General features: G+C 45.1%; 1 protein-coding gene across 2 annotated transcripts; it reads left to right on the top strand.

The window, feature by feature from the left end:
* The first annotated feature begins 83,061 nt into the window (after window positions 1-83,061).
* LOC147678387 (lysophosphatidic acid receptor 6-like) lies at window positions 83,062-261,985 on the top strand. 2 transcript variants are annotated; one of them, XR_015302581.1, is made up of 7 exons: window positions 83,068-83,166; window positions 86,127-86,185; window positions 87,793-87,908; window positions 210,021-210,150; window positions 236,825-236,944; window positions 256,124-256,243; window positions 261,813-261,985. XR_015302581.1 is itself a non-coding variant. In XM_086946573.1 (4 exons), the coding sequence occupies exon 4, from the start codon at window positions 113,349-113,351 to the stop codon at window positions 114,261-114,263; it is 915 nt and encodes a 304-aa protein (XP_086802699.1). In that variant the 5' UTR covers window positions 83,062-83,166; window positions 86,127-86,185; window positions 87,793-87,908; window positions 113,311-113,348; the 3' UTR covers window positions 114,264-116,605. The 2 variants fall into 2 exon arrangements, 1 of the variants encoding a protein (XP_086802699.1); XM_086946573.1 differs by lacking the exons at window positions 210,021-210,150; window positions 236,825-236,944; window positions 256,124-256,243; window positions 261,813-261,985 and adding an exon at window positions 113,311-116,605 and having other exon boundaries at window positions 83,062-83,166.
* Window positions 261,986-278,906: the final 16,921 nt, after the last annotated feature.

The following is a 278,906-nucleotide window of genomic DNA, read 5'->3' as shown; positions in this document are numbered from 1 at the left end:
TTAAATTTCAATTTTGGCTATTTATTCAAGCTTTGTTTTTTGCTTTATGTTTTTTTCAACTATATTTTTTCAAAGGAACATACAATATGTACAACAATATACAATTAGTTGGGAGGAGAAACAAGTGAATGGGCCAAGGGAAGGTAAATGGAACGTTTTAGACAACATTTAGACATTAGACGTACAATTAGACACTAGACAACAAGAACCTTAGGTAGTACACAAAAATTGGGGTTGGTAAAGGTTGCTGGCGTTATTTACAGCTATTAACAACTAGGCAACAATGTTTTTTCATCCTATATTCAAGTTATTCTGGGGGTTTTCCTCAAAACAAATGAAAAACTGTGGCTATCTTCTTGTCATTCAATGAAATAATCCATATTGTAATGAAGCTTGACAAAATTCAGATCATTTAGCGCCTACAATTGGCCTTAATATTAAACAAAACAGCCACTATAGTGGCGCCAACAATCCACTACCACCTCAATAGGTCGACGCGTTTCAAATCCTACATTGATGTGTAGGATTATCTTCAGGACCAAACAAACTCAATCTGTGAAAAACAAATGAATAAAAAGCTCTGTCAGTGAAAACTATAGAAAGACTCTCACTCACACTCTACATCCATCCACTCTCAGTGTATTACCTGTCACTCTTATGACTGTGTTTTTAGGCGTGGAGAATGCTGAAAAGAAGTGAAACACTATGTTTTAGATATTGAGCATACAACTTGATCGTATTACATAGGGATCATATTGGTACTCACATGGTAGTATTGTGAATATCCCCTTCCGATAATTATGCCAATGGTTAGCTTAAACCGATTCCAAAGCAGGGGCGGGCTCGCCTCGTGGAGTCAATCTAAAATGGTGAAAAACACAACGGATGCAATTATTCCGTTATGTGGTTTGGGCGACCTACAACGCGAGCCAGAGAGCACCGACGTCACGTGCAATTCCGCTCGGGGGAACTAACTAAATCGCGGGCTCTGCTTATAATCCTTTTTACGGCAGATCCCAGTAAAAACTTATGATGTCCTTAATAGTGTCAAGAAACACTCGGGTAGCTTTGCGCGCTTGCGGGCGCGCTATCTCTTAGATACTCTGCATGACAGTGGGTCGCCTGGTTTGCAGGCTCGGGGATGGTGTGAACCTCAAAGCCTGTGAGTTAATCTGCCCCTTGAGACAAGATTCAAACAGAAGTTCGAACATACGGTCAATAAGAAAGGACTGAATCAAAAAGGGAGTTTGAGATTGGAAATTTGGAGAAAACCATATAGGTCTATTACAAGTTCAAAGAGAAATACAGAAATTGGGAAAAATGCGAATGCAACGTTGAATCAATCAAAGGACATAACGTCTATTGCCATAAAGGTGGTCAGTTACTAAAATAATGCAATAATGAGCAAAATCCAGCTAAATAGACTTTCACGGCTGGGCTGTACTCCGCCAGGGCAACAGGATATTTTCCCCCTTCTCCCTGGTGGAGGTCCCGACTGACAAATTTTGAAATGTCTGTCAAATCGATGGACATTTCAAGCATTGACATGTTGAAAGTTTGTATACATTGAAATACGGTAGTAAGAGGTGCTTGGATTCCAAAAGTTTGAAATCCATGTGCGCTCCCCAAACCACGGGATGCTGAATGCTGATGCATCCGAGTTTGAACTCTCAAAAAAGCCAGTGAGCCATCATTCAACCATGATTGGCTAAGGGCTCCCAACACGGACAGGTCAAACTTTGTGAATAAGAGAATGTATCTTAGTAAGAGAGAGAGAGCGAACCCGGGAGAGGAGACCTACAGAACAAGAAAGAGCAGCAGTGCAGGACTTTTGAAGTGTATCAGAAACAGAAATGCCACACTGTAATGAACTGCAGGGTCTCGACTCCAATCCACAGTCCAGAGGTGAGTCCACATTTTAGCATGAATGCAAGTAAAGCAGAGCATAGCACAAGTCATCCGTGCCAACCGGGGCCTTCACAGAGGTTAGACGCCAATGGCTTTGCGCTAAGTAGGAAACTGCAAATCTAAAAAAGCATAAAAAAATGCAATAGGTCTCGTCTTTCATTAAGTTAAAGCCATTTGCTTTGCTATACAATACCATTAGCAAAGCAAATGGCTTTAACTTAATGAAAGGCGAGACCTATTGCATTTTCAATGCTTGTTAAAGCTTGAGGTTGCAATTCAGTCCCCTCACCAGTTCTCCAATGCTTGACATGTACAAAAATGGAATTGTATTTGGAAAGACAGCGTGCACTCTTCTATTTCTTTTTCTGCCTCAAAAGGGCGCCATATTTGCGAAAGTCTGCAAGCCTTTAGTTAGACATTGTCTGCTGGCACAGATACGCGGCGAGCAGAGCTTTAAGGCAGGGGGAAAAAGGAAAATGTTTTCACATTGCAGATAATACTGAACAGCACCACACTTTAAGACGGCTGTATGACGGAATACATGTGGTCATTTTTTACATATATATTCTGGCGAAAAAACACAGAAACACCACTATTCAGTAAAAGATTGGAACCTTTCAAGAGTTAAAAAAATATACATTTTGGAAGAATCAACCCCTAGATTCATCATCGGCATGTTTTGCGAGTAATAGCGATTAATAAGGCATCGCTATTACAGACTCGCAAAACGGGATTCATGTAGGAATCGCAATATTATTTGCGATTCCTACAGCTTCCTTATTTGCGATTAGCTAATTGCTAATCGCAAATAAGGAATAACTCCCCATTCATTCCTTTGGGCCTAAAGGCCCATAGGAATGAATGGGAGACATATCAATGTGCGAATCGCTATTAGCGATTCGCATTTTGAATTTGCGATTTCAAGGGTGCAGGGGTGTCCAAAGGACACCCTGTTGCACCCCTGAACTGATATTGGATGCTGGTGTTATGCACACACATGTCCCAAGGACATGCGTGTGTGTAACATACAACTTAGAAAATGCACTTAAGTGGATTTTTCTAAGTTTCCGCTATTTACCACGAGGTTTGACTTCGAGGTAAATAGCGGCCCAATATTGCGAATTCGCAATTTTTAAATGTTTCATGAATTGCATTTAAGGGATCACAAATAAAGATTCCTTAAATGCAATTCCTCGCAGATTTGCGAATTCTATAATAGCGATTTTTGCATTTGGGATGATGAATTCCAAATGCAAAATTTGCGCTCACAAAGGGCCAGATTCTCAGAATCTGGCCCTTTGCGAGCCGATTTTACGTTGATAAATCTAGCTGTAATTCTCCAGCGAGGTTCAAGCCGCACTTGGCTCCATGACAATGCACTTCATTACTTTCAATTAGGAATTAATCATAATCTATCACGCGGCCTATCAGAATGGGATATTTCTATTGTTAGCAATTAACATTACAATAAAATCCTTAACTACATTTCGGTCATACCTTACCAGGTCGTCTAATATCAAAACGCAGTGTTGAACAAGTGACACCGGTACAAATGAGCCCGTCCGTGTTGAAGGTCTACCATGCTCCCGTAGGAAGAGCACAGCCCGGGGTGGGGGAGGTTTGGGTACATGGTGAAAGATGGCACGCTTTCCTTCCAGTCTTCAGGCCACTGTTAAAGACTGCGGCGAGGGGCTTTCCACAGATGTTTAAATGGATCTTTCGGTTCCACGGTTCATAGGGGTGTGCTACACAAGTGTCTTCGTTCACAGCGCCTCTACTTTCCAACAATTCTTCTATTTTGCCAATGAACAATATAAAGTGAGAGTTGTCTACAAGGGATTTTATTTATTATCAAATGTTATGATTGTTTCTTGATGTAAATCAAAGTGTTTGTCATAAGATCAAACAAAAAAGTGTCCGTAGGACTACAGCAGTAAATGTAAATTTTGAATCAAAAGATCAGAGGAATAAGCACACGGAAAATCCTATTTTATATGAAAATATATTCTGCATTTAGTCTGTCAGAAATTGATTCAAGGGGATACAATAAGTAAAAACATAGGCAACAGATGTCATGAAAAGATGTATAAATTAATTAAACAAATCAAATCATAACAAACATCAACTCCAAGACTTGAAGAAGAGCAACTTGGAACAAGAATTGACAAATGTCACTCTTAAGAACATAAATTCCTTGGGAGATGATGTAGAGGTCGACGTTTCGGTCTTTGAAGCAGTAGTCTATAAGACCATCATCAGGACAGGTAGAAATTGCAGAGGAAATCCCTTAAGTATCGAGAAAGAGGCAATGCTGCTGTGTTTCAAAAAGTTAAAAACAAGTCACGTGGCCGCAGCGTCTGTCGGTTTCACCAAGAAACTTGATATTAATTCGTATCAAGTCCAACATCAAATGGAGATAGGCTTGAGTGGCACAAAACTGTCCGTATTGATTAACAGCTGACTCTCTCACGAACCGCGATCCGGCAAACAAAATAGATTTGATCATAAATAAAATCCCTTGTAGACAACTCTCATTTTATATTGTTCATTGCCCAAGCCTACAAGGGTCCATTGGGTTACCCAGATCTGCTTATATTTTACCAATGAAGCAGATGTGATGTACGAGCCCATTCATTCATTCATTGTTCGTGCTGCATCTCTCAGTAGTGCTGCGAGGTGACTGGCCTCTAGAGCGGCCGTCCATTCATTGAGGCATCCATTCAGTAGAGGAGAAACACTTCTTGGCAATGCATCTGTGCGTGCAAGGAATCAGCCTGGAGGGCTGCCCTGCACTAATTGTCACATTCATTCATTCTTCCAATCACTCAACCCTTCATTGAGTCACAGTATCAACATTTTCTGCAAAACTGCGACCTGTTCAACGGGGCAGGCCAGCCGGTCGCTCACTCCTTCAATCAATCATGCATTTTCAATAGTAGTGCTTCTCAGTGGTGTTGTATACTTCCTTACGGACATCAGGGAAAGGTTGATCTGTACAGCTATCTCCATCCATCCATTCATTCATTCAAAGTAGCAATATTTGTCAGTAGTGCCTCTTTATTCGCAGTGCAGTGCTCAAGACTCTTCCTTCAGCCATTCATTCATTCATCTATTCAAAGTAGCAGTAATTCGCATTAGTGCTTATATACATGAAATAGGATAGTTTGCAAAGCTGCCCTCGACTGGTCTATTCATTCAATCATTCATTCAAAGCAACAGTGAGCTGTGATCTACAATGCCCTTCATTCATTCATTCGTTCATTTATAGTAACCGTACTTCTCACCACTGCTTCTAGGGTCACAGTGGGACATTTAGGAGAGCTCTGCTCTGCGGGTGTATGCATTCATTCATTCATGGCGCAGCGCTTCTCAAAAGGAAGCAGGCTGACTATGAATGTTCTTATCGTGCCATACACTGGAGTTTAGTCCAATGTCCCAAGCTGGGTGGGTCCCTCTCCTGTGCATAGATCATTACATGAAGGCCTCTGTGCGCTGGCGGGCTCGAACATACTATCCCAGGGCCTGCCCTGAGCTGCATGCCCCTCCGACACAGAGCTGGCATCTGTAATCACTGCGTTTTCTGTCAACGACGCCCTTCCCTCTCGCTCACAATGGCCTCAGGAGACCCTTCACCTCTGGCATCTATCACTGGTGACAAACCGCACACCCAAGGCATTGAACATACATCTAGGCATCATGTGCATGTGTGTACATTCAATGTAGCATCGCTTTAGCTCATGCCGTTCTCCGCTTGGTTGAGATGCTGCTTCCTGGCTCATAGATGGACTTCTCAAGCCGCCTGGTTCTGGGACTCGTCCCTTCCGAGCATCTCAGCCTGCCGGAGGAGCCGGAGCCGGCGGCTGAAATCCTCCGCCTGACCCAGGACCACCTCGCCTTCAGGAAGCAGCTCAAGACCTGGCTGTTCGAGCAGTAGCGGACCCCCCTCCCCTAGCGCCTTGAGACCCTCCGGGTGAGTAGTGCGCTATACAAATGCTTTGATTGATTGATCGACGAAGGCATCCACTTCAGAAATGTATGTTTGAACCTGTCTCGTGTTGAAATCCGGTAAACTAAAAAGTTGGCTTAATTAACTGAATTGTCTTGACGTGCACTTTTTAACTAGTGGGCACCAGAATGTGCCGCGCATGTTTATGATGTAAGGCATTGCACACTACTTTAAAAACAAGCATTTGCAATGCAATAGAACTCGCATTTAATCAAGTTCTATTGCATTTCAAATGGGAGTGCAGGCGGGCAAAAAGTCACAAACAGCAGTGCAAAGGGGGGGGGTGGTAGCCCAAGAAGTTACGTACTGCGAAAGTGGAGGGTGTGAGCCATGGGAACAAATTAGTTTTTAAAGTAAAGGGGCTGATAGCCTCAGAAGGAGCAAAATAACGACATAGGCACCAGGAGGAGGGACTTACAAGGCAAAGACCAATCACAATGCAGCATTTATGATTAAAGCCAATCAAAAGATGGGCAGAAAGTGGGTGCAGCTTCCCCCACTATAGTGTATACAGCATCTCCCGACGAGAGAGCGCATGCGCTTCCTAGCCGAGACCTAAAAAGTAAGAGATACTAATAAGACAAAATTCCCAACTTGGGTTCCGTTTTCAAATTTGATTATCATGAATTATTTCATCGTTTAGTTAAGAGACAGACAATATAACTGCAGCCTGAACAGAAGGCTCAGGGCATCGAGGACTGCATCAGAGACATAGCAACACTAGGTGTGCTGTTTTCAATTGGCACTATAACAAGAAGTAGTGAAAAGCCCCAAAATTGTTGGCCACTTTGATTGTATAGGTTATCTTTGCTTTTGCTTTGTTATTGTCAGACACTGACCAGTCTTCTTCAATAGAACAGGGTGAACCTATTGAGGCATCACATTTGCACTGTCCAGATGGGCACCAACTTGTCAGTCATGTTGCTGTCACCCCACAACACTTTGCTGATAGAGGCCTTCTGCATCAAAGATGACGTCCTTGTGCTGCTGCAAGGCCTTCTATCAAGCCCAAGCAATCCACAAAGGGCCCCAACATATCTAGTACCAAACTATTAAACTAACAGAATGACCTGTTTGCGCCTTTAGTGAAACTGATTATGGAGCATATTTTATGTGACAGTTTGTATGGTTGTGTTATAGATCAGGTTACATGTGTATATGTGTAGAAAATGTTTCCTAGGTGGGCATTTATTCCAATTCCACCCTACACAAATGTGAATAAATAATATTTTTGATATACATATTTGCTCTTGTTTCTGATTGTAGATACAAATTAATAATTTCAGTTACCTGATCAGGTATTAAAATGATGATTCGAGTTTAATCATATGCCCCCAGGACCGGATTGAAGCAGCATACTCCAGGTGTACCTCATTTGTTTATCCCTACTAGATTGGTCTTAAATCCAACCTTCTGCAGAGTACACATGCCAAAGAATACACTCCACTACCCCAGACTCACTGCAGGGTGGTAGAGTTCTGCTAAAGCAACTCCTCAGAAGGTACTAAAGTACGTCCATGGGCTATCCTAAGAAGGCATTGACACTTTGTTATGCAGTAGTGTAGTAGTGCTTATATAGCGCACGTATCACCCCCGAAGGGGTCTCAAAGCACTGTACACATACCGCTGTGGAACCCTTCCTGGCCTTTCCCTGTGAAGTGCCCACTCCTGGGCACCCCCAAGGTGAAGCGAGGCATCCTAGCACTGTTGGGGTCGTTGTGGAGATTAAGCAAGCTATTGCCCAGAGTCACAGAGTGGGACCCATGATTAGACTAGGCACCGCGGCGAGAATTATCAGGTCCGAGAAAATTGAGCCCAGGACCTGCCGAGGCGGGAATTGAACCCTGGTCCCGTACCAGGCCTCTGCATCAGGGTCTGCCGCTCTAATTATTGAGCCACACTTCTCCATTTTGTAGAGGAGTACTGAGATTATGGGATGTCGCCATCACCATGATGAAGAAAGACTACCTCATTAATTGGGCTAGAGGACAGGGGGCACTCCTGAAACATTGTATGGTGGGAGGCAGTCCTCCTGTAGATCAGTCTTATCCAAACCTATTGGCGGTCCTAGATACATCATACCAAAGACATGAGAATTAGATTTCCTTGTAACTTACATCAGCCAAACACCAGGCAAGTTGGCAGCACTATTTGAATGTGGCAATATGATAGAAGTAGTTGAGGTAATTACTCCTCACTAGTTCCTAATGCGGGATATGAACATGTGAATAGATTGTTGTTTTTCAAATGACTCAGAAGCAGATTGTCCACAAAGCAATAAAATAAAGTGTTTGTGCTTGGCTGACTACTGAGGGCCTTTTCCATTTGACTGCTCCCACTTCAGCTAATAACTCATCCGTGACCTTGTGCTGTTCCTCCTTTTGTTAGGAGAAGCCTTTCCCAAAGTAACCAAACCCCAAATCTCAACATATTGGCAGGCAGCAGCTCTGATAATAGAACAGAAGAAGAGTTGAAAGTTTGTCTGAAGCTAGCCACTCATATGGAAAGTTAGTAGACAGTCTCGCCCACAAAGAAAGAGTAAGACGTTATCTGGAGTGGGTGACTGCCTACTTCAAGGAAGAATCATAACCCTTGTCAGGGTGAACCCCCCAAGCCACTAAATTACCCTGAGCTCACCCTTAGTAGATATGGCACAGAGCAGATAGGCTTAACTTAGGAAATGTGTAAAGTATTTATGCAGTACTAAAACAGTGATAATTTCAAAATGACAAACAATAAAAATCCTAACGTGAATTAGAACACTTTAATGAAATCTGATAAACAAAATGGCACCAAATGAAAAAATCCAATAAATGGAACCGAAGATATGAATAAAAAACATTTATTAAGTAATAATACTGTCAAAAAGCGCTAGGCGCCAATTATAGTCTATTGTCGCTGTAGTCCAGGACTTAGGTGCAATTTATGGCAGATAATAATGGAGCGAGGGTCGCTTACACAAAATAGGTTCATCTCAGTCAAAGATTTTACTTTCGGACTTAGGGCCTGATAGATATCAAATCCTCTGAATTACAAGTACAATATATCCTATTGTGCTTGTAATACGGCAATGTCTAAATCAACTGACTCTTGGAGTCCACGTCTCTGTCCTGGGTAGAAGAAGAAGCAGGTCCAGTCTTTCAGGCTTCCAGTCAGTTCATAGACAGCAGATTCAGTCCCCTTTTGATCTTCCAGCGATCCAGAAAGTGTTCTGTTCAGATGTCTTTGGTTGCCACATTTATGCATGGCAATAACTAGTGGGTGGAGATGACTCCTGGGCACTCTATAACCAATGGGGTAAAAGGTACCAGAGCCAACCTTATTCACTTTTTCAGTAGTTCATGTTTGCCTTACTGCATGTCATGCGTTAGGGCATTTTCCAGACGAAGGAAGTCTTTTTTCACATTAAACTTGGGCTCTGAGGGCTGGGTGGATGTGGGAGTGTAATAGAGAAATCACCAATGTCCTTCCACATCAAACACTAAAATTCCATTTGAAGCAGGCACAATACCCACAACAAACCCAATCTGGTAGGAGAAAAGCAGAGCCCTTCAGCAACCAGACAGGATATGCACAAGAAATGTGTAGGTCTTCTGTTCACTCCCTTGCATGTGCGTTCCAAGCATTGCATGTGTCAAGCAGGACCTGATATTGTGGTGTCATAGAATGCCCACAGCTATCACTCTGAGTATTCTGTGGAGTTCATTGGACCTGTCTTTTCCAGCTCAGGTCAGTCTATTGTTTGCTCCTGGAAGGCATGTCACACATAATCAACGCTGAGCTTAGTCTGAGAGCTGGTAGAGGCTTATGTATGCTAATTAGCCTTGTTTAGTTCAGGCAGGTAAAGGGTAATTTGATAAAAGTTACCTTTCCTTAATATGTATTAAAATCCGACTTCATCTCTGAATTAGATTTTAATAACTAATAAAATAGTTGTTTAATAATTTTTCTAGCTAGTTCCATTTCGGAGATACAATAATAGTATTTTAATCTGTACCAGGTTCTCTAAATAGAACATCTGGGCCTGCCACAGTGAAAATAGAGTTTAGGTCTTGTCACTGTAGGGTCATGGTAGCATTCATTTTCTACACGTCCCACTTTTAAGTACTCCAAATAATACCTTGTGGGCTACAGTGCCTAGATAGGGGTGACTTTAATACTTAAAAGGGAGATTTTTACCGTCAAAAAGGGTTATTTTAACAGGTTGCACTGCAGATTTCACACTGCAGCAGTCGGGCTAAAATGGTAGACTTGAAGCCATGTTTTCTTTTGCAACACTAGTAAGTGGCACAATAAATGTTGCAGTCCACAGGTAACAGTTAACCCTTCATGCCATAGGCTTATTTCTGTACCATATGCAATGGCCCTGTAGACAATTTAGGGATTAGGCAATTTCTCCATGTTTCAAGGGTCAGAGAACATTCACTGAGCACTGGACAGCAGTGTCCCAGTGTGGAGAGTTTAAAAAACAGCAATAAAAGAGTCCAGCAAAAATGAAAAATCGTCGATGACAACACAGAAAAGACAGATATTCCACAGAGAGTGAGCAGACAGGCTCACCCAAAGGTGACCCAAAACATAAATTGGAGACAATTTCTGCTCCTATTTTGAGGTTAAATGTTTTTGTTTTGCAAGCCCATTTCTCATTTTACGGGCTGTTTCACAACATTTGTTCCACGACATGTCACTTTTCATTTCACATGAGCCTGCCGGCAATTTAGGAATAGTAATCTCCATATACTGGCTTCACTTATTCAATCAAGGTCACCAGGCAGGCTATAAATACTCAGTCTCTCCAGACCACTTCAACATTTGGATGGAGAGAGACATGCAGCAAGACTGCGTGGGACGGTACTGGGCCAAGTAAGTGTATCTGATAGAAAGTGCTCAATTAATCTCGCTGAGGCCTCTATTTTTATCCTTTATCCATTTATTCTTATATTATTATTTAAGTTTTGTTTTGTAGAATGTTTAAAGTAACTACTGTCAAGTTGAGTAATTTCTCTATTTATTTTGTGATGTTCACCAATAAGTTAACAAATACAGTTTTGCATCAGAGAAATTTCTGTCTACATTGTGTGCAATGCTATGTCTTTCAGTTTTTACCTGAATGCATATTCCCATTAGAAAGTGCTTTACAGTGTACTTTAGCCCTTGGCCTCTAGCCTTTTTTTTACTAATGCATGTTTCTAAACATAATCACACTGTTACCACTGCTTACAGATTTTTTCAGTGTCTCACTGGTTGAGTTGGGAATCAGTCATAGATAATGATATGTGTTACCACTTATTTCCGTTTTTTAACATTTATAGGCCATAAGACAGTGCCTGTAATCACTTTCTGTCTCTTTCTGTTTGTGTTCTCTGATGAAGATGAGTGAGTTATCTGCATAAACCTAGAGAGCCCTAAAGCGTAAGGCTTCTACATCAGTGGTCCTGATGAAGGCCATAGACCCACAAGGGCTGTTCCAGGCTGAAACATGTCAACCTGATCACTAGGTGTCATGGATCAGTGAGTCATCCACTGAACACCGATTTGTTTTAGTCTTATCCCTACTTTTTTCCCCTCAATAAAGATTTGCCTGCAGGACAGGAAGGTCATTTTCATTCACCAACCACTGTCAACATCCAGTCTCCCTCCTGGTGGAAGCTATGGTGTCACTTGGAGAATAGGACACTCAAGTGACAAACCCTCTGATGACACTATCCGCCAAACCACACTAAGCAGAGATTATATACATCACAAACTGTGAACATGTGGTTGAGGTCTCCAAGACACTATCCCTGGGACTCTGGTATTGAAACCTATGTTGTTCATTCTCCCCTTTGTTTTAATTGATTACCCAAATCATAAACCTGAACCAGTAAGTTCTTTGTGACCCTTGATGGATTCTGTGGAAATAGAGCCAGAATCAGAAATCCTAACAAAGTATCCGGGTGCCCAGAGAAATTCAACAGAGAATCTGGCAAGAGAATTTCACCTGCTCTTGTCCATAGCTGGGTGTTGTGTGTCTGGGTTTACAGGAGATCCTCAACGAAACTCTGCAAGGACTTTTTGCCTGAAGCACAGATCCCTGTTTTCACAACGGTGCATGAGGCTGTGACCCAGAGGCCCCATTCCAGTCCCTACTTTGTCGGACTTCTGGCTGTAGTACACATTCAGAGACAAGCCAGCTTAGACATAAAGGACTGGCCTAAACAACTTTGACAGCCTGGACTGATTTCCTCCAAGGCATGCTTGGAATTCACTGGTGTATTCTTCAGGGATTTTAAGCAGTGTCACTGATGCTTTACTCACTTCTTAACAATGCAAAAGAAAAATGCTTTGGCATCAATGTCTTCCTTACGTACATAATTGACAAAATGCTACAACACATTGCTGAAGCACAAATCCCAAACAACACTATCAAAATGCCAGCTACAATGTGCCCCAGCATACTCACTTTGACACTCTAGATTCTTGTGTATTTGGCACTCAGGAAAGTCCTTTTGTCACCAGATACTTTTGGTGCCTTCAACTGCTCAAACTTTCTATCTTCTGACTATGAGCCTGATTTAGATTTTGGCGGATCTGGTCCCGCTGTCAATTTTATGTCAGATTCTCCGTCCTCCTCCTAGGCAGTTTGCCCACTCTATTTGGATGCTGGTGAGTCGATAGACGAGAGTCTGTCGTAGTGCCACTATCTCACCCAGATTTTTCCTGCGGCGTCGATAGCACCATAGGCAAAAGCGGCTGTCGGAGGGCGTACAGCCAGTATTGCAGCTGGGCCAATCACGATGTGCCTTCCTGTCGATGTAACTGTGGCAGGGAAACCTCCACATTTGAGATGGTGGTTTTGAAGGGATATAAGGCAGAAACGTATCTTTGACCTTTTTCCAATTACTTTACAGTCATGGACCCGAACGGCCAAGTTGCTGCCTCTGCTGCTGCTACTTGACCATAAAGCCAACACACTCCGTTGTCGCCGGAATTGAAAGTAGGATTCTTTTTTACTTGTATCCTTTTGAATTGTCTGTCTACATTAACTCTGGAACCATGCATTTTTAAATCGCTCTTACAAGCAATATTTTACTAATGTGAAATGCATATGTGTGTAATGTGGTCGTTTAAAAAATTTTAAGAAGCACACCTGTATAATTTTATTTTGTTACAAATTTGGTACAATCTGCCTTCATGATAATGGCAACCTACACGGAAATTAACATTAATCCAAAATTCTAAATGTTTAATTATTTTTCTTGAACTATCAAATTATATACATATGCATTACACATTATTGGAATAATTTAAATTTAATAAAATGTAGACATTGCATTAGACAAGGCAAAATGTTTGTGTTTCTATAAATGTAAAATCAATGTTAGTTCTAAACTTAAAAAAACATCTTCTATATTTATTAATGTCACATGTCCTCTTGTCTGATACATTTTCTGTGTATAAATACACTTTAATTTACTCTTAATTTTTTTAAGGTTTAATATGTATGTGTTTATTTTTATCACTGGAGGAAGGCTTTTTACTCACTTCTCAGGATCTCGGCTACTAATAAATGTCCTCATGGTTTAAGACTCTCAGCAGCCCCGCCACCCACATTCAGAGCGACTGCTACCATATCCATTTACAACAATGGGACTATCCTCATACAAGCCCCTGATCGTAATCTACGGAATAAAACCAGAAACATACACAAACCATATGTTTGGGATATTCGCAAAGCTATCCAAGATTACCTTTGAAAACAAATCGTTATTCCAGGACTTGCAGAATACCAACCCTGCACTAGCCCACGTCACAGACCATCACTAGGTCTCCAAGAACCAGGTTGCAGCATAGCAAGCATAAATGCTAGTTTTAGTCTTAAGGGGGCACAAGGAAATAGAACATTTTAGAGACGTGTGATTTACTGTCATTTATGAGGTTTTTTTGGAGGGGATGGGATGTAGCTTTTTGCTTGCAAAACTGTTGCCTTGTCACAGCTAAAGTCTTCTGTAAGCCCCCTGTCCAATCCCTGACAGTGACAGAGTAACCAGTTTCTGGTGTTGTATCTGGAAGAGTCCTGTCAGGCAGTGCCTCATTGGCTGGCCTAAAAGGTAAGGATGTGGTCCGATTTTTTTGGCAATTTGTGGGTCTGTTTTATAATCTGCTGGGCTACTTTTTACTGTTGATTTCCATGATATTAAAATAAACATTGCCTGCAGAAAGCTCAAATCCTTCCTGTCTTTCACACCTAGCAAAACACTTATATAGCGTTTATTTACAAGTGCAAAACTGCCCCAATTTGCAGTCAAACAGGACAGCGCAGCTCAGCTGTGAGTGACGCTGGGCACTCCCCCCACCCACCGGAGCCGCCATCTTGGGAAGGGAAGGGAGACGGTGCAGTCCATCGTCCCTCCCGCCCTCCCATAGTATTTAAGAGACGCCCAACTTACAAACCGGCATTGCTTGTTATTTCGTGCTAATCACTCGCCTTGAGGCGGAAAGCCGGGGCTCTTAGCGCTCGCTTGCGCTGCTATCTTTCTGTGTTATTTTTGATTCAGAAGAATTGCACAGATACTTTTGCCACTACGAACGCTGCCTTCAGCATATAAAAACTGTAAGAACTGATCCATTTTAAAAATTGTACATATCTTAAACAGCCCGTTTTTATCATTGTTCTTACCTGGGGTGAGATTACTTCCCTCCAGGCAGCAGTCAAACAGGACAGCGCAGCTCAGCTGTGAGTGACGCTGGGCACTCCCCCCACCCACCGGAGCCGCCATCTTGGGAAGGGAAGGGAGACGGTGCAGTCCATCGTCCCTCCCACCCTCCTCACTCACCAATGGATAAAAACATCCGCTCCGCACGTCCGCGCAGCGGGCGGGCGCAGCGGGCGCGCCGGCGGCGCGCCGAAGGCGCGCCAAAGGCAAGCCCGTCTGCGCCCGTCCGCGTCTGGACCGGGCCCAGGGCCACAACCCCTGCCTCTCTGATTAAGTATACCCGCGATTCTCTTCTGAATCTTTGTCCATCGCATGCTCCGTTGTGCACCAAACTTAATCTGTCCCTCAAGCAGATGGGATCACATATACAATGTACAAACTGTCATATTTCTCCTCTGTCTAATTATCTAACCAGGGATGAAGAAGCTTTAACCACTGAGGTTGATACCCATGTCTATATGGCGCTCATTAATGCACGTTCCCTAAGTAAACACTGCCAGGAAATAGCCGACTTAGTCAGCGATCTAAACTTAGACGTGCTTTACATCACAGAGACCTGGACTGATGAAGCTTCTGCGCCCGATTATGTCACGGCAGTCCCCCCAGGCTACAGTGCCTATCGGCAGGATAGGCCCACAGGTAAAGGTGGTGGGATAGCTATCATAGCGAGAGACCAATTTGATGTCCGCTGTTCGCCTATTCCTACGACCTCATGCGAAGCCTTACATTTTAACATAAAAATGTCCCCTACCTATAACTTCAAGGGAATACTGCTCTACAGACCTCCGGGGACGAGAACGGCGTTTCTCGCAAATCTGAGTAATATGACTGAGTTCATAGCTACAGAAGACTCCACTACAATTATGGGAGTTTTTAACTTCCATCTGGAGCTTCCCAGTGATAGGGACACTTTAGCCCTTCTGTCTGACTTAGACACAATGGGACTTACGCAGCTGGTCACGACTCCTACTCATCAGGCAGGCCATACACTGGATGGAATATTTACAAATGCGGATGGACTTAGTATTATTTCAGTTCTCCCTATGATCTGGACTGACCATTCGGTCATCCTTAGTAGACTCTCTATTAAAGGTCCACAAAGGAAAAAAGCAGACCACGAAAAAAAGGCTACGTTCAAAGCTTGGAAGGATATCAATGACAATGACCTTATACAGCTTCTTAACACCACAATTCCCGATTTATCCTCCGATCCCAACATTGCCACCGATCAATTTCAAAAGTGGTTAGTTGATGCCACGACCCAGCTGGTACCTATAAAAACATTCTCTAAAAACCGAAATTCGCCAAAAGCCCCGTGGTATACAACAGAATTAAAAACCCAAAAACAATTAACCAGGAATAGGGAAAGACATTGGCGAAGAACTTATGATGTTGAGAATATGGTAAATTATAAAAAAGCTCTTGGCACTTATAAAGCGATGATAATAGTAGCCAAAAAAGATTATTTCACACGCCAGATTGAAACTGCAAAAAACTCCAGCAAAAAATTATTTATCGTGGCCAAAACACTTGCTGGAAACTCTCCCGATCTCAATCCTTCCCCATCACAAGCTTTATGTGATGCCTTATCGGAGTTCTTTTTTGCAAAGGTTAATGACATCTACCAAGCCTTCAGCTCAGTTCAGGTTAGTGGCATAGCCACCACTTCCATGATGATTCCCAAAAATTCAATGACCTGTTTCCGCCCCCTTACCACTGACCAAGTGTTGGACATTGTCAAAACTATAAAATCTGGCTCAGTCCTGGACCCTTGCCCGCACTCCGTGCTTGCAACTGTATTAGACACAGTTATCCCCATCATTACCGCCGTGTGTAACACTATCCTGACAGCTGGAATCTTCCCGGACTCACTAAAAAACACCTTGATCAAACCCCTGTTAAAAAAGCCGGGCTCAGATAAAGGCGAATTAAAAAAACTACCGCCCTATAGCGAGCCTCCCTTTTCTAGCTAAGGTCCTAGAAAAGGCCATGAACCAGCAGCTATCAGCCTATATAGAAGACCACAAGTTGCTAGATGACACCCAGTTTGGTTTCCGCAAAAATCATGGCACAGAGACAGCTCTCATCAAAGCGGCTGATGACATAAGAATCATCCGCGATCAAGGAGGAACTGCTCTATTGGTCCTCTTGGATCTCTCAGCGGCTTTCGACACGGTTGACCATAAGATCTTGGTCGACCGTGTCGAGAGGATGGGCATTCAGCTCACTGCGAGGGATTTACTTGCATCCTTTCTGGCCAACAGAACCCAGGCGGTTACACTGGGCCCCTACCAGTCGGCTGCTCTGTCGCTACCGTGTGGGGTCCCCCAAGGCTCATCCCTTAGTCCGACACTGTTTAACATTTACGTGTCGGACCTTGCTAGTGTCATCAAAGAGCATGGGATGAGCCTGACCTCATATGCTGACGACACTCAGCTGGTGCTGGCAATTAAGGGCGATGGACAGAAGGTGGCAGAGGGATTCCAGAAGGGGATGATCACCATCGGTGAGTGGATGGCAAGGAATTGCCTAAAGCTCAATTCCGATAAAACGGAGGTGGTCATCTTCGGTAATCTCTCACCAGCATGGTCAGATGCATGGTGGCCATCAGCCTTGGGCACACCTCCATCCCCCACGGTCAAAGTTAGAAACCTAGGCGTTACTTTTGATGACCAACTCAACTTCATGGCCCATGCAAACAAGGTGGCAGCCAACGCACACTACAAGTTGAGAACGGTAAGGAAAATTATACCGTTTCTTCCAGACTCAGCAGCCAAAACATTAGTCACTACTTTAGTTTTGTCATCATTGGATTACTGCAACGGTCTGCTGCTCAATGCTCAGAGTAGAGTCATCAAAAAACTACAGACCGCGCAAAATGCTGCTGCTCGCGTACTATCAAAAAAAACCAAATTTGCACCTATCTCAGATACTTTGAAAAATTACCACTGGTTATCCATCCACAACAGGGTAAAATTCAAAGTTTTATGCATAGTGTATAAAACACTACAGGATCAAGGACCTTCTTTTCTTAAACACCAACTGATTCCCTACAATCCATCGAGAACCCTCCGATCCACCTCGCTCAACCAACTAGTGGTTCAACGTAGTCGAACAGTTTCATGGGGTGACCGCCGCTTCTCAATCGCGGCTCCTAGACTCTGGAACCTCCTCCCGAATCACCTGAGAGTCTGTCCCTCTCTTCTTCAGTTCAGAAAAAAACTGAAAACGTGGTTATTTAATCAGTAATCCACATCCCTGTACTGCCGAGATTACAATGCATCTTAGCGCCGAGACGCCCAAGGGTAATTGTACGGGCTTTATAAATATCACAAACATAAACATAAACATAAACAAACATAGGCCACTTTTTTTAGCTATCTAATTCACTAATGGAGGACTATTTTGTTTTGGTGCCAGGGCCTACTTTCCATCCCAGTCTTACTTTCCCCTTTTAGTGTATGTGGGCAGCTGCAAAAGGTGTGAAATATCACACCTGATAGTTTCAGTTATCCACTTCCTGACTGTATGAAAGGGAAGTGAGGGACACTTCCTTTCCCTCTCCGGCCTGCCTCTACCGAAAGCAGCATCTTTTGACCACAGTCAGTAGGTCTTTTTTTCCAAATTAGCAGAAGCTCAACTCTGATCTCCAGAGAGGTCCCCTGACTGGCCTGCAATCTCTTCAGCATCAATATTCACCCCATCTGCCTCAGCATGCAAAACATAACCTTCAGTTCTTCTCAATGTGGTGACACCAGCACCTTGATCTCACTCAACTTTTGGGAAGTTGAGAGATGTCCTCAAAATGGTCTATGCTTTTTAATTCACCATAGGGTTGGGACACCTTGAAGTCACACAGTAGAGCGCAATAGAGAATGTCCAAATATGAATTAGAGAGTGAATACTGTAGTCATGACCAGAAGTGCCTTCCCCTAGGGCACAACATATGCCCGAGTGTTCAGAAACTGGTGATGTAAGACTGGTGCATGAGGATGGTCAGATACCCAAAAGATGGCGATGTGATCTTGGTGCACGAGAATGAACTGGTCTTTAGACGGTGGCGATGTGATAGAGGTGCACAAGGGTGGTCTGGTGTTCAGGGGGTGATCATGTGACTTTAGTGCACAAGCAGGGTCTGCCGTTCAGAGGTTGGGATATGATCTTGGTACACAAAAGTGGCCTGATGGTGGTGATGTGATCTTAGTGCTCGAGGGGGGTGAGGTGTTCAGGCAGTGGTGATGTGACCTTAGTGCACTAGAGTAGTCTGATAGTGGTGATGTGACAATAGTGCACAAGGGTGGGGTCATGTTCAGAAGGCGATGATGTGATCTTGGCTCTCAAGGATGCACTAGGGTATAGGCATGTATAGACAGTTTTGATGTAAAATAGGTGCACAAGGCTAGTCTGGTGTTTCGACGGACGGTGATGTGATCTTGGTGCATAGGGACATCATGGTCTTCAAATAGTAGTGATGTCATCTTGAGCACAAGGGTGATCTGACGGAGTTGAGGTCATCTTGAAGCTCAACGGTGATGTGATCTTGTTGCAGCAATCCTATTGCTCAGAGGGTGATGTACTGCTAAGAAAGAGACATTGGGCCATATGTATCAAGCCTTTTGCGATTCGTTAAGGCCGAAATTTGCAGAATTTCGGCCTTAGCGAATCGCAAACGGCCTTTTTACCGATTTTCTAATGTATGAAAAAATAGCAAAATAAGGAATCGCAAAAAATTGTGATTCCTTATTTTGCTTAAGCATTTAAGGAATCGCAAATTTGCTATTCCTTAAATGCTACGTATGAAGCTTTTCCAAATTGCGATTTCAGGTTTAGAAATCGCAAATTACCACCAACTTGTAGTTGGTGGTAATTTGCGATTTCTTATAAATATGCACAATTGTGCATTTGTGAGGGTGGCATATGACGCACATACATGCCCATTGGGCATGTATGTGCACACACATGTACACACATGTATCGCAAAATGCGAATTCGCAATTAAGGAAGATTAAGGAATCGCTAATTAAAAGCGATTTTCTTCATACATACCATTTTGTAATTCCTAAATAGCGATTCCTTAAAAATCGCTATTTAGGAATCGCAAATTGGAACTATGATACATATGGCCCATTGTTCTCTCCTCAGTACACTCAACATAAAGTTAAGATGAGGATGGTGTGCTGTCCCTAGTGCACAGAAGATCAAACGGAGTAACAGACTGTAGTGATGAGTTCTCCTTAGAATAAAATTAATGGTTTGTCGTCAAAAGGTGGTGATGTGTTCTATGGAGTGCACAGAGAGGAATTGTTTTTCAAAGGTGGCTATAGGGTCTGCTTAGGGTATAGAGAATAGCTTGTCAGCTGACTGCGGTGAAGTGCTGCCTCGAGTGCACAGAAGCTCGTTCTTTGGCTGCAGTGGGTGATGTGTTCTCTTTAGTGCACAGAGAAGGCTTTGTTATGTGAAGGCGATAATGTGCTCTCTTTATAGTGCAATGGATGGACTTTTGCCTACAGAAGGGGAAGCGTTGCCTTAATTGTGCAGATGAGGGTTTTTTATCTGAAGTCTGTGATGTGTGCATTTAGTGCACAGACGCTGGTTTCTTATCTGAGTTTGTGATGTGGTGTATTTAATGCACAGAGGAGGTTTAGTTATATAAACTCTGTGATGTGGTGTTTTAATACACAGAGGTGGTTTGTTATCTGGAGTCTATGATGTGATGTTTTTAGTGCACAGATGTTGGTTCGTTATCTGAGTCTGTGATGAGGTGTCTAGTTCACAGAGTTGGTTTGTTTCCTGAGTCTGTGATGTGGTGTCTAGTTCACAGAGTTGGTTTGTTTCCTGAGTCTGTGATGTGGTGTCTAGTTCACAGAGTTGGTTTGTTTCCTGAGTCTGTGATGTGGTGTCTAGTTCACAGAGTTGGTTTGTTTCCTGAGTCTGTGATGTGGTGTCTAATTCACAGAGTTGGTTTGTTATCTGAGTTTGTGATGTGGTGTCTAGTTCACAGAGTTGGTTTGTTTCCTGATTCTGTGAAGTGGTGTCTAGTTCACAGAGTTGGTTTGTTTCCTGAGTCTGTGATGTGGTGTCTAATTCACAGAGTTGGTTTGTTATCTGAGTTTGTGATGTGGTGTCTAGTTCACAGAGTTGGTTTGTTTCCTGAGTCTGTGATGTGGTGTCTAGTTCACAGAGTTGGTTTGTTTCCTGAGTCTGTGATGAAGTGTCTAGTTCACAGAGTTGGTTTGTTTCCTGAGTCTGTGATGTGGTGTCTAGTTCACAGAGTTGGTTTGTTTCCTGAGTCTGTGATGTGGTGTCTAATTCACAGAGTTGGTTTGTTATCTGGAGTCTATGATGTGATGTTTTTAGTGCACAGATGTTGGTTCGTTATCTGAGTCTGTGATGAGGTGTCTAGTTCACAGAGTTGGTTTGTTTCCTGAGTCTGTGATGTGGTGTCTAGTTCACAGAGTTGGTTTGTTTCCTGAGTCTGTGATGTGGTGTCTAGTTCACAGAGTTGGTTTGTTTCCTGAGTCTGTGATGTGGTGTCTAGTTCACAGAGTTGGTTTGTTTCCTGAGTCTGTGATGTGGTGTCTAATTCACAGAGTTGGTTTGTTATCTGAGTTTGTGATGTGGTGTCTAGTTCACAGAGTTGGTTTGTTTCCTGATTCTGTGAAGTGGTGTCTAGTTCACAGAGTTGGTTTGTTTCCTGAGTCTGTGATGTGGTGTCTAATTCACAGAGTTGGTTTGTTATCTGAGTTTGTGATGTGGTGTCTAGTTCACAGAGTTGGTTTGTTTCCTGAGTCTGTGATGTGGTGTCTAGTTCACAGAGTTGGTTTGTTTCCTGAGTCTGTGATGAAGTGTCTAGTTCACAGAGTTGGTTTGTTTCCTGAGTCTGTGATGTGGTGTCTAGTTCACAGAGTTGGTTTGTTTCCTGAGTCTGTGATGTGGTGTCTAATTCACAGAGTTGGTTTGTTATCTGAGTTTGTGATGTGGTGTCTAGTTCACAGAGTGGGTTTGTTTCCTGAGTCTGTGATGTGGTGTCTAGTTCACAGAGTTGGTTTGTTTCCTGAGTCTGTGATGAGGTGTCTAGTTCACAGAGTTGGTTTGTTTCCTGAGTCTGTGATGTGGTGTCTAGTTCACAGAGTTGCTTTGTTTCCTGAGTCTGTGATGTGGTGTCTAGTTCACAGAGTTGGTTTGTTTCCTGAGTCTGTGATGTTGTGTCTAGTTCACAGAGTTGGTTTGTTTCCTGAGTCTGTGATGTGGTGTCTAGTTCACAGAGTTAGTTTGTTTCCTGATTCTGTGATGTGGTGTCTAGTTCACAGAGTTGGTTTGTTTCCTGAGTCTGTGATGTAGTGTCTAATTCACAGAGTTGGTTTGTTATCTGAGTTTGTGATGTGGTGTCTAGTTCACAGAGTTGGTTTGTTTTCTGAGTCTGTGACGTGGTGTCTTTAGTGCACAGAGTTCGGTTTGTTATATAAAGTTTGTGACGTGGTGTCTTTAATGCACAGAGGTGGTTTAATATTTGAAGTCTGTCAAGTGGTGTTTTAGTGCACACAGATGTTGGTTTGTTATCTGAAGTCTGTGATGTAGTGCTTTAGTGCACGGAAGATGCAATGTCGTCTGAAGTCTGTGATGTGCCGCCTTTAATGCACAAAGGTGATTTGTTATTTGAGGTCTGTGATGTGGTGTCTTTAATGCACCGAAGATGGTTTGTCATCTGAAGTCTGTGAGGTGGTGTCTGTCAACGCACAGAGGATGGTTTGTTATCTGAAATCTTTGATTTGGTGCCTTTAATGCACAGAGGTGGTTTATTATATGAGGTCTGATGTATGGCTTTAGTGCACAGAGGAATGCTTTGTCGTCTGAAGTCTGTGATGTGTGGTCTTTAACGCATAGAGGATTTTGTTTATATGAATTCTTGATGTGGTGTCTTTAATGCACAAAGGTGGTTTATTATCTGAAGTCTGTGATGTGGTGTCTTTAATGCACAAAGTTGGTTTATTATCTGAAGTCTGTGATGTGGTGTCTTTAGTGAAGGTGGCAACGTGATCGTCTTGGTACAGGAAGAATGGTTTGTCACCCGTAGATGACTACAAGCTCTCTTTTGAGCACTACAGATGATTGGTGTGTGCACAGATGATGGTTTGTTATCGGACATCGGGCACAGATCATGGTTTTCTCGATGAAGCTGGTGATGTGTTATCTTCAGTGTGTAAAGGCAGTTTTTTGTCGTTGGGCGGTGCGGTATTGTCCTTAGTGCACTGCGGATGGTTTGTTATATGAAGGAGGTGATGTGTTGTGTTTTGTGCCTAGAAGTTGGTTTGTTGTTGTCTTTCGTGCAGTGAGGATGGTTTGTTATCTGAAGGAGGTGAAGTGCTGTCTTTTGTGCTCGGAGGATGGGTGTTATCCAGAGGAGGTGATGTGTTGTCTTTCATGCCCGGAGGATGGTTTGTTATCTACCTATGGTGATGTGTTGTCTTTTGTGACCAGAGGGTGGTTTGTTGAAGTCTTTCGTGCACAGAGGATAGTTTGTTATCTGAAGGAGGTGAAGTGCTGTCTTTTGTGCTCGGAGGATGGTGTGTTATCCAGAGGAGGTGATGTGTTGTCTTTCATGCCCGGAGGATGGTTTGTTATCTACCTATGGTGATGTGTTGTCTTTTGTGCCCAGACGGTGGTTTGTTGAAGTCTTTCGTGCACACATGATAGTTTGTTATCTGAAGGAGGTGACGAGCTGTCTTTTGTGCTACGTGGATGGTGTGTTAACCCGAGGAGGTGATGTGTTGTCTTTCATGCCCGGAGGATGGTTTGTTATCTACCTATGGTGATGTGTTGTCTTTTGTGCCCAGAGGGTGGTTTGTTGAAGTCTTTCGTGCACCGAGGATAGTTTGTTATCTGAAGGAGGTGACGAGCTGCCTTTTGTGCTCGGAGGATGGTGTGTTATCCAGAGGAGGTGATGTGTTGTCTTTCATCCCCGGACGGAGGAAAACATCCTTTACAACGCAACTTTTACCACGCAGTGCTTTTACATCGCAACTTTTACAATGCAAACAATTACAAACCATTGCGCTGGGGGGCGCTCTAGGATAGGGAATAGATTTAATTTACTATCCAACACCTTCCCTACTATCCACGGGGACTGGAGTTGGAATAGTAAATTAAACTATTCACTATCCAGCACCCCTCAACACTATGCGTTGTAAAGGCATGCGTTGTAAAACTTGCGATGTAAAAGCATGCGTGGTAAAAGCATGCGTTGTGATGTCATACATTCCTTTCGTGCACAGAGGATAGTTTGTTATCTGAAGGAAGTGACGAGATGTCTTTTGTGCTCGGCGGATGATGTGTTAACCCGAGGAGGTGATGTGTTGTCTGTCTTTCAAGCCCGGAGGATGACCTACGGTGATGTGTTGTCTGTCTTTCAAGCCCGGAGGATGGTTTGTTATCTAAGTATGGTGATGTGTTGTCTTTTGTGCCCAGAGGATGGTTTGTTGTCTGAAGGAGGTGATGCGCCGTCTCTAGTGTACAGAAGGCGGTTTGTTATCCGCAGGGGATGCTGTGTTCTCCATAGCGCATGGATAATGGCTTGTAACCCGAAGGCGGCGAAGCGGTGTTATTAGTTCTCTCCAGAGCATAGTGGCTGTTTGTTTATCTACATAAGGTGATGGTTTCTGCTTGGGGCGACGAGTATGCTTTGCTCTCCAAGGTGATGATAAATTCCCCTCAGCATAAAGGGCGGGTTGTCGCCCCTCAGAGGTGATGTGCTTACTTGCTTTGGCTCTCAGGGCCGGTCGGTGACGTCACCGTGTGCAGACAGGCGGGAGCGCGCCGGCCTGGGCCACTTCCGTTGTTTTTGTCGAAGAGCGGAAACCGCAGCAAGTTTAACCAACAGCCTCTGCCTGAGCCGCGAGGAAAATCCCTGGGCCCTAAAAGCAGGGGCGTCTCGCAGACCCCTGCAGAGCCGAGGCTGTGGGTTTCAGCAGATTACGCGGAGGATAATATTCCAGTTGCAAAGCAACGTGTGACCAGCTGGACTGTTGGCTTGTACGTCCACCGAGCCTTTCATCCTTCTGGGGTTACTTAAAATGAGTACCATTGAGTTGGGCAACTATAAACATCTGTCATCAGCGCTTTGCAAATACACGTGTTCACATGCAGATCACAGGTTTGTATTTTGTGTTAATAGTTCAGTGGGATGCTGCTTTTGTCCCCTGCAGAGATCCTTTTATTACTTGGAGTTCATAAATGACAATCCTAATATAGCACATTGAGCTAAGAACTGACATCGAAGCGTTGCATGTGACTTGAAAGGCAGAGGTTTAGAACCTTATTGTTTTTTACCTCAATCTTTTCTTAATCTAAGGTGGCTAATATGTTCATTTGGACAGTATTACGACTTTATTAGTGTGACACCCCAATTATTGTGTTACTTTTCAACTCTTGAGTTTATGGGGCGGATTTACTTACACTTTGAGCCTGATTTCCATCTTAAAAGTGATGCAAACCTGCTGCAAAGGGTTGTTTTGCATCTTACTTTCCATCACAGATCCCGAATTGAGTTGCACAGTAGCCATAAATTAACGCAGAATAGCACTATGCACTACTTTACGTCGAGCAGGCATACCGTGGGTGGTCATGGATTTTCCATGCACCCACCCATAGTTTTTGACGCGAATCCTTATCTGCTAACTTTGGTAAAAAGGGATTTGTATAAAACAAATGCCTCGTTGTGCCTGGCATGAATGTTGGTGGGAACATTTATTTTCTCCAAGCCCTTCTAACTTTGCCAGAGCATAGAGGTTTGTGCTGGAAGGGTAATGTTCCAGTATGAAACCTATGCTTGACCTCATGCACACACCCTTTTCACTCCAGTGCGAAGGTTTGTGCATTGACGCAATGCAGCCTACAGTCTGCCAGCACGAGAGGAGAGATGAGATATGGTGCTGTTGAGCTCTCTCCTTTTCACGCAGGACAGCACAACATGGGCCTCATTTATGAAAAGTGACGCATCGCTGAGTGAAAACAGTGATGCGCCACTTTTCATTACGCCCTCCTTGCGACACCAATGATCCGTGATATTTACATTATGATGCATCATTGCGCAAGGAGTTACAGATACGTCAGTATTTCTGACGTATCTGTAAGCGCAAAAGTGACGCATTGCTGGAGTGTGTCACAAAAGTGACGCAACTCCAGCAATGTGTCCTTTCACATGGGGCAAGCCCCATGTGAAAGGGCCTGCGTCAGTCTTACGCCTGCTGTGAGGCAGGCGCAAGATTTTGACGCAACGGCGTCCTAGAAGTGACGCAGTGAAATCTCATAGATTTTACTGCGTCACTTCTACGACCCTTTCTTGCGTCAAAACGCCCCCCCTTGCATACATTATACCTGGTGCAGGTATAATGTGGCGCAGGGGTTTACAAAGTGACGCATCTACCTAGATGCATCACTTTGTAAATATGGTGCAACAAGGCACATTTTTTACGCTGCTGGTGCATCACAAAAAGTGACGCACCGGCGGCGTAAAAATGACGCACGGCCTCATAAATGAGGCCCCAACTTTGGTTACTGCTCTGTGTGAAGACGTAGGAAATCTGCCCCTCCGTTTCTCTAGCCCAAGCACTCGCAACATACAATGGCTACCAGTATGAGACTCCTACACCTTGTAGCGCTCATTGTCTTAAGTAACATTTCCTATAGATTGATTTACACACTTGCATCACTAATTATCTTTGTATATGTTTGTGAAGTAAGGTGCTTAGACAGTCTATATTGGGGTAAGTAGCACTATAAAATAAATAAATGTGAGAGATGGTCCAAGGAGGGATGAGGGGCACCACTGTGGGTGGTGGTGAGGGAATCAGTTAACATGGTAATGAGGAACACCATCATATATTGTTGCACCGTGGCCACCAATGCTAATGCCGGGCCTGCTGCCAACTCTACCCACTTAGGTGGTAGGTTACCCCAGATACAAGTCCTACGCAAAGTAGTGGGACTAATTACCATAACCAATTCACTGAGGTCACAGGACATGATGTCAAAATAAGTAATGTCATACCCTAATAATATTCCTCACTGAAAATTGGATGGACCTATATTACAAACATGGGAAGTTAACATAATCTTACAAAAATGTAGGTAGAACATTTTTTGATTTGTTTTTTATTTTTATAAATCAAATGTAGGTTTTCCACAAATCACTATTTTGAAGTAAGAATTGGCTGAAACATACATGTGGAACTTGCCAATAAGATCTTTAAACTGTGTTTAGAGTGCAAACAAAATGTGCTGAGTTTTTTTTAACACTAAAAGTGGTGCATGTTTGTTTTGAACATTTGTTCTTTATCAGCTTCAAAGCACAAAAGCGCTGGGCATTGGCAGTTCATTAGCCAACAGAAATGTTAATGGTGTGAAGTTCTCTCTTACGTTTGCCATAAAAGATTCAAAGATTACTTCCCCCACCACCACCCAGCTTTTTAACTCCTTGCGTGCTAGCGGTTTTCCCGCTGTGCGCTGGATTTTTCAAAAACCCGCGTTACATGACGAGCTCAGCTCGTCATCAGCATACGAGCGCCGTAGCTGATGACAAGCTCAGCTCGTCATCAGCATCGAAGGGGTTAAAAAATAAAGAGGATGCTACCATTGAGAAGGGGGATTTAAAAGGCTCGCTAAGGCCAGGTTACACGCATAAAGTATGTATAAATGCAAGCAGCTGCAGTGCTGGGACACAAGGTGACAACTCTTAACCACATTCAGCCTCAGATAAGGGAAATTCTCTCTCTAAAAATAGTGGGGGAACTCCGTACACCTTCTTCCACCTCCCACTTGTACCCTTATGTTCCAGCCTTTCACTGCAGTTATAAGGCCTACCAACCCATTCAACAGACTTTCAGGAGGTCTGAGAAGCACCTGCAAATCGCAGTCTCGCCTCCAGCGAATCAAGGTGAAGGGAAGCAGCCTATAGAGCACAAGCATTACCAAGCAATGCTTGTACCATGCATGCTTTTACCACACAAGGTTTTACCATGCACAGGCCTTTACCATACATGCTTCTACCACGAATGGTAAGTGTAGGTTTTATGTGTGCTTATTTAACACTTTTATTTATTGGTATTTTCACAAATATTACAATGCAGAACAGAACAGACTCTGAGTCAGATTCCTTGGATTACAGCTATTAGTTATACAGTACAAAATAAGTACTGAATCAGCTTTTTAGATCTACAATTATATGCCCACACTCTACCAGCAGAAGCAAACGAACACCTGCCAGAGATGGGGTTATTTGCAGGAGCTCTAAATGCCATATGGTAATATTAACAGACATTTAACATATAAATATTAAAATATAAACATTAGCTGTATCCATGCATGTCTAAGGCTTAATATAGGATGCCAGGACAACATTAATTGCTGCGGGCCAGAGGAGGGAGTGGGGGGGGGGGGGGTAGGCAATCCATTCTAGCTACAGCAGCATCTATGCTCCACCCACCAATGCTCTACCCACACCCTACCCTTACTCAATGTCAACTGCTCTCTCTTCCCCAGGGGACTCCCATTCATGAGCCACTTCCCTCCAGAGAAGAGCAATAGGTCTGCGAGGTACGCCCCTAGCTTCCTCCCTTTGAAGCACTCTTTCTTCAGCCCGTACCCAGCGACTAACATCAGACACACATGTCACCACTATTTTCTGACTAACCTCCAAATGGTGTCCCATAGTAACGTCAAGTCAGATGCATTCAAGGTGGTGGTGCAAGACTACTGCCACAGACAATCAGTTGGAGTTTGGAGGTCACTTACCAGAGATATAGTGATGGTGGAGGATCAGGGAAACTCATGAGTAGAGGCTCGAATAAAGGTCGAGCAGAAGACTCATGGTTGGTCCGCGGAGAGAACAGTGGTCACCCTTTTATAAATGTGCAGACTCCGGCTGGGGACGTGGTCCATTCACAACATGACATACAGACGGTATTCGCTCAATATTATAGGTACCTATACAGGGTGCACACCACCGCATGGGCTGGGACTATTGAGTCCTTTCTTGCCCATGTGATGTTGAAGTGACTGATGGATGTGGAAAGGGAGGCCCTGTGTGGACGATCATAATGTGCAAGATTCTGGAGGCTCTCAAAGAACTACCGCAGGGCAAAATTCCTGAGAAGGATGGGCTGCTGACCATTTTTTACCAGAGATATGCTTCTCTAATGGTCCCAAGACTCGCGAAGATGTACGCAGATGTCCACCTGTGGGAAATAATCCAACACTGCCAGGGAAGCCCTAATAGTGTCCATACCTAAGTCTACCGGCGAAGCTGTGAAGGGTATATGCCAGAAGGGCTGTTCAAAAGCACAATACCTCTTACAACATCCAACGCCTTTACTGGGTGCTTGGAGATGCCTCATTTAACTATTTCCTAGAGACAGTGCTGTTATCCATTGATGTCTGTAAGGCGTTTGATGTGCATTGCTGGGACTATTTGGGAACAGTCATGCAGGGGATGGCATTGATCAAGCAGGGGTGTAAATTGGTCGCCCTTTTGTATACTGATGCATGCACACTCCTGCGCATATTTGAATCATTTGTGGTGCATAGGGACATGAGCAGCGCCTGTTTGCTGAATAACAAGTCATGGATATGGGATATGGTTACACTGAGTTATCCCCTCATGGTCCAAGATGATGACACTATTGTTACTGAAGCTTTAATATACATGAATATGTAATGTGGGATTCTTGTAAAGCGCACTGTTACTTTACCCGAGTGTCCTGGCGCTGTAGACCGCTGGGGAACCTGTCCTGGTTTTCCCTGTGAGATGGTGCCTTTCTGGGTATCTCCAGGGTGAAACCAGGCATCCCCGGCGGGCCGTTGCAGAGATGAGGCAAGCTTAATGCCCAGAGTTACCGAGTGTGTTCCCTGGTTAGAGTAGGCACCGAGGCGAGAATTATCGAGTCCGTTGACCCCTGGTCCACGACCCTGCCGCGTCGGGAATCGAACCCTGGTCCCGGGCCGCTCTCTGCTTACAGGTCTGCCGCCTCTAACCAGTGAGCCACACCTCTCCACTAGCCACACTAGCCACACCTCTCCAATAGAAGCTAGAATAGTCTTGCCAATATTATGTTGTGGATGCGACATCAGTTCTGCTGTGGTTATGATGCGAACATTAGTGAAGATTAAGGAATACTATAGTTACGATCATTACTGATAGTATTGACATAATATATATTGTAAAGTTTGGCATGTGCTATTTACTATATCATTACTGTTGAGGTATATTTGGCACATTATGTTTGAAAATAATAATAGTGCGCCAATTGGATGAGTGTTTAGGTAGGTTTTGAAGTTAATACAAGGGCTATGGGGCTTATATACAAGAAACTGATGCATCTCTGTGTTAGAGCAGAACTGAATCAGTTTCCTTGAGCCGGGCAAAGAAACCCTTGTGCCACCATGGATGCTTCGTATTTACAATACGGCGTACCATGACGCAAAGATTGACAGATGTGTCAGCTATTCTGACACATCTGTCTGCGCAAAAGTCATGCATTTTTTGGAATTGTGTCGCAAGCATGACACAACTACAGCAATGCTTGGGGGAGGCCTATACTTAATACACTGAGTCACTCCTTGAAGCAGGCGTAAGATTTTGACCCAGGGACATCCTAGAAGTGGTGCAGTGAAATCTTATAGATTTCACTGCGTCACTTATACGGGGCTTTCCTGCGCTGGAATGCCCACCCTTCATACATTATACCTGACGCAAGTATAATGTGGCGCAGTGCTTTACAAGGTGATGCATCTCCCTAGATGCATCACGTTGAATATTGGCCGCACCTGGTGCATTGCTTACGCCGCCAATGCGTCACAAAAAGTGACGCAATGGCAGCTCAAAAGTATTGCAAGGGGCTTGTAAATCTGCCCCTATGTGAGTATAAATATATATATATATATATATATATATATATATATATATATATATATATATATATATATATATATATATATCGGCAAAAATCCCCGTTCTCCTCACTTTAGACAGGAAAGAAATACTCACACACCAGGGTGAATGTAACGAAGTATTTTACTGGCATTGCGTTTCGATCAAGCGATCTTCTTCACTGCCCTTTCCTCTCAATCAATCAATCAATCAAGGAATTTGTAAAGCGCACTACATACCCGTGAGGGTCTCAAGGCGCTGGGAAGGGGGGGGGGGGGGGGAGCCGCTACTGATCAAAGAGCCAGGTCTTGAGAAGTCTTCTGAAGGTTAGCAGGTCTTAAGTCTGTCGAAGGTTGGTGGGGAGGGTGTTCCAGGTATTGGTGGCGAGGTGGGAGAAGGATCTGCCGGCGCCGGTGGTTTTCTGGATGCGTGGGACTGTGGCGAGGGCGAGGCTAGCTGAGCGGAGGCTGCGGCTGGGAGTGTAGAAGCTGAGTCGTCCGTTGAGGTATGCTGGTCCGGCGTTGTGTAGGGCTTTGTGTGCGCGGATGAGGAGTTTGAATGTTATCCTCTTGTTGATGGGGAGCCAGTGTAGGTCTCTCAGGTGGGGGGTGATGTGGCTGCATCGGGGGATGTCGAGGACCAGTCATGCCGAGGCGTTCTGGATGCGTTGCAGCCGTCTCAGGAGCTTGATTGTTGTTCCTGTGTAGAGGGCGTTTCCGTAGTCCAGCCTGCTTGTGACGATGGCCTGAGTGACGGTTTTTCTCGTTTCGGAGGGGATCCACTTAAAGATCCTGCGGAGCATTCGGAGGGTGTTGAAGCAGGATGCAGAGACGGCGTTGACCTGCTTGGTCATGGAGAGGGTGGAGTCAAGGATGGCCCCCAGGTTGCGTGCGTGGTTGGTGGGTGCTGGGGCTGTTCCCAGCAAGGTAGGCCACCAGGATTCGTCCCAGGCTGAGGGGGTGGAGCCGAGGATGAGGACCCCCGTCTTGTCAGAATTCCGCTTCAGCCTGCTGTCCTTCATCCATTCGGCGAGGGCCTTCGTTCCCCTGTGGAGGTTGGCTTTGGCGGTGGGAGGGTCTTCGGTGAGCGAGATGATCAGCTGGGTGTCATCGGCGTAGGAGATGATGTTGAGGCTGTGCTGGCGGGCGACCTGGGTGAGTGGAGCCATGTAGATATTGAACAGCATTGGGCTGAGAGAGGATCCTTGTGGTACGCCGCAGATGACCTCGGTGGTCTTGGAGCGGAAGGGTGGGAGGCGGACGCTCTGGGTTCTGCCGGAGAGGAAGGATGTGGTCCAGGCCAGGGCCTCCTCTTGGATTTCGGCATCGTGGAGGCGCGCTGTTAGGGTGCGTTGGCAGACCGTGTTGAAGGCTGCTGGAAGGTCCAGAAGGATGAGGGCGGCTGTTTCTCCTTTGTCCATTAGGGTCCTGATGTCGTCGGTGGCGGCGATGAGGGCGGTTTCGGTGCTGTGGTTGCTGCGGAAGCCGGACTGGTATCGGTCCAGGATGTTGTCGTCTTCGAGGTATCGGGTCAGTTGTCTGTTAACAATTTTCTCTATGACTTTCGCCGGGAAAGGGAGTAGGGAGATGGGTCGGAAGTTCTTGAGGTCCTTGGGGTCCGCCTTGGGTTTCTTCAGTAAGGCGTTGAACTCGGCGTGCTTCCAGCTTTCCGGGAATGTTGCTGTCTCGAAGGAGATGTTGATCGTTTTACGGAGATGGGGGGCGATCGCTGTGCTGGTTTTGTTGAAAATGTGGTGTGGGCCTGGGTCAGACGGGGATCCAGAGTGGATGGAGTTCATTGTCTTGATGGTGTCTTCGTCGCTGCGTTGGACCAGGCGATCAGGCAGCTGGGGCGCATGGCGGTCACAGGGGTGGTGGTGGGCTCTTCGGTGGATGTGGGGGTCGTGGCGTTGAAGCTGTTGTGGATGTCGGTGATCTTACAGTGGAAGAAGTTGGCCAGCGAGTCGCACAGGTCTTGAGCGGGGGGAATGTCGTTAGTGTTGGAGCTGGGGTTGGAGAGTTCTTTCACGATGTTGAAGAGCTCTTTGCTGTTGTGTGCGTTGTTGTTAAGACAGTCCTTGAATGCGATCCTCTTGGCGGTCCTGATGAGTTGGTGGTGTCTGCGGGTGGCGTTCTTGTGGGCCGTGCAGCTGTTTGGTGTTCGTTCGCGGAGCCAGTTCTTTTCCAGTTTTCGACAGGTGTGCTTGGAGGCTTGGAGGTCTTCGGTGAGCCATGTAGCTTTCTTGCTGGTGTGGTTGGCGGCGGGGGTCCTGAGTGGAGCGTGGTGTCGGCGCAGTCGTTGATCCACTGTTAGAGGTTGAGGACGGCGGTTTCGGGGTCGGTGGGGTTAGGGGGTGGTCTCAGGGCGAGGGTGGTGGTCAGTTGGTCTTCGGTGACCTTGCCCCAGCAGTGGCGTGGCATCTGTTCGGTGCGTGGTGGGTTTCCTGAAGATGAAGTGGACGCATCTGTGGTCAGTCCAGTGGGGTTCGTATATATATATATATATATATATATATATATATATATATATATATATATATATATATATATATATATATATATATATATATATATATATACATACATACACATATACACATATGTATACAGACCGTATAATTAGAGGACTTTATGACTGAAGATGGTTATGTGGGTTTGTGGCCACACTAATAAATAAGTTAAGGAGCTGGCCCCTATTAGGCCTTCAGTGGGTTTTTAATTTGATAGAACACCAGACCAGTAGCGGCAATTTAAAAAATGTAATTTATTATTTATTTAGGATATTGGGAAACAATATATAATATTGTGTGCACATAAGCAAAAGGTTGTTGGCAATAGAACTGTTAGGTGGGTAGATTTGGACTCGGCAAGTGATAATTTTTTTATAATAGGTGGCTTGAAGTCTGATCACAATCAATAGGATAGATGCATGGTATGTTTTTGAAAGTAGATGCCTGAGTTTCTCCTTCTTTTAAAGTTTCATCTATTATGGACTGATACTCCTCCTCATGGTAAATAACACGGGTTAAGAGGATTTTTCAGGGTGCAACCTTTGCACCCAAACAAGGTCACAAAGAATATCTGTGCCAATATCTGAGTTTTACTTTTTGGCTTGGGGTCTATACACACTTATACTAATGGTTATTATCACTGTGGTGATAATTTTGGATTAGGACAATAATGTATAGAGCTAAGGATGGGTATGATTTTTGTTGTAGCCCTGATGAAGTCAGTGTTATACTCACCATAGACGAAACACGTGTTGGCTGTGTTACACATCGTATTGGATGTATTGGATGCATACGAAGACTGAAAATAAAAGAAAGAACATATCTACACTTACTCTTTATGGAGATCTGTGATTGGAACATTTGGACTTGGGATTAACCTTAAATGTAGCTGTAGGCAGTTTTGTCTCCTATTTGGAAGCATGACATGGCCGTTCCACATCCCTGGAGCACCATTTGGACATTGTGTTTGGAATATACAACACGATAGTGCGGAGAGGTTACCGTGCCAGGTCATTGTTGTGAAATGGCATGGACAGGGCTGTCACCGATGCTTTTTGTGCCTCCCATCAAACCGTTCACTAGCGTAGTGTGGACTCAGGGGCAGGGGAGAGGCTTCTGCCTGCGGGATAGTGAACATCATTTCTCACTATATGCAGATGATATTCTGCTGTACATGTGAGAAGGCTGCACGGGGTACTGTGAGCAATCACGGTTTATCCGATCTGGGTGAGGTGTCTAGGCTATGCACAAACTTGAGTAAGATACGCGCCTTCCCAATGATGGCGACAAACTGGGCGCCTCAGGTGGTCATAGGTACCACTGTGATCCATTGGGAGCCCAGGGTGTTAGTTTTTACCACACAGATGAGCAGACAAGGGAAGGTAATTTCAGGAAAGCCCTACGGAAGTGTCGTATTTTGGCTCACACTGCCACTGCCTATCATGGCCAGGATAGAGTTGACAAAGGTGATTGTTTTGCCACTGGTACTCTATTATTTTGGCAACCTCCCAATGTGGATCTGGTGGGGCTTGTTCAGCTCTCTCAACTACTCCCCACTCCAAGTGTTAATATGGGACAGAAAGTACAAAAGGGCACTCCTGCACATTCTGCAGTGACCACCACAGGGGGTGGCCTAGGGGTACCAAACTGTGAGCTCTACTACTTTGCGGCACAGCTGCAGTGGCTGGTTTGCTGGTTGGCCGGCCGTGACAAGGCCAAAATGGGGGAGAAGACCACAGAGAGGGGGCCCTTGTTGTGCTTTTCCTTGGGGGCGAGGTTACAGCCCAAATAGAAACTGAGACTTCTGGCAGTGGCCCTTTGATGTTGGTGGGGCGCACTTAAGCACATTGGTGGACGCCCACTGTATGCACCAGCAATTCCACTGGTGAGGTTACCCACGGCTAGAGGGGGGCTTCTTTACTGCTGCACCGATGGGTGAGTGGATGGCTGGCGGAGATGTCAATGTTGAGAGACTGCTACAAGGACTATCAGCTTCCAGCTGCATAGTGTCTGTTTTATGAAGTTCTAGTCCGGGGAATCATTTGACTATATTAGAGTCGGATAAGAAATCACCTACAAATGATCGCTTGTAATACGGCATTAACCTATGGGGGAGGTCGCCATTTTACCTTATGGCTATGTAGGACGATGGTTGCAATGACCCAGCTGTCAGGGGCCCCAGACAGGTTGGGAGATAATAAAAGGTAGGCAATAGGTGGGGAACTAATGGGAGCGGTCCTGGGATTCCACACATAGAGTTTCTAGGAAAACACTCTTTAACTATTTGCGCACCACCTACCTCACACCTCTCCACCTGAATGTTATGTACCAACTTGAAACTTGAGCTGCCACAGATGCCACCTACAGGATGTGAACTTTGTCCATGTGTTCTGAGGTTATCCAGTGGAAACAGCCATAACAAAGCATGCCTTACATCACATACCTTTACAATGCAGTCGTTATAATGACAGCGTTGTTACAACGTGAACCATTGCATAGCAAGTCATTTCAGCGGCTGGCTGTAGGAGGCGCACTGGTGTTGGATTTAGAATCCAACACCTTCCCTGCTGTTGCACAAACTGGAGTAGGAATAGTAAATTATACTATTCTTAAGTCCAGCACGCCCAGTACAGCAGTCATTGAAATGACGTGCGATCTAATAGTTTGCGTTGTAAGAATGCGACTTCTTTCATCAGAATCTGAACCCTAACTGACATTAGACCCTACCCAACCCATAAAGCGCCCCAAACCAAAAGATCAAAACAAACGCAACCTCAGCCCCAACATTATCAACATTGATCTCAATTATAACTGCCCAATACCAATAACCACAATCTTAAACTACCTCAAAAACAACTCTGTACCGACACACCCTGACCCACGAAGACACACCAACCACAAACCCCTCAGCACTTCTAACCACATGAGCCCAGACTCGAAAAACAAAGGTCCCATTACAACTCCTATCAGAACCACACAGTCCTGCGAAGTGTCACTCATCAAAGGTTAGGCCAATGTCAATTTAGTCATTTTCAAGCATCCCTGCACTTTACAGCATTGCCCCGCAAGTGAAAGCATTGTTTAGAAACTAGACTCAATCATATCTAAGCGGCAATGCAGAGTCACGCGGCGTGGCTTTGCGCGGCCTCAATGATATGGAGTAATGCAAGGCAGGGCAAGTCCCTGCGCTGTCCTGCTCTGTCAGGTAGGCGTTCCATGGGGATTGTGGTGGGTGTTCCCATTCAATCCCATGAATGTTGACGCTGCCCCTGATTGACAAAACCATGTAAACCTGGGGTATTGCCAAAACCTTACGCCTCCCCACAGCAGGCGTAATGAGGAGAAATTTTTCATTTCTCTTCATTTTTATCTCTTTTCCTGCGTGTTGCATTATGCAGCTCACATAGAAGGAGAAGCGGGAGACCCCTCTCGTGATTGTTTTTATGCAGGAAGATGCCCCTTCCTGCACAAAAACTATCCTGCCGACATTGGCGCTAGGCAACAATTTGTGCACCAACGCAGTGGGAATGGACAGGAATGCACCATATTTCATGAATATGGTACATTCCAGCCCTTTTACATTGGCGTAGAGCAGCGCTGCAAGAACACTTGCGGCGCTGCCCTACGCCAATTCCTCATAAATGAGGCCCTTTGTTTTTAGCCACACCTTTGACCGCGCCCCCACGCTCACTGACCTTTGGTTTGTTAAACACTGTTTAATGATATTTTTCCAGTGTAAACAATATTTGCTATTGGAATTGGGGACGTTTATTGTTGTCAATAAATGTCAATGATGAGGAGTAACAAGTTCTAGAACTTTTTGTCAGGAGGGGGTCCTTACACCAAAAAAGTTTTGGCAGGGGGGTCTCGGCATCAAAAAGTTTGAAGACCTCTGCACTAGAGAGTAGATACAGGCAGTGGCATAGCCAGGCCTACTGCCACCCTTGGTGGTCCCAGCCTTTGCCGTTCTGTGGCAGCCATAAGAGGGGGGAGGGGGGCGCTGCCCCAAAAACTCATGCCGCCCGGGGCAGACATCCCCCACCCCTCTTGCTATGCCACTGGATGCAGGCTGATGTAGCTAATCTACGGGTAACCTAATCCTGCTCTGAATCCCATCTTGATGTTGTCCAGGACACGAGGACAGGGGCGGTGGGTAACATTTCAAAGTGGTGGGGCGCAAAGTGATTTGCATACAGCACTGTAGCGAGTGAGCGCAGCGAGCGAGCCCAAACCCCAAACGGCGGGTTATGGGGTATTACCCCCCCACAAGAACATTTTGAAAAAAAAAGAAGAAAAATCGTGCATTTTCAAGCAAATTTGAGAAAGCAGGAAGGTTAATAAAGCAATTGTGAAAGTGCAGTTATTACATTAATAGATGGCATAACATAGGTAGCTGCTTATTCAGTATAACCACAGAGCTTCATACATTTCGTCCTATTACGCTCAGGTGCTGAATTCAGACTATAAGACTTTCATGAAAATCTCAGCTCTAAGAGTAGAAGAAGTTGCACAGCAGTTGGGAAACAGCCTTCACAAAGCATTAGGAAAATGAGAGGCAATTACTTGAAAGCAAACTGAAAGCAATGCATCAAGTAGTAACTTAAAGCAATGCATCCAGCAAAACAGTGCATGCAGTCAACCATACAAAAGTAAACTAAAGCAAGTGTGAACCTGTGAACCTTCACTTTGAAAGCAGGGTGCTAGTCAGCAGGCCAGTCACATACATTTAAACTGAAGAAGAGTAAACTTCAGCATGCAGGCACCAACGTAAAAGCACCAAGCAAGTCAAACAGTTTAATGAAAGAAAAATGAAAGCAATACATCCAGCAAACTAGACAGTGACTCAAAAAGTAAACTGAAGCAAGTGCACACTGAAAGGAATGCACAGTCATAAGTCAGACATTCACATAAAAGCAACTAACCAAGACACCCAATCAATTACATGGGAAAAACTTGAGCCAATGCACCCAGAAAACCAGACCAGCACACCAAAGCATCCCACCCCTGATTGGATGGCAGCTGTGCTCTTAGGATCACCCCTCAGTTTTTTGGCAGGGTTGAGCACCCCCCAGTTTTATGCCCTCTGCGTCTGAAGGGGAGACAGGCAAAAGGGGTCATAATGGGACATCTGTCACAGCCACTTTGTAATCGAGGTCACCCACCCAGCTCAAGACTGAGTTACAGGCTGATCTTAAATCTTTAAACAACCACAAGGGACTCCAGCTAGTTAAAAGGGGAAAAATCATGCATGTTCAAGCAAATTTGAGAAAGCAGGAAGGTTAATAAAGCAATTGTGAAAGTGCAGTTATTACATTAATAGATGGCATAACATAGGTAGCTGCTTATTCAGTATAACCAGAGAGCTTCATACACACCGTCCTATTATGCTCAGGTGCTGAATTCAGACTATAAGACTTTCATGGAAATCTCAGCTCTAAGAGACACTGCTTGAGGGCCTGGAGAGTGACCACACATAACCTCCAAAACCTGCCAACTTCCTCTTAAGTGATGTCTGACTCCTGAATGGCAAAGACACCCACTTGCATTAAATATGTGTATCTCGGTGGCAAGAACCGGCTACATGGTGCACACAAAGATCACGCTAAAAGTTATGGGCACACCGAGTCCACCTTGAAAATAAATACCAGCTTGAAATACCATGTTTTAACAGTGTGGCTCGCACCATGCACAGCTTGAGGCAATTAAATAAAGGCATGTCAGTCGCAATGATTTAGATTATCAGCTTTCACAAAGTGCTAAAACAAATGCCGTCCTGAACAATTTGTTGTAATTCATTCCATTTATTCCAACAATCAATGGCACACATAACAGCGTAACAGCGTCATGAGACCCAACAGGGGGATATGTCTGCGCTCAATAAAAACCATTAATAATAATAATAATAATACAGGGCTCTCTCAGTCTTCCTAGTACCACGCTAGCAACTAAATGATCGCAGGGAGTAACCTCGGCCTTGTGTTGGAGTCAATTTATGACTGAGTCAAAACTGCAAGAGCGTCAGGCAGATGGGGCTTAGAGCTGCCAAAGGGCCACCCTGGGGAACCTATGTGGCCAAACGGAAGGCCCATGGGACAAAAACAAGCCAAACACTAAAAGCACCTTCTAGGGGAACAAAGACAGCCTTTTCAACCGTAAACACAATACGTTATGCACAATACTTACCTTGCATAGTATAAGACACATTTTTGGATTCAGCATTTAATCAAAAGCGCGTGTCAGACCAACCAATTAATTGGATATATTGTCTCCCAAGAATCCATCTCCTGGATGACTTTGCACTGTGCTATAGCCAGGGCCACTGGAATTATGAAGAATGGAGGGCCAAATTATGTGGCAGGCTTAGTAAATTATGCAACAAGAAAAAGCAAATTATGCAGCGTAATGCTGCATATTTTCTGATAGTATTTCTATATATTTTTTTCAATTTTACACTTGTTAGCACTGTCTGGGCATTTGTTGTACCTCATTAGTACCTGTTTAACACCCTAATATAGCAATGAGCAACAGAAATTTGACCAGTCAAGCTTGCAAAGGGTCTTCCACTCAACGGCAATATGTGTTGCTCCGTTTTGAACCATTTAAGCCAAAAACACATTTTAATTTGTTACCATCAGCAGATTAGGCGGCAGATGATGAATTATGTGGGAAGTCTCTAATTATGCGAAAATCGCCACAGCCGCACAACAACACAATTCCATTCACTCTGACACAAGCAGATGAGCGGCAGACCAAGGGACCAATGGGCATACAAGCAGATGACATCAGAGCTGTATTTCTTTGTGTTTTTAATGCTAGGTAGTACTGTTACTCAATAGCACTGAGCCATCGAGCCCCCTTGCTGTGGTGGTAACTCCTGCTCTCCCTACAGGTAAGGTAAGCCAGGTATCGTGCGCTGTCTGGCACCACCGTGAATGCAGGGTCCTATGTCTGTGCAGGGAGCTCTTCCTATGCAGATCTGTTTATGCAAGCGGAGGAAGGGTGGGGGCGGGGGATTTTGGAGTACACAGCTAATAGACCAGCAGATGACCCACAGTGGCAGCCTCCCAGGCCACACCGATGGCCGAGAGGCGGTCATCCTGCTTTTAAAATGGGGGTTAGTGGTCATCTGCAATGCGAATGACCCCACTGCTTCGATGGGCAACCAGCTGGAGGAGGGGTACACGCGTTCATACCACGATGGCTTATTCCAGGGACTTCGACTTAATTGGTTTTGTACAGCGTCACATGCTGCCTTCTTGCATCTTTAGAGAGCTTTAACAGTCGCCATTTTCAAAGTGGTGTGATGTCCCTCTAATTAATGGGTACGGGATGGGCTTTTGTGTGCTGGCTCCAGGCCTAAAAAAACAATCTACTAGGACACTAATTCAAAGTAGAGAAAGTGAGTATTGTTTTAAGTGATAATGTGCTTACCCAAAGCACTTTCAATGGAACTTGTTTTGTGCAATTATTAGTAACCATATAAAAGCACGTGATTAGCGAGTGCAGCTGTTCAGTAGCACAGCATTGTTCTGTAAAGAAGTTGTCCAGCTCCTAACTCTGACTAAATAGTGACATTAAATTAGTAAATGCAAGGGCAAGATTAGATGCTCAAAATGAGAGACATTTCACCTTCAATGGGGCCGGCACTCATCACATATTTTCATCAAGATTATAGGAGCTGTGAGTATACCCAGTCACTGATTTTACACAGCAAGCCAGCCTTAGAATTATTGTCCAGGAAATGTTTTGAAAAATATGCGCTGGCCAGCAGTGCTTTTTAAACCATGCCCAAGGGTTAAACAAGAATGAATCATGTGTGTGTTGGTGTTATGCCTATAACATGGACAGTTGTTTCAAATAATAAAAGTGTATCCAAGTGTGAAAGTGCAATATATATGAATAATCTTGCATGTTAATGATATATTTACAGTATTATATGCGTTCTGCACAATTAATATGCTTTTTTCGGTATTTTTTTCTTATTTTGCTTGTGCAGACCAAAGCATTCTTAGCTAGTGAAGGAACATTGTATTTTAAGATAGTGAGGCGGGGAAGAACTGGCAAGGTCAATCAAATTGAATAAGAATACATGGGAGTGCTACCAGTTGACGATGTCTGTTGAAGGTAGGATTTTGAGGGAAACAACCTTTACAACGCAACTTTTACAACGCACTACCATTACAACGAAACTTTTACAACGCAACATCCATTACAACGCATGCATTTACAACGCAACCATTACAACGCATGCCACTACAACGCACACCACTACAACGCATGCCATTACAACACAATCATTACAACGCATACCATTACAACGCATAGCATTACAACACATAGTACCCTTAAACTATCCAACACTTACTCTACTGTTGCACCCCCTGGAGTTAGAATAGTTATTTGTACCCCTACACTATCCAAAACTTACCCTACTGTTGCACCCCCTGGAGTTAGAATAGTAATTTTTACCCCTACACTATCCAACACTTACCCTACTGTTGCACCCCCTGGAGTTAGAATAGTAATTTTTACCCCTACACTATCCAACACTTACCCTACTGTTGCACCCCCTGGAGTTAGAATAGAAATTTTTACCCCTACACTATCCAATACTTACCTTACATCCAATGTAATGTTATGCGTTGTAATGGTATGCGTTGTAAATGTAGTATGCGTTGTAGTGGAATGCGTTGTAAAGGTAGTTTCAAAGAATTCGTTGTAAAGGCATGCGTTGTAATGGTATGCGTTGTAATGGATGTTGCGGTGTAAAAAATGCGTTGTAAAGGTGGGTGTTGTAAAAGTATGCGTTGTAACGTCATACATCCGGATTTTGAGAATACCTCAGAAGCAGAGACTGGTATATAGAAGTATCGTACCAGGCACCGAGACTCTTCATGGGAAATGGAAATAACAAGATTGATTGATGTGAAGACATGAGTCTCGAACTTTTTGTGTGCTTCTTATTAGTGAATGTACTTCAAAGCTAGACCGATGCCTTTAGACTTTGAGAGGTGCGGATCTCTCCTGACTTCTAATTGTGTGGCTTCAGGCTATACATGATGTTTGGCTTGCAGGACTTGTACTGAGGTTCTGATGCAGAAACCTTTTCCTTCTTTGGTTCAATAGGGTTTTCTCCATTCTTACTTCATTGCAGGAATAGGTAGATGTTGCTGACTTTTCCATATATGGGGAGAAGGATCAAAACTATTCGTCCACTACCAGGTTTTATTTTTAATCTTTTGCATTTCAATCACAGAGATTTTGATGTGTTCTTTGTTGCTAAGGACTAAAGTCTTCCCCTTATAATCTTGTACATCTACAGTATGTTTTTGCAATTCATTTATATCACTCTAGGCTTTGAGTTTGTAATAAATCCTTTTCATCTTTAAGATGCAAACTCTGACTTTCAATGTGTTGTCAAATTGGTCACACTGTTTCTAAGATTTAAAATTGCCAGTAACCCCTTTTCCTTTCTGGCTGCAACAAAGGTCCATCGACTTAAGGGAATCAAAAGAATTGGCAAACAGCATTCACTGATGGTAGCAGACCGTGGATGGTGTTTACCTGAAGTAGAGGGGTTAAGAACGGTCTAATTTTAGAGTAGTTAGATTATTTCATAGCTTCAGATGTCCGTGCATTGACCTGAAGAATCAGTAATGTTCCAAAGGTTTGAGAATGAGTTATACAAGTGGAGGAGTGAGTATCAATTGGGTTGTCTGTAAATGCTTTATGCATAGCTTGCAGTGTTGTGGGAATTGTGTTGTGTCTTGCAGAGATTTTGTGTAATGGTTCATTGCTGTTGTGAGAGTAGTGTTTATGGTGATAAAATTGTTATCGGGTCCGACGTGCCCTGAGATATAGAAGGTCACAGAAGGTATTGTATTTGTCTGTTGATGCTTTGTGGGGTTTGTCGTGAGATGTCGTTGAGGAGCCTAATTCAGATAGGGATCCTATTTCTTAATATAAACTAAAGGTACAATTAGTGTGGCTGACCTATGCACAGAGGAAAGCTGCACTGAACAGGGTGATACCCCGCTGGACTAGGTTTCACCCGTATATGTTTTGATATGAAATGGGAAGTATTCTTATTGTCTGTTAGACCTGGCATCCTTGGCATGGTTTCCCCTGTCTTTTTGCCTCTACCTCCTGTATTTTTTACTGTGTGCTCTACTTAATATTTGCTGGTTTGCGTACCCTGGGCACTTTAATACTGCTGATCAGTACTGAAGTGCAAGTGTACCCCGTTTAAATTGTGTAAATTGTGATTATGATTGTTTATCCACAATTTGCATATTTGATTTGCTGGTAAGTCACTCGTAAAGTGCACTGTGTATGCCCAGGGCTTGTAAATCAAATGCTACTAGTGGGCCTGTAGCACTGGTTGTGCCACCCACATGAGTAGCCCTGTAAACCTGTATCTGACCTGTCATTTCAGCGTCTGTGACTGCAGTTTTGAACTGCCATGTCGACCTGGCAAGTGCACCCATTTGCCAGACCCAAGCCTTCACTTTTCTTGCATATAGGGGAGCCCTAAGGTAGGCCCAAGGTACCTCATTGGGCAGGGTGCAGTGTATGTGATAGGTAGTACATGTACTGGGTTGTTTTACAAGTCTTGATAGTGAAATACTGCCAATTTAATTTTTCATTAGTGCAAGGACTATCTCTCCCATAGGTTATCAATGGAGGTACCTTGTAACATCTTACAAGTGTAGCTTTCAATTGGAAAAGCTAGGGATTTTGAGTTTGAGCTCTCTGAGCCCAGAATTTATAAACACAGTTTTTAGTGAAGGTGGTTATTAAAATTGAGTGTTCAAAAATGTCACTTTTTAAAAGTGTATAGAAAACAGATTACCCCAGCGGTAATTATTCAAAGAACACTTTATATTCTCTCTCAAGTAAATACATTTTCTTGACCTGTGTATTTATTCACAACTTATTTTGTGATCTTGTATGCAATTTTTTACACTTAAACATATCCATTAAACCATATTTGGATAATCAAAGACACATTTTCACACTATACAACATGGTACAAAACTCTGACATTACTTATACCATAGTGACATATTTGACACACAATTACAAGACCAGTCCAATAATAAACAAAATGCAGAGTTTGTAGTTGCTTTCATTATTTATGCAAACCCTCGTGTTACTTGTGTCCCTTGGGGGTTCTAAGCCAGTTCTGTTATAGTCGACTCTATCAGTTCTTAAGTCTTTTTTGAATGTCTACTGTACAACTTAAAACCTATTAAGACACTCCCCAAGTTTGTCCGTCAACGCGTTTCAAACCTCTTATTCTTTTTGGTTTCTCCTCCGGACCTTGGCTGGGTATAATTTGTGAAATAATAAATACTTAAAATATAGTATATTTCCTTCTGTTCTATTATCTCTATCATACTTCCAACACTTTGTTTTATAAATTTACCTCGTTATTTTATAATTAGAGCATAATTATTGAGTTTTTCCAAGGATTCCTCTTTCAAGTTCAAATGGCTTCCTTCTGTCCTCCTTTTAGGCTCTCATTCAGAAAAAAAGGATTTTATTGTTCATGAAATGTAGCAGCTGGGGTTGAGCTCACACTTAGCTTACGTCAGCAGAGATTTAATTAGCTTTGTGGATACTTTCAGGTTAAAGCAGAAAGTTGGCTACGTGAAAAACGCGTTTTTATTTAAAAAAATTAAAATATTTTCTCACTTGTCTTTCTTTAGACTACTTATTATTTGCTTGTAAATACTGGACATTCGTCCAGTATTTACAAGCATGCAAGCATATTTTAGTTGTCTGCCGAGTTGTTTTTTTCAAAAAGCGCTTTATATCATTCGACAAACATTGATATTCCTTTTAGCGCGTCACAGGCGCTTGTGCTTCAGTTCACATACACAGGATCTCTCCTCCAGCCACAAAGATGCAAGCCTGTTACATTGTAGCGTAAACTAATAATTAAAAGCATGAGATGTTATCTAGCATGAAAACCCCATATCCTCTTCAGGTGTCTGCACTGGTGAATAGCTGTCACTCAAACTCTCCTATTTAGAATGCACCTCTGTTTTAACCGCGCTTCCTGTTATAAAGGTCAAGGTTACAACGTTTCTTTTTTGGCATTTAGATTGAAAGCACATAGACTGACTTGTGTTTAGAAGGACTTTTTATTCATGCACACAGAAGTTTAAATTCTCCTGCAAGTTACAAAATGGCATTTTGTTTTTAAAAGCTTGTTTGCACGAAGGGACACCTTCCTGTACATAATCAAACCATGGCATTTTGCTTTTCAATGTGTGCTGCACAAGGCAGCACATATGGAAAAAGCAAAAACTAACTCCTTAGGTCTTCACTGGGTCAGACCCCTCCTGAGAAGACCCGGGGAGTTGGTGTAGATTCAACGATCTGCTGGCCTCCCCAGTCTTCAATCTGTCACGGCCTTCACGAGTATCCGCTGCCTGCGTCCAACCAGGCCCCACTAACCTCTCTGCTGTTCAGGGCCCGCCTGGGTTTCTGTTTTGTTTCAGCAGAGCCGACCTTCAGTCTGCATCTCTTGGGCCTGTAAGTGGCTTTTCTCTGTTCATGCTCATTATGCCGGGCCCTCTTCCACTCTCAATTAGACAGGGGCACATGTCTCCAGGGGAACTCTCGTTGCATCACCCAGCAAGATGGAAAAAGTTGCCTTAGAGACCGCTGTGCTCCTTATGGTATGGAGATTATCATCACTGTAGGCTTCGGGCCCGGCAGGTCATAACCTCATTCTTGATGTGCCCCTGAGCTCCTCAGTGCGAAATCCACACACCCCAGCTATGGCTGCAGTTAATGGCTCTCAGGGGACCCAGTGTGGGTTTTGGGTCAGTAATGCTCTCCTCATCAGGGGGAGCTCGGCGGATGTCTCACTTCTATTGTTTCCCCAGTCTGCTTGGCAAAGATGTCAATAATTTGGCCCCAGAGGCCTCCTCCGGTGAGTGGAGCTCACCACGTAGTCTGCAAGCCACACTCGGACCTAGCTGGGCCGCTTCCGCAGGCCGCACGGGGCACGCAGTTCACTGGGGCCGAGTACTGCCTCTGCACTCGCACCAACATCCACACACCATGGGACCCTCTCCCTGTGGACGAGCAGGGCAAGCAGGATGAATTCCTCAGATGCTGAGAGCTCTCCTGCGTTCCTTGACTGTCACAACCCCCAAATCACCGGCCCCTCGCTGTGATCGGCCCCCGGCCTCAATCCCCCTGGAGGCCGTAGATCAGCTCGGGATTGGGCTCAGGCCTCCTTACACCAAGCTCTGCATCTGCTCCAGCGCGCTCCGCTCCCCACAGGTCTTGATTTAGAACGCTGGCCTGGCCTCTGGACTCCGCTACTCTCGACAACTCCTCGCTCCCCGGAGCCGCTGGTACCCCACGTCCTCTGTCGGGAGGCTCCAGAGACTCCTCAGGTTCACTGCTCTCCATTTCATGCTGATGCCCTGCTTTCTCGGGGCGGGAGGAGGAAATGGCGCGGCGGAGATGCAGCGATACGTCTCACTCTGTCGCCATCTTGGACACGCCCCACTCGACTTGGGTTTTGACACATTAAGGTACAGACCCGCTTAAGACCTGCTTAAACCTTTTGAAAGTGATAGTTTGAGGTATATATGTTGAATATTTGTTGTTTTTGTCTTGTTTGATTTAGGTAAAGATTGGTTATTTTTCTAAACTGGTGTGGTGTCCATTTGTAGTGTTTTCACTGTGTTATTATGTGTGTTAAATACAAATGCTTTACACTTTGCCTCTGAGATAAGCCCAACTGCTCGTGCCAAGCTACCAACGGGGTGAGCAGTACACTGGTTATCCTGGGTGTGTAACTCCCTGACCCTGACTAGAAGGAAAGGCCCTCTTTGGACAGGGTGCACACCACTGCCACAAACTCTCTTGTGTGATTGCACTCTGTTGATTTATTTTAGAGAAAAAGACAATTGTTATTTGCTGTTGTAATATATTTAGCTGTGGGCAGGTTGATGAAACGCTGCTTTGTTGTTTGTTGTGTACATCACAAGGTGCTGCGCTGTTATCAATTGTTGACCTGGAGCACAATTTGCAAGCAGAAAATTGCATTTGGGTTGAAAAAGAATTGTACGCTTATTTGAAAATTAAATGCTTTAAAGTCATATGAGATTTGTTTACAGGATATTTGCAAATACCTCTTGGAGGGGGGAAAGAGGCCCCGCCAGAGGGTATCATATCCTCTTAAGTGTCTTTATCTGTAATCCCATTATATGGTGATACACGTTGGACTAGACACGTGTATGTGGTTTGAACAGTGACATATGATCACTGAAAAAGAAGGTACATTAGCGTTTCCACGTTATGGTACATTTAATGTGATCATTGAAAATTTGAGGAGAATAATATATGAAATGAAACCACAACCTAAATCCACCAATTTAGAGTGCTTAATGCTTGGGAACTCGCAGACCATGCAAGAGAAAGGGAAACATATCAGGGCTGAGTGAGGAAGGCAGTGCACACTTATACTGACGCAAGGTGGAAATCAGAGCAGAAATGCTGGACGATGGGCATGATTGAAGGAGTGAAATGATATCCCTTATTGGAAGGTAGAGAAGGGACTGGTAAGAAAAGGAAGGGCAGCATTAAGGAAGTGGGGGAAAGAGCTTCCCTTTGTGGGAGGTACCTACTGGAGGGTATGTCTATGTACCTTGCAGTAGGAGTGATCTTGCGGCATTTACTAATTCATTTCAAAATTGAGAGAGACACCTGTGGAGTGGATTTGCAAAAATATCAAAGGTTTTGTGGACTGATTTGAACACTTTGTTTGACATTGTGGTTCTGAGCGATTTATGGCTGGCATGTAAGATAGCCATAGAGTGGCCCACGAAAGAGCCACCAAGAGATTCTATGACTAATGGTCCTTCAATTATGGTGATGAGGAAGTACGACCAGGTAATGTCCTATTACTTACCGGTAATCTTCATTACTCCGGGTCCCGTAGTCCTCGACACCTTCATACTAACAAGTGGAGATAACCATCTCCAGACAGAATAAAAAACAAGAGGAATGCTGGGACACTAATACTGCCCCTCCCCCCGGGAGTACATAAGCAGTACTTACCCAGCAGACCTCCTGTACTAACAAGCCCAGACAGGAAGGCCGGCCGCCCGGGAGGGAGGGAGGGGCGCATGAAGGTGTCGAGGACTACGGGACCCGGAGTAATGAAGATTACCGGTAAGTAATAGGACATTACCCCCAGGTCCCTCCGTCCTCGACACCTTCATACTAACAAGTGGAGAATACCAAAGCAGAAAACCCGGCCTTCCGCACGCACAAGCACACCCAGGAAACCACAACAAAAGCAGCCACCCAAGGGAGCACCGAGAAGGAGGAAAGGAAGACCGCAGGAAGAGGCCGGCCCGCAACCCAGAACAGGACAGCAAGGACAAGGACCGGAGCCCCAAAGAAAGGAGGCCACCAACCCGAGAAACCGGCAACCGGGACCTGGACCAGGACCAGGACACCAAAACCAGCCAAAACAACCCACCGGAGAAGACCGCCCAGGCCAAAACCAGCAGGAAGGCACACAGGGCCCGGCAGACCCACCAGGAAGACGAGACAACCTGGAAGAAAGCCAAAGAAGGAACGGACAACAGAGCGCAGGCACAAGCGCCCAGCCCAAAAGGAAGGAGAAGCACAGGCCAGAAACACGGCCAAACTCCCAAAAGAAGGGACATAAGCCCAAGAGCACCGAGGAGGAAACCCCACCGCGGAGGACCAGCAGGTAACAAGCACCCAGGAGCCTGAACAGGACCTAGAACCCGACCCAAAAGACAGGGATGGGAAGGAACCCCAGAACCCAGCCGAAAGCCCACCAAACAAGGAGAGGCCAACAAGACCGGAAACCAGGAAACAAAGAAAACACAACCAGGACGGGAACAGAGAAACCGACCACAAGCCCCGAAAACTCCAACCCCAAAGGGATGGAACACAAGGCAGGAGGGGAGCACAGAGCAACCGGGAAACCCCAGCAGCCGGCCAACGAGGCACAGAGGGCAGCCCAAAAGACACAGGAAACCCACACCCAGGCCAGGCAGGCAGCAAGGGCAGGAGCAGCGGGAAAAGGAAAGCCCAGGGAGCACAGCACCCAGACCACAACCACAAGGCCCCAACCCAGCAACGCCGGAGAGGAGCCAAGCAAACCACAAAAAGAGGCCAACAAACCCCAACAGAAACGGGAAGCCAGGACCAGATCCAAGCAACCCGACCACGCAGGAGAAACAGCAGGCCCAAGCAAACCCCGAAGGGAAGCAGAGGACCAAGCAGCAGGAAACCACAGACAACCCGCAGCCCGGAGGGAGGGACCCGCAGAGTCACGAGCACCACAGAACAGCACCCCAACCAGAGAGGGAGGGGCAGCCAAACAGACCCAAACAGGGAACAAAGCCCAGGAAAGCAAGGGAGGAAGGAGCAAGCCAGGAACACAGAACCAGGAAAGAACCAGGAAAAGGCCGGCAACAAACCCCCAGAGCAGGCCAAAAAAAGGTCAGCACAGCCCGAAACCCAGAAGGCACAGCCCGAAGCCATACACAACCAGCAGGAAGCCGGCAGAACCATAGCCACAGAACCCCACACCGGCCCCCAACACCGGGAAAAACAAGCCCGGGAAGAGAACCAACAGCATGAGAAGGCCCAGAAGGAACCACCACGAAGCGGCCCCAATGCAGAACACCCCGCCAGGACCCAAAGGGACACCAGCCAGGAAGCAGAGCCCAAAAAGGAGCCCAACAAGCAGGAGCGGTACGCCCCAGCCAAAACCTCAGCCAGGCACCCACCAAGGGAACCAGGCGAGACCAGAACTACTCAGCGAGATGACAGCATCCAGCAGCCCCAGGAGGCCAGTCAGGCACCAACCCGGCCCAACCAAACACAAACACCGCGCAGACAGCGGAGCACGGGGGCAGCAAACCAACCCGGAGAACAGGAGGCACCCCAGGAAACGGCAGCAGCCAGGAGGCCCCAGCCAGGAACAAACCAGGCAGGCACCATGGCAGAAACAGGAGGGGCGGACAGAAAACCCAAGAAGCAAGCCAAAGGCAAGCACAGGGGGAGCCAGCGCACAAGCAGCCCAGCCAAGCACACAGAAACGGCCCCCGGACAACACCAGAAGCCCCAGGCCGGAGCAAAGGGAGGCTTCAGGAAGACCCAGGCAGGCACCCAACCAAGCACCCGGCAGGGAACAGACGAGAACAAGCGTAGGCAGGGAGGAACAGAACCCCAGGGGACAGATCACCCCAAAGAGCCCCCCGGCACGGCGCAGGCAAGTATCAACAGGAACCAGGCGCAGCCCAGGGGACGGGAGGAACCAGGCCAGAAACCAGGAGCCCCAGACACCCACCATCCACACAGAAGCCAGCAAGGGAAAAACCAGGACACCCAAGCGGAACAGAGGCCACAAGAGCCAGCCCGCAGCGGAGGCAAGGGAGAACAACATGGCAGGCCAACCCGAACCAGGGGAGCCAACAGGCCTTCCCCCCCCCCCCCCACACGCATGCAGCGGGCCAAGGAGCAGAAAACACCGACCCACCAGCAGGCGGGGCAGGGAGCCTGAAGCGGACGGGGAACAGACCGGACCCCCAACAAGCCGACGCAGAAGAAGAGAGAAGCCATACCAAAAGAGCAGCAGAGGGCAAGGGGCCAGCCAGCAGGCAGGAAAACCCCAACAACACAGGGAATCCCAGGAGCAGAGCCAGCGAAAAGGAAACAGCCACCACAGAGTCGACCAGAACCCACGCCAACCCGAGACAGCCCTCAAACAGAAAGAGCAAACGCCCATAGGGCCATCCAGAGCCGGGGCACCCCTGAAGAAGAGACCCAGCAGGAGAAGACCCCCGGAACGCCCACCACCGCAGAACAGCAAGACCCGGGGCGGCCCGGAGGCAAGGAAGAAATGAAAAAGACGCACTCCAGAAGGCAGGCCAGGCAACACCCCAGGACAGGCAGCAGCCGGACAGCAGGACAGCCGGGGCCAGACCCGAACCCACGGGCCACGAGCAGAAGGCGCAGGCCAACGCCAAGCAGCACCAAGAAGCAAAAAAGGGGGTGGCGAAAAACAGCCAGAGCGGGGGCTAACACCACAACAAGGCTCCCACCGTAAAGAGACCAAAACCTGGTCAAGGCTGAGGCACTGCACCCAGGACATTCAACAGAGCTAACAGCAGAAAGAAGGCGCCAACAGTCAGCCCCAGCGGAGCAGAAGGCAGGAGGGTAGAACTGGAAGGTCCATTGCAAACCCCCACAAAACAGGAGCCCGCATCAACGGCACCACAGCAGGGAACGGAAACAAAGGGATGCGACACCCACATCTCCAAAAGTACACATGCCTCGGAGAAAACAAACAGAGAGGACATGGGGCGCAGCCAGTAAAAAAGCCACAGCACCACACATAAGCACGTACACCTCCAAGCCCAAACTCGAAATTGCGAGACCGGGAAAGAGGGACACACATCACACCACGTAATACACGAGGACATACAACCCTCCAGGACGGCTCAGGGAGACCAAGCGAAATGCCCAGAAGCACAGGACGTATCAGGGACATAACCCAGACTCGAACCCGGCACCACCCAGACTGAGGACGAGCGCCCCAGCACCAGTCCGACTCCATGCCAGCGGCATACATGAAGATACACAGCAGCTGAAAAACAGACAGGGAGAAAGCGACCCACGCCCGCAACATAACACCCTGTAAAGATCAATGTCAGGCTGGACATAAAACAGAGACACTCAGCAGACGATCCCAACATGATAGTCAGACATCACACAACATCATGCAACAGGAGACATGAGCAGGAAAAGCGATGTGCAAAGAACAGGATACAAAATGGATACCCAGTTCCAGCGTAGAATCACCCGTCCTAGGAGGAAAACATGCACAGGAGAAACATAGCCCTGGGACATCCCGGCACAAACCTCCCCACAGTACAGCTCAGTGGCAGAGCGCAAGCATCCCATGCATGAGGCCCCGGGTTCAATCCCCGGCATCTCCAGGAGTCTCCGTTCAGAAACTTGGCATTTCACCAGAAGGCTAGCCTGCCAACAAACCGCTTCAGCAAACGGAAAGAAAACGGGCAGGAACCACCCATAGGCCGACAGCAGCACCAAAACTGCAATCTCCGTCCCGCCGTGGCAGCTCACCTACGAAGACAGGAACATACAGAAGAACAAAAAAAGACCCTGAAACGGGACACACCCGGAGCGGGGGCCAACCCCAGGAACAAGGCCCCCACCCCACCAGTGTACTAGAAACCAGCAGGAGCCAACCCAGCGAGGCTACGTAGGGCACACAGAGAGAGAGAGCAAAATACCGCAAAGCGGGACTCACCCGGAGCGGGGGCCAGAGCATCACCAACAAGGCCCCCACACAAACAGCCGGCACCGGACTCCAAGCATCCAACGCAGCGCGACTCCCACCCGGCCAAGCTCGGTGAGACGCGCACAGCGACCCGGAAGCAACCGGGAGGCGGCGCATCAGCCGCAAAGGGCCGGTAAGAATCCGGAATACCAGCCAGGAACAAGCCATGCCTCCCAGCAAGCCCGGCAGGCCGGGAGGCAGGCACACCAGGAAACATCACCACTGCCTGCGAATCCAGGCCGCCGGGCAGAGGGAGCAGAGAAGAACCTGCACGCCACCCCAGCCCAGCAGGAGCAGGTGCAGGAGCAGCAACAGCAACAGCATCCATCAGTCCATTCTGTCGAAGACAGAAAAAAAGAACAGGAGGTCTGCTGGGTAAGTACTGCTTATGTACTCCCGGGGGAGGGGCAGTATTAGTGTCCCAGCATTCCTCTTGTTTTTTATTCTGTCTGGAGATGGTTATCTCCACTTGTTAGTATGAAGGTGTCGAGGACGGAGGGACCTGGGGGTAATGACATGGTTGGATTTCAAGGTGCCACCTCAAGATATTTATTGGGTGAAGATTGACCGTACACGCAGGAACTGAAAGAGACAATTCATGCCTATTATGAGAGATGTTGCAGGCTTTCAAACTGTATAGTGGAATGGAGACATTGGAGCCTAAAGATATGGGACATTTTGTGTCCATGTTTGAGACCTGAGATAAGCATGATGATACAAAAACATTTGATCTGTTGGCAGAATAAGTCAGTGGATGAAATTTAGCAATATGCTAAATAATGCAATGATGAAATTGAGATGAGGCAGAAAGAACTGAAAGAAAAATTGATAGTGGCACAAATAAAAGCTACACAGAGAGGAATACAAAAGATACAGTTTACGGGAAATGCCCTTCTGATACAGGGAGCGTATCAGCAGGGAACTCCAGCGATGCAGGTGAATTTCAATCACCAGATAGAGGTCAAGGTGTTCCTTTACATTCGAGTACTGAAATTGATGTGGTTACATTAAAAAAGTCGAATCTGTGTCATGGTTGCAACAGGTTGGGGCATTGAAAGCATAAATGTCATTTAATCCCGCAAATTCTGCAGATCAGGGCCAGAAAATAGGAACTTGTCCACGTCAGAATAATCCTATGCAGCAACAAAATGGGCCTAGATCGGGATCTCAGAGCTTTACCGTGCCACAAGCTTCAGGGATGCAGGTTCTCCAAATCCCAATGACACAGCAAGTTAATTGTGGTCTTAGATTTTCCACAAATCATGTCCTAAATATGAGCCAGAATAGAATACAGGCAGCACATAATATTAATTCATATCAGCGTTTTCCTTTGTTTGAGATGGATGGAATTGGAGGCGTCAATCAGTCTGCCTGGTTGTGCCTGAGGGAGGAGGAAGACTGTGTGCTTGGCACAGTTTTAGAGGTAGAACAGCATGGCCCATAGGTAGATGCTGAGGTGAATGGGCATGATATCATGTTTTTGTCGACACTGGTGCTACTTGTTCTACTGCAAGAACAGTGGAAGTTCTGAATCCATCCCTCTCGGCAAATACTATCTAAGTTCTAGGCTTTGTTAACCAACACATGAGAAACCAAATTTCTGAAAATGTACCTGTGAAGATAGGGAGTTTTGAGGATAATCACTAATATGTATTTTATGATTTCAGTCCTGTGATCTGAGTAATCCTCCTTCAGATTCTCCGGTGTCTTCTCCTTGGCAAAGGTTCCTCTTGATTTCCCAGAAGTGATCTAAAGTTCTGGGGTCTGGGTCCCCCTAATTATACACCCAAATACATTGTTCTCTGAAGGCAGAGAGTGACTGTACCCAGCCAAAACCAGTTCTGTCCTCTCTGGTGCAGCTTCCTGGCAGGAGGTGGAGACAGCATTGTTGAAAGCAGACCTGGCCTAGAAAGACGAAAGGAAAAATCTCCTCCTCTACTCAAAATTCAACCCGGGTCCATTCAGTCCAGCCCTGACTCATCAGACTGCCGGAGCTGCTGCCCTCCTCCAGCCCCTGTCACTCACAAGTCAGACATGCAATACACAAACCTAGCAGAGGCCCACTAGATGGTTAGGCAAGAAAATACTTAATTTCTAAAAGTGATATTTTCAAACACAGAATGTTAAAATCACCCTCGCTAAAAGATGCGCTTGCATTCTAAGTTCAGGCATACTAAACTTTATTTTCCGATCTTGTTCCCTTGGTCAGTTATGTTTATAAGATGTAAAAACAAGCTGTCCATTCTGGTCTATGGGAACAGATAGCCTTGCAATAGTGAAAAACAAAATTGGCAATATTTCACATGCCACACACACCACACCTACCTTTCACATACAATGCACCCTGCCCACAGGGGTACCTTGGCCCTACCTTAGGGGTGACTAATATGTAGAAAAGGGAAGGTTTAGCGACTGGCAAGTGTGTGCATTTGCCAAGTCAACATAGCAGTCCCAGACTGCACACAGGCTCTGCAGTGGCAGGCCTGAGCCACATTTTACAAGCTGCTTCTGTGGGTGGCACAATCAGTGCTGAAAGCCGACCAGCAGCATTTGATTTACAGGCCCTGGGCACACATAGTGCACTGTACTAGGGTCTGACTAGTAAATCAAATACCTAATCATGGAATCACTAATCCATAACAGTAGTTTACAAAGAGAGCATATGAACTTTAGCACTGATCAGCAGTGGTAAAGTGACCAGAGTCATAAAACCACCAACAACAGGTCAGAAAAAATACAGGAGTAAGGCAAAAAGTTCAGGGATGACCCTGTTAAAAGGGCCAAGTCCAACAAACATGTTGTGCATCAGTTCATTTGAGAGTGACAACATTTATGGATAGTCAGTATGGCTTTATTGTGGTTCATGACTTCAGACAGCTATGGTCCCAAAGGGGATTTATGACATCATCAGGGTCCCCTATCAGTTATGGTGAACAAGTGAGAAAACTGTTGGAGGCTTTGCAATTGCATACGCAAGTTCCAGTCATGAAATGTTCCACATATTGCAGGTAGATGATTATGTGACCATTGTCAACAGATATGCCGATGAGGTTGCATGATACTGTGCTTACATTACTTGAACATTCAATGGAGAGTATGTCAATGAAGGAACAAATGAGACCAATTACAACCTTTTACTTACAATTGCTGATACTTGGGATGAAGTTAAATGCTTGCAAGAGGAAGCAACAGAATTGGGGGAGTTCAGGTTGTTTTAAGAGGGATAAAGGTTAAATGTGGGTTGCAGTGGAGGGCAGAAGTATGTTGACAAACAGTTTGTTGCCTCCAATGGCACAGCATTATAATGGACCGATACTTATAAGGAGGGATGCTATGGTGTGGTTGTTTTCGGCTGACGTGATTTAAAACCCAAGTTTCATGCTGATGGCTGAAGCGTTGTGCCACAGATGTGGTGTGTGCCAACAGAACAATGTAGGGAAAAGAGCAGCAGTGAGCCATATAGGGAGGTCAGGTGGTCACATTAATATGATGCAGTTAGATTTTATAGAGATGCCTGTGTGTAATAGGCTAAGATATGTGTTGGTTGTTGTATGCATCTTTTCGTGATTGGTTGAGGTATATCCTGCATGAAGATGTGATAGTCTCACAGTAGCTAAGTTGTTGTTGAGGGAGCTGATACCTAGGTTTGCCTTCCTGAACTTCGTTGAAATCTGAAATAGCGAAGTATTAAAGATCTTGTGTGCTGCTCTGAAAATTGAACAAAAGCTGAGACTTCAGGTTTGGTGGAACAAGTCAATGGAACACTGAAATCGAGACTTGCCAAAGTGTGTGCTTCTACATCATTTAAATGAGTTGATGAGTCTGTGCAGCAAACCTGATCATAGGACAGGAGTGTCTCCTCATGAGATCCTCTGGGGAAGGGCAATGATATTGCCAGCTGTACCTGCCAATGCACTGGTCAATATTACAGATGACTTGATATTGGACTACTGTATGGGACTCGTTGACATGATGTGTTCTCTATCCCACCAGGTTTAAGCTGCTACAGTCCCACCACATCATGAGCAGTGCCATGACTTTAGTCCCAGAGACTGGGTCTTGGTGAAGAAGCATGTGGAAAGTTGTGTTTGGAGCCTCAGTGGCGTGGACCTAACAAGCCATTCTAATGACTTCAACCTCTGTGAAGTGTGGAGGTCTCCCTAACTGGATTCATGCTGCCCACACTCTGAGGTTTCCATGCCCCCTTGACAAATTAACAGCGCCTCTACCAGAAGAGTCAGTGATGGTCGCAAAACCACGGGAAAAGGTTAGTCAAGCCATGCGGGATCAATCTGCAAATGAAATAGCACTTGTTCAGTCTGAGGAAGGTCTTAGAGAACTGGATGGTGAAGTTGATGAAGGAGAAATAAACCCAGTAGGTGTTGAAGAACCAAATTCAGACCCCGACAAAGGGCCAAGTGGAGGGGGGCAACAAAATAACATTGGCTAGAAGGCAGGAGAGATGAAGACTGTTTCTACAAGGAGAAAGTGGTCTTCCAGGTAACCCAGAAAAAACAGGATTCTGATCTGAATGAAGGAGGTGAAGAGTCAGTATTAAGAAGATCCCAGAGAGCGAGAGTACCAAGTGGCAGATACGCAACTCCTTTATGGACATATTTCCTTGCAAATGAGAGGGAGACAGAGTTCTGGGAAATCTTAGATCACAGTGAAAAATCAGTTGAAACTACATTTGATCTTACATTTGAACTTCCTTTATTGGCAAGACTGAGTGCTTAGAAACATCTTATCTTGGATGTAGCTGAATTTCCTCTTTTGGATGCAACTGAGTTTCTTGTGCTAGTTGATGAACTAACGCATTTCATTCTGGGACTGATAGTGAATGACATTGAACCGTATCTTATCAAGTATATTGCATACCTTTATAGGGAATAAAGAAGAGTACAGAGGCCAGAGGCATTGGTGGAGGAGCGTACGGTTGTCTTTTAGAAGAACACAGAGTAGGGCTGAGGAAGCCTTGTGAAGACCTTGTATATATTTTGATATGATGTGGATATTGGTTGTGCCCTTTGTACAGGTGGAAATCGACAGAGTCACTGAGGTGCCGGGTTTTTAGAGACCCGGTGGTGCCAGGGGACCACACCCGAAGACCTCTAGGTTCTCCCTGTTCTGGACTTACAGAAACTCGGAGTCTTCTAGATGAAGTCAAAGATCGAGTTTATTGGCTGCAACCAAGTAACATGCGTCCTAGAAGTACGACAACACGGGCCATAAGTTCTCAGGAGACTGTTCGTTTTTACAGAACCAGACTTCTCCTTATATACATAAATAACGGCTGCAGGCAAGAATTCTTAAGTTTACGATATGGCAATACAAATATTTCCACAATAATACAAAGAGCGAAGTCATGCTGGTCAGTACATATTTTAGATGTCCAGTTGGTGATGGATTACCCCGCCAGATCCAGAACTCCCATCAGATATCGATGAAATGCCAATAAGGTCGAGCCCCCTCCCACCATAAAACGGGTCATAAACACGAATCATGGACAGGTGTGTGTGTGTATGGAAAACAGGGTTTGTATGCAGTGAAGGGTTTATGACATGTTGACATGTTGTGCTTTGATGATATCGGGCTCGGCCACTGGGCGAGGAGCTGCCCGAACAGGCTTGGCTGGAGGCAGTGGAGTCAGCTCGGCCAGGTCATGGGGGAGTCAGCTACAAAGGACGTGTCCTTTTAGATCAAGCTCGGCTTTAATCAATTGACTTATATGAGGGCAAGCCATAAGATGGACGCCGTTTACAAAATGGAGTCTGCGGGTTCATGACGCAAATCAAGATTTGAGGGTGTTAGCATCGCTTAATCATGATGCAAATGCATGGGGATGATGTCCTAATCATTACCGGTTCGTAGATACCAAATTTGTCATGATACGACGGTATTTTATAACACGAGTGTTGGACCCCGAGGCTGGTGAAATGGAGGGGTCCAGAATTACAGTACCACAGACCCTCCTTTTGCCCTTATATAAGGCAATAACTCACGCTAGTCAGAGTACAAATCGGTATTGATGAATTCACGGAGATGCTGCTGTAGCATCATTCTGTTGCTCAGTTCGTCCCTTGACACAGACTTCCTTACACATGAAGTGGTGCAGAGGCCACATATTGCAGGAGCGCACTGTACAAACAGGCAGAACATAAACAGAACGGCTAAGATCATCCCAATGAAGATCAGAGTTTTCCATCCCCAGGCAGAGATCAGTTCCCAGAACCACCCTAGCAGAGACCAATCCCCTTTCTCTGTGTGAAGGGAATCGGAGATTTTGTGTAATTTGGAGATGGGCTGGTACACTGTCGGAGCATTATCGGGGATGAAAATGCAGCAACTAGATTGGATCACTCTACATACACTACCACGGTCTGCAAGTATGACATCTAGGGCGACCCGGTTTTGAAGGGTCATAAGTCGATCCGACTGAAGCTCAGCTGTCAGGTTGCTAAGGGCACCGGCCGTTTCAGTCACGGCGGACTCAACTATCCTCGTCAATTGTCGAATGTTCCTGCTGTTCACCATAGGCCCCCAAAATGGCAGAAAACCCTTTGCGAAGTCCCCAAATTCTTGACCCGCAGTGTCGTCTTGACTCACGACACCCCTAACTGTCCTTGTCCGATGGTAATCTGCCCCGGCCGTGTAGGTGGGTGGCAGCAGAAACGAGATGAAGCATGTGCCCGAGAAGTCGGCAGGCAACCAAGTGTATGCCTTGTCGTGGCAGATGAAGTATGTACCCTTAGCCGCCAAGAATGGAGGGGAAGTTCGGGAGGCAAACACGTATGTTTCCGTGCATATGCTCTTCCCCAATTGTGCTTCGGGATCCCTGCCAATGCCTTGCAGACATAAGTGACCACGGTGGGGTACTACCCAGACTGAGGATGATTTTTTTGATTTCTGGCTCTCACTTAATAAAATTCCATACTTGGTGATGTTCCACCTACTGTATGGGGTAAACTCATCTTTGGGAGTGGCTCTGATCGTGTCAATATCTCTACTCATGTTCTTGATTCCTGCTATTAATGCCTTGTTGTTTGAGTTCTCTCCCCGAACGTATGGTTCAAGGGAAAACAGGAACATGGTCTGGAAAGCCCACAAAGAACCGTAATAACTGAAGGGCAGGACGAAATAAGGGATACCCTTATCGGTTGTGTGCGGCATGAGTCCACATATCCAACAGTTCGTGTTGTTCATAACAGATTGGTGTTGGTGTAGGAGTAAGACAAATGAATTATTTACAAATTCGAGTCTTCTGGCAGACTCGTGTTCAGGTAAGGGATGGAAGGAGTGTGTCGGATCAGTGGGAGAAGGTGCGAGTTGTGTGTTGTGTATGAATGGAACTCGAAAAATGGACAGAGCAGAGCTAGTCAAAAACATTATTATACTACACAACATTAGGATGCTTAACACTAGAAAACGTCTCTTTGCCATTATAGTACATATTTTCTTTTCAAAAGTCATGTGTCTAGCAGGTCTCTCAACCCCTGGAAACTCCATCCTCGGGTTGCTGCCCACGGTGGGTGGTTGCTTCTGCCGAGATGTGCGCTCCGTCCAGTCCGGGGTGATTCCCTCAGACTGACCAGAACCGTTGACCTAGGCGTCCCCGGCTGCACTCCTCAGACTTCAACCGCGGCCTTAGCAGCAGAACCGGATGGCGGTTCGAAAATCAAAAATAGTTCATGGAAAAGGGAAGATCGCACTAGTTCGAGTATGTCAGTTCTTTGGTCTTGACCTTAGATTGTATCGTTCCTTTTCAGGCACGGTGTGATCTTCAAACAGTGTTTCAGGTTTTGTAGTGTCCAACTGCAGCGACGGTGGCACATATCCTTGCAGAATACAATCACTCTCTTTGTCGGTATTAGTTCCTTTTAAACGTGCATCGCTGAAGGGGACAAAACGTGGTACTGACTCGGTCTCGGAGTCAGCGACTCCTTGCTGGACCCATCGGTCTTATGGAAGGGGCAACGGGACCCTTTTGCAATGGGTGCCGTGCACCCAATGCTTCTTTCCGTGGACACGTACTGCAGAGCGGGTTGATAGCAAAACCTGGAAAGGTCCGGTCCAGCGAGGCTCCTCGTTCTTGGTACGTCTGAAATTCCGAATCAGCTGGGGTTGGGGTTCCCCTACCGGGATTGTGCTTCAAACACACCATGCAGTTTCTGACCAGATTCTCTGCACACCTTGGGATACCACTATTCTGCCATACTGGGGCCAACAGCTTACATATTCCTTTCACACTGATGTGTGCCATTCCATGGGCCATCGTCACCACTGCGAGCACATAGGCGTTAGGTAACAACCATCGCTGATGTTCTGACAGTTCGACCCAACAACCATTCGCGTCTAACCTACCCTCGCTTTCTCTCCATTCATTCACCTCTTTCTCAGTCGCGTCAGATTGTATAGATTTCACGCTTTCGATGGTGTCCTCACACATACCCACATCAAGGGTCCATCTAGCAGGACCTACAACATACATCCGACTCATTGTGTTCCTTGCAGTCTCTTTCGCGACCTCATCGGCAAATGCATTCCCTCGACCAACATCATCTCGGATCTTCCTATGCGCGCTACACTTCACAATCGCAACCTGTAGGGGCAAGGTCAGTGATTCGAGAAGGTCGTGTACTAGCTGGCCATGTTGTATTTTTGCACCATGTGACGTCAAGAACCCTCGTTCACGCCACAATCTTCCAAAACTGTGGGCGACGCCAAAGGCGTACTGACTATCAGTGTACACATTCACTCGTTTTCCTTTCGCCAACACGCACGCTCTTGTGAGTGCGATTAGTTCTGCCGCTTGTGCAGAATTCTGGGGGATGCGAGCTGTCTCTACAATCGTATGTAATGTTGTCACGGCATATGCTGCAGTCGTGTCACCATTCGGCAACTTGAAACATGAACCATCAACCCATAAATTATCATTACATTCACGGAAAGGAGTATCCTGCAAGTCTACTCTCCCTTTTGTCTCTTCTTCTGTCCTAAAGCAGCAGTCATGTTTGTCGATTTTATCTGTCTCTGCTGGTGGAATGGGTAATAACGTAGCTGGGTTGAGTGTATCACACCTCTTTATTTGAATGTGGCTTGCCAACAGGGTCAATTCATAGCTGGACAGTCGAGCACTGGTTAGGTGCTGTGTTTTCGTCCTGTTCAGTAGGATATCTACTGCATGTGGGACCATAATGGTCAGAGTATTATTCATGACTATCCCAGCCGACTGTCGAATACAGACAGCCGCTGCGGCAGTGGCCCTCAAACAACTCGGTAATGCCTTAGCTACGGGATCTAGAGTCGCGGTGAAGTATGCACATGGGCGTTGTTTGTCCCCAAAGTGCTGTGTCAGGACTGATAATGCACAACCTTCCTTCTCATGGACGTATAATGTAAACGGCTTGCTGTAGTCGGGATTGCCTAACACAGGAGCCGAACATAATGCTTCACGCAACTCATGGAAACTCGCCTGACAATCTTCAGACCAAGGCAAAGGATTGGGTGTGTCTTTACGCATTAAGGCCAGCAAGGGTTTAGCTAACAGTGAGAAATTCGGTATCCATTGTCTACAGTATGATGTAATGCCCAAGACGGCACGCACTTCCCTTTGTGTCCTTGGGACACTCAGTTATGCAATCGCCTGTATTCTTTCTGGGGTCAGTCTCCTTCCCTCCTTCGATAAGATGTGACCTAAGTAGGTTACTTCTTGTCGGCAAAATTGCAATTTGGAAAGCGAGACTTTGTGCTTCATGTCACATAAATGACGCAACAATGACAACGTGGCTTGTTTGCAAATCTCTTCAGTATCTGCAGCGATCAGTAAGTCGTCTACATACTGTATCAGAGTCGCGCCACCAGGCAGAATAATCGTATCGAGTTGCGTTTTCAGAGCCTGACTGAATATTGATGGACTCTCGCAGTAGCCCTGAGGAGCGCGTCTAAAGCGGAAACTTCGTCCTCCTAGATTGAAGCCGAAGATATCTCTGCTCTCCTCGGCAATCGGGATGCTGAAGAAAGCATTCTTCAGGTCAATCACCGAAAACCAATTGGCTGAGGCTGGAACCATTGTCAATAAGGCAGTAATGTCGGGGACGACTGGAAACTGCGGTACAACGATCTTATTCACTTCCCTTAGGTCGATCACGAATCTGTACACAGGGGGCTGTGAAGGATCGGTACGCTTTAAGACAGGCAAGACAGGACTGTTGCAAATGTTGCCTGTGGTTTCTTCAATGACGTCTTTCTCAATCAGATCGTATATTATTACTAGCAAAGCCTTTTCACAGTCTTTTGACATTTTATATTGGGGAATACGTGGCAACCTGACGTTAGTTTTCAATGTTATGGCATACGGTGCTATATCCAAATGACCCACATCATTAGAACCATTCGCCCAAAGTACATCTGGAAGAGATGATAACTCAGTCGGAATTCTTTCTTTTGACACATACATCGGGGAAATCACTCTTTTACCAAGCGTAAGCTGTACTCCTGAAGGAGAACAGTACAAGGTCGCATATAGTCTCTTCAGTAAATCCAAACCTAACAAATTTTCGCCACAACCTGTGGTAAGAATGAGGGGTGCTTCTAATTCGCATGGGCCAACAGAAAGGGGCATGGGACTGGAGATCGGGTTACTAGCAGGGGCGCCAGAAAAACCCACTGAAACATTCATTTCGCCAGACAAAGGTGCGCCAGGAAGTTTTGAGTGCATAATCGAACTTTTTGTAGCACCAGTATCCAGCAGAAATGGCTCCGACACTCCGGATGTAATTACCTCTACATAAGGTCCATTCTGATCTACTGGAACTGAAACAACTCCCTCTCCTTGTCCATGGCTGTCCTAGCAATTATTACCCTCATTCTCAGTCTCTGCGTAATAGTCATCTGCATAGTACTGAGCTGACCTAGAAGATGTATTGTTCTGTTGGTCAAAGCTATTCATAGAATTCTGAGGCGGAAAAGAAGTGGTGTTCTGGGAGAAACTTCCACGGCCCCAACCTCTAGGAACCTGTTGAACACCTCTACCTCCTGCTCCGGAGACACCGCTTAACCGTCGTGCAAGAGCTTGGCAATTACTTTTGTAATGACCCTCTTCTTTGCAATATGCACATTGATTCGGGCCATATGGAGAACGCTGGTGGGAAAACTCGTTTCCTTGCGCGTTCCTCGAATACTGCTGTGGTTGCTGATAATTTGGCTGACTAGGGGTGCGAGGCGGGTATGCTTGCTGGAGAAGAACTTTAGTCTTTAGGTCCTTAGTCTTCTTCTCTGTCTTATCTAGCTCGTCTTTGCGCCTATTTTCATAGTACTGGGCTGTGGCTAAAATCTGTGCTGACGTGGAAACAGCCCAAGCACTCTCTGAATCTTTCAATTTATTGCATAATTCGGGAAGCAAATTATGTACAAATTTGTCTACAAACAATCTTTGGCCACCCTCGGTAGCCATATCCTGACCACTGTGATCGGTGAAAGTCTCCTCAAACCTCGTGAAAAAGTCGGACACATTCTCATCTTTCTTTTGCTTGCACGCAGATAGCTTGTCCCAATTTACACGTAATTCAGGCATCAACGTTTTCATGTACGCAATAATCCTACCTGGAAGATCTACTATTAAAGGCTCGGGTTTAGAGCCACCAACTTGTCTAGCATCGGTAGCAGTGATATTAGCCCATGAGTCACCTAGTTCCTGATCGTGATCTGCATGACGAATTTTACTCCATAAGGGATGCGGAACCACGTTCCCAAACAACATGTCTATATCTGCTAAATTCATTATACATGAGCTGGCAGTCTGTGATAATTCCTTGTAATACCCTGCTAGATTTTTACGTGGATCAGGTAGTGTCTGTTTGAGTGCTAAAACTTTGGATCTTTTCCAGGGGACATGTACCCATACACGCTGGAAATGCGGTGGAACAGGCGGTTGCGCGTTCGCATCGCCTTCCCTCCATACCGGAGGAACCTCTCTCATGGGGTATTGTCGCGCCTTTTTCCTACCAGACACATCGTCCTCATCAAACGATCTAGAGCTATTTCCTGTGCTCCTATAAGATAACAACAAATCCATTGCTTTCTCAACATCTGTGCCTGTAATCATGCCTTCGTAAAATTTGAATCGCATGCGGGCTAGTTCCTGCATTCTGCGTCTTGGGTCATTGTCTCGTACATCTTCCCAGAGGCACACACACATCTCCTCAAATACGTATCTTTGAGTGGATGGGTCCCACTGACGGAAAACTTCCATAACAGACTGAAGATCATATCTTACAGTATCAGTAACCCATTTGCGTGCTAACTCATTCAGTACTTCTCTTTCCTCGTAGTCGGGTAGTTGACTGCGCAACTGTCTACGTTCTGGTTTAGGGGTCGTTTTAGGCGACCCAAAGAAGGGCGAGAATAGACCAGTGACAGTTCTTGCCACTCTCTGCCTGACAGAAGGAGAAGCTTGCGGCGAAACAGATGCGCCAGAGAAGACAGGCTGATGTAAAGAGGAAGTCGAAGCGACAGCAGAGGAAGTTGAGGCAGTAGCAGACGTAGTATCGTAGTGAATAGTTGGAGCAGTAGGCAATGTTGTAGAAGTAGAAGGAGTATGTAGCAAAGGCGGCGGCCCTTGAGAAGGCTGCGCCGGAGAAGTAGGAACCAGCTGAAGAGGAGCTGGTGTTTGTGCAAGAGCTGCTTTTCGTGCGCTAGGGCGTGGTATAACAATACGCCTTGGGGGACCAACAATACTCGATGTATATGGGGGTGGTGAGTTCAGTAAATGGGACATTAATGGATCTTTCTCGGATGTTCCCTTTGAGTCTTGTCCCCCCTGTGGTAACATCGGGTAGCATTTATCTATCACTAGTTTCTTGCTTCTGAGCATTTGTTCACTTTCTTGCTCTTCCTCATTATCTCTGTATGCGATGGCAGCTTGCACCATCGACATACCTCTTTTATTTTTCTTTGCTAATTTTATTTCTTTCTGTTTGGCTTCTTTGCGCCATAAGCGAAAAGAGTCAAACATCGCCGGCCGGGCTTTCTTCTTGAACAATTTGACCTCGAGGTTGTCTAATATTTCTGAGTCAAAACTACCATATTGGGGCCATTTTAAAACACCATCCTTGCGGGTGTATTTTATCCATACCTAGTTATACGTAATAGGACCTACTCCATGCTTTATATATAACTCATATGTTGGAGTTCCAATCGGAGGAACCGGACACGAATCCTCTAATCGGGAGTCCTTACTACAACCAAGACAAAACAAGTTTCCAAGTCTGCTGAGACCAGGCATCTTTGCTCACTAGTCTAGCTTCAAACTTCAAGGGATTATCTAATTATGATATTATTGTGAATACACGAACCCCTCGGTTTTGGTGCTTGCAAGTACCAATAATACAAACCGTATCTCTGGGATACCAAAACTAAGAACCAAACTAAGGACTGGGAGACGCTCCACTTATACTTAACTGAATATTGAAGATCGGTGACGTCACTAGAAGACTCTTCTATCGTTTCGCTCTACCAAAGATCACTGGGTCCAAAACAGGGCGATAGTCAGGGCAGCAGTCCTTCGTAGCCGTCGGGACGCGGGGAACCTCGCAGCAAAGACCTTCGGAACCACGTCGACATGCAGGGGTCTCTGAAGTGGCTGGCCGTCCTCCGGAATTTTCACACGAAGCTCCTCACGAACATCTGGCTTGGACCGTCACCGCTTGATATCGCCTCGAGTTGGGCGCCAACTGAGGTGCCGGGTTTTTAGAGACCCGGTGGTGCCAGGGGACCACACCCGAAGACCTCTAGGTTCTCCCTGTTCTGGACTTACAGAAACTCGGAGTCTTCTAGATGAAGTCAAAGATCGAGTTTATTGGCTGCAACCAAGTAACATGCGTCCTAGAAGTACGACAACACGGGCCGTAAGTTCTCAGGAGACTGTTCGTTTTTATATACATAAATAACGGCTGCAGGCAAGAATTCTTAAGTTTACGATATGGCAATACAAATATTTCCACAATAATACAAAGAGCGAAGTCATGCTGGTCAGTACATATTTTAGATGTCCAGTTGGTGATGGATTACCCCGCCAGATCCAGAACTCCCATCAGATATCGATGAAATGCCAATAAGGTCGAGCCCCCTCCCACCATAAAACGGGTCATAAACACGAATCATGGACAGGTGTGTGTGTGTATGGAAAACAGGGTTTGTATGCAGTGAAGGGTTTATGACATGTTGACATGTTGTGCTTTGATGATATCGGGCTCGGCCACTGGGCGAGGAGCTGCCCGAACAGGCTTGGCTGGAGGCAGTGGAGTCAGCTCGGCCAGGTCATGGGGGAGTCAGCTACAAAGGACGTGTCCTTTTAGATCAAGCTCGGCTTTAATCAATTGACTTATATGAGGGCAAGCCATAAGATGGACGCCGTTTACAAAATGGAGTCTGCGGGTTCGTGAAGCAAATCAAGATTTGAGGGTGTTAGCATCGCTTAATCATGACGCAAATGCATGGGGATGATATCCTAATCATTACCGGTTCATAGATACCAAATTCGTCATGATACTACGGTATTTTATAACACGAGTGTTGGACCCGGAGGCTGGTGAAATGGAGGGGTCCAGAATTACAGTACCACATCTCTGCAGCTGCTATATTCTACCCAAGAGTTAGATTACAATGTAGGAATGGAAGCCAATACCAATAATAATACTAATATTGCTAGGTGAAGATGCATCATAACAGGCATATTAATAGAAGTAGTTGTTGTATTAATCATTGTATTCACTGGGCTATATTCAGTCACATATAAGACTGCCAATGTTAGGCCTACTCTTGCCCCTACTTAATCACATCCTAATGATAGAGGCCAGTAAGAGTGGGGAGTTTAGGAGTTACATACAGATGCATCCAGAGGGGATTATACTTCAAGATTTTATTTTAGACTGCTTTATGAATATATAGACACTTTGGGCCAGATGTATGACCATGAGAAATAGTGACTCTCAATTTGCGAGAAGCGACAGGTGCTTGGGAAGACACTGGAAGTGGGTTTTCTGCTATAGGTAAGTGATATGGCAATTTTGGGAAGTAGGCTTTTAGGTGTCATCTTGAAACCTTTTGTGATTGTCGTTCTTTGTGCAATATTGTTATTCATGATTTTTAAAGGATGCCAGTATGCACAGGTTTTACGAGGAAGACAATGGACGAAGAGAAAGAGAGTTCATGTGGAATCGGAGGAAGGCCGGAGCAGCTACTACGATTACATAAAGCATTTAGAGGAGTTGTTGGAAATGGTCCTTTTTCCAGGGTTATCCCCAAACTTTTTGCTTCGTCCCCCTATTTTTTCCTGACCTGTCTTTGTTTGTTTTAGGACTCTGGACACTTTACCAATGCTGATCAGTGCTAAAGTGCATATGTTCTCCCTTTAAATTGTTATGATGGATTGGTGTTTCCATGATTGGCATATTTGATTTACTGGTAAGTCCCTAGTAGAGTGCACTGTGTGTGCACATGGCTTGTGAATCAAATGCTGCTAGTGGGCCTGCAACACTGATTGTGCCACCCACATGAGCAGCCTGTAAATGTAACTCAGACATGCCACTGCAGTGTCTGTGCGCAGTTTGGTACTGCCATGTCGACCTGGCAAGTGCACCCACTAACCAAGCCCTAATCTTCCCTTTTTTGTACATGTAAGACACCCCTAAGGTAAGCCCAAGGGACCCCTGTGGGCAGGGTTCAGTGTATCTTAAAGGTAGAACATGCCCTGATGTGTGTGGCATGTACTGATAGTGAAATACTGCCAATTTCACTGTTGACAGGCTATCTGTCCCATTGGATAGAATGGGGAGTTTACTTATAACATGTTATTAGTATAACTGCCAATAGGAACAAGATGCAAAAATAGAGTTTATTATGCCTGAAGTCAGAATATAAAAATGTATCTTTAGATAAAGATGATTTTTATATTGTGTATTTGAAAGTACCACCTTTATTAAGTGGGTATTTTCTTGCTTAGGCATCCTCTGTGCCTCTGCTGGTTTGTGGATTGACTGTCTGGCTTTTGAGAGACAGGGGCTGGAGATGTGCATTCTCTCAGACAGCCACCGGGGGGGTTGATGTGTGTCCTGCCTTTCCTGAATGAGTCAGGGCCGGGCTGAATAGACCTGGGCTGCATTCAGAGTAGGGGAGGAGTTCTCACTAGCACCTGTATAGGCCAGATCTGCATTTAGAGTGGTGCGAGGAGATTTCCCTTGCACCTGAATAAGCCCTGTCTGCCTTATACCAGGCCGTCTCCACCTCCAGTAAGGAAGCTGTACTAGAGAGGACAGAACTGGTTTTGGCTGAGCACAGAGCCTCTCTGCACCAAGAGAACAATGACATTTGCTGTATAAATAGTGGTGTCCAGACCCTAGTATTTTAGATTACTGCTGAACTAAGGAACGTGCTAGGACGAAGGGCTGGAAAAGCTGTCAGGAGGAATTTCCACTTTGCTGGATGCTCTGCTGTGTTGGCCTGCTGATTGCTACTTCTGTCTTGGGCAAGGAAAGGACTGGAGCGAACTTTCATCATCCTGCTGTTCGAGTTTTCTCCAAAGGCTTGAGGTAGAGCTTGTGTCCTGTTGGAAGTCTCGGGGATAGAAAAGACTTCAGAGAGAACTCTTTTGGAACCATGAAGACTGCCAAGAAGAAGAGCTGGAGAAGCTGTGAGGAGGAACTACCACTTTCCTGTGTGCTTTTCTGTGTTGGCCTGCAGTGGCTGCTGCTGTCGTGGGCAGTGAAAGGACTGGATTGAACTTTCTGCAACTTCCTTTCTGCGAGTTTCTCCAAGGGCTTGAGGTAGAGCTTGTCCCCTGTTCAAGAAGTCTCACGAGCAGCAAAGACTTCAAGTTCATCTGTTACCAGCACTGGGGATGGTGTGTTTTTGTACTGCAACAGAAGTAAAAGCAACCAGACGTAGTCAATGAGGTCGCTGCTGACTCCTTGTCCTGAAGCCACAGAGGGCACCGCTGCACTTTGCACCACAACCCTGATCTCACCGACGCTGCAACCAGATGCCGCTACCGAGCTGCTGCTTGCACCATGACCTGTGGGCCCGCACTCCGCACCACCTCACTTCATGCTGCCGCCCTGGTATCACCGATGACATCACTCAAACCCAACATTGAGGCCCCTGCTTGACCCGTGGTTCAAGGGCCCAGCTAGAAAGTTACCTGATGCACCATCTTCTTCCTGCACCACAGCATTGGCCTACCAACGCTGGTGCCATCGACTGCAGTTCATCAGCCGACGACAGCGCTGCTTACACCGTGACCCGCCTGCACCATGACAAGTACTGCACCACTTTGTACAGCAGCCCTGGTCTCACCAACACCGCTGGACGACCGTCACCGAGCCGCTGCCTGCACCATGACCTGGGGCACAGCATGCCGCACTGCTGCACTTCGCACCAAAGCCCTGATGCCTGCCGATTCCGGTGCTCCCAACTTCAACCACGAGGAGTTTGATCTGTAATGGGTGTGACTTCAAGGGCCAGATGACTCCTGCACTGACCTCCAGAACTGACGCCTGCGGACTTCGGCTCTTTGGAACTTAGTGAGAGGTCTAAATGTACTGTTTTGCGGGTCTTCCTGACACCGTAGCTGGCCCGCGACCCAACAGTCAGCCATAACTGTTTGTATTTCTTGTTCATGACGCCATGATAGCCCCCGAAGCAGTCATCGACTTCAAGGAACTGTATTTTAAGTCTATTTTGATTATTGAAGATTTCTGAGAACTGTATGGTTGATTTTTATTTTCTTTAGTTGCTGCGCCAGGACACAAGGGAGGACGCTACTACGAGAGGGACTGCATGTCCCAGGGGCTATTGTTGCTGCCCACACCTGAGCCTGCTTCTGCTGATTTTGGAGCCTTCATCACCTCTTGCCGCTCCCGCTTCGCGGGAGCCGCTGCGCCAGGACACGAGAGAGGACGCTGATGTACGCAAGGTCACCTGAGCAACAGACAGATTCGGCCACGACACTTTACCCCTCGTGGGAGGCAATACCCAGTCACGGCAGGACCCAGTGAATTTAGTGAACCCAGTGAATACTTCTCTAACATTGGAATCCCCCTCTAGTCCCTCGCTTGATGCTCAAGCAACAAATGAGACCGTTTGTAGTATACTTCCCCGTGTTTCAACGAGGTCTGCCCGTAATTCTATATCGCAAGCCATGGATCGAGTGCTGGAACCTGCAACAAAGAGAAAGTGGGGTGGGGGCCCCAGAGGCAAAAAAATGCAAAGATACATAAAACTAATACGACTGGTGTGCCGGAGATTTCAGTAATGCTATCCATACCGGAGCCTCAGTTACTTACTCCTCCTATGGGTGCCCCAAACTCAGACATGGTTGGTGTTTATCCACCTCTTGCTGCTGAGGGATTCTGGGATAAAATGGGAGCCCTACTTACTTCATCTTTCTCACCAATCCTTGAAAGACTATCATTAATAGAGGAAAAACGTTTGCACTTTGAAACACTTGTTGTAACCAATTCTGGTACTATTAATAAGTCGTTGGGGGGAAATGCTGGGTTTCCTGTAACTACAACAAATGTGATGTGTAACCCACCTAGTTCTACTATTTTACTATCCACTTCATTATCATCTAATATAATATTAGCACCACTTCGTGGGAATGTTGGGGCTGGAACCATTTCTAATCTTGGCAATGTGACACATGGTGGAGTAGAAAATGATGAGAACACGAGAGCAAAGACACCTACTCTGGGGGGGGGGCTTGTCGCATAAAACTCTGAGAACAGATAAAGCCTGCGATTGCCGCACATGCCCTCCCAGCTCTAGTGTAAAGAATCCTAGCCTGCCACATATAGATTTACCACCTGCATAATTACCATATGTTGTTGTATTGGCTTGGGTTCCCGTATTGGAACGAGGCAAAGAGGAGTTGTATAGTGATCTAAAAAACAAGTGAACCCACTGGTTAAATACAAATAGACCACTCCCACCACAGGTGTTTAGTGAAATTCTATTTGCCCGCAGAGTAAGTTGGGTGGGACAAAGAGAGAAACTAATTGAGGGTGATTGTATTTTGATCAATTTTAGAGACAGGCGGGCAGGTAAATATATCTGTGATTGGCGTCAGCTGCGGGCGGTAACTGGAATACAGACCCTTTCTTTAAGCTACTTTTATCCTCCTTGCCCTCTATTAGAGAGAAGGGGTAACTCATGGGAAAGATGGGATCTGTGTAAGTAACTGGCATTGCAATTTTGATACCTTCCTACCAATTGCCCTCCCTGTGAGTAACAGATTTAGTGTTTTAGATCAGGTAGATTGACTGATCCCCAGTAGCCAGCATTCACCTCCCACGGCCCAACAGTTAGGCTTGCACCCTATTTGTGAGGAAGCTGAGGCCCACGATCAGTTATTGGTCTTGAGTAGTGAATTGGTGATAGAAGAAATTTCCATGGGAACCATTGATGACACCAAGGAGGCTTCAGATAGTATCACGCTTGGAAGGGAGGAGTCTACTTTTGTGTCCCAGGCTATGATAGTTCAAAGGTTACAGGGATCTGTGATTACTGATCAGCTACCGATGTTAAGCAATGATTGGGCATTAGCGGGGTATGCCAAAGGAAGAGTTGATAGTTATATTGAGGCCCCCTTTGATACCACCGGTGGTTCTGAGGAGGTGAATCCGCTCGTGACATCTGAAAGAGGGGAGCCCAATATAGCTCCCCAGAGTACTAAGGTAGAAGTGCCACAGGGCCTAAGGATGTTGTCTTGGAATATAGCTGGCTTAAACGCTAAAATGGATCTCCCCGATTGGGGCGAATCCATGAGATCTTTTTATTCCAAGAAACCTGGGCTTTAAAATCTTTGCACAGAGCTGAGTTTGTTACAAATTGTAAAGCGGCCGTTCAGGGGCCAAGGGGGAGACCGTCGGGTGGTCTGAGTATATGGGTTGGTATACATCTTGGCTGTACAGTTAAATGATAGAAACCTTGGTGTCTTTTCTTTCTACGCTGCCCGAGCAAACCTATCTTATCATTGGTGTAGATTTTATTTGCCACTTTGAACCTATTAACGGTTTACCTTATTCTATTACGAGCGATGAGAATTCATCCTGGGGAATTCCAATGTGTAACCTTCACCCGATAAGGGTATGGACCCCCCTCGTTCTTCAGTTTACCTCATTTAGCCTCAGTTATTCACTGAGGACATGTAACGGTCGCCTGTTAGCTGATAACCCAAGGAACTTTACCTTTGAAAGGAATGGACAGGTCTCCACAATTGATTATATCTAGGTGAATGTGGAAATCTGGCACAGGATCTTACATTTTTTGGTCCAGACCCGCATTGAAAGTGACCATAATCCGCTGGTTGTAACCTTGGATTGGCATCAACCGGTAGTAGGGCAGGCTGTGATTAACCCGCCACTATCTGATTTAATAGCAATCTATGGAGGCAGAAGAATCCGCTGGGGAACATTAGCACAATCTCCAGAAGCAATGGCCTCCTTGTACAAATCCATTATTCCCTTTTTAGAAAAGGCAAGCTCCATCTCAGATAGCAGTGACGCCACTGACCCCATTGAGGTGTTGGGGAAAAAACATTTGGATATGGTTGGAACCCTGGCAGAGTTTTTTTTATAGTACTACAGAGAGATTGGTATATCCTTGTATTTTTTATGTTAAGGATCAAAACCATTCATCCACCCACCAGATTTGATTTTCAATCTTTTGCATTGCAATCACAGAGATTTTGATTTGTTCTTTGTTGCTAAGGGCCAATATTGTATGTTGATTTTGTCTTCCCCGTATAATCGTGTCATCTACTGTATTTTTTTGTGATTGATTAAAGTTACTCTGGCTTTGAGTTTGTAATAAATCCTTTTTCAGCTTTAATATACAGACTCCGACTTTCAATGTGTGGTCAAAATGGTCACACTCTTTTTGAGATTTAAAATTGCCAGTAACCCCTTTTCTTCTCAGTCTACAACAAAGGTTCATCGACTAAAGGAAATTGAAAGGATTGGCCCAGAGCATTCAGAAACTTCTATATTCTGCCTACAACAGTAGTCCTAATCCAGGGCAGCTTCTGTGCAAACATCCTGATGGGGCAGAAGGGATGGCAGCCTAGGATGGTCACCCTTGTTCATTTTTTCTGTGTCACATACCGTTAAATTCATTCACACTGCAAATACTCAGGGCCTGATTCACAAAGAGCCTCCGCAATCCTGGGGGAGATTCTGTCCTGAGTGAGGAGACTCCTCCGTGACTGCGGGCCGCTGACAAGACTGCGAAGGTCCTTTGTGATTCAGGCCCTCACTGTTCACCTTGCTTGTTCAAAAGCCTAATTTACAACACTAGTTTACATCAGATTTCTGTGCTTAGTTTTAGTCTGAGGTTGCAGGTGGGGCTCAATGGCATTCATTTTTGTGGATTTGCACTTTTTTTCTCTCATCAGATTTTTACCCAGAGCAAGAGAGGGAAAAACACACACTCTGGAAAGAAGGAGAAGTAGAAATATGGAAATCCTGTGATAAAGTGTGAATGCAAAAGAACTTGAAAGAGTAAGATACATGGGCAGGCAGTGTGTGGCATTGGATGAAAGAAGCATGAGGTGGAAAAAAACGACATGCAGCCTACATAGAGAAAAGACAGAGTGTGCATGACTAGTTTGGTCGGCACCAGAGGGCCGACCAAACAGTGAGGATCCACAACCTCTGGCAAGCCACTCCTCCACGACCTGCCCACCCGCCCGAACCAGGCATAACATAACAGGTGTATTTGTAAAGCACATGTTCACCCCAGCAGCGGGGCATCTTGGCACTGAAATAACAGATGTATATTGTTACCCAACTCAATGGTACTCATTTTTTTGACCTCAAATGGATGAAAGGATGAGTGGACCCGCCAGGATTTGAACCTGTGACCATGAGGTCGAAACACAGGCCCCCGCAGTGGATGCATTAGTCCACTGAGCCGCCAGATCTGGCTTCCCTTGTGCTTTCTCACTGTGTGAGAAGCAGAAACATAAAATGGTATTTACGTTTCTACTTCTCGCACTGCGAGAAAGCAGTGGGGCGATGCTCCTCCGCCTTAATGGAGGAGCTGCCCCTGGTCTCTAATCTTAACACATTTTGAGTAAATAGAAAAAAATCCATATATTACATTATTTTACTGGGAGCATCATTCAATGTCAACCCTTTATAATTCTTTTGTATGTCAAGGGGAGGTGTGGTAACTCCATGAAATGGCTGCCAAATGGCTCCATCATATGTGACGGACACCTTTGGCCTGTCTTGACCTTTTACCTAAAATCAATTTCTATTTTGGGACTAACAGATGCACTTTGCCAAGTTTGGCCTGTCCATTACATTTTAACTGGCTGCAATAAGGCTTTAGGGATGGTGCTTGCTGGTTTGGGACTTTCACACTGTATGGGATCTGCTGCTTCCATATTAGCATTATTAAAGGTAAACCTATTTTTAAACTTGTCTTCATCTCCATAGTAGATATGCTTTCAGGACTAGCTTTAGAACTGGTGGGCATGGTGCAAAAACGTTGTAGGTGCCCCCCCAGTAACTTACTTCTCTACAGATTCCCCCACTACCAACCTCCGACAGTGCCCCTCATCTCCCCATAGCCCCTCCATCACATGTATTTAATTTATTTTCATGATGTCAGAGCACGTTATATCACACATATTATACAGAGAAAATTAATCACGTGTGTGTAACTCAATGTACAGGAAATGTTACATGTCATCTATACTGGTAGGCAATATATTTTAGGAGTGCTTGGTCTAAAGAAGCACAAACTCAAGATTCAAAATGTAGCACAGCGGTTGGGGTTGGCTTTACTAATAAGAATATATTTCTTCGCAGAGGAACCTTTTTTTAGGAACCTTAGGATAATAAAAGTCTAGGAAAAAAACAGTTGTTTCTAACCTGTGCCTCCCAGTGTGCATGCAGCTCTTTGATGGCAGTTCATTGCTCACTTTGCTGTATGAGGGATTGTAACTTATGAACTGTAAGTAACAAAAGGATCTCTGTGACAAAAGCAGTAACCCACTGACCTATCTACATAAAATACAATTCTGTGATCTGTAAGGTACACATGCTTTTCAGCAGGCACACTAGCCAGCTGCACTTCTTTATGGTGAGTCAAAACTGTGACTAAACAAACCCCCATCTCTCTCCAGCATGCACATCAGTTAACAGAGTTATCTTGACATTTTTAGTATTGCATCCAAATTGCTGGAACTCTGCAGCAGGTGCTTTGAACAGTGTAAAACATTTCAAAATACACGGCCCCCTCCCCTGAGCTCAGTGTGGTGGCACGAGTTGCATCGCGCTAAAGCCAGCCTTGTATATATATATATCCCAGTCTCCTATATATACAGGTATGGGCATTCACAAGCATGTCTACACTTTCTCATACTATCCCAATGGTCTCTTGACATTTCCAATGTATGATAATCCAATGTCTCAAAAGTTCCAGAGTGCAAGAGGGAAGGCGATTATGTTAAAAAGGAGCATAGATCATCACCTTGTATAAAAACTTCAGGAGTATTGCTGCTGTTTTGAGGCCATATTTCGACCATAATATTGGAATTGAGGTATAATATCTACACTTTACATCATTTTGTGGACATAGCTCCCTGAGATAAGGTAGCACACATAAAGGTGCTGAAATGTCAACCACCAGCACCCTGAACACCACAGAAATTTCTAATTTCTCATACTCAAACTGAAAACGTGGCTGTGATGACTACATCAACCAAAACCACCTTATGCTGGTTTCAGCCAAAACAACCCCAATCACAGCTACAGCCCAAACCCAATAAATATAGGCCCGTTCATAGCTCCTAATAAAACTACGCCAACAAAAAAGAACGCTGTTTTAGCTTCCACCTCAGCACTCCAAATGCAGAATAGGGCTAAACCAAAAACCCACAGGTTCCATTACAACTCCTACCATAACTATGCCTACCAACAAAGCCTAGTCTCACATTAACCCAACTAATGCCAATCACAATCCCAACAACTCCAACAACCATAACTCAGCTACCACATCACTAACAGAAACCTTAGCTAGAACCACAACTGTAACAGCAACCAAAAAGTCACAAAACACTTAATCACAATCACAACAAACTCACCCACCACTACTGCAGTCAGAACACTAACAACCCCAAACCCATCCACAAAACCTGTCACAGCTACTTCAACAACCAATATCTAAACCACACTTCCATCCCAAATTACATTAACATCAAAAATACAAGAATATATCAAACACATCTCACTGTTTTTAAAATATTTATATCGTTTTTATTGAATTGTTATGAGACAAAACATACAGACTAAATACAGAAGGGAGAAGAGCAATCGCTTAATGGAATATGATGAAGCTGGGGGAAAGCCCAGCGGTGCAAAGATGTATTATTTGGGAAATCAAGCTCCCTGGAGCAGCTGCTACTAGAAAGACCTAGGGGTGGTAAGGAGGTGGCCTTCTGGTATTGGCAGCTTCTGGAGGAAACCGATGGGGATTTCACCCTTCCAGATGAATTGTGGGGAGAGACAATGGGCTTTCAATGTGAGGAGATATGGTTAAGATCTTTTGCGCTCCTCTATAAAGTGGTGAAGCCATCATGGCTGAGGCGCAACCATCTGTTCACAGCACATCGGGCTTATATAACACCGCTGAGACTTTCCAAATTTCTCCCAGACAAGAAGTGTAATAAATGTAATTTACCAGAAGCTTCAGATATTCACATGTTCATGGAATGCCCCAACATCGGTCAGTTTTGGGAGGAAGTGGTGTCTACCTTAAATTCCATTTTGAATACATCATTAGTAATTTCATTGCCACTTATCATCTTTGGATTAGAGGACAGTATTTCTGGTAAAGCAAGATCTTTTCTGTTTTATGCCATTCTGTTGGCTAGAAGGCAGATTTGCATACGGTGGGTGGAAAAAACTGCTCCAATATATTCGGACTGGCTCACGTCTTTATATGAAACATCAAAGGTGGACATGGCTAGAGCTTGCAATAACCGTAACCTGGCCTTTTGGGATCTGTTGATACAGTGGAGATAGTGTTCCGGGGTTTTTTTTTTTTTTTTTTTTCCCGGGTCCTATGATTATGCCACCAACACTCCTTGGACCGGGTCTGGCTTCGATACGGTTTTTTGGTCCTTCAGGTTGAGACATACCTAGATGGAGTCAGCGTAAGAACTTAAAATCCCCTTCTTCTTGGGACTTCTCTGCCACCAGTAAAATATCTTGGATTCCAGTTCCAGAGATGGGTATCACATTCTTGGTTCCCTCTCTTGGTCGGGGACACGCAAGGTGGTTGGCATTTCCTTAGCAGGGGGTAAGGCAAATGAGGACAAAAAAAAAAAAAAAAATGATGAAGCTGAGAGGTTATAGCACGATTTTCTACAGAGTTATAGTGTCAAGATATCATAACGGCATAACATAATGACACTGATTCATAGGTACATATCATTGTCTGGACAGTGAAGGATGTATTTTATGGGACACACTTGTTTCAATTGGTCTTAAAGCTAGCCTGTCTGAATGGAAAGACCTCTCTAAACTCTCAGTCCAAGCCTGGTGGGATTGGGTCCAATTTAATAGTGAGTGTGAATAATTCTCTAAACACCTACCTGAAAACCCCATGGAAGAAAAGCAACAAATTTGCTCAAAGCTAGACTTGTACGTTGCCAATCATGGATTACCTTACCACCCAATACCCATACCCACCCCTAAACCCTAAAAACTCCTTTACCACCCATAAACCCTAAAAACACCCTTACCACCTAATACTCTTACCCACCACCATACCCTCGAATCACCCTTACCGACCAATGCCCTAACCCACCTTTAAACCCTACAAATACCCTTACCACCCAATACCCTTAACCACTCCTAAATCCTAAAAATTACCTCACCAGCCAATACCCTTACCCAATCCGAAACCCTAAAAACACACTTACCACCAAGTACCCTTTAGCCACCCTAAAACACCCTTATCGCCCAATTCCCTTACCGACCCCTTTAGGCTTAGCCTAAAGATACCCTTACCAACCAATACTCTCACTGACCACAATCCCTAAAAATGCCCTTACCACTCAACACCCTTACCCACCCATAAACCCTAAAAAATACCCTTCCCACCCAATACCCCTACCCACCCCTAAACCCTAAAAACAGCTTTACCACCCAATACCCTTACCAACCTCTAACCCCTAAAACACACTTATCACCCATAAACACTAAAAACGCCCTTACCACCCAATATCCTTACCCACCACTAAACCCTGAAATCAATCAATCAAGGGCTGGTAACGGGCATCTACTCACTTGTGAGGGTCTCAAGGCGCTGGGGGGAGGTGGGGAGCTAGGGTCATTCTATAAGCCAGGTCTTGAAGTCCTTCCTGAAATGGGGTAGCGTGGGAGATAGCCTGTGGTGGAGGGGTAGGGTGTTCCAGGTCTTGGCAGCAAGGAAGGAGAAGGTCTTTCCTCCGGTTCGGTCTTGCGGACCCATGGGACGGTGGGCAGGGCAAGCTGGGCAGAGCGGAGGTGCCTTTTGAGTGCATGAAAGGAGAAGAGGCTGTTCAGGTATGCTGTTTCAGCATTGTGGAGGGCCTTGTAAGCATGGGTGAGGAGTCTGAAGGTTATTCTTCTGTCTGCCAGGAGCCAGTGGGGTTTCCGGAGGTATTGAGTAATGTGGCTGTGCAAGGGGAGGTTGAAGACCGGTATTGCTGCGCCGGTCTGGACATTCTGGAGTTTGCAGAGGTTATTCTGGGTAACGCCAGCATAGAGTGCATTGCAGTAGTCGAGTCTGCTACTAATGAGCGCACAAGTGACAGTCTTTCTGGATTCGCTGGGGATCCTTCTGAGGGTCTTTCGCAGCGGACGGAGGGTATTGAAACAGGCCGATGAGACTGAGTTGATCTGGCGGTCCATAGTGAGTGATGCGTCTAGTATGAGGCAAAGATTTTGTGCGTTGCCAGTCGGGGTGGGAGGAGTTCCTAGTGCAGAGGACCACCAGGTATCTTTCCATGTGGAAAAGGTGGATCTCAGGATGAGTTGAGCTTAAGGCAGCTGTTCTTCATTCAGGTGGTGACGGCGCTCATTCCTCCTTGGAAGTTGTGCCTGGTAACATTGGGTTTGGTGATGAGGGAGAGGATCTGCTGTGTCTCTTCAGCGTAGGAGACGGTGTTGAGTCCGTGGTGCCTGACGATGGTTACAAGGGGGCCATGCAGACGTTAAAGAGGGTGGGGTTGAGAGAGGAGCCCTGGGGCACCTTTCACCCTTACCAGCCAATGCCTTACCCACCCCTAAACCCTAAAAATTCCCTTCCCACCCAGTACCTGTACCCATCCCCAAAACCCTATAAATACCATTACCATCCAATACTCTTACCCACCCCAAACCCTAAAAGCATCCTTACCATCCAATACCCTTACACACCCTTAAACCTTAAAAACACCCTTACCACCCAATTCCCACCCCTAAACCTTAAAGATACCCTTACCAGCCAATACCCTTACTCACCCCAAACCCTAAAAGTACCCTTACCATCTAATACCATTGCCAATCCCTCAATCCGAAAAATACCCTTACCCTTGGACTTGGCCCTTTTTGCAGGGTCATCCCTGAACTTTTTGCCTTCCTCTTGTATTTTTTTTTGACCTGTTGTTGACTGTTTTATGACTATGGGCACTTTACCACTGCTGATCAGTGCTAGATTGCATTTGTTCTCACCATTAAAAATTGGTGTATGGATTAGTGACTCAGTGATTGGCTGGTTTGGTTTACTTGTCAGACGCTAGTACAGTGCGCTGAGTGTGCCCAGGGCTTGTAAATCAAATTCTGCTGGTGGGCTTGCAGCATTGGTTGAGCCACCCACAGAAGCAGCCTGTAAAAGTGTGTCTCAGGTCTGTCATTGCAGAACCTGTGTGCAGTCTAGTACCGCCATGTTGACTGGGCACCCACTTGCCAGTCCCTAAACCTTCCCTTTTCTGCATATTAGTCACCCCTATGGTAGGCCCAAGGGCAGGGTGCATTGTAGTTAAAAGGTAGGACAAGCCCTGGTGCATGTGGCATGTCCTAATAGTGAATTACAGCCATTTTTGTTTTTCACTATTACAAGGCAACCTGTTCCCCATAGGCCATAATGGGCTGTTTGATTATAACATCTTATAATCCTAACTGACTCACGGAACTAGGTAGAAATTCAAGTTTAGTATGCCTGAACTCAGAATGATGAAATGCATTGTTTAGTAAAGTTGGTTTTAACATTCTGTGTTTGAAAATACCACTTTTAGAAAGTAGGTATTTTCTTGTCTAACCATCCAAGCCTGCCTCTGCTAGGTTGTGTATTCCTTGTCTGGAGTTGGAGTGGCAAGGGCTGGGGTATTCCAGGAGACAGGGTGAGTCAGCACAGGGCTGAATAGAGAGATCTGCATGCAGATGGGAGGGAGGAGTTGCACCTGGGACCTGAATGGGGATGTGCCTTCCCTCCACAATGCTGGCTCCACCTCCTGTGGTGCGTCTGAAGTCCCTGGCCTGCACTGTGACAGGAAAGAAGGAGTCTTGTCAACAAAGTGCTCCAGGACTGACCAGAACTGGTTTGGACTAGGCGAAGGCCTCTCTGCCTTCAGAGAACAAAGGGAAAACGAATATAAAAGAGGGGACCCAGACTCTGGAACTTTAGATCACTTTTGGGAAACAAGAAGAAACATTTGCTGAGGAGAGGAACCAGAGGAACTGAGGAAGAGACTATCCCTAAGCTGAGTGCTGTCTGGGGATTGGCCTGCAGTGGTTGCCTGACTGACAAAGAAAGGAGAAAGGACTTTGTGCTACTTTCATTCAACTTGTGAAGGATCTCCAAGGGCTTGAGATAGAGCTTGCCTCCTGCTGAAGTCTCAGGGACAACAGACTTCACCCACCAGCTCCCCAAGAGTTCTTTGGAAGTGCCTGCAGTTGTGTTGGGCTTTCAGAGGTATTGCGTGTCGCAAGGAGCTGGAAGCGCGGCTCACGGAGAAGAAGCATGTCGCCGAACTGCCGCTGTTGCTTCATAACGCGAAAGCGTCTCGCATCGCCAGAGAAGAGGATCGACGTCGCACCAGACGCCACTGCATCATCGTAGAAGTGTGTCGCCGCCGCTGTCGTCTCATCACTGGGAAAGCGTGTTGCCGCTGCAGTCGTCGCATCGTTGTCGAAGCGCCTCGCATCACCAGAGAAGAGGATCGACGTTGCATCAGGTGCCGCCTCATCACAGGGAAGTGTGTTGCAAGGCCTGTCGCGGCTCAGAAGAATCGTTGAGTTGCCGCACGGCCGTCAGGCATGCATGCATCGTGTCGCATCAAGAAGAAGACCCTATTTTGTTTCATTGCACCGGATCTTCATCGCATCACGGCGCTGCTGGTCGTATCGACACGGAAGAGCAGTAAGAAACTGATGCATAACCTCCCCACGCCGAGAAGAACCGACGCATCCCCTACGTATCAGTAGGAACCGACGCATCACCTTCCCTGCAACACTTTTGTTGTATAGCGTTACGCATCCAAAGGTACATTGAACTCAAAGTGCTGCATTTTACATCTTAAGAACAGTAAGCTAATTCTACCATTTTTAAAGTACAGTATTGTGGATTTTTGTCGTTTATGGTCTTGTATTAAGTCTATATAAAAACACTTATTTTTATGCTACAACTTGTGTGGTGTCCATCTGTAGTGTTGTCACTGGGTTACTGTATGTGTTCACAAATGCTTTACACACAGCCCCTGAGATAAGCCTGTCTGCTCGTGCCAAGCTACCAAGGGGGTGAGCATGGGTTATTTTAGGAGTGTACCCCCTTACCCTGACTAGACGCAAGGGTCCCTATTTGGTCAAAGGTACCTACCTCTGCCAACTATAGACCCTTAAATCTAACACCACCCTATACACTTACCCATCTCTAAACCCTTAAATACCTTTTCCACTTTATATCCCTATCTATCCCTAAACCCCTACCGACACCCTTGAAACTAAACTCTGTGTGTGTGTGTATATATATATATATATATATATATATTATTTTTATTTTTTTTACCTTAAATAGACTTACCATGTGTGTTCAAGGCATGCATGGTAAATGTATATGCGTGGTAAAAGCTGCGTGGTAAAGGCACCGCTTGCTAATTCCCTGTGCAAAGGCTGTTACCCCCCCCATATAACAACTTCTCTGCCCCCTCCTCCCCGCTCACCCTCTCTCCATCCATCACGCCCCCCCCCCTTCCTCCATTGTTTCTTCTTTCTGTCTCGTCCCTTGCCATCCTCTCATCTCTCTTTCTCCTTTCCTTCTCCAAATCTTGTTAGGACTCTGGGGTAATGCACCGTTTAATTCTCTGCCAATACCCTGACCCCAAACCCATCTCTGCAGCGCTGGCTGACAGTAGCCCGGGTGGCAGGTGCTTCGCAGAGCAGGAAGACGTCTCCCTCACGCCCTCCGCGCCTGCCGTGAGCCTCGGTTTCCCCCAGACCAGGCGAGAGGCTTCTGTGCTCGGGGGCTCTCCGGCGCGGGTGGAGAGGAGGTTGTCGGATGACTTCTCGAGAAAGCCACAACCATCGGCCACCGCAGCTGTCAGCAAACACTTACACTGCCTCTCACAGCGGCAGCAGCAGCAACACCAAACCCCCTCCCTGGCTGCCAAGGCTGCCCTGCGTGCCATGCGAGGAGACATCGAAACGGGCACAGGTAGGATGGGGAGTGGGCCCTGGGGGCGAGTGGCGTGGAGCCCGGAAGAGTGGGGGTTACTAAAAGTGTGGGGTATTGGTGTCTCCACGTCCTGCAGGAACTGGCAGATACTGTCTGTTTAAAAATATCTTGGGTGAATCAGCACAGTCTCTTTAGAAGTCAGTGTGGTGGGACTGCACCGTCACTTTAAAAAGAGCCCGAGCCAGTGTTACTCAGAGGGGCTTCCTTCGCTGCTGAATGTTGTGATTTAAATCCCCCTGGGCAGGAGAGCTGGCAGATTCGGTGGTTCGGGTCCCATTTTCTGACAGTTTCTGGGGCAAACAGTAGCAAATCATGTCTTCTCAAGTACTCTAGGACTTACATAATGTGGGACAAGTAATGTATGCAATCTCCCCCACGATGCTTTAGAGCATGGTGCAGTTTTAGCAGATTTGTTTAGCTGGTGGTCTGTTCCTACTTTATTGACAGAATGCAGCAACCACTTTCCAGCATTTGCAGGTTAGGATGATGGTGCATGCAACAGCTCTTTTAGTGCTATGAAGAGGATACCTCACGTCCAGGCACTATCCACATTAGCAATGCTAAATATGTATGTACTGCATGCTAACCCTTCCTCCCAACTCCCATCCAGCTCTATTGGATTCGATAGGTGAGGGCCTTCCAAAGGCATGGGATGCAACCCATGTGTTGAAACATGTCGACTGTAAAAGAACCAAAAGCACAGAAACCAAGCACAAAGAGTACGCATTGATGTTTCCGCCAATTCAAAGACAGCTTGTAACACATCCATGAACTCCAGTACCAGCAGAATACAGAATAGTGACATCCTTTGTATTCATGACGAATATCTGAGCTATAACTTAATTCTGTGAATGTTTGATATTTTGGTCTTCGATATTTTTGGGGCCAAAATGACTAGATGCAGGCCAGACCAGGAGACCGCCCTCCTTTTTTATTTATTTTTATTTTTTTATTTCAACAAGTTTTTGAGAAAGTGAGTGAGAGATAAAGAGAAGAGGGTGAAAGGGAAAAAGAAGTGGAGATAGAGATGAGTTATCGCATGGGCCAGTTCGATCCCAAATGTATTCTAGTTTGTCCTGGTGATGAGCACTCCCTGCACCCACCGGCATGTTTTATTGTGGCTTCACCAGAAGGTTTTAAATTCAGTGTCTGTCTCCAAACATATCTTGGCACTTTTATTTTTGGAGATGCTTTCCACATCTGAGGTATGTGTGGTTGCTTTTCTGAAAGATGCTCTTTCTTCAGTGCAGGCAAACACTCTTGTGTTCGTTGTTCTGAATACTGCTGCTAGTTTTGTGGTCCAGCCTGAAGGTTTCACTGACATTCATTCGGTGAGTGAGCCCTCTGTCTCCACATAGGTTTTTGTATTCTGTGATTGTTCTGTATTCTTTTGTGCTGGTTCCCTGTTCTGTCACTTTAGATCTTGTAATATAGTAATAGCTTGACTGGTTATAGGAGGTCTATACAGTGGTGCCTTGCCATAGTGGGTTAGGATTTTGGATAAAACTTAGATGTGTTCCAGATATATATTTCCTATTCCCATGTGAACTAAAACTGCCCTAAAATTTGACATAAAATTCAACAAACTGCCTTGTGAAGTCGAGTAATATGCTGGCCCTAGATTTTCGAACACTGGGTATATTAAACATAGCTATTGTATAGCTGTCTCTCAACCTGGTATGTAACCATACTGTACAGAAAGAACTTAACTGTGTAACAACTTTAGCTAGCCTTAAGGCAAAGATTTAGAAAGTTCACCAGTCTCTGGAAAGTTGCTGGCTCCACATGCAGGCTAAATGGAAACACTGAAAACTGGAACAAACCATCAGAGGTGAAGAGTGCAGTTTCCTCCTAGTCTCACAGGTCCAAAGTCTAAAGCAGTAATGCACTGGATTCCCCGAGCTGTTCTATCATTTCAGCAACTTGAGGAAGTGGGTAAGTTTCAAATGTAACCAATCTTCTTAGATGGAAGAATTCTAGGAGGTTTGCTTTGTGCAACAGCTCATCCTTTGTTAGCAATATCTTCCCTATAAGTTCTAATGCAGTGAACCAATGAGAGATCAGAGGCATTCTTGATAGCAGAGTTTAAAGTTAGGTTATTATGTTGCTGTGCCAGAGGCTTGGGGCATTTAAATTGCCCCAAATACATCTTCTCTAGGATACCCACTTTAGAGCGTGTTCTCTTCTGAGCCGCTTATCGGCTAGGGGCAGATTTACAAGCCCGTTTGCGCCACTTTTGCGTCACTTTTCCCATGTTAAAAGTGACGCAAAAGTGGCGCAAGGGGCTTGTAAATCTGCCCCAAGGTCTTTAATGTGACAGTACAAAGCTCTAAGCATTTCACCTTCACCTTTTGCTTCTGGACTGTATCTATCCCTAGTCTTTCCTGGGTAACAACTGCTCCATATGATGTCGTACCGCAAGGATTGGCCATGTGGTAGGATGCTTGTAATTTAAGCATTAGGAGTGGAGCTAAGTACTGACCATACCTTTCTTTAAACCACACCATACCTTGTGCTATTCTTTATAAGTTCATAAAAAGCCCAATTTGGGGTCTTCTCCAGCCATATATATTTTGTAGCTCTATAGATGGCATATCACTAACCCCCCTCATTTGGGCCAGAATGTCCACCTGATTTCCCAAAGCAGAGACTTGACTAATTTCTTGCCATTGAGTCGATAGAGTTTGTTGCATAATCTCTCTCTTGCTGAGCAGTCGTTCCAAGGGCCTTCGGACAGTTGATGAATTATGGGCTCTACTTATGTACTCCTAGGATCCTACGTCTGACACCATTTTGTGGGGGTGGGTTTTAATGAAGCAATAGAGAATTACATTTTATTTTTAGAATCTTTAAATAAAATGACATTTCTCCATTATGTCTGGTAGAGTTTGTCTGACTCTCAAGTCATCTTTAACTCCCAGTTTTCTTCTGTCTTTTAGGTACTTTTCCTGTTCATCTTCCAGGCCATCCTCTGAGAAATAAAATAAGCAAGGTTCAGGTACATATGGGACCAATTAAAGGAAGAACACGTCAAAAAGATTCCTCTCTCGTTTCTGTTTTCTTCTTTTCCTCTTTTCCTTCTTCCTGTCATTACCTTTTTATGTTCAAATAAAGTGTCAACAACCAAATATATATATAAACAGGGCCTCATTTATGAGGCCCCTTGCGCCATCGGAAAGTCACTTTTTCTGACGTTCTGTAGCGCAGACACCTGCGTGATATTCATCAGGCAGCACTAAGCCACTTTTTTGGCTTAATGCTGCCTGATAAATATCAGTCCCTTTAACGCAGTGCTCTGCGTTTAAGGGGCGTGCAATGGGTGTTGCTGGGGGCGTTCCCAGCAACATCCATGGCCTTTTGACACTGCCCCAGATCTAGGAGAAATTGTGAATCTGAGGCAGTGCCAAAAGCTTACGCCTCCCCAGGGGAGGCGTGAGGGAGGCACAACGGGGGAAATATCTTTATTTATCCTCGTTTTTCATATTTCAATGTGTGCTGCAGAAAGAGGAAAAGCTTCTTGTAATGATTTTTGTCCAGAGAGGTTTCCCTTCCTGTACAAAAATAATCATCCCCGCAAGGCCGGCACCCTTGCACCATGGTGCAAAGGTGCCTGCGCTGGCGCAGGCAGCCCACTGTGCACCGGCGCAGGGGAAAAGGACAGGAATGCGCCTTATCTTATAGATACGGCGCATTCCTGCCCTTTTCTTTTGGCGTAGGGAAGCGCAGCAGGAAGGCCGGCTGCGCAGCCCTACGGCAAAACCTCATAAATGAGGCCCACAGACTTTTTGTTGTTGTCCAATTCTAGTCCAGGAGTGTCTTGAATTCCTGTAGTCTCTCCCCCTTTTAAACGAGGTCGCTTTTGTGGAACATCACTAAATATATTACTGCACTCTTTATCAAGGAGAATAGGGCACTTTTTCGATCTACCCTCATGAAAGAAATAAGTGATTTTATAATTTCCAGGTGTTTCATTACTGTAAAGGTTATGCAGTGTTTTAGAGCTATTGTACAGTAGATTAAGACTCCAGTTTCTGAGTCCCCAGTTTCCCTTGTCCCATTGCTAAGCCTTATCTTTCCAGGTTCACATCCCTATCCTTTATGTGCGCCATCTTCCAACTTCCTAAAACTTACCTGGCCCAACCATAAGTCTTGCTGGCCTGTGGCAGGAGTACTGTCTACAAGGGCACTGCGAGGCATCCACCCATCCTCTGTCTACTTGTCTGTATGTTCAGTTGTTTCTTCTTGGCAGCTGCCTGCCTCTTCTTCCCTCAGTCCCATCCTGGTTCGACATCCTGGTTCGACGTCGTAGCAGCGCCACTGGTCCTCTCATCCTCCCATGGACCTAGAGCCTCCTCCTCCTCTCTTTGGATCTTTCCATCCTGCCTCTGTGGGGGAAACATCCTAAACAACGAAGTTTAAATCACGACTTACCTGAACAACGAAGTCACAACAACGAGGAATCCCAAAGTCCTTAACCACAACTCTGTGGATCCAACCTCATTAGCCCTTCTTTCCTTTCTAATCTGCCCTCCTTTCCTCACCACCACTCCTCTAGTCTGCATTGTCTTTTTTTCTTTTCTTGATGCTGGTGTAATTTTTTTCCAGAGCCACCATCGGGACACAGGAAGAACCAAGACATCGCAGGACCTTGTAAACAGGAAAGTGAACCCTGCTACTAGAAGGTTTTTGAAACAAAACGTGTGCCCCCTAATCCTGCTAAGGTGAGACCAAGTTGCACATCTTCTATCTTTGTTCAGAAGTCTACTTACAAAAATCAAATGCCAGAAAAATGTTGTTTCCCCCATCATTGATGGGAGAAAAGGGTCAAGCTTCTGAGTAAATTGCCTGCCATAATAAAACGCTCCCAATATAAACCAAAATGGCACATGGGTTGCACATGTTTAAAGACATTCTGAAATGGGAAGTGCTGAGAGTGTTAGTTGTGAAAATCAGAATCCAGTCATCAAGCTCAGGAAAGGTCTTCTGAAATAATCCAACAACAAATTTACATGTATCAGAACTTTCCAAACCTTCTTTCACACCAAGCATACCCAAATGTTTGCATTGTTGTCTGCTTTCCAAGTCTTCCACATTTGCCTTTGTGTCTTTAATTTGTGTAGTTTCCCAGCTGCTGTCTCGTTTCAAAATTAGTTCCTCTATTTCAGTTGCTGTTTTACGATTTCATCAATCTGATTTATATCAGTGCTAATTGAGTCTACAATTGCTTTTACAGATGCTTGAGTCTTCAAATTATCAGACATACATTTTGCAAAATGAGATTCTGTCTCAGTTTTGTGAGCCAGAAGAAGATGATGTATCTTCCCCCAAGGAAAGCTCTCTTTTTTATCAGCTCTCTGTTGATCAACCAGATTTATCAAAAGCAGCGTCTTCTCTTTGAGTAGAATTAAACATATTCTCTTTGAACAGAGATTGTGTTCATGAGACAATGCGAAGTGACGCCTCAGGTCTCACTGTTCCAACCACATTTGCTTTACTGTAGAACAATTCTCATCTCACTTGCATATATTCTTACCTGCCATAGTTGTTATGGCCCTTATTACATTTCTAACTTGTCAGTCACCCTACTTTTATTTAAGTGGATGCACTTTTTAACACACCAGTGGTTAATTCTCCTTTTTAACAGAGTTAGAGAGTTCCTGTAGCTCCTGATTTCCAGCACATCATTTTACTGTCTGTTGGACCCGGCCCAGTAGGCAGGTTCACCCCTAGACTTTTTGCGTTTTCCTAGCCTATTTATGGAACCTGGTATTTGTGATTTTAGGCCTCTGCGCACTTTTTCACTGTGGTACAGTGTAAAGTGCTTGAGCTGGTGAGTGACCTGCCCTCCCATAGGAATGAATGGGGAATATGTATGCCCATGGTAGTTCCTGATGCGTGGGGAGTGCAGGGGCGAGTTTGGTATGAGAGAACTCGTGAGAATGAATGCCGCAAAATGATGTATGCGACATGGCTGTGTCTAGTCTAGAAGTCCTACTTTTGGAAGTTGGCATATTTGTGCAAGTTGGTGCTAGCGTGTGATTGGCTGGTGAGCCTGGCCCAGAGTGCATGGGCCTGCTTGTGGATTGACTGTCTGGTTTGAGGATGACAGGGGCTGGAGAGCCCAGGAGGTTGTCTGAAGTCAGCCCATGGATGAAAGGCAGCATCTGCTGCCAGGGAAGTGGGAGGAGATGGCACCTGATAGTGAAGGGCTGTTCCTGTGTAACTACAAAGCTGGCTCCACCTCCCGCTGGGCGACTGACACCTCTGTCCCTGATACTGAAGGGGACTTCCCTCTAAACCAGTCCAGCTGGTTCTCACACTGCCTGCTTCAAAGGACTTCAAAGGTTTTGCACTGTATAAAAAGGGGTTGTATCCCCTTCCAAATTGTTCTTGTTTTCAACTTGAATCTGCCAGGGGCTGCTGCTGCTTGAGCTCAGGGGAATCCCTGGCTCTGCCCAGCCCCTGGGCACCTGATGGACTTTCCTGGACTCCTGGGGGACCCCTCTGCCTTGCTGGGCTGATGGGGGACTTTGCTTTGCCCCTGAGACTCTCTGGGACCTTTGTGCAGCATGGTGGAGCTGCACTCCTGGAAGGACCTTGGTACTTTGTGTCTAGCGCTTTGGGAGCGCTTTATGGCCCCATAGCGCTTTAGAGCGCTTTATTTTGATTATGGCGCTGAGGAGCGCTTTGCCCGCCTTGGCGAGTGCCCACCTCGCTTATTATTGACTTTTATTTAATTTCGGCTGCCCACGCCGATATCTTTATTGCCTGCCTGACTGAAAACGGGCCGCCGCGCTGCCCGCGGTGACCCGGAAGTGCTTGGCCGGCCGGCCAATCGCAGCGCGGCCGGCCGGAAGTCCCGCCCCCGCAGCCCGAGTGGAGTGAAGCTGCCCGGAAAGGAGAGCGGGGAGGAAGATGGCGCCTGCCGCGGTGGGGCTCCCGTGACCAAGAGGGAGCCCCTCACCCAGAGAAGAGGCGGCTGGAGGTACCAGTGGGGCTCCGTTCCTGAAGAGGAGCCCCGCGCCGGGAGAGAAGCCTCGCCGCCTATGCCGCCAGCCCGAGGAAGAGTGGAGTCCCCAGCGAGAGCGGCCCGGTGAGTGAAAAGGGCCGGGGGGGCTCCAGTGGGGCTGCTGCTGGTGCCGGGAGATGGCACCCCAACGAGAATGGAGGTAGGGCGGCCCCAGATGGCAGTGGGCCGCCCCAACATTTCAACGGAGCCCCAGTGCTCCAACCTGGGCCCATATTTTTGCCATTTAGAGCCTGAGAGGCCCGGGGGGCCATTATTGAGTGAGAGGCTCCCGAGTCGGCCACATTGTTCTTGGAGCGCAAGAGGGCTCAGGGCATATCGGGGCATATGGTCGTTGCCCGTCCCCAAAGGGCCAGTTGTGTCTGAAGCCACGAGGGCTTCAAGGGCGGCCCCGTTTGGCAGTGGGTCGCCCCAACGCTTTGAGAGAGCCTGTGTGGCTCAGAGGGGCCCTATGTGTTTCTAAGAGCCTGTGTGGCTCCAACGTTTGACCAGTGTTGGCCAGAGCCTGTGTGGCTCCAACGTGCGCAGTGTTGGCTTCAGAGCCTGTGTGGCTTAGCTGGCGCCGTTTTGTTGATTCTTCAGGTGCCCAGCACTTTGTGGGCACCTGCCACGTTTAGGCCTTTCTGTGATGTACACAGTTGCCCAGCACTTTGTGGGCAACTGCCACGTTTAGGCTTTTGTACTTTGGACTGGCGCTGCATGGCAGCGCGCCCTGACTTTGGACCCAGGGCATCCTTGCCCCAACAAGGCCAGTTGGCCTAGGGACTGCCACAGGTAGTGGCTTATGTAGTGTAGGCGCAATGTGATTTCTATGTTTTTAAATAGTAATTGCCTACTGTGTGTTTTTGCGCTATTGATTTATTAGGCACCTCTGAATGTTTATGCATTATGTGTCTTCCTTTCCATGCGCTGCACCTCTGAATGTTTAGTCATCATGTGTCTTCTTGCGCTGCACCCCTGAATGTATTTTATTGCATCATGTGCCCTATTCTTAACACCTCTGAATGTGTTACTGCATCATGTGTCTTCCTTTCCATGCGCTGCACCTCTGAATGGTTAGTCATCATGTGTCTTCTTGCGCTGCACCCCTGAATGTAGTTTATTGCATCATGTGCTCTATTATTACTCCTCTGAATGTGTTCATACATCATGGGTAAGGTGTTCTGGTTTATGCCCCTAAATGTGGTTATTCTTAGGTGGTTGTCTTTTCTACTCCTCTGAATGTAGGTTTATTGCATCATGAGTAATGTATTCTTTCTTAGACCCCTAATGCTGTGTGATACTTAGGTGGTTCTTCTTTCTTAGTACAGGTGGTCCTAGTAAGGTCCTGGTTCCTGTTACCAGTGGTTACTGGTTGTTATCTTTGTGATTACCATTTTATGTTTTATTATTTCTTATTCTAGAAGTGCTATATCTGACTATGACAGTGGCCCTTGTGGCCCTGTCTTGTGTACATAATCCCTGTGAATATTGCCCGTGCCAGTTGGCACCATGTATATGTGTGATTTTATCTGATGTGGTTTTACAATACAAAAGTTATTTTTATAATAACCTTGTGTGGAGTCTCTCTTGTGGTGTGCCTAGTATGTTGTTGCTGTTGTGCGCTGGCGCAAATGCTTTACACATTGCCTCCGAGTTTAGCCTTACTGCTTGTGCCAAGCTACCAAGGGGGTGAGCAGAGGTTATCTTGGCGTGTGACTTCCTTGCCCTGACTAGAATGGTGGTTTCTGCCTGGCTTTGGCGTCAGCCTTAGCCTACCAGAAATAGCCAGTTCTAACATTGTTGGTCAGCGGTGCGGATTTTGGACTTGTGTTTGCGCAGTGCCATAGCGACAACTGGCTACATTACAAAACTCTGCAATTGTTTTTTTCAGATAGTCACATGTTTGGGATTATTGTTTTTGATTTTTTTCCTCAAGAGTGTCATTTTCAAATGTGTTTCTGTGCTTTATGTTTAGTGGCAGATGAGAGAAAGTGACAGGGCGGGACGCCATTAGAGGGGGGAGGTTCCCATAGATTAGGAATCCCTTGCTGGGTCCCTTGTCCAATCCCAAATCCTGTCCCTGTGTGGGTAGATGGAAGAGAGGGAGTGTGAGGAGAAATGACTAGCTCAGGAGGGTGGTTGTTCCCTGAGTGTAGTGTGTGTGTCTGGATTCCCCAGTGTTGTAGGATCCAGTGGTGGCAGCTTTAATGTGTCCAGTGTGTTAATTCCCATTCCCCGCTCCCAGAGTTTGGTACCTGTGTCACGTGCGGTCAGGTTGAGTGATCAGGGGTGGTGGAAACTGCCTTACCAGTCCGAGGGGGGGGGAGTGTGCGAATGAGTAATGTGCTGAACTGGAGGAGTTGGTGTGAGTTTTCTTTTTGTTAAAGAGCTTGCATGAGAGGTGTACCTCTGGTGGTGTGCAGGAGGTCCTGCAGAGGCACTGGACAGGAAGGTGGATGTCTGGCGGTGTGCTAGATGTCTTGCAGAGGCATTAGGGAGTGGTTCCAAAAGGAGTGGCTTGTGTATCTGATGATCCTGTAAAGGGGAAGAGGTTCATGTGTAACCCAGCTTGGTCCCAGTAGTATGGTAGGGGTGTAGGGGCTCACGCCCTGTCTCAGTGGAGGCGGAGTGAGTGTGGGACGGTGTGTCCCACGTTGGCCTGAAACCCTATCTCAGGGCCTGGAGGGTTCCTTAAGGGAGCGCCAGGTCAGGGGCCTAAGCTGTACATAGGTCATTTGAGGAGGATCTTCCTGTGTCTAGAGGACGGGGAGTGTCTGTAACCAGAACTCCGGCGGTCCTAGTGTTGGGCAGTACCGCTCCTAAGTGGAGGGTGCAGAAGTCCTGGCTCGCTGAGCATTTGACCGTCTAGAGTGCTTGACCATTTGTGGGGCCTCTGGAGGTCGTTCCCCGAGGAGGGGGGAAAGCCGGGTTGGGGTGTGGCCTGACCTGATAGGGAGTACTGGAGGAAGTGTGTCACTGATACGCCGCTGGCGTGTGCTCTGTCTAGCCTGAGACATACTGGAACTGGAAGGGGGTGCAGAGGGACGGTGTCCTTACTTCTGACCCCGGTGTAACCTGAGGGTTTAGATCTTAGGTTGGGAGATTAGGAAACTTCTAGGCCAAGAGGAATCTCTACCAAAGTGGATCAGCTGAAGAGACTGAGGGGGCTGCCCTTGCTGTGTGTTCTGGGGCTCACCTGCAGTTTGTTGTTTTCACTAAGGTAGAGGAAAGGGGGCTTTGCTGTGTGCTGTGTCCCCCCACCTGCTTGAAGAGGAACTGTGCTATGTGCTTTGTACCTCAGAAGTGGAATAGTTTCCAGGTGGTAGACCAGTGATGGAGTGAGGTCCTGATCTGGTAAGAGAATTGTGTTCTGGTGAGTGCTTCTCTGTGAGGGTGCGGAAACCCAGAAGTAGAGGTAGGGTGGGGCATTCTTGCCCGTGACCTCTGGTCAGCCTGAGGGTATGGTCCCTAGGTTGTTGTATCAGTGGTAGTTGTAGCTACACTGAGAGAGAGAGTGGAGCATGGCTATTGTGTGCCAGGGGTTACTACCCCCCACTCTGTGGATTAGTTAGGACCTGTGATTTGGATGGCCTATGGCCTGGTCTTGGCTGTGGATGACTAGTGTGTACCAGTGGGGTACCCTAGTTGAGTCAGAGAGTTATTATTTGGAGGAAACCATGTAGGTTCAGAGTGGCGAAAAACTGGACGGTGTCCCTGCTGTGCAAGGCCGTGTCCGTGGTTTTGTCGCCCAAAGCAGTGAAGCCCATCAGTGGTGTGATTGGTCTACCCTGCGTTTTGGCTGGAAGGGGGTTGTGTTGGACCCGGCCCAGTAGGCAGATTCACCCCTAGACTTTTTGCGTTTTCCTAGCCTATTTATGGAACCTGGTATTTGTGATTTTAGGCCTCTGCGCACTTTTTCACTGTGGTACAGTGTAAAGTGCTTGAGCTGGTGAGTGACCTGCCCTCCCATAGGAATGAATGGGGAATATGTATGCCCATGGTAGTTCCTGATGCGTGGGGAGTGCAGGGGCGAGTTTGGTATGAGAGAACTCGTGAGAATGAATGCCGCAAAATGATGTATGCGACATGGCTGTGTCTAGTCTAGAAGTCCTACTTTTGGAAGTTGGCATATTTGTGCAAGTTGGTGCTAGCGTGTGATTGGCTGGTGAGCCTGGCCCAGAGTGCATGGGCCTGCTTGTGGATTGACTGTCTGGTTTGAGGATGACAGGGGCTGGAGAGCCCAGGAGGTTGTCTGAAGTCAGCCCATGGATGAAAGGCAGCATCTGCTGCCAGGGAAGTGGGAGGAGATGGCACCTGATAGTGAAGGGCTGTTCCTGTGTAACTACAAAGCTGGCTCCACCTCCCGCTGGGCGACTGACACCTCTGTCCCTGATACTGAAGGGGACTTCCCTCTAAACCAGTCCAGCTGGTTCTCACACTGCCTGCTTCAAAGGACTTCAAAGGTTTTGCACTGTATAAAAAGGGGTTGTATCCCCTTCCAAATTGTTCTTGTTTTCAACTTGAATCTGCCAGGGGCTGCTGCTGCTTGAGCTCAGGGGAATCCCTGGCTCTGCCCAGCCCCTGGGCACCTGATGGACTTTCCTGGACTCCTGGGGGACCCCTCTGCCTTGCTGGGCTGATGGGGGGACTTTGCTTTGCCCCTGAGACTCTCTGGGACCTTTGTGCAGCATGGTGGAGCTGCACTCCTGGAAGGACCTTGGTACTTTGTGTCTAGCGCTTTGGGAGCGCTTTATGGCCCCATAGCGCTTTAGAGCGCTTTATTTTGATTATGGCGCTGAGGAGCGCTTTGCCCGCCTTGGCGAGTGCCCACCTCGCTTATTATTGACTTTTATTTAATTTCGGCTGCCCACGCCGATATCTTTATTGCCTGCCTGACTGAAAACGGGCCGCCGCGCTGCCCGCGGTGACCCGGAAGTGCTTGGCCGGCCGGCCAATCGCAGCGCGGCCGGCCGGAAGTCCCGCCCCCGCAGCCCGAGTGGAGTGAAGCTGCCCGGAAAGGAGAGCGGGGAGGAAGATGGCGCCTGCCGCGGTGGGGCTCCCGTGACCAAGAGGGAGCCCCTCACCCAGAGAAGAGGCGGCTGGAGGTACCAGTGGGGCTCCGTTCCTGAAGAGGAGCCCCGCGCCGGGAGAGAAGCCTCGCCGCCTATGCCGCCAGCCCGAGGAAGAGTGGAGTCCCCAGCGAGAGCGGCCCGGTGAGTGAAAAGGGCCGGGGGGGCTCCAGTGGGGCTGCTGCTGGTGCCGGGAGACGGCACCCCAACGAGAATGGAGGTAGGGCGGCCCCAGATGGCAGTGGGCCGCCCCAACATTTCAACGGAGCCCCAGTGCTCCAACCTGGGCCCATATTTTTGCCATTTAGAGCCTGAGAGGCCCGGGGGGCCATTATTGAGTGAGAGGCTCCCGAGTCGGCCACATTGTTCTTGGAGCGCAAGAGGGCTCAGGGCATATCGGGGCATATGGTCGTTGCCCGTCCCCAAAGGGCCAGTTGTGTCTGAAGCCACGAGGGCTTCAAGGGCGGCCCCGTTTGGCAGTGGGTCGCCCCAACGCTTTGAGAGAGCCTGTGTGGCTCAGAGGGGCCCTATGTGTTTCAAAGAGCCTGTGTGGCTCCAACGTTTGACCAGTGTTGGCCAGAGCCTGTGTGGCTCCAACGTGCGCAGTGTTGGCTTCAGAGCCTGTGTGGCTTAGCTGGCGCCGTTTTGTTGATTCTTCAGGTGCCCAGCACTTTGTGGGCACCTGCCACGTTTAGGCCTTTCTGTGATGTACACAGTTGCCCAGCACTTTGTGGGCAACTGCCACGTTTAGGCTTTTGTACTTTGGACTGGCGCTGCATGGCAGCGCGCCCTGACTTTGGACCCAGGGCATCCTTGCCCCAACAAGGCCAGTTGGCCTAGGGACTGCCACAGGTAGTGGCTTATGTAGTGTAGGCGCAATGTGATTTCTATGTTTTTAAATAGTAATTGCCTACTGTGTGTTTTTGCGCTATTGATTTATTAGGCACCTCTGAATGTTTATGCATTATGTGTCTTCCTTTCCATGCGCTGCACCTCTGAATGTTTAGCCATCATGTGTCTTCTTGCGCTGCACCCCTGAATGTATTTTATTGCATCATGTGCCCTATTCTTAACACCTCTGAATGTGTTACTGCATCATGTGTCTTCCTTTCCATGCGCTGCACCTCTGAATGGTTAGTCATCATGTGTCTTCTTGCGCTGCACCCCTGAATGTAGTTTATTGCATCATGTGCTCTATTATTACTCCTCTGAATGTGTTCATACATCATGGGTAAGGTGTTCTGGTTTATGCCCCTAAATGTGGTTATTCTTAGGTGGTTGTCTTTTCTACTCCTCTGAATGTAGGTTTATTGCATCATGAGTAATGTATTCTTTCTTAGACCCCTAATGCTGTGTGATACTTAGGTGGTTCTTCTTTCTTAGTACAGGTGGTCCTAGTAAGGTCCTGGTTCCTGTTACCAGTGGTTACTGGTTGTTATCTTTGTGATTACCATTTTATGTTTTATTATTTCTTATTCTAGAAGTGCTATATCTGACTATGACAGTGGCCCTTGTGGCCCTGTCTTGTGTACATAATCCCTGTGAATATTGCCCGTGCCAGTTGGCACCATGTATATGTGTGATTTTATCTGATGTGGTTTTACAATACAAAAGTTATTTTTATAATAACCTTGTGTGGAGTCTCTCTTGTGGTGTGCCTAGTATGTTGTTGCTGTTGTGCGCTGGCGCAAATGCTTTACACATTGCCTCCGAGTTTAGCCTTACTGCTTGTGCCAAGCTACCAAGGGGGTGAGCAGAGGTTATCTTGGCGTGTGACTTCCTTGCCCTGACTAGAATGGTGGTTTCTGCCTGGCTTTGGCGTCAGCCTTAGCCTACCAGAAATAGCCAGTTCTAACACTGTCCTTAATTCTTTACACTTAGTATTGTGTTAATTGTTAATATTCTCTTGTTTGATGCCTGTATTGGACCCTCCTCCACCTCCATCTCCATCGTCTTGGTCCATTCCACCAATAACTCTTCATGAACTATTATCTTGTTTAAATCAGTAGGCCAAAACTCTTGAAATTGATGACCCTATCCCACAGACTTGGATTCCAGATCCTAATCTGTTATAGTTTGTATCTTGGTGTCAGAGATATGTGACTAAAATTATGTTCAACTTATTTACAGATTCTTATCACTGTGACAAATCCTCAACTTGCTATTTGATGTTGTAGCTCTATCAAAACACAGCACCTTTGAGTCCTTTTCCTCATCTTTAGTTCACGTGACCTCTGTTACAGATTCAGTACAATCATCGCTGAATGAATTCAAATTAGTTGAATTTCTCATGAGATATGAAGAGTGAAGACATCACTAGAGCCAGCTGTTAGCTTTGCATTGTTAAAATTATTGCTTAACCCACCTTCTCAGAAGTGTCTCTTTGAATAGGGGTTTCTAAAATGTTACTGTGTTGAATTAAACTTTAACCAATTTCTAGTGTCAGTTCCTATATCACTAACACCACAACACAACAGTGCTGCCACTTCCTGTTTTGCACCTAATATGAACTCCACTAGAGGAGGAAGCTGCCCCTCTTAACCTGTCTGTTATTTTTTGATGAAACGAGTCGCTCTAATTCAGCTGCATCGCCGACTGCAGTAATTCTGTTAATGCTCACCCGGCTCCTACTTTCCTGTGCTTATGCCCCTCTTCTATCAAGAAGTCCAGGGTGATGAGAACGCCCTATTGAAGGTCGCACCCAAGGTAGCACCGTCTCATCTGACACCCTTTGCCATCCCTTCTGAAATTCTAGAGTCCCTTGATTTCATCTTTGGTGGGTGGTACAGACTTGGCAACTTCGTGTAGCGCCCTCAACACCAAGCACCACCAACGGCCACCATTATTGGCTTCAACTCTGCTGAGTTTGACAATACAACAACAAGTAGCACTGCAAAAGGGGGGCTTACAATATGCATCTGTAGTGTTTACTGTTTTTAAGCCCATGGTATTCTAGATCACCAAATCTATATAGCAGCCAATTCTAGAAATCCATGAGACCAATATTGCTTTCCCTCTCAGGATACATCAGGGATAGGAGACAAGATGTCAACTGACCACCGCCTACACCTGGACCCCAGCGTCCTCTGTTTTTCAAATTTACTATCTGTGACAAGAAAAATATTGCACATTAGTCAAGAGGTAAATTCACTATATTCTTGGTCCCGCACACCTTTCCATACAAGGGCATTTTTATTGATAGTGTTTTAGGTTCCCACAAACACTGACAATATATATGCACGGGAGCTTCATTGTTTTTCAAGGCTGAGCTCACTTATGACACAAGTCGGTGACATGTAAGACGAGCGGGCCCTGTGATGCAGGATTCCCCTTAAGGGTGGGCGAGTGCCCAGCGTCGTTTTAAAAGAGGATTATTGACTGATACTGAATTGTTTTAGGAGAGACTGTGGCACTATCGCCCGAGGTATGGCCTTTTAATTGATGAGTCAATGTTAGCATTTCACCACCATTTTCCAAGAGTATTGGTCTACATTTCATTTAGTAATTGTAATGAAGGACTCCCTTCTTCTCACAGTTTTTGATACATGAGCTGGGAAGCCATGATTCTGTGGTGAAGAGACACATGTCTTCTGCATAAATTGGATTGGCTAGTAGCTTCAGGAGACAGGCATTGATCAACACGCAATTCCGTAGAAGGGAGTTTAATTTGAAAAGTCCATGGAAGAGTCTAGGTCCCGATGGGAATGATTCAGCTCCATGGTGCAGCTGCTGTTTGTGATTTTGTTGGCTTCTTCTTGTGAACAAAGGAGTGTTTGAGAATGTGGATTGGGTCTCTCTTGCAACGCTGAGAAACGCCTGGTTATTACGCAGGTTTGTCTTTATAGAAAAGGAGTAGAGAAGTCACTGATAGTGGTTGAGATTACTGAGGCCAATGTAGAAAGACTACTGGAAGAGCCTGTGGGCAAGAGCAGAGACTCCTTTAATCAATCAATCAGGTTTCTTATAAATCAATCAATCAATCAATCAGAGTACTTGTAAAGCACGCTATTTACCCGTGAGGGTCTCAAGGCGCTATGGGGAGGGGGGTGGGGGGGTGCTGCTACTGCTCGAACAGCCAGGTCTTGAGGATTCTTCACAAGGCGGGTAGGTCTTGGGTCTGCCGTATGTGGGTAGGGAGGGTAACGTTTGTAACAAACAACGTCTCAGCTGGAAATCATTTAACAAGGGCAATTTAGAATAGTAGTGTACATCACTCAGGAAGGGAGAAAAGGAAAGGGAGACCACAACGGGAATGGTAAAGCGAAACATTAATTTCAGGTCATCATCAGTTATCTTTCCCTTCAATAAGGCCTCGCCCATACTCGATTTACTCACCCAGTGGCCAGGCGACCATATTGATTGATCCCTCTTGGCTGGACCTTTAGGCCAACCTGCATGACCTGTTATATGCATACTTCAGCACTATTGTTGAAACTAGTGACCATTGTCCTGATGATGACCTAAAATCAATCAGGTTGAAACGCCGTTGACTACCCAGCACAGAACTTTGGCGCTGTTGTGGTCAATTTATTTATCCCAAATCAAAAATACTGATTGTATATATTTGTATTGTATTATTGACCACATTGTAATTTGTTCTTACTCTTTCGCCGTTCACACTGTAATATTTTCACCCCTGTGTCACTGCGCCGTTCACTGTCACTAGGACGCCCAGTGCTCACTCGTGTGTTATGGTCACCATATATTGAATTGTACTGTAGTGCTGTTACAACTACCTACAAAAAATACTTGTTTCGCTTTACCATTCCCGTTGTGGTCTCCCTTTATTTTTCTTTGTATCAAAACAGCATACTCTTTCTCTTGGCTAAAGTGCACTTCAGAAAACTCGCAACTGCAAAGCTGGCATTACAGTTATTGAGTTGCTGTAGATAATAAAGGGGTGCTTTACACTTAGAGAATGTATGTCTGCATAGTAGCGGTAATAGGAACTTTCTAGTAAAAGAGAGATAAAATTGGCAGAAAAGACAAAATGTAAAATAGTTTGACTCGATTGCTCATCACATGGACAGATGGCAACAGTTTCAGAAGAATACTGGCCTAGAGGGAAACATATCATCTAAAGAAACGGCCCCAACCTGAATCTTGTCAACAAGTTTCTTTCATAAACATTGGTCATATATAATAAATACGGAACGATTGATGGAGACGCTTGAATGAGGCAATAGTCTAACTGAGGGTTTAATCACTTCCGATAGTTCCCTGGAAGATTGCTTGTGCTTACGAAAACTATCTATATCCCATTTTCTGGCCCCTTTACCAATTGTCTCTGGGTGCTCAAACAATGGAGCACAACCAAGTGCCAAAAAGCAAGTTTTAATATATTGGAGCCAAGGGATAAACAGGCCACGGGCACAACTTAGACTGTCTCTAATAACAGCCCAGTTAAAATCAGCTTCTTTAAACACAGCAATGCCCATGCGCTATACAAGTATATGAAACATTTGCAAAAGTTACATATGTAGTGAGAGAACTTCAGTTAGTATATATCCACACTTTAGGACTTGTTTTCGAGAATCAGTTATTCCAGGTTCAGGTACAAAAGTTTCACAAAAAGACAGAGAAATATTGTGTCCTTGATGTTAAGTCGTTGGTTTATTGTTCCTTTGTTAATGCCAACACGTGTTTCATCGCAGGGAACATACTGCGAATCTTCAGGGCTGGACGAAAAACACAAAGAGGTGCATTTGCAAGAGGTTCTTAATACAAAGAGCCGAGAGTTGGTGACTGGCCAAAGTGGAAAGGTGGACATGCTAGTAGTGACTTGGTGTTATAGTGACATATTCACTATCAGTGGGACTTTGTGAGTAGTAAAGTGTACGTGTAATTAAGTGAAAATATAGTGACATGTCTATATATCTTTTATTGTCTTTTGGTGCCGTTGTGTGACTGAACACTGGATTGTGGACACTGAATAGGTGAAGCATGGTAGGTCTTAAACATTTGCCGTAGGAAGAGTGTGGTGGAATAGTGAAAAAGTGTGATTGTGGTTGAGAGGGCGGTATTCCCATGTGACATCCGTATTCAAGCGCATAAAATCTAGATTAAACTGTTACAATGCATATATCACTCTGTGTGAAGACAGTTTCGGGCGTATATATTTACATAGTTGCTTCACTATGTAGAAACTGCAAGTTTATTGGGGAAATGTTTTTACTTGCGTGTCCGAGGGCCCTTATGGCCACATTTGGTATTCCTGAGAGCTATGTGGAGTTATATGGAAAAGACCTACATGTCTATTAAGCGGGGGCATAAGTAAATGCCATTATTGAGAAGACTGGATATATGTAGAGGGGTTTAAGAGAGGCAGGAGGGCGATGGAGGAACTCTTACTAGTTAAAAAATTAACAACGTTAAGGTATTTAACCGTCTCCAAGATGTAGCCTTGGAGAGAGCACTAAGCAAACCACAATCACACTTTTTCACTATTCCACCACACTCTTCCTACGGCAAATGTTTAAGACCTACCATGCTTCACCTATTCAGTGTCCACAATCCAGTGTTCAGTCACACAACGGCACCAAAAGACAATAAAAGATATATAGACATGTCACTATATTTTCACTTAATTACACGTACACTTTACTACTCACAAAGTCACACTGATAGTGAATATGTCACTATAACACCAAGTCACTACTAGCATGTCCACCTTTCCACTTTGGCCAGTCACCAACTCTCGGCTCTTTGTATTAAGAACCTCTTGCAAATGCACCTCTTTGTGTTTTTCGTCCAGCCCTGAAGATTCGCAGTATGTTCCCTGCGATGAAACACGTGTTGGCATTAACAAAGGAACAATAAACCAACGACTTAACATCAAGGACACAATATTTCTCTGTCTTTTTGTGAAACTTTTGTACCTGAACCTGGAATAACTGATTCTCGAAAACAAGTCCTAAAGTGTGGATATATACTAACTGAAGTTCTCTCACTACATATGTAACTTTTGCAAATGTTTCATATACTTGTATAGCGCATGGGCATTGCTGTGTTTATGTTACTTGTGTGGATCCTCTAGATCCAACTTTGAGCGGTTCTGTGAGATTACCGCCCGCCCTTTTGCCTGTACCCACTACTCTACGGTGCTATCTACCGTGCGGACACACAGGTGTGCGCCTAAATTGCCTGGTTGATTTAAAATATCTCCTTGTTGTTTACAAAATCAGCTTCTTTGTTGGACCAGATTGAACACCAAATGGCTAAAGGGGCAGCATTAATTGTATCTTGGACATAGTCCATACCTATCTCCAGATGGAGGGAGAAATGCGGAGATGAGGGGGCAACCCCTAAAACTCGACAGCAGAATATGTTCTCCTCTATCTGCATTGCGTTTGCATCCCTACAGCCCGAGATACCCATTCCATATGTTAAGATCGGCAGGCATTTGCGATTGTAGATCTCTAATATTGGACCAATGGGTTTTTTATCAAGCAAGAAAGTGTTGCCTACAGCTTGTGTATATCAGGTTATTCTATTTTTTACACAAGTACGCCAAGTACAACCTTCTTCAAACTCCAGGCCTAGGTAAGGGAAAGAACTAACCCTCTCCAGGAGTTTGCCCTTTATGTTTAGACAATGGGTTTAAGTATTTTTTGGGCAGCATATCATTGGAAAAGTTTTCTTGTAGTTTGGCTCCAAGCCCAGGTCCTTCATAAAACTGACATAGATGACAATACGTTTTTTAAGACCATTCGCAGTCTGTGCCAGAAGGGCTGCATCATCAGCATAAAGCAGCACGGGCACAGCCTTATTCTCCACATGTGGGAAATCAACCCCAACTGAAACTAAAGTGTTTTCCAAATTGTTTGTATAGAGAAGGAATAAGATTGAGGCAGTGGACATTGGCTGTTCAATTGCTCCGCTATTCCAGGAGCAGGGGGAGGCCCAGGCCTTCTGCCTCAACTGGAAAGATACCCATAAGATCTATTTGGTAAGCTTCGACAATAACAACTTCTCATCAAGGGTGATTTCCAAGGTCTATTTGTAGCGATTGTGACATGGTTGCGGAGAGAGAGGCTTGGGTGGATTGCCTCTTTAAGTTGTTGGTGGCGGGGTATTTTAATGCCAAATTGGGGCACCCTCTGCCTCTTTCTCTTACAACCTTTGATCTATTTTCTCGAGAGTCGGACTGTAATGTGATGGACGCTAGGGGGCGGACCTTATTCTGCCATCTGGCATCACGGGTCATGGTCAATAAGGTTCCTAACTCTATCAAACAATATATTTCAAGCTTCATAAGGAGGGGTACAGGGAGCACCATTGACCACATTTTTGCCACCTGGAGTATGTCCTCAACTATTAAGAGTTGTGAGGTCCTTATTCCGACCTATAGTAACCTAACCACAATCCCATTTATGCCAAGATAGTGCTATCACATATGCAACATAAGCCTAATCCTCTGCCTTCCCAGGCCCTATCTACCAAGGACGCAGGGCGTAGGGTGGTATGGCAAACCACGAACATGAACAGCATTATGTCCCAGGTGATTTGCAATAGTACTGCCCTGGTGAATCGCTGTAATAGCATACCCTGCGATCCCGCGAGCATCCTATTTAACTTCAGCTAAGATTAAAATGCTGCTTTCTAGACCCATTGCCCTGCTGTGTCACCATGTTAAATAACAATCCTGGTTTGATGATGCCTGTAGAGCAGCCAATAACATTCTATATAGGTCCCTAAAGCAAATCCCAAGAGACCAGCATGCGATTAAGGAAAGTAGAAAGTTATACCAGCTTGCCATTAAAGGAAGAAAATTGGTTATGAAGGAGGAGAAATGGGAGTCTATTGTGGGCGCCTGTACTTCTAAAGACCCCCAAGCCTTCTGGAAAGCAGTACGGTCTGTCCTATTCCCGTCTCACCAACTGAGAAAGTAACCGTCCACATTTCGGCTGAGGCATGGGTGGCGCACTACGCTGGTTGTAGGGCTGACGATGCCCCAGCATAGATGACTACAACGTGTCCCAACCTTGCTTTTAATGAAGAGGAAGGCTTTTAGAGCAATTGTTAATAGCAGATGCAAGAAGGCCCGGGCCGGATTACATTCCACTTGATTTATGTAAGGAAGACCCAGTGTTCTGGACACCGGTCCTAACCTTAGTTTTTAATTCTGCTTGCAGCGAGGGAGTTCCAATGTTGTGGCATTCATCTGTAATTGTGCCTGTGTTTAAAAAAGAATTATTTTTTTACTGAGTTTTATATAGCGCGAACTTGATCCGAAGGTATCGGGAATAAGAGCACTTACACAGCACCAGTTGCGTAACATGAGGACACATACATTTTATTATTATTTTTTGTTAGGCACGGGGAGATTAAGTGATTTGCCCAGAATCACAGGATGTTTAGCGTCCTTGCCAAGACTCAAACTCAGTTCCCCAGGTTCGAGGACGACCACCCTAGCCGTTAGGCCAACTGTTCTCCCCTGCACGAGTTTAAATGCTATTCCCTGATATCTCTTTTGGATTCTTCCGTTAAAGTGATTGGGAGAGTAGTTTTGGACTGCTCACTGCACTGGATTAATGCCAACAGCATACTTTCTCCTAGCCCGTATGGGTTCAGAAAGGGGCTCGGCACAATTGAACAGTGCCTTAATCTCCACCTAATTGTGGCAAAATATAAATAAGCCAAGGGCGCTTCCACTCACTTGGCATTTATGGATCTGTCAAGTGCATTTGATTGGGCTCCCGTTCTAAAGTGTGGGTCATCTGGTTATATTTTTAAGGAATCTCCATCATGACCTTTCTGGTTCAGTTCGGATTGTTGATGCTGATGAATGCAGAGAGCCATTCAGCATCAAGCGCAGGGTGCGCTAAGACTAGGAGACTCATTTAAAAGGGACCTGGAACAGAAAAGATACAGCATTTCCAGTATCTGTACCACTCGTCTCAATTCAGAGGTAATGGAAACCTACCAGTGAAAAAATCCAGAGAACAAGTTGAAATATTATGTCTTTCAAGAGTCCCCCAAACTCTTAGAGACCAACAGTGCTGATCTGGACTATCTTTTCCTGGAGCTCCTAGCTCTTAAATATGAAGATTAGTGATTAGGACTAGGCAGGCGGAAGGGTCTGTATCTGTCAACTACCCAGTCAGAGCAATGGAAAACACAAGCACTAGTGCATGAAGTATACAGCTGGCAAGTTACATATGGCATGTAACTCACGCTAGGACATGGAGACACAGCCCTGCACCCTATAACCCAAAGACAAGGCCCTCCCAGGCTTGGTGTAAGGTTGCACGCTCCATCCTCTTGAAGAAGCACCTCCACTTAGACAACTCACAAGCAGCAAACAGAAGCATTAATATTGACACAGCTAATACAACCAAGAAGCCAATGAAACTAGCTACAGATGTGCTAGCTAAACAATGACACTATAAACACATCTGAATTGCACCTCGAGTACCGGGGATATATTCACAGAATAAGGTTCCCAAGACATCCTCTTGTCCCATTCAGGTGAGTTAAGGAAGGAGTTGGCCAAACAGGTAGCCTTCACTGCTTCCTTAATTGCAGAATTGGGGGTATATTCGAAGCATGGGGTCTTTTGTTAGGCTGTCTGGTGCCATTCACTGTCAACAAGCAGGTGTGTATAGGTGTGTATACCTATATTTTCTTTGTGGCAATTCTGGACTTATACTGGACCCGATTATGGCCCTAGAGGGATCTGCGGCTACCCATGGTGGACAGTTCGTAGCCCAAGCAGCCTGGCTTCTTCAAAGTGGCGACATCGAAGAGGATCATTGTGCAAAATGTTTTTCGTCTCTTTGCCGCAGACTTTGGAATTTCAGAAGCTACTGTTTATTAGTTAATGAATAGAAATTTGTTGTATTAGACAACTGATAGTGAGGTTCTCACCCCAAAAGATATAAACAACAGAGGGGTGGTGATTTATGGGAATAAGATTTGGGAAACAAGAAAGGATGTGCTGCAACATTCAAGTACACTGTTGTAAATAGATTACATAGGCAGCAGGACACGTCTTCAGTTATTAAGATACATTTATTAAGTTACAAGATAAGACAGCAGAGCAGTAAACCTCACACATGGTTAAAAGACGATTATACTTTGGTGAGACGATGGGGAGTAGACTTGTTCCCATGAGCTTGCTGAAATCATATTGGTCAACATGAAGAAGCAAGAATATTAATGTTGCAACATAGAAAACGTGTGTTTATAAAACTGCGTGTTTCCTAGTCGGTCAGAGTGTGAGATTTTGGACAGACTGATTCCCTACTGCATTAGTTTGTGCCTTTTCCCTTTTCCCCGACTCTCTGAAAGGAGACTCTGTACTGAGTTTTCTTGAAAGCTTTCCAGCTTATTCTGCTAAAGCTTTATGCATATTGGTGATTCTCTCATCAGAACCCTTCATGGGTAACTTAACTGACACCTTTAATCCTTCATTTATCATCTAGAAAGACCTCCAGGACAATCAATCAAATTATTTCTTAGTTCAAGAAACCAAAATATTGTTTCCCCAAGTATTCAATGACTTAACACCTTGGCTGCTACTTGAATTTTCCCCCTGTGCTGGACATTCCAGAACAGGGTGTGGTCGTGACGGAACCATTCCGTCATCAGCACAGCTCAGCCGTGACTGATGACGGAATGGTTCCGTCACAAGCATCGAAGGGGTTAACCTAGTATTATTTGATATTTTAGCAAAAGTGTACACTTAGGTATATCACGCCAGAATACTGAGTCGGCGTGAGGAGATCGTTTTTAAGCTCTGTTTGTTTCCGCATTTGCGTGGGGAAACGGTAAATGTTTGCAACACTAGAGTGCTGAAACCCAAGATAGCTGCCGATTTTCGGTACCATTGTGGATGGAATTGTGTGTGCACTTCTGTTCAGCAAGCTCATGGGGCATTGGATGGGTATTAAAAATGTAAGTAAAAAGAGCTGAATATGACAAGATGAATATTCTTGATTTCACTATAAAAAAACACAATGTTATTGCTACATAGATGCATTCACTGCGGTTCACATCAAATCATTAGTTTCCAGTTATAGAGTGTGTGGTTTATGGTATATGTTGTGCGTCATGTTTTATCTACACCGTCACAACACACAACAACACAGCACGTACAGAGAAAGAAATCACAACTTGGTTAAGTATATCACGGAGGGTGTGGGGTAACTGTGTTATGGAATATTTTAACAGTGTTCTTGTTCTTTCAACCCAAAACAAGAGAAAATGCCTATTAGAGTACAGTATCTGAAAGTGCATGTTAATTGAGATACGCACAAACATTTGTATAAATATAGTTATCTACCACCAACATTTAGAGTGTTGAAGGGATCTGTCTAGGTCCCGATGAGAAGCCAGGGGAGGGCTTCGAAACATGTCAACAAAGGAAGTACTGCCCATTGAAGCATAATACCCCACTTATTCCCCACTCTTTTAATAATACCAGCTTATAGGAACATTAAAGTTTACTATTCCGCATAGCTAGGTATTTTTTAATCATTTATCATGTTCACGTAACCACTTCTGACCCTTTCACTCTCACTCCTACACCACACATAGCACTTTTTAAATCAGTGCTCCCCGTAGTCGTAGGTCGTAGCACGCCCCGTCTCGCGGCCGGGCGGGAAGAACCCGATGATGAAGCATGCCACCAAGGATCCATTTGGTGGGTGAGAATATTTTAACAAAGCTGGGTGCTTTCCCAGAACGTAGGAGACACACTATTTCTGAAAGGACACTTTTACCCATCCTTATGTTTAATACATGTTGATTAGAGGAGGACCTATCCACCTCTTATGCTCTTGTAGCACTACTTCTTTACTCCCTACTTTTGTTTTGTGCTTTAAATAAAGTAATGTTTTTTTCTGTTAAGCAGCCCGTTTTCCTTAAGGGAAAACGGGATGTTTTACAAAAATAAAAATGAAAAGTTTTCCTTTCATTTTTTAAGGACAGGCAGTTGTCCATGGGACCACTGCCTGCTCTTAAAAATTGTTTTACAAACATTCACAAAGGCCCCTTCCCATTTGCGAATGGGTTACCACCTACTTGAAGTAGGTGGTAAAATGCAAATGTTTTGCAACTGCATTTTGGTCACAGAACATTCCTACATACCAATGCGATTGAGTATTATTAGGGAGGGACGCCCTAAACACACCCCTTCTTAATAGCGAATCACACCCCAGTTTGCGATTCGGCAACAGGTTACCAAATCGTAAAAATTGGGTTTGCTGCATTAGAAAAGCATTATTTGCGTTCACTAAAGGGCCGAATCGGCCCGTTTGAGAAGACAAAAGTGCTTGATGCATGTGCCCCATAGTCTCTCCATCAACTTATTTTCTTTTCTTTCCGCACCCAAGTCTTCACACTTTGTAATTTCACCAGAATTCCCAGCAAGATGTTCCTGCGATCATGGGGCCTGGACACTCCCCTGTTCACCACCCAAAGGCCTGGAGAACTGGCACCCAAAAGACTGGCCATTGAAGTTTGCTCTCACTTTCGAACAAGACATTTGTGAGTGAAGTAGACACAAACTGTCCTACATCCACTTTTGGCTGTTTCTATTTAGAGATGAGTGAAAATAGAATTTGATCAGGTTAAATTTCCACTCCATTCCCCTTTAGCTGCCGGTGGTAGAGGGGAGCGAAAGTGATCATTAAATAGATATGCAACATTTTTTGTACCAACGCCTGAGCCAAATTCACAAATTCTGCATGGATTACTGTGGGACGTTGTGCACGTTCACAGGCATTCCACTTTTTTACACACTGCAATTTTGATTTTCCCTGAGGCCTACCGTGTGTGTACCTGCTGCACACCCTGAGGCATGTGAGCCTGCAGCAGGCTACTATAATAGTCAAGTTAACCACCATCTTACCAGGGGCGGCCTTAGGCATGTGCAAGCTGTGCACCTGCACAGGGCCACCAAACTGCAGGGGCCACCATGGCAATATATATCCTTAATATAATAATCCTCCGATGATGGATACATATTTGCGTGGCGGTCCCTGCAGGGATTTGGTGGACTCCAGCTCTGTTCCACTTCCAAACACCCTGACCCCCCCCCCCCCCCCCCCACCCTCTTCACTGGCCTCCACGCTACGTCCCGCCCGGAACCCCTCTTCCGGGGACCCCTACCTACGCTCCCTGCCCAGGGCCGCCATGAGCCTAGAGCCGCCCCTGATCTTACTCATTTACGTGAGAGGTCCTAATGCGAGTCACGTGTGTTGATGTGAACACAAGGACAGCATTTATAATAATCACCCACAGAGTGACTATCTCTGGTGTATGTGGATCATAGACACTAAACAACACTGTGCTTCTTTTAAAATAGGCTGGAGAAAAATTGTTATTTCCCTTGAAATGCGTCATTTGTGGCGTTGTGCTGGGCCCCGCCAGAACATGGAAAAACAGCGCCCTACATGCAACGTGTGTGAGGACGTCCTCAAAGGAAGACCTGTGTTTCTGTATACTTCTCATTAAATATTGGAAGTATAATCTGTATCTGCGGGACATAATTTGGCAAATTTCAGCTGGAGATTGCCTGTTGGTGAGTCAGTGATGAAAGAGGAAGAGGAAATGTTTATGTTGAATCCAATTTTTATGGACAAAGGTGGAACATACCGGATAAAAAAAACTTATGAAAAGATGCTCTCTTTATATGTATATATACTTATTCAGAACTGCACATGCAGGAACTTATATAACAACCATCTGAAGTATTAAGACCTCCATGTTTTAGTATATAAGAAAGAGACAGAAATTCTTGCATTAACATAAACAACCAAATACCAGTGTTGGGTCTGTGCTAGCCAAGATCTCTTGATTTTTCAAAACTAAAAGTACAATATACCTATATGGGCTTTCAGTCACCCCTCTTCGCCCATCAGGTTGTTATGGTGTCATTGACATTTTGTTCCATTCCACACACTACAGCATACAGCATGGGGCGGAGGGTCAGCCCACTTAATTCAATTAGCTAACTTCACTGTGAGTGATGGCATACTGCCCTGTCACAAGGAGCACATCCATACATAAATTAGTTACTTTAAGCACCAGGGACTACTGTGGCAATGTGTGCCTTTTGAGACAAAAAATATGTTTGCTTAGAGCCACTGTTTTTATAGTTTTTTTTTAGATTGATGAAGGTTTGGCAGATTTCCCAAGAATAAACTTTGTAAAAAACATTATAAAACAAAACGAGCATTGACAAAGTCAAAAGCCTGGTGCCAAACTCCAGACCTATTGGCTGTGCCAATGATTGTTTAGCTTGTCCATGTCTTTTCAGAAGGAGACTAACCACAGTCAAATCAGCCATGGTCCTGGTAAATAATCCAGCCGAAATGGCTAGGTCAGGTGCCCTCTGAACGGGAATACTAGCAATCCCTCTCGAGTAGGGACCTACATATGAGCAAACCTACACCAATTAACGCATCACAAAGTGGTGGATAAGTAATGGGTTTCATTAGTTTGAACCACTGACCAACACCTTTTGAGTATTCAGTGGCATCTTTTTAGGTCAAGCCTGGGCAGCGCGTTCGCTGCTCGGCGAGGCATGCTGTATTGAGGTAGGGACTTGAAGCTCAGCCCACATTCTCTGCCCACGTTTTTCATTGGCTTATGGCATTGTCCACTGTAAACTGTGGATGTTCATTGGTCAAAAGGCTTAGTAGTCCCTCCTTAGTACCGCCTTGTCTCATTTTAAAGCCTCCCATGGTGACAGGATGTTGCTCCCTAGGCTTTAATTACAGCCTCCTCGCACTATTTTCTCAAATAGCTTTGTCCTGCCTGCAACAGGACACACTCTCTCCTAACGCTTTTTAACATTTTTTTAGCATCATTTGCAATGGTGTAGGTCCGCATTTGTGAGTGTTTAAGCTATTGGCATTGCAAATGACATTCCCCTTCATTTATGTTTTAAAAACAACACTTAAATAAAAGGCATTGTTATTTACAATACAGTGTAAACAATATGGCATAATATTAACACATAAGAAGGGAGAAATTGCATAAAGGAGACACAACCAAGTGATTATAAAAAATTCTATTTAATTTAATACGTATATAAATGTTCATGTTAAAAACAATTAATAAAAAGGCATGAATATGAATCAATTATACAAACAACAAAATATACAATAATCGTATAATACATAAGAAGTACATATAAAAATTACATAAAGTGGCAAACAATTAGAATAATATTGTTTGCCACTTTATGTAATTTACGTATTAAATGAAATAGAATTTTTTATAATCACTTGGTTGTGTCTCCTTTATGCAATTTCTCCCTTCTTATGTGTTAATATTATGCCATGTTGTTTACACTGTTTATTTCCCTGTACCACGAATTGAATTTCTTAACAGGGGGTCCTTGTTATTTACACTATTGTTATTTACAATGACAATAGCTCAAACTCTCATAAATGCAAGTCTAATTGCATTGCAAATGCTTGTTTTAGCTGCTCTATGCCACTTCATAAGCCGACTGAAATTTCTATGGGTTGTACTCCTGCCAGCGACAGATTTACTGTATCAACAGTGACTCAGCAGATTTTGTATAAGGCGACTCTCCAAGTTAAGCCCTTACTGGATTTTTAGAGGCTGGCTAAGCTAGCTTTAGCCGTCTTCAGGACCCCGATGTTGCACAAACCCACGACACACAACAACACATCATACTATAAAACATACATTATACTAAAAGGGGCTCTTGGATGCACCTCCTTGATGATTGGCTGTTGCCTGGCATTTCACGGATATCTACATTTTTCTGAAGTTGGAGAGAGCGGTTCAAACGAGGCAAAAACGCGGCGCCACGAGCACGGAGAACATATCCAGTTCCTGTGAGGCCCCCAGACATTATATGCCCGTTTGAAGTGGGTTTTAAAATGATTGAAGACACATGGTTTTAAAAGAAAAAGATCAGATAATTTGAAGAAAAGAGAACCCTATATGAGGAGTCTTGCTGAAGACAAAAAGGCCAACACAGCCAGAGATCGCAGACAATTGTCACTGAACGACGCTACATGCGCCCAGTCTGAATCCCCCACCATAGGCATTTAAGGGAATATCCTCCCCCTACAAGAGGGAGAGTGAAATCTTGTTTATACAAGAAACCCCTATCAAGAAGTCCTGAGGAAGGTGCCACAGAATTAAATGTATTGCACCGAAACGCGTCGACGCATTTCCGAATGAAAGAATCCATCCTAAGCCTAAATACACACTGGATGTACATACATTTTTGTCGCATTTGTGTAGGATTGTCTATGTCACTTTAGGCTGTTGGATCTAGAAATCTATAGTGGTAAAAATATCTAAGTGCCACCGTTTTAAAAGGGGTCTTTTGCTTTGTTTCATATGTTGTCTTTGGTAATAATTATTTGTTGTTCATGATATGTAATGTGTTATACATGTACCCTTATGCTCCATATTATTAATTACTGTATTGTCCATTTATATATGTGAAATTAGTCTCATATAAAAAATTTTACTTTTCAAGGAATTCTCCTTTGAAATTTTAACTTTGTGCTTTTTTTATTGTAAAATATTTCTTTTTTATTAAAAACTAGATTGTTAACAAATGTTCTTTCTTTGTGGAAATTATTATGTAAATTTCTCCCCGCAATACAGTGATCTATAGTAGCCTATAACCTAGATGCTATAGTGCAACTGTAAGGATATAGATACATTAGGCTAACAAACATACCCTAGGGATTTCCCTCTGACTTGATTTCACGGATATCAACATTTTTCTGAAGTTGGAGTTTGCACCAGACACATACTCACACACATCATTGGTTTTAACTATTATCCCAGCATCTAATACATCTTTCAAAATCAAAACACCAAGAATATTTGAATGCAAATGTCATTTACTGAACTGGAATAAAAAGTGAAATAACTTCAAAAAGTCGAATATTCAATGAACAACACACTGAATATTGGAAAATGACATCAAAATGACTGATCATGTGGTCTGAGCTTCTTCATATGAAATCTTACCAATAACAAGGTGCCTAAATACTAGGCAATCGCTGTACCAACGGATGTGTCTTTTCTTTTTTTCAGGGCAATTTAAGATTTTTGTCCATTGCGTGATACCTGAGATGACAACCAATACTACCGTCCAGGAACTTACGTTCATCTTTGTTGGGTTTTATACCATGATCTTCTGCCTGGGCTTGATACTCAACATCGTGGCGCTATGCATCTTCTGCTGGGGCACCAGGATACATTCCTTGACCACCACATACATGAAGAACTTGGCCTTCTCTGATCTCCTGCTCATTTTCTCCCTCCCCCTTCGGATTCATTATTACAGCACCAATGCTGAACTTCCACAGCGGGTATGTGAAATGATGGGGTTGATTTTGTTGGTGAACATGTATGCCAGTATATTTTTCTTGACCTGTATTAGCTGGGACAGATGTATGGCTGTCTGTTTCCCCATTAACCCTCGAATAAAGAGCCTGAGGAAGAGGGCCAAATGCATTTGTTTTGGTGTCTGGACTTTGACAATTGGGGCCAGCATTCCAGCCTACTTCCTTGGGACTGTGAGCAACGACACCGAAACAAAGTCTTGTTTCGATAGCCGACCTTTGCACGTTACCCAATATGGTTCTGTGCTTTCATCCTTGACAATCGGCTTTGCCATCCCACTTACCATCATGGCAATTTGTTCCAGGGCACTCATACGGGCCATTAAGAAGAGTGTGGTTGCCCAAATGGAACTTGTTGACAGCAAGAAAATTCGGAACATGATTGTGACCAACTTGACCATCTTCTTGCTGTGCTTCCTGCCCTATCATAGCGTGCTGCTACTCTACCTGATCGAGAAGGAGCCGAGCAAGCTGGATTTTGCTTATAGATGCACAATGTTGGTTGCCTGCTTTAACACCATTCTGGACCCCCTGGCCTATTACTTTGCTACAGAGACATTCCAGAAGACAGTGGTCATTGACAACCTACGTAAGGTTTTTATCTTTAACAGTGATAATACGGATACCCAATTTCATCCCTAAATAACATTTGAAGCCTAGTACCGGCTAGAACCAATGATTGGGAGAGAGGATCCTCGTCTCTGCAAGGTCTTTCCCAGAGACAATAGAAGATAAGATGGTAGGAAAACCAACAAAAATCTGCAAGGGATTAATTTACTGTTCATACATCCAAGCTGAGAATGGAACAAAACTGGAGCTTGTTTTACAAGACATTACCCTGGTAGATGGACATGTTTCCTGGATCTGTTTTGATACCCTGGTCTTTTGGTGAATTATCACTTCAAGTCACACTTTTAAACCTGACTGGAGGAAGGAACTGTACAGAGTATTAAGTATATGGGTGACACAGCAAATAATACTCCGGATTTAACTTCTAGCGCAAGGAGGAAAAAAGCCACATTCACCCTACTTTGAGCAATGAGAAGCCCAGGTCATGCCAGTTAATTTTCAGAGGAATATTTTCTAACTTTTCAATGCTGATTGCTGATTTGTTAGGCAAACAATGACACTGTTACCGAGGACATATGGGCAGTTGACCGAAATTGGCACATTGTGAGGAAAAGGCATTGTTTACCTGAGTATTACTGAATGTGCAACTCACCCTTGGGAGGGGCAGAGGTGACAAGGAAGACATAAAGGAATATTGCACTCTCATAGGGAAGGACACATCCCTTTCCCCGCCACCAATACCCAAGAAGGATGGGCAATATTGACTAACCCTAACTGGAAGGTCAGGGAGCAATGGATAGTCCCTAAGTTGGAGAGCTGAAGAAACCCCCAATAGGAAGGGTGTAATACATGTCCACAGATGGAGAAAATAGAGTCTGCCTCAGAAGAAGGGAGAGTCGAGAATTTCCTCAGGGAGATAAAAGGACATATTTATTTTAACATATTACATAACTTGGATTCAAAATCCAGGACCTGTTTAGGGTGTTTATAAAGCTTCAAATCTTAATGAAACAACAAAAGAAGTCCATGCCAATACGATTGTTAGTTTTGTAATGTTTTTATATATTAAAACGTAATTTGCCTCATGTAGTTCATTACATTTTCAAATTCACCTTTTTAAGAATTTGGATAATTAATTGGGATAGGTGACTACCCACCTCCAGGAATAATTACAACCCATGTCAGGGTGGATCCTAAGAAGTGACTAAATTAACTTGAGTTTAATCCCCTGGTAGCGATGGCTCAGAGCAGACGGGCTTGACTTAAACAGAAATAAACAGAAATAAAGTCACAATGCAAAACGATAAAAATCCAAACCCAAATTTGAAAAATAGAGTAACATTTAATAAATAAACTAACACCAAAATGACAAAAAATCTAAAAAGGGGAACCATTTGGTCTAAATTGTTAAAGTTTTAAGTAGAAATAGCACTAAAAAGCACAAAGTGCCAATGTCAGCCAATTGCTGCAGTAGACTGGGACCTAGTTGCAATTGGAGGATGACCGTGATCGATCGTGAGTCTAAAAAGGTTGATCCTGGTCAAAGTTTTTACCTTCTGACTTAGTCTTATAAGTCTCAATCCACCACAGGCGTACACTTCTAAAGTCCACGTGACCTCAGGGGAGGCATTTAGAGACTCAAAGGCTATCGGGCAGAGACCAACAGTAGGGTCTAGTACTAGTCTAGTTGCTACTGGTAAGCTGTGTATTTCCAGGAAAAGGCCTATTGCAGCTTTTTGTCTTCTTGTAGCCACACAGCAAGTTAGCCAACTGACCCTTGGAATCTACATAGTTGTCCTGGGTAAAAGAGGGAGCAGTCTCAGTCCTTCAGGGCTCCTCTCAGGACACACACAGCAGGCCCAGTCCTCTTCTGATCTTCCGCAGGTCCAGAAATTATTCTGAAGTGGGCACCTGGAGGTACCACATTTGTACAGTTGTACCAGCTACGAAGATGAGGTGTCTCCTGAACACACCTTAGCCAAAGAGGCAAAAGTACCTGGGACCATCTATGCCCACTTTTTCAGTTGTTCCAGTTTGCATTACTGCACACTGGCCCAAAATGAAATACGTAGGTCATTTTGAAGATAGTAATAGTCTTTTGCTACACTAAACTTGGTCCCTGAGGGCTAGGGGTGTGTGTGGGGAGAGTACTATGGTAATCTTAGCTTCCTCCTACAATCCAGTTTGGGTAAGGTACTGTACACACAACAAACCCAGAGACTGAACAAGTGATGGGACTACTATGATCTATCCTCCGTGATGTCCACAAACCCTGGGAATATCGAGTTATCCCTGTAATGTATTGCTTTATGAGGTGGGAGGGGGATTGGGGGGCTCATTTATGAAGAAATGGTTTCTTTTATTGTACTGTTTGCAGCTTTATTAAGACCAATAAAATGTGTTTATAAAAAAAACAGAGACAGAAGTCTGTTAGGACAAAAGCAATTCATCAACCAGTGGATACACAAGAACTGTCTTGGCATCCTGTTCTTTCCCTTTAAAGTTTGCCCCAAGTGTCATATGGAAACCCAGAGTATGAAGTCTGGTAGGGCAAAACCAGAGTTCATCAGCAACCTGACTGGGGATCCACAATAATTGCCTTGGCATCCACTTTTCTCCCTTTCAAGTGCCTCCCAAGTATTATATGTAGGTCAACAGACATTTCAAGCAGGATTTGACACAGACTCTCCAGAAGAGGTCCTCAGCCCCTTTGACATATTCTGTTAAACTATTTAGGGCACTCTATTGTTTGCTCCTGGATGGTATTTCACACATTTTACACACCTGTTCAAGAATGATAACTGGCTGGAAGCAGCTGGAAAACGAATGCAAATTAGCCTACCTGAACTTCAGGAATGGAAAATGTAAGTTTCTAAAAGTTACATTTTCTTATAATATATTAAAAATCCAACTACACCATTAAATTAAATGTGTAATAACTATTACAAAATAGTTGAGTAATTATATGTGTAGCTGGACCCATTCCTGAGATGCAGTATTAGTATTTTAATCTGCACTCTGGTTTTCTACATAGGACATGTAGGTCTGCCACTGTGAAAGTAGCTTTTTGGACCTTGCCACTGTAGGGACATGGTAGGAAAAAATGTGTGCATGTCTCACTTTTATATACCATGCAGCCAGCATTGTGGGCTGCAAGGCTTATGTGGGGGTGCCTTAATTATATTTAAAAAGGAGGTGTTCTCCTGTCAAAAAGTGCTGTTTGACAGTCAGGATGCAGGTTTTAAACTGCAGCAGTCAGGCCACAATGATAGGCCTGAAGTCATGCTTGGTCTGCCACTGTAGTGTGTGTAGATGCTGCTGTTTTTTAGTGGTATTTAAGTTCCAAGACCTGTGTACACTTTGTACTATAAATTAGAGATTTATTGGCAAGGTTCATTATTCCTCTTTCTCTTGCCAAACTTGTATAAAGCATGGTAGTGATATCCGCTGTGCATCACCACCTTATCAGAACATACAGCTGGTCGTTGATATGGACATCCGCGGTGAGAGCAAGATTTTTATTAACCTTTGGGGACACTTCCTTTTTCATATTCTATGTTTTTAGTGTTGAACATTCTATAGACTTGTGCCCATTCCATCTTTTTATGGATATAGAGATGGACACTATTTATATCAAACGCTACATTTCTATTTGTGATTGAACAATACCATAGCCATTACTGTTTGAAGATTTGCCATTATGTAGTTTGGTTACAAAACTAATTTCCAGTGTGATGGCTCTGCTTAAGGAGTCCTACCACATTGTATATTTTGTGATTAATATCAGGTGCCCGTTATAGTCATCACTTCGTTTGTGATTAGAAGAAATAATAACTTACGCGCTATAAGGACTACCTTTGTTGTGATACTCCACTCAAATTGAGGAGTGGGTATTTACAGAAAATTGATTGTATTTTCTTTTTTCTTTTTTGTTTAGGGTACACTCTGTTGTATATATAATGTATATATTGCATTTTTAGGTCTTTTTTGTCTTTTTTGTCTTTTTGTATACTGTATATATCTTGACCTCCTTGTCTTATGACTCATAACATTGTCCTTCTTAAATCATATAATTTAATGAAGACAGAAATCACTGTAAAAAACAGGATAATAAATTGTATCTTGTTTTGAAGTAGCTCATGCTTTATTGATTCCTCAGTACCATTTTTTCTACTTGTTCATCTTTATGATGCTCCTTGCCCAGGTATGGGAGGGTCATTTGGGCAAAGCCCCTGTTCATTATATAGTGTATTTTACCATAGTCATTTGCCCGCAGAATTTTGCAACTATTTTTCTGGTATCTAGAATGTAGTGCAGTCTTATTTTGTTTTAACCAAATATTTGGTACCGTTTACATGTGGTACTTTTTTTAACACTTAGTTATAAATGTCTGAAATACTGACATAAGTGTTGTTGATACCATATAAGATGCTTCGTATTTTCGGGTACATATTGTACTCTGCATTTGTTTCCCTCATTCTCTTTCTCCTAATTATAAAATTAGTGCCTTTAAATAACAGTAGTGTAACTGATGGTGATACACATTGTTATATGAAAAGGTTTTGCACTTTTTCTTGCTTTATGGAGATTTTTTATGTTTTATTTTCTCCCGATATATTCCCTTACAGATACTTGTGAGAATGTACTGGTTATTTGCGGTGTAGTAATCCATAATTGAAAGTGGTCATTTTCTTGAACATCGCAACCTTAAATTAACGATCTTCATATATATTAACAATAGTAAGTTGCTGAATCTTGGAAAAAATTCCTTCACGTCCAAATGTTGTTTGGCTGATATGCCATATTTCCTTAAATTAATAGAATATCTCCTCTTTCAGAATGGTGCGAATTTGTTGCACTTTGGTTACTTTTCGACCAGCCTTTGGTGAGTTCTATAACATATACTACTACAAGGTGATATGCCAATAGTTGTTTTGGCTTATTTTTTAAGTTCTTTTGGTCTAATGTGGGTGTTAATGTGATACCACCTTTGGGTGTATTTGCTTATGCTCTCTCTTTTGGTTTTTGGGTTCTGTCTTTTCAAAGCTGGGCATTGATTGCTTTATTTGGTCAACTTTCTAATGATATTTGGGTGATGTTTTTGATGGTGGCCCTGTGTTTATACAAAAATATTTTTTCTTTTTGAGTCTGACATTTTAAAGTGTTTTTATGGATGACAAGATGTTGGCATTTTAAAGCATATCTTTTTGTTCTTAACAGCCCTGAAGAAGTCTTTCCAGACAAAACACATATTGGCTGTATTATCTAATTGGACATCAAATAAGAAATTAGCATTTGTAGCTCATAGTGCCGTCCACTGTCTGTTTGAACTGTTCACACCTTGCCTTGAATTGTATACATTTGATACACTGGTGTTGTACTGTGGGCACATATATAAGGTTAGTACATGATCTTGTGATCTCTGCTCTGCATCATACTTGGTACATCATTATTGATCTCTGCATTTAAAAAATATTTTTGTATATCAGTACATTGGAATAAACTTAGTTACATTGCCTGTAAACAAACAGTTTTGGTTGATTTGTTCACGTGGAGGGCTTCAGGTGAGTATAGAATGTTGTATTTGGCAGTCACTGATGTAATTTACATAAATTACACTTTTTTGCAGCAGGATTGAAGTCTGTGATAGCACCCACCATTAGAACTGATTGATAGCGGCTATACACTGGGGCTGGAACTGAGCGGGTGTTTTTTCCACTGCTGGAATTTGTAATATTTGTCAATTAGGCCATGTTTGAAGGGGGGACACGGGCACTTTACTACTGGTTATGGGTAAAGTGCAAAGAGTTCTAAAGGCAGCAAACATATAGGATCCGGCAGAAGGCAAAAAATCTGGGGTGACCATACAGAACATTGGATTTTCCACAACCTTGTTACAATATACTTATGCAAAGTATGTATACAAATTCCTTATATATCCTAAAATAATATCTTAATATTGAAAAATCATTCATAATTTGCTAGCATTTTTTTTGTGGATTGCATTCACAAAGTTCTAGCTAGCAAAGCAATGTAGTCTATTGATAAACTTTAAAGCTCTCCTCTGTCAGAGGCATTACACACAAAAGCATAACTTCCTTCATTAAAGACAGCACCTTTGCTAAAGCTGATGACTCTACTAGCTCCTGTTGCAATATATCTCTTCCATAGTCATTCATTTTAACAATGGGACATAGGCATCATCTCGACGCACTTATAAATAACTGGTACTACATCATATCATGCTCCACACATAGCTGCTTGCTGGTTTACCCCTTAGCTTAGGTAGCAACCAGGCTGAGCAGGAGGATGGCAGTGCAGTGGTTAATGTGAGCAGGGCAGCATATGCCCTACCAATCTGATATCCCTGTTCCGCCTCATGGCCATGCCCTGCAGTGATGCCTGGGAGAACCTGAAGCTTATAAACACATCACTTGGCTTCCTGCAGGCTGAGATCCGGTGAATCCCTGGGATACACACTACACAGATGCGAAAGCACAGATATACGAGGGAAAACTAAAGGGTGTAGGGCTGACCTAGAGCTTACTACTATGCGCCAGATGTTGGGGATGGGGGGAGGCTCATGTCTATTCACTATGGAGTTCCTGAAGTTTTCCTTCATATTGAGAGCCATGGAGAAGTGTGGCTCAATGGTTAGAGTGGCAGACCCTGATGCAGAGGTCTAGCCCTGGACCAGGGTTCAATTCCTGCATCAGCGGGTCTTAGGCTCAATTTCCTTGCACCTGATAATTCTTGCCTCAGTGCTTATTCTAATCATGAGTGCAACTCTGGGCAATAGCTTGCTTAATTGCCCCAACAGCACTGGGATGCCTGGCTTCACCATGGGGTGCCCAGGAGTGGACATTTCACAGGAAAAAGCCAGGAAGGGTTCCACAGCAGTATGCGTACAGCGCCAGGAAACCCCGGTTGGGGTAAAAGTGAACTTTACAAGTACAAATTCATTTCATTTCGTTTCTGACAGGCTGGGAGGGGACACTTTGAGTTCACAGAATAGCTATTGCCAGATCAAAATCTACTAGCCCCATTTGCCACCTTATTGCCACCCTGACTCGCCATCTAACCATGTCACAATCGGACGGCAAATATTACCAGGCTCTTTGACATGGTTGGTGCTTGACGGGTCCTTCCAGCATCAGAAGTGGAGAGTTTGCCAATTTTCACATCCATGAATCCATCTCTGGTCTTCCAAGTTGCAACTCAGGAGCAGATGGTGAAACTTTGGAGTTTTGAACTCCTGCCAAGGTTTAAATGACGATTTACAAAAGGGGGTGGTGATGAACAGAGTGTCTGAATTGAGCAGACCACTCTTACCCAGTCCAAAGATCAGGGCTTGATCCATCACCGTTATTTATCTCACTGCCCCATCCCAGCTCAGAACCTGGCTATATGCAAATCAGTCTGTCCCTGGCCCAGTGCATCATGGGAACAGGGCAGACTAAACTACCAAGCCAATTCTTTACCAGAAAGGAGCCAAGCTACCGGGGACCGGTTTCTGGCATTTCAGCCTCTTCGGCCCGGCTTGCTTGAATCCTGATGGAGCAGTGAGAAAGGGACTCATGTCTGAGTATACCCTGCCACACCTATAGTGGTCAAAATCGATTTACAAAAGGGGGTGGTGATGAACAGAGTGTCTGAATTGAGCAGACCACTCTTACCCAGTCCAAAGATCAGGGCTTGATCCATCACCGTTATTTATCTCACTGCCCCATCCCAGCTCAGAACCTGGCTATATGCAAATCAGTCTGTCCCTGGCCCAGTGCATCATGGGAACAGGGCAGACTAAACTACCAAGCCAATTCTTTACCAGAAAGGAGCCAAGCTACCGGGGACCGGTTTCTGGCATTTCAGCCTCTTCGGCCCGGCTTGCTTGAATCCTGATGGAGCAGTGAGAAAGGGACTCATGTCTGAGTATACCCTGCCACACCTATAGTGGCCAAAATCGATTTACAAAAGGGGGTGGTGATGAACAGAGTGTCTGAATTGAGCAGACCACTCTTACCCAGTCCAAAGATCAGGGCTTGATCCATCACCGTTATTTATCTCACTGCCCCATCCCAGTTCAGAACCTGGCTATATGCAAATCAGTCTGTCCCTGGCCCAGTGCATCATGGGAACAGGGCAGACTAAACTACCAAGCCAATTCTTTACCAGAAAGGAGTTTGGTTTGCCCTGTTCCCATCATGCACTGGGACAGGAACAGACTAATTTGCATACAGCCAGGTTCTGAAACTGGGATGGTGCAGTGAGCTAAAAAACGGTGTTGGATCTAGCCCTGATCTCTTGACTGGGTGAGAGTATTCTGTTTAATTCAGAGACTCTGTCCCTCACCACCCCTTGTTGTAAATATAAGGTTTAAATGACAGCATAAAATCCCATTCTGAGCTGGACCAGTCAGGACAGTGATGGTATCAGTGGCCTGTTAGTGGAGGAGAACGTTGTGTGGGTCTAGAAATTGGGCTTTAGCGTTAACCTGCTCTGTCCCCGCATTTATATCATATGTCAATCCCAATGCCTCACTAATACTCTTGCTTTGGTATACTCCATGCTTGTCCAAATGTAAACACATGGGATATGGCCGTGGGTTTGCTATCTGGTGGGCATGGCCAGAAACCAAGCATAAAAGAAGTTGGCTGCATGATAGTTTAGTCTTAGGCCAGTGACCAAGCGGTGTTATGGTCAGTGGCGTTGCCAGATTGGTGGGTCTAGTGAACGTTTTGTGACAAGCTTGTCCTGTAGCCGACACCTGCTGCACACAGAGGAAAGCTGTGCACCGCGGGAGTTGGTTGTACTGTAGGTTAGGAGCAAGTCCATGCCCTGTAACCAACCCAAGCTGCCCTTCGCCGAAACCTGTTTGCGGCGCAGGGTGGTTTCATAGCAGGTTGGCTGCAGGGCCTGGAGACATGCAATGCCCTAGTGCTAACCCCTTATGCACAAGACTGAAGGTTGTGCACAGTGGAGGTTAGTTGCACAGTGGTTTGAAATAGTGAAATATAATAACATGGAAGGTGAATTCAGTGCCTCATGGGAGGCAACTATTGCTTGAGGCTTGAACCCGGGTGGGTTCTTGGGTCCTTTTTGCTTGTAAAGAGTCTGATAGTCTTGGTGATAATGGCAGGGAAACATTGTTTACAACGCAGTGTTTACACCGCAGTACCTTTACAACGATGCCATCACAACGCAAGTCGTTACTACGACTTGCGCTGGATGGCGCTGTTGGTTAAGGAATATTGTAATTTTATATTCCAGCACCTTCTCTACTGTTACGTGGGCTGGTGTTCGAATATAAAATTATAATAATCCTCAATCCGTGCACACCAAGCAAGTCGTTGTAACAACTTGCGTTGTAATGGCAGCGTTGTAAAGTACCGCAATCTAAAAGATCGTGTTGTACTGATGTACATCCTAATGGCCTTGTAGTCATTGCAGAATAGACTGAGTATAGCTCTGACATGCACAATCTGCCAATATGGAATGCAGTAGAGGGGGTGACATGATAAACAAGGTCTGGAACAGCAGAAAATACAAGCTTCGTTTTTTGTGTGGTTTGTAGTTAGATGAGGAATATTTTTAAAAGTCGATGTTTGTGTGTGGCACAGTTGTGGTCAGGACTGAAGTGGAGTAGGGGTTGAACAGAAAGTCTGAAGTCTGTTCCGAGGATGTAAAATGTGAGTTGCCTAAGGAATGCAACATGTGGAAGGGATTTTCTGTGCTGCTAGGAATCCCTCGGCGTCAGGGAAAGGATATGTCAGCTCTGAGTGATGCAGAGATGATGGTCACCCGAGTGACAGGGTGTGGAAAAACACAATATGCACTTCAGAGGTGGCTAGGTTGATTGTGAACCGAGGAACACATTTAATTGTACATTGCTACCAATAAGGAAGGTGAAATCTAAACCAGGCATGAACCCATTACTTAGTGGAAATACAAGGAAAACATATATAATTTGTTTAGTTAAAGAGGCGAAGTTTTTTATACCTTTTTTTGGACATTAAGGGCCAGAAGAGTCAAGAATCTTTTGCCTTCACAAATGGCCGATTCGCAGAACCGACCATTTGCGAACGAAAAAAAATGCTCATCTGATGCAGCAAACTCAATTTTGCAATTCGGTAACCTGTTACCAAACCGCAAAATTGGTTTGTGATTCGCTATTAGGAAGGGGCGTGTTTAGGGCGTCCCTTCCTAATACCGAATCGCATCGGTATGCATCAGTTTCCATTAAGGAAAACGGGCTGCTTTACAAAAAAAGATTGCTTTATTTAAAAGCAATCACGGACATGGTGGTCTGCTGTCCCCCGCAGGCCACCTTTCCGGTGATTTTTGTGATTCCTAGGGGGTCGCAAATTGCGACCTACCTCATTCATATTCATGAATCCCCTAGAAAAGGCAGAAAGTGTTAAACACACTGTCATGCATTCCATTTTGCCATTTTCTAATTGCAAATCGCAGGGATTCGCAATTAGGAAATCGGAAAATGGTTTGTTGATACATCTGCCCCCAAATATATAGCATGCAGGGAGCAGGACCATTATACTTAAAAACGCAATCCCAGAATTACAAGAAAGATGCAGACAAAGAGGAACAATAGGATATAGTTGAAGGAGGATAAATGCATTGATTTATCTTTAATCAATTGCCTGGATGTTGGACGCAGGCACTGCCCTGGAGAAGGTGCAGTTTAGCCAATTGATGGGCCAAGAGAGGAAAAAGGATTGTTTGTGAATCTAAAAGGGGTTCAGAAGAAGGATGTGATTCCAGCAGAAGGAGAGCTTCACCAGGGGGGACTTCCACTAGGGCCAAGGGAGACCTTTTGGAGGCCATCATCCAATTCTAATGGAGCGAGGACCCACTACTGTCTCAGCCGCTGTAGAAAACCAGCAACCACTGGTTTACGGTGGCCTTCAACGACTGGGGCTCGAGGAGAGGAAGATGGGGGCTGAACAAGGGAAGAGAAAGACTGACATAAAGTTGGAAGAATAAATGAGAAAGGTGGAGACAGAGATAGACAAGTGGCTGCTTCAGCAGCAGCTGCAAAAGAGGTGATAGTGCTGGCAACCTGTCCTGAGATTCACCTTCAGACTGTGAGTGATGGTGAGAGGTGAGATTAAGATTAGAGAGATGGCTGGGTGGGTTTAAAGAGCCTTCTTGCATGTTTATAATGCAGTATCACCAAGGGACTGTGATGGACTGATGCTACATGTGAGATTGGAAACCACATCCTGTGAGGTGCTTAAAATGGCTTGTTCTGGGCAGGAAGGAAGTCATGTATTGGTTGTATGAGCGAAATGCTGCTCCCACGCTTCGTTTGGTATTTCATTACAGTAATATAAAAGCAGTCTCAATTCGATCGAAGAAATGCTCTTTTCGCAAAATGGCAAAATAACGTTAAATATTTCACTTTACAAATAAATGTAATGTTAGTAAAGTCAACTACATCTACCATAATACTTTGCTGGGGAACTTATACACAATGTGAGTGTTAAAAGGTCCAGTCAGAGCTCAACCTGACCCTCGAGTTACCAGTGGCGGACAGTAATTTTAGCAGGGACGGGGGTCACACGCGCACCCATGCACACTCCCTCACACGTGCGAACACACACCCAATCAAAACACTAACTTAGAAATACACTTACATCAAAAACCGTAACATTTAGTTTCACTGCAGCTCTCTGGGATGGAATCCTCCGCAGTCCGAGGAGGGTCCCAGGGCGAAGATTACACCCGACTGCGGACGCAAAGATACTACTCGTCACTTACATTTGCGCATAAAGAAAGTCATAAACATAGACTTTTGTGGGGCATATGTATGAAGCCCATTTCTCGTTCGAAAACGGGCTGATTCACAGAATCGGCCCATTTGCGAACGGGAGAAATCCTTCTAGAATGTATCATGCCAAAAGGCCCTCGCAAAATAGGGAACTGCAAAATGTGTGATTCCCTATTTTGCGAAAGCATTTAAGGAATAGAAAATTGCGATTCCTTAAATGCGATGTAGAGAGCACCCAAGTTGTGCGATTTCTCCTTAAGAAATCACAGATTAAATTTGCAAATTCTTTGAAAAATGCACTTTTTGGCATTTTTCAAAGTCCCATGCGGCTCACATACATGCCCTTAGGGCAGGTATGTGCGCCACATGTGCACACATGCTCATTTCAGAGGTGCAACAGGGTGTCCTTATGAAACCCATGCACTCTTGAAATTGCATTCGCAATTTGCGAGTACCTATTGGGTACTCGCAAATTGCGAATGTCTTCCCATTCATTCCTACAGGCCGCTAGGCCCATAGGAATGAATGGTGAGCCATTCCTTAATTGCGACTCTCAATTTGCGAGTCGCAATTTAGGAATGCCAGGTAATCGCAAAATATTTGCACATTTTTAATTACATCTCGTTTTGCGATTCTCAAATAGCGATTCTCTAAAAATCGCTATTTGAGAATCGCAAAAACAGTATTTGATACATATGCCTCTTGATCTAAGTTTACATTTGTGAATCAGACACAGTGTGTAGAGGACAGATGAGATGTCAGGAATTAGGATGTTGTTTCTGCTTTGATGAATGGATTTTGGTAGGAAAAGGGTAAATAAATGTGTCAAAATTCCTAAAGCCAAATGTATTGCCCTCATTTCCTAGAGCCAATCAACTTGGTTGCCCCAACCAAGCAAGAGTCTTAAGACTTTTGCTTTTACACTGAGAAACTGATCCTTTCCAGGATGAAACTCTGCAGACCACTGCAGTGTGATAGTCGCACGACGAACACGAGAAAGAATACTTAGCACCCACGCACACTCTTCTAAGCAGATACTGCTTGACTAGTGGCACGTCTGTCGCGCGCAAAGGGTGCCTTGTTTCGCTTCACTTTTCTTGGACCGCCAGCTCTTAAAGCTTTTAAGCACTTGAGGTTTCTTAGGTTTTCTCTCCATCAGCAAACTTTACCTGGGACTGCCCGAAGCTTACGAACGCTGGAAGGCACCTTTCTTGCCTGAGGAGCCTAGAACGTTTAACCAAACACCATTCTTTATTTCTAGGAATGCTCCTTCTATTTAATCTATTTACAGAGGGTATAGTGCTCTGCCTAAAGAGTGATTTTGGCTTTCACTTTATGGGGTGTATCTGCGTTGATGTTTCAATAGCTGTCTGTTAAATAGAGCTTTATTTGTGAAATAGAAATAAATACAGGGGCCCAAAGTTTTTTCCTAGGAGCCTGCCGCGGGCGCTCTTGAATGCTGGGGTGCACAATACCAAGGCACTCTAGAAATGATTCGCCCTTATGCCTCTTTCTTCCACCACCCTACACTTCCTTTCTCTAGCTTATCGTGCAGTTTTTCTTATTTCTTTGTCACTGTTTTCCGGTCTTGCTCATTTGTCATCTCACCAATTTTTTCCATTTCCGGCCTTTCTCTCTCTAGCTCTGAGTCAGAGATGGTGATGAAGAACAAATCCGGGTCCCTAAAAATGAATGTTGGTCCCAACCACCTGCCACAACCTCCACAAACTAACCACATCAATTAATGACAGAAATCCATGCTTTCTATTATGGTAGCCCTCATTCATTTAATCAAGAAGGATTCGAAAGGGCTTTTAGGTCAGAAGAGCAACTGGGTGCACGGCCTAAGTGAACGCACTATGTGTGAAAAGAGGGCTGTAATTATTAGGTGCAAAAGGGTGAGTGGATAAGCCTACCAAACCACTCAGTGAAGGGTAGACTAGCTGCCCAATAGAAAGCTTACGGGTTTACCCAATGCACTCAAGCAATAGTAACACATATATTATGTAGCAATTCTCTCTAAAGTACAGTGCAACAAAAACAACAGAAGTCAATCAGATGCTCCAGAGGGAGAGTAGTCCGTAGGAGTCCTTTATTATGTCAATTAGCCAGCCGACACGTGTTTCATCGCTATATGCGAATCCTCAGGGCTTTAATGGCTGTTTCTAAACCAAAAGGTCGCACTGCTGGTGATACTTCCGACCCAGCTGGGCCCGTGACCGTAGGTTTAGCGAAGAGGCAGAGTCAATAGATTGGTTCCAAAACAGTATAAAAAAGTAATGTGGGTGGAGTCCCGAAATAATAATCCAAACGTATTGTGTAATTGCGTGGTCTTGGACTGCAATATAGGAATCCAAGTATTTCTGGGTGGGTTCAGTGGTTGAAAACCCCCCACGATGTGTAGTCGGGTACGACTCTTGAGCAAATGACGACAGAGACTCCGTGTAATGGAGACCTGGTCGCCGTGTGTTCTCGCCGGGACGTGTTCCTGTTTGGGTTACACGGAGTGACCTACGGTCACGGGCCCAGCTGGGTCGGAAGTATCACCAGCAGTGCGACCTTTTGGTTTAGAAACAGCCATTAAAGCCCTGAGGATTCGCATATAGCGATGAAACACGTGTCGGCTGGCTAATCGACATAATAAAGGACTCCTACGGACTACTCTCCCTCTGGAGCATCTGATTGACTTCTGTTGTTTTTGTTGCACTGTACTTTAGAGAGAATTGCTACATAATATATGTGTTACTATTGCTTGAGTGCATTGGGTAAACCCGTAAGCTCATTCATTTAATCATTCGTTTTACCCAGAAGCCTGATGGTAGGGTCTCCTTTCAGCAGTATGAAACTCCAGTAGAACAGCCGCGGCCCGTGCAAGTAAGAGTGGTGGGGTGGTAGAGCCGGGTGGGGGGTTGGGGGGATTTCGACAGAAGACCACGAGGGAAAATTAAATAAATAATGAATTTTGCCTCGTGGTCGTCTGTCGAAATCCCCCCCATCCAGCCCTACCGCCCACCACTCTTACCTGCATAGGCCGCGGTTGCAGGACAGTCAGATACCTTGTCAATATCCTAGTTTTATTGTAATTGTATTTATGTAGTGTTTACTACCCCAGACGAGGTGTTGAAGTGCTTTTTGGCGAGTAGCACCCTACTCCAGAAACCAAAAGACATACAAGTTGAATAGCCATTAGCCAAATACAATCGCTGTAAGGGTGTTCAACACCGCTTTCGACATCGTATTGTTTATAATCTCAGTGACTGCATTAAAATCTTGCATACACAGCCATTGGGGCACGAAAAGTGAAACGAGTAGTAAAAGCAGCAACACTGTTTCTGGCTCATACATCAGATTACCACTAGTAATGATGACACCACACAATCAGGAAATTGAATGCCTTTGAAACAGTTATTATGCATGTCTAATACTCCATATTAATTTTGGTTTATCAATATTGTACTTGTATTTGGTTGATATGTAGTATCTACTCAATTCAATAAAGTCATTTTAACAGTAACAGTTGTTTGTTCCATTTGAAGGAATGTACAAGAAAGAAAGGAACAAAACCTGGGGGGTGAAGTACATTGAGGTCAACAGGGTCCCAAGGGGTCGAAGGATTTTCACAATGTCCACCCACCCTGAAACCAAAACAGAGTGACAGGAAGAATGGGGGCAAAATAATATGCAATGTGACTGAAACATGATGAAAATACTGATCAAACATGCAAAAATAGGTCTAGATGAAGCACATAAAAATATTGAGGAAATCGAACTCAAAATATCCTCTAATACAAACAAAGAGTAAGTAAGTAAGTAAGTAAGTAATATTTTATTGTTTGGTTAATTAAAACCTTTACAATTTCCATATATAAAAAACAAAAAAAACAAAGAAGAGATAACAAAACTCGGAAGGAATTGGGAACACGACTAAATAAATATGATGAAGAGATAAAAGAACGCAAAAAGAGAAAATGTTTGCAAGACGAAATGGATTACAAACAAGGCAGGATTTTAAAGTTTCCCAAAAGATCTGGAGGCATATTATCTAGGGCAGAATCGCCGCTTTAGCAGCACTTTTTGCCGCTAAAGCGGCGATATTCTTATCGCCCTACTAACAAGGCACCGCTAACATGCATCAGCACATGTTAGCAGCCGATTTTGTAACGCATCTCATGACAGCGATAGATATCACTTATGAGATGCATAGTAGGCGTTCCCCCATAAGACAATATGTGAAATGCTTGCAAAACCAACATCGCTGTATCAACAACGCTGCCCCTGAACAGTGAAGCGATAACAAAAAGTGCGCTAAGCCCCCATTATCACATGAGTCCAACGCCTGAAAAAAACCAATCGTAGCAGTATTGCCTATGGGAGGTGGATTGTTTGGTTAGGTACACCGTCCCCTATTAACAAGCATTTCATTAGCGCTGTGAAATCATTGCAATGATGATTATCGCAGTCTATCGCTGGATTGCACTTCGCCTGTTAGCAAAGCGTTGCTAATACACCACTAACACGGCGATGTAATTCAGTGATAGAGGGCGATAATGAAAACGCGCTAAAAGCGTTTTGCGATATTCATCGCAGTTTGTAGATAATATGCCCCCTGAAGCTTTAAAATACAACTATCCTCTAAATAAACCAACACACACATTGGGTGTGGTCAAAAGTGGATCAGGTGTGGAATGGAGAGTAGGGGAAGGCTCAAGTACATCCTGCGCCCAGCAAAGCATGACTTTTTTAAGAGGAAATGAGGTTGATGCACTTGCATTAAACAATAACTAGAGGAAGGGGAAAAGGAAGAGGCAGAGGAAAGGGATGTGGGAGAGGAGATTCAAAAGCTACAACAGAGTCGGAAAAACGAGAAGGTCCAGAAGAGAGACGGCAATATCTTCTTCGCAATCTCAACAAAAAGAAACAATGGATGAATAAACAACCTTAATAGTCTAATTAAGAGCTAACTGAGGATGAGCAAACACTATTGAACAAAGGTCTCTCACTTTGCCCAGAGCGTCATTACAACTACACAGAAACTAGTATTGATATCTACAAACATGTGCTCAAGTTGAAACTAGCCCCAGGAGCAAAATATCAAGAACCAAGACAAGATTTTACAATTGCACAGAATCCAGACATTAAGAACATGTTTGATCCTATGTATAATCTTGAGGAAGAGGACATGACAGAAATGGAAATCTTACAAGAATTATCCATTGATACAGATAAACATCAGTGCAGCAAACTAAAAAACAAATCTAAATACTGTCCATCCCTATCACATGGAAACAAAATCGATCTATTCTCAGAAGCAGTTACAGCAAATTTGGAAAAGATGAGGAAGCTTAGCCATCCTAATAAACAAGAAAACATGACTTCAAAAGAACGAACAGCACCAAAGAATCTGATGTGGAACAGTCAAATCGGCAGACAAAGGGGGGAAATTGTGCTGCTAAAGAAAACAGACTATACGAAAGAGGCTTACAGGCAACTAAATGATCTAACCAACTACAAAAAACTTGATTCCAATGCTATATAACGGATGACGCTAGATCTAAATAAACAAAAGTCAAGGAATGGCATATCATGACTCTAACTGATGATGATTATATTACTTCATGCTTAATGATCAACACACCATTCCAATGATTTACTTTTTACCAAAAATACATTCAATTTTATGGGATTCCTACAGGCAGACCAATTGTCTCATCATGTGATTCTCTTTTCAAAAAAGTTTCAGTCTTTATAGATCAATATCTGGCACCTATCTGGCACCTATTGTATGTATGTCACCAGAAGAGCCGCCAGAAGTGATTGTCAGCTGCTTCCAAAAAATCCAAGAAACAATAAGGGACGAGCTATTTGTTAACCTAAAAAACAAGGCTAAGCACCCAACCACGAGGTGGTTTGATTCCACCTGCCGAAAGGCACTTACAGCCCTAAAAGAAGCCTTGCACAAGCCCACGAGAGACGTGGACGAAATTTCTCAACTGAGGAAAAACTATAATTCTGCTCGGAAAGAACGGAAAAACCAGATTAAACGAGACCTCTGGCTACGCTTGCATGACAGTGCCCAAAGGAAAGACAGCACTACGTTCTGGGAAGTCGTGAGATCCCCATTTATGGCCAACAGTACCGATCACGACCATCTTGATGTGGCAATAACGGAGGCCGAATGGGTTCTCCATTTTTCCAAAATCTTTGGAAACTCTCATGATGCATCACCAAGCATACCAATCAATGACTTCCGTGTGGAGCAAAATGATACTTACCCGATAAATATTAGTTTTTCCCTCTACGAAATTACAAAAGCAATCAAGGCATCAAAAACCGGAAAGGCTCCAGGACCCGACGGGGTCCCAATGGATCTATTCCTTTACGACGTGGACTTCTGGTCGAAAATAATCTTACGAGTCATGTCGGCAGCAGCCTCAATTGGCCTTTTCCAATCTTGGTCTACTTCAATCCTACTACCAATCTTTAAAAAAGGCGACCGTAATGACCCCGCATGCTACCGACCAATTTCCCTTCTGGACTCCATGGGTAAGATTGCAGGTCGACTACTCCTGGACCGACTGCAATCTTGGGCCCGGGAAAAAAACATCATAACCGACCTGCAATATGGCTTCCAGAAGGGGCTCGGAACCGTGGAGCAGGCCCTTAACCTCGTCCTTTTGGCTGGAAAGTATGCCCGCGCCAAAGGAGGAAATATTTTCCTTGTTTATGTCGACCTAAGTGCGGCATTTGACTGTGTCCAGCACGCGAAGCTCTGGCAACTATTATCAGATCTTGGCGTGGACCCTCCTATACTAATTTTCCTAAGAGAACTCTACTCCATGGCGGAGGGTCGAGTTCGATTTGGCACCAGTGGAGAACTGTCACGACCCTTTCAAATAAGGAAGGGAGTAAGACAGGGATGCGTACTGGCTCCATTCCTGTTCAACCTATACACAAACGGGCTTGAGCAGGCAATGTTGAAAGGGTGCCAGGACCTCCCACAGATAAATCGTCGGCCGATACCCACCCTCTTATACGCCGACGACTCAGTAATCCTAGCGCGTACCCTAAACCAACTTCAGTTGCAACTTGATAAATATATCTTATTCATGGACTCACTTGATCTTAAAATTAACATCAAAAAGACATTTACAATGTCAATTGGCCCAAGGACAAAAATGACTAAACCCATAATGGTCAATAATAACAGACTCGAAAAAACCTCGATATATCCTTACCTGGGCATCCTAGTGGATGATGAAATGAACTGGCAAAAGGCAATTGAAGCCAGAAACCTACATTTTCGTCGAGCGTCATCTGCATTAACCTCCTTCTCGAGAAAAATGGGGAAACCAGCACCTTCTGAACTTTTAACTATATATTACGCAAAATGCCACAGTGTGGCTACGTATGGAGCTGGAATCTGGGGCTATGGACGTATCGACCAGCTCCAGGTCACTGAAAATGCCTTCATCAAATATATTTTAGCCCTCCCACGAAGCTCCCCGATATTTGCCTCACATCGAGAGCTTGGCATGGACTATATCGTCGACACCATACGGTGCCAGCCAATCTTATTGTGGCACCGGATATGGTGCAATCCTGAATGCCACTTAACCCGCTCCCTCATTACTGACTGTCTAGGCCTGACAAACTGGCGGAAAATCCCGTGGTTAAACTACGTATGCAATTTCTTTAAAGATATGGAGTGCGAGCAGTACTTCGCCGAGCCACCTTCAGTTGAAGACATCTCCAGGAAAAAATTAAAGCAAATGTGTCTGGGCCATTTGAGAGACCTCCGCAACCAGGCAGAAATCACCAAAACGCAAAATGAAAAACTAAGCGTTCAACAGCAGGGAAAAACCATACAGCCCTACTTGACATACTTTCTATCCAACTATGAAAGGTATCTTCTTACAAGACTACGTTTCGATGTATTTTTTCGGCTGGTGTCTTTTCCGGAGACACAGAACTGGTCCCCTACCATGATGAGGTGTCCCTGCGACGGAGTCTCGATACAAAGTACGATTCACGTCGTCCTTTTCTGTAAATACTATAAATTAGCAAGAAAGTCTTGGATTATTCCGATTCTTCGTTCCAGTGGACTAAGGCAGTCTTACCCAGCGCTCTTCTATTTACAATCCTTAAAAACGCCTCATGAAGCCAAATGTACAGCGACCTTCCTTAAGTCAGTTATAACTACGCGTCGTAACATTCTCAGTTAAAAGGATAAAGCCATAACTATAAGAATGTTTTTTACTGTTTTAAAAATTGTTCCTTTCCTAAATCCCCGTATGATTTTTGTTGATTCTGTATTCCCTGTATCTGTAATCTTTTAAAAACAAACTGTACTTTTTATGGTTATTGAATTTTATAACCGAATAAAAGTTGTTGAAACTGAAACTGATAAACATCAGTGCAGCAAACTAAAAAACAAATCTAAATACTGTCCATCCCTATCACATGGAAACAAAATCGATCTATTCTCAGAAGCAGTTACAGCAAATTTGGAAAAGATGAGGAAGCTTAGCCATCCTAATAAACAAGAAAACATGACTTCAAAAGAACGAACAGCACCAAAGAATCTGATGTGGAACAGTCAAATCGGCAGACAAAGGGGGGAAATTGTGCTGCTAAAGAAAACAGACTATACGAAAGAGGCTTACAGGCAACTAAATGATCTAACCAACTACAAAAAACTTGATTCCAATGCTATATAACGGATGACGCTAGATCTAAATAAACAAAAGTCAAGGAATGGCATATCATGACTCTAACTGATGATGATTATATTACTTCATGCTTAATGATCAACACACCATTCCAATGATTTACTTTTTACCAAAAATACATTCAATTTTATGGGATTCCTACAGGCAGACCAATTGTCTCATCATGTGATTCTCTTTTCAAAAAAGTTTCAGTCTTTATAGATCAATATCTGGCACCTATCTGGCACCTATTGTCCACACCTTAAGTTCCTATATAAGAGACCTGGGTGATTTTTGTGCATATTCGCTGATACAAATTCGAATGAGAGTTACGTAATGTTGACTATAGATGTGGTGTCTCTGTAAACATCAATAAAACATGAGGGAGGCCTACAAGCTTGTGCATACCTTCTGAAACAAAGAAATATTGAAGAACTGCAATACTCTAATATGTTATTGACCACAATAGAAATGTGCTTGACCAATAATGTTTTCCCTTTTTTGAGCTCTACCACCAACAATGTGGCACTGCCATGGGCATATCATTTTAACCGAACTATGCAAACATTGTGATGGGGTGGTGGAAAAATGAACGTGCATGGGGACTAGAAATCCAGCAAGTATAGAGAAGATAATTCTATGGGTCAGGTACATCGATGATTTGTTTTTAATTTGGAATGGAAATACCAATGATTTCATGAAATGTTTTAGCACACTGAATGAGAACAGTCTAGGATTACAATTTACATGCACAACAACTAAATGAAAAATCAGTTCCATGGACGTATAAGTATATGTAGAGAATATGCAGAGGAAGGCCAAATCCACGCAAGACTTTACGGGAAGGAAACATCCACTAATAGCATCCTACATGGAAAGGCTTTCACGCGAAATCACTCATTCATAGCATCCCACATGTGGAACTAATCAGAATGAAGCAAACACAAGGAGATGATGGATGGAGCGCTGAACCTTTTCAGACATTCACCCCTAGTCTCAGATCTGGGTTGAATCCATCATAGTTCTTTAGCTCACTTCGCCACCCCAGTTCAGACCCAGCAATATGCAAATCAGTCTTGACCCTGTTCCTCATGGAAACAGTCCAGCCCGAACTGCCAAACCAGCTCTTCCCTGGAACAGAAACAAGGACCCTTGGAACGGGTTTGGGTTTTACGGCTCATCAGCGAGGCTAGTTTGAATCCATTGGCAAAGTGAGCAAGAGACTCACGTCTGGGCATACCATACCAAATTAGGGCAAACAAAGCAAACACAAAGTGATGATGGACGGAGTGCTGAAACTTTCAGACACTCACCCCAGTCACAGATCTAGGTTGAATCCTTGAATCCTTCATCGTTCTTTAGCTCACTTTGTCACCCCAGTTCAGACCCAGCCATATGCAAATCAGTCTTGACCCTTTCCTCATGGGAATAGTCCATCCCAAACTTGCCAAGTCAGGTCTTCACTGGACTGGGTACAAGCATCCTGGAACCAGTTTAGTGGTTTCACTCCTCATCAGCCAGGTTAGCTTGAGACAATTGGCAAAGTGAGCAAGGGACCTATGTCTGGGCATACCATGCTAACTTAGGACAAACGAAGCCAACACAAGGATCCTCACCCACGCACACAAAGCCCTACACGATCAAGGCCCGAGCTACCTCAACAACCGAATCAACTTCTACGCTCCCAAACGCCACCTCCGATCTGCCAGCCACGCCCTCGCCGCCGTCCCACGCATCCGTAGAGCCACAACAGGAGGAAGCTCCTTCTCCTACCTGGCCGCCAAGACCTGGAACTCCCTCCCGGCCGACCTGCGCCTGACCCAAGACCACCTCTCCTTCAGGAAGAAGCTCAAGACCTGGCTGTTCGAGCAGTAACGGCACCCCCCCCCCCAAGCGCCTTGAGACCCTACGGGTAGGTAGTGCGCTCTATAAATGTCTTTGATTGATTGATTGATTGATTGATGAAGGATGGATTGCGGAAACTTTTCAGACACTCACACCCAGTCACAGACCTGGTTTGATTCCACCATTATTCTTTAGCTCACTTCACCACCCCAGTTCAGACCCATTCATATGTAAATCATTCTTGACCCTGTTCCTCATGGGAACAGTTCTGCCCGGACTGCCAAGCCAGGTCTTCCCTGGTTCGGAAACAAGCATCCTGGGACCGGTTTCGCCTGGGTCTGAACTGGGCTTGCAAAATTCGATCCTACGTAGGATGTGGTATAGATAATTGAATGTGCCTGTGGGCTCAGCTACGTAGTAGAACTATATGTATCCTAAAAAAAAAGATACTGACGCATATAAAAGCAGTGAAACTTCGGGATCTAACATATGGAACAGTCAAACATATAGTGCAAAGTCAGGATAACAACCGGAGGTCAATGCGATACTATGGACTCAATATGATTCCACCAAATGAGCGTGGTGGGGACAGGACCCAAAAACTGAGATGGTTGGTATCCAAATACATTATTAGACTCAAAACGCAGACCCTGAACGGTCTCAATAACAATAAATAACTTAATGTACAACTGTGACATTAATTGCCCATGGCTGTTCTTAATATTTGAAGACATGAACCAAATTAGATTGATGTCGACACATAGTGAGACACATTTTATTGATATATGTCCAGATTAAAAACTTATACCAATAGATATGGAATATGACATGTTATAGGTACTAGACCAAGATGAAATGCATGACCTGATTAATCAAAATGAGATTGGTTACTAGTGAACACTGAGGTATGAAACTAGATGTAAATGGGTACTTTGCCATGCAGTAAATGAGAATGTATTTGATAACTGGGCCATACACTACAGAGGCAGACTTCTAGTACTATACATTACGTTTTTTGGCATGACAATCATTTTCACATACTTTGAATTAGGTTCTCTCCTTTGTGACTAATGAAGGTTTGTCTATAATTGTTTTTAACTATTTGTTCAAGCGTAACTCAAATTCGCACAATGCTGCAGTGGGATGAGAAAGACGCAGAGTGGTCGAAACACATCGCACAAATAAGGACACTCCACACGACTCTGCTAGATAGTCCACACCGCACGTCTCTGGAACTCACTCCCCCGCGACCTGAGACTCGAACCACAATATCTTCGCTTCAGGAAGCGGCTCAAAACCCATCTCTTTCCCGAATAAAGCATGCTTGTCCGGTACCCCGATCTTCTGTTCCCCCCTCCCCTCCCTCCCCTCCCCCCTTCCCCCCTTGTTCCCACTGTCCTGAAGAGATAGGATCTTTTAGAACTGGGATACCTCCGGGTGACTACGCGCTCTATAAAAATAAATAATAATAATAATAATAATAGCATAAAAGGTCACTTTTATTATTAGGACAGCCAAAGACAGACTCCGCAACATTACCTTTATTAAACATACACCTTGTGAAATTTCCCAAAAACCTTTTACCAAATTGGTATACATCACCATTCCCAATTCTTCATTATTTGCCAACAATCCATAACTTGTTTAATACCAAACCAATATTATTTCCAACTTTTCCTTTTCCCTTCCCACCTACCCTCCCAACCCCCCATAGAGAAAGGATGAATCCGCTCTAGATTATCCTATCCCCTAAGAACATGCCTAACAAACATATAACACAAAAGGAGACTGCCAATACTGCCCTAAAGTGACATCTTTTCTCTCTTTTTCTTCTTTTTTTTTTGTTGTTGAAAAAACAGGACAAAATTATAGCTATAGTTGACGAACAAACACCCTTCCCAACCCCTTGAAGGCTAGGGCAGGTGGGTGGGCCAAAAAACACGACGCCACTGCTGCCTCACTCGAGCTGAGTGACGTCGCACCTCCCGCTCCCTCCCCGCGCCTGAACAGCCCCTCCCAACACCCAAACAGCCAATCAGAGCGCATGGGACATCCCATTGCGCGAAATACCCCAGGGGGACATCGGCTCGTGCCAAGTCCCCCTGGGACCCATCGCGGAAATAAGGACACTCCACACGACTCTGCTAGATAGCATAAAAGGTCATTTTTATTATTAGGACAGCCAAAGACAGACTCAGCAACATTACCTTTATTAAACATACACCTTGTGAAATTTCCCCAAAAGCTTTTACCAAATTGGTATACATCACCATTCCCAATTCTTTATTATTTGCCAACAATCCATAACTTGTTTAATACCAAACCAATATTATTTCCAACTTTTCCTTTTTCCTTCCCACCTACCCTCCCAACCCCCCCCCCATAGAGAAAGGATGAATCCGCTCTAGATTATCCTATCCCCTAAGAACACGCCACCCAGGAAAACCCCAGAGTTTTCCTGCCCCACCCAAATTTCTAACATAGCACAATTTGTTGTAGATGTGTTTATTTTTTATTTTTTTATATTTCCTTCTGTGAACACCAAACATCCACACAACACAAGTTGGCCAATGCTTCTCGTAGCTCCATAAGGTAGTACGCTTGCCCCATCTGTGACAGGTGCACACCATAACTTCTGAATAAATGAAGCATTTCGCTGGAAAAATGCTCATGCGCCAGAACAGTTATGCCCATAGCTGTGCAAATTTTTTTTAAAGCTCTGTTCAACTTGCGGCGAGCTTTTTCCACAGCTGCATGTACTCTGGCACCTCTCCAATGATGTCTATATACAAATTCAGTCCAAACCACCCTTGTTCCCACCCAATTGGATTTAATCACCGCCAGATCCAGCTTCATTTGTTTAATCAGGGATAACCCTGATAAGTCCACCAAATAATTTTCACCAAGGTGTATGATTAGTAGGTCTGGAATTCCCCAAGCCGCGGCCAATTTAGATAGCAAGGGAAATAAGTCCTTCCATTTCATTCCCCCCACACCTTTCCAAAACACTTCATGTTCTTTTCCATACAAACCTAAACCCCTTCCACAGATTTGCTGTTCAGCAAAAATTGATGACCATTTAGCTATGGAATGTCCCACAATCCAAGTCCTCTTTTTCCGAAGGGAAATCCAAAACTCGACCTGTGATACGAAAACCAACATTACTACCATATACACAACCACAAATGTATTTGCAACCTCACATATCTGTAACAGCAGTTAGATTTCCAACGTCCTATGCGTTGTAACTCTTGCTTCCACCAACTCAATCTAGCGGCCTCCGTAGCCGCACCTATTCTAAAGGAATGTGTTCCGAAGCATTTTGGATTTTCCCTCACCAATGAAAGAGTTTTCCTCAATACTGACAAAAACTGAAAACAAGTCAACTGGTCCCCTTTTTTATGACAAAAAATGGTTCCAGAACGGAAAACGTTGGACTGAAAAAATGACCCCCACTCTTCAAAGGGGCAACAGTCCACCACCCCACTCCCTCCCAATTTTACCCAAGTCCCTGTCCCCATTTGGTCTGTCTTTGACTGTCGCAGCCTGATCTGTAACATGTTCCCCTCCAATATGTGGATATCTGACGTCTGGATATCAGCTTGGTTCTTCAACCCAATCAGTTCCGAAATGCGGAACGCTCCAAAGAAAAGCCAAATCATACACAACCTGAACCGTACTAACTCCCACTCGTTGTAACAACAACCAGGCAGAACTCCTAAAATGCGTCGTAACAGGTCAAATGTAATAGGGTCCCTCAATTGTTTTGCATGCACTTTGCTTTTCCCAAACCCTTTCAGCATCTTCCTCAAAATGAACCCTATCTGTACCTTCTTTCCCAACAATAACTGGCTGTAAAATGAAATACCTGCAAGTTTGCCTGAAATCGTTGTATGAGACAAACCTTTGTCTATTAAATATAATACAAATTCCAACATAAACTGTTCACTCTCAACTGCTGTACCGTCCCGCTCAAGATCCGAGGCATAAAGCAAAAACTCAGACCACGCTTGCTGGTAACTCCTTCTCATGGACTTAGCTATAGAATGTTCCACCAGCTCCGCAATCCTCACTCCCCCAGGTCCCAAATGGTCGAAGGGATCGCCGTCTTGTGTCTGTCTGCTCTTGGCGCCAACTCCCGGAATGTCTGCCAATTGCAACGAGACAGAGCGTCGGCAATTGAGTTGTTCACCCCAGGAATATGTTTAGCCTTAAAAACAATATTCAACTTAAGGATTCGCAACATAAATGCCCTTAACAAGTGTAGAACCCTCACATCTCTCGCTCGTTGCCCATTAACCACTTACCACCGCCATGTTATCTATATGGAACAGTACACAGCGATCCTTGAACTCTTCTCCCCACACATGCAATGCAACCAAAAGCAGGAAAAATTCCAGGAAGGCGATGCTACGGCCCTGTTCTAACCAACGAGCCGGCCAAAGCTCCGCGCACCAGCGCCCTTCCCAGAATAACCCAAGCATCCGAGAAAATCTGGACCTGCCACACCGTGTCTTCATCCACAAAATTGACAAACAAGCCATTAAACTCATCCAAAAACTTCAACCAAATGAGCAAATCCTCTTTAACTTTGTTCGTCAGCCTTATGTGATGATGCGGCAAGGAAGCCCCCGCCATGGCAAAACCGAGGTGTCTGTAAAAAGTTCTGCCCGCTCTCACTACTCTGCAGGCAAAATTAAGATACCCCAGAAGCCTCTGGACCTGACGGAGTTGCAACTTCTTTTCGCCAATAACTTCCTGCAAAAAGGACTTAATCTCTTGCACCTTAGCCAAGGGCAAACGAGCTACCATAGCTGCGGTATCGATCTCTATACCCAAGAAGACTATTTTTGATGTCGGACCTTCCGTTTTGTCTGCAGCCAGTGGTACTCCAAATTCACCTGCCATCTCTTGAAAGGAAGCCAGAGCCTTGCTGCACTGATCACTTCCTGCCTGACCAACAAACAAAAAGTCATCCAGGTAGTGACAAACCGCTGCATGCCCAGACCTACGTATAACACACCATTCCAAAAACTTGCTACAAGTCTTGAAAAGGGAACAGGAAATAGAACATCCCATTGGCAACACACGGTCCACATAATATGCATCTTCAAAGTACATGCCCAATAATTCAAAATCAATGGGATGGATGGGTAACAACCGAAAAGCTGCCTGAATATCCCATTTTGCAAGTTGCGCTCCCATACCAGCCTTGCGAATCCTCTGTAAAGCATCGTCGACTGAAGCATATGACACCGCCGTGTCATCCGTCGAGATGAAGTCGTTTACTGATTGCCCTTCCGGCCAAGACAAATGGTGAATAAGCCGGAACTCACCTTGGGCCTTTTTTGGAATAACTCCCAGAGGCGATACCATCAAATTAGGCAGGGGACAATGTGAGAAAGGACCCACTATTCGACCCAAATCCAGTTCTTTCTGCAATTTAGCTCGTACCACATTGGGAAACTCTTTTAATGATTTTATATTTTCAGCCCAGCGTAGAACGCGAGGACCTTGATACCCAATGCGAAAGCCCAACCTAAAACCCCAGATCAATTTAGCTGCAGCCTCATTATCCGGGTAGGCTTCCAGACACTGCAGCATCGCCTGAAGTCTAATTGGGGTAGGAGCCTTTTGGTATAAGTGGTGGAAAGGTACCCCGTCCTCTCTGCCCCCTCCCATGGTCCCCCTGGTGTTGATTGGGGAAGCATTGGAAAATAGCGTGTCTACCCCCACACCTTGCGCACATTCATGTTTGAATTTGCAATATTGACGCACACAGGAGCCACGATTGAAACCCCAACACGCTCCCGTGGTAGGCAACTGTCCTCTCCCAAATCCACCCGCCCCCATTGTGGCGGGACGCTGCAGAAAGGGCGGGTATGTGTTGGTAAACCACTGGCCGTATGAATCGTGTTTGAGGACGGGTGCCCTGACTGCCATTGGAGCCACAACTCCTGGTCCACCTCCCCCCACGGTTTATCATTAAAGAGACTCACCCTAGCCCGGAACTCTTCATCGTAATTCAACCAAGCATATCCCCCTGCCTGTAGATGTGCCCTCCTGATGATATCTATGTATTTAAAAAGTGCCACCGCCCTCTCTGGATAACGTTCACAATAGACACTTGCATATATAATGAAAGCAGCCGTCCAATTCTCTATTGTTTTAGGCACCTTTGGGCGGCGGGACAATTCCAGTTCTTCCTCCTTAGAACCTTCTCTAGCCTGCAGATCTCTATGCAAAAGCCAAAAAATATCCACATAGTCGTGGCTCCAAATTCTCTGTCTTGTCCTTTGCGATAGGTGAGTGCCCAAGGGCATGGCCACACCCATATAAGGTAATTTTGTACGACCACTCACCTGATTCTCACTCCGCAAAGAACTACCTACTGATGACCCTGGGCTTACCCCTCCCTCGCTTTCCTTCTGCCCCCCAGACCCAAACTTGACTGTGGAGTATCCTGTGGCACTGTACCCAAATCTTCTTGACCCTTTGCCATCCTATTATTACCACCCTCCACAGGCCCCACACGTGGGCCGCTTACCAAAGGCCGTGTCCATGCAGCCCACCAGTCTTCCTTACCTGATGGCAGCTGTGTAGCCCTTTGTTGAAATTCCTTAAGACCATCACGCTGATGATGTCCGCCATACCATGCACGATCCACAGAGAAAGCCGCTCCAGATCTCTGAAATACACTAGAAGAGGCGAGATGACCTCCCCCCTCACCCCAAACTCCTGGCCGCCCAAACCAGAAGCCGCTTCCTTAGACACCCAATCCCTTGAATAAACCCTATTTTCTTTGTCAGATTCATCATAATCACCACCATCCACATCCTGAAATTCAGTATCCACAAAACTAGTGCTCGGCATAGAACCATTACCAGTGTCAACGTCATAATTTGCCACATCAGCCACGGGCCTCTGTGTAAAGCGCCCGGCCAAGGACCCAAAATCCGCACCAGATTTGCTTTGTGTGTCCCATCCCGACCCCAAAGCCGCACTTTGCTTCGCTCTAATAGGAATAGAACTCTGTACCACAGAACCGCGACCAGAGCCCGTTGCCAAGTTCCCGCCGCTCCAGCGAGGAACCGCTCTTAACCTACCTTTTACCTGATCTAATGGGAATCCAGATGAGTGCTTCTTACGCATATCAGCGTGATTCACCCAAACCCACTGCTCTTGCTGTGGACCCATATCAGAATCAAATTCCACGCATGGGTGGCGCGGAGGAGGCCTGGACTCCGGAAAAAACTCAAACATCTCACTGTCCCCGCGGCCAACCCCGCTCCCACTCTGACCCTCCACCCAACCAGAACTTTCCCCACCTCGCTTATCCTACAAAACACCCCCAACAGGCTGGAAATCATATTTGTCACCAGAGGAATGTGGCTCCTCATAAAAGAAGTCTGCGCCACTCAAAGCCCGTGGGGGGCCTCTAGGCTCAGGTAACAAAACTTCTTGACAGTCTGAATACACTCGCTGCATGTTGTGTTCCATCGGCGCAGACTCTCCTCCCACAGCTCCTTCAAACTCAACAGCTTCCAACTGGCCAAAATCTTCCTCTTCGCTGTCACTGGAATAATCCACTAATGCATTCTTTTGGCCCCCAAAGCAAACCTCTGGCGCAATTTCTATTCTATTGCTAGCCTTGGCAACAGCATAGCTCGTTGGGGGTATTCCTCCTGAAAATGACGCTTCCTTTTGAAGAAAAGAAACTCCTGGCGCCTGTGCCACCTTGTCAACTCCTGCGCTGCTCTCACTGAATAGAGCCTCCTCACTTAAATGCACATGACAAACTCTAGTATCTAGTGCAAAGCTGGCTCTGCCTCCGCGCTTTCCTGCCCTCTTCCTAGCTTGTGGTTCAAAAGCCAGCTGACCTCCCCTCACAACGCATGGGGCTGAGGCTGAACGCAGGGGGGGGGGTTCTTCCCTCGGGTACTCCTGCCCGAGGAGCGCGCTCTCCGTGGTCTCACAGCTGGCATTTTTTCTTCACATACAGTCTCTGAGGAATTGCCTGCTACGGACCTATAAGCAGCGACAGCAAGACGCCGAGGACGCTTCACCTCGACAGAGCCTTCCACCACAGCACCTGGGCGCAATAAATCAGAGCACCCAACCACCACCAGCACCTTAGCAATATCCTCCGCCGACATGGCTCGAATACTCTTCCCGCCGTCGAATACAACAGAAACGCTATGTAAATGAACAAGCGCTGACAGGAATTCCTCTCAGCTGACAGCCCATTGCTGCCTCACTCGTGCTGAGTGACGTCGCACCTCCCGCTCCCTCCCCGCGCCTGAACAGCCCCTCCAAACACCCAAACAGCCAATCAGAGAGCATGGGACATCCCATTGCACGAAATACACCAGGGGGACATCGGCTCGTGCCAAGTCCCCCTGGGACCCATTGGTAGAGTGATTGTGTGTTTCGAAATGCGTAGGTGAAGGAGGAAAATCCAACTTGAAATAAACCGTGTTTTAAACACCCAAGAAGAGTGCGGCGTATTTTGTGAAACTTGCGGTAACAAATTCCAGCGGGGCTAGTCCTTGCCTCACCGTCGGCACCAGCTAATTGCTGCTCCTCCCAGAAGGGACGTTTGTTGTCAAGACATATATATATGTATATATATATATATATATATATATATAAATATGAATGTATATTACCTTCACTCCCCACGACATTCGCGTAGCAGTACGAAGCCTTGTGCGGTTCTTTATCAAATCTTGTAATCATCCATCAAGAAAACCATCATACGCGTTTCGAGTGCTCGCGCACTCTTGGTCACTGATCAGTTTGTTTGGTGATAACGGCCATTTTCAAAATCCTTGTTACATGATAATAAGCAGAATGCCCTCTGAGGCCAGAAGATATACTTTTTGTTAAACTTTATTATGCCGGTAATGCTAACATTACGCAGATGGTATATGCCCACTTTGGGTGCACCTATCCACTTGGAAAGAGCCTGACAGGGTGGAACCAATCAGCTAAGAGCGGGACATACATCATCAGGATCTGAGCACGCCTCCTGGTTCACTTACCTGGCACTGAAGAAGGCCTCACGGCCAAAATGCATTTGCTTTGTGTACAATATATATATATATATATATATATATATATATATATATATATATATGTATATATTGAAGCTCTGACTTGCCTCGTATTCCAAAGAAAAGAGAAAGCACTCTCAGGAGCGGGTTCAAAGTTTTATTTCAGAAACCCACAGCGACCAGACGCGTTTCAGCGTTTTGCCTTTTTCGAAGGTAAAGTGCGCGTCTCAGGCAGCCATTTTTATTTTGCATACACACGTGGTGATATTCGACATAGAGAGAGGACGGAACTGCAAAGAGTATGAGCGCCATCTTGGCATGGTCATATACAGTTATTTACAGTCGGCTATCTGCCATAGCATTATTACAGACGAACAAAACATTATAGTTCATCCTACTGATTAGTAAACATTCAATGAGATCATCACAATGTTACTATACGTTACAATAACGCCCTGGATGGGCTTTTATGACCAGTTACTGCTCGCCCCCAACTGCGTCCAAGCCGCTCCTGGACACACCCATGGACCTTTCTCCTGCTACTCCTGCAAATTCAGCGGCACCGACAACATCTCCGCTACGACCACAACACAGATTCCCGACCCTAACCACCTACAATGCATCCTTCTCAACACTCGATCAGTCCACAGACACGCCATTGACCTATGGAATCTACTAGACACCATCTCCCCAGACGTCGCCTTCCTAACGGAAACATGGATGAACGCTTCCTCCGCCCCAGACATCACCATTGCCATCCCTGAAGACTATAAGATCACACGCAAGGACCGCACCGACCACACAGGAGGAGGAATCGCTATCGTCCATAAGAAATCAATCCGCATCTCAACCAGCTCTGACGCCAACCTCGCTAACTCCGAACACCTTCACTTCCAGATCCAAATCGACCCCAAAACCACACTCAGAGGCACCCTCCTCTACAGACCACCAGGACCCAGCGCAAAATTCAGTGAAGACATCACGGACTTCATCACTCCACACGCGCTCCCCTCCAAAGACTACATCCTTCTGGGAGACCTCAACTTTCACCTTGAAAAGATCAACGACCGCAACACCGCCACCCTCTTAGACAACCTCGCCAACCTCGGACTTAAACAACTGGTCACTTCCCCCACCCACATCGCAGGTCACACACTCGACCCCATCTTCACCTCCAGCAATCATGTCTCCTTCAGCCACACTACGGATCTCCTCTGGACTGACCACAGCTGCGTTCACTTCACCTACAACAAGCCAAAACCCACCATCCACCTCCAACCTACCCTGCAAAGAAACTGGAACAAAATCACCACGGACCAGATCTCCGCATCGCTCCTTCTAAACACCCCAGCCCTCTCTTCTAACGTAAACGAAGCCGCCGCCAACCTCACCCTATGGTTATCCAACACCGCCGACACCTTAGCACCACTGAAAAAACGTCAAAGCAAACCTGGCAGCAAGAAGGCCTCATGGTTCAACGATGATCTTAAGAAGTCCAAGAAACTCTGCCGCTCCCTGGAAAAGGCCTGGAAAAAAGACCCAACCACTAGCACCAAGGACGCCTTCAAAAACGCCACCCGCACTCACCACCAACTAATCCGAAAGGCCAAGAAAACAGCATTCAAGGATCGACTTGACATCAACGCCCACAACAGCAAGGAACTTTTCAACATCGTCAAGGAATTCTCCAATCCCTCGGCCAACTCCAACGACATCACCCCCTCTCAAGCCCTCTGCGACTCCCTAGCCTCATTCTTCCACAACAAGATTGCAGACATCCACAACAGCTTTGACAACCAACCCGGAAACCAACCCACCCCACCATTTGCTGAACATTCTCCCCCCGTGAACACCCTTAACGACTGGAACCCAATCTCCACTGAGGACACAATCCGCCTGATGAATTCCATCCACTCAGGATCCCCCACAGACCCATGTCCTCACCACATCTTCAACAAAGCAGACTCCGTCATAGCACCGCACCTCCGAGACGTCATCAACTGCTCCTTCAACTCCGCCACCTTCCCGGAAGACTGGAAACACGCTGAACTCACCGCCCTTCTGAAAAAACCCACAGCGGACCCCACCGAACTCAAAAATTACCGCCCCATCTCGCTCCTTCCATTCCCGGCCAAAGTCATCGAGAAAGCTGTCAACAACCAGCTCGCCGCCTTCCTCGAAGCCAACAATTCCCTCGACTCCTCACAATCTGGCTTCCGAGCCAAACACAGCACTGAGACCGCCCTCATCGCAGCAACAGACGACATTCGAACTCTACTGGACAATGGAGACACAGTCGCCCTCATCCTCCTCGACCTCTCTGCAGCATTCGACACAGTTTGCCACATCACCCTTTTACAACGCCTCAACAACATCGGAATCCAAGGAAAAGCACTTGAATGGATCACCTCGTTCCTCACCGGAAGAACACAGAGAGTCCGCCTCCCACCATTCAAGTCCGAGGCCACCGAAGTCATCTGTGGCGTACCACAAGGATCCTCACTCAGCCCCACCCTCTTCAACGTATACATGAGCCCCCTCGCGACCATCGCACGCCAACACAACCTCAACATCATCTCTTACGCGGATGACACTCAACTAATCCTTTCTCTCACCAATGAACCCAGCACCGCCAAAACTAACCTACACGAAGGAATGAAAGAAGTTGCCGAATGGATGAAACAAAGCCGTCTGAAACTGAACTCAGACAAAACAGAAGTCCTCATCTTAGGTACATCCCCCTCTGCATGGGACGACTCCTGGTGGCCGGAAGCCCTCGGAAAAGCACCCATCCCGACAGACCACGCACGGAACCTAGGCGTCATCCTGGATTCCTCACTTTCAATGAACAGACAGGTCAACGCCGTCTCTTCATCCTGCTTCAACATTCTCCGCATGCTCAGAAAAACATTTTGCTGGATCCCCACCAAAACAAGGAAAACAGTCACCCACGCTCTGGTCACGAGCCGACTCGACTACGGTAACACCCTCTACGCGGGCACTACCGCTAAACTCCAGAAGAAGCTCCAACGAATCCAAAACGCCTCAGCCAGGATCATATTAGACATCCCACGCAACGAACACATCTCTGGTCATCTTAAAGACCTCCACTGGCTACCCGTCAATAAGAGGATCACTTTCCGACTGCTAACCCACGCACACAAATCACTCTACGACATCGGACCAGAATGCCTCAACTCACGACTGTCCTTCTACACCCCCTCCCGCCAACTACGTTCTTCCAACCAAGCCCTCGCCACTGTACCTCGCATCAACAAAACCACCATGGGAGGCAGATCCTTCTCATACCAGGCTGCTAAGACATGGAACTCGCTCCCCGCTTACCTTCGCCTTACCCAGAACCACCTAGCATTCAGAAAGCAACTTAAAACGTGGATATTTGACAAGTAATCCTCCTCCCCTTCTAAGCGCCTTGAAACCCTCTGGGTATGTAGTGCGCTATATAAATTCTCTGACTTGACTTGACTTGACTTGTCCTTCAATCTCGCCCTGAATGGGCATTTTCTGTCTTTACCTCATTCATTTTTGTCTCTATTACAGATATGCCCACATATAAATACATATAAATACAAACATTGCATATTTACACTCCTTATCTCTTTCAGTCTTTAACTTACTTTCCTTATCTTTACATTGATCTCCATACAGCCATGAACCCTGTTGCACTTTTGGACCTATTCTTTACCCAGATGTACCGCTAGCTCTTCATGGGTATTAAGGCCTTCCGGGTGCTTTTTTTGTAAATCAATGATGTAGCGAGACTCCAGTCTTCGCAACGTCATTAATCTATCATCCCCCCTTGGGTGTGTTGGGACATGGTCCAATATAAAGAATCTCAGCAGTTCCCTGTCACTATTGTGTTTCTGTTGAAAGTGACGGGCTACCGGATAAGTCATGTCACCGTTTTTTATGACCCTACAGTGTTCAAGGACCCGTTTTTTAGTCTCATGGATGGTACTTCCAACATATTGGAGTTCGCAGGGGCAGACCAAGAAGTACACCGTGTATGGAGTACTGCATGTCAGAAATTTTTTTGATCTTTTTTGGTATGTCCATTCCTGGGACCCTATATGAGGAGACTTTTTTACTGCTAGAGCATTTGCCGCAGGGAAAGAACCCTTGTAGGTTCGTGGATAGCTGAGTAGAAGGCTTTTTACCCTGATAGCTACTCGTGAGTGTATCCCTCAGTGACCTTGCCTTCCTGAAAGTCAGTAGTGGTTGTGAGGTGATATCCAAACCTATCACTGGGTCTAGTTTTAGCAGGTTCCAATTTTTTTTAAAGATTTTCTTTAAATCCCCTGCCTCTTCGGAAAAAGTTGTAATCATTCTGAGTTTCCAATTTTCAGTTCTCTTACTTTTTCCTTTAAACAGTTGCTCTCTTGGTGTTTTACTGACCCTCTTAAAGGCTTCTTGCAAGGTGCGTTCTTCATAACCTCGTGCTCTGAATCTATTCATGCTTTCCTGTGCGTGTTTCAGGTAGTCTGCCTCTCTAGTGTTATTCCTTTTAATCCACAGGAGTTCTCCAAACGGAATACTTCTTATCAAATTTTGGGGGGGTGACTATTCTGCGCGTGCAATATATAATTGCCCGCTGTGGGCTTGCGATACAGTTTAGTGTGAATACCACCATCTGTTATGCATACCTCCAGATCTAGAAAATGTACTGAGGAGGTACTCATCTCGGCAGTGAAAGGTAAATGTACTGTATTGTCATTTAGTTTGTCTACATATTCCAAGGCTGTTTCTATTGATCCCCTCCAGATCACAAAAAGATCGTCTATATAACGATGCCAGGTAACAATATTTTTGGTCCAGTTGTGGTTGGTCTCCGCCCAGGCTACCTGCTCCTCCCACCAGCCAACTAATAAATTTGCATAACTGGGGGCGAAGCAGGTGCCCATCGCGGTCCCCAAGACCTGACGATAGTATTGCCCTTGGTACACAAAGATGTTATTATTCAGACTAAATTACAGAAATTGTAAGACCATTTCATTATGAGTTGTAAATTTGACTGGTCTGTTCTGCAGAAAGTACTTCACTGCTTGAATTCCATCTGCATGCGCAATGCATGTATATAGGCTGGTGATATCCATTACAATCATTATATCGCCCTCCCACCAGTGCATAGCATCAATAGTTTTCACAAAGTCTCTGGTGTCCTTCACATAAGACCTCAATGACATTACAAATTCGGAAAGAAAATGATCAATGTAAATAGAAATGTGCTCTAAAAGACTCGACTGCGAGGAAACAATCGGCCTCCCTGGTGGCTCTAGTGCGTTCTTATACACCTTTGGTAGATGATAAAAACATGGAACAATTGGGTTCAAAATCCTCAGAAACAAATACTCCTCTGTAACAATCATGCCTTTTGCATACCAGTTTTTAAGTAACGCATGACAATTATTGATGCTAGTGAGGTATACACTTTTATTGGTTTTCTCATATGACGACTCGTCTGATAACTGTCTTGGGGCTTCCTTATTGTACGCCTCTTAGGTTTGAATGACTACGTTTCCGCCCTTGTCTGAGGGCTTATATACAATAGTGTTATCGTTTTTTAGCCCTTCCAAAGCCTGGATCTGTTCGTAAGTGATGTTACGTCTCTTGGGTCTTCCCCGTTTTTTATGTCTCATTGCCATAAGTTCTTTCGTGACCACATCAGAAAAAGTGTCAATAATGTCTATTGCCATCTGTGGTTGAAACGTGGATACAGGTTTAAACACGGTTAGGGCACTTTCTTGTTCCACCCCCGCTATTCCTACAGTCAACTGTTGTTCAGTATCCAATTCAATTTCAAGTCTCAGATCTTCGAGTGCTTGCATGCCTGCTAGGTCACGGCCCATGAGTAGATCTGTTGCTAAGATGGATTCTTTATGGGTCTTATCCCTTTTGGGCTTCACTTTAAAGAGCTTATGGAGTTTAAGCTTCCTTACGAACTTAAATAAGGATCACTGAAATAATATCGAGGGACAAAATATCGACTTGCCAAAATATCGTGGACAAAATATCGACAGTCAAAATATCGAGTTTGTATCTACAAACAGGTAAGTACAAAAATATCGAGTACAAAATATCGTTAACAATAATATAGATGTAAAAAATATCGACTTTATTAAAAACAGTGTTAAATTAAATTAATATTAAATTTGAATTACTAAAATATACTTAAAACTACTTAAATTAAATTATAATAATTAAATAATAAATGAAAATAATAAAAATAATTTTTTACAATCTTATTTGTTGACCCTGAACCCTAAAAATACCCCTTTACCCAAAAACCCAAAACTGACCCTGAACCCTAAAAATACCCCTTTACCCAAAAACCCAAAACTGACCCTGAACCCTAAAAATACCCCTTTACCCAAAAACTGAAAACTGACCCTGAACCCTAAAAATGCCCCTTTACCCAAAACCTGAAAACTGACCCTGAACCCTAAAAATACCCCTTTACCCAAGAACTGAAAACTGACCCTGAACCCTAAAAATACCCCTTTACCCATGAACTGAAAACTGACCCTGAACCCTAAAAATACCCCTTTACCCATGAACTGAAAACTGACCCTGAACCCTAAAAATACCCCTTTACCCTAAAACTGAAAACTGACCCTGAACCCTAAAAATGCCCCTTTACCCAAAAACTGAAAACTGACCCTGAACCCCAAAAATACCCCTTTACCCTAAAACTGAAAACTGACCCTGAACCCTAAAAATGCTCCTTTACCCAAAATTTATCAATATTATTTAATTACCAATTAATTATTAATTAACAATAACAATAAAGTAAATATATTAGAACATTAGCTGTAATTATTTTAATAATTAATATTATTTTTTCAAAATTAATTACTTAAAAATAACACAAAATTATATATATTAAAAATTTACTCTAATTAATGTAATTAACTAATTACAATTAATTAATTAACAATTAATTACTAATACAAAATATGTTCAAAATTATATTCATTAATTCACTAATTAATATTAATTAATTATCAATTAATTATTAATTAAAAATATTAACAAACATATATTAATTAATTAATTATTATTAAATTACTTCCCACCCTATTCCCCTATAAACCCACAACCCGCTACAGAATTACATTACGCAATTATTATAAAAACAAAATTCATTTAATAAAATATTTTATAACATTAATACACACTATTCACACATATTATTACATAAAAATACACTATAAAATATTATATATTATTAAAAATTCGATATTTTTGCTATCTATATTTTATACAGTCGATATTACTTCACTTACCTGAAAAACAATATTTTTGTAGTCGATATTATGTCCAGTCGATATTTTGTCCAGTCTATATTTCAAACTCGATATTATGTCCAGTCGATATTTTGGAGTCGATATTTTGTCTGTACACCCTTAAATAAGTCAATACGAGTCTGTGTGTACTCTAAATTTTTCTGATGGCAGAAGGAAAACCCCAGCTTTAGAACTTTCTCTTCAGCCGGGGATAATGATTGTGAGGTCAAGTTAATAATAGTTAGGTTCTCACCTTCATTCTGTTCTTCACCGTTCACCTGTGTTTGTGGAGCTTCTTCTTGCTCCTGGTTACCGGTGGAGACTGTCGACCTTTTTCGCCAGTAGCCGCCCCGCCTCGTTTGCCTGCGTTTCTTTGGTCTGGTGGTTTGCCCCTGGCTTTTTGGAATGACTGTCTCACCACACCGAACTCGTCTTGAAAAGGAAAACTCTTTGTCGTGCTCCCCTGGCCATCTGCATTTTCCTCCTCCGATAATTCTGGGGTTGTTACCTCCGACTCAGATGTTTCAGGCTGCACTGTTGTATGCTGTTTCGCTTTCTCCTGTAACGCCTTCCGTGGGGCATCATACCTTTTTGAGAAGGTGATTATCCTTCCTTGCGCGTAATCGCACTCGTCACATTCGAATTTTTCTTGTTTCCTTACTCTGATTTTGCCTTCGTATCTTTTCAGGCGTTTGATCATTTGTTATCTTAATTCTTGTTGCTTTGTTTTATTTTCATCTTTGGCGATTTCCGTCTCCAAATCGTCAATGTCTTTTTTGGTTTGCTCCTGATCGCTCCACGCAAATTTGATCAAAATTAACAGCATCCCTTTGCATGAGTGAGCTGTGAATTCCGCCCATTCCTCAAGCAGTTTGGGATCCGGGTTTTCGTAGGCTGGAATGGTGTAGATGCGGAGGCCTCTCGGCACTCTGTTGACCTCCACATAGTTTTGTAGGGAAGTGCCCTCCCACCACTTGCGGATTTCGCGTTCGTTCAGCCTTTCCAATGCCGTAAATTGAGTTGCCAGCGTGGTTACGATCCAGTCGTCTTTTTGTGTGTTGGGCACACTCGTGGTTTGTCTCTTTTTGAAAACTTCCAGCGCCGCCTCACAATGCTCCGAGTTACTACACATCGTAACTCCGTAGTTCTCTCGATGAGTACACTGGAAATCCGGATTAACTCCGAATTTCGGCTCCTTTCGTCCAACCGTTCCGCTAGTTGTCTCTCACATCGTTATTGCGGTTCTCCGGGCGGCGGTGCGTGAAGTCATAAATTGAAGCTACCTCGTTTTGCACCTACATCACGCACTCAAACGACGGGTGCTTTCGCGGGTGGTGCCTCCCGCAGTAAATTGAAGCTCTGATTTGCCTCGTATTCCAAAGAAAAGAGAAAGCACTCTCAGGAGCGGGTTCAAAGTTTTATTTCAGAAACCCACAGCGACCAGACGCATTTCGGCATTTTGCCTTTTTCGATGCTAAAGTGCGCGTCTGAGGCAGCCATTTTTATTTTGCATACACACGTGGTGATATTTGACATAGAGAGAGGACGGAACTGCAAAGAGTATGAGCGCCATCTTGGCATGGTCATATACAGTCAAATCAAATTAAAAATCAAATCAAAATCGACTTTATTCGGTTTTCATAATTATAGAAATACCATAAAAGTTCATATAATACATTTTATACAGTTTTCTCAAGTTAAAAAATTGATTAAAATTTAAAATATAGTTGTTTCTATACAGTGAAAAAACGGTTTTGAATAAGAAGTTCCAATTCATAAAAATCTCAGTTCATAAAAATATAACCATTTCATGCAGATTTCACAGTCTCTTCATCAGTCCTCGATTTAAGCAAGCAGATGAATTTATCTTTTTCAAAGATTTACGCGATGGCGTACACAAAATTTAAGAAAGCGCACCATCGCTTTTGCTATTTTTTCATCTTCGAGATACTGAAGCGCCAAGTAGGCTGGACGGCATTGGCGCAAGCCCCAGATTTTCAGTATGGGCAATAACCAACGCTTTCGTGGTTCCATATAAAATTTACAGAATAGAGCTGTATGTATAGTCGATTGTGGTGAGACAGAATCGCACGGACAGGGGATTGATTTTGATGATCAGTCATTTTGTGTGGGACCATTAAATGAAAAGTATTAATTCTAAAACGTGTCAGCAACGATTTTTCAAATTGTGTTAATCTGTACATCAAATAGGGTTCATGGAAAACACAGCCTGGACTAATAGGCCCTGTTGAACAGATGGTTTCTGTATCTCTTTTAGCAGGCGTATCTGATGGAGATGAGCCAAACATGCTTTTTTTAACTCCGCTTTAGAGATCTCAGTTAACGTTAGTGGTTGTACAAAAAACTTTTCGTACCCTAAGTCTGTTAACAGAGCTTTAACATATGTTAGCCATTTAATCTTTCCACAATGATTAAGTTTAAAAATATCTTGTATAATTGATCTTGTTAGATGACATTGTTCAGTAACCCAGATTCGGCACCACAACATCACTGGTTGGGTTTTTATGATGTCTGATATACAGTCTATGCCCAGCTCTAGATGGCAGGCATATGTGGAAGAACTCTTCGGTAAGTATCTTTCAAAAGAGTTCTCTATTTTTTGCAATTCATCCACATTTACAAGAACCCATATTTCCGCCCCATACGTGGCAGTGCTAACACATTTGGCATTGTATATCTTTAGTAGTTCCTTCCAACGGTGGTCTCTGACCCAGGCTTTGTGCAAATGATTTTAGCGCTGTTGTCGCTCTTAGGAAGGCCAGTTTCCTTGCATTAATCGCCGCCTTCCACTTAAATTTTTCATCTATTACAATCCCTAAATATGGATATGTTACAGTTCTGTCCAGTGCCTCTCCTTTTACATACATTTTTCTAGTCTTTGCAGTGCTTTTCCCTGCGTGCATAGTAAATGGTTTTTTTAAATTCAGGGTCAGGTTTAGACTCAGCATGAAGGTACAGTATCTATCTAATGTTTGCTGCAGCTCAACAGGAGTTCTCGCTAGAATCACCGCGTCATCGGCATATAACAAGGCTGGTATCTGCCGACGACCAATTGAGGGTAGATCTTTACTTCCTTCTAACATTGCGGCCTCTAGCCCATTTGTGTACAGGGTGAATAAAAAAGGGGCCAGCACACATCCCTGTCTGACCCCCTTTTCTACCCTAAAACTATCCGTGAGTTCCCCTTTGGTCCCAAATCTCACTCTTCCTGTTGTTCCGGTGTACAGTTCCCGAAGGAAATCTACAATCGGGGGGGTCAACACCCATTGTTAAAATGATTTTCCACAGCCTCGAATGTACTACACAGTCGAACGCTGCAGATAAATCAACGTACACCATGTGCAGCGTAGACCCCTTGGCCTCCACGTATTTTCCTGCCAGTAAGGACAGGTTTAATGCTTGGTCTACTGTACCTAGCCCCTCTCGGAACCCACATTGTATTTCTGAGATAATGTTCTGACTAGTTGTCCAGTCCTGAAGTCGTTCGAGAAGAATTCGACCTGCCATCTTCCCGAGCGAGTCCATGAGCGAAATGGGTCTATAACAAGATGGGCTATTTCGATCCCCTTTTTTAAATATGGGGACCAGTATGGACGTTTTCCAAGATTCTAATAAGCCCTCTTCCATAGTGGCATTTAGGACATTAGTCAGTAGCGGGGACCAAAGATGTGCTTCATATTTAAAAATGTCCACTGGGACCCCGTCAGGGCCTGGGGCTTTGCCTAATTTCGAGGGTTTTAACGCTTTTTGTACCTCGTCATGTGAAAACTGCAGGGTATCGGATAAGTAACTTGGGTCAAGGGATCTGTGTAATCTGTTTCTCGAATATTCCCTTTGCTAAAAACTTCAGAGAAATCACTCACCCATTCATGATCGCTAATTGCAACATCAATGGATGGTAGTTCATCTCTGCCTGTTAAAAAGGGGGATCTAATTACTTGCCAAAACGTTGTACTGTCTTTTAGTTCCGTACTTTTACTGAGACGCTCCCATAAGTCAGCTTTTAGCTCCTGTTTTCTAATTTTTAAAACTGAAGTGTATTCTTTTCTTAATCTAATAACTTCCCCTCTATCTCTCTTTTCTCTACTTAAAGCTTCCTTTAGTTTTGAATATGTTTTTGTACATGCCGGGCTGAACCAGCCTTTTTTCGAATGCCTTTTTTGTTTATGTGCCCTAGTGAGTTCTCTCTTAATGTTTTGTGAAATACTGTTGAAGCTATTCAAAACTTCTTTAGATTTTGTACTGTAGTCAAGACAGTTTATTTTGTCTGTCTGACTTTGCCTAACTATTTTCTCAGTTGCAGCTACTTTATCTATGTTTCCCCATTTTAATGTATAGCCGTTTAAGGATCCTAATTCAAGCTCTTGTTGGTCTAAGATATTCATAATGACATGGTTTATTTTTGGAGATTTTAAATCACGTAAGGCGATGGTATTTGGAAAATGGTCACTTAATGGATTTTTATTTAGCTCAAATATTTCAATGTTTGGGCCTTTACAAGATGAATTTAGTACATAATCTATCAAACTCGTTAGGCCCCTGCCGTTAAATGTTGGTAAAAAGGCTACTGGGGAGGTCTTTAACTTGTTAGCGAAGCCTAATTCCAGTTCTATCATAATTTCATTCATTTTTTCGCCTTCAGTCGAATGAGAAAAGTGTGTTATAATATTACCATCATCCTCGATGATTCCACACTTATCAGTGTCATTACTACTGCATAGATGAAGGTTAAAATCTCCACCCCACACTACTGTGTATGACTTCTTAATGTGCTGTGTTCGTAGGTCTTGAAGGGCTATGGAAATCTCTGAAAGCAGGTTGATCAGGTCAACTGTATTCAGGTTATTATAAAAACTTACTATTGCATATATCTCTTGTTTAGCGCGCTTTAGGACTATTAGCTGATAATTCTCTTCCAGTTTTAAGGGAAGGATGTCCTCACTATGTAGAGTGTTTGCAATATAGGTGACTAGACCACCACTACTTCTTCCAGAAGAAGATTTTCTTGCTGGAGAAAAAAGGTCTTACAACCCAATATATGTATTGGGTTTATAGCCCAAGTTTCCTGGAGGCAAATAATGCTACTCAAATTAACCTGCGTCAGAAAATTAGGGTTTGTCTGTTTAGCAAACAGGCCGGCAATGTTCCAAAACGTAAGATGTACTTGGAAGCTAATTAGGTTAGGACTAGGAGGAGTTACTATCTGTATTAGGTTATCCATTGTCCTGGAATTAGGAGAGATTGGTGATGGAATGACCAAATCATCAGTCCATTGTTGCAGGGAAGCTGTACACATATATTTAGCAGAAGTAGGTGTAATATCTTTTTCCGGTATATCAAAGGTTTGATTTATTAATGGTTCACCCGTTTTTGATGTATATACGTTTGTCCCGTTGAGCTGGGCATTATGCAGTCTTGAGCTGGGCATTATACTGTCATTTACAGCCGGCTATCTGCCATAGCATTATTACAGACGAACAAAACATTATAGTTCATCCTACTGATTAGTAAACTTTCAATGAGATCATCACAATGTTACTATACGTTACAATAACGCCCTGGATGGGCTTTTATGACCAGTTACTGCTCTCTCCAGTATTTGTCCTTCGGCTGTAAATGGCTATCTCAGTTCTAGAAAAGCAGTCAGTGCATGGATAACAGTGCTGGAATACCAATCGGTGCTTGTATCTCAGTTCTAGAATATCAGTGAGTGTGTGTATCTCTGATCTAGAATAGCAGTCAGTGTGTGGATAAAAGTTCTAGAATACCAGTCACTGTGTGGATCTCAATTCTAGAATAGCAGTCAGTGTGTGGATCTCAGTGCTAGAAAATCAGCCAGTGTGTGGATAACAGGTCTAGAATACTAGTCAGTGCGTGGATCTCAGTTCTAGAATATCATTCAGTGTGTATCCCAGATCTAGAATAGCAGTCAGTGCGTGGATCTCAGTTCTAGAATACCAGTCTGTGTGTGGATAACAGATCTAGAATACCAGTCAATGCATGGATCTTAGTTCTAGAATACCAGTCAGTGTGTGGATACCAGTCAGTGTGTGGATCTCAGTTCTAATATAACAGTCAGTGCATGGATAAGAGTTCAAGAATACTAGTCAGTGTGTGGATCTAAGTTCTAGACTAGCAGTCTCTGGGTGGATACCAGTTCTAGAATACCAGTCAGTGCATGGATCTCAGTTCTAGAATACCAATCAAGGTGTGTAAATCAGTTCTAGAATACCAGTCAGTGTGTGGATCTCAGTTCTAGAAAAGCAGTCAGTGTGTGTGGATAACAGTTCTAGAATACCAGTCAGTGTTTGGATCTCAGCTCCAGAATAGGAGTTAGTGTGTCGATCTCAGTTCTAGAATAGCAGTCAGAGTATGAATAACAGGGCTAGAATACTAATCAGTGCTTGGATCTCAGTTCTAGAATAGCAGTCAGTGTGTGGATCTCAGTTCTAGAATAGCAGTCAGTGTGTCGTTCTCAGTGCAGAAATAACAGCCATTTTGTGTATCTGCTAGGATATCAGTGTATGGATAACAGTTCTAAAATACCAGGCAGTGCGTGGATCTCAGTTCTAGAATATCAGTCAGTGTGTGTATCTCAGATCTAGAATAGCAGTCTGCATGCGGATAACAGTTCTAGAAAACCAGTTAATGCCTGGATCTCAGTTCTAGAATACCAGTCAGTGTGTGGATAAGAGTTGTATAATACCAGTCAATGTGTTGATAAGAGTACTAGAATACCAGTCAGTGTGTGGATCTCAGTTCTAGAATAGCAGTCTGTTTGTGGATATAAGTTCTAGAATACCAGTCAGCGCATGGATCTCTGTTCTAGAATACCAGTCATCGCATGGATCTCAGTTCTAGAATTCCAGTCAGTGTGTGGATCTCTGCTCCAGAATAGGATTTAGTGTGTGGATATCAGTTCTAGAATAGCAGTCAGTGTGTGAATAACAGTGCTAGAGTACCAATAAGTGCTTGGATCTCAGTTCTAGAATAGCAGTCAGTGTGTGGATCTCAATTCTAGAATAGCAGTCAGTGTGTCGTTCTCAGTGCAGAAATAACAGCCATTGTGTGTATCTTAGTTATAGAATATCAGGGAGTGTGTGTATCTCTGATCCAGAATAGCAGTCAGTGTGTGGATAAAAGTTCTAGAATACCAGTCAGTGTGTGGATCTCTGTTCTAGAACAGCAGTCAGTGTGTCGTTCTCAGTGCAGAAATAACATCCATTGTGTGTATCTTAGTTTTAGAATATCAGTGAGTTGGTGTATTTCAGATCTAGAATAGCAGTTACTGTGTAGATTACAGTTCTAGAATACCAGTCACTGTGTGGATCTCAGCTCTAGAATAGCAGTCAGTGCTTCGATCTCAGTGCTAGGATATCAGCCAGTGTGTGGATAACAGTTCAAGAATAACAGTCAGTGCGTGGATCTCAGTTCTAGAATACTAGCCAGTATGTGTATCTCAGATCTAGAATAGCAGTCAGTGCGTGGATCTCAGTTCTAGAATAGCAGTATGTGCGTGGATAACAGTTCTAGAACACCAGTCAGTGCATGGATCTCAGTTCTAGAATAGCAATCAGTATGTGAATAACAGTTCTACAACAGCGGTCGGTGCTTGGATAAGAGTTCTAGAATACCAGTCAGTGTGTGGATCTCAGTTCTAGACTAGCAGTCTCTGGGTGGATACCAGTTCTAGAATACCAGTCAGTGCATGGATCTCAGTTCTAGAATACCAGTCAGTGTGTGGATCTCAGTTCTAGAATAGTAGTTAGTGTGTGGATCGCAGATCTAGAATAGCGGTCAGTGCGTGGATAACAGTTCTAGAAAAGCAGTCAGTGCGTGTATAACACTGCTAGAATACCAATCAGTGCTTGTATCTCCGTTCTAGAATATCAGTGAGTGTGTGTATCTCTGATCTACAATAGTAGTCAGTGTGTGGATAAAAGTTCTAGAATACCAGTCACTATATGGATCTCAGTTCTAGAATAGCAGTCAGTATTTGGATCTCTGTGCTAGAATATCAGCCAGTGTGTGGATAACAGTTCTAGAATACTAGTCAGTACGTGGATCTCAGTTCTAGAATATCATTCAGTGTGTGTATCTCAGATCTAAAATAGCAGTCAGTGCGTGGATCTCAGTTCTAGAATACCAGTCTGTGTGTGGATAGCAGTTTTAGAATACCAGTCAGTGTGTGGATCTCAGTTCTAATATAGAAGTCAGTGTGTGGATAACATGTAGAATACCAGTCAATGTGTGGATAAGAGTTCTAGAATAGCAGTCAGTGTGTGAATAACAGTGCTAGAAAACCAATCAGTGCTTGGATCTCAGTTCTAGAATAACAGTCAGTGTGTCGCTCTCAGTGCAGACATAACAGCCATTGTGTGTATCTTAGTTCTAGAGTATCAGTCAGTGTGTGGATCTCAGTTCTAGAATAGCAGTATCTGTGTGGATAACAGTTCTAGTATCACTCACAAAAAAAGGGGAGAGGGTCAATATATCTCTGCTACCACGAACCCCCTAATATAAAATGTTAACACAGAGAGGGGTAAACACCCAACACAAATACATTAACAGGCATACAGTGACACAAATCGTGTGTTTTGAAAACTGCCCTCACTCACGCACAAATGTGTGTGACATGCTTCATCGGGTCTGCTAACAAACGCCCTGGCGTAACCACGCACAGGACGGAGCATAGGGAGGGGTAAAACACAAAACAACATAAATGTGACAAAACAGTGACAACAAAGTGAGTGTTACCCTGTTACTGGGTACAGTGATAGAAAAAAGTGCAGCAATTGAAAGTGTTTAAAACTGGCTCATGGATACCCTTCAGACCTTTATTCATGGGTTCCACGGTCAGGATTAAAATAGTAAAGGATAGGAAGTGTTTCTAGAGAAAGTCAAGTTCCCAAAACACCCCTCCTTAAACTGCCATTTCACCCGTCTTACTGTGCCCCCACTGTGCAGGTCACGCCGGTCTTCATCAGGACTTCTACCAGTCCAAGTCCCCTCTCCCACCTGACCTCAATCTGGTTAGTAAGTGGGGTGAAAACAAATCGCTATCGATCGGAAACGTGTGGAGGTAATTCTCGCCATCACGGGATACATGTACTGTAGAGAAACACAAAAAATATGAACATATGATATAACTATCGCACATGCTATATAGAGCATCCAATCTACTTGGTATGCTTCTTAGTGAATCTCTTGTTGCTATAAATTAATTTAACACCCCTCACTCAGGCATATAGTCTAACAACCACCCAGGTACAATTTATATAGCTCTTTTATTGTTAAAAGTAATTGCTGCTGAATAAAACCTTTACATCATCTTTTTAGTAGTATAAAACAACTCATTAGTTCAAAGATTGTACAGGGGAGTACAAACAATCACATCCCCAACGTTCTGGCAACTCACCGAGTTTATCTGCAAGTCAAACTCGAAAAAGCGCCCGGCAGGGAGAACTCCAGAGAACACAACCTGTGTTCGTAAAAGAAAATGAGCATAGCCATTAGAGATTGCACAAGCACACCGGAGTTTCATGATACCAAGCCGACCCCAAGCTGCCTCCATACGCATGTAGCTTACTCAGGAATTTTAAGATAAAAGAAGTACCCCACCCAGCCTCCTTACTGTTCCTATTGAAGTCCACACCAATTGTGCCGGCTCCTGCGGCACCGTGTAGGGTGGTGAGTGAAAGCCGGCTCTGCCATTAAATGAGCCTCTTCCGCATCCGCCCATGCCTTCAACGACAGGTGTGCGCATGCGCCAACCTGCGTACTGACACGCAGGGAAGCCGGGAAATGTAGTGCCACACTGTTGGTACTGTTGGGAGATGTAGTGCCATACTGTTAGTACTGCAGAAACTGCTGTATTGTTGGTCCTGGTTGTTATGAGTGTGTGTCATAGTCAATGATCCAGACGGCCTAGTTTTATCCCAAGTTTTAAGATTACCGGACAGTCTATCACGTTTCCGGACATCTGTCCAGTTGGTCATTATAAACTGTTATTGCACTCAAACGTCTACGTAAAATTACTTCTAAGACAGTGAGATGTGTCTACGGGCGCTGGAGCCTGGTCCACTGTAGAGTGGGATATTGAAACAATAAAACCATCCCATCAATGTATGTCTCGCCACCTCGGGGAAGGAGGTAACCAAGCATGGGAGCGGCGGCTTCCCTTGGGCTGTGTCGATTTCCTTTAAGTGATTACGGACACTTCTCACCCGCTCATCGCATCTGATCAATCATTACCCATGGTGGACACCCGACTATACTGTAAGTCCATAGCAAATCAGCTGGAGCCTTACCGCTCAACACATCCAGCGAGTAAATTATACATTCTGTAGAAGCCCAATAATTATCATATGTAACCTGAACACGTGGCATCTCCAGGTAAGGAAAACATGTAAGGAACACCAGTCAGTGCATGGATCTCAGATCTAGAATAGCAGAATGTGCGTGGATAACAGTTCTAGAACACCAGTCAGTGCATGGATCTCACTTCTAGAACACCAGTCAGTGCGTGGATCTCAAATCTAGAATAGCAGTCAGGCGTGGATCTCACTTCTAGAATAGCAGTCAGTGCGTGGATCTCACTTCTAGAATAGCAGTCAGTGCGTGGATCTCACTTCCAGAATAGCAGTCAGTGCGTGGATCTCACTTCTAGAATAGCAGTCAGTGCGTGGATCTCAAATCTAGAATAGCAGTCAGTGCGTGGATCTCAAAGCTAGAATAGCAGTCAGTGCGGGGATCTCACGTCTAGAATAGTAGTCAGTGCGTGGATCTCACTTCTGGAACACCAGTCAGTGCGTGAATCTCACTTTTAGAATATCAGTCAGTGCGAAGATCTCACTTCTAGAATAGCAGTCAGTGCGTGGATCTCACTTCTAGAATAGCAGTCAGTGCGTGGATCTCACTTCTAGAACACCAGTCAGTGCGTGGATCTCACTTCTAGAATAGCAGTCAGTGCGTGGATCTCACTTCTAGAATAGCAGTCAGTGCGTGTATCTCACTTCTAGAATATCAGTCAGTGCGAGGATCTCACTTCTAGAATAGCAGTCAGTGCGTGGATCTCACTTCTAGAATAGCAGTCAGTGCGTGGATCTCACTTCTAGAACACCAGTCAGTACGTGGATCTCACTTCTAAAATAGCAGTCAGTGCGTGGATCTCACTTCTAGAATAGCAGTCAGTGCGTGGATCTCACTTCTAGAATAGCAGTCAGTGCGTGGATCTCACTTCTAGAGTAGCAGTCAGTGCGTGGATCTCACTTCTAGAACAGCAGTCAGTGTGTGGATCTCAGTTCTAGAATAGCAGTTAGTGTGTGGATCTCACTTCTAGAACACATGTCAGTGCGTGGATCTCACTTCTAGAATAGCAGTCAGTGTGTGGATCTCACTTCTGGAATAGCAGTCAGTGCGTGGATCTCACTTCTAGAATAGCAGTCAGTGCGTGGATCTCACTTCTAGAATAGCAGTTAGTGCGTGGATCTCAGTTCTAGAATAGCAGTTAGTGTGTGGATCTCAGTTCTAGAATAGCAGTTGGTGTGTGGATCTCAGTTCTAGAATAGCAGTTAGTGTGTGGATAACAGTTCTAGAATACCAGTCACTGTGTGGATCTCAGTTCTAGAATACCAGTCAGTGTGTGGATCTCAATTCTAAAATATCACTTCTAGAATAGCAGCCAGTGCGTGGATCTCACTTCTAGAATAGCAGTCAGTGTGTGGATCTCAGTTCTAGAATAGCAGTTAGTGTGTGGATCTCACTTCTAGAACACTAGTCAGTGCGTGGATCTCACTTCTAGAATAGCAGTCAGTGCGTGGATCTCACTTCTAGAATAGCAGTCAGTGCATGGATCTCACTTCTAGAATAGCGGTCAGTGTGTGGATCTCACTTCTAGAATAGCAGTCAGTGCGTGGATCTCACTTCTAGAATACCAGTCAGTGCGTGGATGTCACTTCTAGAATAGCAGTCAGTGCGTGGATCTCACTTCTAGAATAGCAGTTAGTGTGTGGATCTCACTTCTAGAATAGCAGTTAGTGTGTGGATCTCACTACTAGAACACCAGTCAGTGCATGGATCTCACTTCTAGAATAGCGGCCAGTGTGTGGATCTCACTTCTAGAATAGCAGTCAGTGCGAGGATCTCACTTCTAGAACACCAGTCAGTGCGTGGATCTCACTTCTAGAATAGCAGTCAGTGCGTGAATCTCACTTTTAGAATATCAGTCAGTGCGAGGATCTCACTTCTAGAATAGCAGTCAGTGCGTGGATCTCACTTCTAGAATAGCAGTCAGTGCGTGGATCTCACTTCTGGAACACCAGTCAGTGCGTGAATCTCACTTTTAGAATATCAGTCAGTGCGAGGATCTCACTTCTAGAATAGCAGTCAGTGCGTGGATCTCACTTCTAGAATAGCAGTCAGTGCGTGGATCTCACTTCTAGAACACCAGTCGGTGCGTGGATCTCACTTCTAGAATAGCAGTCAGTGCGTGGATCTCACTTCTAGAATAGCAGTCAGTGCGTGTATCTCACTTCTAGAATATCAGTCAGTGCGAGGATCTCACTTCTAGAATAGCAGTCAGTGCGTGGATCTCACTTCTAGAATAGCAGTCAGTGCGTGGATCTCACTTCTAGAACACCAGTCAGTGCGTGGATCTCACTTCTAAAATAGCAGTCAGTGCGTGGATCTCACTTCTAGAATAGCAGTCAGTGCATGGATCTCACTTCTAGAATAGCAGTCAGTCCGTGGATCTCACTTCTAGAATAGCAGTCAGTGCGTGTATCTCACTTCTAGAGTAGCAGTCAGTGCGTGGATCTCACTTCTAGAATAGCAGTCAGTGTGTGGATCTCAGTTCTAGAATAGCAGTTAGTGTGTGGATCTCACTTCTAGAACACCAGTCAGTGCGTGGATCTCACTTCTAGAATAGCGGTCAGTGTGTGGATCTCACTTCTAGAATAGCAGTCAGTGCGTGGATCTCACTTCTAGAATAGCAGTCAGTGCGTGGATCTCACTTCTAGAATAGCAGTTAGTGTGTGGATCTCACTTCTAGAATAGCAGTTAGTGTGTGGATCTCAGTTTTAGAATAGCAGTTAGTGTGTGGATCTCAGTTCTAGAATAGCAGTTAGTGTGCGGATAACAGTTCTAGAATACCAGTCACTGTGTGGATCTCAGTTCTAGAATACCAGTCAGTGTGTGGATCTCAATTCTAAAATATCACTTCTAGAATAGCAGCCAGTGCGTGGATCTCACTTCTAGAATAGCAGTCAGTGTGTGGATCTCAGTTCTAGAATAGCAGTTAGTGTGTGGATCTCACTTCTAGAACACTAGTCAGTGCGTGGATCTCACTTCTAGAATAGCAGTCAGTGCGTGGATCTCACTTCTAGAATAGCAGTCAGTGCATGGATCTCACTTCTAGAATAGCGGTCAGTGTGTGGATCTCACTTCTAGAATAGCAGTCAGTGCGTGGATCTCACTTCTAGAATACCAGTCAGTGCGTGGATCTCACTTCTAGAATAGCAGTCAGTGCGTGGATCTCACTTCTAGAATAGCAGTTAGTGTGTGGATCTCACTTCTAGAATAGCAGTTAGTATGTGGATCTCACTACTAGAACACCAGTCGGTGCATCGATCTCACTTCTAGAATAGCGGCCAGTGTGTGGATCTCACTTCTAGAATAGCAGTCAGTGCGAGGATCTCACTTCTAAAACACCAGTCAGTGCGTGGATCTCACTTCTAGAATAGCAGTCAGTGCGTAGTGCGTGGATCTCACTTCTAGAATAGCAGTCAGTCAGTGCGTGGATCTCACTTCTAGAATAGCAGTCAGTGCGTAGTGCGTGGATCTCACTTCTAGAATAGCAGTCAGTGCGTGTATCTCACTTCTAGAATAGCAGTCAGTGCGTGGATCTCACTTCTAGAATAGCAGTCAGTGTGTGGATCTCAGTTCTAGAATAGCAGTTAGTGTGTGGATCTCACTTCTAGAACACTAGTCAGTGCGTGGATCTCACTTCTAGAATAGCAGTCAGTGCGTGGATCTCACTTCTAGAATAGCAGTTAGTGTGTGGATCTCAGTTCTAGAATAGCAGTTAGTGTGTGGATCTCACTTCTAGAACACCAGTCAGTGCGTGGATCTCACTTCTAGAATAGCGGTCAGTGTGTTGATCTCACTTCTAGAATAGCAGTCAGTGCGTGGATCTCACTTCTAGAACACCAGTCAGTGCGTGGGTCTGACTTCTAGAATAGCGGTCAGTGTGTGGATCTCACTTCTAGAATAGCAGTCAGTGCGTGGATCTCACTTCTAGAATAGCAGTCAGTGAGTGGATCTCACTTCTAGAATAGCAGTTAGTGTGTGGATCTCAGTTCTAGAATAGCAGTTAGTGTGTGGATCTCAGTTCTAAATAGCAGTTAGTGTGTGGATCTCAGTTCTAGAATAGCAGTTAGTGTGCGGATAACAGTTCTAGAATACCAGTCACTGTGTGGATCTCAGTTCTAGAATACCAGTCAGTGTGTGGATCTCAATTCTAAAATATCACTTCTAGAATAGCAGTCAGTGCGTGGATCTCACTTCTAGAATAGCAGTCAGTGTGTGGATCTCAGTTCTAGAATAGCAGTTAGTGTGTGGATCTCACTTCTAGAACACTAGTCAGTGCGTGGATCTCACTTCTAGAATAGCAGTCAGTGCGTGGATCTCACTTCTAGAATAGCAGTCAGTGGTGGATCTCAGTTCTAGAATAGCGGTCAGTGTGTGGATCTCACTTCTAGAATAGCAGTCAGTGCGTGGATCCCACTTCTAGAATACCAGTCAGTGCGTGGATCTCACTTCTAGAATAGCAGTCAGTGCGTGGATCTCACTTCTAGAATAGCAGTCAGTGCGTGGATCTCACTTCTAGAATAGCAGTTAGTGTGTGGATCTGACTTCTAGAACACTAGTCAGTGCGTGGATCTCACTTATAGAATAGCAGTCAGTGCGTGGATCTCACTTCTAGAATAGCAGTTAGTGTGTGGATCTCAGTTCTAGAATAGCAGTTAGTGTGTGGATCTCATTTCTAGAACACCAGTCAGTGCATGGATCTCACTTCTAGAATAGCGGTCAGTGTGTGGATCTCACTTCTAGAATAGCTGTCAGTGCGTGGATATCACTTCTAGAACACCAGTCAGTGCGTGGATCTCACTTCTAGAATAGCAGTCAGTGCGTGGATCTCACTTCTAGAATAGCGGTCAGTGCATGGATCTCACTTCTAGAATAGCAGTCAGTGCGTGGATCTCGCTTCTAGAATAGCAATCAGTGCATGGATCTCACTTCTAGAATAGCAGTCAGTGCGTGTATCTCACTTCTAGAATAGCAGTCAGTGCGTGGATCTCACTTCTAGAATAGCAGTCAGTGTGTGGATCTCAGTTCTAGAATAGCAGTCAGTGCGTGGATCTCACTTCTAGAATAGCAGTCAAACGTGGATCTCACTTCTAGAATAGCAGTTAGTGTGTGGATCTCACTTCTAGAATAGCAGTTAGTGTGTGGATCTCAGTTCTAGAATAGCAGTTAGTGTGTGGATCTCTGTTCTAGAATAGCAGTTAGTGTGTGGATCTCAGTTCTAGAATACCAATCAGTGTGTGGATCTCAGTTCTAAAATATCATTCAGTGTGTGTATATCTCAGATCTAGAATAGCAGTCACTGTGTGGATCTCAGTTCTAGAATACCAATCAGTGCGTGGATAACAGTTCTAGAATACCAGTCAGTGCGTGGATCTCACTTCTAGAATAGCAGTCAGTGTGTGGATCTCAGTTCTAGAATAGCAGTAAGTGTGCGGATAACAGTTCTAGAATACCAGTCACTGTGTGGATCTCAGCTCTAGAATACCAGTCAGTGTGTGGATCTCAATTCTAAAATATCATTCAGTGTGTGTATATCTCAGATCTAGAATAGCAGTCACTGTGTGGATCTCAGTTTTAGAATACCAATCAGTGCGTGGATCTCACTTCTAGAAAAGCAGTCAGTGCGTAGATCTCACTTCTAGAATAGCAGTCAGTGTGTGGATCTCAGTTCTAGAATAGCAGTCAGAGTGTGGATCTGACTTCTAGAATAGCAGTCAGTGTGTGGATCTCAGTTCTAGAATAGCAGTTAGTATGCGGATAACAGTTCTAGAATACAAGTCACTGTGTGGATCTCAGTTCTAGAATAGGCAGTCAGAGTGTGGATGTGACTTCTAGAATAGCAGTCAGTGTGTGGATCTCAGTTCTAGAATAGCAGTTAGTGTGCGGATAACAGTTCTAGAATACCAGTCACTGTGTGGATCTCAGTTCTAGAATAGCAGTTAGTGTGTGGATCTCAGTTCTAGAATAGCAGTTAGTGTGTGGATCTCAGTTCTTTAATAGCAGTTAGTGTGCGGATAACAGTTCTAGAATACCAGTCACTGTGTGGATCTCAGTTCTAGAATAGAAGTAAGTGTGTGGATCTCAGTTCTAGAATAGCAGTTAGTGTGTGGATCTCAGTTCTAGAATAGCAGTTAGTGTGTGGATCTCAGTTCTAGAATAGCAGTTAGTGTGCGGATAACAGTTCTAGAATACCAGTCACTGTGTGGATCTCAGTTCTAGAATAGCAGTTAGTGTGTGGATCTCAGTTCTAGAATAGCAGTTAGTGTGCGGATATCAGTTCTAGAATACCAGTCACTGTGTGGATCTCAGTTCTAAAATAGCAGTTAGTGTGTGGCTCTCAGTTCTAGAATAGCAGTTAGTGTGCGGATAACAGTTCTAGAATACCAGTCACTGTGTGGATCTCAGTTCTAGAATAGCAGTTAGTATGTGGATCTCAGTTCTAGAATAGCAGTTAGTGTGCGGATAACAGTTCTAGAATACCAGTCACTGTGTGGATCTCAGTTCTAGAATAGCAGTTAGTGTGTGGATCTCAGTTCTAGAATAGCAGTTAGTGTGCGTATAACAGTTCTAGAATACCAGTCACTGTGTGGATCTCAGTTCTAGAATAGCAGTTAGTGTGCGGATAACAGTTCTAGAATACCAGTCACTGTGTGGATCTCAGTTCTAGAAGAGCAGTTAGTGTGTGGATCTCAGTTCTAGAATAGCAGTTAGTGTGCGGATAACAGTTCTAGAATACCAGTCACTGTGTGGATCTCAGTTCTAGAATAGCAGTTAGTGTGTGGATCTCAGTTCTAGAATAGCAGTTAGTGTGCGGATAACAGTTCTAGAATACCAGTCACTGTGTGGATCTCAGTTCTAGAATAGCAGTTAGTATGTGGATCTCAGTTCTAGAATAGCAGTTAGTGTGCGGATAACAGTTCTAGAATACCAGTCACTGTGTGGATCTCAGTTCTAGAATAGCAGTTAGTGTGCGGAGAACAGTTCTAGAATACCAGTCACTGTGTGGATCTCAGTTCTAGAATACCAGTCACTGTGTGGATCTCAGTACTAGAATAGCAGTTAGTGTGTGGATCTCAGTTCTAGAATAGCAGTTAGTGTGCGGATAACAGTTCTAGAATACCAGTCACTGTGTGGATCTCAGTTCTAGAATAGCAGTTAGTGTGTGGATCTCAGTTCTAGAACAGCAGTTAGTGTGTGGATCTCAGTTCTAGAATAGCATTTAGTGTGCGGATAACAGTTCTAGAAAATCAGTCACTGTGTGGATCTCAGTTCTAGAATAGCAGTTAGTGTATGGATCTCAGTTCTAGAATAGCAGTTAGTGTGCGGATAACAGTTCTAGAATACCAGTCACTGTGTGGATCTCAGTTCTAGAATACCAGTCACTGTGTGGATCTCAGTTCTAGAATAGCAGTTAGTGTGTGGATCTCAGTTCTAGAATAGCAGTTAGTGTGCGGATAACAGTTCTAGAATACCAGTCACTGTGTGGATCTCAGTTCTAGAATAGCAGTTAGTGTGTGGATCTCAGTTCTAGAACAGCAGTTAGTGTGTGGATCTCAGTTCTAGAATAGCAGTTAGTGTGCGGATAACAGTTCTAGAAAACCAGTCACTGTGTGGATCTCAGTTCTAGAATAACAGTTAGTGTGTGGATCTCAGTTCTAGAATAGCAGTTAGTGTGCGGATAACAGTTCTAGAATTCCAGTCACTGTGTGGATCTCAGTTCTAGAATAGCAGTTAGTGTGTGGATCTCAGTTCTAGAATAGAAGTTAGTGTGTGTTTCTGAGTTCTAGAAAACCAGTCAGTTCTTGGATCTCAGTTCTAGAATACCAGTCAGTGTGCAGATAACAGTTCTCGAATAGCAGTCAGTGCGTGGATCTCACTTCTAGAATAGCAGTCAGTTTGTGGATCTCAGTTGTAGAATGACAGTCAGTGTGTGGATAACAGTTCTAGAATATCATTCAGTGTGTGTTTATCTCAGATCGAGAATAGCAGTCACTGTGTGTTTCTAAGTTCCAGAAAACCAGTCAGTACGAGGATATCAGCTCTAGAATACCAGTCAGTGTGTGGATCTCAATTCTAAAATATCATTCAGTGTGTGTATGTCTCAGATCTAGAATAGCAGTCACTGTGTGGATCTCAGTTCTAGAATACCAATCAGTGCGTGGATAACAGTTCTAGAATACCAGTCAGTGCGTGGATCTCACTTCTAGAAAATCAGTCAGTGCGTAGATCTCACTTCTAGAATAGCAGTCAGTGTGTGGAACTCAGTTCTAGAATAGGCAGTCAGTGCATGGATCTCACTTCTAGAATAGCAGTCAGTGTGTGGATCTTAGTTCTAGAATAGCAGTTGGTGTGCGGATAACAGTTCTAGAATACCAGTCACTGTGTGGATCTCAGTTCTAGAATAGCAGTTAGTGTGTGGATCTCAGTTCTAGAATAGCAGTTAGTGTGTGGATCTCAGTTCTAGAATAGCAGTTAGTGTGTGGATCTCAGTTCTTTAATAGCAGTTAGTGTGCGGATAACAGTTCTAGAATACCAGTCACGGTGTGGATCTCAGTTCTAGAATAGAAGTAAGTGTGTGGATCTCAGTTCTAGAATAGCAGTTAGTGTGTGGATCTCAGTTCTAGAATAGAAGTTAGTGTGTAGATAACAGTTCTAGAATACCAGTCACTGTGTGGATCTCAGTTCTAGAAAAGCAGTTAGTGTGTGGATCTCAGTTCTAGAATAGCAGTTAGTGTGCGGATAACAGTTCTAGAATACCAGTCACTGTGTGGATCTCAGTTCTAGAATAGCAGTTAGTGTGCGGATAACAGTTCTAGAATACCAGTCACTGTGTGGATCTCAGTTCTAGAATAGCAGTTAGTGTGTGGATCTCAGTTCTAGAATAGCAGTTAGTGTGCGGATAACAGTTCTAGAATACCAGTCACTGTGTGGATCTCAGTTCTAGAATAGCAGTTAGTATGTGGATCTCAGTTCTAGAATAGCAGTTAGTGTGCGGATAACAGTTCTAGAATACCAGTCACTGTGTGGATCTCAGTTCTAGAATAGCAGTTAGTGTGCGGATAACAGTTCTAGAATACCAGTCACTGTGTGGTTCTCAGTTCTAGAATACCAGTCACTGTGTGGATCTCAGTTCTAGAATAGCAGTTAGTGTGCGGATAACAGTTCTAGAATACCAGTCACTGTGTGGATCTCAGTTCTAGAATAGCAGTTAGTGTGTGGATCTCAGTTCTAGAACAGCAGTTAGTGTGTGGATCTCAGTTCTAGAATAGCAGTTAGTGTGCGGATAACAGTTCTAGAAAACTAGTCACTGTGTGGGTCTCAGTTCTAGAATAGCAGTTAGTGTGTGGATCTCAGTTCTAGAATAGCAGTTAGTGTGCGGATAACAGTTCTAGAAAACTAGTCACTGTGTGGGTCTCAGTTCTAGAATAGCAGTTAGTGTGTGGATCTCAGTTCTAGAATAGCAGTTAGTGTGTGGATCTCAGTTCTAGAATAGCAGTTAGTGTGTGGATCTCAGTTCTAGAATAGAAGTTAGTATGTGGATCTCAGTTCTAGAATAGCAGTTAGTGTGTGGATCTCAGGTCTTTAATAGCAGTTAGTGTGCGGATAACAGTTCTAGAATACCAGTCACTGTGTGGATCTCAGTTCTAGAATAGAAGTAAGTGTGTGGATCTCAGTTCTAGAATAGCAGTTAGTGTGTGGATCTCAGTTCTAGAATAGAAGTTAGTGTGTAGATAACAGTTCTAGAATACCAGTCACTGTGTGGATCTCAGTTCTAGAAAAGCAGTTAGTGTGTGGATCTCAGTTCTAGAATAGCAGTTAGTGTGCGGATAACAGTTCTAGAATACCAGTCACTGTGTGGATCTCAGTTCTAGAATAGCAGTTAGTGTGCGGATAACAGTTCTAGAATACCAGTCACTGTGTGGATCTCAGTTCTAGAATAGCAGTTAGTGTGTGGATCTCAGTTCTAGAATAGCAGTTAGTGTGCGGATAACAGTTCTAGAATACCAGTCACTGTGTGGATCTCAGTTCTAGAATAGCAGTTAGTATGTGGATCTCAGTTCTAGAATAGCAGTTAGTGTGCGGATAACAGTTCTAGAATACCAGTCACTGTGTGGATCTCAGTTCTAGAATAGCAGTTAGTGTGCGGATAACAGTTCTAGAATACCAGTCACTGTGTGGTTCTCAGTTCTAGAATACCAGTCACTGTGTGGATCTCAGTTCTAGAATAGCAGTTAGTGTGCGGATAACAGTTCTAGAATACCAGTCATTGTGTGGATCTCAGTTCTAGAATAGCAGTTAGTGTGTGGATCTCAGTTCTAGAACAGCAGTTAGTGTGTGGATCTCAGTTCTAGAATAGCAGTTAGTGTGCGGATAACAGTTCTAGAAAACTAGTCACTGTGTGGGTCTCAGTTCTAGAATAGCAGTTAGTGTGTGGATCTCAGTTCTAGAATAGCAGTTAGTGTGCGGATAACAGTTCTAGAAAACTAGTCACTGTGTGGGTCTCAGTTCTAGAATAGCAGTTAGTGTGTGGATCTCAGTTCTAGAATAGCAGTTAGTGTGCGGATAACAGTTCTAGAAAACTAGTCACTGTGTGGGTCTCAGTTCTAGAATAGCAGTTAGTGTGTGGATCTCAGTTCTAGAACAGCAGTTAGTGTGTGGATCTTAGTTCTAGAATAGCAGTTAGTGTGCGGATAACAGTTCTAGAAAACTAGTCACTGTGTGGGTCTCAGTTCTAGAATAGCAGTTAGTGTGTGGATCTCAGTTCTAGAATAGCAGTTAGTGTGCGGATCTCAGTTCTTTAATAGCAGTTAGTGTGCGGATAACAGTTCTAGAATACCAGTCACTGTGTGGATCTCAGTTCTAGAATAGAAGTAAGTGTGTGGATCTCAGTTCTAGAACAGCAGTTAGTGTGTGGATCTCAGTTCTAGAATAGCAGTTAGTGTGCGGATAACAGTTCTAGAAAACTAGTCACTGTGTGGGTCTCAGTTCTAGAATAGCAGTTAGTGTGTGGATCTCAGTTCTAGAATAGCAGTTAGTGTGCGGATCTCAGTTCTTTAATAGCAGTTAGTGTGCGGATAACAGTTCTAGAATACCAGTCACTGTGTGGATCTCAGTTCTAGAATAGAAGTAAGTGTGTGGATCTCAGTTCTAGAACAGCAGTTAGTGTGTGGATCTCAGTTCTAGAATAGCAGTTAGTGTGCGGATAACAGTTCTAGAAAACTAGTCACTGTGTGGGTCTCAGTTCTAGAATAGCAGTTAGTGTGTGGATCTCAGTTCTAGAACAGCAGTTAGTGTGTGGATCTCAGTTCTAGAATAGCAGTTAGTGTGCGGATAACAGTTCTAGAAAACTAGTCACTGTGTGGGTCTCAGTTCTAGAATAGCAGTTAGTGTGTGGATCTCAGTTCTAGAATAGCAGTTAGTGTGCGGATAACAGTTCTAGAATAGCAGTTAGTGTGCGGATAACAGTTCTAGAAAACTAGTCACTGTGTGGGTCTCAGTTCTAGAATAGCAGTTAGTGTGTGGATCTCAGTTCTAGAATAGCAGTTAGTGTGTGGATCTCAGTTCTAGAATAGCAGTTAGTGTGTGGATCTCAGTTCTAGAATAGAAGTTAGTATGTGGATCTCAGTTCTAGAATAGCAGTCAGTTTGTGGATCTCAGTTGTAGAATACCAGTCACTGTGTGGATCTCGGTTCTAGAATAGCAGTTAGTGTGTGGATCTCAGTTCTATAATAGCAGTTAGTGTGTGGATCTCAGTTCTAGAATAGAAGTTAGCATGTGGATCTCAGTTCTAGAATAGCAGTTAGTGTGTGGATCTCAGTTCTAGAATAGAAGTTAGTATGTGGATCTCAGTTCTAGAATAGCAGTTAGTGTGTGGATCTCAGTTCTAGAATAGCAGTTAGTGTGTGGATCTCAGTTTTAGAATAGCAGTTAGTGTGTGGATCTCAGTTCTAGAATAGAAGTTAGTATGTGGATCTCAGTTCTAGAATAGCAGTCAGTTTGTGGATCTCAGTTGTAGAATACCAGTCACTGTGTGTATCTCAGTTGTAGAATGACAGTCAGTGTGTGGATAACAGTTCTAGAATATCATTCAGTGTGTGTATATCTCAGATCTAGAATAGCAGTCAATGTGTGTTTCTAAGTTCCAGAAAACCAGTCAGTGTGTGGATCTCCGTTCTAGAATACCAGTCAGTGTGTGGATCTCCGTTCTAGAATACCAGTCAGTGTGTGGATCTCCGTTCTAGAATACCAGTCAGTGTGTGGATCTCCGTTCTAGAATACCAGTCAGTGTGTGGATCTCAGTTCTAGAATAAAAAGCAGCCAATGTGTGTAACCCATTGGAGCAGCTCGTGTGCAGTGCAGAGCTCTGAATGGTTCACACAGCAACTTGTGTGTAATGCAGTGCTTTGAGGTCCCTGCACAGCAGTTCGTGCGCAGTGCAGAGCTTTGAAGTCACTGCAGAGCAGTTTGTGCGCAGTGCAGCGCTTTGAAGTCACTGCACAGCAGTTCGTGCGCAGTGCAGCGCTTTGAAGTCACTGCACAGCAGTTCGTGCGCAGTGCAGAGCTTTGAAGTCACTGGAGAGCAGTTTGTGCGCAGTGCAGCGCTTTGAAGTCACTGCAGAGCAGTTCGTGCGCAGTGCAGCGCTTTGAAGTCACTGCAGAGCAGTTTGTGCGCAGTGCAGCGCTTTGAAGTCACTGCACAGCAGTTCGTGCGCAGTGCAGAGCTTTGAAGTCACTGGAGAGCAGTTTGTGCGCAGTGCAGCGCTTTGAAGTCACTGCACAGCAGTTTGTGCGCAGTGCAGCGCTTTGAAGTCACTGCAGAGCAGTTTGTGCGCAGTGCAGCGCTTTGAAGTCACTGCAGAGCAGTTCGTGCGCAGTGCAGAGCTCTGGCTGCTTCGATGTCCAGACCCGCCAGCGGTTTTGCCGATCGGTGGAATCGAATCTGCGTGGGAGGAACAAGCGCAGCGCGCTGTGTGCATATCTATGTCAGTTTGCGGGTTTGATAACAGACAGGTATACCATTTCAGAGACAAGTGCTGTGGGTTATGAAGGCGGGAAGAACACAGCAAAAAATGTATTCACACCTGAACCACTGACCAGATTATTGCCAACCCGTTCATGGAGCCTCACAGCGGTGGCCCCGTCTCGCATCACCCCCGCCCCCGGCTGCATTCGCAGCACCAACCACAACCCACTGCTGGGGCTTTGACAGTTCACAGGCCCTGGCAGCGGCATGAATATTTACTGGCTGTGAGAGGGAAGTGTTGATCGGCCGGGGGCGGGGAACTCCCGGGGCACCAGGGTGGCTGCATCAATAGACGAGCAGAAAGATCCCTATATGGGGGTGACCAGAGCGGCCTAGAAAAGGGTTAACCTCTAGCACATCTCTGTATGACTAAAGCAGAGGATGGGGCCCGCCGCTGAAGTTCTGTGTAATCAGATGGCCCTGGCTTTGGAAAACCATACACGGTGGTGCAGTCTCAGGCACATGCATAGACTGGAGAGCAGCACAGTGCTTTTCATGGACATATGAAGGGGCAGGTACTCACAGATTATCTCTTTGTTCCTGAGAAGTGCTGCTACTCTCACAATAAATGTACTGCAGCAGTGCTAGAAAGTGCAGGTACTTTACAATTAAAGAACTGCCGGTACTTGCCCGTTTAAAGCACCAGCCACATAACAAGTTCCGTAAACTTTTTTTATTTACCATTCAAAGTGGTTTTCGCCATCTTAGATCAGTCAATTTAAAAACGAAAATCGCATCCGCCTCATTTTGTAGGCATATGCATGCGCTGTGACGGATGTATGACGTTACCACGCATACTTTTACCACGCATGCCTTTACAACGCGGTATTTACAACGAAAACCTTTACAACGCATAGTGCTTTGGGGCGCTGGATAGTGAAAAGTTTAATTTACTATTCCAACTCCAGTCCCCGTGGACACTAGGGAAGGTGTTGGATAGTAAATTAAACTTATTCCCTATCCTAGAGCGCCCCCCAGGGGAAATGCGTTGTAATGGTTTTCGTTGTAAATACCAAGTTGTAAAGGCAGTGCGTTGTAAAAGTTGCATCGTAAAGGATGTTCCCCGTGGTGACACATGCATGGTGGCAACAGCGGCCACCTCATTGCTCTATTTTCTTTTTTGCCAATGTTGCATAGCATCGGAGAAAGTATTAGCATAGTGAATTGGTTGGCAAGCAAGACATAATTGCTGTGCCAATGCTTGTTGAAGCTGGGCTCCAGCTGCAGGAAAGCGTGCTAGAGAAGCGAAACCTCGCAATGATGAAGACAGGTTTACCCATGCGAGAGAATATAGGCTGATTTATTTTTTATGTTTAGTGGATGTGTGGCTCACTGGTTAGAGGCGGCAGACCCGAGAGCAGAGGACGGCCCGGGACCAGGGTTCGATTCCCGGCGCGGCAGGTTTCTGGACCAGGGTCAGCGGACTCGATAATTCTCTCGCCTCGGTGCCCACTCTGATCAGCGATCACACTCGGCAACTCTGGGCATTAGCTTGCCTCATCTTCACTAACGGCCCCACCAGACCGCCGGGGATGCCTGGTCTCACCCTGGAGATACCCATTAAGGGACCATCTCTCAGGGAAGCCAGGAAGGTTTTCGCAGCGGTCGAAGCGCCTTGGGACCCTATGGGTAAGTAGTGCGCTATATAAATGCCAATACATAAAATACAATAAGCATTATTCAAGTCAAGTCAAGATATACTTTATTGCGGCCTGATAAGGCCATAAAAGCACAAATACAACATTTAAAAATACAGTACAATCAGTACAGCTTTTCCAACATTAAAAGTGAGCATGCCCATTAACATATTTGATCAATACAAAAGTTGTAAGGTATAATATATATCTGAAAAAATAAAAGTATCTCAACCATGCTATATAAAGTCATAAATTAAAAAGGCGGAACTTTGGGTCATAATGAGGAAGTAAGATGAGTTGACTGAGCTTGCTCTTTCTTTAATACTGCTCGGCGTACACACCCCATTGAAAACAGATAGTGGGACACTGAATATGCAATAGGCATACTACTATCATTCCAAGACTCCTACGCAGCTGTCGTAACCAGTGGTGTCTTACTTCCTTATATGCTGGGCTTTGGAGAACCATACACGGTGGTGCAGTCTCAGGCATATGCATAGACTAGAGAGCAACACAGTGCTTTTCATGGAAATATGAAGGGGCAGGTACTCACTCTGCAGATTATCTCTTTGTTCCTGAGAAGTGCTGCTACTCTCACAATAAATGTACTGCAGCAGTGCTAGAAAGTACAGGTACTTTAAAATTAAAGAAGTGCCGGTACTTGCCCGTTTAAAGCACCAGCCACATAACAAGTTCCGTGAACTTTTTTTATTTACCATTCTAAGTGGTTTTCGCCATCTTAGATCAGTCAATTTAAAAACAAAAATGGCATCCGCCTCATTTTGTAGGCATATGCATGCGCGGTGACGGATGTATGACGTTACAACGCATACTTTTACCACGCATGCCTTTACAACGCGGTATTTACAACAAAAACATTTACAACGCATAGTGCTTTGGGGTGCTGGATAGTGAAAAGTTTAATTTACTATTCCAACTCCAGTCCCCGTGGACACTAGGGAAGGTGTTGGATAGTAAATTAAACATATTCCCTATCCTAGAGCGCCCCCCAGCGCAATGCGTTGTAATGGTTTTCGTTGTAAATACCGCGTTGTAAAGGCACTGCGTTGTAAAAGTTGCATCGTAAAGGATGTTCCCCGTGGTGACACATGCATGGTAGCAACAGCGGCCACCCCGTTGCTCTATTTTCTTTTTTGCCAAGGTTGCATAGCATCGGAGAAAGTATTAGCATAGTGAATTGGTTGACAAGCAAGACATAATTGCTGTGCCAATGCTTGTTGAAGATGGGCTTCAGCTGCAGGAAAGCGTGCTAGAGAAGCGAAAACCTCACAATGATGAAAACAGGTTTACCCATGTGAGAGAATATAGGCTGATTTATTTTTTATGTTTAATAAGCATTATTCAAGTCAAGTCAAGATATACTTTATTGCGGCCTGATAAGGCCATAAAAGCACAAATAAAACATTTAAAAATACAATACAGCTTTTCCAACATTAAAACGGAGCATGCCCATTAACATATTTGAACAATACAAAAGTTGTAAGGTATAATAAATATCTGAAAAAATACAAGGGGCAGATTTACAAGCCCCTTGCGCCACGTTTACACCGCCTTGCGTGACGCAACGGCGGCGTAAACGTGGCGCATCCCTGCGAGGCATTTACAACGTGACGCATCTAGGGAGATGGGTCACGTTATAAATCCCAGCACCACAATGGGGGCGTTCCCACGCAGAGTGGGCGTTCCGGCGCCTGTGCGCCTCGCATAAGTGCCTTCGTGAAATCTACAAGATTTCACGCAGGCACTTCCGCAACGATGCTACGTCAATTCCTTACGCCTGCTTGAAGCAGGCGTAAGGACTGACGCAGCATGTTATGAATTGGGCGGCCCTGAGCATTGCTGGAGTTGCGTCGCGCTTGCCACCATGCCTCATGACGAGCTGAGATAGTGGGACACTGAATATGCACTAGGCGTACAACTATCACTCCTACGCAGCTTCGTAACCAGTGGTGTCTTACTTCCTTATATGCTGGGCAGAAAAAAAGTACATGTAGGTCAGTCTCCGTATAGTTATTGCAATTCGGACAATCTTTTGTGGAACTGCCCCCCCCCCCCCCCCCCCCCATTTATAAGTGACAGCATGTAGGGGAAGTGTACCATGCCAAAACTGCAAATATGGGGGCAGATTTATGAGGCCCTTGCGCCACGTTTACGCCGCTGTTGCGTCACGCAAGGCGGCGTGAACGTGGCGCATCCCTACGAACGATTTACAACGTGACGCATCTAGGCAGATGCGTCACGTTGTAAAGCCCTGCGCCGCTTGTGGGCGTTCCGGCGCAGGGTGGGCGTTCCGGGGCAGGTGCGCCTCGCAAAAGTGGCTGAGTGAAATATATGAGATTTCACTCAGTCACTTTTAAGCCAATGCTGCGTCAAAAGCCTGCGCCTGCTCGAAGCAGGCGTAGGTCTTGACGCAGCATTGTCAAAATGGGGCACCCCCGAGCCTTGCTGGAGCTGCGTCGCGCTTGCGACACAACTCCAGCAATGCGACACATTTCCGGCACAGATGCGTCACGCATCTGTGCCGTTTTTGCACCATGCTGCGCCGCATTATAAATGCGGCGCACCATGGCTGGCGGAGCTGTGGCGCACTGTGGCGCATGTTAACTGGCGCATCCCTGGGGATGCGCCAGTTAACATAAATCTGCCCCATTGTTTTTTGGCAAGGGACGGCGCTATATCGTCTATAATAATTTCTAAGCTGTATTGCAGTTTATACTCTAGGAAATATGCTGTAAGTGTACCTCTCCTGGGATCCCTCATTAGTAGGTTGAGATTATAATCCTTGAAATTCTTTATCAAAACCTTCCTAGGAGTTAACAGACATCTTGCTTCCGAACTATCCCATAGGTCTCCCATTCCAGTGGATATCAGAGAGTTCTTAATGTGAGTGAGCCTAGATATGTTGCTTGCTCCGTTAAGGTTTGTCACTTCCCTCAGCTCCTCTCTATACATAGATAGCTCTGAGGTGCTCCATAGGCAGCGCCAGTATAGCAAGAGTCTGATGGTGACCTCCAGTGCAATTGGGCTAACTCCAAGATCCATTCGGAGTGGTGTGATTTTGGGAAGTCCCAATAGTTGTCTAAGAAAAGTGTTCTTGATTTTAGCAAGTGTTCAGGTGGCCGATGACCCCAGATTTCCATCCCATATAAGCTCTTCTGGCTTGAGCCTTATATATTTCCAGCACAGGCCCCAACATCTTCTGTATACAATTCCTCTGCTGTTTAGCTATCCCCCCTGATGTTTGAGCCAGTTTCACACAGACCTTCTTGATTTGTGGTGTGGTGTGGCTCACTGGTTAGAGGTGGCAGACCCGAAAGCAGAGGATGGCCTGGGACCAGGGTCCAATTCCCGACGCGGCAGGGTCGTGAACCAGGGTTAGCGGACTCGATAATTCTCGCCTCGGTGCCTACTCTAACCAGGGATCACACTCGGCAACTCTGGGCATTAGCTTGCCTCATCTCCACAACGGCGACCCACAAACGCCGGGGATGCCTGGTTTCACCTTGGAGATACCCAGGAGGGAACATCTCACAGGGAAAGCCAGGACGGGTTCCCCAGCGGTCTATAGCGCCAGGACGCCTCCGGGTAGCAGTGCGCTTTACAAGACACACACATTTACATTTACATTTACAATCCCAAATATTCGCATACAGGGACTTTCTCTAAAAATTCCCCATCTAACTTGGGATTAGGTCGTTTTGAGTGTCCTGCTTTGAAAACCATATATTTGTTTTTCTGGGTGTTGATTTCCAGGCCCCTGCATCATTAAATAATAAGAAATGTCACAAAAAAGCAAGCAGTAACAGAGTGGATAAAGACAGCAAAAAGATACATAGAACTGCTAGCAATACGAAGCAAAGAAAAAAGCTATTTACATTTTAAGATAGCAACAAGGGGTAAGGAAAGAATGGGGACGGAAAACTCTTATAGCTAAAGAACGAGTTATAATGTATAACATAAATAAACTTTAAAAAACAATCTCATAACAAATGGAAAAAAACAGCTAGCAATAAGAAGTGAGAGAAGAAAAGAACAGAGAAATGTAAACATTCACAAAGTTTAAAAATGTTCAGAACCAATACGGGAACTTTTTGTTTTTGCAATCTTAACTAAATATAATGTTAGTGGCAGCGAGAATAAATCTCTATTAACCCCTTCGCCGCGGGCTAATTCTCCCACGGCGCTGGTGCGCGTGCAGTGCCATGGTGCTTGTGACGAGCTTGTCTCGTCACGCTGCACGGTGGCGCTGTGCTCATGACGAGCTGAGCTCGTCATGACCACACCCGTTTTCGTGGAACGCTCAACACAGCAGGGGAATTATCCCCGCGTGTGAGCGCTGCGCGGGTCATGACGAGCTCAGCTCGTCATGAGCATGTAAGGTGTTAACAAATGGCTTACAGGAGGAGGCAAATGCAATATCTAAACGATGGTAATGACTCAAATTATTCATTCAGTGCTGAACAGAAAGATTTGTTGAGTCTTTTCAATTAAGAGCAAATTGTTTAAAGGCTAGAGCCAGCATAAGGTCAAATAAACCGTAATTATGTGTAGGCAGATTCAGAGTTTCTAATAAACTCCCTGTGAAAGACTCACATTGGAAAGAGGAGTCTGTGTATTAAATATAAGAGAACTGTAGAACCAACCCCCCACCCCCCAAAAAAGATGTAACATCAGGGCAGAGGAAAAGAAGATGCATTAAATCAGCTGCAGAGTAGCCTCAGGTCCAACAGTTCATATTAGGTGTGTGAGAAAAGATAGATATGGACTTAGGTGTAAAATATAATCTATGATATAGAAAGAACATAGCTTGAGTAACAGAGGCAGATCTAGAAAATTTAAGTGATCGACTCCAAAAACTTGTGCCAGAATTTGATGCTCCATACACAAGGCCCTGGACTGGATCACCTTCTTCCTCTCCGACAGAACCCAAAGAGTGCGCCTCCCCCCGTTCCGCTCCGGAGTCACCAAGATGATCTGCGGTATCCCTCAAGGATCCTACCTCAGCCCGACGCTCTTCAATGTCTACATGGCCCGCTCGCACGCATCGCCAGACTCCACGACCTCAACATTATTTCCTACGCCGACGACACCCAGCTGATCCTCTCCGTCACCAACGAACCCCGCGCCGCCAAAGCCAACCTCCACCGAGGCATGAAGGCGGTCGCTGACTGGATGGAAGAAAGCCAGCTCAAACTCAACACAGACAAGACAGAGATCCTCATCCTCGGACCCAACCCCTCAATCTGGGACGACTCCTGGTGGCCCACCTCCCTGGGCACCGCCCCTACACCTACCAACCACGCACGCAACCTGGGAGTCATCCTTGACTCGAAACTCTCCATGACCAACCAGATCAACGCTGTCTCCTCAACCTGCTTCTACATCCTCCGCATGCTCTGCAAGATCTACAGATGTATCCCCACCGACACACGAAAGACCGTCACGCACGCCCTCATCAGCAGCAGGCTCGACTACGGCAACGCACTCTAAGCCGGAGCCCCTGCCAAACTCCTCAGTAGACTCCAAAGAATCCAGAACGCCTCAGCATGCCTAATCCTCGACATCTCCCGCCGAGACCACATCACCCCCCACCTGAAAAACCTACACAGGCTCCCCGTCGACAAAAGAATCACCTTCAAGCTCCTCACCCACGCACACAAGGCCCTTTACAACACCGGCCAGCATACCTCAACAACCGACTGTCATTCTACGCACCCAACAGGAGACTCCGCTCCGCCGACCTCTCCCTGGCCGCCGTCCCACGCATCCACAGGACCACCTCCGGAGGCAGGACCTTCTCCTACCATGCCGCCAAGACATGACACTCCCTCCCTCTCCACCTTCGGCAGACGGAAGACCCTCAGACCTTCAGGAGACTACTCAAGACCTGGCTCTTCGACCACTAGCTGCAGCCCCCAGCGCCTTGGAACCCTCACGGGTATGTAGTGCGCTTTATAAATGCTTGATTGATTGATTGATTGAAGTCCGCTTCCCAGGCTAGGTCCACCTTACTCTTAGCATGAGCAAGGTCGGGAGATAAGGCATGTTTATAAATTAGGGAAGCTGTAGGAAGAGTTGTAAGAATTTTAATAGGGGAATTTTCTTCAGAGGAGGAAGGAATTAAAGAAAGTGAGTAAAAAATGTCTAGAATGATCGCCATTAACTTGGAGAATTTATGCCAGAAAGAACGGGGCATTTAAAAATAGTTTGAAATTGAGGGAATTATTTCTCGCAGTCTCCAGGATTTCCAAAAGAGAGGTCCAATATTAATGGTAATGAGGCAATTATGCCATATCAGTGAACTTAAAAAGGATTCTCTTGGATTAATCTTAGAGTTGGTTAGCGGTTTCAACGAGGAGCACTTGTGTTTGAACAAGGGAGTGTAGCTTGAACAGTTTTAGATGAAAAGGCCAGTACCTAATTTGTAGAAAAGGGCGCACGGAGTGTTCAATAGCAAGCCATAGAGGCGTAAAGGGGGAGTATTCTGAATGTAGCCATTTAGAAGCTTGATGGAGGCAAAAGGATTTATGGTAAATTCAGAGATCAGGAAAATGATCCCCCCCCCCCCTTAGATTTTGGTTTCCGGAGATGTGATAGGGATAATTTCGATATTTTATTTCTCCAAAGAAATTTGGAGAGAAGAGAGTCTATTTTCTTAAAATAGAAAGAAGGAATAATAATAGGAAGCATGGAAAAAATATATCATAGAACAGGAGTAATATTTTTTTTTTAATGGAATCAAGGCATCTCTATCACGATAGAAATAGAGGATTCCAAGAGGAAAGGAGTTTGTCCATAACAGAAAGAGCTTCTAGCATATTTAATTTGACTGAAGCTGCTATGGAGTTAGTGAACCATATTCCTAAATATTTAATTTTAGTTCTGCTCCACAAAAAAACAGCAGAAGAGAAGGAATGCTGAAGACAACATTTTTGTGAGAGGGAGGATTTCTGTTTTATTCAAGTTAATCTTATAGCCTGAAACAAGAGAGAATGAAGAGATTTCTTGCAATAAGGGTGGAATATATGTTTCAGAGTTGGAAATAAAAAGTAATATATCCTCCGCATCGGCAGAGAGTATCAAATGATGATCACCACAGGGGAATTCAGAGATAGAGTCATTATTATGAATAGAAAGTAAAAAGGTTCAAGAGCTAGATGAAAAGAAATGGAGAAAGAGGACATCCTTGGCGAACTCCCCGCTGTAAAGGAAAATATGTAGATGTACGATCATTAACTAATACCGACGCCCAGAGGTGCGGAATATAGGAGAGAAATAAGAGAAATAATTTTTGGGACCGAAACCATGCCAATTAAGGGTCTTAAACAACAAGCATTGGCATAGCCAATAGGTCTTGCCTTTGGGACCTTATAAGTGATTAGCCAGGTGTTGTGGTTTGACCTATGTTGTAGAGCAGTGTGGCTGCTGTGCATCTGTGTTGCTTTGTTATCTTTATCTGGCTTTGTGTTGATGTTGTTTTAGTTTATGCTGATTTAGTGCATCACTTATGTTGAAGTTGTGCTTTGTTGGTGCCGAATTGCTGCTGTTGAATGGATGTGCCGGTGCTGGTGTGGGGCTGCACTGCTGGTGTTGTAATGATGCTGATGTGGAGCAGCCCAGGAGCCCTGATGCTGAGGTGGTGCAGCACTGTTGCTGAAGTGGTGTTATGTTGGTCCTGATTTGCTTTTGAATTTAGGCTGCATTGGTGTTGGTGCGTTGATGCTGAGTGGAGCTGCGCTGATGCTGAGATGGTGCTGTGTTGATGTTGAGGTGTTGGTGCACTGCAGCTGAGGAGGTGCTGTGCTTTTGCCGTTTTGGTGCTGCACTGTTAGTGGTGTTTGATGATGTTGTGCTGTGTTGGAGCTTATGTGGTGCTGTGGTGGTGTTTATTTGCTGCTGTGCTGGTGCCGATGTGTTGCAGAGTGATGCTGAGGTGGTGTTTAGTGATGTTGAGATGTTGCTGAGTGATGCTGTGGTGCTGTTTATTGATACTGATGTGTGAGATTGATGCTGATGTTGTTCTGTTTGATACTTTGGTGTTTAGGTGGTGCTGAGTGGTACCGAATCACACTACTTTGAGCACAAGCCAGGATGTTGTCCCAGTTCAAGGTCAGCAGCGCTTACCACTATGCTACATCCCTTTTGCAGTGACTGCATGCTGACTAATACACAAAACGAACATGTGGCATGCAAAACGTCGGTATATCACGTGTGCAGTCTACCAAGATTACTGTATAGCTGCGGTACTCATAGTATGGCCCGCGGGCCACTTGCGGCCCGCCAGACGTTCCCTTGTGACCCTCATTGAAAATAATAGCAGCTAGGGACTCTGCGCCATTACTGCTGTTGTATTTCCTCAGGGCCGCATTTGCCGAAAAAAGGTCAAAGGGGCATGCGCAGACAAATAGTGTCTTGCATGTTCACCCTAGGGCAGGTAGAAGCAGTGTGTGCCCAGCCTAAATGGAGCCGAGATTCTTTGTCAGAGTTATTATGTTGTATTTCTCTTATTGTGAGTGGTTAGGTTTTACATATTAATTTAAGTGAATGCGACAGTAGATGTTGCTATTGCCGCATTCTGTGACCATTTGTGAGTAAATCATCAGCTGAAATTTCCTTTTTATGCAAGTTTGTTTTTCCCGAGATAACATGCAGGGCTTTTAGTGGGCCAGGTGCTTCAAAGCAGGTGCTAAGAAAGGCAGCTATCTCTTCAGAGTGAAATATATATATATATATATCAACTCGGAAGCAGCACTACTGCTCAGAAAGCCTTTTTCAGTTCAAATCAACTGTTTTCATTCTTTCAATCTCATCTTTTCAGACCTGAAGCATTTTCAATATTATATACAACAAAGCCATAGTGTTCGCTTATTTATCTTGTCTAACTAACAACCACTTGGGTCTCCATTTTCGCCCTTAGATAAATCTCAACTCAACAGCCCCACAAAGCCTTTGATGTAATTCCAAATAGGCTCGTTTAAGTTCCTTCACAGTTTCATTATTTCAGAACTGAATCATTTTCAATGTTATATATTATATGCAACAAAGCCATAGTTGGTGCTTATTTATCTTTTTTTTTTAATAACGAACTGATGGGGAAGACAAATCATTGTACATATAATAAGAAAATCATTATTTACAGAATATATGTGGCACGCTCCCTAACAGGAGCTAATTCCGTTTTCCACTTAGAACACCGTATAAGGTAATTCAATTCATTCATACATAAGACAAGAAAAAAATAATATATACGTATACAAGAGCAAGAAAAAATAAATTCGAGAGAGACCATCAGAGAGAGACTGACTGACTAAGAGAGAGACTGACTGAGAGAGAGAGACTGACTGAGGGAGAGAGAGTGACTGACTGAGGGAGAGAGACTAATTGACTGAGGAAGAGAGAGAGAGTGACTGACTGAGAGAGAGAGAGACAGACTGGGAGAGACAGAGCGAGAGACTGACACTGGGAGACTGACTGACTGACCGAGAGAGACTGACTAAGAGAGAGAGAGACTGACTAAGAAAGAGAGAGACTGACTGACTTAGTGGGAGAGACTGACTGACTAAGAGAGAGAGAGACTTACAGGGATAGAGAATGAGACTGACTGACTGACCGAGAGAGAGAGAGACTGGCTGAGACAGACAGAGAGAGACTGACTGACTGAGAGATAGACTGACAGAGAGTGACTGACTGAGAGCGTGACTGTCTGACTGAGAGAGTGACTGTCTGACAGAGAGACTGTCTGACTGAGAGAGACTGTCTGACAGAGAGAGATAGACTGAGAGAGAGAGACTGACTGAGGGAGAGATACTGACAGAGAGAGAGACAGGGAGAGGGACTGACTGAGAGAGAGAGAGACTGACTGAGAGAGAGAGAGAGAGAGAGAGAGAGAGAGAGAGAGAGAAAGAGAGAGAGAGAGAGAAAGAGAGATTGACGGAGAGACTGACTGGCTGAGAGAGAGAGAGAGACTGACTGACGGAGAGACTGACTGGCTGAGAGTGAGAGAGATTGACTGACTAAGAGAGAGAGAGAGACTGACTGAGAGAGAGAGAGAGAGAGAGAGAGAGAGAGAGAGAGAGAGAGAAAGAGAGAGAGAGAGAGAGAAAGAGAGATTGACGGAGAGACTGACTGGCTGAGAGAGAGAGAGACTGACTGACGGAGAGACTGACTGGCTGAGAGTGAGAGAGATTGACTGACTAAGAGAGAGAGAGAGACTGACTGAGAGAGAGAGAGAGAGAGAGAGAGAGAGAGAGAGAGAGAGAGAAAGAGAGAGAGAGAGAGAGAAAGAGAGATTGACGGAGAGACTGACTGGCTGAGAGAGAGAGAGAGAGACTGACTGACGGAGAGACTGACTGGCTGAGAGTGAGAGAGATTGACTGACTAAGAGAGAGACTGACTGACTAAGAGAGACTGACAGACTGAGAGAGAGAGAGAGAGAGAGACTGTGATGGAATTGGAGTCAAAGTGTGTATGAAGCTATGCAATGCCTCTTAAGATTGCAATTGTCTGCTAATAAAAATGTATTGACAAAATGTGCTCTTTATAGTTCCATCTGCTTTTGAAATATAGCATTTTCGTATTTTCTAATGTTTTGAAACAGGTTTGATTTTTTTTACTCTAGCCCCGCCCCCGACTGCCCCCGTCCCCACTGACCCCACCCCTACTGATGCGGCCCTCAGCCACAAACCACACTGTAATTTTGGCCCCCCACAGAAGGTTTTTGAGTACCCATGCTGTATAGTGACTGGTACAAGGGGCCGTGTTATCCCATTATGTTTGCTGCTACCCAAAAACTAAATTAGTATTATCGAAGAAAAAATAAACTTTAATGTAGCAATTCGATTCGAACTTTGTTTTTTAAAACAAAAATGTTGTTTTTACACTGGTTCGTGTAGCTGTGTGAATAAATCCCACTGTATTAGCATTTGTTTTGGAGGAAAACAGGAGCCTGAAAGTCTGCTGTAGTGTGAAATATTAGCATGTTCCCTACAGCTGCGAAAGGAAACCAAGCCGAGGTAAGTCATTGTAAGTAAGCTTCGCTGTAAAGATCCTATTCTTTTCGTCTGCAGCATCTGTGAGATGCAAATCAGTAACTTGAAACAACTGTAGGTCACAGATAAAAGGTACAAAAAACAAGAAACGCAACACACACGTAAAAGGATTTTAAAATGTATAATTAATTTTATGGGTGCCACACAGGCCCTAAAGCACATGGGACTACATTTATTTTATAAAAGTGTTCCAGTATGTTTATAGAAAACTAGGATTGAATCCAGATTCCAGGCATTCATATTATGTAGTGGTATTTTACATATAGGAAGAGCGCACTGGTAAATATAAGTCAAGATATTCGGGTGCTTAGCACTAGCACCTTAAAATCAACATCACAGCTTCTGCTCCAGTCCCGAACACATATATTTTTAGTGCATCTTAAAAAATTTAAGTATGTGCCCAAAATCACACGTTGTAGTAGAGCACATTTTAAAACTGGAACGTGAGTTCCAAGGTGGTACAGAATTATGCAACTTTGAGCAGAAGCCAGGATGTTGTCCCGGTTCAAAGTCAGCAGGGCTTACCACTAGGCCACATCACTCTCGCAGTGACTGCATGCTGACTGATACACAAAACGAACATGCGGCATGCAAAACTGGAGTATGTGGTGTGCGCTCTAGTCTATGAGCGTGTACGCGATGACGCGTCACGCCATAGACTGGAGCGGTAGGCGCGCGCATGCGCAGCAGCGGAGAAGGAGAAGGCGCGAACGGGGGAAAACGGCAGTTGGCGACCGGAGCTTGAGCTAGTTAGACGCTCGGCGCCCTAAGCTCTGTATACCTTATGCAAATTACAATAAATCAATACTTCACTTACATTGGTTCAGTGTGTGAGTGTGGGGGCAAGAAGGAGACTTTACATTGGCGACGAGGCTGGCACCACGAACACCACCAGGCATAGAGGACAGGAGCAAGCACCCTCCTACAGCTCCACACCAGCCAGCAAGGCAGGACAGCAATAAGGAAGAGCAAAGGGCGTGGCAGCAGCGCAGCAGCACGGAATAAGCCAGAACACCAACCTTACAACCCAGGTTAGTGCTGCCCAAGAAATAGGGAGCCTACAGCCAGCAACCTGGCAACCAAGGGCACCACCCCCAAGCTAGAGGACGGGGGGCAGACTGATCAACCCACGCAGGGTGTGAGGGACAATACCCCAGGTAGTCCCAGGGGCCAAGGCGACACGGCAGGGAGTGCAGGAGCATCCGGTGAGCCTGCCCAACACAGAGCCCAGGAGGGAGACCCCAGAGGCGAAGTCAGAATGGCAAATCAAGCTTCAGCCCTGATGGCACCCGTTCCATTCCTGCCCAGACCGGGAGAGCCGCAGTTAAAATGGGAGGACTGGAAGGAATACTTTCTGAATTACATTGAGGCTCTTGAAGATGAAAGTGAAGGGGAATACACCCCGGCAAGAAGAAAGAGACTGTTGCTCCACAATTTAGGCCCGGAAGGGGTGAGGGTGTTCAAGAACCTAGTACCCAAGGAGAGGGGTGCAACGGAGACAGATGTCTTCAAGAATGCACTGGACGACTTGGACAGCCATTACCGCCCAGCAGTTTGCGTCTCCATAGACCGCTACAACTTTCAGCAGAGAAAACAAGAGGCGGGTGAATCCATTGACGACTATGTGGCGGCTCTCCGACACCTGGCCATCACGTGTCAGTATGGTGTTCTCCAGGATGAATACATAAAGGACCAGATCGTGATGCATACCACCAGCAGAGCCGTCCAGGACAAACTATGGGCGCTGAACGAGACGTCCCTCAAGGAAGTGGTGGCGATGGTCAAGAAGGCAGAAATGTCTAAACGAGGCGCCGACGCAGCAAAAAGGGAAAGTATGCCGAGGCAAATGATCAACAAGATTGATGAGGCACCACAGTCCAGTAAGCCCAAAGGCATGTATGGAGACCAGAGGAAGGACACAAGATGGACGGGAAAACAAACGGTCCGCCCCAGACCTGGCAGTAAGTTTGCGTGTTACAGGTGTGGCAGCACGGCGCATGCGGCTCAGGACAAACGCTGTCCCGCGTTCCGCGCCAGGTGCTCGTTCTGTGGCCTGATCGGCCATTTTGAAAAGGTGTGTCGGAAGAAGGGGACGAAGTCCACCGTCAAGTGCGTCGAATCAGCCACCGCGGACTTGAGTGAAGAGGAAGACCTAGACGAGGGCGATTTGGTGCTGTGCATTGAGGACCAGGTGCTGGAGGTGGCAGGGAAGTGAAGAGATAAGCCCCGCACGGACATGCTCATAGGGGGAGTGAAGGTACACGTGGCTGTCGATTCAGGATCCCCCTGGACCATCGTACAAAGATCCATATGGGAAGAAGACTTTGCACCAGTGGTGGGGCCAGACCTAATGCCTCCGGACATTAAACCCATCTCGTATACAGAGAATGCCATCCCCCTGGTGGGGTGCCGAGACTTCGCGTTCGAATTCAGAGGGAGGTCGGCCACGTGCACCCTGTATGTGGCGGAGAAGGGCCCATCGGTTCTGGGATGGAGAGACGCCGGGGATCTCGGTATCATACTCAACCCAGGAGGGAAAGAACAGATATTATTAACGGACGAGTGGCCCCTCACTAAAGACGAGGACTGGAGATCGGCATACCCCAAGGTCTTTGAAGGCACAGTTGGCAAACTGGACAAGTTCGTACACAAAATGGTCCTCAAGGAGGGAGCAGTACCAGTAGTGCATAAGGTCAGGAACATACCCATATCTACAAGCGGAGCAGTACAACAGGAACTGCTGAGGCTGGAGGAGCAAGGCATCATAGAGCCGGTGGACAGTGCGGAGTGGCTATCGCCCTTGGTGGTGGTCAAGAAACCAAATGGTAAAGTCCGTCTCTGTGTGGACCTTCGTGAGCTCAACAAAAACCTCATTGTGGAGAGATTTCCACTTCCCAGAATCGAGGAGATGCTGGCGAGAACAAAAGGAGTCACCCACTTCTCCACCATAGATCTCACGTCAGCGTACCACCAAATAGAGCTGCATCCGTCGAGTAGGAAGTACACATCCTTCATTACGCCCTTTGGGTGCTACCAATTCCGGAGGATGCCCTTTGGTTTGGCTTCCGCTGCGGCCGTATTTCAGAAGCTGATGCATAGGCTGTTCAAGGACATTTCAGGGGTGCAGTACTTCCAAGACGACATCCTGGTGATGGGCTCCAGCAAGGGAGATCACGACAAGAAGCTGCATAGAGTCCTAGGAGTGCTGCAAGGCAAAGGTTTAACGGCAGAATGGAGCAAATGTAAAATTGGGACTCATTCAGTGACATACTTAGGACACGAAATTGGGACACATGGCATCTCACCGAAGGAACAGAATGTGAAAGCAATCAGGAATGCCAAAGCCCCATGTACTAAGGAGGAAGTGCGGTCATTCCTCGGAATGGCCGAGTATTATAGCAAGTTTGTGAGACACTTTGCCACCAGAACATACAGAATGAGGCAACTGATCAGAGACAAGGCAAAGTTTGATTGGGACGCAGAAGCACAATCTGAATTTGACACGATAAAGGATTGCATCAGTCAAGCTGTCCCACTACAAGGGTACGTCCCCAATGGCAAGACCATAGTGACAACGGATGCGAGCGACAAGGGCTTAGGGGCGGTCTTGGCACAGGAAAGGGAAGACGGATCCACGGAAACGATCAGCTTTGCGTCACGAGCGCTATCCCAGACGGAACAAAGGTACAGCGTCATTGAAAAGGAGATGCTGGCGGTCACTTGGGCCATGAACAAGTTTCGGCAGTTTATTTGGGGAACAAGATTCAAGCTTCAAACAGATCACAAGCCACTCATCAAAGTCTTGACGTCCTCGGGCCATGATACTGCGACCCCAAGAATCGCAAAAATGACTTTAAAACTACTAGATTACACCTATGACGTGGAGTATCTTCCGGGAACGCAAAACAGGGTTGCGGATTACCTCAGCCGGGCTGCGGCTATGGAGGATGCGCTGGAGGAGGCCCCGGACAGGGAGGAGATGGTGGCCAGCATGGAGGACCATGAGATGACGATTAGTTGTCAGGAATGGGCGGCCGCCTATGAACTGGATGTGGAGAAGGTGGAGGTAAAAAGACACCTCACATCGGGCTGGCCGGATAAAAAGAAGCTCACAGAAGGAGTGCGGAGGTTCTATGAGATGAGAGAGGAACTGTCCCTGAGTGATTCGGGAATTTTCTTGTACAGAGGCGAAAGGGTTGTGCCCCCATAAACACTGATACCCAAATTGTTGAAGCAACTGCATGAAGGACATTTGGGCATTGTAAAGACCAAAGCACGAGTCAAGCAGATGTATTGGTGGCAAGGCATGGATGCCCACATAGAAAGACAAGTGAGGGAGTGCGGGCAGTGCCAGGGAGCGGACAAGGTGCTACGACCACTCAGACCAGCATTGGGAAAGTTTGACACCCCGCAAAGCCCCTGGGAGAACGTGGCCATAGACATACTGGGGCCCGTCCTGGACAGTAGAGGAGTGAACAAATATATATGCGTGGTGATAGACAAGTATTCCAAATGGCCTGAAGTAGAATACAAGAGTCCATGGATACGGACACGATACTGAAATTCCTGACGTCAGTGTTTTTACGAGAGGGTATACCCAAATCTATTCTCAGTGACAATGGACCGCAATTTGTGTCGGACAAGTGGGTTCGATTTATGAAGAGGAACGGGATCGAGGCGAAACACACAGCAGTCTATCATCCTGCATGCAATGGCCAGGTGGAGCGGTTCAATCGTGTGCTAATGGGCTCCATACAGGCAGCCATATCACAAGGAAAGGACTGGGAGGCTGAAGTAATGAGTATGCTGTGGGCCTACCGGATCACCCCCACAGTAGTGGGGTACAGTCCGTTCCAAGTGCTAAGAGGACGTCATCCGATCACCCGGGACAATGTAGTGTGGAGGGAGAAGACCATCACCAGCAAGTGGTCCCCAGCGGTGGTGCAGCACAACCTGGAGAAGGCCCAGAAGATCTATGCTGCACACTATGACAAGCGACGCAACACAAAGGAAACCGAGCTGGAAGAGGGAGAATGGGTCAGGGTCAAACTCCCTACCATACAAAAGAAAGGTGAAAGCAAGTTTAGCCAGCCCTTACAGGTCAGAGAAGTACGAGGCAGGGCGGCTCTCCTCAGCGACGGCAAGGTGTGGTCCCAAGACCGCATGGCCGGAGTCAACAAAATAATAGTGTGGCCCAAGTCCGAGGAGGAAGAGATACGGGTGGACTTCCAAGAAGCAAGACCCCAAACGGTGCACAGCGCAGAAGACCTGTGGGAAGGTGTAGGAGAGGACAATGAGGTGGATGCTCCCAACACAGAGTCTACCGACAGAGATGGTACACCGGCGGGTGTAGCACAGAGAGGAGAGTCGAGAGATGGTGAGAGATCACGAAGTGAGACAGAGGTGGAAGAGAACATGCCGGTAAGACACACCCGCAGTGGCAGGGCAGTTACTGTTCCCTCTCGATATAGAGACTTTGTAATGGATGGACACTAGTTCATGTTTGTCACCCCCTCGGTGCCCCACAGAGACACAGACTCATGAATCTGGGACACTCAGCCAGTTGGGGGGAATGTTATGTTGTTTAAAATAAAAGGGGGGAGATATGTGGTGTGCGCTCTAGTCTATGAGCGTGTACGCGATGACGCGTCACGCCAAAGACTGGAGCGGTAGGCGCGCGCATGCGCAGCAGCGGAGAAGGAGAAGGCGCGAACGGGGGAAAACGGCAGTTGGCGACCGGAGCTTGAGCTAGTTAGACGCTCGGCGCCCTAAGCTCTGTATACCTTAGCAAATTACAATAAATCAATACTTCACTTACATTGGTTCAGTGTGTGAGTGTGGGGGCAAGAAGGAGACTTTACAGAGTATAGCCCCAAGACAGGCGCTAATGAAATCCATTGCTTAAATGAGACATGCTTAATTTGCAAAAGAGCTCACTGGAGCGCTCCCACTACAAAAGGCAAACTCAAATGAAGGTGTGTAATCAATATCATCTGGTATTAGACTTTGTACTCTACAGTCTTGAGGGGCTTTCTTTTTGTCAAGTTTGGACAGGAGCATGGTGTCCAGCTGCTACTTTTCTTGGCATGGTGAGTGTTGCCAAAGAAAAGAATAAACTTTCAAATTCATGGCGTTTTTTTTCATGAGACTAAAAGGAAGTCGTGAGCTCTTATTTTGACAAAGCGGAGCTCTAGATTGCGTACGTCAGAGCACCCGTTTATTTTAAGGTGACCGTTACACACCTAGTCAAATGCTAGACATTGATGGTAAAACGGCCAAATTATTCATTCTAATGACACAAATTCTGAACATAGTGAGAATTTGACAAACTTGCAATGAATACATCGTATAATAAAAGTTATATCCAGAGAGTCATTTTCTTACAGAATACTATAAATAAGTATAAATACCTAAAAATCGCAAACTCCCGCAACTCTTCAGCCGATTACAAGGCAGTACAAATATGTGCGCATCTCGCCCTCTAGCGGTGGAATTATGAATCATTTCAACGCTCAGAACACATTCTTATGGAGGTGGCCAGAGCTTGGTTCTGTTGATGAGAAGGGGAGAGTGGTTGAAACCTAATGTGTTCCCTTGGCGCTAGTTCAGAAAGGCACCTGCTTCCTCATACCAGTCTGCTTGGCATGGCGGGGAAAGGAACACGCAGACCAATTTCAAAGACCAGTGAAGTGCACCACTGCCCTCAGCTCTCAGACGGAGTGCTCTGTGCCATCCCCTCACAGCCAATCACGCTGCTCTACAGGCCCCAGTGTGTCTGACATAAAATATATAGCCAATTATCCTGAAGCTTACTTGAAGCTATGCGCTTGCCCGAGGCCACCGCAGGAGGACACTCAAGAGGGCAGCCCTCTAGTGGCATCGGGCACCCCAAATCCCCCTCCTCCTGAGGGGGCAGGGACTCTGGTGGAGTCCCCTTCCTGGGTGCGGGTGGTGCAGCGGCATGTCGGGTGCGAGAGGCGGGGTGAGGGGTATATAGGTGCCTCCCACCACGCTGATGAACTCTTTGTCGCACCGGACACGCCACGGCCGCTGCCTCGCTGGACACGCCGTCTGTGTTGCTGCTTGCTACGGGTCTGGTGTCCTGAGTTCAGTCAGTCTAGAAGCGAGGTGAGTCAATCAGCCCCCCCCCCCGCCCTCCACGTAGGCCATTGCCGGAGTGGGCCCCATCCCAGTTTCAAGCTCCCTGGTCTGGCCCTGCTGTAGGAGGCCCACTGGGTTGGTGCCTACGGTCGGAGTTGGGGCAAGGGACTGGGTCAGTAGAGGGATTATGGGGGGGTTTAAAGCTTCCCGGCCTTACGACGCTCAGGCCAGTCTTAGCAGCGGCAGACGACAGAGCTTCTTTAACTTCTTGTTCCACCCTCCAGTCACGGCCCGTTGTAGTGGGGATGCTGCAAAGGGCAGCAAGCAGCGCAGTGGGCCCGACCACTAGGTGTAGGACCTCATGAAGTGCCGGCCTCAGCAGCCATGCTAGGCCTTGCAGGACTTTGTCCCCCCGCTGGACAGCATGTGTGCACGCTATTCAGGGAGGTCGCGCTGTTTGGTTGCAGAAACAAAGAGGTTAGTGGCTTGTCTCCCCCTGGATCATATCCTTGGGGTGGAACCCCTTATCAACACATCTTCCCCCAGCTTTATCACGGTGCCCAAGTAGCGGAGGCTTGCCAGAGGTTGCGGAGGGGACACTCGTGGCTGCGAGTCTAGTGGGCTAGTCTAGTGGGCTTCCCTGTGCCCGCGCCCCTGACGAATGACCTCGGTGCTGACTCCCTGCAAGCTGCAGAGTGCTATTGTCGGGGTGCATCGCGTTTCCGCCCCCCCTCCTTTTTGCCTTATCCGCCTTGTTATCAGCATGACGGTGTCTTGTGGGTGGGGAGTGGGGTGCCATCGGGAGCGGTCGGGCGTTGTGGCAGATCCGGGTGGGCTCGCCTCTCCCTCAGCCATTGATCAAGTTGCGGTGTGGAGAAATTACCGCCAGGCATGATTGGATGTTCAGGTCCTAACCACCCCCCCCCCCCTCCCCATGGCAACGCTGGTTCGGTTCGCGGAGTTACAGGATGATCCTGAGGCGGAAAGGTACTCAGGGGTACCCTCTTCAGGAGCACAAAGGGTGCTGAGGCCTAATATCCCCAGGACGTCTGTGTGGTGGACCCTGGGGTGCGACGGCGCCCCGTCTGTCCTACGGGCGGTTGGAAACCTGTACAACCGGGGGTCGCTTGAACGCTCCGCCCCTCGTAGGGGGGGGGGCGTGAGCAAGAGGGTGGAGCGATGGTTCACCAGAAGTGGGAGTGGCTATCCACTCACCACAACCGCTAAGCACCGATTAGCTAAGGCCACGATGCAAGTTGGCCTATCAGGTGGTAGGCCTTTGGATCGTCTGTAAGATAACATGTTGGCATATGTATATGCTAATAAACCTGCAGCGACTTTATCCCAACAAAAAGTTGTCTTGTCTGCCTATTTACGATACTGCATGTTGCTGCGGGAGGGCTGGTGAGTGGGCCGATATTGGCACTAAGGATGTTCAGGTCCTAACCGCCCCCCCTTCCCCATGGCAACGCTGGTTCGGTCCGGCGGGCGGGGAGATCACCATGGGAGGCAGAAAGCCTGTGAGGCAGCACCGCTCCCCCGCCCGCCCCCCTGGGCAGCGGCAACGCTGGTCACAGGGTCCGCGTGCTGCAGGGTGCCAGTCGGGAAGAGCATGGGTTCTGGGAGTCCGTTTGCACTCCTGAGGAGAAGGGCCACGCACGGGCCTTCCCCATGCGACGCGGCTCACGGGCGGCGGGCTTGCGTCCCCCACTGGTGGATGCCCATGTGCAGCCTGCCTAACACGGGCCTAGGCGAGATCACATTCAGCCTCGGGACATACCTGCGTTCAGGAGGCCTATAGAAGAGGCAGGTCTGTCTTTGGTGCGAATGGCGCCTGGGGCTACGGTCACTTTTTGCGCCCCCATGTCACGAAGAGCATGCTCTCTTTTTGGAGTGGCACGGATACCAGCAGGCACGGAGCATGCGTGGCGTCTGCATGTTCTAGGGAAGGAGAGGCATGCAGCTCCCACTGTCTGCATCAGGGTGGCCAGGGGCGAACTTACCACTGTTCTTTGTGCCTACTCTTTCCATCACAGTTCTGTGTTCCAGACGAGTGTGCTGTGTTGAGGGCCCCAACCCCGCGGCGTCCGCGGGGCCCTGGGTTGCACCCCTGGGTGTGGGCGGCAGCGGGTTGGGGGCTGCAGAAGGGGGAGAGACGTTCCTCTGAGCAGCGGTTTTCCATTATAGCAAACAACTGGGGTCCAAGGCGCTGCGTTCAGGGCGTCGGCCGCTCAGGTGGCCCGTGTGGGCGGGGTGGAGCTGTGTAAATGTCCTTCCCCGTTGGGATGGCGGGGCGAGTGTAGGTCAAGCCATTAGGGGTCCCCCCTCTGAACTACAAGGCAGTTTTTGGCCAGGACCGGGTGAGGCCCGCATGCGTGGTCCCGTGGAGCTGGGGCCGCTCCACAGCGCTGGAAGCGCCTTAGTGAGGTTGCACTGCCCAATAACATAACCAGGTATGGAATCGGTGCATGGAGGCAGCAGGTCATTGCTCGGTGATACTTTAAATATTGGTTTTAGTTGAGCTACTTACTATGTTATAATTTCTAATCTTGTTGTTCAAGCAATTTTAAGCAACTCAATTCAGTAAACTTGGCAAATTTAAAGGCTGAGCCAACCCTTTCCAAGTTAAGAAATCTTGAGCATGTTGAATGATAAGTGTAAGGTTACTTTTCTAGCGCTACTGCTTTTGGATGCTGAAGCCTCCACAGAAATTGCACAGCACCTAAGTTTGAGCCGAGAGTTTCTAGCACTTGGCAGGCCACCGGGGCTTATGATTGTTACCACATGGTGGCACTGTTTGTGCGGCATATAACTGCAGCATATCACTCCGCCATACTGTGCACTACAGAGGCTGCTGATTGAGCTCCATTGGAGTGCCTTCTTGCAGCCACGGTGCCAGTTGTGCTTGGAGACTGATAACATGAGCACCTCTCAATCGTGCGAGTAGGGGGGATGCCACGATGTATCAGGTCCACCAGGTGACACTGCGCATCCCATGCTTTGTTGACTCGAGGGGTCTTACACCTACTCGTGCAACGCTCCTTGTACTGGGAAATGTTTTCCTGGAGCCGGTTCTCGCGCTGGTTGGTTGGTCTACATCAGGGGTCTCCAACCAGTAGCTCGTGAGCTACTGTAGCTCTTGAGCTTACTCTGAGTAGCTCACCTGTGTGCAGCCCAGCTTATCAAATTAGAATGATTTTGCTTGCTAGAAATAAAATACATATAAAGACATTGAAATTATACTGCACTAATAATATTAGTAGCTGTTATTGTGTTTTATTGAACATAAGTAGCTCTCAGTACAGAAAAGGTTGGCAACCCCTGGTCTACATCCTCTTCTCCAAGAGGTGCCTCCCCCCTCTTTTGTTAAGTGTAGCGCGTAGCAATACGGTCACGAGATTGAGCCACGCATCCCTCAAAGCGTATGGTCAAGTCAAGTCATAAAATTTGTATAGCGCACTACATACCCAGAGGGTTTCAAGGCGCTTAGGAAGGGGAGGAGGATTATTTGTCAAATATCCACGTTTTAAGCTGCTTTCTGAACGCTAGGTGGTTCTGGGTGAGGCGAAGGTAAGCGGGGAGTGAGTTCCATGTTTTAGCGGCCAGGTATGAAAAGGATCTGCCTCCCATGGTGGTCTTGTTGATGCGAGGTACAGTGGCGAAGGCTTGGCTGGAAGAGCGAAGTTGGCGGGAGGGGGTGTAGAAGGACAGTCGAGAGTTGAGGCAATCTGGTCCGATGTCGTAGAGTGATTTGTGTGCGTGGGTAAGCAGTCGGAAAGTGATCCTCTTGTTGACGGGTAGCCAGTGGAGGTCTTTAAGGTGACCAGAGATGTGTTCGTTGCGTGGGATGTCTAATATGAGCCTGGCTGAGGCGTTTTGGATTCGTTGTAGTTTCTTCTGGAGTTTAGCGGTGGTACCTGCGTAGAGGGTGTTTCCGTAGTCCAGTCGGCTCGTGACTAGAGCGTGGGTGACCGTTTTCCTTGTTTCGGAGGGGATCCAGCGAAATGTTTTTCTGAGCATGCGAAGAATGTTAAAGCAGGAAGAGGATACAGCGCTGACTTGTCTGTTCATTGAGAGTGAAGAATCCAGGATGACGCCAAGGTTCCGTGCGTGGTCTGTCGGGATGGGTGCTTTTCCGAGGGCTTCCGGCCACCAGGAGTCGTCCCATGCAGAGGGGGATGTACCTAAGATGAGGACTTCTGTTTTGTCTGAGTTCAGTTTCAGACGGCTTTGTTTCATCCATTCGGCGACTTCTTTCATTCCTTCGTGTAAGTTAGTTTTGGCGGTGCTGGGGTCCTTGGTGAGAGAAAGGATCAGTTGAGTGACATCCGCGTAAGAGATGATGTTGAGGTTGTGTTGGCGGGCGATGGTCGCGAGGGGGCTCATGTACACGTTGAAGAGGGTGGGACTGAGTGAGGATCCTTGAGGTACGCCGCAGATGACTTCAGAGGCCTCGGACTTGAATGGTGGGAGGCGGACTCTCTGGGTTCTTCCGGTGAGGAATGAGGTGATCCAATCGAGTGCTTTTCCTTGGATTCCGATGTTATTGAGGCGTTGTAGAAGGGTGCTGTGGCAGACTGTGTCGAATGCTGCCGAGAGGTCGAGGAGGATGAGGGCGACTGTGTCACCATTGTCCAGTAGAGTTCGAATGTCGTCTGTTGCTGCGATGAGGGCGGTCTCGGTGCTGTGTTTGGCTCGGAAGCCAGATTGTGAGGGGTCGAGGGATTTGTTGGCTTCGAGGAAGGCGGCGAGCTGATTGTTGACGGCTTTCTCGATGACTTTGGTCATCGATGGTCAAATCTGAGCCCACACAGGGCTGAAAACTGACATGCCCGGTGTTAGGGCATTTGTGAGGGGAGTCGGTTTCACTGCTTAGGTTGACAGCAGCAGTGGCGTCGTATATTTAGCGGCCTGCTTGCAAACTTTGCCCCAGTATCAAAAGACGACGAACTACCTGACTTGGTTTGTGAAGGGATGTCCCTTGATTAGTTTCTTTGCTGAAAGGGGGAAAATAAATGTCAATCATTTCTAAAAGGTGCATGGCAAGTGTTATCAGGGTTTCTCTGGGCCAATTGTATCCCATTTTTAGAGGAGTTCCATATGTGATCCCAGAGGCTTAAGGGTAAGACGCCGGCCTCCTGTCATTAAGGGTTATGAGATTGCTGCACATCTGGGGTGGAAGATTGGCATTTGCATGTCCTAGCCTTGTAATTGTTGTAATCAGGGCACAAGTCGTAAAAAAAGAAGTGGGGGGACGCTGTCACCGAAAGTGACGTCACAACAGGAAGTGACGTCACTAAAGGTGCCGCGCTCCTCGTCCCAGAGAGGCCAAAGAGTGAAGTCCAGCTGTTTGCAGGGGGGATGGCGTCTCCCAGGTAAAATAAGTGGGGGGACGCGATCCACCCACGTGGTACCTCGACTCGAGCCCTGGTTGTAATCAGTAACCAGTAATCTGCAACCCGTGTCGCAGGATGTCTGCTTAGTTATGGTATCGCAGCAAATGTTGATGTCCGGCGGGCGAAGCAATGACGTGCCTGGTCTTGCCTGGGCGCACATTGATTGATTAATACCTTCTCTCTGTTGGCAATGCACAGACTTCTTCTGCGTGGGGGGCTCTGGCGTTTTTAACACGCCATTTTGAAGGTTTGAGGTCAAGAGTGCATATTTGTGCACAACGGCACATGCAGTAGTATTAGCAGCTGCCCTTTGTAGACACTTATTTGGGGGCCCCTGTTTGGAACAGCTTTGAATTTGATGCAGTCCAGATCTTTCATGCGCACTTTGGTAAGAGTTACTGGCAGTGCACGGGCACACTCTTCCAATTTATAAAAGTGTTGGCATACAATATTTGGGGATGGTGAGGTGTTTGCAATATGGTAACACAGCAGCAGCTCACTAATAGTACTGAAAAGAATAGGTGACTCTACCCCTTAGCATATATGAGATTCTGTTTTGATCCAAAAGAAACCTTTTAGTGATGTTGTCAGTGTGGAACACATGGCTCAAGCGGCGCATGGTGAAGCTTAGCAGGAAGGCATACCGGGGTCGGTAATCAGAGCGCTGTGGGTCGGTAGTGCGACCGTTGGTGTTAGTTTTGCTCTCACAGGTTGAGAAGAATAAAAGAAACTTGTACTTGGTTGGCTCCAATTTAATAACGGACAGTGGGGCATATTACCAAGGGCCTTATTGCCGCTTTAGCAGGAATTTTTCCCGCTAAAGCGGCGATAATTTAATCACCCTATTACCTAGCTAAGCGCGAATATCTCCAAAAGCTAACGCCTGCCCCGAGCAGTTCTTAGCCATGTTATCCAATGGTAGGTGGATAACATGGCTAAGAGCATTAGCTCGGTAATGCATGAATATCGCTGACTTTTCAGCGATATTCATGCATTTCGGCCGATTTTTATCGCTTAGGAGATAAACCTTGATAATAGCAAGGTTTCTAAGCGATAAAAATAGGCGAAGCACGGCGATAAAATTATAGCCGCTAACCAAGCTGAGCGATAATTATCGCTTATTCTTGGTAATATGCCCCTGTGTCTTCGCAAGCACATGGATTTGGCTAATCTGTGGGTGGAGAACGGAAAATTAAGGGACCACTCATAAATGGGGCGCAATTCCGAAGGTGGTCAAATCATCCTTAGGCATCATAGGTATAAAGCATTCAAGAAGGCTATTAAGGGATCCCTTTGAACATGCTCTGGTACCCCGAAAGGTGTGGATTGTCTCATGACTTCAGATTTGTGAGGATAAACTCCTGAGGAGTTGCCTCGGATCAGTGGTCTTCATTTAATTAGCCTTCATGGCTGCAGTTCCAGAATTTTCATTTTCTGTTATGTTCAGTTATAGCTCGTCACCAGCCAAGGTCACATGTTACAGATTATGCGAAAACAGGTAAAGAAAGCACCTTATTCGAAGTTGCCCCTTATAGCAAGAGCCCTTGCACCGCAATGAGTGGTTACACTGGATATGCCTCTTTTAAGTCACTTGGCATTCGGTTAATGATTATCGGGTTTCAGATAGAAGGGACAGGGTTTCGTCTGACTATGACTGGGTTTTCATGCAATTTACCTGTTTATAGAGTGGCATGGTTGATTTCAGTTGATTGGTGATGTTGCTTAGTGTAATGGTATCACTTGCGGTTGAGCTTGCTATGCGTTGAATGGAGACATATTTTTCAACGTAAGCGTGACAGACCCACCAGTTCAGAATGGAAGCATTTTCAATATGCTACACAACATGCCAGAATTGAGGCTTCAATTATCTTATTCAGCTAACAAGTATTGTTAAAGCCAATGGTACTGGCATGTTGTAGGTTTACTGTGGTTTTGTTGTATATATCCGGAGGCAATGTCAGATGGCGCAAAACACCAGCCAGCCGCACACTAAGCTTAGCACGAAACGCCAACGTACGGGACAGCCATGCCAGATTGCATTGACCGCGCAAACAGGAGGGAGCCTGTGGGCCACTGTTCGGCCAGAGGACCGAGGCTGAGGTAACACAGACCTTGTGTGAGACAACCGTTGCTCATGTAGAGTGGTCTCATAGGCAGGGCGTGCCTAGCATCAACAGTGAGGGCTCAAAAAGCGATGAATGCTTGGTCTTTTCGCATTGGCAGGCAAATTCTGGGTGGGCTTACCTCGGCATGTCACCTTGCAGTGGTTGCACTGACTGGTGATACTGGCTGGCGCAGTGCTTGGTCATCAGTCTGTACCCTCGTACAGGGGATCATCCTGGGAAAGGGGCATATTAGTGCTTAGTCACCCTAGAATGATATGCACAACTGGCACACGGCGCGTCAGAGTTGGTGTCACACAGAACTGCGCGATGTCTCATAGGGCACACTCACTGCCTGTTGTCATGGTGCAGGATAATTATTGTTTTACTCTAGGAAACTCATCTTATGCCCATGTTCTGTCTGCCTTTGCCACTGGTTACCAGCCCAATGGTGGGAAGTATAATTTTACACTTTACCTGGAAATTATACCGCAAAGGAGGCACTGTGAAATGCTGAGATGTATTGGGCACAAGCGCCTTTATGAGGAACATCTGCTGGCACCATATAGGGACAGGTACCATGTACTCTGGGAGGGCATCCCTCTGCAACCATGGGCAGGTTTGAGGTCGCTTCAGTTATGACATACTCACCGGCGCTTTAGCCTGGGCAGCAGGCGGGGGGTGGTAGTTGCCATCTAACAAGTGTGCTGCAGTGCAAAAAAAATAAAATCTGGTAAAACACTGCGTTAGAGCCAAACGGCGACAGGGTTCTAGATCATTTGGCATTCCCAATATTCAGGAGAGGGCAGGTATTTGCTCAGGATGTTCCCCTCTGGTTCCCACAGACTTGCCTGCCCCCTGGGTTATCTTTCTATGGGATGGGATAGAACCTGAGACTGGAAGGGGCATCTTCTGCGACCACTACTTGGGTTGTCCCTAAGTTTTGGGGTCAAACTAGGTTGAATCATTAAGTCTACAGTACTTAGGAAGCATCCAGCATTCCTTCAATCCCAGTAAGGGCAGTTAGCGAGAGATAAGTATCAGCGAGTGGGTAGCATATACCGGCTATTCAGTGACATCGAGTCCCGGGGGCACGCGTGCTTCAAAAAAACACAGAGCTGCAACCAGAAAAGTGCCAGGTGGCAACAACCAGTAAATAGGTTTAAGATGTGTATCTATGGCCTTACAGCTGTGTGAAGCCAGTCTCATTTTTAGGTACCCCCAGGTGGAAATTGGGTGCTTTTCAAGGTTCTCATGACCAATGCGGTTTGTGGTAGCTCCTAGCGGGGCAAATGAAGGTGTATGCAGCAAAACAGTAAACTGGGGATCTGGCATTCTGACACTTTTGCGGGTTGAAAGCATCCGGAGTCAGAGATGGACAGTGGGTACTGTGCATCTGTGATCCGACAGCAGTTAAGAAAGTGGGGTGCGCTGCGTAAGTTGTCACTGCATGAAAAGGTGAGGTGCCTCCAATAGTGGGCACAAGACAAATATTGTTTCAAACCTGATTTACACCATTAAGGTGTTCACCAGGGTTTATCAAGCAAAGGGGTTTGTACAAGCGTCTGGTCAATGAAGCATCGTAGGTGCACCCCAGAACCAAGGGTAGGTGGCATGTTCCTGCAGTAAAGCTTATATGCCCCACCGGTTTAGCTATATTAGCCCCGCTGGGTGGGGATGCTGCCAGCCAACATAGTGAGCTGCTGTCCCAGGAAATGGGGAAACAAGGTGCCAAGCACAAAAGGCTACTATGTAATAGAGCATTTGGCATGTCCAGTGTTCAACAAAAAAATTAAATTCAAGGGGCAGATTATTTTCCACCCCAGGGGCTGCTCAGCCTTCCCTCCCCCTATTCGTGAACATGCTAGGGTGGGGGTAAGTAGGACTTAGTCAATCCTTATGTTAGGCATCATATGACCGGCAGTGGGCACTGTATAAAATCAGACATTCTCTGAGCCAGTATGCCTACGAGGTTTCACCACAGAGGGAGCTGAGTTGGCGATCCCCATAAGGATTAAGGGATGCCGGGCAAGGGCAGGAGACCCCCTTGCTCATTGTCACATACTTCTGGTTATGGACACTCAGGTGTGTCATGATTTAGAAAGCTAAAGGACTGTGCAAATGCTAAAGTATAATCCTTCTCGTCCTAATAAATTAAAGTAGGCAGGCGGGGGTGGGAGCGGTCATCTAACAAGTGGGCTGCTGTCCCTTAGATGTGGGGCACAGGTGTGCAGGACACACAGTGCTAGTTAGATGGCAGCTAAGTGAGATCAGCAAATTTAGGGGGTTATGTGAGCCATAGTGTCTGAATCCGCCCCGCTCTGAGCTGGCACGGGGCAGAGTCATGTGAAGCAGTGGAACTTTCCCATAGGAGGATTAGTTATTGGCACAAGTTCAGAGGCCAAAAGAGCTTTTGGTTTCATGAGACACTAGCGGATCCTGGCTAACATCAAGGGCTATTGGGATATAGATGGGGTTCAGCTATCAGTAGGGAGGGACCCCTTCCCTTAGATTGGCAGGAGGCCTGTAAATGAGAAGTTGCAGGTGAGAAAGGAGCTGTTTTGGTGGGGGGCCTGTCGGCGACGGTGGCCACCTCCAGAGCTGTGGCGAATTTACAGGGCGATCTGGAAGCAAATGGGTACAGAAGGGTACCTCTGCACGGCACATAGGGGTGCCAGATCCAAAACCCAGGAGCCTCATGGGAGGTTCCTGGAAACCCTGTTGGCACCCCATTAGTCATTCGGGCGGTTGTGGGCCTGAACAACTGGAGGCTTGCCTTGCTACGCTCCACCCTGAAAGGGGCGTGAGTAATAAGGGACCAGGTGTCACCTGAACGGGGAGAAGGATCAACAGAAGGAGCAGCACAGATGGGGTTTGCCCCACTGCTGCTCGGCTCATCAAGCGGGCAGGCGGCACAGATGGTTGCCTGCCCTTGGATTGCCCATAAGATAACTCACCATATTACATAACGTTGTATGTAATAAACCTGCAGCAGTTTTCCCAAAACAAAATCTGTGTGGTGTGTACTTATTTGCATACATGCTATGTGCTTGGGGATGGGGAGTGTTGCCATGATGGTGCTATGTGGCTGCCCAAGGCCACCACAGGAGGCCACTCAAGAGGGCAGCCCTCTAGTGGCATTGGGCACCCCACACCCCCCTCCTCCTGATGGGGCAGGGACTCTGGTGGAGTCCCCTTCTTGGGTGCGGGCGGTGCCGCGTCATGTCCGGTGCGCGAGGTGGGGTGAGGGGTATATAGGTCCCCACCACCACGCTGACGACCTCTTTGTCGCACTGGACACGCCACGGCCGCTGCCTCGCTGGACATGCCGTTTCCCAACCCTACCGCTTACCCGGCGTGGCTGGTGGCAGGAAGTATGGTGAGAATGTTGTAATGTTGTTCTTTTTTCATTGCAGGCGGAGTTACAGGGCGATCTGGAAGCAAATGGTTACAGAATGGTACCTCTGCACGGCACATAGGGGTGCCAGAGCCAAAGCCCAGGAGTCTCATTGGAGGTTACTGGAAACCGCGTCGGCCCCCCGTTAGTCCTTCGGGTGGTTGTGGGCCTGAACAACCGGGGGCTTGCCTGCTACGCTCCACCCTGAAAGGGGCGTGAGTAATAAGGGACCAGTGTCATGTGATCCCGGAGGAGGATCACCAGAAGGGGCAGCACAGATGGGTTTGCCCCAGTGCTGATCGGCTCATCAGGCGGGCAGGCGGCACAGATGGTTGCCTGCCCTTGGATCGCCCGTAAGATAACCCATCATATACATAACGGTGTATGTAATACACCTGCAGCAGATTTCTCAAAACAAAATCTGTGTGGTGTGTACTTATTTGCATGCATGCTATATGCTTGGGGATGGGGAGTGTTGCCATGATGGAGCTATGCGGCTGCCCAAGGCCACCTCAGGAGGCCACTCAAGAGGGCAGCCCTCTAGTGGTATTGGGCAACCCACACCCCCCTCCTCCTGAGGGGGCAGGTACTCTGGTGGAGTCCCCTTCTTGGGCGCAAGCGGTGCCGTGTCATGTCCGGTGAGCGAGGTGGGGTGAGGGGAATATAGCTCCCCCCCCACCACGCTGACGACCTCTTTGTCGCACCGGGCACGCCACGGCCGCTGCCTCGCTGGACACGCCGTCTCCCACCCTACTGCTTACCCGGCGTGGCTGGTGGCAGGAAGTATGGTGAGAATGTTGTAATGTTGTACTTTTTTTGTTGCAGGCGGAGTTACAGGGTGATCTGAAAGCAAATGGGTACAGAAGGGTACCTCTGCACGGCACATAGGGGTGCCAGAGCCAAAGCCCAGGAGCCTCATTGGAGGTTCCTGGAAACCCTGTTGGCGCCCCGTTAGTCCTTCAGGCGGTTGTGCGCCTGAACTACCGGGGGCTTGCCTTGCTACGCTCCGCCCTGAAAGGGGAGTGAGTAATAAGGGACCAGGTGTCACGTGAATCGGGAGGAGGATCACCAGAAGGGGTCGCACAGATGGGGTTCGCACCAGTGCTGCTTGGCTCATCAGTCTGCACAGATGGTTGCCTGCTTTTGGATCGCCCGTAAGATAACCCACCATATTACATAACATTGTATGTAATAAACCTGCAGCAGTTTTCCCAAAACAAAATCTGTGTGGTGTGTACTTATTTGCATGCATGCTATGTGCTTGGGGGTGGGGACTGTTGCCATGATGGTGCTATGGGGCTGTCGGGCATACATTGGTTGCTGTTAGTCAAGCTCCATGAATGAGTACTCTGCCTGCACTGAGGGGGTTGATATGCAGAGGGAAAATGTTTGACTGCTATGCTGAAGGCCCCCGTTGGCTTTAACCGACTGGATGCAATGGGGATGAAGAGTGGTCTAGGAACTTGGAAGCATGTTTGTTTGTCGAGGAACACAAGAGATGGGAAACTCTGCTGTGTGTTTTGTGAATGCGCACTGATGTGTGTTTGTTTGCTTCTGTGTGTTGGTGGCCTCATGTTAGAAGACTGTCTTTGGGGTGCACGATGAGGATGGTCTCCACACTGTTGTTGAAGCGTTCCTGTGCTTAAAAAGCATGCTTTCTTCAAAGCCTTAGGGCAGGAGCACTTTCTTTAATGCCACCGTCTGCAACCAGCGGCACAAATTAAGCAATATCGGAGGAGGGGGAGCGATAACAGCTGGGGGAAGATTAAGAAAGAGAAAAACAAAAAATGAGTAAAAGGTAATGTTCTGTTTTCGGGATAGTTCCAGAGATAAGAACTATCAGACATAATAGGATGTGAGTTTTTAGAAAGTGGTTCCCAGTTATATATCAATCGGGGCATAGAGCGAGTTAAAGTAGAGATAACGAGAGAGATGTTAAGCACAGTACACAGGAGATGATATCTGACCCAGGGGCCTACGCACCCCACTCACCTGGACCCTGGATTCGGGGACCCCGGTCACTTCGGAGATGTGTGTCCTGCTGCTGAAGTCAGGGTAGGGATTGAGGTGAAAAGCTTCCCTCAGGTGGGCGAGCTGATCTGTACCGAAGCTGGTCCTCTTCCTGCCGCCCCCTCCAGGTGAGGGCCCTGAGGGCTCTGGAGAGGGCAGAGGGGGTCCGGTCATCTTAAAGCCACCGCCAGGAGACATCCAGAGCTCTTCTGAGGGCACTTTATGTCTGGCACTCTTGAGGGCACTGCCAGGAGCCATCCAGGGCCCTTCCGAGGGCCTAGCAGGCCTAGCCGTCTTGAGGGCACCGCCAGGAGACATTGAGGCCCCTTCTGAGGGCACAGCAGACCTGGCCCACTTGAGGGCACCGCCAGGAGACATTGAGGACTCTGGAGAGGACACACCAGGCCCGGACCTCTTGAAGGCTTTGCCAGGAGAAATCGAGGCCTCTTCTGATGGTACAGCAGGTCTGGCCCTCTTAAGGGCACCGCCAGGAGACTCGCTAGAGTTAGTGCATGCGCAGCCCTTGCGAGACATTTAGTAGCTGCTTCAAAAAGCCTTACCTTGTCGGCCACCAGCTTGCTAAAATGCGCACAAGCGCGCGCCAAGTGCACAGCACTTTTTCCGGTCGCACGCATGCGCACAACTCGCATCACCACTCGCAGTTTTTTTCGCACGGCCAATGCTTATTTTTGTGTGCGCGTGAGGCAGAGGCTGAGGCATTTTGCAGGTATGTAGATGGTACAACAATGTTAACACTCCCTGGAGCTATACGACTATATCAATTAGCTGTTTACATTATGGATTAAAGCCACAGCCCATTGCATTTTAACAACTGCTATTACTACTGTCTTCCAGCGCTGAGAGTGGCTGATTGTGAGGGTATTGATTTTGATAATTGCTTTAATCCAAGTCTATGCGTATGTGCATGATTTGTCACACTCTTGTTGTTTTCCCCGCATTGCAGTGCACATGAGCAATCACGCCACCAATCTGTTTGTCTTCGCAGTGATCCGTCCCAATAGTGGCCAGAACCGTCTTCCGCTTCCCGCCGCCTGAACCAAGCACCCATCTCCGCCAATCACATAGCAGCATGACCGGGAGGCAGTACAACAAATAAGGGCACCGACTGAGAGCAGGTAAGACACGTTGAATAACAAAACCAATGCAGACATGAGATAAGGGCAGACCCAGCAACACAAGCAAACTATGGACGACCTCCTCAAACAAGAGTAGGAAAAGAAGCTAAATACACAGAAGAGTGAATCTGGGGCCCGAGAGAAAGTCCAAACGTAACAACCTTGTAAGTGTAATGTTTGGTGGTGTGGTTTTAGGTTTTTCGACTGCAACATTATTTCAAGGCCGTAACGCAGGCATCTGCCGCCCCTCTAGGAGACCCCCAACTCTTCAAGGGACCCCATGCATCCCAAGATTGATGAATATCTATGAGAATGGTTGACTCATGGGCCCCTAATCACATTCTGCTGGGGGCGTAATGTTTCTCATGCCACTTAATTCTCTGGTTCACTATGCGAACATGGAAGTCTCTCATGAGCAGGATAAACTGGCATCAAAATAATGTGGCTTCTGTACACTACTCTTCGCAGAGCTTTCACTAACAATCCTATCCAGGCCCTTGCATGACCATCATTTAGACATAAACTGTGATTCAGGGAGATGTTTCAGGAGGTTGAAGACCATGAAGCAGGGTATTGGAGATACAAATATCACGGCTCCAGGATACAATATTTCATAAAATATTTTCATACAGGTATCTCAACTTTATGCTAAAAATAACTGACCTCTTTTAGTACATTTTAGATACTAGTGTGCACACTCTTTGCCAGCGGACGCCACCCTTTTTCATCTCTGGATTGATTTTGGATTACATATCTTGTTTGGTAGTGTATGGTTTATGTTTATTTTCATACTTTGAGCATAGATTTACTTTAAAGAAAAGGGAAAGGAAATGTCCTAACCAAATTATTTCTAATTGACATCAGTCAATTAAGCAAACAGATATTTTCACGTTATTCCTGGTATTCTAATCTTTTCCATTGGTACTTTGTTGGTGCTTTCTTTTCCTTTTATAGTTCAGTTCTCTTTTGTTCCATTGCCTCTGTAGTGTTACAAAGTGGTTGGAGATTTTTTAGATCACCTTGCCCAGCTCCACTTCTCAACTTGCACTGCAGGGGACTGTGTTCGACCTCATGGTCACAGGTCCAAATCCCGGCAAATTCACTGAGCCTTTAATCCTTTCTGAGGTGGAGAAAATTAGTGCTATTTAGTTGGGTAACAAATAGACGTCTGTTATTCAGCGCCAAGATGCCCCTTTGCGGGTGAAACTGCTCTTTATAAATACACGTTATGTTATGTTACTATGATGAACTGCCCCACCTAACAATAAAAACTATAACAAAAAAGAATTAGAACAGACAGGGAAAAATTGACCGCATTGCATAAACAAAAAAACTAGAACACATTTTTGGTGTTAATTCTAGTTTTTGTTAGGGTACTTCAGTTGTATATAATGTTTTCTAGGTTACATATAAGGTGACAAATGAATATAACACTTTTTTTATTATAACTTATAACTTTTAAACATGCTGCACAACATTCCCAATGCTCTACAACACATATTAAAATTGTTAACAAAGCCAATAGCTCTGTCTAAACACTTATAAGGCCCCAAAGGCGAGACCTATTGGCTTTGCCAATGCTTGCTAAATATGTTGTCTGCTGAGAGAGAGGCATTGGAGATTGTCAGACCCACCGTGAGAGCACATTTGCTGTTAAAGACAGTCCCGCGGATTGAACCGTATCTGTTAATCATTACAAAACCTTTTCATCTATTTCTTCTAATTAAGTTCCGTTTTAATCTTATCCATTGTCTTTTAGCAAAAGCGCAGGGCTGGAGCAGGATTAAAGACCTAGGGGCCCGGTGTAGGTAAATCGCTTTTTCCGATTTCAAAATACCGAAGCGCACCGAATCGGTATTCTGAAATCGGAAAACGAGATGTAGCAAAAAAAAAACGAAAAAATACCGATTCGGTCGTAATCGGTATTGTGATTCGATACGTACCGATTCGGCATTGACCGAATCGGAATGTACCGAATCGGCAACCACCGAATCGGAATTTGCCGAATCGGCAAATACCGAATCGGCAAATACCGAATCGGTGATCGAAATACACCCCCATGGCCAAAATGCCCATAGGAATGCATTGAGCAATCCGAATCGGTAAAAACCGAATCGGTAAAATCCGATTCGGTAAAATCCGATTTGGCAAAATCAGAAACTGCCAATGAGGTGGATCCACCCTCCCCCACCCAAGCAGGGAGTGGCTACCCAGGCAGGTGCAGCTCATTAAGAACTTTCTGGAGAGGCAGCCTGAGCTGAACATTCACAGTGAGCAGCAGTGGAAGCAGGAGCCAGAGCACTGTGAGAGAAAGATGGCTAGCAGCAGTGAGAGCCAGAAGGCAGGCCACAAGAGAAAACCCAAATTTAGTACCATGGAGCTGCAGGTGTTGGTGGAGGAGGTGGTGAGGGTGCACATGCAGCTCTTTGGGAGGCTGTCCCTCACTGTACCGAACAGCACAAAGAGGAGGCTCTGGAGCGAGATTGCTGAGAAGGTTAACTCAGTTGGTGTTACCCCCAGGAGCCTTGATGACCTAAAAAAAAGGTTTTATGATATCCGCAGCCTAACTAAACGCAAAATGGCAGAGCTGCAGAGGCAAGCTGGACTGACTGGTGGAGGCAGGAACCCAGCGCCACCCCTCACTGAGCTGGAGGAACTGGTGTCCAGCACCATTGAGAGGGAGAGTGTGTCTGGAATCGGAAACCTGGATAGCCCAGCCAGAGCTACAGCTAAAGGTAAGAAGCATGTGCATCATGACACACCCTACCAGACACCTCCCCTTTAGACACAATGCACAGCCAAACCCCAGCCCAGTACTGCTACCAACAGACAAGAGAAATGCATAATGGTAAATGTAGTCAGCAGAAGTAGGCAAAATATGGCAGTGCAGAACCATAATATATAAAACAGTGGAACAGATTCAAAGTATATGCAAGGACATGTGCAATGCTTTAATTGTAGTGACTGTAATACATCGGCACTCAATTCACAAATGCTTCTTTATACCTAGGGGCACCATCAGGCGGAGGAACAGAAGCAACTGAGGCACCAGCACCAGCAACAACTTCCAGTGCGGTGGCAGGGCCAAGCACTAGTCAGGCTGGCCTGGAGGAGGAGGAGGAGGAGGAGGAGGACAACACCATTGGCCAGGGAAATGAGGGAGACCTAGGACTTGACTTCACATTTCTTCACTCCCCCCAAATGTCTGGCACACCACCATTGCTGTTCTCCCCTGAGAACTCACCGACAACGGCCCACACTGCACCTGCCACATCTCCTGCCAGGAGTTTTGAAGTGGCTCCACTGAACCCTATCCAGGGAGCAGCGGGTCAGGCCCCAGCTACCACCACAACAACACCAGTGGCACCCCAGCCCACACAGCAGGGCAGCAGCAGTTCCCGGAGGCGTACAAGTTCCAGCACTGCACTTCCGGCACGGGAGGGCAGCGTCTTTCAGGGGCTGGAGGGCAGCATGGTGAAGATACAGTGCATGCAGGCGAAATCCATCATGGCCTGCCAGCGCCAGCTTCGCCAGCATAACCTGCAAATGGGAGAGATGGTGCAAGGGTTTAAGGCTTTCGTCCAAACCAATAAGGAAGTAGCAGCAGGTCTTGGCCGTGTGACCACAGCCATCACACAGCTATGAACCAAACTTGACGAGCACGAGCACTCTCGCCGCCGGGATGCCCGCATGCACAACAGATCAATTAGCCGCCTTGCTGCTGCTACCGCACAACTGTGCCAACGTGGGGCTAATATGGAGGCCAGCTTGACCCAGAACACCACTGAGGTCACCAGGTGCATGGCCCGCATAACAACCGCCATGGAGGCAATGATTATTTCCAACACTGTGGCCAATCCAGCCCTGGACCTGGGGGAGGCTGGGGACAGCAGCAGCCCCAGCAGCCCGGCCAGCGCTGTGTCGGAGCCGCGCCGGAGCACCAGGCGCTCTGCTGAAGCTGCTGGACATGCGGAAGGGGGAGAGGCACACTCCAGTGGGGCTGCTAAGCGCAGCAAAAAGTAGGCTTGCCAGGGCGGGTGAGGCAACCCGGACCTTTGACATTGATTTACTTTACATTAACATTTTCTTTTGTTGCACATCAGTGCAGTAACGGTGTTGCAACATTATTAAAATTTCCTTTTCCTCACAACCATTTACCTGTCTGTGCATCTGTACTCACTCAGAAATAGTTTTCTGTAATCTCCTCACGTCTGTATCTGCCATCACTTGGCGTTGACACCCCAGCAGGTTGTGTTTGTGGCACAGCAACATCGTCGTCATGGTCCTCGTAGTCTGACAACTCCACCTCAGTGCCCTTCTTCACCGCAAGGTTGTGCAACATTGCACAGACAGCTATGATCTTGCAGCAGGTGATGGGGGTATACTGCCTTGCACCTCCACTCTTGTGCAGGCATCTGAATCTGCTTTTCCAGATGCCAAAGGTCCGTTCAACTACATTCCTTGTGCTTTTGTGGGCCCGGTTATACCTCCTTTGGCTGGGTGTGGAGGGGTTGAGGTAGGGGGTGAGTATGAATGAGCGGAGGGCATATGCACTGTCGCCTAGAAGGAAAAGGGGTAACATTACTCACATGCATACATGTATTTCACTTAGTGTTATGGCTGTCTTTTTGCTAGCTCTCTGGAGAAGGAGAATGATGGAGAGTGACTCCAGCCTATCACCCCCATAGCATAGGGATTAGGCCGATAGACAGGGACCCTGTCATATATATATAAAGGCATTTGCGTGTTACTTCCCTTAGAGTAAGGCTTATGAATTTAAGTGAGGGGTTAGATATATAAGTATTAGTCATGATTCACTCATTTGCTAACATGCCGATCTGTTTTTCATGGAGCTATGCATATTATGGGCTCCGTAGGCCTTAAACGAGACAGACTCCATTTTGCTTTCTGCCCGGTAGCTCGAGAAGGCTTTCTAGGTCAAGAGTAATGTTTTAGTTTTAAGCTGTTGTTCGCTTGGAGAGAACCGGTTCAGGCTGACCCTTATCGAAGGAATGTATTTTTCTCCACTCCGAAGACACAACTTCAGGCCGGCCGGCTGGGAAAGTGTCCTTGGTACGGGGAGGTACAAGAATTTGGTGGGCGGCAGGTTACTGGCCGTGAATTTCCATGAAGGAACGGGCTTTGATATTAGCGAAGGTGTTAGTCTTTTTGTCAGTTAGTTTGTAGGCGGCATCTAGCCGTTAGCATCTCTGCCATTATTCATTTTCATGGTGGACAAGTCGCCATCTTTGAAGTCGGAGAAAGATTTAAGACCGAAACTCTCTGAGATAGACTGAACGAGAAGTGGCGCGGAGCGCACTAATACAGAGAGAGAGAGACGGTAGTTAATAAACAGCAAGGTTCCGAGGTCCTGAGGGAGAGCAGACGAGGTTGAGCCTAGCGGTGCAGACGTGTACTTGTGACGGCTGAGGGTGACTGCAAGGCGAGCCAGGACCCAGAGACGAGACAGGAGCCTAGATGACTGCCGAGTCCCGATTTCCCAGTAACCAGGTGATGTCCGACCAATTCCTGTAGTATGTGCACTCTAATCTTTATCTTTTATTCCCTTTGCAAATGTAATGCTGCATAGTAATGTGATTTATGTCTATTGTTAATAAATATCCTAATTCATATAGAATTATCGTGTACCTGGTGCTTATGTTCAATCTTGGTAAACGACATTCCTAGTCGAACGCTATTTAGGTGAACGGATGAGAAATCCCGATCAGGTAAATGGTAATCGAATAAAGAGGGAGTGAGTGGACCTTTGATGCCAAGAGCAAGAAGTACACTATACAATCTGGACCCATATTCAAAGTTATTATTTTAGGTTTGTCCCAAGTAGATTGCCGAAATATCATCCCAATAATGGTTCATAGGAATGTGGTCGTCGTTGATATGCGGCGTTAATGAGAGCGTCGGGGAGGATACCGACGTGTAAATCCACCAGATTGTGGCTTGAATAAGTGAGAACGTCAGGAAGGACACTGACGCGTAGTTTCGCAGGATCGCGAACAATTGGGAAAAGGGAGCATTGGGTTCTGCAGGCCCGTGTGTAGACACACCGGATTGTGTGTCAGATCTGCCCTAGGGTAGAACGGTCTGGGTCGGGGTGACCGCGAGGCCAACTGATGTGAATAAGATATTGTAGAAAATCTGTATATGTATATTGTTATTCCCCATTCTTAGGTGCAACCTGTATATTTATCTGTATATCTACTCATTGTGAATACGATCTAAGAAGGGAAGGTGAGTACGTTTTGGCTGGGTCACAGGGGCCCCTGGGGGCTGATCCCATCTAAACAGAAAATCCGGCCATTACATCTGGCGTCACGAACTGTTTACGAAGCCTGTGTGCATTGTGTTGTTTTAATCTTGTTGGTTTGCGCTCGGCTTGTACGTATAAAATTTTGTTTGTAATTGTGTATATATATTTTTTGTGTATCATTATGTTTGCGAAAAAATCATCGTCGGTTTTCAAATTACCGATTCAGATTCCCGGCTGGGAATGTACCCCTTACGAGGCCTTGGCACGTGAGTGGGCTGATTCTACTGGTTTGAGTGAAAATTGGTCTTCATGCTTGGAGCAGGCGGAGCCTGCCGATGTGGTGTCGTGCTTGCAGAAAGCGCCAGTAGTGAAGGGTGATGAGCTTCCTATTTTAGGACGCAGAGGGTGGATTGTTCTTAATGCGTACAGAATGTTGCATGAGAAGTTTGTTCAGCTACAGAAGCAGTTTAAAGATATGGAAGGACAGTGTATTGAATTACAAAATGCACATACTCTGTTGCGTTGTCAAAATAAATTGCTTGCCGACAAACTTGAGACATATCAAACCATTGCTGAAAGAGCTGCAGTCCGTATTGCACGATATAAGTATAAACATCGTCGTGGTCGTGTATCTACACGCAAAGTGCGTATGGTTGTAGCGAAAGCTGGAATGGATTGGAACCCCGATGAGTGGGACGGTAATATCTGGGATTCTCATACTTCTGACTCCTCGGCAGAGGAGGGTGACAAGCGCGAGTCTTCTCGCTCCGGACGTGATTGTAAATCTGCTTCGTGCATTGATTCAACTCCCGATTGTGACCGTGCTCGTTCTTCCCGTGCGGATGACGTAGCTTGCCCTGATTGTTCTGTTAAATCTAAGATGCGGGCTTCCTCGGAAGCTCTTCCCGCAGTTTCTGCTCACCCGATCTTTCGACGGAAATTACAACAAGCCCCTGGTAATCCGGGTGGTATAGCTCTTGACTGTATTGAAGATTTTACTCAACAGGAGATTAGTGACATCCTGCAACGATTTAAACAACGGCCTGGTGAGACCTTGCTTACCTGGATGGTGCGTCTTTATGAGCTTGGCGCTTCCGGTATTATGCTCGATGCTGTTGATTGTTTACGATTTTGCTCTTTGAGTTCTGATTCTACTATTCAGGACCATTTTCGGAATTATAATGGTAATGCCCAGACTTCTTTGCTCCAGCTTGCGTCTGATGGCTGTAATCATAAATATCCAACTGAGTCTGATTGGCCCTCTGATGAAAAGCCGTGGTATACTCTGCGCGATGCGTCACAACGTTTAAAGGAAGAAGTTATGAAAACGTGTATTTTCCTTAGTACTGCTGACAGATTATTGGATGGTCTTTTAACATCTTCTGTGCGTAATCGCATTATACGTACTTCTCCTGTTGCTTACAAGCAGGTCATGATGACATTATTGGTTAACCAAACTGGCAATCCTTTGTCTGCTGTGCTCGAGTCTGTTCGTCAGCTTGGTGAGCTGGGTGAATGGTTTAAACCTGAAAGACAATCCCGACCTGAGGGTCGTACTGGTGGGGACTATAAGTTCTCTAGACGTGACATGTTTCTTGCTCTCATTTCTGATGGTGTCAAAAGGGAAGAGATTGATGGCGAACCTAATAATATCCTATGGGATATGTTTCGTAAGCGTGGTTTGGATCGAAAGGAAGGTGCCCGTCGTGTGCGAAAGAATGAGTATGATCGTGGTTCTGATGACAGTGGTGATGAGAGGCGACGTGTGAATTCTGATCGCCGTGATGATCGGCGCCATGAACGTGGTGGTTCCCCCCGTCGTAATGAGGGGAGGGGGAGAGAGGATGATCGTGAGAGGGGAGGAGATGATCGTGGCTCTAGCAGACGTAGAGATGCAAGGAGTTATTCCCCTGACGTACGAAAGAGGGAGGATCGTAACAGACTCTCTGACCGTAACTCACAACTTTTTGAATCTGATACTAATCCGTTTCGTACTGGAGACGGATATGAACAAGAAATTCTGATACCCAAGAAAACTGAGAACATTTATCCTGATCTGTCTTGGTTGACGGAACGCGGGAAAAATGACTAGGAAATAGGTCAAGCTCCGGTACGCAGGTGGGCCCACAGAGATTACAGACCCTATGTAGATATTGAGATTTTTTGGAAACATCGTAATATCCAAAGGGCCCGAGCGTTAGTTGATACTGGGGCGGAGGCCACTTTAATTCATGGTAAGTCAAGAAAATTTCATGGACAGTCTTTCACAATTACCGGTCTGGGTGGTAAAGAAACGCCCGCAGTTCAAACTGCACTTGAAATTAAAATTGGTAGGATTCCTCGTAGAGAATACTCTGTGTTGGTTGTGCCACTTTTGGAATACATTATTGGAATTGTCATTTTGAAAGGTATGACTTTGCATTTGGATGATGGTTACTATCAATTTGGTACTAGACAGTACATTTCGACCAGACCCGTACGGGTTGGCCGTTTACGCATGCCACCTATTAAGATCCCTTTAGCGACGAAAGTGATTTCTCAGAAACAATATCGCATCCCAGGTGGTCATGAAGAAATTACAGCTACAATTCAGGATTTGGTTGACGCGGGAGTCATTACTCCGGTCACATCTGCTTGGAATAATCCTGTTTGGCCCGTGCGCAAAAGTGACAACTCTTGGCGCATGACTGTTGATTATCGAGAATTAAACAAACATACACCTAAATTGACTGTTGCAGTGCCTGACATTGTTACACTGATTGAGAGAATTCAAAAGCATCCAGGTACGTGGTATGCTTCTATTGATATTGCTAATGCATTCTTTTCAATTCCGATTGCCCCCGAATGCCAGGAACAATTCAGTTTTACATGGAATGGACGTCAAATGACGTTCCGGAGTCTTCCTCAAGGCTATGTACATAGTCCTACGATCTGTCACCGGCTGGTGGCGGAACATTTATCTGAAGTACCCACGATTCCACAAGTTCAGATTTGTCATTATATTGACGACATTTTGATTTAAGGTGAAACGCAAGACCAGGTACAGTCTCATTTAGATCAGATCATTGACTGCTTGCGAGCAAAAGGTTGGGAAATTAATCCTGACAAATTACAAACTCCATCCCAAGCTGTAAAATTTCTAGGAATTAATTGGCATGAGGGTCACAGAGAGGTGATTCCACAGGTTAAACGAAAAATACTTGATTTTGCGGTTCCCAGAAATAGGAAAGAGGCGCAATCCTTTATCGGACTGTTTGGATTTTGGCGTCAGCATATTCCCCATTTGAGTCAGATCTTGGCTCCTTTGTATCGAGTCACTCGTAAAAAGAATGCATTTGCATGGGGCGAACCTCAACAGACTGCTTTTAATTTGGCTAAAGAAGCTATTCAGTATGCTTTGGATTTGTGGCCTGTGAGTGACGGTGATGTGGATTTGAATGTGTCCGTGGAAGGTCTGTATGCCAATTGGAGTTTGTGGCAAAAGCAGGGCAGACAAAAAGTGCCATTAGGTTTTTGGACCAAAAAGTTACCAGAGGCTGGTGAGCGTTACTTACCTTTTGAAAAACAGCTGCTTGCTTGTTACTGGGCTCTGGTGGATACCGAGCAATTGACTTTAGGCCATGTTGTGATTTTGAGGCCTGAAATTCCCATTATGCAGTGGGTTTTGAGTTCACCGAAGTCCCATCGAATTGGACATGCTCAGGAGGCTAGTGTGATTAAATGGAAATGGTACATTCAGGACAGGGCACGTGTGGGTCCGAAAGGTGTGGCGGTTTTACATGAGCGAGTGGCGCAGGCGCCCTCCAATGAGGCTGAAAGTGAGTGTTCGGTTCCCGTAGTGCAGGAGTCTCCCGTGAAGTGGGGTAAATCATTTGATGATCTGTCCGCGGAGGATAGAAAACATGTGTGGTTTACGGATGGTTCTGCGAAGTTCATTGGTGACAAAAGACATTGGAAAGCTGTCTCCTATAACCCGATTACACAGAAATTGTTAAGTACAACTGGAGACGGTAAAAGTAGTCAATATGCTGAACTTTATGCGGTTTACCAAGTTTTGAAACAGGAATTACCAGGTACATGTCACATTTTCACTGATTCTTGGTCCACTGCAAATGGACTAGCGGTGTGGCTGCCGACATGGCATTCGCATAATTGGGAATTGCATTCTAAGGAGTTGTGGGGTAAAGAGTTGTGGCAAGATATTTGGGAATTGCTTCCGCAGAGTACTGTAACAATCTTTCACGTGGATGCTCATACTCCGATCGACTCCCTTGACAAATTTTTCCATAACATTGCAGATGAACAGTCTAAAATTTCTGAGGCAGTGGTTGACATGCAAGATTCTGATTTGGCGGGATTGGCGAAATGGGCCCATCAGAAAGCAGGACATTTTGGAGAGAAAGCCACTAACAGGTGGGCTGCTGATAGAGGAATTCATATTCCCTTTTCTTTAATTAAAGATGCCATTCTACATTGTCCCATTTGCCAGCATTCTAGACAGAAAAAGGTGCCTCAAATTGTTCGAGGCCACTTACATCGAGGTAAATTGCCCGCCCAAATTTGGCAGATTGATTATATTGGTCCGCTCCCTATGAGCAGAAATTGTCAATACATTTGTACAGTGGTTGATACTTATAGTGGCCTTTTGGTCGCTTTCCCTTGCAAGAATGCTACCCAAGTGAATACAATTAAAACCCTGGAGCTAATTATTTTGTATTATGGTGTCCCATTCCAAATTCAATCAGACAATGCATCCCACTTTTTTCGTGGAAGATTGGTGCAGGAATTCTGTATAGAGAATAATATAGACTGGGTGTTTCATATTCCATATTATCCACAAGCTTCAGGATTGATTGAGAGAATGAATGGCTTGTTGAAAGAACAGTTGCGCAAGTTGACTGATGACCGTTACAGCCAGTGGAGAGATGTCCTACTTCAAGCCTTACTGATTTTAAATAATCGTCCTTTGTTACATGCTGAATCTCCTTTGATGCGTTTGTTTCCTCCACATGTTGATGTAAAACCTAATTCTGTTGCGACCACTGTCACATATTGGGAAATTACCCCCGGTGCTTTGGCTCCATGTAGAGCAACCCCAGGCTCCACAGGCCTCGACCTGCATGCATTAAATGATGCACACTTCCCAGGAAAAGATCGAATCATTGTTGAAACTGGCATTGGTGTCTCTATACCTGCCGGTAGTTTTGGATTAATTGCCCCTAGATCTGGCCTGGCCCTGAAAGGTGTACAAGTACTCGGAGGAGTGATTGACAGTGATTATCAGGGAGAGATTAAGGTTCTCTTGCTTAATAGCAGTGAGACTGATCTACTGATCAAAAAGTCTGACCGTGTTGCTCAGTTACTGATTATGCCTGTCTTCAGTGGTGAGATCAAAAATGGCTCTGCCCCAACGTTGCTAACTGTGCGAGGACAAAAAGGCTTCGGATCGTCTGATCTTCCTGGAGCTAAAATATGGGTGCAATCGCCTAAAAATCCTCCTGAACAGGCTGATATTATTGCGACCGGTCATGACAACACCGTTTTGGTGATGAAGCCAGGGAAAGATGGCTGGGAAGCTGTCCCAGCTGATAAATGTTACTTACGAGAATGATTAAGGCCTGTGTTTGTATTCTTTCAGATCATTCTTTGGACTGCTGCTGCAGGATGTGTCGGCGTTGGACTCCTTTTGGCTTGCTACGCCGGGAGAGGAGAGGATCTACCGACGCCGAGTGATGGGATAATGAGAGCCGCGCGGTCTGCGTGGCAGAAATCTTCAAATTTTTGGATCACACTCGCGAAGCGAGTGACGAACTCTCCGCATTTTTGCCTTACCCCCATGAAGTCCGTCACTGACATTTTAGCGACCTGTTTGGTTGCTGTCCCTGCATCTACTGAAACTTTGCACTATGTGTTTAACGTATCCAATGCCCGACCTAATGTTATTCTGGGCGATTTCGCGGCCCATGAATTTTGTCCCTCATGTACTCTTCTTCCAGACCTGGATGTCCCTATTAATTCCAGAATTACTACTTTTAATATTACCCCTGGTGATCTTTGTTTTATGATGACCTGTAATCCTAAGGCCATTTCTGAGTGTCTGCGGTTGAAACTCCAAGCCGCTACTACTTTTTCATTTCATCAACGTTTGCTATGTTCAAAGAGACTTCCTAATTCATGTCTTTCAGTGAAAAACAATATGACCTGTAAAAGTTTAGTTGTAGCCACTAGCCATTATCGTTCAATGTTATTACCAGCTGGATGGCTCTTTTCCTGCGGGAATTCATCTTGGCCCTATATTCCTGCGAATATTTCTGGTGGCCCATGTGCCATCACTAGATTAAGTTTGCTAATGTTTTCTTCACGTCCTCCTTCCCATTCTCGTATTGTTCGAGACTCTATGTCATTACATGAAGATTGTGATTCCTCTGTTCATCTTTTTTCTAGATCTGAATATCTTGGTTTAGCTTTTTCTATTATTGGTGTTCCGGCATTGGCCGTTTATAATGCCAAAACAATCGGCAAAATGGCCTGCTGGATGGTGAAGTCAATCAACCAAACGTCTGCTGTTTTATCTGATTTATTATTAGATTCCCAAGGTGAACGTAGAGCTATTTTGCAAAACCGTGCTGCAATCGATTATTTGTTGTTGAAACATGGGCACGAGTGCTCTGAATTTGAAGGTCTATGCTGTTTTAATTTATCTGACCATTCTAAAGATATCCAATCCCATATTAATAAACTCCACGACTTGACTGCAGAAATTAGAGAACATATAGATCAGGGTTTCTTTGACTGGCTTTTTAACTGGCTCCCTGACATGCATTTTTTACGACAAATTTTGGGAGGGGTTATTGTTGCTGTTTGTATCCTTATAGCAATTTGTTGCTTTATTCAGTGTATCCCTTCCCTACTACAATTTTTTAGACTTACTAAGGCTCGTAGATCAGTTAGTTTTGTTTCATATTATTCGTCTACTGACGTTAGTTCCATTTAGTTTGTGGATAATAGACTGGAGTCAAGGGGTGTAATGTTATGGCTGTCTTTTTGCTAGCTCTCTGGAGAAGGAGAATGATGGAGAGTGACTCCAGCCTATCACCCCCATAGCATAGGGATTAGGCCGATAGACAGGGACCCTGTCATATATATATAAAGGCATTTGCGTGTTACTTCCCTTAGAGTAAGGCTTATGAATTTAAGTGAGGGGTTAGATATATAAGTATTAGTCATGATTCACTCATTTGCTAACATGCCGATCTGTTTTTCATGGAGCTATGCATATTATGGGCTCCGTAGGCCTTAAACGAGACAGACTCCATTTTGCTTTCTGCCCGGTAGCTCGAGAAGGCTTTCTAGGTCAAGAGTAATGTTTTAGTTTTAAGCTGTTGTTCGCTTGGAGAGAACCGGTTCAGGCTGACCCTTATCGAAGGAATGTATTTTTCTCCACTCCGAAGACACAACTTCAGGCCGGCCGGCTGGGAAAGTGTCCTTGGTACGGGGAGGTACAAGAATTTGGTGGGCGGCAGGTTACTGGCCGTGAATTTCCATGAAGGAACGGGCTTTGATATTAGCGAAGGTGTTAGTCTTTTTGTCAGTTAGTTCGTAGGCGGCATCTAGCCGTTAGCATCTCTGCCATTATTCATTTTCATGGTGGACAAGTCGCCATCTTTGAAGTCGGAGAAAGATTTAAGACCGAAACTCTCTGAGATAGACTGAACGAGAAGTGGCGCGGAGCGCACTAATACAGAGAGAGAGAGACGGTAGTTAATAAACAGCAAGGTTCCGAGGTCCTGAGGGAGAGCAGACGAGGTTGAGCCTAGCGGTGCAGACGTGTACTTGTGACGGCTGAGGGTGACTGCAAGGCGAGCCAGGACCCAGAGACGAGACAGGAGCCTAGATGACTGCCGAGTCCCGATTTCCCAGTAACCAGGTGATGTCCGACCAATTCCTGTAGTATGTGCACTCTAATCTTTATCTTTTATTCCCTTTGCAAATGTAATGCTGCATAGTAATGTGATTTATGTCTATTGTTAATAAATATCCTAATTCATATAGAATTATCGTGTACCTGGTGCTTATGTTCAATCTTGGTAAACAACATTCCTAGTCGAACGCTATTTAGGTGAACGGATGAGAAATCCCGATCAGGTAAATGGTAATCGAATAAAGAGGGAGTGAGTGGACCTTTGATGCCAAGAGCAAGAAGTACACTATACAATCTGGACCCATATTCAAAGTTATTATTTTAGGTTTGTCCCAAGTAGATTGCCGAAATATCATCCCAATAATGGTTCATAGGAATGTGGTCGTCGTTGATATGCGGCGTTAATGAGAGCGTCGGGGAGGATACCGACGTGTAAATCCACCAGATTCTGGCTTGAATAAGTGAGAACGTCAGGAAGGACACTGACGCGTAGTTTCGCAGGATCGCGAACAATTGGGAAAAGGGAGCATTGGGTTCTGCAGGCCCGTGTGTAGACACACCGGATTGTGTGTCAGATCTGCCCTAGGGTAGAACGGTCTGGGTCGGGGTGACCGCGAGGCCAACTGATGTGAATAAGATATTGTAGAAAATCTGTATATGTATATTGTTATTCCCCATTCTTAGGTGCAACCTGTATATTTATCTGTATATCTACTCATTGTGAATACGATCTAAGAAGGGAAGGTGAGTACGTTTTGGCTGGGTCACAGGGGCCCCTGGGGGCTGATCCCATCTAAACAGAAAATCCGGCCATTACACTTAGCTACTTTGTGTTATGGGGGTCTGATGATGTGTCTCACCTAGGAGGTATCCTTCACCAAATTCGCCAGCCATCAGCCGTGCATAGATGCCGCTCTGTTGAAAAATGTAGGAGTCGTGGGTACTCCCTGGGAATTTTGCTACCAGGTCTGTGATGGTGCACTTCGCATTGCAGATCACCTGAACATTGATGGTGTGCGTAGACTTCCGATTGCGGTATATGTATTCTGTGTCAGCTGGGGGGCAAATCGGAATGTGCGTGCCATCTATGCAGCCAATGATTTGGGGAAATTGTGCCATCTGGTAGAAGTCAGCTTTAGTTTGTACCAGTTCTGCGTGGGTTGCAGGGAAAGAGATGTATTGGTCCATCCTGTGTATCATGGCGTCAAGGAATGTGTGGAAGAACCTTGACAGGCTGCTCTGGGTCACCCCTCCTATCGCTGCAACTCCACTTTGATAGCTGCCAGACGCAAGCAGGTGTAGGCTGCATAGCACCTGGACGTGCGCTGGGATGGTGTGTGCCCTTGGGGTGGGGTGGTCCAACAGTGGTTTGAGGTCCCTGATGAGCTCCAGAATGGTGTCTGAGTCCAGCCTGTATCTCTGTAGGATCTCTGCCTCTGTGAGCATGAACAGGGTGATCCTCTGTCTGTAGACCTGTTCCTCTCTTTGCCATTCCCTCTGTCCTTCCTGCTGTAGCCGTAGCCGCCTTGCAATGACATAAAAAGCAGCCATCCTGCAAGTTGCAATGCATTTTGGGTCTATTTTTATGGGTTGGAGTTGGTTACCACCTGATTGTAATCCATGGTAAATACCGATTTAGAAATACCGATTTTGAGCCCAAATCGGTATTTCTGTGCTTCCCTACATCTCCCTATCTGTCCGAATCGGGGATTTTCCGATTCGGTGATTCTACCGATTAGGTAGGTTATCCGAATCGGCTTTTTTCCGAATCGCTGTCTCTACCGATTCGATACATGGACCGAATCGGATTTCTTCCGAATCGGTGTCACTACCGATTCGGTACATGGACCGAATCGGATTTTTTCCGATTCGGTGTCACTACCGATTCTGTACATGGACCGAATCGGTATTTTTATCCGAATCGGTATGTTACCGAATCGTTATATTTCCGATTCGGGGTATTTCCGAATCGGATTATTTTCGATTCGGTAGTCATTCCGATTCGGTATTTGTACCGATTTGGACGATTTTCTTTGCCCTACATCTCGATGGCTGTATACCGATCGGTAAGGGCCCAAAATCGGTATTTTCGGCCGTTACCGATCGGTAACGGCCTACCTACATCGGGCCCTTTGTCCCTGTACATGTGATAATTTTTCTTTGCAGGACACCATGCACTTTACAATGTTTTGTGAACACTTTAGCCCTATGAGGAGAACGTTTTTAAGACCCATTCTTAAGGGGAAGGGATTTGTACAAGTCAGCCATCCCCTGCTATATCTGCAGTTGTTAAACAATCCATGGGAGATTTTTAATGTTGCGAACTTCTTGGTGGCGGCAGTCAGACATAGGAAGAAACTGGGCTAAATATTTTAAAGTGCAGATTGATTTTATACATAGACATAATTGCTTTTAATGTATGATTAATTGAATTATAAGTTATATGTTTTTATTGGTATTATTTTATTGCTTGTATGCAGTATATTTAAAAAAACCCTGAATGTAAAAATATATTTTTTAACCAGATTTTTTATGTATTGTTCTTTGTGGTGTACTTTTATGGCTTTGGTTAGCCGAATAAAGTGGTTTGACTTGACTCTTTTAGCCAAATTTTGGTACAGTTTTCCTCTCTTTGATGTGTTTGGAGCTTTCTGTACACTGTACAGGATCAAAAGAGGAATCGTAAACTTTATGGATGGAGGGCTGTTTCACATCAACAAGTGGTAAAATGTTTAATTCGGTTGTCCGATAAAATTGTTAACTTCATGGAAGGTTTGTTTTACTGAATGCTTATGAGTATGTTTTTAGGTTCTTATCATGTGTTTCCTGTTGAGTGCATCGATTAGGACACATTTTGGTTTTACCCACTTTTGGGAGGTGTTTGGGAAATTGGTAGTCAGAGTGTTTGTTCTTTAGTACGTCTGTGTGTTTGACTTGACTTTTGGTGTTACGTCTCTCTGGGTTACCACCATAGTGTGGTTGTGTGTGGATGTAAGTGACTCCCTCACTGTTGGTGGTGTGTGTGTGAGAAGGTTTTTAGGTGCTAAGTCTCGCTGGTCTATCACTATACTATTTTTGTGGGTGTGGGTTGATTTAGGCAGATCACTCTGTTGGTATGGTGTTTGAGTTGACTTTTGGTGTTATGTCTTTCTGGGTTACCGCCATGTGTGTGGATGTAAGTGACTCCCTCACTGTTGGTGGTGTATATGTGAGAAGGATTTTAGGTGCTAAGCCTCTTTGATCTACCACTATTTTTTGTGGGTGTGGGATGATTTAGACAGATCACCTTGTTGGTATGGTGTGTAAGTTGACTTTTAGGTGCTAAATCACTCTTGGTTACCACCATGGTGTGGTTGTGTGGGGATGTAAGTGAATCCCTCACTGTTGGTGGTGTATGTGTGAGAAGGCTTTAGGTGCTAAGTCTCTCTGTTCTACCACTATTTTTGTGGGTGTGGGTTGATCCAGGTAAATCACCCTTTTGGTGTGGTGTTTGACATGTCTGGGTAGGAGTCACTGGCATCAACCACCTTTATGTGGTTGACTTTAGGTAACATCCACTTGATTTGGCGTTATAGTTGAGAGGTGCTTGCATGCTTTTTCATGCATTCCTTCCACTCTTGTGTGGTTGTGGTATTGTCTCACGTTAGTGTTTTTGTTTATGTGTGGTGTGATCTCTACTGTACCGTTGGGGTTTGGTTCCCTGTGTGTTCACGTTCATTTCAGTCTGGCCAACCGGTATGTTTGTGGCATAATGAGCTGGATTGGTTATGTGTAGTGTTGTAGAATGTGGGTTTGTGTGGTTTTGTGTGGAAAGGGAAAAGCTGTGGATAAGTGTAGTCTTTTTGCTTTCTTAAAGACTGTTTCCTTACGTGCCCTGTTCGTTGTTTTCATTAATGAGAGTACATGGATGGGCATTGTCATTTTCCATCATTTCATATCTTATGTTACCATTCAAGTCAATTGTTAAATTCTTCTGTGCTTTCTTTGCATTTTGATGTTAACTTGCTTGGCCATTGTACTGTGCTTTATTTGCTGTCGATCTTAACGTGTATGCCCTCAGGTGATCCTCAGGTCTGTGCAATCAATCCTCATGTTATTTCTATGCATGTACCTTTCACAGAAGTGTACTTTTCATTGGACCATTGCATTGTGTTCTTGTTCACTGTAAAGAAGGGAGATGTGTTATACCTGCTGCTCAGCCAGTTTGAGTGTTGTGTGGAATGTTGGTGCGTGGTGATGCTGTGGAATGTTGGATGGGTGAGTTGGCCGTTGGTGTATGGGCTGAGACGCAGGAATCCTGCCCCTGGTGGGGCTCTCTGGCCCTTATTTATGAGCCCTTGCGTCAGTTTTGCACCGCCGGTGCGTCACTTTTTGTGACGCACCAGCGGCGTACAAAATGCGCCTTGTTGCGCCATATTTAAAAAGTGATTCAAAAAAGGGGGTGGTGATGAACAGAGTGTCTGAATTAAGCAGACCACTCTTACCCAGTTCAAAGATCAGGGCTTGATCCATCACCGCTCTTGCATATAGCCAAGTTCTGAGCTGGGATGGTGCAGTGAGCTAAAAAACGGTGATGGATCAAGCCCTGATCTTTGGACTGGGTAAGAGTGGTCTGCTTAATTCAGACCCTCTGTTCATCACCACCCCCTTTTCTCAATCATATTTAAAAAGTGACGCATCTAGGTAGATGCGTCACTTTTTAAACCCCTGCGCCACATTATACCTGCGTCAGGTATAATGTATGCAGAGGGGGCGTTCCCCCGCAAAAAGCCTCGTAATAGTGACGCAGTGAAATCTATGAGATTTCACTGCGTCACTGTTAGGATGCTGTTGCGTCAAAATCTTGCGCCTGCCTCACAGCAGGCGTAAGACTGACGCAAGCACTTTCACATGGGGCTTTCCCCATGTGAAAGGACGCATTGCTGGAGTTGCGTCACTTTTGTGACACACTCCAGCAATGCGTCACTTTTGCGCTTACAGATGCGTCCGAAATACTGACGTATCTGTAAGTCCTTGCGACATGCTGCGTCATACATTAAATATGACGCATCATTGGTGTCGCAAGGAGTGCGCAGTGAAAAGTGACGCATCGCTGTTTTCACGCAGCAATGCGTCACTTTTCATAAATGAGGCCCTCTGTACTTCTACTCTTGATTTTACCATCATGATAAATACTGCTTAAGCTACCCTGGAAGTTGGACCTTCATTTCATTACAACATTCTCCTATGAGATCGAATCGTGATGGCCCAAGAATCGTGTAAACTGATGGTATTTCATGTGGATAAGGGTATATACTGTATTGAGTGAGCAAGTATAGAAAAAGATCCCTGTATATATATTTAAATCGTGACTTGCATTGGTATAAATATATATACATCTGTCTATGTATATTTCTATTCGAATGAGTGATTTTGTTCATTTTGTATTTCCTTTCATAAAAAAGACCTACCATTAAAACATAACGAAAAGCACGTCATAGGAACGAGTTCCTAAGTGCAGTTGTTGAGGTGTTGATTAAAAGGTACAATCCAAATTAACGAATTGAGATTTATTTTACAATTATATTTGAATCCATAATGTCTGCATAGGTGTGTGAACTTCTTCATCCATGCATACGCACCAATGGATCCGTGTTTCCTTCCATACCGCCTCCACCCTGCTTCCCTCTCCACCCACCCATCCACCTATACCTCCACTCGTTCATTCCCCCATTCATCCATTCGTCGGCCCTTCCATACGTTCATGTTTGCATTAGACAATATAATGAAATACTCTGAGGCTCTTTTACTGGCCTTCACTTCTCGATTTTCACAAGTCATGACTTGCATTGATAACATTGTCCAAACACAAGGGTGAAGGGATTCTAACCAAATGTAAAGACACGAGGATAAGCAGTGCAGTTGTTTATATTTTTATTGTATATTTGTAAACATATCTACAGCCCACGTGGTAAGCATTAGATCTGAAAATGCGAACTTCTGAGAATTCAGTTCACCATTTAATAGTGCAAGTGAATAACGACCGTTAATGCAGAAAAAACCTATGCTGCAATAATATAATTACTTCATTGTTGAAGTTTCCCACGGTTCCCACGGCACCCCAGTCCCGATATCTTTTGAGGACTGCAGTAATGCTCTTCCGTGGAGAAACGTGTGTCCAAGCGCTTCAGCGTCCCACACAGGGGTAATAGGCGCTACAGAAATGCTGCAATACAATGCATGCCAAGTGCACCCTGCTGGAATTTTATTAAATAACCTCCTGGTTCCATGAACTCCCAGGACCTCAGGGCCCGCAGCTCAGCTGGTCACTGAGCCCCAGTGCATGCCGGGAGGAGCCGAAGGTGAAGACTGGAGGCCACTGGGGCTCAATGGACCATCCGTCCAGGAAGTCCAGATCACACCGGAAGTCCTCCTGCAGGTTCCGGAGCAGAGGCGCGGGGGCGTCTCCTGGCCCAGGGTACCCGGGAGGCTGAGGGAGGGAGGCTTGAGGGGGGACAGGTGAAGGACCAGTCCTCAGAGTCAGGGGGGATGCCTGGTGTCCGGAGGTCCGGTGTCTGCCTTCCGCTGGCGTGGGCTGGATAAGATGAGGCCTGTTGCTGGTGATGGTAAAGGTTCTGGTGCTGGTGCTGGTCGTGGTATGTGTCCTGGTTCTGGTGCTGCTCCGGGTTCTGGTCCAGTTGCCGGTGCTGCCGCCGCCGCTGCTCTTGGCTCACAGATGGTTTTCCGGGTTTGCGTAAGTGCCGCGCTCTGCGGTTCTGGAACCAGACCTGTGTGAAAGGGAAAGCAGAGAACAGAGGGTGAGGAGGGGACAGACAGGAGCATTTAAAGAGAACAACAGACTCTAGAACACCCCCCCCCCCCCCGAACCTCTGCACCCCTCGGCCTTGGACCCTCCTCTGCTGCCTCTTTATCCTCTGCCCCAACTCCCCTCGCCCTTCTCCACCAGGGCCTGTCTCTTTCTGTCCATTCTGGTTCTGTGCAGAATTAAACTCACTTTTAAATACCTCAGAGAGGCAGGGGACAGAGAAACAATGGAACAACCTTCTCTGGTATAAAAAGTTAGATTTTTTCCGAAAAGAGCTCGAAGAGAGGAAACGGGGAGAGAGAGCGAGAGAGAGACACACAGAGACGAAGCATGCCACATATCAGAAAGAACAGATAGCGTTGGGGGGGGGGGGGGGGGTCGCAGTTACATAACTGGAGGGAAAGACGTTTAGGGGGAGCAGAGCCATTACAAGTAGAGATAACGAGAGAGATGTTAAATATAGTACACAGGAGATGAGCCCCGACCCCGGGGCCTGCGCGCCCCACTCACCTGGACCCTAGATTCGGGGACCCCGGTCACCTCGGAGATGTGTGTCCGGCTGCTGAAGTCGGGGTAGGGGTTGAGGTGAAAAGCTGCCCTCAGGAGGGCGAGCTGGTCTGTGCTGAAGCTGGTCCTCCTCCTGCAGCCCTCTCCAGAGGAGGGTAGAAAGGGCTCAGGAGAGGGCTCAGGAGATGGCAGAGGGGGCTCAGGAGAGGGCAGGGAGGGCTCTGGAGAGGGAAGGGGGGGCCCGGTCATCTTGAGGGCCCCGCCAGGAGCCATCCAGGGCTCTTCCGAGGGCGCAGCAGGCCTGGCCCTCTTGAGGGCACCGCCAGGAGCCATCCCGGGCTCTGCGGGCACAGCGGGCCTGGCCCTCTTGAGGGCACCGCCAGGAGCCATCCAGGGCTCTTCCGAGGGCACAGCAGGCCTGGCCCTCTTAAGGGCACCGCCAGCAGACATCCAGGGCTCTGAGGGCACAGCAGGCCTGGCCCTCTTGAGGGCACCGCCAGGAACCACCCAGGGCTCTTCTGCGGGCACAGCGGGCCTGGCACTCTTAAGGGCACCGCCAGCAGACATCCAGGGCTCTTCCGTTGGCACAGCAGGCCTGGCCCTCTTGAGGGCACCGCCAGGAGCCATCGAGGGTTCTTCCGAGGGCACAGCGGGCCTGGCCCTCTTGAGGGCACCCCCATCCTCCCGCTCATGAGATGCTCCTGCAGGGTGGAGACAGAAGGGCTGTTAGAAACACTCCTCATCAATTATAAACAATAACAGACACTAATGATCCAGCCCGGGGCAGGGTGCTGGGCCAGGACCAGTCCAGACACTCACCTGTCAGGGCTGCTGGGGGCTCAGTCTGCGGCTGGGGGGTCTCCCGGGCCCTCTTGGAGGGGTGGGCTCGAGGGTAGTCATTCTCCAGAGACAGCACCTCACAGATCACCAGCTCCAGCTCGGGGTCTCTCTCCATCCTCCTGTCAGCTCCGGACTCTGTTCTGAGAGGCCCACCTCGGCCCCCGGTTATAGCTGCCCCGGGAGCAGAGGCTCACGGGAAGGGGCCACGGGCCCGTGTATTCCAGGAATGATTCAAAGGGTGCCGGGTGGGCAATGCCAGTGTTTGATGCACCTGAAGATGCCACCGCTTTCAAGTCTGGGTCAGAGCGGAGTCCAGGCACCGGCCCCGCCCCGCCCACTTTTCACACCTCTTCGGCACCGCCCGCTTCAAAGAGATCACAGAGGGGCCGGGGCATTGAAGCGGGGTATGAGAGTCCTTCTTTGATGTCAATACACTAATGGTCCCAATATACATCCCTTCCCCGTCCACGTGCTGGAGGGGAACAAGAGCTAAATGTATTATTTTGTTATGTTAAACTCATTACATACGCTGACAGTGAAATACTAGAATTATTCCACAACTTAGGGTGAATAACTTTCTTTATTAGACAGTGAAATTAATGCGATATTGAACCGTCTGCTAGAACCCTGCACAGAATGGGCGCTGCGCTGGCTTAATTGTACTATAGTCCGAATATTAGATTTAAGCCAATTGTAAAGGCAGTTATTTTATTACACCACTGGAGAGATGTGAATCTAACACGATCCCTCCCATTGGTGCAATACAAAATTGCCTTTAACGTTAAGTATATATTTGCAATGTGTTCATAACTTTAAGCTTCTATTGGCAGATATGTGCCGAGGCGTTTAGGCCAGTAAAATAAGATTAATCGACTAACTGGGTCTCTACGTTCTGACCTTCGTTCATCTCCTCACACATGGCCCATGATGACATTAACAGCCTTCTGTGCTATCAGGCGAGCACGTGGGCGTCCTTTCATTTATGCATAGATTTTATATAGCGCCTGTTTGTTCCAAGGTCACCAGGGCGCTCTACACGAATAGTTTAATTCATGTACAAAGAGCGTATGACAGGATCAGTATAAAACTTTCGAGATTCGACTGGAAGTTTGACAGACATACCAAGGAAGTGATGTAAAGATGTAAACGTATGATGTAGGTCCTCTTTTGACCAGCGGACAAGCATTGCTACGTGATGAAGCACTGAGGGTCAGTTTATTGGCGATTTGTGGTACTCGGGGGGGGGGGGGGGGGGGGGTGCAGTGAGAGAGCGGCGGCGCTGATGTGGAATGCATACCGCACAGGAGCCCAGTGACCCGGCACTCCACCAGAAACGCACTGTCCTCACCAAGGGGCCTCAAGGCGCTTGTGAATGGCGAGAGGGCGGGGTCTTATGGCAAACAGCAGACCGTGCATCGAGGCTGCTGCCCCTGGGCTGCTGGGGGTCACGGGTGGGCTGCTGTGGATGGCTGTTGTCTCTTGTGGATGCCAGGGGCCGGGATACGTGAAGCTCAAGGTCACACCTCGCAGCTGTGGCCAGTATGTGCTGGGAGAGGGCTGGGAAGTGACTGTAAGGAAACCGCGGCCCAGGCGGAATCTGTACATCACCACGAGCTCATGTTTATTGGAAAGAAGAACCTTTGTTTAGTTTCCAAACCTTCCTTATCCCTTGAGTGGGCATTAAAAGCACGCGCACCCTCACCCGGGGCCGATCCAGACCACCAGGGGACCCCTCTTGACAACTAATAGAAGCCCCAGCTCCGCCAGCATCAATCAGTCAAGTCAAGGCGCTACCGGCGGGAGCTCCCTCAAGACAGATGAACCTTGTGGTTCTGAGACACAAGAATAAACTGGTATATAGGGTACCGAGCCCCGCTTCCAGCGCCGGGACACCTCGTGTGAGGTAAGTAGGCGCTTTATAAACTGTATTGTTATTAAAAAGGAGAAGAGCATGTGGGGTGCATTCCAACAGATACCTTCATGGGTACTGCATGAGGGCGTGGCTGAAGTGAACATTGCAACCACTGAGATGCACGTGAGAGACACTGGCTTGAGGTGGTGGCGGTCTGTGATAAACCAGAGTTCAGCGAGCTCTGTGTAACCCGCCCTGCCCCTGCCTTGGTGTAACAAGCTCCCTCATGACCTATATTTCTTTGGTTTATGTGTACAACATCAGATAAGGGCTAAACATATGGGGGCAGATTTATGTTAACTGGCGCATCCCGAGGGATGCGCCAGTTAACATGCGCCACAGTGCGCCACAGCTACGCCACCCATGGTGCGCCGCATTTACAATGCGGCGCACCATGGTGCAAAAACGGCACAGATGCGTGTGCCGGAAAGGTGGCGCATTGCTGGAGTTGCGTCGCAAGCGCGACGCAGCTCCAGCAAGGCTCGGGGGCGCCCCATCTTCACAATGCTGCGTCAAGACCTACGCCTGCTTCAAGCAGGCGCAGGGTTTTGACGCAGCATTGGCCTGAAAGTGACTGAGTGACATCTCATAGATTTCACTCAGCCACTTTCAGGAGGCGTTCCTGAGCAGGAACTCCCCCCCTGCGCAGGAACGCCTCCTTATGGCGCAGGGCTTCACAACGTGACGCATCTCCTTGCGCCACCGTTGCGTCAAATAAAGTGACGCAGTTGCGGCGCAAAGAGGCGCAAGGGCATCATAAATCTGCCCCCATGATTTATACAATTTGACACTCTAGCCATATGATTTAATTGTCATCATTTTACGAATGCGCCGGTAATAGTGAAAGAGAAGATACGAAGCCACTGACGATCATGGTAACTATATTTATATTCAACAAGAGAGGTAGAGATAAAGGACACTCCTATTCCCCAATTAGTTCTAAAGAACAACATTTGCCAGATATCTTAGGAGAAGAAAGCTGGAAGGGCACAAAATCAGAGTGAATGACTAGGTGAAAAGCAACTTTAAAATTGTCTTGGAGTTCACTGCGCCATCATTTTAATTCACTTATCCCTTGAGCACTATCCCACACATCCCTTACCAGTTCCGCTGTAAGTCAGGCGTGGCAGCACACCTAGGAGACACTCGGTCTCCTTGGTGGAACCCTATGATGAAGCATGTCATCAACTATGTTTATGAGTGAGGGTTCTACTTTTTAAACAAAAGTTGCTTTTCACCTAGTCATTCACTCTGATTTTGTGTACTTCCAGCTTTCTTCTCCCAAGATATCTGGCAAATATTTATCCAAATAAGGCAAATCTGGTCTTATTTTGATGGTAACTACCCTCCGCATATTTGAAATAAAACCACGGAGCAATTAATCTGCGGATCGCACATCGTCGACGAAGATCTCTCATAAAGTACAGAAATCAAATATATGGAGTATTCATTAAGAACATATAGGATTGAGTCTGGAGAAATAACTAGTGGTTGAAAATCATCAACCGCGACCTCTTTCCATTAGCAGGTGCAACAAAAACCACTCATTGCACCCCTTGTCTGGTTGTCAGCTTATTTGGCACGGTCCTGAGGAAGGTGGTCCATCGTTTGTTTCCAAACCACCGAAACACGCGTCGACCTTCTGATAAACCCTGTTGAATTTAGATCACCAAAAGGGCTGTGGAGACCGTCCAATTAGTTCTAGGTCTCCCCATGATCCAGATATGAAGAGTGGTTGATATTGGATGATGTGTGCATGAGTTTTGGTTGCGATTGAGTGTGTTTGAGAATTGATGCTAGCTGATTATAAATATTTGTGTTGGGGTCTGGAACCATATATTATGTTTGTTCCTCAAATGTTTAAGAGTGTATAATATTGTATAAAAAATATTGCACATAAATGTGAATGTATATTTTTATGGTTTTGTATTTACAAAAAAAAGAAAAAGAAAAAAATCTTTTCTATGTACCTTTGAATAAAAAAATATGACAATTAAATCATATGGCTGAAGTGTCAAATTGTATAAATCATATGTGTAGCCCTGATCTGATGTTGTACACATAAACCAAAGAAATATAGGTCATGAGGGAGCTTGAAAACATCCCTTGGTTGTGTTCCCCTCTTCTCCCTGACCTTAGCTCTCTTAGGAGGGGGGGCCTTACTAGTTATAACCCCTGCCTTGGACTTGGCCCATATCTTGGTGGCAGCCACCATCTGTGAGGAATACCTGGTACATCATGGTACTGTTTTCTGGTCTAATTATTGGTCAGGTGGGGAAGTTCTTGGTAGCCAGTTTGCGCGGTGCCTGTGCAAGGGTTGATACTGGCCCTGGGCTTACAGTTCTGGGTTTGTTGAAGAATTTCCCATGAGATGCATTCGAGATGTACAACTGATGTCACTGTTGTTTTACTTGGTTTAAGATGAGAATCCTAGTAAGAATATCCCCTACGTGGATGGTGAAGGATCCTCTTCCTGAAAGACCTTCAAAAGTGCGGGCTCCTTGATTGACCCAGATGACCTTGAAGCTTGGCCAGTTTGAGGTGGGTACTGAAGATTACTGGGAGTGGTATAACACCACATCAAAGGGGGCTACAGCTATAAAGGGGTGGACCTTTACACCCTTTACAACAAAGGCATTACTACATGCAGCCTTTCCATGCATCAATTACCACTACCACGCAAATCTTTACCAGTCATATGCTTTAACTATGCATGCCTTGCCCATGCCTGGTAATTATAGTTAAGGTAAGTGTATGTGCATGTAGTGTATATACGTAGATATATATATGTGAAAGAGAAGCGGCTGCAGATTTATTCTTTGAAAACCTACCAAATTTAGATGCGACCGACAAGCAATATCAGTGCTGGAAGAATAGTGGATGTCAAAATTCGTTTGAGAGCCCTAGAAAAAGCAAATCAAAAAATGACCAGGCCAAGTGGTGGGAAAGGAAGTCCCTGCAAAAACATCTCAAACTTGAACATGTACCAAGGGGGTTACGAATTATTCTAGCACCAACTTTTGGAAATCTAATCCTCCTGATGCTCAAAGAATTGCTAGGAAGTAATCTAGAAGCATCCAAAAGGCTAGTTCAATTTTTGGTTAAATATGGAGGAATAGACCACGAACAGCTACAAAAGGAAATTGGTATTATTAACAGCGAGTTGGGGAATTCTGATCAAACATAGTTAATCATAAAATATCGCGAAGAGATGACAGGCTACGTAAGCAGGAGGACATTATTAAAAACAGAAAAGTACATAAGTTCCAAAGAGACAAAATAGACTTTGAAACTGGACATATTTGTAAATTTTCACAAAAGTATGACACAATGAAAAAACAAAAACAAACTGATCGCAACATTGTGAAACAGGATAAGAGAATCAGTGGATCAACATCCAATATGACATCAGCCTCGGACCTTAGTTCAGCCCTTGAAAACAAAAATCAGATTCTGATGGAAGTAGAGCATCAGATGGGCGCGTCAGGATTAAACAAGTTAACTCTAGCTGAAGAATTGAAAACTTCAAAACAAGCAGAGGAGAAATAAAAGATGCAGAGAGAGAAGAAAACACATGGGAATCAAGAGGTAAGAAACGATCAGATGGAAAGTGGGAATGCAAGCAAATGGAATGTTTAAAGATAGCAAAACAGTGATCAATTTGTCCAGTGTAGTATTGGATGAATCCGAGAAACAACTATTAGCATTAGGACTAACTTACTGTCCATAACATTCTGTTAGCTATAGCCTAACTAGAATCAACATCTACAAGGTCATCCTGAAACTGAAGCTTACAAAATACCATCTTCAAAAACCAAATAGTCAGCCTGTGATTACAACAACTAGAAGGGCTCAGGGATATGACAGCAATCAAGACAATGTACACATTTTAGATATTTATTTTATGCAGGGCCTACAGCAATTGCAAAATAAGGATTCAGAGACCGTTTCAAGACCATCTATTCAATTAGTGGTGATAAAACAGGAACTAGATACACATGGAAGAAAGTCATCATCTTTTAAACCTAAATCTACATTTATACCTGTGATGCAGTGAGATACAATTAATGTGTTTAATGAAAAGATAACTGAACAATTCAAAAAGTTCAATCAGACAACTCAGAGAGCGTAAGAAGCATAGCAATGACAATAAGAGATATCAGAACCTAATCCGGAAACTGGAGAATAATAATCGGATTATAATACGTAATGCTGACAAGGGTAGGAATATTGTCATTTGGCCAAGATCTGAATACATGTTTCTGCACCCCTCTTCCCTGTTTCTGCACCTCTCTTGCCTCTATCTGCACCTCTCTTGCCTCTTTCTGCACTTCTCTTGCCTCTTTCTGCACTTCCCTTGCCTATTTCTGCACCTCACTTTCCTCTATCTGCACCTCTCTTGCCCTTTTCTGCTTCTCTGTTGCCTCTTTCTGTACTTCTCTTGCCTCTTTCTAATCTTCTCTTACTCTTTCTGTCCCTTCTTGTTTTTTTTGCAATTCTCTTGCTTCTTTCTGTTCTTCTCTCTCCTGTTTCTGTATTCAAATGGGAAGTGCAAGCTGTCAAGTTTAAAGGTCTGCGTACTCTTGTGACTGAGGTATATGTCTTCTTGCGCATGTATTCTCACATATGTTGTGCATCTGAAGAAGGTAGCTTAAAAATCGGTTTGCTTCTCTTGTAGGTTGTCAAATCTTCTTAGTTCTGCTCTGTCATTCCGTTGCACAGGCAGATATTTCTTAAGTATATAGGTGTTATAGAGCCCCTCATAAATATTATTGAATTCATACCCATGTGCCCTGTATTATGAGCAGAAATAAATACATACACCTTTTTGTTCACACATTTATAGCGTATGCCGTTTGAACACAAGTATTCAAGTATTTGTATGTTTATTTTGTGTAACATGTCACTAGGTGAAAGCAGTGTTACAGATAAGCAGACACACAAGCATGCATACCTTCACAAACTTGGTCAGATATACAGAGTGATATGGTTGAGATTACTGTTTTACGTTTGGTAGGCTTGATATTCTGAGTAGTCGATGAATAGTGAACCTTCTAGAGAAAAGTGAGGTTTGAGACATCTTGGGAGAAGGATTAGTAATTAGGCTACTTTGTATGAGTCTGTGGAAAGGTACAGTCAAAGTAGGCCTCTTTCTCCATCTCTATTGCTTCTTTCTGGACTTTTCTTTCTTCTTTCTCCACCTTTCTTCCTCTTTCTGTACTTCTGTTGCCTCTTTCTGCATTTTTCTTGCTTCCTTATGCACCTTACTTCCTCTTTCTGTACCTCTCTTCCCTTTTTCTGCACTTCTCTTGATTCTTTCTGCTCATTTATGTAAATGTCCTACCTATGTAGGGATAGTTAGAAATTAGCATTTAAATAACCTTAGAAATTCAATGAAAAAAAACAGAGGTGTCAGGGACATTATAGTTAGGGAATAGCATTTAAAAAACCTTTAAAATTCACTAAAAAAAACACAGGTTTCAGGGATGTTATAGTTAGGAATTCACATTTAAAAAAACCATAGATGTTCACAAAAAACCTCTGATTTCAGGGATGTTATATTTAGGCTGACATTTCACTCGTACAAAACCAGACAAATTCAACCGTCATAGTTAGCTGAGCTAACTATAACTCACACCCCTGCAATGCACTGCTGATGACATCACATATTACATCACTCATGACAAGGTCAGTGACATATATATATATATATACACATATATATATGTATATATATATATATATATATATATATATATATATATATATATATATATATATATATATATATATATATATATATATATTATTTATTTTTTTACAGGAAAAAAACAAAGGTTACTCCTGCCCTAAGGTAACTAAAATTCTTGCTCTTGCTATGCACAGCTCTCTCATCAATAATGTTATTGTAAATGTTGTAGGGATAATATCAATGAGCCATAGAAGATGTAATCAATTATGGGATTTATGGGGTATTTAGCTCTGCACAGTTGGGGTGCGAGTTATATTTACCGTAGGACTCAAGAAATAGTTACTTGACTTAACATTAACTATAACAGCTGAATTTCTATTGTTTTGTGCATTAATTAAAGCATAGAAATTCTTTTAAAAAAAACAAAGGTTACAGGGACCTTATAGTTAGGAATTAGCATTTAATAAACCTTAAACATTCACAAAAAAAGTTACAGGGATGTTATAGTTAGGTTCTGAATTTTCACTCACAAAATAATAGCAATATCTATATTTCTTTTGCCAATAATAACCCCAAAACTAAATGAATAGATTTACACCAAACCCCAAAAAGGGCTCTTTCTGGACCAAGAGCTAGCTTTTTGCCATATTTGGTGTATTTCCATTCTTCAATTTGATTGTAGTTGTGCTCAAAATCACTATAGGAAATTGTAACAAAAAGTGTTTTGGGACCCCACTTTTTCTCGTCCCCACTTGACAAATCGCCCTGAAACTTTTGACATAGCAGCTGACTTGAGTGATGTATTCATTTTGAAAATGTCATGAAGATTCGTCAAACGGCATCATGTTATAAAAATGTTTTTCCTAGGGAACAAGGTCCTAACTATAACTACCTAATGGAGACCATCAGTAGGTAATATATATGGCTCATCTATTATCTGATGGAAAATTAAGGAGTTGCTTCTGAGGTCTGTGCTCGCCGAATACTGCGACCATAGCAGTTGGGAGTTTGCTGTTTTCATATATATATATATATATATGTATATATATATATATATACACACACACAACACACACACACACACACACACACACACACGGGTGCTATGCATGTGAAGGCAAAATCGTGCAGCATCAATATCAAAGCTCTGAGGTAAAGAAATACCAGAACTTGCGGGAGCAGGTTCACCCAGATTTCAATGGGGTACAAGTATGCACAGACACATTTCAGCAACCGCCATTCTCAATGATGAGGTGCTCATCAAACCCATCCCCCAGACCACAGCGGAAGGGCCCATAAAGAGATGAGCATTTAGTCATGCCAAAGATCAAGCAGGCTTCTAGTGAGTATCCCTCAGCCCACTTCCCTAGGTCAGCACACACACAACATGGTCAGTTCTGAGCTACAGGCTTTTATTACACACCAACCTATTATTAAATATATGTAGCATAATATCAAAAATCACAAGAATATTGGTGATAGTAAATGTAAGGAAAGTGGAAAGAATGAAAAAACAAGCAGCAAGTAGTTGTATATTGTTCCTACATGTCTGAGTTACTAAACATTATTAGCTGTTTATCTGCTATAATCAGAAGTGTGTTGCAAGCCTAAACCAAGAAGAGGGACTGACAAAGCTTGTACAGGCCACAGGGTGGCTGGCTGCAGCTCAGTATGATGGCAAAGTATTTGTAGGGAGAACTCATGGACAAAACTCCCCGGATGAAGATTCAGACATCTTTACTCTGGGCACACTATAGTGTTCTATATGAATCGGTTCTCACAAGGTGGCATGAGAAAATGTTCTCCTGGATGGGGGTATGCTGGAAGAAACACTTGTAGAATACAGTGAAAACACCTCCATATACTAGGGTACTCTACGGTATGGGGTACTCCTGTGATTGGCATGACCTACCCTATCAGACCCCATTAAATAATAGGGCAGGGGATTACAACTACCTAGAAGTCCCTAGTCCACCATAGGGCATGGCAGGTTAGAGGCCAGCAGCTTTTTCTGCACTTGCATGTGTTCACTGTTGAGGCCTGAGTTCAGTTTAAAAGCAGCAATGCATTTTTACCAGAAACAATACTGTTGCTCCACAAGTCTGAGTATTAGAAAACTCAACTATTAAGGTCTCTTATCCTTGAGTGTGAACATAACTGATAAAGTTGATATCAAAAATAGAGCCCACAGGATTCTTTGCATGGTAGTTTTCAATATACAAGATTTGTTAGTATGCCACTGGTAGATTCACCCTGAGGAAGGTCCAAGACTGAAACGCGTTGGTGACTTCTTTGTCTTTCAACCAGTGTTCCCAATTAATTTTGCACATTAACATCTATTTACAACTTTACATACCAGGATCTACTGATACACTATTGTTATTGTCATCAAATAGTTTTCTCTTTTTTTCTTTATTTTATTGTTCTTATTGTCTTTTGTGTGGTTATACCTCATCATAATCATGGACACATTAAGTGAAAAAACCTTTTTTCTTTGATCAATTTTATTGTTGCTTGATCATATATATTGTTATTTAAAACATTATTTTTGATCTAACTATAAACCAAAGAAACAAAAAGAGAAAAAATATATAAGATTAATAAACAGAATATATTTTTGTATATTATGTGTGTCTAGATTAGTTATTTGTTTCGAATATCTATGATATAGTTGTCAGCACTAATGTATTAGTAGCACTTCTGCCCAGTGCAAACCTATTTTCAAATAAGTTGTTTTCCTTATTAGGGTATTATCCTTATTTACAGGGGCCCGTGCTTTTTTTCCAGAAGTTCTTTACTCCAGCTGCTGCGCATCGGCCTGGTCACGTCAGGGGGACACCAGTAAAATCCCCATGCAGTCTCTCATTATGCATTCACTGTGGATGAGTCCCAACTTATGAGGCTCCCCCACAGTAATAGGTCAACAAGTAGATGCTCAAAAAGCGAAAAATAGTGTCAGAACCACCTTCTAACACAACTTTACTAAAAGATGTCTTTTATCATTCTGAGTTCAGTCATACTAAATTCGAATTTCTACTGTGTTCCTTGGGTCAGTTAGGATTATAAGATGTTATAATCAAACTGCCAATTCTGGCCTATGGGGACAGGTAGCCTTGCAATAGTGAAAAACGAAAATGGCTATAATTCACTATCAGGACATGTCACACACATAAGGGCATGTCCTACCTCTTACATACAATGCACTCTGCCCTGGTGCCTACCTTAGGGGTGTCTGATATGTAGTAAAGGGAAGGTTTCGGGACTGGCAAGTGGGTGCACTTGTCAAGTCGACATGGCAGTACCAGACTGCACACAAGCTCTGCAATGGCACGCCTGAGACAGACTTTACAAGCTTCTTCTGTGGGTGGCACAATCAGCGCTGCAAGCCCCCCAGCAGCATTTAATTTGCAGGCACTGGGCACACATGATGCACTGTGCTAAGGTCGGACAAGCAAATCAAATAAGCCAATCATGGAATCTCTAATCAATACATCAATTTAACAAAAGGAGCACTTGCACCGTGGCACTGAATAGCAGTGGCACAATGCCCAAAGCACCTAAACCTACAAAACATATCAAAAACAGAGGAGGCAATCAGTGAAAAATGGGAGACTCACGCCAATGGTACTACGTTTTAAATTCTGAGGTTGTGTTTCTCCAGACCAATCACTATTAAACTATACGGCCTACTAGTATTGTTGTCATGGGACTCCTACACCTTGTAGTCCTTAGTCTTATGTAACATTTCCTATACAGTGTTTTACACAGATATAATTGATTGTCTCTGTGTAATGTGGGTGATGTAAAGTGCTCTGACACCCTACACTGGTATGAATGGCACTGTAAATCAAATTCAATGCATCTGAGAGAGAGCGTAGTTATTGAGACTTGAGGGGTATTGTTAAAGAATTGTAGTGATGGAATCCATGGCGGAGGTGGTCATTGGGGGGCACCGACAAACATTGTTGCACAAGGTGCCACCAGAGCTAAAGTCCAACCATCTTACTCATTGGTACCTTCATTTGGCCTTGTTTCAGCAGTAGTAGATGCAACTCACAAGGGATCGGCAATGCAAGATCTGCACGCACACCAAACAAGTATGTAACCTTCACAGTCTCTTTGGTTCATGCACAAGCCCTTTTAGCATGTGCTTCCTGCTTTGTGGCCACTTGAAATATGCACCAAAGAAGGACAAAATGATGCTGCAGTGTTGACTATTATGCAGCTAAAAAAAAGCTGCAGTGTAATGCAGTATATTTTCTGATACTTTATTATTCTGACATTTTCACACATGCTAACAGTCTTTGCAAAAAATGTTGCCTTATTAGTGCAAGTGTAACATACAAATGCAGCAGTGAGAAAGGTGATCAGTCAACCTTTACAAAGGGCCCTCACTTCTCACAAGTCACATTTTTTAGTAACATTTGATCCGTTTGAGCTAAAAACAATTTAATAGTTAAAATTGTTAGATTATGCAGCAAATTATGTATTATGTGGCAAATGTGCCAGAGCCACAATCATGTGGAAAACATTTGCACACAAGGATATTTTGCCATTCATGTTTGAGCTGCTCTTGTGGAAAAAGGGAGGAGATTTGCTGATGACAGAAATTGCATGGCTCAGACAAATGGCTCGTAATTCCACTTTTAAGAGTATTTGTGATTGGAAAAGTATCCCACTTTGTGAATGTATTTTAATGTTATTAACTCACTATTAAACCTTAAATAAGCATTTGTATTTATTGGTTGAATTTAATAACATAATAAGCTGCCACTGTTTAGTGAAATTCCCAAGAAATACAAAAAATTGGGATGTTTTGCGCATTCTGGCCATACCTCTGACTTCGCCCACTGATCCAAATTTTGAGTTGTTCCCGCCCTCTGATTCTCCACCCACAGTTCCCCTACTCATCCCCCCTCCCAGACCACTGGTTAGAACAGATGTGTTTTGGGAGATTTCTTATCGCATATCTGTTTATTTTAAACTTTAATACATTTTCCAAATAGATCAAAGTGCAATAGCTTTGGGGTAATGGCTCTACAGAAGGGGACTCATTTATCCCCAAGAGGAGCATGGAAAGGTGGAAAGGCACCCATTGCACAGATTAAAGAGCCAATGCACTCAAATGTAGCAAAGAGCTGGGTCTCCATAACACGCACCAGCCAGCTTCAGGTCGAGATTATATTTAGTGACACATTTTATTATATTGAACAGTCACTGGGTTGGGGGAGTGGGGGTCAACAAAAGGTGAAAGAAAAACAAGGACAAAAATAGATCAAATCTTTCCCTTTTTTATTCACATTTCCAATCAAATCTGCAAACCACAAATCAGCAGAATTGGGGCAAAAAATCGTAATACAAAGAATCGGGTTCACCATTTAATAGTGCAAGTGAATTGAGAATATATTTGAGAACAGTGACAGTACAATAAATATTAAATATTGGTAAATATAATGTTGCCCACTGTTGTAACCTAGTTCTGGTTTCCCCCCCCGGGACCCTATGACAAGTGGTGTATGCCAGCTCTCCTGCGCGAGAGCATCCATTGTCCCCTACCCTCCCCATTGGTTCCCCAACATTCCACCCTGTCCAGGTTCCGTTCCCTTGCCACCAACTGCCATTATGTTTCTGACTAACTGACCTACGCACCGCCTTAAGGTGTGGGGCTGATTTAATAAACTTCAACTTCATACTTCACCTTGATCCTGACTTTCATTTCAACAGTGGCGACGAGGACCTCAGCCCCTCACCGCGAACCCACTGCCTTCCAGTTTGAATGCGGAAGCAACCTCTTCTAAAGGCACGGTGCAACAGGTCAAGAGCTAAGAAAAGCTCCGTGATTTCGGCTAGTCGACTTTTGAGCGGGTCGAGCGTGAAATAGCCATCGACTTGTGAGTAAGTCGAATGTGAAATGTACCATAGACGCTTAGCAGATTGATTCGACCGGTGAACACCATTTGAAACTCGGGCGTCTTGTGAAACTGACGGTGTAAGACTCGAGTTAAGGTTAACTGGACTCTGCGCAAGTTGATGTGGTGAGCCGTGAAGTACAGTGAGGAAACTGAGCAGCCTCCGTGAATCTCGGCAAGTATTTGAAAAGTGATAGTTAAAAGTGAACCTTGGACTTTACATAAATTGATTGTGACCAGTGAACACTAATGAAACTTCGAGCGTTTTCGTGGTAATTGTGAAGGAAAAGAAAAACGCAAGACCACTGGAATCTGAGCAAGTCCATGAGGTGAGCCTGGGCAGCCGGGTTTCTGCATTTATAAGTTGATATGAATCGGCGATCTGTAAAAGTTTCGGATGGTGTAATTCTCTTCAGATCCCTTTGAGCTTAAAGTAAGCGTTATAACGCACTGCCATCTAGTGGCCTTGGTTAATGATTACACCTCTCATAAGTCATCTGTCATTTAGGGAAGACTTTCGACAATCGAATGAAACAATTTGGAAACGGAGGTGCGAGTGTAACACGGTGTTAAAAGAATAAGCAATACAGGAAAAGAGAAGTTCAAGATAATTAAGTGACTTTATATTCTGAGTTGCTATCTATAAGCATTAACCGGAGTGCTGTCGTTTAGGTTGAAGTCCTTGGCGCATTGAACTGAAAAATTCTTAAGAACTAAGCATGAAGCAAGTAGCTTCACACTGATAACTAATGGCATATGAGTGAAACATCGTGATTGTAAACAAAGAAAAAATAAATAAACAAAGAGAAAAGAATATAAGGCTTTAAACTCACTTCGATTTTTTCGTGTGAGGAAATCTTGAAGGGAGCCTTGTGAGGAGGAGGAGAACTGCGCATCAGCGCGAGTGACGACATCGCGTTGGGTGCCATCTTAAGTGAAGTCTCGGAGAATTTAAAGAAACACGCACTTAATCCATTGCGTGCAACGCTAGTTGTGCAGAACATCGGGAAATTGTCAAGGAAAATAAACCAATATTTTTTTTTAAGAGAAGACACGGAAATCGATGTATAGTGAGTGAACTCTATCGATTAGAAGGAAAAGGAACACGCACAGAATCTAAAGCGGTCAACGTGTTGACAGTGGAATGTACTGTGAAGAGAAATCTGTATCCTTTAATAAGTTAACGCCATGAACTGCTTGTTGTGTGTGAATTCCAAGAGATAAGGGATAAGGGAAGCGACATTATCCTTTAATAAGTTTGCGCCTAGAACTGCTTGTGTGTGTGAATTCAAAATTTGATAAGAAAAGTGACATCATTTGTTTTGTTGCGCATCCTAAAACAAACAGAGCTGTAATATGTACGTGCGTCCTAGTTCTGCAAAGAATAATGAAATTGAGTGGTACAGCAAATAAGTGATTAAGAATAGTACCCCCTGGGTGGAATTCACCAGCAACACTTCAAGATAAAAGTGTTTAAAAACAAAAATACATATTTCTTCTACACCAAATGGGCAGATATATGGAAATGTTAAGGAAAAGGTATACCAGTTAAGTGAAAAAGTCTGAACGCCCACTCCTAAGTAAAATTCGGAAGATTAACATAATGAGCTATATGAGAAGAATCTGAACTGAACTTCAAGGTGTAAGGAAGATTAACCGAACTAAGCGCATCATCCACAGCAATATAGGAAGAGACAACGGTTTGGTTAACACACAAAGAGAAATTACATAAGTTGAATTTGTTTGCAGCAGTAACATGGATAAAAATGCATTGTGCATCTTACCCCCACCAGAAAAAGAAGTCAAGAAGGGAGCGAACAGAAATGCATTGGTGGAGGTGATGAATGACTTAAGTGAACATTACAAACAAAATCTGTTTGCCAACGCTCAAAGAGACAAAATTCACAGGGAAAATGGTGATTGCAAAAATGAACTGAACATAAGTGAAACCATACCTGAGAGTACCATAGACATAAGTGGAGTTGAAATTGACGTTATCGCTGATTCAGGTTCAAATTGTACAGTGATAAGCAAAGGTATATGGAAGAGTAAATTGGGTGTGACACTAGGGAATGAATTGGAAGAAGCTGACACGTTCCCGAAGACATACACAGGAGAAAACATTAACTTAATGGGTTGTAGAGAAGCAAAATTAAGCCATATGAAGAGAAGCACATGGAGCGTGGTTTATATTTCAGAAGAAGGACCCTCGGTACTGGGGTGGGATGTACAGATGAAATGCAAAATAATGAAAGATCCCAACCGTTCTGAACCTTTGAAAAGGCCGGCACAAAACAACATCAGATTCATTACAAGCTCCAAGATGTGGTGTGAGAGCAAAGAATGGAAAAATGAAGCAGCCATTTACAGATTCGAAGAAAAACAAAATGCACTCATGAGTTATGATGATGAGGACAATATTAGCAAAGAACTCAAGAAAAAGGTCAGTGAAGAAGTTCTGGTAGATAAAAGTGAACCGGCCTATAAAGAAACATGTATGGTATCTCAGTCCACAGTGCTTGTGGAGGACTGGTGCAATTCTACCTGCCACAAAGATGGGGAAGTGTGGCGCTCTACTGCACTGAATGTGTCAAAACCCATCACAAGAAAGAACGATGCCGATTACTGTGGCCAGGAAGAAGATGATGGACAGTATTTGGTAGAGTCTAGGTGTAACATGCAAGGAGAGCACTATGACTGGTTATACAATGAAGAGTCAGGTAATGAAAGTAAAGAGGCACACAAACACGTACTATGTCCTCACCCCATAGTCCAGTTAAGGGAAAACATGAGGCTTGTGGAAGGCTGGAGAGAATGTGACACAGGGGACACAATCACATTCTCAAGTGGAACTTACTTGATGAAATTGGAAGGAGGACAGGTCTTTGTGGAAACATGCATGGTAGGAGCGAAAGTGGTTGGAAAGGAAAGTGCAAGTGACACTGGTACAGAGTACGACAAGAGAATCGATGCCAGACCCATCACCGAGGGTGACAACGTGAGGGATACCTGTTGCACGAGTAAGCGTAGGCGTAAACGAAGTGCAATTTGGTCCTGGAAATATCCCAAGAAAAAGGATCCTAAAGCCATGGTCACTCGCCTCGATGGAGCAGTCAGTACAAGTGATTGCAGACAGGAGCACAATACCAAAATGGATTGCCAAGGCGGAGTGAATGATAAGGAATCAGTGAAAGGGAACAGGAAGGCACTCAAACCGGTACTGTACCCACACCATGTGGTAAACGTAGGAATTGACTTGATGCATACTGGATTTGCGGGCCAGCATAAGATCTGTGGACCAAAAGACTCAGCGAGCCCTCACGGAAGTTCAACATCCATGTTGGGGACTGAACTGAACTGTGTGTGAGTTGACACGAAACATTGGCAAGTTAAACGAAGTAAAGTCAGACTATGAGGAAAGGGACACACTCAAACACCTACAATGTTCCCACCTTTAAGGCTCTATGCAATAACATGTGGGTTGATGATGATAGAAACAAGTTGGACTGGTTGGACATGCACCCCGTTTACCAAACAGAGCTGTATGGTGACTCCCACTCTGTCTCTTAAGCCTAGCCTGGTGGTCACTGCTTCAGCGGTAGGTTTGGCAGAACCCACAAGTAATCCCATTCTGACACAGGGAGTGTTCCTCATGCCCTTGAAGCCCAGGGAACATCTGGGACTACCGTCCACAATCCCATCATGTTACTAAGTCCTTGTTGTGACAAATGCTGACTAGTTTATCTATCACCAAACTCTTCTCATTGCAGAGTGTTCCTCATGCCTTTGTTTCCAAGGGAACATCAGGGTGCACCACCCTCCATCCCAAATGTTATTGAGACCATGTTTGTGGCTAATGTTACTGGTTCCTTTCTTTTTCCAAAGTTCACTTTAACACACGTTGAGCTTACCTGTTTTAACCCTCAAGAGAGGAAGATGTGTTGTAACCTAGTTCTGGTTTCCCCCCCCGGGACCCTATGACAAGTGGTGTATGCCAGCTCTCCTGCGCGAGAGCATCCATTGTCCCCTACCCTCCCCATTGGTTCCCCAACATTCCACCCTGTCCAGGTTCCGTTCCCTTGCCACCAACTGCCATTATGTTTCTGACTAACTGACCTACGCACCGCCTTAAGGTGTGGGGCTGATTTAATAAACTTCAACTTCATACTTCACCTTGATCCTGACTTTCATTTCAACACCCACCACACTCTGCTGCTCCCAGTAACCCTTCCTGAGACCTACAGCTAACCTCTTACAAGAAGAAATATGTGTCCAAGCCTGTCCCAAAGTGTACATAGTACAAAGCTCCCGCCGGGGGTTCATACAAGACCCCCTGAACTCCCAGGACCTCAGGGCCCGCAGCTCAGCTGGTCTCCGAGCCCCAGTGCATGCCGGGAGGAGCGGAAGGTGAAGACTGGAGGCCACTGGGGCTCAATGGACCGTCCGTCCAGGAAGTCCAGATCACACAGGAAGTCCTCCTGCAGGTTCCGGAGCAGAGGCGCGGGGGCGTCTCCTGGCCCAGTGTGCCCGGGATGACGAGAGAGGGAGGCTTGAGGGGGGACAGGTGAAGGCCCAGTCCTCAGAGTCAGGGGGGGTCCTGGTGTCCGGAGGTCCGGTGTCTGCCTTCCTCTGACGTGGGCTGGATAAGATGAGGCCAGCTGCTGGTGATGGTAAAGGTTCTGGTGCTGGTCGTGGTCGTGGTATGTGTCCTGGTTCTGGTGCTGCTCCGGGTTCTGGTCCAGTTGCCGGTGCTGCTGCCGCCGCTGCTCTTGGCTCACAGATGGTTTTCCGGGTTTGCGTAAGTGCCGCGCTCTGCGGTTCTGGAACCAGACCTGTGTGAAAGGGAAAGCAGAGAACAGAGGGTGAGGGGAGGCCAGACAGGAGCATCTAAAGAGAACAACAGACTCTAGAACACCCCCCCCCCCACACACACACACACACACTTTGAACTCTTGGACCCCGACACCCCTCTCTTCTGCCTCTTTATCCTCTGTCCCACCTCCCCTCACCCTTCTCCACCAGGGCCTGTCTCTTTCTGTTCATTCTTGTTCTGTGCAGAATTAAAGTCACTTTTAAATACCTCAGGGAGGCAGGAGGCAGGGGACAGAGAAACAATGGGGCAATGTTTTCTGGTCATAATATTCAGACTTTTCAGAAAGGAGGTCGAAGAAGAGAGGAAGCGCACAGACAAGAGAGAGACAGACTGACAGAGCCCGGTAAGGGTAGGTCCTATACAGAGACGGAGCGATGCCACATATGAGAAAGAACTGGCATCGTCGGGGGGTGTTCGTAGTTACATAACTGGAGGGAAAGACGTTTAGGGGGAGCAGAGCCATTAAAAGTACAGATAACGAGAGTTAAACACAGTACACAGGAGATGCTGCCCCAGAGACCCGACCCCGGGGCCTGCGCGCCCCACTCACCTGGACCCTGGATTCGGGGACCCCGGTCACCTCGGAGATGTGTGTCCGGCTGCTGAAGTCGGGGTAGGGGTTGAGATGAAAAGCTGCCCTCAGGAGGGCGAGCTGGTCTGTGCTGAAGCTGGTCCTCCTCCTGCAGCCCCCTTCGGAGGAGGGCAGAGAGGGCTCAGAGGAGGGCAGAGAGGGCTCAGGAGAGGGCAGAGGGGGCCCGGTCATCTGGAGGGCCCCGCCAGGAACCATCCAGGACTCTTCTGCGGGCACAGCGGGCCTGGCACTCTTAAGGGCACCGCCAGCAGACATCCAGGGCTCTGAGGGCACAGCAGGCCTGGCCCTCTTGAGGGCACCGCCAGGAGCCATCGAGGGTTCTTCCGAGGGCACAGCGGGCCTGGCCCTCTTGAGGGCACCGCCAGGAGCCATCGAGGGTTCTTCCGAGGGCACAACGGGCCTGGCACTCTTAAGGGCACCGCCAGCAGACATCCAGGGCTCTGAGGGCACAGCAGGCCTGGCCCTCTTGAGGGCACCGCCAGGAGCCATCCAGGGCTCTGAGGGCACAGCGGGCCTGGCCCTCTTGAGGGCACCCCCGTCTCCCCGCTCATGAGATGCTCCTGCAGGGTGGAGACAGAAGGGCTGTTAGAAACACTCCTCATCAATTATAAACAATAACAGACACTAATGATCCAGGCAGGGTCATGCTGCTGGGCCAGGACCAGTCCAGACACTCACCTGTCAGTGTTGCTGGGAGCTCTGTCTGCTGCTGGGGGGTCTCCCGAGCCCTCTTGGAGGGGTGGGCTCGAGGGTAGTCATTCTCCAGAGACAGCACCTCGCAGATAACCAGCTCCAGCTCGGGGTCTCTCTCCATCCTCCTGTCAGCTCCGGGCTCTGTTCTGAGAGGCCCACCTCGGCCCCCGGTCATAGCTGCTCCTGGAGCAGAGGCTCACGGGAAGGGGCCACGGGCCCGTGTATTCCAGGAATGGTTCAAAGGGTGCCGGGTGGGCAGTGCCAGTGTTTGATGCACCTGAAGATGCCACAGCTTTCAAGTCTGGGTCAGAGCGGAGCCCTGGCACCGGCCCCGCCCCGCCCACTTTTCACACCTCTTCGGCACCGCCTGCTTCAAAGAGATCACAGAGGGGCCGGGGCATTGAAGCGGGGTATGTGAGTCCTTCTTTGATGTCAATACACTAATGGTCCCAATATACATCCCTTCCCCGTCCACGTGCTGGAGGGGACCAAGAGCTAAATGTATTCATTTACTATCATGTTAAACTCATTACATACGCTGACAGTGAAATACTAGAATTATTCCACAACTTAGGGTGAATACCTTTCTTTACTAGACAGTGAAATGAATGCGATTGAACCGTCTGCTAGAACCCTGCACAGAATGGGCGCTGCTCTGGCTTAATTGTACTATAGTCCGACTATACTTTAGATATAAGCCAATTGTAAATGTAGTTGTTTTATTACACCACGGGAGAGATGTGAATCTAACACGATGACTCCCATTGGTGCAATAAAAAATTGCCTTTAACGTTAAGTATGTATTTGAAATGTGTTCATAACTTTAAGCTTCTATCGGCAGATATGTGCTGAGGCGTTTAGACCAGTAAAATAATATTAATCGACTAACTGGGTCTCTATCTTCTGACCGTTGTCCATCTCCTCACACATGGCTCATAATGGCATTTACAGTCTTCTGTGCTATCAGGCGGGCACGTGGGCGTCCTTTCATTTATGCATAGATTTTATATAGCGCCTGTTTGATCCAAGGTCGCCAGGGCGCTCTACACGAATAGTTTAATTCATGTACAAAGAGCTAATGACAGGATCAGTATAACACTTTCGGGAATCGACTGGAAGTTTGACAGACAGGCCAAGGAAGTGATGTGAAGATGTAAAAGTATGATGTAGGTCCACTTTTGACCAGCGGACATGCATTACTGTGTGATGACGCACTGAGGGTCAGTTTATTGACGCTTTGTGGTACCGGGGGGGGCGGGGGGGAGGGGGGGAGGCTTGCAGTGAGAGGCGGCGCTGCTGATGTGGAATGCATACCGCACTGGAGCCCAGTGACCCGGCACTCCACCATAAACGCACTGTCCTCACCAAGGGGCCTCAAGGCGCTTGCGAATGGCGAGAGGGCGGGGTCTTATGGCAAACAGCAGACCGTGCATCGAGGCTGCTGGTGGTCACGGGTGGGCTGTTGTCCCTTGTGGATGCCAGAGGCCGGGATACGTGAAGTTCAAGGTCACACCTCGCAGCTGTGGCCAGGATGTGCTGGGAGAGGGCTGGGAAGTGGCTATAAGGAAACCGTGGCCAAGGCGGGATCTGTACATCCCCACGAGCTCATGTTTCTAGGAAAGGACCTTTGTTTAGTTTCCAAACCTTCCTTATCCCTTGAGTGGGCATGAAAAGCACGTGCACCCGCACCATGGGGCCGATCCAGACCACCATGGGACCCCTCTTGACAACTAATAGAAGGCGCAGCTCCGCCAGCATCAATCAGTCAGGTCAAGGCGCTACCGGCGGGAGCTCTCTCAAGAGAGATGAACCTTGTGGGTCTGAGACACAAGAATAAACTGGTGGATAGGGTCCGGAGCCCTGCTTCCAGCGCAGGGACACCTCGTGTGAGGTAACTAGGCGCTTTATAAACTGTATTGTTATTAAAAAGGAGAAGAGCATGTGGGGTGCATTCCAACAGATACCTTTATGGGCACTGCATGAGCGCGTGGCTGAAGTGAACATCGCAACCACTGAGATGCACGTGAGAGCCACTGGCTTGAGGTGGTGGCGGTCTGTGATAAACCAGAGTTCAGCGAGCTCTGTGTAACCCCTGCCCAGAGCTGGACTGGCGATAGCAGGTACCGGGCAATACCCCGGTGCGCCGCACGGGTGAGGGCCGGTTTTGGGCCCCTGGGGGCCGTTTTTGTTACAGGGCCGTTTTTGCAGCTGCAAAATCGGCCCTGTACCAAAACCGGCCCCGGCAAAAAGCTCGGCGGCACCTCCAACCCCCCCCCCCCACCAGTGGGGAGGTGGGGGCTGGCCGAGCACTTTGCCAGGGCCGGTTGTGGTTCCCAGTCCGGCACAGCCCTGTCCCTGCCTTGGGACAGGGGCGGCCTTAGGCATATGCAAGCTGTTTACCTGCACAGGGCCACCAAACCCCAGGGGCCACCACGCCAATATATATCCTTAATATAATAATCCTCCTCTGAGGATGGATACCTATTTGCGTGGCGGCCCCTGGCAGGGATTTGGCGGCCTCCGGCTCTGTTCCACTTCCAAACACCCTAAACACCCCTCTTCACTGGCCTCCGTGCTCCGCCCCGCCCGGACCCCCTCTTTTGGGGCCCCCTACCTACGGTCCCTGCCCAGGGCCGCCATGAGCCTAGAGCCGCCCCTGCTTGGGATGTGTAACAAGCTCCCTCATGACCTATATTTCTTTGGTTTATGTGTACAACATAACTTATGGCTTAAACATATGATTTATACAATTTGACCCTCTAGCCATATGATTTAATTGTCATCATTTTACGGATGCGCCGGTAATAGTGAAAGAGAAGATACAAGGCCACTGTCCTTGCTGGGGGAATTCCCCGAGAGGGCCAATATTAAGTGACGATCATGGTCAGTACCCTCCGCATATTTGAAATAAAACAACGGAGCAATTAATCTGTGGATCGCACTTTGTCGAGGAAGATCTCTCATAAAGTACAGAAATCAAATATATGGAGTATTCATTAAGTACATATAGGATTGAGTCTGGAGAAATAACTAGTAGTTGAAAATCAACAACCGTGGCCTCTTTCAATTAGCAGGTGCAACAAAAAACACTCATTGTGCCCCTTTTCTGGTTGTCAGCTTCTTTGGCATGGTCCTGAGGAAGGTGGTCCATCGTTTGTTTCCAATCCACCGAAACACGCGTCGACCTTCTGATAATCCTTGTTTAATTTAGATCACCAAAAGGGCTGTGGAGACCTATTAGTTCTAGGTCTCCCCATGATCGAGATATGAAGAGTGGTTGATATTGGATGATGTGTGAATGTGTTTTGGTTGCGATTGAGTGAGTTTGAGAATTGATGCTAACTGATTATAAATATTTGTGTAGGGGTCTGGAACCATATATTACATTTGTTCCTCAAATGTTTAAGAGTGTATAATAATGTATAAAAAATATTGCACATAAATGTGAATGTATATTTTTATGGTTTTGTATTTACAAAAAAAAGAAAAAGAAAAAAATATTTTCTATGTACCTTTGAATAAAAAAAATATGACAAATCATATGGCTGAAGTGTCAAATTGTATAAATCATATGTGTAGCCCTGATCTGATTTTGTACACATAAACCAAATGAATATAGGTCATGAGGGAGCATGTTACACATCCCTTGGTTGTGTCCCCTCTTCTCCCTGACCTTAGCTCTCTTAGGAGGGGGGGCCCTTACTAGTTATAACCCCTGCCTTGGACTTGGCCCATATCTTGGTGGCAGCCACCATCTGTGAGGAATACCTGGTACATCATGGTACTGTTTTCTGGTCTAATTATTGGTCAGGTGGGGAAGTTCTTGGTAGCCAGTTTGCGCGGTGCCTGTGCAAGGGTTGATACTGGCCCTGGGCTTACAGTTCTGGGTTTGTTGAAGAATTTCCCATGAGATGCATTCGAGATGTACAACTGATGTCACTGTTGTTTTACTTGGTTTAAGATGAGAATCCTAGTAAGAATATCCCCTACGTGGATGGTGAAGGATCCTCTTCCTGAAAGACCTTCAAAAGTGCGGGCTCCTTGATTGACCCAGATGACCTTGAAGCTTGGCCAGTTTGAGGTGGGTACTGAAGATTACTGGGAGTGGTATAACACCACATCAAAGGGGGCTACAGTTATAAAGGGGTGGACCTTTACACCCTTTACAACAAAGGCATTACTACATGCAGCCTTTCCATGCATCAATTACCACTACCACGCAAATCTTTACCAGTCATATTCTTTAACTATGCATGCCTTGCCCATGCCTGGTAATTATAGTTAAGGTAAGTATATGTGCATGTAGTGTATATACGTAGATATATATATGGGAAAGAGAAGCGGCTGCAGATTTATTCTTTGAAAATCTACCAAATTTAGATGCGATCGACAAGAATATCAGTGCTGGCGGAATAGTGGCTGTCAAAATTCGTTTGAGAGCCCTAGAAAAAGCAAATCAAAAAATGAACAGGCCAAGTGGTGCAAAAACATCTCAAACTTGAACATGTACCAAGGGGGTTACGAATTATTCTAGCACCAACTTTTGAAAATCTAATCCTCCTGATGCTCAAAGAATGGCTAGGAAGAAATCTAGAAGCATCCAAAGGCTAGTTCAAATTTTGGTTAAATATGGAGGAATAGGCCACGAACAGCTACAAAAGGAAATTGGTATTATTAACAGCGAGTTGGGGAATTCTGATCAGACATAGTTAATCATAAAATATCGAGAAAAGATGACAGGAAGGCTATGTAAGCAGGAGGACATTATTAAAAACAGAAAAGTACATAAGTTCCAAAGAGACAAAATAGACTATGAAACTGGACGCATTTGTACATTTTCACAAAAGTATGACACAATGAAGAAACAAAAACAAACTGATTGCAACATTGTGAAACAGGATAATAGAATCAGTGGATCAACATCCAATATGACATCAGCCTCGGATCTTATCTCAGCCCATGAAAACAAAAATCAGATTCTGATGGAAGTAGAGCATCAGATGGGTGCGTCAGGATTAAACAAGTTAACTCTAGCTGAAGAATTCAAAACCTCAAAACAAGCAGAGGAGAAATAAAAGATGCAGAGAGAGAAGAAAACACATGGGCATCAAGAGGCAAGAAACAATCAGATGCAAAGTGGGAATGCAAGAAAATGGAATGTATAAAGATAGCAAAACAGTGATCAATTTGTCCAGTGTAGTATTGGATGAATCGGAGAAACAACTATTAGAAGTAGGACTAACTAACTGTCCATAAAATTCTGTTAGCTATAGCCTAACTAGAATCAACATCTCCAAGGTCATCCTGAAACTGAAGCTTACAAAATACCATCTTCAAAAACCAAATAGTCAGCCTGTGATTACAACAACTAGAAGGGCTCAGTGATATGACAGCAATCAAGACAATGTACACATTTCAGATATTTATTTTATGCAGGGCCTACAGCAATTGCAAAATAAGGATTCAGAGACCGTTTCAAGACCATCTATTCAATCAGTGGTGATACAACAGGAACTAGCTACACATGGAAGAAAGTCATCATGTTTTAAACCTAAATCTACATTTATACCTGTGATGCAGTGAGATACAATTAATGTGTTTATTGAAAAGATAACTGAACAATTCAAAAATTTTAATCAGACAACTCAGAGAGCGTAAGAAGCATAGCAATGACAATAAGAGATATCAGAACCTAATCCGGAAACTGGAGAATAATAATCGGATTATAATACGTAATGCTGACAAGGGCAGGAATATTGTCATTTGGCCAAGATCTGAATACATGTTTCTGCACCCCTCTTCCCTGTTTCTGCACCTCTCTTGCCTCCATCTGCACATCTCTTGCCTCTTTCTGCACTTATCTTGCCTCTTTCTGCACTTCTCTTGCCTCTTTCTGCACTTCCCTTGCCTATTTCTGCACCTCACTTTCATCTTTCTGCACCTCTCTTGCCCTTTTCTGCTTCTCTGTTGCCTCTTTCTGTACTTCTCTTGCCTCTTTCTGCACGTTTCTTACTCTTTCTGTCCCTTCTAGTTTTTTTTGCAATTCTCTTGCTTCTTTCTGTTCTTCTCTCTCCTGTTTCTGTATTCAAATGGGAAGTGCAAGCTGTCAAGTTTAAAGGTCTGCGTACTTTTGTGACTGAGGTATATGTCTTCTTGCGCATGTATTCTCACATATGTTGTGCATCTGAAGAAGGTAGCTTAAAAATCGGTTTGCTTCTCTTGTAGGTGGTCAAATCTTAGTTCTGCTCTGTCATTCTGTTGCACAGGCAGATATTTCTTATGTATATAGGTGTTATAGAGCCCCTCATAAATACTATTGAATTCATACCCATGTGCCCTGTATTATGAGCAGAAATAAATACATACACCTTTTTGTTCACACATTTATAGAGTATGCCGTTTGAACACACGTATTCAAGAATTTGTATGTTTATTTTTGTGTAACATGTCACTAGGTGAAAGCAGTGTTACAGATAAGCAGACACACAAGCATGCATACCTTCACAAACTTGGTCAGATATACACAGTGATATGGTTGAGATTACTGTTTTACGTTTGGTAGGCTTGATATTCTGAGTAGTCGATGAATAGTGAACCTTCTAGAGAAAAGTGAGGTTTGAGACATCTTGGGAGAAGGATTAGTAATTAGGCTACTTTGTATGAGTCTGTGGAAAGGTACAGTCAAAGTAGGCCTCTTTCTCCATCTCTATTGCTTCTTTCTGCACTTTTCTTTCTTCTTTCTCCACCTTTCTTCCTCTTTCTGTACTTCTGTTGCCTCTTTCTGCATATTTCTTGCTTCCTTATGCACCTTACTTCCTCTTTCTGTACCTCTCTTCCCTTTTTCTGCACTTCCCTTGCTTCTTTCTGCTCATTTCTTCCTCTTTCTGTAAATGTTCTACCTATGTAGGGATAGTTAGAAATTAGCATTTAAAAAACCTTAGAAATTCAATGAAAAAAAACAGAGGTGTCAGGGACATTATAGTTAGGGAATAGCATTAAAAAAACCTTTAAAATTCACTGAAGAAAACACAGGTTTCAGGGATGTTATAGTTAGGAATTCACATTTAAAAAAACCATAGATGTTCACAAAAAACCTCTGGTTTCAGGGATGTTATATTTAGGCTGACATTTCACTCATACAAAACCAGACAAATTCAACCGTCATAGTTAGCTGAGCTAACTATAACACGCACCCCCGCAATGCACTGCTGATGACGTCACATATTACATCACTCATGACAAGGTCAGTGACATATATATATATATATATATATATATATATATATATATATATATTTATTTATATGGAATATATTTATTTACAGGAAAAAAACAAAGGTTACTCCTGCCCTAAGGTAACTAAAATTCTTGCTCTTGCTATGCACAGCTCTCTCATCAATAATTTTATTGTAAATGTTGTAGGGATAACATCAATGATGCCATAGAAGGTGTCATCAATTATGTGATTTATGTGATTTATGGGGTATTTAGCTCTGCACAGTTGGGGCGCGAGTTATACTTACCGTAGGACTCAAGAAATAGTTACTTGACTTAACAGCTGAATTTCTATTGTTTTGTGCATTAATTAAAGCATAGAAATTCATTGAAAAAGCCAAAGGTTACAGGGACGTTATAGTTAGGAATTAGCATTTAATAAACCTTAAACATTCACTGAAAAGAAAAAAGGTTACAGCGATGTTATAGTTAGGTTCTGAATTTTCACTCACAAAATAATAGCAATATCTATATTTCTTTTGCCATTAATAACCCCAAAACTAAATGAATAGATTTACACCAAACCCCAAAAAGGGCTCTTTCTGGACCAAGAGCTAGCTTTTTGCCATATTTGGTGTAATTCCATTCTTCAATTTGATTGTAGTTGTGCTCAAAATCACTATAGGAAATTGTAACAAAAAGTGTTTTGGGACCCCACTTTTTCTCGTCCCCACTTGACAAATCGCCCTGAAACTTTTGACATAGCAGCTGACTTGAGTGATGTATTCATTTTGAAAATTTCATGAAGATTCGTCAAACGGCATCATGTTATAAAAATGTTTTTCCTAGGGAACAAAGTCCTAACTATAACTACCTAATGGAGACCATCAGTAGCATCAGTAGGTAATATTAATATATATATATATATATACCTGCACCTGCTTTGCCCCCAGCTACGCCAACCTCTTGGTGGGCTGGTGGGAGGAGCAGGTGCTCAGGAGTGATGACCTGGAACATTGGACTAAATGCGTGAATGTCTGGCTCCGCTATATAGACGATGTCTTTTTTGTGTGGGAGGGGAGTGAAAATGAGCTACTTAGATTTGTGGATGCACTGAATCTGAATAATTTAAACCTAAGATTCACTATGCAACATAGCCAGCAAACAATCAACTTCCTTGACATAAAACTTAATATCAGGAATAACACGATTGAAACAGAGATTTTTAGGAAAGCAACAGCAGGGAACTCCGTGCTCCACTCTAAAAGCTGCCACCCCCCCAGCTTCAGATGGGCGATCCCTTTTGGCGAGTTTTTACGCGCCAAGAGAAATTGCAGTACTGAAGAAACGTACCAGAAACACAAAAAAATGATGCATGAAAGGTTCAAAGTGAGAGGTTACCACGCTAACATGCTGAAAAAAGGCGAGGACAGAGTAGCCCTCATTGAACGGAAAGAAGCATTATTTAAAGACTCTAGAGCCAGTCTACAAAATCCCAAAGCTCCTATAAGATTGATAACCACCTACAATACACAATCCCCAGCTTTCAGCCAGATAGTAAGAAGGAGGTGGGATATCCTTTTACAGGACAAAGTGTTAAAGGAAAGATTAGACCCACACCCCTCCATCACATACAGAAAAGGGAAATCCATCAAAGACCTTATAGTGCAGAGTCACTTAGACAAGAAGAAAATATGGCTGGCAGCAAAAGGTGGGTTTTTCAAATGTGGAAAATGCAAGGCCTGTAGCCATAGGACCAACGTAAGGGAAGTTGAACTAAAAAGAATAAAGAGAAAATGGAGAATTACTAAAAACATCCAATGTACCACTGATCATGTCATCTACGTAGTAACCTGCCCTTGTGGCAAATGGTACATCGGTTCAACTACCTTCCCAGTAAAAAAGCGAATCTTAGAGCATTGGCGTGCTATCACGAACAAAGATTTCGCATACAGCACGGCCAAACACTTCCACCAATATCATGATGGAGATTGGACCAAAGCGAAATTTTTCGCGCTGGACTCAATCCCTAAACATATCAGAGGAGGGGATCGTCTGACAGCCTTGCGCAGAGCAGAGTCCAAATTCATACTACAAGCAGGGTGTATCTTTCCTTTTGGGATGAACATTGATGAGGAGATGTATGTACACCTGTAAAACTGACAGTCTGTAAGCTTCCCTAACCCCCTTCACTGATACTCCGATTCCATGACATATATCTTCAATATGTCTTTTAATTAATATGATTTAGATTTCAATAATGTTTGGTTGATAAATTTTTACAGCTAATTCTATTTTTTGCGAATTAGACAGGTTGAATTTTGAAAGAGGAGGACAATGTGGAGAATGCTATTATGTCCTAGTAATCTATATGTACAATGTTTTCAATTGAACTAATGTATCTTTTTTCAATTTTTTTCTTTCTTTCCCTATAGTGCTAGACCTCGTCTTGATAAAGAAGCAACAAACCACTAATAGTGAATATTGTTATGAGCACCACTGCTACACAAGATATTACTAAGTACGATTATGAGCACGGGATAGAACATTTTGGGAAACTATTCATGAATAGTTCAATTCACCGCCTTTATTATAGACTAGACACAGACTATAGCTATTCACTGTCTTATATAGACGCATGAGTTTGAGATTGACTTAGATAAGCCATGATTCAAGGGGTACTAGACCCAAGTGACTGAAACTTTCTATAATAAAAAATTTCTATCAATGCTTTGCAATTTTCGTTGATATATTTTTGATTGAATCAATATGTAATTTACCACTCCTTCTCTACTCCCAGATACAGTGTTTATCTTTCTCTCATTTCCTTCCTTTCCTTTAACCTGTCTCCTCATTTAAAACATAAGGGTACTATACCTCAATGCGCTGTGTGCGCTAATTTTTCTGACTTAAAAATTCGATTTATCATGTAAACAATGATTTAAAAACCAAACAATCAGGGAAAGTGCATTATTGTAACCCTGAACAGTTACTTTTTGTTTTAATAATGCGTTTTTAAAGTAAAGTTCCCGTGTGATGTTTGTAAACACGGAAAACTTTCTTCCCTTTCTATGATTTTGTCACTATTTAAAGAGACTGAAAAAAATGGTGGTCATGTGACCAAGAGCCCGTGAGCTCGAAACGCGTCGTTTGTTTATGCCCTAAATAAACAACTTTTTCGGTACCTGGTGGTGTGGCTCGTCATCCTTTTCCTGATCGAGAGGAGTCCGTGGATGTGTTTGAGCGGCGGCGCCCACTCGAGAGACCAGCCCCAACCCGCTTGGAAGGGTGAGGAATAGCGCAAACCTTTCATTTTGACGTGGAGTCAAGATCCTCGCCCGCCGGCTGCCTAAAGCCGCGTCGCTGCATTTACAAAAACTTTGAATCCTGTACCTTGCAATTCTGACGCCGTGGAGCCGATCGCGCAAACCGCGCTGGAAGTGAGGCGAAGTGCAACACTAGCAGCGGCAGCAGCAGCCAGGGTACGCCAGACAACGAATGTCGAAGGCGCATTCAGGTACCAGTACGGTCGGATGACCGAACTGCATTGTGGGCAATGGAGTATTTGAAGGGGCGGGAAGCCTCTGCAGAAAACGTCTTCAAAAAACAGAAAGGACCCGATGGAACTGCAGCTACCGGGTCAGCAGAAATGACTCCCCCTGGCGTGGCATCATTGAAACAAAGGGGACATGCATTAGAACGCCTTAGAAAGAAGGAATTAAGCCGCTGGTGGGAGGCGACATCTCTACAAAATTATATAGAGGTAGATCGCGTCCCTCGCGGCTTGCGCATCTTTATTGTTCCAACCCTAAACAAACTAAAACCAGAAGTGTTGAAAGCATGGCGAGAGAACACCAACGCCTGCTCAAAAACAATGATGCAGATTTTGGTTAAGAATGCTTGGGAGGAACATGAAGAATTATTAAAAGAAATACAACTGCTCCTAGATGAACTAGCCACTGAAAAAGATCAAACAGAGGTATCAAAAACTCAAAAAAATGTGGATGAAAAAATACAGAAATTTGAAAAAGACTTAATTGCAAGGAAACAACGCAAATTTGAACGCGATGAGCGGGACTATAAACTAGGAAGAATCTTGACATTCGCAAAAAAATTTGATAAAGCACGCTCTTCACTACTAAGAGACAAAGCACTTGGAATGGCCGATAAAGATCAGTGGCAATCTGGAACCAGCCTGAGCTCTGAAGCGAGTTTAACGGATACCAACATACAGGATAACTTGGATGTAACGGTTTTTTCCGACGAGCTGCGCCTCGTGACAGAGGCGAACGAACAATCCATAAGGGGAAGAACCCGATATCAAGGCCGAGGAGGCAAGGTAAAAGCAAGAAACGACGGCAACGACGCAACAACCTCAGGAACTACTGGAGTGGGAAGCAAAAGCCAGACTCAGAAGGCCAAATAATGGATGTACAGACTTCAGAGTTAACGGTAATGAACCTATCTAATAGACTTTTAACTGATGATGAAGAGAAAGTCCTGAAGCTTGGTTTAACATTCTGTCCTGACCTTTATTTTGACTACACACAGACACGCATTGATATGTACATGTTTGTGAGAAAACTTAAATTACACAAAATACACTCACATAAGAAGTATGGTCCAGAATTGTCTAGTGTTACCACTGATATTGTTAACCAAAACAATGATTTGCAAAATGTCTTAGTTTCCTTGCATGAGGAAGGTATGGTAGATCTGACGCAATCCCAGGTCCCTACCAGTCAAGAGGGTATTAACACTATCTCTACACTTGATGATCTATCCACTAACATAGAATCAAATGTTTCTACTATAGCCACGCCGTTCAGACCCAAGTCTAGATACAGACCCCAGTTACCTAGAGATAACATAGATCTATTTCATGATCTAGTCAACAATGACATGTTGAAATTACTAAACCGACCCCCGGGCAAACAGAACATGACACCAGGGATGAGGATGGCATTGAATGAGTTAAAAAATGACGATTCAATCGTCATCAAACCTTCAGATAAGGGAGGAAATGTAGTTTTGTGGGATAAGAAATTGTACATAAAAGAAGCAATGAGACAACTGTCTGACACTACGTGTTACACCAGAGTGGATCACTCCTATCTGAGTAAATTACTGAACAGGGTACACCAGAACATCCGTGACTGGGAGAAGAACAAATTACTGAGTTGGGATGAAACTAAATTTCTCATTAATGAGAATCCCACTACCCCCACATTTTATTTGCTACCCAAGGGGCATAAAAATCAGACACAACCACCGGGAAGGCCAATTGTATCTTCCATAAACAGCCTCCTAGAAAATGTCTCACACTATGTTGATCATTTTCTTAAAAACTATGTTAAAGATCTAACCTCACATCTAGAAGACACTAAGGACTTTCTACAAAAAGTTGAAAACATCAATTGGGAGTCACATTTTTGGCTAGTATGTTTAGATGTAGAATGTTTATACACCTCGATTCGACATAGGGATGGCCTGAAGGCTTGTGAATATTTTTTGAAAACTAGAAGCAGACATTTGGAAGCCCACTCCAAAATGCTACTCCAAATGATCGAAATGTGTCTTGATGAAAATGTCTTCTTGTTCAATGGGTCTCTGTACAAACAAATCCAGGGCACTTCGATGGGCACCTGCTTTGCCCCCAGCTACGCCAACCTCTTGGTGGGCTGGTGGGAGGAGCAGGTGCTCAGGAGTGATGACCTGGAACATTGGACTAAATGCGTGAATGTCTGGCTCCGCTATATAGACGATGTCTTTTTTGTGTGGGAGGGGAGTGAAAATGAGCTACTTAGATTTGTGGATGCACTGAATCTGAATAATTTAAACCTAAGATTCACTATGCAACATAGCCAGCAAACAATCGACTTCCTTGACATAAAACTTAATATCAGGAATAACACGATTGAAACAGAGATTTTTAGGAAAGCAACAGCAGGGAACTCCGTGCTCCACTCTAAAAGCTGCCACCCCCCCCAGCTTCAGATGGGCGATCCCTTTTGGCGAGTTTTTACGCGCCAAGAGAAATTGCAGTACTGAAGAAACGTACCAGAAACACAAAAAAATGATGCATGAAAGGTTCAAAGTGAGAGGTTACCACACTAACATGCTGAAAAAAGGCGAGGACAGAGTAGCCCTCATTGAACGGAAAGAAGCATTATTTAAAGACTCTAGAGCCAGTCTACAAAATCCCAAAGCTCCTATAAGATTGATAACCACCTACAATACACAATCCCCAGCTTTCAGCCAGATAGTAAGAAGGAGGTGGGATATCCTTTTACAGGACAAAGTGTTAAAGGAAAGATTAGACCCACACCCCTCCATCACATACAGAAAAGGGAAATCCATCAAAGACCTTATAGTGCAGAGTCACTTAGACAAGAAGAAAATATGGCTGGCAGCAAAAGGTGGGTTTTTCAAATGTGGAAAATGCAAGGCCTGTAGCCATAGCACCAACGTAAGGGAAGTTGAACTAAAAAGAATAAAGAGAAAATGGAGAATTACTAAAAACATCCAATGCACCACTGATCATGTCATCTACGTAGTAACCTGCCCTTGTGGCAAATGGTACATTGGTTCAACTACCTTCCCAGTAAAAAAGCGAATCTTAGAGCATTGGCGTGCTATCACGAACAAAGATTTCGCATACAGCACGGCCAAACACTTCCACCAATATCATGATGGAGATTGGACCAAAGCGAAATTTTTCGCGCTGGACTCAATCCCTAAACATATCAGAGGAGGGGATCGTCTGACAGCCTTGCGCAGAGCAGAGTCCAAATTCATACTACAAGCAGGGTGTATCTTTCCTTTTGGGATGAACATTGATGAGGAGATGTATGTACACCTGTAAAACTGACAGTCTGTAAGCTTCCCTAACCCCCTTCACTGATACTCCGATTCCATGACATATATCTTCAATATGTCTTTTAATTAAGATGATTTAGATTTCAATAATGTTTGGTTGATAAATTTTTACAGCTAATTCTATTTTTTGCGAATTAGACAGGTTGAATTTTGAAAGAGGAGGACAATGTGGAGAATGCTATTATGTCCTAGTAATCTATATGTACAATGTTTTCAATTGAACTAATGTATCTTTTTTCCATTTTTTTCTTTCTTTCCCTATAGTGCTAGACCTCGTCTTGATAAAGAAGCAACAAACCACTAATAGTGAATATTGTTATGAGCACCACTGCTACACAAGATATTACTAAGTACGATTATGAGCACGGGATAGAACATTTTGGGAAACTATTCATGAATAGTTCAATTCACCGCCTTTATTATAGACTAGACACAGACTATAGCTATTCACTGTCTTATATAGATGCATGAGTTTGAGATTGGCTTAGATAAGCCATGATTCAAGGGGTACTAGACCCAAGTGACTGAAACTTTCTATAATAAAACATTTCTATCAATGCTTTGCAATTTTCGTTGATATATTTTTGATTGAATCAATATGTAATTTACCACTCCTTCTCTACTCCCAGATACAGTGTTTATCTTTCTCTCATTTCCTTCCTTTCCTTTAACCTGTCTCCTCATTTAAAACATAAGGGTACTATACCTCAATGCGCTGTGTGCGCTAATTTTTCTGACTTAAAAATTCGATTTATCATGTAAACAATGATTTAAAAACCAAACAATCAGGGAAAGTGCATTATTGTAACCCTGAACAGTTACTTTTTGTTTTAATAATGCGTTTTTAAAGTAAAGTTCCCGTGTGATGTTTGTAAACACGGAAAACTTTCTTCCCTTTCTATGATTTTGTCACTATTTAAAGAGACTGAAAGAAATGGTGGTGTTGTGACCAAGAGCCCGTGAGCTCGAAACACGTCGTCTGTTTATGCCCTAAATAAACAACTTTTTCGGTACCTGGTGGTGTGGCTCGTCATCCTTTACCTGATCGAGAGGTGTCCGTGGATATATATATATATATATATATATATATATATATATATATATATATATGTATGTGTGTGTGTGTGTGTGTATATATGTGTATATATATATATATATATATATATATATATATAGACACACACACACACAGGAGGGTGCTATACATGTGAAGGCAAAATCGTGCATCAATATCAAAGCTCTGAGGTAAAGAAATACCAGAACTTGCGGGAGCAGGTTCACCTAGATTTCAATGGGGTACAAGTATGCACAGACACATTTCAGCAACCGCCATTCTCAATGATGAGGTGCTCATCAAACCCATCCCCCAGACCACAGCGGAAGGGCCCATAAAGAGATGAGCATTTAGTCATGCCAAAGATCAAGCAGGCTTCTAGTGAGTATCTCTCAGCCCACTTCCCTAGGTCAGCACACACACAACATGGTCAGTTCTGAGCTACAGGCTTTTATTACACACCAAACTATTATTAAATATATGTAGCATAATATCAAAAATCACAAGTATATTGGTGATAGTAAATGTAAGGAAAGTGGAAAGAATGAAAAAACAAGCAGCAAGTAGTAGTATATTGTTCCTAAATGTCTGAGTTACTAAACATTATTAACTGCTTATCTGCTATAATCAGAAGTGTGTTGCAAGCCTAAACCAAGAAGAGGGACTGACAAAGCTTGTACAGGCCACAGGGTGGCTGGCTGCAGCTCAGTATGATGGCAAAGTATTTGTAGAGACAACTCATGGACAAAACTCCCCGGATGAAGATTCAGACATCTTTACTCTGGGCACACTATAGTGTTCTATATGAATCGGTTCTCACAAGGTGGCATGAGAAAATGTTCTCCTGGGGTGGGGGGGGGGGAGGGGGGTATGCTGGAAGAAACACTTGTAGAATACAGTGAAAACACCTCCATATACTAGGGTACTCTACGGTATGGGGTACTCCTGTGATTGGCATGACCTACCCTATCAGACCCCATTAAATAATAGGGCAGGGGATTACAACTACCTAGAAGTCCCTAGTCCACCATAGGGCATGGCAGGTTAGAGGCCAGCAGCTTTTTCTGCACTTGAATGTGTTCACTGTTGAGGCCTGAGTTCAGTTTAAAAGCAGCAATGCATTTTTACCAGAAACAATACTGTTGCTCCACAAGTCTGAGTATTAGAACACTCAACTATTAAGGTCTCTTATCCTTGAGTGTGAACATAACTGATAAAGTTGATATCAAAAATAGAGCCCACAGGATTCTTTGCATGATAGTTTTCAATATACAAGATTTGTTAGTATGCCACTGGTAGATTCACCCTGAGGAAGGTCCAAGACTGAAACACGTTGGTGACTTCTTTGTCTTTCAACCAGTGTTCCCAATTAATTTTGCACATTAACATCTATTTACAACTTTACATACCAGGATCTACTGATACACTATTGTTATTGTCATCAAATAGTTTTCTCTTTTTTTCTTTATTTTGTTGTTCTTATTGTCTTTTGTGTGGTTATACCTCATCATAATCATGAACACATTAAGTGAAAAAACCTTTTTTCTTTGATCAATTTTATTGTTGCTTGATCATATGTATTGTTATTTAAAACATTATTTTTGATCTAACTATAAACCAAAGAAACAAAAGAGAAAAAAATGTATAAGATTAATAAACAGAATATATTTTTGTATATTATGTGTGTCTAGATTAGTTATTTGTTTCGAATATCTATGATATAGTTGTCAGCACTAATGTATTAGTAGCACTGCTGCCCAGTGCAAACCTATTTTCAAATAAGTTGTTTTCCTTATTAGGGTATTATCCTTATTTACAGGGGCCCGTGCTTTTTTTCCAGAAGTTCTTTACTCCAGCTGCTGCGCATCGGCCTGGTCACGTCAGGGGGACACCAGTAAAATCCCCATGCAGTCTCTCATTATGCATTCACTGTGGATGAGTCCCAACTTATGAGGCTCCCCCACAGTAATAGGTCAACAAGTAGATGCTCAAAAAGCGAAAAATAGTGTCAGAACCACCTTCTAACACAACTTTACTAAAAGATGTATTTTATCATTCTGAGTTCAGTCCTACTAAATTCGAATTTCTACTGTGTTCCTTGGGTCAGTTAGGATTATAAGATGTTATAATCAAAGTGCCAATTCTGGCCTATGGGGACAGGTAGCCTTGCAATAGTGAAAAACGAAAATGGCTATAATTTACTATCAGGACATGTCACACACATCAGGGCATGTCCTACCTCTTACATACAATGCACTCTGCCCTGGTGCCTACCTTAGGGGTGTCTGATATGTAGTAAAGGGAAGGTTTCGGGACTGGCAAGTGGGTGCACTTGTCAAGTCGACATGGCAGTACCAGACTGCACACAAGCTAAGCAATGGCACGCCTGAGACAGACTTTACAAGCTTCTTCTGTGGGTGGCACAATCAGCGCTGCAAGCCCACCAGCAGCATTTAATTTGCAGGCACTGGGCACACATGATGCACTGTGCTAAGGTCGGACAAGCAAATCAAATAAGCCAATCATGGAGTCTCTAATCAATACATCAACTTAACAAAAGGAGCACTTGCACCGTGGCACTGAATAGCAGTGGCACAATGCCCAAAGCACCTAAACCAACAAAACATATCAAAAACAGAGGAGGCAATCAGTGAAAAATGGGAGACTCACGCCAATGGCACTACGTTTTAAATTCTGAGGTTGTGTTTCTCCAGACCAATCACTATTAAACTATACGGCCTACTAGTATTGTTGTCATGGGACTCCTACACCTTGTAGTCCTTAGTCTTATGTAACATTTCCTATACAGTGTTTTACACAGATATAATTGATTGTCTCTGTGTAATGTGGGTGATGTACAGTGCTCTGACACCCTACACTGGTATGAATGGCACTGTAAATCAAATTCAATGCATCTGAGAGAGAGCGTAGTTATGGAGACTTGAGGGGTAATGTTAAAGAATTGTAGTGAGGGAATCCATGGCGGAGGTGGCCATTGGGGGGCACCAACAAACATTGTTGCACAAGGTGCCACCAGAGCTAAAGTCCAGTCCATCTTACTCATTGATACCTCCATTTGGCCTTGTTTCAGCATTAGTAGATGCAACTCACAAGGGATCGGCAATGCAAGGTTTGCACGCACACCAAACAAGTATGTAACCTTCACAGTCTCTTTGGTTCATGCACAAGCCCTTTTAGCATGTGCTGCCTGCTTTGTGGCCACTTGAATTATGCACCAAAGAAGGACAAAATGATGCTGCAAAATAAATTGCAATCCTGGATAGTAGAAAAATATATTTTGTCCCCATATCAAGCTGGCTTTCGCCCCTGTACAAGTTCAGTTGATCAGGTCTTTTTAGGTCGAGGCTACCGTCCCACAGCGAAGCAGTGGGGGGGTGGAGCCGAAGATTTAATGATTTCAAAAGTGTGGGACTTTATACCGCCTCTCTCTTCCATTGGCTAGCTTCGTAAATGGAGGCTAGCCATTGGAAGAGAGGTGTGTCAATTACTATGTTCCCCGCCTTGATGCGATCCGTGGGCGTTTCTGCCTCTTTTTTTAAGTCCTGCCCCTCTTTCATCGTCATTCGTAGGTGGGCGTTTATTTTTATTTTTTTTTAGCCAGCGCTTTTGATTTGCCATTTCCCCCGACCGCCGCTGGAGGAAGGTTGTGCCGCCCGCCCGCCCCCCCCCTCTCGTTGTGCTCCTCGAGTCCCAGAGGCTGCGGACGTCGCCCAGCTGCCTAGAACGCCCCGCAGTACCTGGGCACCTATCTTCACCCGCAGAGCCCCCACCGCTGGAAAAGACAGGCTGCGCACACCCAGAGGCTGCTGGCATCGCCTCTCCCAGCCTACTCCTCTTTTCAGCCCCCACCACTGGACATCGAAGCCGGGACTTCCAGTCTCCCCCTGGTTCTAATTTTAGGCAGATTCCGTTGAAATGCCCGTATTGGTCTGTGCCTCTGACACTGCCTCTGCAGCGCCCGGGTCACAAACTTGTTGCCAGTTTGTTTCCAGCGAGAAAAAAAAAAAAAAAGTATACCTTAATGGTCAGACCTTGTTGTTTATGACTCCACCCCTCGTGTCTACACCCATTTTTGTGGGTTCTCGGGGTACTGTTTCCCTTTCCAGCACATAGTAGAAAAACATACATGAAATCCCGCATACCCATGTGCACACAGAAAGAGACCCGGTTATACAGCCGGACAAACACACGGGTACTGACTGAGGTGAGCATGCACGAACGGGCGTCGAGTAAAACAAAACTAGCAATGCGCTTTTTTTCAGACCTCCCCCGTCGACTTGTTGTGATTGGGGTGTGTGTGTACGTGGTGTGTATGTGCGTATTTCTATTGTTTATTTTGTTCTTTAATCCAGGTCAGCATGTATTCGTTGTTTTTTTTTCCTATGTAACTTACCACTTTATTTTTTTATTTATTTTATTTTATAAACTTGTATGGCGCAACAGCTACCCAAAAAGGGTTTCCCGGCGCCTGATAACACAGCATCATGGATGGACGAGTATAGCTGGCGCATTCAGGTTACTGATCGAACAACCAGGTTTTTATCGCTTTACGGAAATTTGAGAGATTTCCCTCCTTTCTTATGTGAAATGGAAGGGAATTCCATATAGTGGGGCCCAGGTGGGCACTTTCTTATTCTCAAAAACATGTTTTATTTACAGGAGGGTGGACTAAAGAAAGAACGTTGTGTTTGAAAAAATCATATTATCAGAAAGAATAACGTGTGTTGCATGAGAGATTTACAGTTAGACTGAGCTCAACACATAGACAAAGCCCAGTGCGCTCGTAACTGGGTTTGGGAGTTGCAGGTTTTCTGTGTTAACGTTTCTTAACCTTGTTATTCTGAGTTTAGAATTAACAGAAGAGGTGCACGCGCCTAGAAGCGACCCTTACTGGGATCCCACAGCCATGCCTGTAAATCAACAGCTGAATATCTGTTACACTGCTGTGGGACCCCAACGATTGGACAATCCATGCCCAGTCCTTGTGCGCCCAGGCCCGCGTGCACCAGAACACCCATCACCACCTTTGTGCGTGTAACGGGGTCGGGGTGGGAGGCCTTGAGAACTGCTTCCGAGCCCATTTCCACCTCCCCTCCAACGCCCACAGTGCGCCCAGGACACTTACCACCACCGTTGTGCGTCCAGAACACCTACCACCTTTCACCACTGTTGTGCGCCCAGGACACCTACCACAACCGTACCCTCTGCCCTTGAATAAGATGCTTTAAATTAGCGGAAACATTCATGCTGAGCAGATTAATCGTTGGATGTTATTCTAAACCAGAATACCCATCACGGAAAGATGAAACGCTGAGTCCGCCCAGCGCATAACCTAGGGGGAGCACTGCAGCCGGTAGTTTCGTGCAGCTGGTGCACCACCCATCTCCACAACAAATACGCTCGCGGGGGTGTCGGGAGTTATCCTCCATCCCAAACTCAGGGCAGCATTTCTGACATCCAAAACCGAACACCCTGCTTACAGTGTATTTAAGTGCGTCGAAGCGCTATATAAGGGCCTTGGACGCACAGAGAGCCCCTTCTCACCTGTAATGCATGGCACCAAGTGGCCTCTGGTCGGCCAGGGGCGGTGCTTGAGCCGACCGAGGGCCCCCTCACCCGGTCAGCTGTCCCCCAGCCCGCCGGTCTTCCAGCACTGAGCAGAGCGCAGCCTCCTCCCAGGGTTACCACAGGGACCGTGTGACGGGGAGGGAGGGATGCTGTGTGGTGCTTAGAACGGGCATGAGAGGTCGGCGTGGTACTGCATAGGAGTTTAACGATGTGCAGCGTACTTAGCAGTACCATTAACGCTATAAAACAAAAAAAATATATAGCGCTTCACACAACACGTCTAGGTTTCTAAGCGCTCTAAATAAAACGTGTTGCTTTACTAATTGAATGGAACTCGTACGAGTGAGCAGGTATGCAGGAGGCATGGGGTTGTAGGGTGCGCCGGAGTTAATGAGGTGTAGTGGTGTCAAATTGGTGGGGTCGGTGTAGGACTCACTGACTGGTGTAGAGATACTGTAGGGGAGTGGAGAGGGGCTAAGTGTTAATGGGTGTTGGACGAGTGTGTCATGTTCATGTGAATGGTATGAGTGGACGTGACTGGGTAGTTTTGTGGGTATACGTGTTGGGTTGTGCTCTAAGTGTGTAGCATGTGTATGTGTATGTGTTTGTGTAATGTACTTATTGGACATTTGATGTGGGTGTGTGGTGTCGAAGATGACTCAGTGGAGCCTATAGGTGTGATGTGGGTGGATGATATACATCAAAGTGTAGATGTGGTTATAGATGGTTTGTGTGTGTGTGTGTTTTTAGCTTGAGTGTTTGGAGTGCGTGCAATGGGTGGGGGAATCTTGTAGGGTTTGAGAATGTAAACGGTAGGTTCTAGGGGTGAAATCTATGAGTCTCACACCAAGGGTGGTCATAATAGTGGGAGGGTGATGTTAGATTTTAGAGAGAGGCTGAAGGGAGACATGTATATATCAAGCTGTGGGACGAGTTTTGAATGCTAATGTAGAGTTTAGGATTTTTTTATTTGTGTGATAAGCAGGTTTATTAATTGAATGCAGGAGGATTATAGCAGTGCGGTCCAACGTGTGATTGTTTGGAAGTGTAGTAGTAGTAGTAAATATTACTTTTATTTGATTTCATTAAAAATCATAAAAGCATGAGAGCATGAGAAAAACACATCTTGCATAATGATTAGCTAAGGTTAAAAATCTATGAAATATAGACGAGTAAAACCAATGTCCTTTCGTAAGCTTTGGTCACTGCGACAGTTTAAGAGATAACCATATAAGAAGTTCATTGCAGTTCGATGTGAAAAGAGCAGTACTTGATACCTGTGCAGATAGGCAGTTACCGGTCAGTCATATGCCTTTGCCATGTGGACTATTGTCTTTTTTGTCCAGTTCTTTAGCTGCTATTTTCCAAAAGGTGATCGCTCGACATGACAGCTGGATTGACAGTCCACCAAGGCATTGTATCACTGCAGCTCTGCACGATCTCAATTGGTGCTTCCTGAAAATCTCCTGAAGAATTGTTTTACGATGTTCCAGTAGTGCAGGGCAGATGCATAAGAGGTGTAATAACGACTCTTCTCCTTGATCACACAGGCGACATTCTCTTGTGGGCCATGTAAACTTCCATTTCGGGGTTAAATCCTTTATAGGGAACGAACCCAAACGCAGCAGCGTCAAGTAGTGCTTTTTGTGATGCGAGAAGTGTTCGGACAAGTACGGTTGGGGTTTCAAAAACTGGTATGATTGAATCACTGCCCATGCGTGTTTTTTCTTAGCTAAGGCAATTTTGTCCGTTAGTAGCGAAGTTCGTTTTATTGCGCTGTTCACCATGTTTTTGAACCCTGAATATGACGTTGTTGTGTGCCATGCCTCTTCAAGATGTAAATCAGCGAGTGATTCTTTTAGGATTGATGCAATGGAATTTTTTTGCCTCGCCTGATTTTCAATTTCTTCCCAACAGCAGTGGGCTAAAGTGTCGTCTTCCGCTTGCCTCATCCGCCAGTAATATTTAACCATCGCCCCTTGTCTTGCTGGTTTCTGATTTTTCAGTCCATATTCCAGTCGGACTTGCGCCTGAGAAATATGTCGAGGAATTAAAAAGAGGCGCTTGAAGAAACTCGATTGGGCTAGATTTAATGTGGCTGCATCTTTGGTGTTCAAAATTTCCGACCCATATGATATTGAGGGTAAAAATTTGGCTGCGATTATCTTAAGCAACTGGCCTGTTGGACTACCTTTTAACTTCTTCTGTAAAGTTTTGAAGGCATACAGGAGTTGTTTTGCTTTGGTATTCCCTTGGTCCAAATGTAGCTTGTATTTAAGTGAGTGGTCAAGTTGGAACCCCAGGTATTTGTATGATTCCACCTGGGATATTGGTTTTTCCTCCAGTTTCCAGATGAATTTTCCTTTTGACCCTTTTTTGTGGTGATTGCTGAAGCATAATACCTTTGTTTTCTTAAGGTTTATTATTAGTTGAGCAGAGGTGATATAAGATCCTAGTTGTGACAATGAGCGCTGCAGGCCTATTGGTGTTTGTGCTAGGAGCACAATATCATCTGCGTATTGAAGGCTCCTGATCGGTGTTTTGCCTAATTTAGGTGGGTCGATTTGCACTTGTTGGAGGCACTTCTCAAGATCAGCTGTGTAGATGTTGAATAAACAGGGGGCCAACACACACCCCTGTTTTAGACCGTTTGATGTTGTGATCTTGTTTGTTATAGTGCGGCCATCTCCTTTCCTTATCTGCACCCACGTATTTGAGTAAAGATTGATTATTGCCTCCAAAAGTTTGGATGGTGCCCCCCAGGTTTGCATTTTGGCCCACAGCTTCTTTCTCGGGACCTTGTCAAACGCTGCTTTAAGGTCGATAAAGCATGCGTACAAGGTTCGAGATTTTGCGTAGGCTTGATTAGCTAGTAATGTTACAGCAGAGATATTGGTAAGGGTGCCCATTCCGGCCCGAAATCCAGTTTGAGTATTCGGTATCAGGTTTATACGTTTGACCCAATCCTCTAGATCTGCCAAGAGATTTGCAGCATATATCTTGGCCTCCACATCGATCAGTGCAATCAATCTATAGTTTGCAGGGTCTGCTCGTGAACCCGTTTTGTATATTGGATTTAGAATACTTCCTCGCCATGAGTCGGGGATCGAGCCGGTTGTTAATGTGTACGTAAACAACGGAGTTAGAGTGCCAGTCCAAAATGGAGGGTCGTGCTGGAATAGTGCATTTGGCAGGCCATTAGGACCTGGTGCTCCCTCAGATCTTAAATTTTTTATAATTTTAAGAACCCGGTCTTGTGTAATTTGTAACGGAGGGTCTGGAGATTCTAACTTTTGTGTTTTAAGCGTGGTTTCTAATGTGGGAACTTCCTGCTTTGTTGCATCCATGGGTGGGGTAGCGTTATATGTCTGATCAATATGGTCTCTCCAGGTATGTTCCGTTATGTCTGAATTAAAGTGCCGGTTCTTGCCATTTGTTAACTGGTTGATAACTTCCCAGAACAGCTTAGAATCTCTCTGCTTACTAGCGTAATGAAGTTTCGCCCAGAGATTTTCGCTATAGTCATTCTTGGCCACCTTGATGTCTCTTTTTAGCCCTTTTCTTGTTTTTGAGATTAGGGCAAAGATGTCACGATTGGGATCTGGGCCTCGGAGTCGAAGTTGTCTTAAGTATTTGTTTAGTAGTCTTTTTTGTTTCCTTAGGCTGTTCGTGAACCAAACTGCCCCTACTGGGGTTCTACTTTTGCGTCCATCACCTTTTCTTGAGAATTCGTTGTTTAGGTCGTGAGTGAAGGATTCCCAAGCCTTTGGACACAATGGTTCAGTTTTGAAATTCTCGAGAAGAGTAATGCATGTAGCCATGATTTCATCTATTTTCCCCTTATTCCAAGTGAGTCGTTTTAGATTGTAGCATTGCGTTGGTAAAGACATTGCATTGTCTCTTATGGGATTTGCCATGCTTATAAGCAGGGTGAATGTTTGGGGATAGTGATCACTTTCAGGTCTCTCTTTTATTAGATAGTTTGCAATATACGGAAGAATGTCCTGATCTGTAAATGTGTAGTCTAGGATTGAGCCTGATTTTTGAGTAACCCTGGTGTATACTGGGGAGCCTTCTAGCGGAGCTTGACCGTTGAGCGCGCACAAGGAAAGTTTTTTCAGCAGGAATACACATCTATCACCGTGTGTGTTACTTTGTTTTCTTCGTTGTGTGTAGCCTGCTGATTTTCCTTTCCTGACATTTAAAAGGTTCATGTTGAAGTCTCCGGACAGGAGGATGTTAGCATGTGGATGCGCTAGTTTAAGGGTGGCTATTGTTTCTGTTAGTTTCTCTATCCTTGACATCTTTTGTTTGAATGAGGGATGGATGTAAATATTCAGTATAATGATGCTAAAAGAAGATGTAGCCACTAATTTGATGCATAACATCCAGGTCGTGTCGAGGTCTACTACGGAGATATCCCAAGAAAGGTTGGTCGAAGCGAAGATGGAAAGACCTCCTTTTGCTCTGCCATACTTGGAATCCCTCTTTGCTGGGTTGAAATACTCTGTTTGGAAGTGGTTTTCTCTCGTGGTGTAGAAGATTTGGGGTGAGTGTAGAGTGGTTAAAGGGGTTTACAGTGCATGGAGGAGTTGGGACAGTAGGCAGGATATGTGTTAGCATAGTCTGTGTGTGTGTGGCGCTCTGTCTGTGTGTGTAGTCTGTGTGTGTGTAGTATGTGTGGCGCTCTGTCTGTGTGTGGCGCTCTTGTCTGTGTGTGTGTGTGTAGCGCTCTGTGTGTGTGTGTGTGTGTAGCGCTCTGTGTGTGTAGCGCGTAGCACTCTGTGTGTGTGTGTAGCTCTGTGTGGATAGCTTTTTTTGTAGGTGGCTCTATGTGTGGGTGACTGTCTGTGTGAGAGTGGCTCTGTGTAGGTGGCTCTATGTAAATGACTGTGTGGGTGGCTCTGTGTGGGAGTAAATGCAATAGGTCATGCATTTGCGAGCGATTAAGCTATTGGCATTGTAAATGACAATGCCATTTATCTATGATTAAAAAAAAAAGTCATGAGCAATGCCAATAGCTCTACCTTTAATAATGCCGAGACCATTGCAATTTAAATGCTTGTTTTTATAGCTCTCTACTGGAGGAACGTGACTCTAACCAACGGGACCCTTTATGCTGCTTTCGTGGATTTAAAATCAGCTTTTGATTTAGTTCCTCGCTCTAAGCTTCGGAGTGTACTTGCTGAAGCCGGGTTGGCCCCGGAACTGCTAACGCTTCTTGTCCGCTTGCATGAGAACAATTATGCTAGAATTAGGTGGGGGGCTCAGGGTGAGGTGACCGACCCTTTCCCTGTCGAACGTGGCGTCCGGCAGGGGTGTGTTCTGGCACCCACACTATTTTCTATATACATCAATGGCATTGTAGACCACCTAAACCGCTCTCCCACTGATGCTCCTGTACTAGCAGGGGCACGCGTGCCAGTTCTCATGTTTGCGGACGACACGCTGATAGTTTCTCGAACTCCGTGTGGGCTCCAGATGGCAGTTAACCCATTCGGTGAGTTATGCCAAACACGTGGACTTGAGATAAATACCTCCAAAACCAAGTTCATGTGTTTAAACCAGCGGAACACATTTAAAGGTACAATTAATTTTAATGGAACTCCCTTAGAACAGGTTGAGGCCTTCACGTATCTAGGAATATCCCTTCAGTGTAATATGAGATGGAAAAATCACATCGATATGGCTGTCTTGAAATTCCATCAGCTGGCGGGTGTAGTGGCACTTAAGCACAAAGCTTCATTGACTAAGCCAATCACCCCTGCTTTAGAAATTTATAACATGAAGGTGATAAGTGCCTCTTTGTACGGTTCGGAATTGTGGGGATTCTCTAATTTGAAACAATTAACACTGGCGGAGAACAGGTTTCTACACCGCCTAGTTGGGCTTCCCCAAAGTACTCCTACCGTCCCATTGGTATATGATCTTGGCAGGAAGAACATAGAGGACTTGGCACGGCTACGACCTTTATTATACTGGAGACGTATTATGATAACCCCTGAAC

Source organism: Lissotriton vulgaris, chromosome 12, assembly GCF_964263255.1.
Source record: "Lissotriton vulgaris chromosome 12, aLisVul1.2, whole genome shotgun sequence".
Taxonomy (NCBI): domain Eukaryota; kingdom Metazoa; phylum Chordata; class Amphibia; order Caudata; family Salamandridae; genus Lissotriton; species Lissotriton vulgaris.
The sequence above is the reverse complement of the archived record's forward strand: the minus strand, read 5'-3'. Positions and strand labels throughout refer to the sequence as shown.

Bases quoted from the DNA above. Each gene is read 5' to 3' on its own strand.
- LOC147678387 (XM_086946573.1), top strand. From the start codon at position 113,349: ATGACAACCAATACTACCGTCCAGGAACTTACGTTCATCTTTGTTGGG.